Source organism: Furipterus horrens, unplaced genomic scaffold, assembly GCF_987537825.1.
Source record: "Furipterus horrens unplaced genomic scaffold, mFurHor1.1.pri manual_scaffold_4, whole genome shotgun sequence".
Taxonomy (NCBI): domain Eukaryota; kingdom Metazoa; phylum Chordata; class Mammalia; order Chiroptera; family Furipteridae; genus Furipterus; species Furipterus horrens.
This window is the reverse complement of record NW_028327174.1, coordinates 51,602,565-51,890,922: the sequence shown is the minus strand read 5'-3', so window position 1 is coordinate 51,890,922 and position 288,358 is coordinate 51,602,565. Positions and strand designations below refer to the sequence as shown.

The following is a 288,358-nucleotide window of genomic DNA, read 5'->3' as shown; positions in this document are numbered from 1 at the left end:
TACCTATCAACAACTGAACCTAAAAAACTAAGCAAACAAGAAGTATAGATACAGAATCATGGATATGGAAAGCGTTTTGATGGCTGCCGGATGGGAGGGGCATTTGGGGGAATGGGTGAAGAGGTGACGGGGTTAAGAAATACAAATTGGTAGTCACAGAACAGCAATGGGAATGTAAAGTACAGTATAGGAAATGAGATTACCGAAGAACCTATATGAATGACCCATGGACATGAACAAAGAGGTGGGGATTGCTTGAGGGAGTGAGGGGGAGGGTGCTGGGTGGGAGGGCAAAAGGGGAGAAATTGGAACAAATGTAATAGCATAATCAGTAAAATATAATTTAAAAGGAAAAAATTGAATGCTCAATGTCACTAGTCATCAGGAAAATGCAAACAAAACTACAGTGATATGGTACCTCACATCTGTCAGATGGCTAGTACGAAAAGAATAAAAAGACATTGTGTTGAGTGAAGAAATTTGGAACCTCTACACACCTGCTGAGAATTCAAAAGGCCACAGCTGCTATGGAAAACAGTATGGAGGTTCCTCAAAAGTTTAAAATTAGAACTACCACATGATTTAGCAATTCTATTTCTGTGTATATATCTGAAGAAATTGAAATCAGGATCTCAAAGAAATATTAGCACTCCCATGTTCATCACAGCACTATTCACAATAGCTAAGATTGTAAACAACCTAACTGTCCATCAGTTGAGGAATTAACTGAAAAAATGTGAGGCACAGACACACACAATGAATACTATTCAACCTTTAAAAAGAAGGAAATTTCAACACAGGGTACAACATGGATGAATGTTGGCAACATTATGCTAAGTGTAGTAAGCCAGTCACAATTTACTAGATGATTCTGCTTATATGAGTTTTCTATAATAGTCATATTCATAGAATCCAAGTGGCATGATGGTGCCAAGGGCTGGGCGGGGTTGGGAGGGGAGGCAAAATGGGAGGTTACTAATCAATGGTCATAAAGTTTCAGTTAAGTAAGATGAATAAACTCTAGAGTTCCACTCTACAACCTTGTACCTATAATCAACAATAATGTATCGCATACCTAAAATTTTGCTAAGGACAGATCTCACATTAACTGTTCTCATCATAATAAAATGAACTTAAAAAATAAAAACAAACAAAAGAAATCTGACAATACCAAGTGCAAATGAATATATGGAGCAACTGAACTCGCATACATTGCTGATTGGAATGTAAAATGGTACAAGCACTCTGAAAAATAGTTTGGCAGTTTCTTATAAAGATAAACATACACTTACTATTGGGCTGGCCAAAAAATTCATTCGGATTTTTCCATAAGATGACTCTAGCAGTGCTTAGTTGTCTTTAAATTCATTCGAAACTATTTTGTTAATGTACTGTGACAGCTGTCACATCACTGTGCATTTTTAAAAAACTTATCAAAATTGGTGAATTTTTGTGTAGCCATTTTAATAATGAAGATGGAAGAAAACATGCAACATTTTCAGCATATTATGTTTTATTATTTCAAGAAAAGTAAAAACACAACTGAATGCAAAAAAAGATTTGTGTAGTGTATGGAGAAGGTGCTGTGACTGATCAAATGTGTCAAAAGTGGTTTGTGAAGTTCTGTGCTGCAGATTTCCCAGTGGACGATGCTCTATGGTCTGGTAGACCAGTTGAAGTTGATAGTGATCAAATCGAGACGTTAATTGAGAACAGTAATGTTATACCATGTGGGATATAGCCAGCATACTCAAAATACCCAAATCAATAAAGTTATTGATGAAAATGAAAAATGTGTCTTTTATTTTATGGAAAAAGAACATACAAACATTTTGGCCAACCCAATATATTACCCAGCAATCCCACTCCTAGACATGTTTAAGAAATGAAATGTAGGTTGATATAGAAACCTATACATGAGTGTTTATAGAAGCACTATTCATAATCACTTAAAACTGGACACATCTCAAATATCCTTCAACAGATGAATGGGTAAACAAACCGTTATGTAACCGTACAATGGAATGCTACTCAGCAATAAAAAAGAACTACTGATAAATATAAAAACATAGATTAAATCTCTAAGGTATTGTATTGAGTGAAAGAAGCCAATCTCAAAAAGTTATATGCTGTAGTATGATTCTATTTATATGACATTCTAGGAAAAGCAAAACCACAGGAATGGAGAACTGATCGGGGGTTGCCAGGGATTAGGGGTTAGGAAGAATTCAACTGCACAGGGGCAGCAGTGGGGAGTTAAAATTCATGGAACTGTACACCAAAATTTTTTCAACGGTACTACCTGTAAATTTCTTTAAAATAATAATAAATAAAGCTGTTAAAAATGTTAAAAGGAAAAAATAGAGTTGCCATATATGAGCTAGAACTTGAAAAGTATCTCAAATATTACTTCTATTGGACATAATCTGGTGAAGGAAAGAGTACCCTATTTGGTTACAGTTCCCTAACAGGAATAAGTCTCCAAATAGAAAATAGGCTGTTTGCCCCAGGGGCACTGTGTATTGACTTAAAGCCACAACCAGACTACAGGGGTTCTGATGTCTAAATTTTGGCCATAATAACATTGATACCCTCTTGCCCAAAATGCAGATTAGCCCCCAAACTTTGAACTCTATAGATATACACTGGATTTTTATAATACCTCCAAAAGTCAGCATTCAGTTGCCACAAATAAGAGTTCCTCCATAGTTCTGTGATTAAACTATGGAAGGAAAAACAGCTGGAAAGGCCGTGACAACTCAGTATCTATAAACAGAAGCGGTGCCTATAAGGCACTGATGGTTCTGGAATCCTGGCTAGAAAAGTGACACTGCTTTCTGGGAATGAATTTTATTTCTTGGGATTTTGCAACATATTGCATTGAGTGGTAAATGCATTGCTCTTTATTAAAAAAACAAAAAACAAAACAACCTTCTCTGAGCACCACCCTGGGCAAAGGCAGGGCTCCAGAACAAAGCCCAGGCAGGGCAGGTCAGTCACGGTGCCCTGCATGACTCCTATGCCTCATCACTGGAAACCAGCAAGTGGGCCTGCTGAGGAGTGAGAAGAGAAAGACATGGCAATTCATACAACCTACTTGGGACAATATAAACCAAAGATGTACTAATGGTCAGAAAGGAGCATGTGGCTAGGAACAAAGCACATCAGCCCCCAAGGGTCAGGCAGAGTATAATCTGATTAAAATTAAAGATGGAAAACACTCAAATCTAATTGATAACAAGTCTCTGATAGCCTCTCATCACACAAAATGGATTTATTTTCTTTGACCTATAAAGCTTTGGAGTAATTTCTAATGCCAAGAGTCTACATTAAGATCCTAATAAAGGAAGTCTTGCCCTGTCCCAGCAGTTCAGCTGATTAGAGCATCGTCCCGATATGCCGAGGTTGAGGGTTCAATCCCTGGGCAACGCACATACAAGAATCAACCAATGATGCATAAATAAGGGGAACAACAAATCCATGTCTGTCTCTCTCTCTCCCTCCATCCCTCCTTTCTTCTCTCTTTCTAAAATCAATAAAGTAGAAGAAAAAGAAGTCTTAACCCTTTGGCACTTATGTCTGAAGTTTTCAATATGAGTCAGGGGGAAAAAAAAAAGTCTTCCAAGGTAACTGAAATACTCACATGATCATTCTACCTTGTTTTCCCTCTACAGTTAATCACTCAATCTGTGTCTTTCTTTCTTTCTTTTCTTTTCTTTTTTTTAACAATTCACTTTAAAATCCTCACCCAAGGATATTTTATTATTGATTTTAGAAAGAGAGGAAGGGAGAGAGAGGGAGAAACCGATGTGAAAGAGAAACATCGATCAGTTGCCTCCCTATGAGGCACAACTGGGTATTGAACTCACAACCTAAGTATGTGCCCTGACCAGGAATCAAATCTGCAACCGTTTGGTGTACGAGATGACGCTTCAACCAACTTAGCCACCTGGCCAGAGCAGTCTGTGCCTTTCTTGAGTCTCATACTCACCCTCCCCTTTCTGGAGAAATGAAGAAGAAGTATTGCAGAAAGAAGGAAAGTAAAAAAATAAAAATCTATAAATATTACTTGCACTAGAACATCTACATTAATAAAACAAATGGCCATCATTCAGTTAAGTGGTCTTTATGACTTCTCATCCAAGGGTATCTGAAGAATGCCTTCCCAAGGGGCTGTTGTTTAACTGTTCTTAGTCATTGTTACTTTGATCATTCAAACGAGGAAGCAGGTACAAACTTAACAATGTGATTGCACAAAGAACCTCCTAATGGGATTACTGTAAAGATGCTGTGCACCCCTAAATCAAGTACTAAATTTACTAACATCTTGTATGTGAACTCTGCCTACTCTACTGGTTCCACACAAACCACAGGGACTTCTGCCAATTGTCTAAGCACAAACTGTGGCAAATGTTAATAGAATTTGTAAGAACTCAGTAACTTTAGTGGTGAGAAGAAAAAAAAATTAACTAAATGAAAATTTTTATTGCATTAAATTAAATTGCTGTTCTCATCCTGTTATTTTGTATGTATATGGTCTGATATTCCAATCACTTTTTTTTTTTTTAATTCAATGATCTTTACTGACTACAAAAGGCTGGGACAGAACCTAAGTCCCCTGAGCTCAGCCTTTGCTTGAAATTACCACTGTATACTGAAGCTGCACACGACAGCCCTCTCGTCTTTTACCCCAGCTTGCCCAAGGAATTTTATGCAAGTCAAGTCTGACATTTTGTGTCCACAGCCCAACATTCAATACCATAAAAGAAAGCAACAGTACTGCTGATAAGGCTTAACTGTTTCCCTCAGCTTTCACCTATTCGAATCCTCTCAGTTGTTCCCTTTAATTCAGCCTGAAATTTCAAATACTATGGCTCTCACGAAGCAAGTGATCAAAGAAAGCAAGCCATGGAGTTTCAGTAAGGACAAAACAGTCATCCACCAGGTCTATGAAAAGGAACGTAATTCTTGTTTCTCTACTCACTAAACTGAAGGTTAGTTGAAAATATCAAGAAAAAAAAAATGAATTAAGTGTTTATAAGTGGACAGAATGAAAGATTCCAAAATAAGAAAGGATAGAGACCACAAAGATTAAGTAATCTTTATCAGTGAGAGGGCAAAGAGAATAAAGAAGGTGGGAGATTTAGGTTTTCCTTAAAGAAGCAACATTAGAAGCTCAAGGGGAAAAACCCCTCTACAGAGAAAGGATTTAAAAATTCGAAATAAAGAAAACTTGCTAACCAAGATGCTCTGGACTAGGCTGCCAACATGTATTAGAGAACATACTTCTCAGGTTTCTAAATAGAATATTCTCTGTCTCTAAACTTTAAAATAGCAAAATAATTTTTAACTATTCCTCCTCCCTTTTCCGCCTTGTAAAGTTATTCTCCAAGTCCTACTGAGTCTTCCTGTAAACTATTTCTTACATTATAAAACTGTTACTTAAACACACACATCCATGTAACACACATATACAAAATTATATTATTTTCCTTCCTTCCCATCTTTATCATTATTTTACTTGTCGAAGCCTTTGTCAGCATACAGCTAGGCCAAATGAAAGGGCCCATTAACTGGGTGTCCATCCCTTGTTCTAATCCATGCTGTTATACACTGCTGCACAATCCTCCTAAAACATTATAGCCTAGCTTTCATGATATGCCATTCTGTAGTCCCTCGGCAATCTTCTGTTCTCTGCCATCTCTAAGGATAAATGCAACTTCCACAAATCCTTAATGTTTGGCTAACTCCACCCTACCTATGTTTGCAGGCTTATCTGCCCCACTACTTTGCTAACTGCTCCCTGAAAACACTTTGTGCAGTACAGTCTCACCTTCTCACTTGGGCTCATGGTGTTCTACCCAACCACTATGTAAAGCCCAGCTCAAATCACTTCTTCCACCAATCATACCAGCTTGAAGCTCTTTCCTTTCTTAAAAAAATGAATGTATTTATTTTCTATACCACTTATGTGGCAATTAAACCCTTTTTAATTGCTGTCATGAATCATTATGAAAATTTCTACTTATTAAACACTCTGTTTATAAGTTATTTCACCAAACAAATAAGTGCCTAAAACATAAGGTCTATCTTTTCTATATCTTTCAATGGCTGTCACAATACCTCACCCTTAGTTGCTACTCACTCAATATTTGTTATTTGGTGTTGTCAGGATAGGTGATTTATAGGTCCCCACAGAAAGCAATAATTCTATATATGTATTGAAATTAATAGTTCTCAAGGCATGTCTTCCTCTATACTTTTATTTTTCATAGATAATTCTCAAACAGAAACCCTAAAGGCCAATGTAGTTAGTAGAAAAGGACTCCTTTGGATCAAACAAACTTTTTACTTTTAATAAGCCAAGAAATTAGAATATATATTTCATGAAGAAAAATAAAAGAGAGATTATCTGTATCTAAAGGAAAGAGGGGATTAATTGATCTAAAACAATCTAGAATTAGAGTTCAAATCCTCAAACTATTTTAACAGACTTCCTCAAAAGACAACAAAAATAACTGTGTCTGGGGTCAGATACATGAAGAAAAGGATGCAAGAGACCTGGTTGGTGTGGCTCAGTTGGCTGGAGTGTCTTCCTGTAAACCAAAAGGTCGGAGGTTCAATTCCCAGTCAGGGCACATGCCTAGGTAGCAGTCCAGTCCTCATTAGGGTATGTGGGACATGTGGGAGAGGCAACTGATTAATGTATGTCTCTTGCATTGATGTTCCTTTCCCTCCCTCCCTTTCCCACTCTAAAATCAATAAGCATGTCCTCGGGTGAGGATGAAAAAAGTGGGGGAGGTGGATACAAGAGAAACTAGGAACAATAGGTGCGTTTATGGAATACACACTGGGAAACTGGGAGACAGTATAAGAAAACTTAGCTTTTAACCTTCCTATTTTTTAACTCTGTTAACTATTGAAACAAATAAATGTAAAAGATATACTTTACCACATAAAATAGAAGAGATGCCTTCAATCATGCCTTTTGAGAAAATGTTTTTGTATTAAAGGACTTAAAATCCTAAAAGGGAGGGTGTTAAAAAACCTCTAGGAATGTTACTAAATTTTTTGCTAGAAAGTAAGAAAATATTCTCCAGCTTTTCCAATGCAGAGATCATATAAGGAAAACAATTTGCAGCTAAGTTCTAGCAGACTTAGGGATAAATTAACATTTTTAAAACAAAAACACCTTCCTAAAGTTCTGTGTCTGATTGGATCACTCTAGGTCATAAGTATACAGAGATGTATCCAAAGATGTCTGCAGAGGGGAGAGAATTTCTCCTCTTAAAATTTGAATAATTCTCCAAATCCCAACCATTTCACTGCAGTCATTCTTTCACTTTCTCTCATTCTCAATTCTGATGATTCTTTCTCCTCCCAATAATTTCTTCCCTACAATAAAAAAATTTTTAAATACTTTATTTTCTTAAAGACATCTTTCCTAGAAACATTTTCTCCTCTTTAGTCTGTCTTCACCAAAATCTTAGGAAATCCAACTGAGAATTCGGCAGCAAATTCTGGGTGTTCTGGCCTCTGAGAAAGCTCTACCAGTCTCATTTGCAACCTCCTCACTTTTTCTCTGAAATTTAATAATAATTTTGCTTTCATTTAAAAGCACTTTACTAGGCTTCTTATTAAGACAAAAAGACAGTAGTGAATGTGAAGTGAAAGCCTTTTGCATTATCCTTAGTCGAAAAAGAATTCTTCTTGAAACAAGAAACTAACCATGTAATAAATTCAGCCCTATTCATTTCCAGGGCTGTTGCTCAGTAAAATAAAAGAAAATGTTATTTCACACTGTTTCCAGTGAACACTGAGCTTCTGGAGGCTCAGCCTTCAACAGTCCATACTATTAAAATAAGGACAGAGTAAGAATAGATGAAAATGAATTGCCTTTTCATTGATCAAGTAGTTATGATCTCTTCCTTCATCAATCATTATCTGAAAAATTTAAAGTAACATTTAATTTTGCTTTTTTTCTCCCTTCCCCAAGTTCACTCTGGTGGAAATGCTAGTGATCAACTAAATACCCAAAATGTAGAAAGGGGAGGAAAAGAAATGACATGTATAATTCACAGCCTAGATAATTCACCCCTGGGTAAATAAGCACTCGCTGTATCTGTCTAATGTTCTTATTCCCCAGGAACTCAAAAGATTTTACATAATAAAAATTGCACTAATTAACTGAACATGAAAGGATTCCGTTAATATGTCTTTTGAGGGAATTAGGTGCTTTCCATTTCCAGATCCTGGTACAATCCCTAGAAATATAATAGTGCATATAAAAGGGCCCCAAAACTCTCCAGCTAACATTTCCATCAGCCTAACTCAGTGGACTCTCAGGATCGAGAGCGCTTTAGTCCCAAATGAAGAGCACCTTAGACCCTCAGGCTCCCCTCTTTTGTTGTTGCTACACTCTCCTCAGTGTGACACATCTCCACATTCCTCAGGAAAGTCTTAACTGTTACCCACTTTCATCTTTGCTCTTCTAGACATGAGCCTCCCAAAACGTTTTTCTGCTCCCACACGCCTATCCCTCCTCGCACAGATCTCCAGTATACTCTGTTCTTCTGTCAGTCCTACACCAACCTCAGCCTTGCATAAGCAAAGAAGTCCACATAGTAGTGGCTGTAGTTCCCCTATGACCCTGGTTATGACTGATGTTGGCAATGTGAGAGCATTTATTTGTAGCCAAGTGTATATATTTAAGGGCAAGAGGAAGAAAAAAGATAGGCAGACATTGAGACACAATGACCTTTAAAAAAGTAGCTAGGATAGTCACAGAAACAAGTATGTTACTTCAATGCCTACTATCTTCATCCATATTCTATTTGCTAATACATCTTCTGTTCATTTTTCCTCATCTTCCCTGCTTCCAAAATGCTCTCCTTCGAAGATACTTTTGCCTCCCTCTGTCTATTCCAGAATCTTTCACTATGCCCACTCATTAAGATCTGTTTAACTACCTAGGATAGTAATAATTTCTTAAAATAAGGCCAAAATTTTTCACACTACCTGTTTATATAAACATCAGAATATAACACCATTTAATGAAAAAAAATCTTTAAACATGGGTCAGCCAAACTAGGTACTTGCCTCCACTCCACCGCTGCACTGTCCTATAGCCCTGGACAACTCACTTAAGCACGAGAGTGCTTACTCAGCTTCCTCAGCTATAAAATGCGTGGAATACTTGCCTTACCTAACTCAAACAATCAACCGACAAAAAGATTTTCAAAGTTTTTATAAACACACAAACGTAGACTAATAATTCACAAAGATACATAGCCATGAGACTTAAATGTATGATGCCCATTCAAATAAAGCAGTTCAAAAACTATGTAATGAGAAAAACTTGATGGTGCTGAAGACAAAAACCACCCCAAGCTTGTATAATTGCTTACCAACTTAAAATATTCAGCTGAAGAAAGAATAGAGGGGAGCCTTAGCCTTTGGGCCCATTCCACCTTCAGGTCCCAGGCTGTAGCCAAAAACAGCCCAGTTGCCTGCCTGTTGGTTTGAGTGCCAGAGCTTTCCTTTTTGGTAAAGAGTCCTATTCTAGACTAGTTTGGGGATGAATGAGGAAGGAGTTACTCTGCTAACTGCATTTGCACTGTGGTGGTGGAGATCAGCACTGCAATTGTACGGTAAAACTCCTCTCCATTTAATTTTTTTTAAATAATTTATTTGTTTGTTTTTATTTATTTATTTAGAGAGAGGGGAAAGGAGAGAGGGAGAGAAACATCACTGTGTGGTTGCCTCTCATTTGTGCTCCCAACTGGGGATCTGACGTGCAACCTAGTCATGTGCCCTGACTGGGAATCGAACCAGCGACACTTGGCTCGCAGGCCAACGCTCAATCCACTGAGCCACAGCAGCCAGGGGTATCCTCTCCATTTAGACTAGCAGAGTCCACCCAACTCAGGGTACCTGCTATTCTACCCTCCATGCCACACTGATAAAGCAACCGTTTGCATTTCAGACTGCTGAAATTTAATAAAGTAAACACATACTGTATCAAATACACATATAAATACACATTAAGCTGCTAAAACCTGGGAGGGGAACCAGCTAATATATATTGAGCTCTCCGTGTCAGGAACCATAAGGAAACAGAGATTTCATTTAATCCTCAAAACACCCTGCAACGTAGGTATCAGTATTCCTACTTTTATAGATGAGAACACTGAAGCTCAGATAGATTAAATAACTTGCCCAAGGTCACAGAACTAATAAGTAGCAGAGTCAAGACTTGAACTTGGTTTTGCTTCACTCCAAAACCCATACTGTTTCTGTCATTTTCTTAATAGTATAACTATGGCAAACTTTCTGGGTCTTCATTTTCCCTTAATTCCTGACATGGTACTTAACTGCAGGGTCTGATTGTTTCTATACTACTTCACAAAGGACAGAGAAAAAATTTCCAGACTTCTTTGTGTTTCTTTTCCCTGCATTTATGTCCTATTCCTGCACAAAGTATTATTTTTTAGGCTGAATCATTGGGATGGACCTAAGAGTCTGTCACACAACATTTCAGCAATTAATATTTCTAAAGGGTGGAAAGCTCTGTTTCCTTCCTTTAACACTTTAATAGCCAGAGTTTTTGAACACAGTATCATTTTCTAAGCTGGTTCTTGCCATTTAAAGAGTGGTAGTGCCTAGCTAGTACAATGCATCACACACAGTAAGTACAGAAATATAACAATCTAGTATTTCAGTCTCTAAATAACTAATTAATGGACTTTGAACATAAATATTTAAGAGGTTCAGTTTTAAAATACTGTTATTCTCAAAATAAATGAACCAACAAAACAGAAACAAACTCATAGATATAAAGGACAAATTGGTGGCTGCCAGATGGAGGTGCTTTAGGAGCTGGGTGACAAAGATGAAGGGATTAAGAAGTACAAATCGGTAGTTATAAAATAGTCACAGGGATGTAAAGTACAATGTGGGGAATACAGTCGATAATATTGTAATATTGTGTCAGATGGGTACTAGACTAATCAGGGTGATCATTTTTAAGTTATATAAATGTCTAATCACTATGTTGTAACACCTGAAACTAATATAATATTGCATATCAACTGTAATTGATACAATAAAACACAGACAACTATTTTGCTTATGGTGGTAAGACGTTTTTCATTTCTTACATATATTAAATTTTTTCTGCAATGTTATTCTTATAATTAAGGAAACTGATCTCATGCTGCATAAACTATGTATTTTTAACTTTCTATACAGTGTGGGTTTATTTTCTCAGATATAATCTACAGGAATTAAGTATTCATTAATTCATGCATATGTCTCTAGAACTTATTACATAATACCAGCAGATTAAAGATTTTTTTTTCCATTCATGGAATGTTTTTCTTGCTTTGATGGATGGTCTCTATCTCTGTAGTCTTTTCAAGCAGGTGCAGGTTTCTTGTATTCTCTCCATAGAACACTGATTATCAATCTTTTCTTGGTAACAAGCACAAGTATAACATTTTCCCCTAATATATGCCCAGTTTATATGTCTTTTAACTTTATGTATGTTGCCTTTCCATGACGTTAAAGTACTTCAACCACAGTGAAACCCAAATGAAATGATCTACTTTGTGTGGTACTAGGTTCCCTACCAACAGAAAAACTCAAAGCAGAGATCTCTCATAAGGGATTCCTGTGATGGGTGGGAGATTACATATGCTAAATTTTACGGGCCCCTTCAATTTTAAAATAATTTTTTGACAAGTCTACCTTAGTGATACAATGGATCACATGTAGACCTCTGTTGTGTTGATCCCTTTCCCACAGCTCGCTGTTTAAATCAACCAAAGAAGATGCCCTTCTGATCCAGTTTAATTTAGTGAGTTTTCTGATTACTCCCTCTGGAGACCCATTTTCTTAATATTAACAGTTTCTTGCTATTTGAAATTATTGAAAATGTGCTAAAATAATGCAATCAGCCAAATGTCACTGTATGACTTACATATGGATCTGTTGCAGCCTGTAAAACATTGTCTCCATGAGGGGCAGCCAAAATGAAGAATTATGTGGGAGTAATAAAATATGATAACTAGGCCTGCAACCTCAAGTATAAACCCAGCTGCGCATGCACACACACATCTACAGAAAAGCCTGCTGATAATAAAAGCGAAGAAAAACCCAAATCCTGTTCAGCATGGACACACTTACTTCACGGCACAGCTGGCTGGGGAACTGTCCTTTCAGCACCACAGCACACAACCCTGGCACAAGCCTCAACAAGCAACCAAAGCTGGCTGGCGAGAAAAATATGTTAAAGCTCCAATAAAGGCAGCAACAAGCAACTGTATGGTTGTTCATTTTTGAGTATGTTATATCCTACTTCAGAATCATTTATTAATTTAAAATAAAATCCTTCAAATATTTGGATAAAAGTTGACAAAACCCCAAGTGAAAACCAAAGGTATATGGTAAGTCAGCTTCTAAAACTCAAGCAAAGAAACCAATAACTGGTCTGAATTATCAAGAACTGATTTGCAATACCCACCACCAACCCTACTAAGAAACATAACACATTTACAAATACCCTTATCATATTCAAGGAACATGCTAGCAGCCCTCTCCAGGGACCGCCTCAATTTCTAGGGCAGAGAATGCTTGCTGAATACCAAACTATCACTACCACCCCCCTTTCCAAGCAATCAAACTCTCTTTCAGGGAGAATTGAAGGCCTTATGGGTCATGAGTTCCAAAGAAAAAAACGCTGCAGTATTTCAAGAACCAGGTTACAGGCAATGTGCTACAAAGTCTTCAGCATTTTAAGTCTGATTCCCCTGAGATTCATACCGGGTGGTAATGTATGTAACCAGCCATTTGCATTAAACTTAAAAAAGAAAAAGAAAAAAAGCCTCCCCCACCCCCAAATATTTTCTAATACATGTGGGTAAAAGAGAAGTATAGACAGATTGTGAAAAAGTGAAAACCTACCACACCTGAAGCCTCCTTTGAAAAGCTAAAACATCCCCCAGCCCTAACACACGGCTACCTCTCTAAAGGCTCTCCAGGTTCATACTTGAGAAAACTGTTATAAAAAGCACTCTCCCACTTTGCCCTCAAAGCCCTCACCCACACTTCCTGCTTCCATCCCTGCTTCTCTGGTGCCCGCTGTGCATTAAAAGCAGTTTCCCCTGTAGGCAGAGCTTGCTCCATGCTAATTACTTCTCCCTCCCCCTGAATTAGCCAGATGTAAGGCAAAGTTTCTTTTATGTATCCCCCCCACCCCAACAGATGACATGCTTCAATTATGAACACTGATTCCGAATCTCGGGATCTCTGGATATAAAACGTATTCCCCCATGTTTCAAAAACTGCAGTGTTAAGTGAGGAAGAGGGCACAGGGTGGAGTAGCTGGAAGGAATGCATCTTATTTATTAGGCTGAAAAAGAAACCTCATTCAACCCCACCACCCCTCTCGAGGCTGGGGCCGCTGAAGGGGTCTGAACACCCTGGTTAACCCCTGTAAAGTTAGCTGCCAGGTCTCCACCGGTGGTTGCTACTGGCACGGAGGGGATGGAGCTGAACTCTCAGGACAAATGCAGAGGCTTTGCGGTCCGGCCCCCCCCCCCCCCCCCGCCAGTATCAAGAGAGAACTAGAGAGGAAGGGTCCAAGCCTGTGGAGCTGGGCAGCCTCACAAGCCCCACGCTAACAAGAAGCCCGGGTGCTGCTGCTGGTGGTAAGGTGGGGGATGGAAAGGAGCGAGGACGGGAACAAGCTCTGCATCGGGTGGTGTGTGTCGCGGGGGAGGGGATGTTCTGAAAGTGATGTACTCCCTAATGCAGAATCCTAACCCGCCGAGGAAGGTCCCGGTGGCCCCCAACACAGCCCCGGAACATTCCATTGGGAGTGAGGCAGGCGCATCTGAGTAAAGGACGGGGGGTTCCTGGCTGTCCTAAGAACACAGAAGCCCCTGGTTTCTGCAATTGTTAACAATCTGGAGCCGGATGGGGGAGAAAGATGCAGTAAGACATGGGGGAGGGGGCACAGCTGAGGGGCTGCCGTAGGAAGATCCCGACAGCGCTGCCCTTCCCAGTACAACCCGGCGAGGGGCCCCGACTCTGCCCGGGGAGGCTGGGCTTGAGGGGGGCTGCACTACGGCACGGGAGCCGAGGGCAGGCCAGTGTCCCCCAATGCAACCAAGAGACGAGGACAGCGACGGTGTGTGGGGTCGGGGGCCGGTGGTCCTCAATTCTCCTTAGGAACCCTCGGCAAACACCGAAGAAGGAAGCAAGACTTCCAAACACCTGTCCAAAACAGGGAGGGCAGAAACCCCGCTCCACGGCCCCTCGAGCCTCGCCGCGTACTCTGCGGCAAAGCCCCTGACTGGAAACAAGCAAGTCCCGCTCCAGGGTCCCGAGGCGAGAGGGGGAACCCGGCGGACGAGGGGGCGGCGCTGGGGCTGGGGCTCTGGGGCGACTTACGGCAGCGGCGGCGAGAGAGGCAGCGGCGGCCCTAGCGCGGGGCCCGGGAGGCGCGGCCGGACTGCAGAGGCGCCGAGGCTGCGGCGGGCGGGACTGCGGTGGGCGCCATCTTGGAGCGCTCCCCGCGCCCGCCCCCCGCACCGCCCAAGTCCTTGCATAATTGATAACTTGCAGCCGCTGCGCGCCGCCCCACGCGCGCGCGCGCGCCCCCGCCGCCAGGCCCCCTACCCGCCCCGCCCCCGCGCCGACCCCCGGCGCGCGCCCCCCGCCCGCCCTCGGCCCTCGCTGGTGTGCACCGCCCCCTCCCTCCGGCGGCCCACCTACTCCTGTAGGGCGCGCCCGCTCGTCCACAGCGCACCGCGCTGCCCGCGCGCCCGCTAGCTGGCTCCCAGGCCGGCGTCCCCGCGCCGCCCGGACGGAATCCAGGGCGAGGGAGCAGGGCGCCGGCAGGGGGCGCCTCACCGGAGGCCTCGCGAGCGTCCCCGGACCCGCCTCCCGGACGCCCCCGCAGAGCCGCGAGGGAGAAGCCTACCCCTTTCCCGCCCCCACGCCACCGTTCACCCCCTCCCCCGGGCTGAGTGACCCGACTGGGCTTCGGGACTCTGGCCGACTGCCCGTGAACACCTGGACGTTGAAATCCAAAAGGTGGTACGTTGCCTCCAGTGCCCCTTCGCTCTTGTAAGTGCCAAACCTTACCCTTTTCCTCAACGGCAGTCGCAGGAGGAAATACCCGGTAATATTGCCATGCTCAGTTCTTGGAGTTTCTGACATCTATAAACATAGCAAAGTCAATTTACATGATCTTTGGCCAAATGAAAACAAAACAAAACAAAACACAGAAGTCTGTCAACAGTAGTTGGGAGTCTTGTGATTCATTGAACAGGGTCCTGGTGTGAGGAGCAGGGAAATACTGCTTCCGTGAAAGCCACCGGGTCTCAAACTGTGTCAAGATCACTTTTGGATCTCAGTCTGTCCATCTGTAAAGAAGTCACGAGCTTTTGAACTGCTTACACCACGCTCTCCTACAGGATCTAGATAATAGTGAGAACTCAGCATTTTATTGTGCCTCTCTTCTACATGTTTCTCCCACAAGTTGACGGTTAAGAGTGAAAAAGTATGGTCAGACTGCCACTTACTAACTGGGTAAACTTGGACATGAAAACCTAAGCTTCTGTGTTCTTGCCTGTAAAAGGGAACAGTCATAGTAACAACCTGACAGGTTTATTGCGAGAATTAAAGAATAGGATGCATTTAACACATTTACAACACAACTTTGCACACAGTATGCCTGTCACATAGTGTGCCTGCTGCATACATTTCAAAATAGCTTTACTTAAGTATAATTGTCATAGGATAAACTATGCATGCTTAGAGTGAACAGTTTTGCCATATGAATACATGTATGAAACTATCATCACCATCAAGTTAATGAACATACCCATCACCTCCAAAAGTTTTCCCATGCCTCCTTATAATTCCTCCATGCCTCACTCCCACACTGACTCCTTCTCCAGACAACCACTAACCTTTTCATTATTGTACATTAGTTTACATTTTCCAGGACTTTGAACAAATGGAAACATGTGTTATGTACTTTTGGGGGGGGCTTTTTATGGCTTCCTCCATTCAGCATAATTATTTTGAGATTATTCTGTTGTCTATTACTCAGTTGTCTATTAGTTCATTCCTTTTTTTTAAGGAAAAGATTTTACTTATTTACTTCTTCAGAGAGAGGGGAAGGGAGGGAGAAAGAGAGGGAGAGAAACATCAATGTGCAAGAGATGCATCAATTGGTTGCCTCTGGCTCACCCCCAACTGGGGTCCTGGCCTGTAACCCAAGCATGTGCCCTCACTGGGAATTGAACCTGTGCCCTTTTGGTTTCCAGGCAGGTGCTTGATCCACTGAGCTACACTAGCCAGGGCTCATTCCTTGTTATTGCTGAGTAGTACTCATTATAGGGAACCGATCCACGTGGCAATGGCGAACATAGTTCAGCCCTGGTCCGGAAAACTGAGAGGTGCGAAGCGGTACACAGGAGCCAGGCCTGCAGATCAGCTTTCCTGTGGGAATCAGGACTGCATTGAATCTAAACTGCTTAAAAGCTTGGTTTTGCTAAAACTCCCTAGCCCTAAAGTTGAGAAAAAAAGATGTTTAGTGTATAACCTTGAAGTAACTTCCTAAGGTTTATTCTGAGCTGTTTCAAGGACAGGATGTGGCCAACTCGCCCATCCTTATCATTCCCTTGCATGCACAACATTCTCTTCTTTGTTATCTGTAAGCAATAACCATTTAAAGTAACTTTAGTATGATAATTTATGACTCTCTTGGATGTAATCCGTCAAGAACAGTAATAAAAACCTGTTTAGGCTATGGTCGATGTGCTCTCACCTAGAGAGTGGCCACTCTGTCCCTTTTCTCCACAGGATTCATAGAGTCCATGTGAATTTGTTCACCCTCATCCAAAATGCCACGGACCCCGCTGGTCAGAGTCCGTGACAATTTATTATGAGAATATTCCACAATTTGTTTATCTATTCACCTGTTGATGGCATTTAGGTTATTTCCAGTTTTTGCCTATTACAAATAAAGCTGTTATGAGTATTTGTGTGCAAGTCTTGGTATAAACATATGCTTTCATTTCTCCTGGGTATAAACATCTAGTAATGGCATATCCGAGTCCTATACTAGGTGTATATTTAACATATTAGGAAGGGGCCAAACTGCTTTACAAAGTGGTGGTGTCATTTTACATTCATACTAGCAATGTATGAGAGTTTCAGTTACTATACATCAGTGATTTTTAACCTTCTTCATCTCGTGGCACACACAAACTAATTACTAAAATTCTGCAGCACGCAAAAAAATATACTTTTTGCCGATCCAACAAAAAAAAAATAGGTATGATTTTGATTCATTCACACTGGAAAGCTATTGTTGTGTTGTCTATTGTCATTTTTTTAATTTGACACTCTAAGGGAAAAGAGGTCAGTGCTTCTGACTAAATATTTAGGTATTGCATGTTTTAAAAATTCTTGCGGCACACCAGTTGAAAATTGCTGCTTTCCATCCTTGACAACATTAGGTATGGTCACTCTTTTCATTTTAGCCATTCTAACAGGTAAGTAGCGTTATCTTACTGTGATGTGGATGGGAATTTCCTTAATGACCAACGATATTGAGCATCCTTTCATGGGCTTATTTGTCATCAGTAAATCTTCTTGGTGAATGCTCAAATCTTTTGCCTATTTTTTAAGTTGGGTTGCTTGTTATCTTATTATTGAGTTTTGAGAGATGCTTACATAGTTGGCCTACAAGTCTTTTCTCAAGTATGTGATTTGTAAATATTGTCTCCCAGTCAGAGCATACCTTTTTATTCTCTTAACGGTGCCTTTCATAGAGCAGAGATTCATAGTTTTTATAAAGTCTGATGTATATTATCTCTTCTTCTGTGGACCATGCTTTTGAATTCATATGTAAGTTTTTAACATCGTCGTCGGCAGCCGTCCGTCTCGAGAGACGATGGTGTAGCTTCTTAAGAGTCTATCTGCACCGCCAAGAATGGCTGTGCAGTCCAACTCGGGAGTGACACGGTATCTGTCTCCTCCCGTGTTGAATTGACATCTTACGATGACGCTGGAGTGTCCTCTCCAGTGAAGCTGAAGCTACAGAGCCTAGTTATTCCTGCACTCTCTGATTACCCTTGCACCTTTGTTAAAAATTAATTAATCAGGTATGTTAAGGGTCTATTTCTGGACCCTATATTCTATTTCATTGATCTGTCTTGACATTAATACAATACTGTCTCAATTACTCTTGCTTTATAATAAATCTTGAAGTCAGATAGTATAAACCCTCTGACTTCACTCTTTTTCTTTTTTTAATATTGATTTTGCTATACTAGGCCCTTTACATTTCCATATGAATTTTAGAATCAGCTTGTCAAATTCTTAAAAAAAAAAAAAAAACCTCTGGGATTTTGATCAAGACTGCATTGAATCTCTACATCAATTCAGAGACCACAGATATAGTAACAACACAGTGTATATCACTCCATTTATTTCAGTTTTCTTGAACTTCTCTCAACAATGTTTTGTAGTTTTCAGGATACAGGTTTTACTCACCTTTCTGGGATTTATTCCTAAATATTTAATATTTTTGATGCTATCAAACAGTATTTTTACATTTTAATTTCTGATCGTTCATTGGTAGTATATGCAAGTACAATTAATTTTTGTGTATTGATTTTATGTGCTACAACTTTGCTAAATTCACTTATTAGCTCTAGTAGATTTTTTGTCGATTCCATCAGGTTTTCCACAGAGATAGTTGTGCCACCTGCAAATAAACAGAGTTTTGTTTCTCCCTTTCTAATCTGAATGCCTTTTATTTATTTTTCTTGCCTTATTACACTGGCTAGGACCTCCAGTAAAGTGTGCTTTCTTTGTTTTATTTTTTAATTTTTATTGATTGATGTGAGAGAGAGAAACATCAATTTGCTGTTCCATCCATTTACGCATTCATTGGTTGACTCTTGTATGTGCCCTGACTAGGGATTGAACCTGCAACCACAGCTTATCAGGACAATGCTGCATCCAACTGAGTTACCCAGCCAGGGCTCTAGTACAATGTTGAACAGAACTGGAAAGAGGAAATGTCTTTGCTTTGTTCCTCATATTAGGGGGAAAACATTCAATCTTTTGTCATTGCATGATGTTAGCTGTGGGTTCTTCCTAGATACCCTTTTATCATATTAAGGAAGGTCTCTCCTATTCCTATTTTCTTGAGAGTTTTTATGAACTTTATGTAGCATAATGCATAAGAATTTCAATGTGTCTTAAAGAGAAATTTAAGGTCACAGATTTTATTAAAATTTAATTCCATGAAATAGAGACACTCCTTCATAATAGATTTGTGTTCCTAAATAGTTTTTATTTTGCATTTTCCAAAGCTATGTGGTTATTACAATCAGGATCTGTGCCCTCCTTCTTAAAGCTGCTTTTTTCTAAAAATCAACCTCTTTGGAGCTATTATTAGACATTACTTGCCAAACAGTAAGAGAGGACAAACTTCTTCATCCTTTCTCCAGTATTTTAAGGAACATGAAAATTCATCCTCATGGGATTACAAGAGTTTAAAGTAAGAATCTGCCACTTTTAAGCTCCAGGTAGCAAAACTTACAAACTTTTTAAAATATGAGAATATTGCTGACTCCATGAAAATCTTTGAGGGCATCAAAAATGTCAAAAGATTTCCTTTTACAACTAAGCTTATGTCAGGAAAAAATTCAATACACTGATAAATGAGTTTCCATTTAGAAAGATGAAAGGATTAGACTTACCCACTGTTGCTCCATAGGACAAAACCAAGACTAGTGGTAGGAGTTTCTAGAAAATAGATCAGCTTAGTATGAGGAAAGATGGTCTAATAGAGCAAAGCAGCAGCAAAACAGACAGCTCCTAAGAAAAGGAGCCAAAAGTGTTTGTTCAAGAAGAAACTGTAAGCACAGTTGTTCATTTTTAGGATAAAGGATCCCTTTGAAAATCTGATGAAAGCTGTGGATCTTTTTTCTTCCCCCTAAAATTTGCAGATCCATGCACACACATGCACATATACTAAAACACAGCTTTACATTCTATCTGAAACTCATCCTTGAACTCCAGGTAAGAATGCCCGGTGTACACATGTGTTTAAAGCATTAAGCAGGACTCCGCCCTTTACACTCTGAGAGCATATGACCCTCTGGTTCTATCCCCATCCTCACCACTACTTTTAGAGGTCATCTAAGGTTTTCTGATGGATATCCAGCATAAGTAATTTTCTTCTTTTAATGTTCTAGCTCACTTCTTTTACACAGTAAAAATTTACTGAATCTTCTATTTCTCATTCCAGACATTACTGTTTCCTCTAAATTTACCATTCCCTTCAATAGAAACAGGATTTAATCCCTTAGCTTTCTGTGATGCCTGCAGACTCCAGTCTGAAGATTTTATCTCTGAGATTACTCCTAATCTTCTCCCACACAGGCAAGCCCTGCAAAAATATTGTTGACATGGAAGATATCACTTACTCTAGTCTTCCTTTTCACTGCAATCAGTGTGAAATCCTCTATAACAATGTGCCCCGTGTTTTAGCCTGTGGACTTTTGGACTATCCTGCTTTTGATTTATCTTTTGGCTCATCTTGCTTTTTCTTGTAGCTTTGCAAATAATTTACCAATTAATTTGGTCAAACTGCACCTACAAGAGTATACCTTATGCCTCAGGATCAGCAACTGGAAGCCCATTGATGGCACTGCTATGCATCCTTTATAGTAAATACTCTCTTTGATAGACATAGTTGGGAGGCAGTATTCATAGTGGAGGCAGTATTCATAGTAGAGGCAGTAGTCACATGGACTGTGGAGCAAGATGTCAGGGATTCAAATCCAAGCATCATCATGCTTTATAATACTGGGCAAGCTATATATCTACTGTACTTGGGTATCCTTACCTGTTAGATGGAGTTAATGATAGCTTTTATCTCATAGTGTTTTTATAGCAAGATTATATTAGTCAGTGTACATAACTGCTTAGAATGGTGCTGAGCACCTACTAAGGACTCTGTAAGTATTGATTTATTATTCATATGCTCTGGATAGAAACTTCTGTTTCTTCATTCACCTCAGTTCTAAATACCCTAAGTCCTGGAATCTCTTGATTATTTTATTAGTTTATCTTTTTCTTTCCTTTTTTAATATGCTTTATTGTTTATGCTATTACAGTTGTCCCAATTTCTTTTCCCTTTGTTCCCCTCCACCCAGTGACTCCCCTCCCTCCAGTTGTCTCCCCAACTTAGTCCATGCCCATTGGTTGTGCATATAGTTCTTCTCAACATCTTCCTGTCTACTCCACTCCCTCCTACTATGCTTCTTAATTCCTGCACCATCTCCCTCCCTTTCCCCCTCCCTGTCCTCACTGACCTCCATCCAAAATGTTCCCCATACCTATAATTCTTTTCCCACTCTCGTTGCCTACTTAGTCTGCCTTTGTTTCAGTTCCCTAGCTTCTGTTGTTGATTGTTGTGATAGTTTTCATTTTAATGTTCACAGTTTTGATTCTCTTTCTCCTAAATATGTCCTTTTAACATTTCATATAACAGTAGTTTGGATCTGATGAACTCCTTCAGTTTTACTTTGTCCTGGAAGCACTTTCTCTGCCCTTCTATTCTGAATGACAGCTTCGCTGGATAGAGTAATTGTGGTTGTAGGTCTTTGCTTTTCATTACTTGGAATATTTCTTGCCAGTCCCTTCTTGCCTGCAGAGTTTCTTTTGAGAAATCTTCTGATAGTCTTATTGAGACCCCTTTGTATGTAATTCTCTTCTTCTCTCTTGCTGCTTTTAAGTTTCTTTCTTTATCCTTAATTTTTGACATTTTGATTATAATGTGTCTTGGTGTGGTTCTCCCTGGGTCCAGTTTTTTTTTTTTTAACTCTCTGTGCTTCCTGGACCTATAAGTCTATTTCCTTCCCCAAGTTCGGGAAGTTCTGCTTCATTACTTTTTCACATAATTTTTCAATTTCTAGTTCCTCTTCTTCACCTTCTGGCAACCCTATGATTCGGATGTTGGCCCGCTTATAGCTGTCTGATAAGTTTCTGAGCCTCTCATTTTCCTCACTTCTCATTTCCTCTTTCTGCACTGGTTGACTGTTTGTTCCTTCCCTATGTTCCAGTTTGTTGATTTGATCCCTGGTTTTCTTGCCCTCATAACTAGTTTCGTATGTATTTTTGTTCATTTCAACAGGACTAGCCTTCATTCCTTCCCCGTCTTGTTTAAGATCTGCTGTTAAGTCTGTAAGCATATTTATAACCAAAGCTCTGAACTGAGCCTCAGAAAGATTTCCTATCTGCTGAGCAGTTAGATTAGATATTTGCTGTCTGGTCAACTGTGTCACCGGGATCTCTATCATAATCTGTGCCATCCTGACCGTTTTGTGTTCACCTTTGCTTCCTGTGCAGGGCTGTCACACCTCCTATGCTATAGGGGGTGGAGCCCTGTGCACTCGTCACAACTGGGCAACCAGTCTCACCATGTTGTGGTGTCTTCTGTAGGGGTGGGTGTCCAAGATGGATTCCTGCCATTCACTCTCCGCTGAGAGACCGGGAGCCTCCTCTTCCATCCCCATCCCCTCCAGGCCTCACAGTCCAAGGCAATGGAGGTCTGCCTTCCCCGGTTATGGAATCGCAAGCTGACGGGTCTGGTCTGCAGCCAGGGATGCTCCCCAGGCGCTTCTTGCCTCCCCCTAAATACGGTGTCTGTACTTACCGCTGTCTTGCCTCCATTGCTGCTGCTGCCTTGGACAGCACAGCTTGACCTCTCCTCCCCAGCTTCAGCCCTCCTACCTATCTGGACGAGCACCACTTCTTTATAACTTCATACGTTGGACTTCCATTTATTTTCTGGAACTTCTGGTTATTTTTGGTTTTGCGGTAGTTGTATTCCTTCTTAGTTGTGGAGAGAGACAGAGCATGTCAGTCTAGGCTTCCATCTTGGCCGGAAGTCTCCTGTGTTTGTTTGCTTCCGTGTCCCAGGGAGAGCTGTCACTCCTACGATGTAAGGGACGGAGCCTTAGGTATTCATCAGTAATGGGCGACCTGTTTCACCGCGTTGTGGCGCTGTATGCAGGGGAGGGGTCTGAGAGGGAACAATGCTGCCAGCCCAGCACTCGCCCCTTTTCCAGGCACCTCTCCCACTTCCGTACTGGACTGGCGCCCCTCTAGCTACTGCCCTGGCCATCATTCCCAAAGTGGGTAGGTCTGTGGATGTTCTAGGACTGTGGGGGCCCTTTAAACAAGCGGACTCAGCTGAGACCGGCAGTTTCTGCCTCCGCCCCAACCCCCATTGGTTTGCACAGTCAGAAGCAATGAGGCTTGATTTTCCCGGGAGCTGGGACAGTGAGCTGCGCAGTCTGGTGAGGAGCTGGGAACGCTCCCCAGGTGTCCCTCCTGACTTTTTAAAACGTGTAACTCTGCTTTTCGCCGAGCTGCCGCTGCTGCTGCTGCTGCTGCTGCCACCACCACCACACCGCCCCCTCTCTGCCCCGGCTCTGCCCCTCCTACCTGTCTGGATGAGTATTTCTTCTTTATATCTTTGTTTGCTGGACTTCCATGCAGTTTGATTTTCTGGAACTTCTGGTTGTTTCTAGTTTTGAGGTAGTTGTATTTCTTCTTAGTTGTGGAGGGAGATGCAATGTGTCTGTCTACCCCTCCATCTTGGCCAGAAGTCTTATTATCTGTTTATCTTGTTTATTGTCTGACTCTCCCACTAGAACATAAACTCTGGTAGGGAAGGGATTTTTGTCTGCTTTATTCACTGCTTTATCCTCAGTACCTGGAACAGTGTCTATCAGGCACTCAAAATAAATACGCTAAATAAATGACAAAAGAAAACTGAAGTAGGGGTTAGAGAAATAGATAAATGAAACAGAATGGAAATTCCCAAAACAGACCTCCACATATAGGAACACTGGATATATGACCATAGGGGGCATTGCATATCAGCAGGGACACGACAGACTCTTCGGTAAATAGCTCTGGAACAGTTAGGTAACGAAATGGAAAATAATGAAGTTAGACCTCTACTTTCAGGTAAAATAAAGACCTAAATGTGAAAGCCAGACTATAAAAGCTTTGACTATAATACTGGAAAATAACTATGACCTCAGGGGAAAGAAGGATTTCTTAAAATACAAAAACACTATGTATAAAGAAAACAATAAATCCAGACCTGATAAAATTAAGAGTGCCTGTCTTCCAAAAGTTACCATAAGGAAAGTGAAAAGACAAGGCGTAGGGTAGAGAAAGTAGATGAAACACATATAACTAACACAGATCTAGGATTAAGAACTCCTGCGATCAAGAGTAAAACCACCATTAGAAACTGGACAAAAGACTAATTAGGCACTTCAAATAAAAGGGAATTTAAATAGTCAGTAAACATATAAAGAGGTGTTTAACCTTAATAATCAAACAAAAATTCAAATTAAAACCACAGTGAAATGCTACCAGATTGACAAAACGAGTTAAAGGCTGACAAAGCCAAATGTTGGCGTAGATGAGGAACAAGGGGAACTTTCATGTGTCACTGGTGGGCACATGAAGTAGTGTTACAGAACCCCTGGGCTGCTCCAGTTGAAAACAAACCCACGGGCTCTTTAGTTAGGGGCCCGATTGCCCGCCGCCAAAATTATAACTCTCAATACCAAAGTTTGGTGAAAAGAAAAAGAATTGTTTATTTAACAGTTATATAGATTTAGTTACTTGCGGATTTCTGTTGTTAAGTCTTATGCTCTTTAAAATACCCACAAACACATATCCTTGCCTCCCCCCCTTCCAAACCAGGCTAGTTTTAGGAAAGTCAGAGAAACTGTTTCCCTACTTTCCAAACACAGTTCAGCTTTACCAGCAGCTGCCAATCATTCAATCTGATTGGGGAGGTCCTTTCTGTGCTGTGGTGCCCTCCAGCTCTCAATGCAGGATCGCCTGGATTCTCAGCCTCCTTGCAAACTGCCTTCTTCCTGCAAACCGCGCAGATCTCCTCTCCTCCTCAAAACCGCATGGCGAGAGCCTCTTAAAGCAGCCTGGAGACCCCTTCTCCAAGCCACATGGAGAAGGCCCCTTCACCAAGCCACGTGGAGGGAGCACACGGGAGAGCGAGAGAGCGAGAGCCCAAGAGCGAGAGCGCGAGTGAGAGCCCGAGTCAGAGCGCCAGAGTGAGAGCCAGAGCGCCAGTGAGAGCCAGAGCCCGAACGAGAGCTTGAGAGAGTCTGAGCTAAAATGTCTGCAGCTGCTTATATATCCCTGACAGCGTCATCTGACGCAGTGGGCGTTGCAAACAGTTCTGACCATTCACAGACCCTTACGTAGGCTCTGTGTGCTTTCCATACCGTCCCCTGGTTCAAGACCCCTCCCATCTGCCTGAGGCTTTGGATGCATTAAAGCCATTTGCGTAAGAAAGACATTGGCCACCAACCTCAGGCATGTGGAGGCATTCTGAAAGCTGCTTCCTTCTCCCCATCCCCCAGCAGCAAACTCTGGGGATTTTTGGACTCCCCTGTTTCTGTAACAGTGGTACAACCATTTTGCAAAACAGTATGGCATTAGCCAGTCAAATTGAAGACAGGCATATTCCCTATCCTAGCAGGTTCACTCCCAGGCATACACCTTAGAGAAATACATGCTCATCTGCACCAGGGCACATTGAAAAGAGTGTTCATAGGAGCAATGTTTACAATAGTCCAGTGTCCTCCAACAGTAGAATGAGTAACTGAAATGTGGTATATTCACAGAAAGGACTACTCTTTAGCAATGAAAGTAAACTAGAGCTACGTGAAACAACGTGGAATACTCTCACAAACATGTTGGACACAGAAGCAAGACACAAAGTAGATGCAGCTGATTATTCCTCATATAACGTTCAACAACAGATCAACTACTTTACATAATTTAGGGATCAGACATGGTTGGTCAAATGAGAAAGGAAAGCAAGGAAATAATTATCACCAAGGTCAGGGTAGTGGCTACCTCTGAGGGAGAAGGAAGAGAAATTATAATTGGGAAGGGACAACTGAAGACTTCTTGGGGCCTGGCAATGTTTTGTTTCTTGACAGGGGTGGCATTTTACATGCCTATGTATGCTAATTTTTCTTGAAAATTGTACTCTCTGTTTTATACCCTCTATGTATAATTTATCTCAAAATAAAATTTTACAAGGGAGAAAAAGAAGAGGAAAGCTGGCAGCTGTTAGTGACAGAAGTTAAAAGGTCTAAGAAAATACAGTCTGACAAAAAAAAAGGAAATAATTGGATTACTTAAAGAGTGAGATGTTATATATGTCTGTGGCATAGCCTTGTGATATGGAGGATCCTACCATAGGTATTATGTAAAAATAAGAAAAATCAGTTTGTTAAACTGTTCTGGCAAATGTTCTACTAGTGTACAAAAATATGCTTATCAGGTAAGATAAATTTGTAAGAGTCTCAAGGAGTCATTTAAAAATTTTAGTTGTATTTTGAGAGAAAAAAATTGTATGCTAGATTGGTGTATTAATGAAGGTAATACAAACTGCAATAACAAATAAGCACTATAACCTCACTGGCTAAACACAATGGATTTCATTTCTTATATGCTGCCCAATGGGTTTCAGGTGTACACCATAGTGTACAGTAAAGTAGCTTTGCTCCACACAGTGATGTGGAAACTTCCTGGATGTCAACCTCCAGCTGCAGATCCTGCAGGAAGTTTTTATGGTTATGCCTAGAAGTGGTCACATCACTTCTGTCCACATCCCATTGGCCAGAATTTAATCACATGGTACCATATGCAAGGAAGGTTGGGAAATGTAGTCCTTTGCTAGAAGCCACTTCTCAGCAACAGCTCTACATTCTGAAAGGGGAGTATGAGACTTTATTAAACAGCTGGTCTTCACTGCTACAGTAGTATTTGTTATTTTAAGGCTTTGTGAAGGTTTATATATATATATATATATATAAACATTTGAAGGTCAAGTTTCCATTGTACATCAGTTATATAGCATTATTACAGTACATTATCCATACTGTGAAATGAATAATGATAAGGACTAGGTCTTTTAAAAAAACTGGTAAAAACAGAAAAATTCTTAACCCCTCTTCATGCTTTACACAAAAGATGGCATAGTACAAACAAGGTGTTCTACACCTTGCTTTTTATTCATTTAACAGTGTATCTTGGAAATCTTCCCATGTTCTTACACAAAAATAATATAAATGACATCATTTAATTTATATAATGTTTTAAAATGGACAAAACTAATCTATGGTGTTAGAAGGTTATCTTTGGGGAGGAGAATGGAGTTAGTAATAGGGGGACCTTCGGAGGGTTTCTGAGGTGCTATCAATGGTCTATTTCTTCGTCTGGTGGTGTTGACTTTGTGATAATTCTTTTAAATGTACACTTAAAATGTTTGCACTTTTTATATGTGTATTATATATCAATCTAAAGGTTATTTTAAGAAAGAAATTGGATCTTCTGTTACATTCTAAAGGAAGTAAGACTGAAAAGAAGCATGATAGAGTCAGGACAGATCATCCATGGAAGTGGCCTTCTTTTGGTTTCAAAGTAGCTGTTGCATTTCTCTAGCAAAGCACCAAAACATACAAGATATTTCATGTACATGCAAAGCAGTGTATGATATCTGACATAAAATGGTAGATACAAGAGAGAAATTAAACTAGTACTCAGACTTCAATAAATTTCAAATACTACTGACTGTAAAATGGATCATTATTTTAACAAACCATTTGTGGGGAAAAATACGTTTCTAATTAAATATGAAACCATGCTTTAACAATGGGCCTGGGTGACACATGAATTGGTCATGTCAGCCTCTCATTGCTTTGAGGTTTCTTTGATTTATTCCAAGGGATTTGGCAGTTTTCCTGTCTTCAGTTGTCTTATTTGCTTGGCTTGTAATATTATGGTAGACATGCTTTTGCATGTATTTCAGGAACAAAATGAAGTACAATTTTGTCTAATTGTGAGTCTCCTTCCTTAGGTCTCTACAAGAGGATTAGCAGTTTGGCCATTCTTCCTAGTGAAATGTTTGCTTTATTACTACCAATTTGCCCTGGCTGCTCTGTTTCCTTGTCTTTTTGTGACTACAATAGCTCTTTGTTTCAGTGAGAAATCTTTTGAAAGACATTTTAAACATCAATGAAACCTTTTTTAGAGATGCCGATGGCCAAGTTCACACGTGAAGGCAGTGACGCAGCTGCTGCTGGGCCAGCAGTGACCATAAGAGGCTTCTCGACTTCCAGAGATGTTAAAATGTGACAAAATGTGCATCTTAGGATTGATGAATCAGTGTGTTGAAGGGAAAGGCAAAGTCAGAAAATTACTATTTACAGAGTTAGAGGAAGTCTTACATACTTGCATAATTTGAGCTGAAAATAAGCAGTGATGTGTTTCAAGGACCTAGGAGAAAATCAGGGAATCGGTCAAAGGAAAATAACATAGTTTGCCTAAAATAAATATGTTAAGTTTGATGGAAGCTGGTATTCATTAACTTGATATGGAGAAGCATGGCTCGTCTCCCTCTCCCCTCTGGAGGCAAGGTGATAGGATAACGTAGAGCAGTGGAGCACTGGTAAATGTTTAGCTACTGGCTCTCAGAAAAGAAAATGCACATATCTGTATGTCTATTACAAGTTTTACTGATGTAAAGGATGTGTAGCACACAGCTTACAAGTAATATTAAATATATTATAGTCTTTGTTGTAAATGACCAGTTAGCCAACTGAATCCCCTAGAATGCTTTGGTAGATTTTTTCCTAACTCTGTATCCATAGCCGACCTGTGGCTGCAATTCACAAATGAGTACAGTTCTGACATGAATGTTGGTTGATGTTTTTGTTTACATGTGTGAGTAAGAGCAAAGAAACAGAAGGACATACGTTGGAACTTCACTCATTTGTCAATGACATAAGTGACTTCTTTGCTGAATTGGAAAACAGTCTTCTCATACTGAAGAAATCTTCAGCATATCAGTGTTATGAAAAATGTAACAGCTATAGGTACAGCACATTTAAGTTTAGTCTATATTATTAGCATTTTCCCACCACCTTCCTAAGTCTGAACAATAAACAAAATGATAAATCAAGCCATGATAGGTAGTGTGTGCCAATAGTTATGTTGTAATTAATCCCATTGTGGCTAATTTCCAGCTGTCAACATGAAAATGGAAAGATATGTGTGTAGTAACACACCATTAGGTAGTATTTTCACTCTGCAGATTGAAGAGACGTAGGTAACCTTGAGAGCATAGACACTAGTAAAAAGTAATGCTGATAATTAGGTTGTGATAAATTTTGAGTATTTATTACATTGTTTTAAATATAATTTATTTAATTGTAAGTTTGCATCATTTAATTTTAAATAATGGCTGTGTTTAAGAAATGCTCACAAAATCTCTTGCAAGCCTGTATGAGTCAGCTCTGGCACACCTCTGCGTTGGGGTCAGACAACTTCAGGTTTATATTGAACCTTACCAGTTCCTTATTCTTCAACCACGGACAATATACCTCGCCTCTTCAAGCCTGGGTTATTTCTACAACCCAGGGTTACTAACACCTACATCATAGAATTGGGTGAGGATGGAACAAGACCAAGTTTGTGAAGTGCCAAAATCAACACGAAGTCAGAGCACAGTATTATTATGTTTCTTTCTGGTCTTACTCTTGTGTCGTCCAATTTTGCTTGTAAAATTATCTTCCTAAAACAGAGATATCGTGAGGTCGGACCTCTGACTTACACTGGTTTTAAGCACAAACTTCAATTTGCTATCAAAGCCACATCTCTCCTATTTCATTTTTCATTATTTCTTAGTAGATTGTCTGTGTCTCAACCATAAATCTGTTGACATCTCCCACATCATCCTTGTGGATCCCATCTCTACACCTTTGCTCCTGCCATTCCTTCCTGTGATGTCTTTGGACCATCTGTGCTATCTTATGCTTTCCCCATCAAAACACATCTCCATGAGGCTTCCCTTGTTAGCCCCATTTCCTAGTAATATCTAACCTGTACTGAGTGCTGGGGAAGTGCCAGGAACTGTGCAAAGTGCTTTATATGCAGTATCCCATTTAGTTAGTCCAGTGTAAAGATGGAGAAACAGAGGCAAAACAAGAATGAATAACTTGCCCAAGGTCATACACTTAGTGGATGGTGGAGCTGAGATTACAACTCAGCCGGTCTGACTCCAGAACTTGGGCTCTTAGACATCATGTTACCTTTTAAAATAAATTACCTGTTTGCTTAATATGAATATATCAAATATAATGTGGTATGTCATGTTTTTGGCCATTTGCCTATCTAGGTTTATATGCTTTATCATAGTACCATCTTCTTGAGGGCAGAAGTATTCACTTATCAATCATAAAGCACTCTAGCTGGGTACTGGGTGCTGTACTAGGCACTGGGAATATAAGACCAGTCCTTGGTTAGAGAAATGACAGAACAACCATAGAGCAGAGTACTCAAAGAGGTTATATAAACTGAATGATATAGTTTATATTATTTTACTTTTGTTTTTTCCACTCAATAACATGGTTGTGAGATTTATCAAAGTTATTGTGTGCCATTTAGCTCACCTGTTTTCGTGGCTGTGTTATTTTTTGCATGATTTTTTTTATCTATTCTACTGGTGATCGACACTTGGATTATTTTTATTTGGGGGCTATTTTGAATAGTGCTGCTATAAACATTCTTGAATCTGTCTTTTTGTGAACATCTAAAGGCACTCCTGTTAGGTATGTATCTAGGAGGGAATTTAGTCAATCAGAAAGTATGCATATGTTCAATTTTAGTAGACACTGCCAAATGCCTTTGGTTTATGACAAAGTTACAGCTGCAGAGCCACAGGAAAAGAATCGTCTCTAAAACAGTTGAAATTTTGTATTTACCTCATAACATGCATAAAACCCAATTCCAGGTGAATTTCAAATCTAACTGTGAGTCAAAGAATGCTAAAGTATCTATGGGAAAATTTAGGAGAATATATCGAACATATCTGAGAAAACAATTCACTTTTTAATATTACATGAATGCTGCTTGGGGCCTTCTGCCCATTGATGTAACAAACACATTCAGCTGAGTGAACTGCAGGACAGAAAAGGAGTGTCATTGCTTTCCACAATTACCATTTCACCACCCATGGAGACTTGGGAGTATTTTAATTGTTCTCTCTTCTTCTTCCTCAATGTGTAAAACTAGTGAAAACATTCACCTTGCCTTACACCTTTTCCATCTAAAACTTACCTACATTCTATGAATGGGATTCCCTGTCTCACCATTGCCCAGCATCCTCAGGTACTAGATGCTTCAAGGGGACCACAGCAGCACTCCCATCAGTCAGGTAGCATCCAGGACTGGTATGGTGGCCGTAGGAGGACAGGATAAATGACTTGGTTTCTTTGACATGTAAGTCGAAAGGAAAAGAGAGAGAGACTGGGAAGAAGCTGTATAGATTAAAAGGAACTTGAGAGACCCATCATTTAATTGCAACATTTGGCTCTTGATTTTAACAAACTAAAAATAAACAAACATGCAAACCTAAACTGAGTGAATATTTGATATTAAGCAATTATTGTTAATCTTTAAGTTGTGATAATGGCATTATGATTATGCCCTTATAGTTAGGAGTCCTTGTCTTTTGGTGATTCATGCTGAAATAGTTATGAATGAAAGGATGGAAAGCCATGGGAAGGGGAGCATGTGGTGATTGGTGAAAAAAAAAAGTTGCACTGGACACAAGATATCTGAACATAAGTGCTGATAGAAGTTAGGTAAACTGAACTTTAATGGAGAAAAATCTTTATTTTCTCTGATAACTAACTGAAAGTCAGCATTTTCTTCAATGATGAAAGTTGGCACAAACTCCAGTAGAATTTGTAGTACTATGACTTTGTCACCAGAGGAAACGACAGATATTGTTACATCATGTCACAGCTGCTGCAGAATACCTTGAAATTTTACATTCATTGCTACTTATAACAATGCTTCTGTACTTGGACAACTCTGAACTTGAGGGCAGGAATGGCGTCACTTATCCCTGCATCCTCATGCACAGGGAGTGGCACTTAATGGGTGCTCAGAACTTTTGTTGGAATGAATTGATTTCTATAATTCTATGAACATCTTGCTACCTGGGAACCCAAAGAGATATATTTAAAAAATAAAGAAAGAAACAGCTTCTTGGAAATGGAAGTTATTTTGTTTCTCTGGCTTTACAGAGTAGCCAAAACTTGGCCTCTTCCATTTGCCATTGTGTCTCCCTTTGACGTGCTAACTTCCTCCCAGTATCAGCGGGGAGATACCAGCCACTGAAGAACACACTATTCTTTGATGTCAGTTTCAGACATTCTGTTTTTCTGGGGCAACTGTCATTTAAAACAGGAGTCTAGTTTCCTGGGTTGGGCAACTCCTTTCCATGCTTAGCACACATTCCTCGCCGTGATGTAGGTGAGTGGCACAGGAGACAGCTGTAGTCTCTCCCCCGCGTGGCAGTGGGCCCTGAGCTGGGGACACCTGAGGAGAGAAGGTCAGTAAGTAAATATTTTACTATTGCAAGGGGGAAAAACCCTGTGGGTAAGTGTAGGGAAAAGCACTCAATACAGTAACTTCTCCTATAAATGTATCAGTTATCTATTGCCACTTCATAAGCCACCCAAAATGATAAGAAACATCATCAGTTTATTATTCCTTACCATTCTGTGGGTTGAAAGGGCAATTCTTATGTTGGTCTCTTATTACCTCACTCCTGCAGCTGCATTCTAGGCTGAATGGTACAGAGTAGCCTCACTTATGTCTGGGGCGTGGCTGGGATAGCAGGAATGTTTGAGATACTGGGCCTCTCTCTCCACTGCCTTTCCTATCCTGGACTTCTCAGCATGGTCGTCACAAGGCAGAATCCCAAGGGGTCCAAATGGGGAGCTACTAGATTTCTTCAGCCTTGCTTGGAAGTCATACATCACCACCACCATGTTTCACTGGCCAGCACAAATCAATAGGCCAGTCCAGATTCAAGAAGTAGAGAACTAAGCTACATCTCTTAATAGGAAGAACAGCAAAGAATTTGTGACATTTTTTTTTAAGAGAGAGGGGGGAAAGGAAGGATAAAAAGAGGGAGAGAAAGAAACGTCAGCGCAAGAGATAAACATCAATTGGTTGCCTCTTGTACATGCTTTGACTGGTGACTGAACCCACAACCCAGGCATGTGCCCTGACCAACTGGGAATCGAACCAGCTAACTTTTGCTTTGTGGGATGATGCCCAACCAACTGAGCCACATTGGTTGGGGCAGTGGCCATTTTTAATGTACCACATGATATGGAAAAAAGTAGCATTTCCAGATGTTAGGGCTACTATGCTAGGTCAACAGATAACCCCTCCAGAAAGCACAGGGCCAAGTAGCAATATAACAAATGTGGAGCAGGCCCAGAGCACGCCCTGAGCAACCCCAGAGACACAGAAATTATGTGGTAAGAGAAATCTGGGAATAGGCAGCCTTGAGTCCAATCCCAGTTCTGCTGATTTTCTGCTGTGCAACCTTGGAAAAGTTGCTTAACCTTTCTGACCACCTTCTCCCTTTTAACAGAGAGAAAATATTTATTTACTGTTTGTCATATAGTAGGAACTCAATAGATGTTAGGTTCCCTTTCCCTTGATCCTTACCTGAGGATTCAGAAAAATCACATAGTTCTTTTTATTTCTGAAATATTTCATGGTTTCTGATCATTTAGCATTTGTCATCATTAAAAGAGAGTTGGGAAGAGGGGAAGAGAGAGGAAAGAAAAGTGAAGTTGGAACCATGTCCCCTTTTTACAATTAACCAAGGCAGCTTACTATCCACTAACAGTGAGAAGCTGAGCCTCAGACCTTCACCTGGCTGTGCAAGCCAAGCCTCTGAATCTACAACCTCTGCCCAGCTACCTTTTCAGGGAGAGGGCGGGAGCTCACAGGATCTCATCTCTCCCTAAGCACATTTGCACTAGACTTGTTCTTAGCAGGCCACTCAACTACGCGCTGTTTCTGTGTTGAGTTCCATGCTCCCGTGGTCTTGGTTGTCTGTTTGTCCTGCTGAGGTGATGGTATGAACATTCCTAGGGGTGGAGAACAGGTGCAGGGGACTCCCTCAGTTCAACTGCTGGAAACGGTTCCCCATTCCCTGAGGACGAGATCTGGGCTCTCGTGGGGCCGCAGCTAATAGGATAATGAAGGCTGTGGCCACCTGTCAGGAGGGGAGAGGAGAGGGACCCAAGGAGTTTGTTCATGTTCAGCCTATTTAAGGGCAAGAACTCAGGAGTGTATATATATATATATATATATATATATATATATATATATATATATATATATATTTATATGTATTACTAGATATATGTTAGTGTGTGTGTGTGTGTGCGTGCGCGCACGTAAAGGTGATCCAGGTCCAGATTAAGTATCTTCACATCACTGGCTTTCCAGCTCTGCTGACTGGGGCACCTCCTATAAGAAATACTGTTTGTGTTGTGCACATATACATCTTTGAAGCAAAAATGTCCCCTAACCACATACTGGACCGCACACAGTGCATTCCGATGTCCTCTATCCTATTCCATTTCATATTTTACATACTGTTGTCTCCTCCCTTCCTGGGGCTCTGCCCCTCCATGACCAGCTGCCCAGCCTAGACCTGACCCACTTCCAAGTGCTGTCACTCCCACCTGGAATGCTCATTATGTGGAGGCTGGAACACTTCCTTCTCTTGACATATTCAGGTCTTTGCCCAAACACCATCCCTCCCCAGAAAGGCATTCCCTGACTACCCTGTCAAAAGTCACATCCCCCCATAATCGTGTCATTTTTGGTCCCCTTTCCCTGCTTTCTATGTCTTTGTAGCACTTATCACAACCCGATATTATGTCACATATATTTGCTATGCTATCTGTGTTGCCTTTCTCCCTGACTAGAAAGTCAGTCCCATGAAACATGGACTTGATCTATTTTGCCCACTGATGTGTCCTCCTGCCTGGACCACAGCAGCCACTAAATAAATATCAGTTTTTTTAATTCTCTATGTTTCTAGATGCAGAAAGAGATATTATGACTTAACTAAAGCATTCTGCCTTTCCTCCTTTAAGTATGGCCCCAAGACTGGCTTCTGTGTCCCTTGCACTCATGTTGGTTTCTCTGCAGCCCTGCTACAACCAGGCCCTTCCACCCATACCCCCATCAGTACGTGCTCAGCTTTTACTGAACAACTTGGCTTCTCTTGGCTTCCACATGATTGTTCCTCCAGACTTCTCAGCAATTGTTTTTTTGCCATATGAATAAGAGAGGAAAGAAAGGAAGAGGAGGGGGGCAAGGAGGGGGAGAAGGAAGACGATGCCTTGGCCTTCTCCATCACCATTTTTCTTGCAGTAAAGACTGCCACTTTTGGCCATCAGGCTTCTGTAGGGCACACTCACCTCCTATCCCCTGACTTGAGCATTCTCCACTGATGTTTAAATTGTTTCTGCATAAAATAACTTCAGACTTTGCTTAATGACATTCTGTAGCTAGTGTTTTCTGACTACATAAAACCTGCTTATACCTCCTGAAGGGCTGCATGTTTCTCCCCCTTCTGACCATTTTGAGGGCTAGTGGGTTTCTAGTAGTTTCTTCATAATTAAGGGTTTTAAAAAAGGGATTGAGAAGTAGAAAAGACAAGGTACACAATTTATTAATGGCTACGTAAAAAGAGAAAATGGAGAATATGTATTCAGTTTTTGCTTATAAATGCATAAGGTACTCAGAAAATATATATAATAAATGAATAACACTGGGTACCTATGGAAGGCCCCTTGGGAACAGGAAAACTTTTCAGTTATCTAGTTCAAGCATTTAATCAATCACTTGTGAGATATTGGCCCAGCAGGGTGGACAAGAAGGTAAATGTGTGTTTTGGAAAAGGAAGCAGCTTATCTATGGGTGATATCATCAAGTGTCACTGAAGGGGATGGATGAAATTGGTCTTTGATACTTCAGGCCATTTAAAAAACTTCATAAGCCTCAGAGACTCCTACTTTTATTTTATTAAATATATATATTAAAATGCACTCACATCCCACATTAAATATAATTTTTCCCTGAAAATGTGAAATTATTTTTATAATTTTGCTTTGGAAGTTATTTGGCTATGAGTAATATTTAATTTGCAATTGGCTGCAATTTCTCAGAAGTCACTGTCTCTACTCAGGGATTCTTATGAAGTGAGAAAAACTAACCCACAAATTCCTTTCAAATAGAATGAATATTTATAAATGCTAATTTTTGTGATTAATGAAGCTGACATAATGTTCTGTTTTGCTGACACTTAATTACTTATTACTTTTTTTTATTGTTTTCTTTTTATATTTGGAGCCAACAATTTCCTTTTGGTTCTATACAAGATAAAATGGCCCCTTTGATATCTGTACCCCACCTTTCCTTCTGGAATATCAGGGTAAGGGGGTCCTTAGTTCCCTCCTACCGCCCTCCAGTGACCCAACCTTTCCCCAACCTCATTCAGTCAGCTGTCTTCAGAAGTGCCTCATGCTAAACTGTCTCCTCCTTTATCCTTTACCCTTCTTCCATCTCTCATTTTTTTTGCCACCTAAAAAAGTTCCCCATAATGCTAGGACTGCCTGAGCTCTGGTCTCAGCTAATCTGCTGAAGCCCCAAGTGGTCAAACAACTCACAGACCAGGCAACATGTTTACATCTTTTCTTAGTTACATTTTAATTGGGCCTTTCTGGAGATACAGTTGAATTCAAAGGACTCTCTTTAATGATGTAAATATAGGGCTTAGTTGTAGAAGACATTTTGGGCCCATGTAAAATCCTTTGGGAGTAAAGTTCAAGAAGAAAAAAAAAAGAGCTTTTCCTCTGGGAAAAATTAGTTGAGGAGATAACATGTGTACTACATAAACATGACATAAAACAGCACCGTTAAGGAAGTATAAATGAAGGGCTTGCATTAAAGGATTTGCTTCTAGCTGTGAGAATCACAGAGGGAGGCTTCTTGGAGGAGGTGACATTTACATTGGAGCCTGAAGGATGAGTAGGATTTGAGTGGGATTTTGGAAGCCACCTGCTTTGGGCTTCGTCCCTCCTGACTAGCCACTGTTCATGAGTCTCCAGCAGAGGGCAGGCTGAGCAAAGATGGGATGGAAAGTCTCTTCTGCCAAGTTTCGTTGGTCTCAGCCTACCCTGAACTGTCTGGACAGATTTCTAGGCTTACTAACAAGGGTGAGTTCTCTCAGTGTGAATTTTGAAGTTATTTTCTCCAAGTCTGGGCTCCAAATTGACACCTTTGACTTTGCCTGGAATTGATATTTAGTTTGCATTTTCCGTCCATTTCCCGTGGTTCAGGACATTCCAAAGCTTTGTGTGTCCTCTCCTTGGGCACTAAAAATGACCTGTCTAAAGAAGGGAGGCCAGGCAGATTTGGGCCATCCAGGCTGGGGAAAGGGAGAGGTTCAGCTTTTCTACCCACCCCTCACTTTTTCCCTTCTCTCTAAAGAGCTATGACCCAGGGTGCCTGTTGCTTTAGTGCTTGACCTGTGTGTCTGCGTCAGATGACACAAAGATTCATTTGCAAGTGGTTTCCTAAGGAAATATTCCTGTTCCTTTAAGTGTATGGGGAAAGCAGAAGAGGGAAATAGTGTTTGGTTTCAGGTGAAGTCCCAGCCTAGCCTGATCCTGCTGGGAGCTCTGGAGTATAATTTGCAGCTCAGAGTCTGTCCCACCTAAGGGCAAAGGGACTAACTGTTCTTTCATGCTCCCTTGCCCATCAGCCACTGGCTCCGACTGCCCTAGAGGGATGTACACTCACAGACACTTCCGGTTCTCAGTGTATCTGGGCAAAGCAGCTCTGGTAGCTGTGTTTTATCCTCTGAATACTGTTGCTGACAGGAGCCTCAAGGAATGAGTACACAGAAGCTATGGGACAGACACAGCTGGTGACCGGGATCTAAGGGGATCAGGGAAAGCACCTACAAGGTTTGCCAATCTTTCCAAGGGCCCTTCCATTTATCCAGCCTCCCCATGACCAAAGACTTCATTCCTTCAGGCACTGCACTGCTGTGTCAGGTGGCAGATGGCAGGCTGCTGGCCCCGTGGCTGAGGAGAAAGGCAAGTCGGGTCGGCATTTGCCATGGGGGTCCCTGCAACAATGAGTGCTGCCAGGGAGTCCCTTCCTCGTGGGTGAAGCATTCAGCCTCCCCAGGTGATGATCTTGGATCTAGACATTGGGAGAAGGCAGACATAGGTAATGAAGAAAGAAAACAAAAGTTTTTGAGACTTAATGGGTGCAGGAAAGAAAACATATCAGTGGTCTTGGTATAGGAAATCCCAAAGCAGTATCTCACTCTGAACAGAGGAAGAAGACGAGAAAATGCATAAAGAACTAGAGCCTCAGTACCCGCAAAGCATGGACAGTAAGTTATCAGGATGAGAGGATGACCAGCATCGCAGGGGTGAGAGAAGAGGTCTGGGGAAACCTGTGAAGATTCAGAGCGCTCTCGCCTTCCCGTAGAGACACCTCCCAGTATCTCGACTCCTCTGTTGCTCTTGAGAACCCAGATAATCATTGCAAGAGTTCTTACCTCTGTCCCCTAACTAACTCCTCCTACCCCAGTGCCTCAAAACGTACCCCTTCAGAGTTCGCTTCTCTCAGCAATTGTCTATTCAGAAAGCCCTGTAGATAAATTAATGACAGAAAAATGCTCCAAAAGGCATTACATGTTATCCAGATACCCTCTCCGCTTCACTGAAGAGTAAGCTCTGCAGGCGAGGGCTGTCTCACTCGCCCTCCAGGCTGCCTAACGTGGAAGGTCTCTACGTGCAGCTTGGACCACCGGTGTCAAACTAATGGGAAGTATGTGTTAAAAATTATAATTCTCTTTCTTCACAAGCTCCCTATGTGATTATGGTGCTCATTAAAGCATAAGAACCACTGCCCAACACTCCAGGGGCAGGGCAGGTCCTCCAAAGTACTTGCAAAGCAGTGACCCTTAGGGTAACTCCCTCATCTCTGTCAAGTCACATCTCACATTCTCAGGGAGCCCCACCCCCACACTAGCACCCTGGATCCCTGCACCTGCTCCACTTTTTCTTTTTACCATAGCATTTATCGCCTTATTCATCTTGTTGGTTGCTTACAGCCTTCCCTTCTGTCCCCACTAGAACCCAAGCTCCACGGGGGCAGAGAGCTTTGTTTCACTGCCGACTGTACTCCAGTGCCTGAACGCAGCATCTGCACACTGTGGGTGTTCAAGAAATGTTTGTTATGTAAAAAAACGAAGTACTTCTGTGGAAAGACATCAGTGCAGCTAAAGACAAAGATCATTCTGCATCTAAGCTTCTTTTGTTACAGACATTGTGCTGGTAGTCCCCACGGCCACCCTCAAGTGCAGTGATTCACTGGAAGGACTCACAGGACTCAGAAGAGCTTTTATATGCAGTTATAGTTTATTACCACAAAAAGATGCAGACTAAAGTCAGTGAAGGGGAAAAAGCGCAAGGAATGAAGTCCAGGAGAAACCAGGCTCAACCATCTAGGTGTCTCCCCCAAGTGGAGTTGCATTAGAATGCACTTACCTCCCCCAGAAACTGTGTGTGACAGCCCATGCCAAGTATTACCAACCAGAGAAGCACGTCGAAGCCTTGCTGTCCAGGGTTTTATCGGGGGCCAGTCACGTAGGCAAGCAGTGCCCGTGTGCCTGATCTCTGTGCAGTCTTTAGCCTTCTCCCCCACTAGAGGTCAAACTGATACAGCATGACCCAGGGCCTCGGGCATACAAAAACTGGCATCCATCATGAGTCACGTTGTTGGCACAAATTACCTGGTCAAACTGATCAACGGGGCCTAAGGCCTCGCATAGAAAGAAACGCTTATCAAGCAGGATATTCCACGGTCTTAAAGGTCATCTCTTAGGAGCCTGGTGAGGGGCTAGTCCTGAAGACAGGCCTTTCTTTGGAATTTTAGTGTTTGAGCACCCCAGGCCTGATGAGTTAATACTTTTCTGCACAACTAAGCAGATCCTCAATATGGACCCAACTGAGCCTGCTCTGCAATTAATCTATTTGGTGTTAATCTGACTTCTCCTTAAATATCATTGTTTATTTCTAAGCGAGGCCTTGGGCCCCATTGTATCAGTTTGACCAGGTAGTTTGTGCCAACAACGTGACTCATGGTACGTGCCAGTTTTTGTATGCCCGAGGCCCTGGGTCATGCTGTATCAGTTCGACCTCTAGTGCGGCAGAAGGCTAGAGACTGCGCAGAGATCAGGCACACAGGCACTGCTTGCCTATGTGACTGGCCCCCAGTAAAACCCTGGACAACAAGGCTTGGTTGTGCTTCTCTGGTTGCACATGTACTAATTCTGCCTCAAAGGTGGGCCATATGTTAATTTCAGAAAGAGTTCATCAGCATTTCCTATGTGCTAGTTGTGGGTGTTACTGGGAATGGAAAGATGAACACAACCGACCCTGAAACAGGCTGCAGGTAAATGTCCACTTTGAAAGGGTGTGATAATGTACAAACCTAGATGGGAGGCAGTGAGGAGCCAGCACTAACTGACCCTGAATGAAATCTCTAAAAATGAGATAAGAATAACTGCCCTTCACCCTGACCAGTGTGGCTCAGTGGGCTGGGCTTTGTCACACAAAGCAAAAGGTCGCTGGTTCAATTCTGGAAAGGACACATACCTAGGTTGTGGGTTCAGTCCCCAGTCGGGGTGCATAGTAGAGGCAACCGATCTATGTTTCTCTCTCACATCATTGTTTCTTTTTCCCCCTCCTTTCTCCTCTCTCTAAACATAAATACATAAAATCTCTTTTAGAAGGAGGAGGGGGAGGCGGAGGAGGAGGACTGCCCTTTTACAGTGTCAAGGATCAAATAAGATGCTATATGCAAAGAGGCTGCTAGGAAGAAAGAAGCCAGGCCTACTTACTCCCCTTCAGTTCAGGACAAACTGAATGAAAGAGGAGCTGCTTTCTGGGGAACTTCAGTGCTTTCTGACCCAGATGATCCAGGCAAAGGAGAGGCAGGCCAGGCTCTTGTCCCACTCCAGAGTCCCGAAGGTCTGTTCTGTCGTGCTTTGCTTGATTCCAGCGATTCCAAGGCACTGGCAGATACCTTCTTTCTGAGCATACTCTCTCGGCTGAGCACGAGAGAACTGTGGCCTCTCCCCGTGCTGAATCACACCACTATAAGGCTCTTGGGTGCTGGTTAGGGTGGCGAGAATGCCTTCCTATCAAGGTACACAGCAGGCTGTCTGGGGGTAAGAAGGGAGAAGGAGATAGACTAGAAAAAAGCATATTTAGTATTATGAAATAATTTTATATTTGGATAGTAAGCATCAGTTTAAAAAGCTCAAGAAAGCCTCCCCTGAGGGCTCTGGGAGGTAAATTGATGTAGTTGAATGAGAAAAGGACTTTGGAGTTTTATCTGCCACCTAATAGCTGTGTGATCTTGGAAAAATTACTTAGTATCTCTGAGCCTGTTTCTTCATTTATAAAATAAGAATAATTATACCTACAATACACTGCTCCACAAAAGATATGTTTTATTTGAAACTATGTATAGCCAATACCATCCATATACCTCATCCAATTCCAACTTTTTGGTGAGGCTGAGAGCAGTAGGTAGGTGGGAGAGAGGAGCTGGAGGCGGGTGGGGGCCTTGTTGGGCATGCTCTGTGAGAGGGAACCAGAGGAGCCCTGGAGTTGAAGAGGACAATGAGGTTCCATAGTGTTTTCTGAGATATGACACTTCTTGGCATGTTTGCCCTGTGCAAGGGGGGAGATGGGCAAGAGGGAACCAGTAGGAAGAACGAGGGTAGAAGATGTGGGGAGGAGCTGTATTAGAGGAGTAGCAAGTGGCAAGGATGAGACCCAGATGCAGGTAGATAGATGATTAGCGTTCCTCACCTCCCCCTAAAAGTTGGAGCGAGAACCAATCATGAGCCATCTGTCATATAGACCATGGAAGGCTGACCTGGAGGCCTAGACAAGTCTCTCCTTCCTCTGCAGATGTTCACTTCCACCCTTCCTGGCTGGGCTTTTGCCAGTGGGATGGACTCCAGTTCCAGGGACATGATCTGCAAGGTCACAGTGCTGTCTAGGGCTGTGGCTATCTCTACAGTAACATAATGCAAGTTCCCTCCGGTTGGATTTTTCTGATAACTCATTACAGGCCATACAGGCTGAGCCTGTGACCAGGGGTGATATGAATGGATCTATTCCCTTTCCCAGGCAGGAGACTGAAGGCCACACACCCCTTACTTGGGACTTTCATCAATGTCAATATGCCAATATGTCTGGTATCATATGTGCACGTGGGCACCAGGCTACTCCTAACAGGGGCCCACGGGGTCTAGGTCCTGTGAGGGTTGTCCCTCTCCTGCCACTGCCTCGAGCTTTCACCCACTGGATTCCAGACCCCAACTTGCTTGGAACCTCTTAGTGGTCTCTGGTTCTCTAAACATGAGTCCCTGGACTCCTACCTGTCCAATCCTCCAGGCCTGGCCCACCTCTGTGGCTCCTGGATCACCATACCTAAAGCCGAGGGTGGATCCTGCCAAGCACTTTCTGCCCTCATTGGGGGACACTGCACTTGAAAGTGAGCTAAGAAACTAAACATGCCCCCATTGTTTACACTATTAAAGAAACGGGAGCCCAGAGAAGGAAGCTAAAGCTAGTCAAGATCAGTCAGGACCAGAACCTGTATCTCCTGACTTCCCGCTGCCTGGGGCCGTGCGACAGCTGGGAGTCTGGGGATCCTTGACATAAGTCTTCCATCCTATGGGTGAGGTTGGCCTCCTTCTTCATGCGATGTGCTCATTTACGTCGCCCCCTTCTCGACTGGAAGCTCCACAAGTTTGCTCACCACTGTGTCCTAAGCACTAGGGACAGTGCCTAGCACAGAGCAAGTGAACCATCATTATTTGTTGAATCAATAAGTTCGTGCTGTTAGGGCCAAACTGACTTCCTCAGCCCTAGGTGCTCATTTGGACCTACCAAACTGGATGAGCTGAGCCAGTGTGGTCAGAATCACACACCATGATGTGCTGTTGAGCATGCATGTGCTTTGGACTCAGAAAGACCTAGGTTTGAATCGAGCTCTGCTAGCTGTACTTCATCAGGCAAATCACTTCACTTTCTTTACCTCAGTTTCCACACCCGTAAAAATAAAAACCCACTTCAAAGAGCTGTGAAAATTAAATTATACATTTAAAGTACTTAGCTCCATGTTTGACACATACTGAGCACTCAAACAATGGTAGCTTTTTATATGCTGCTCACTGCCGGTCCTACCTGTCCCTCCTTCTAGGAGCAGCCCCCATTCATGGCCTCTGCTGCCCCCGTGATGCCGACACTGGGCGCAGCTGATTGGACCAGGTGGAAAACTAGTAGTTGGGGTCAAACTGTTCAGTCCCCTTCTCTGTGCGACCTGTGCCTTCCAGGCAATTGCTAGCTTACAATGAACTCTCTTGCTTTGGCCCAGGGGAGGAAACGAGGCAACTTTGCTTCAGGAACCCATCAGGAAAGGGTGCCTCAATGCTGGAGGAAGAGGCTCCTCACCCCTGAATCGAGTGGGCTGCTCAGTGTTGCTACCCGGAGGGCCCCAGCAAGCCCATGCCGGCAGTGCAGAGGGCTTTGGCCCCGGACAGAGTGGATTGGCTCAGCATGTCTGGAGTGAGTGACAGAGGCAGCGGTGGCAGCAGCAGGGTCTCACTCAGCAGTGGACAGGGCATGGAGACCTTGGAGCTGGGGCTTGGGATGGAAAGGTTGTCGTAAGCAGACATGAGTTGGCTCTGGGAGCTTTCAAGAGGGCCCTGAGCATCCTATAATAGCAGGTTATGGGCAGGAGATAGGAAAATTACCCTCATGTCCTTTATGTAACCCCATTTTTTAACCTAGATCCATGTAACCTGGCACCCATATAATGCAAAGACCAAGCCCCAGAGCAGTGGGAACTCAGTGCTAAGGCCCTCACCCTCCTCTCGGCCTTGGAAGCAGACAGCCTCATCCCACTCTCTCTCTTCCCCGCACCGTTTGCTCCCTCCTCTACTCAGGCATCTGTTCCCCACCCACCCCTCCATCACCACCCGCCCATCTCTCATCCTCATCCCAGGCAACATTGTCTGCACACCCTCCCCATCCCTGTCCCCAAGTCGTGGGCCCTGAGTCCATCCTCCCACACCTGCAGCTTTCCGGCAGGTGGCCACCCTGCGCCCCAGCGGGCATTGCCAGCACTGGGCCCTCGCTGCCTTCAGAGGCAGCCAGCTCCATTTTTGGACAGCTTTGGCTTTAAGTGCCTAACAGGAGCCCCGTCTGCCTTCTAAGAAGATAAGTTGGTCCCAGGTCTGTGCTCTGGAGCACTGTAAACAAGTTTACACGTTGTTTACATGGCAGCTTTTCTCTCAGACGCGTGTCATTGGAGGGGTGTTCACCCCACTTGCACTTCCCCAAGCCCAGTCACTTTTTCCATGCCCCTCTCTCGCCTTTCCTCTCTGTCGCCACTAACCTGGCCATGCATGGAGGGAGCCCTCACCACCTCGTGCCCGCTACACAGACTTCAGTTTCCCCCTCTGCCAAGTCTTTTGTCACAAGATGAATTTTCCCAAAACATAAACAAGCAGACATCTCCTTATTGATAGTGGCTTGGAGAGTCCTTACTCCTTAACCTGCCATTTTAAGGTCTCCTTTCCTCTGCTTTCAAATTTTGCACAATGGCTTCCTTATACAAAATCCCCAGCTGCAAGCAAACGGGTGAAATTCACTGGCACCAGAACTTTCCACTGGTGCTCCTGACTCTGGGACCCAATCTACATGTTCGCTGTCCCTCCTCCATCCTGGGTTCTCCTGAGGTTTGACTACCTGAGGCTCTGGAAGGATCTTCTCCCACATCCTGCAGAACCCAATCCTCACCTCTGGGCTTTGCAAATGCTGTCGGTTTTTAATGAGGCCAATTGTAGGTCCTCAGAGAACTGTTTGCTTCCCCCACATCCATCATATGTGGGTGCTCAAACCATGCATTCTGAGGACAATGATGTGATAAACCCAGCTGCCAGGACTCCCTGAGTCTCTTCCCCATTTTCTTCAAATGTTCCCGCTAAGGGCCTGCTTTGGACTTCTCTGTTTTTTTCAGCTGCCCCTGCAGACCACTCAGAGTACTGTCTGTGGGGTCTGACCACTGGCAGGTGCAGGGAGACCACAGTCCCCTGAGCCGAAGGTGTGGAGAGGGAGGCAGTGGGCTGGGATGGGACAGGCCGGCCACTGGCTGTTTTCACTCAGGTTCCCGACTATTTGGTCAGAGCTTGGGCTCTTCACATCTTGCGATGAGTTCTCAAATTCTTCTTCCTGAGAAAACTTTTCCAGGGAGGCTCAGAAGTGGTCACTGCCTCCCTTGGCCATTCATTAAAAAACAACAACAAAAAGAAAAATGGTTGCATACCTGCCATTTCCTAGGCATTCTTTCTGAACACTGAATTCTTATTCATTTTCCCAGCGTCTCTTGCTGTTTACAAGTAATGTAACTGCTACGTCTCTAATTTCCTCTCTCTACTGCTTTTACTTTTCTTTCGCTTTTCTGTAGACATCAGGAGGCTTTAGACACAGGCTGCACGGTCAGGAACCTTGGAGCCAGTGGTCTGGAAGCTGAGGGCTCAGATTCAAACACATGAGCACAGGCTCACTCTGGGCTCTACCACCGCGTGTGAACTTAACTCACTCAGTCTGTCAGTTTTCTTCGTCTCTGGGAGGAACAGTACCCACTCCAGTACTGTGCGGATTAGATAATGTACGTGTTAAGTGCTTGGCAGGTGCATCTCACACACACACAATGATGCCACCCGTGTTGTGATTCTCTAATGAGGCCTTCAGCCCTGCACAGTAGGTGTGAAATGCCCCAGAAGGGCCTTGGATGACACAATTGTTAAAGGAGGACATGGAGGCCCTTATGACTCAAACTTGGTCCTCGAATCACACAGCACAAAGTTATGAGAAAACCTTTAATACTGTTCTCCCTGGTTAATCAAGGCATTTTCTCTCTTATCGACTGTGTATATTAGGGAAATCAGGTGAGACGATCCATTTTATAAATCCTGAGAAGAGGCAGGGCTTTGGGGACAATGATAATAATAGGGAAATGCCATTACCCTGTAAGGGCTTGGAAACCACCTAGTCACCCACCTGTCCCCTCTGGACCTAGGGGAGCACATTCAAAGACCAGTAGCTGAACAAGGACTGATGATCTTGCTCTGGGCAAGCACCTCATAACCAATAACCCCAAATGAAAGGCTTGGGTGGAAGGCTGGGCTGCAGAACATGGCTTAGGCCAGGAAGCCCAAGCAAGGCCTCTTTATTCCTGAGTTAATACTGTAAACGACACAGACGAAGGTTACCGTGACCGTGACTCCCTTCCCTTTGATTCTACCACAAAGGGGCAGGTTGAGGACTGGCAGGGTGAGGGAAGGGAGGACCTGATACTACAAGAGGCCCAGAGAGGCCCAGAGGGCACTTAGAGCTGAGCCTGTCTTACCAGGCTTAATCCACTGTCTCCCCAACACGAGAAAGTTGGAAGTATTATCACTCCCATTTTGCAGTGAGGAAGCTGAGGCACAGAGGAAGCAAGCTGCCCAAAGTCACACAGTGTGGAGGCAGAGCTGGGACCTGAACTCAGGCTTGCTCCTTGCTTACGGGTCTTATATTCCCCACTGCTTGCTGAGAGCCCTTCTCAATCACACCACAGGGCCTCCGGCAGGAGCTATTATTCACAATGTGGAAGAGGAGCATTTCTACCACAGAGGGTGAAAATAAGCTGGTCGGAAGTGAAGCAGGCCCCGGAGAGCTGAGTCAGGCAAAGGTGAAGCATTATAGCAGATGGTGGGCAATGCTGCCTGCACGTGACAATCACCTAGAGCGAATTCAACAAACACTAGTGCCTGCGTTTTTCCCCAGAGAACCTACTTACTTAATTGGCGTAGAGAGGGAGCAGACACTAGTAGGTTAAAAAGCTCAAGTGAATCTCAGTAAAGGCAAGTGGAGAACCACTGACCTCAGTGAGGTTGCCTGGCCTCCTGAGATTCCTACTCTGCAGGAGGCCCCATAGTTCAGTTTCTCCTGGGTTGGTTGTCAGACACATTGGGATATTTAATTATTTACAGCTCCTGCCTTATTCCTTGCTAACAGAATCCTAATTTTGTACAAGTATCGGAGTAGCAATATGGTCACGGAAGATGGGCCCAGCTCCAAAGGATGGAGCCTAATCGCTCCAGGTCCAACAAGGACACCATCCCCTCCCACCGCTCTTCACATCTTAGAGACAGACATGTGGTCCACTTCTGACCAATGATGTGAGAGGGAGCAACCCTCTTGAAAAGATTTTCCTGTTTAAAAGGGATAGAAGTGCTGGCTGCGTGGCTTGGTCCCCAGTTTGATTCCTGGTCAGGGCACATGCCTGGTTGCAGGTTTCAATCCCTGGTTTGGGGCATGTACGGAAAGCAAACACTGATGTTTCTCTCTTGCATTGATGTTTTGCTCTCTTTCCTCCCTTCCCCTATCTCTAAAATCAATAAATAAATACAAGGGGGGGACCCCCCAAAAAACCAGAATTATCTTCTGGAGGGCAGGCCCCTTATAGTACAGGCTTCCCCTGCTAGGTGAGTGTTCTAGGAACCTATCTGTATCTGTGTGCCAGCAGATGTTGTTGTGAGAGGCTGAGTTTGGCTTCAGTGAAATTTTTTTGAAGACTCAACACATTTGCCTATTTCACGATGGGTGATTTACGAGCGCACCTGCCCACGTCGCATTGAGTGTTCAGCAGTTTTTGACCAACAACAGCATGACCCCCAGGCCCCACCCTCTCTATTCACCCAGTTTCGTCCCCGAGCAACCTTTTTTGTTTGTTTCCCCAGTGAATAAAGTTCTCAAAGGGAAACATTTTGCTGATTTTAAAGAGGTGAAAGTAAAAATGGGAGAAGCACTAAAAGGCATCAAAATCAACGAGTTCAAAACTGTTTAGAGACATGGAAAAACATCTTGATAGGTGTATTGCATCAAATGGAGAGTACTTTGAAGGTGACTGAAGTTGAAACATGTAAGAATAAATACACGATTATGTATAAATAAATTCTGGTTTTGGGTGTCACCCCCTTGTAATTTTACAAAAATAAGTCAGAGAGAGAGAAGCTTGAGACATGCAGAAGAGCCGCGTTTGGAAGCTGTGCTGGCTAGTGTGCGCCGTGAGCTACCGGAGCCTTCACCCTGGGAGGAACCAAGAGAACTGCAGAGAGTCTCACCCTGACAGGCTGCTCCTGACTTAACCAGCCCAGGGACCACCTGCCTGTAGGCTGCCTGTCACTTAACTAGGTGCTTACCACGTGCTAGCTGTCGTTCTAAGCACTTTTCGTGTATTACTTAATGAAATCCTTCACCACCCTGCGGCCAGTCCTCTGGATGTGAGAATGCTAAATGCTCCCCCACCCCGACATCAGAACCGGCTCCGTGCCCTGCATGAGTAGCTTTCCCACTACTTAACACAATTGAAGCATGTCCTTCTGAAACAAACTAACATAATGTGTATACCATTGGGATGTTTAAAAAGTAGCCAAAAAATAGAAAAAAGGCCTCAGAGCTAGTGAGTTCTGTGTCTACAGACTGCAGACCCAGAGTGTACCAGCTCTCCTTAACAGTCACTCTGGGCCTATATCAGGGTGCCTTCAGATGGTGCCTTTCCAGTCATTCCAGAAAGCCTGCTCACTGCCTCCCCCACCCCTGCCTTTTACCCAGTCATGGGTTTGTTCTCTTACTCAATTTCCCCCTTCCCCAACCCACCAACAACTGGGTTTGAGAAGAAGAGAAATGGAGCATCCCCACCCCCAAATCCAAAACTTGGGAGTGAGAGCAAATTTTATTTTTTAAAAGAGGGGAAGGGAGGCAAAGAGAGAGGGTGAGAAACCTTGATGTGCGAAACATCGATCGCTTGACTCTCACATGCCCCCAGCCAGGGACCTGGCCTGCAACCCAGGCATGTGCCCTGACAGGAATTGAACTGGCGACCTTTTGGTTTGCAGGATGACACCCAACCCACTAAGCCACACCAGTCAGGGCATGGAGTGGCAGCAAATTAAAAAAATCAGAATTTCTAAGCAGTGGCGAGTCCTTAAATATTAGTAATTCCTGTCATCAGCCTGGTTGCATCTCCAAAACAAGCTCTCTTTTCATGCTGTCCTGTCTACCCTACCCAAACAGAAGTCTACAAGGTCCACAAAGAAAGGGCCCCCAGAGTCTCCTTCTATGGCTCTGCCCCAAGGACTGTCCACTGTCAGCCCAGGGAGCTGTACACACCTCCCAAGGCACATTGAGCAGCACCGCCACGTCTTCCCCTCACCCATCTGCAACTCTTCTTCGCAAGTTCTGAAGTTGGTCGGCACTGTCTCAGCCCCCTGGTTCGAGCTCCAAGAACACCACAGGTGTGAGCAGTTTACACAGACTTTATTTTTCACCCATTGAGCACAGGAAAGTCTGGGCAGGCAGAGGTGTCACAACCACCTCCCTTGGCTCACGGACAGACCGTGAGGGAGACGGGTCCTATTCCTACCACAGATTGCTATGGGGTTATCACAACAACACATTGTTCTTGGTTCTATTTACACCATGGAGTGTGGGGAGGGGACATTTCTTACACTAAAAATATATATTTTAGAATCTCTAAAACAAAAATATCTCTATCTCTACATGAAACCTACTAGAAAGAACAACATAGAAAACAAAGGAAATGTACCAGCACCTCAAGTTGCCCCTCCCATGGGAAGGCTGCTCTGCTCTCCACCACACCATTGGTTTGGGAGGGCAGCCATACCTAACCAGTCAGACAGACAAATACAGATAAATAAAAGGGAGGCTCATCATCTTGGAGGAGTGAATGTGGGAGAAAGGAGTGGGGAGGAGAATTTTGGCCTCTTCTGCAAAAGGAGTAATTGCACATTCAGCTTGGTGCTTCTGTTTCCAACATTTTATTGCACGTGTGAAAACCCTGCTTGTTGGAGTCAATTGCAAACCTGCTAAGAGAAACCCAAGCTCTGCCGATTTCAGCTGGGCTCAGAAAAGTGCCGTGGGTGGGTTCTCTGTCTCTCAGGAAATATTAATGCCATCAGCTAGAAGAAAAAGCTTTGTGTTCTTCAGTGCTGAAAGTGGGTTAGATTTAAGAAAAATGTCATTCCTTTTCTTTTCAGGACTAGAAACCATTCCATTCCCTTGCAGCATAGAATCTCCTAAAAGAATTTTGCCTATGGATGAATCATTCCACTTCCTGAATCTCCCTATTGAAAAGATTCCCATAACACTCTTCTCCTCTTTTCATGCTTCAAGCAGTGATGGAACCAGCTACTTCACACCTCCTTTGGTTATGAAAACTAGCCTCCTTTCTGGTAAGGAAATGCTAACTGAGTCAACTGCCCATTCTCTATAATTAATGTAAGAGACCAAGAGTGCCAAGAATCATAAAAAATAGATTTGGTAGAAAAATCACTTCTATTTGGTTTCAGAATGTATTTTTCTGTTTATACTGAAATATGGATGAGTGTGAGGGCTTGAGAATCCATAGTCCCTCATCCTAAATAAGTAAAATAACCATAATGTACCCTTTGCAAGAAGCCTCAGAACTATTCAACCTCCTCACTTCTCTCGACATCCCAAAAACTGGTGGTGTTTTTTTGAGCCTCTGATCAAGGACTTCTTCTATCCAAGGAGAACTTGAAAGACTGAGAGAAAAGCAGAAAGAAGAGGAAAGGGCACTTGAAAAAGCTTCATTAGTAAAAGGGATAGATCTTGGATGATGTCTCTTTTGGCCAGCTAGGGCCCACAGGAAAGATTTCTACTCTATGGGAGGCCTGACAGCTACAACCAAAAGAAAGCCAAGAAGGCTAAGAACATTTCAATACAGGGCTGCTGAATGTCCTGCCAGGATGTGATTTGGAAATGTGGTAAGTCCCAGGAAATTACAGTAACAAACTAGCAAACACTGTTTCAAGACCTAGTATTACCAGTAGACAGTCTGTCCAGAGCACTGGAGAGTCTCCTCCTTTGGCCAAGATGGCGGTAGGGGGAGGTTCTTACACAGAGCACAGGGAAAACTAGATATATCAATTGATACAGCCTGAATGGAAAAAACTAGCAAGATAATTGGATAGAGAAGAAAGCCCTCTCCTGCCCTGTACCAGATTGGGGTTGGGACCAGGGGAAGGCAGGCACATGTGCTATAGAAGTCAAAATGGTGCAGGGGAGGTGCTGGACCAAAGAGTCCTGTCAGTCTAGCCTGGGTAAAGAAGGGATTGGTTGGGAGGTGGACCCATCAGAAGCTCAGGAGAGTTTTGGAAGTTGACTGGTCATTTAGAAAAAGCACCTGGTCCATACCATACCCAAGCTAATAGAAGCCCAGGAAAAAAAAGAGGCTCTTGGCTTGTGACCTGGACTGGCATTGTGCAATTGCCTGTTCTCTCTATGGGCCACATGGCCTTGACTGTCACATGACCCATGGCCTCCAGGAGGGAGCCTCTCTTTCTTGCCTGCCTGGTGGTGTGATAATCTCTGCATTTGCACAGCTCTCTCACCTGGGATCTAGCAACCATGTGACCCTGGCAACCACATACATGGCCCATGACAGGGTCCAGGAGGGAGCCTGAAATGAACAGCAGCCAGAAATAACCTAAGCTACTTGGATGGGGACTCAGACCGCTTAGCAGCCACCTTCAGGCTCCAAAGGACTGCACTTGAAAATGGAGCAGGAACTCTGGACACTGGCTTTTTTCTTGGTCTTGCTGAGGACAGATGGATTTTTTCCATGGCAGAAAAAGGAGATGGGCTTTGAGATGGGAGTTTGCCGTTTTCTCAGATTGCGCAGCACCTGAATAAAACCTCTTTTCTTTTGCACCAGCATCTGCCTCACTAGTTTGGCTTTAATGATGGCAGACAGCCAAACCTCCATTTTTTTGTTTAGTTGAAGTAGGAGAAGGTGCTAACTCTCTTGCAAAAGAAGAAATTTAGAGAAGTTGGTAAAGTAACAGAGAGAACATACTGGATAATACTTCTTATGCTAGTTAAAAGACAAGCCGGGGGACTGGGCCAATCCCTCTACTATGCTTCAGGAAAACGTGAAGACTCAGAACATGGACATTGAAAACAATGGAGAAGATGCAGTGAGAATTGCTGACTTCTAAGAGGAAAGTCTGGAGAGTTGTGTAAGTAGAAAATAAAGTAGAACTGGGAATTGACTGTTCTGGATGACCAGAAACCACAGATTCCTAGATTTAGAGACCTCTTGAAAGTCACAGTGGTCATAGCCTGAGATATCAACCAAGCCTGAGACAACGCAACTACCATATTTTTATCTAACATTTGTGACTAATGTAAAAGCCAGTGACATCCCAGACAAAGAGAAATAGCAAATGTTCACACTGCCTTTTGGAAATATATGGCTCACTACCCCTTTATCCTAACAGCAAATTTATATGGATAAGAAAACAGGGAAAGGAGCTGTATATGATAAAAGACCAGACCTCCTGATTATTCCATCATCAGTCTGAAATCATATATAGCCACAAAGGGCTAGCCTGCATTTTATGCAATCAAACATATTTGGCAATTTCACAGCATATTTCTGTTGATCTTCACCTTTTCTCTAGACCCTCCCTAAAATACATGTGCTAGGAAGTAACCCACCTTCTTAGCAATGCCAGTCCCAGACTGCACTCATCATCATCTTCTAAAATCTCTAACCTGTATATGGCCAGGCCTTCAGGGCATTGGCCTGCCAACACTCAATTACTCCTGAAACTTGTCCTTGTCAGAAAAGAGGCGGACTGCTTCTCTGCCCAGGCAAACACGGGCATAGAAATCACCAAACTACCTGTCTTGCCTTCTACCCCTAAGTCAGTTTCTCCTTAATAGTTAGCTTAAATATCTTTTTCTATAGACTAATCAGCCTATATTTGTCCTCGAGTTATTCTATTAGAGAAGTCTGAGAGGGGAACTCCTAGATGGGGGAATGATTATATTATTTTGATGTCCCCACAGCTTAGGTACACAGGCTGTTTAATAGCAGCATGAAAGCTTATGGATACTTCATTCGCCAATAAACATATGTGCATATGCACTCACGTACACACATGCTGCTGCAGCTTCACCTCCGCTCCCAGTTTCCTACCCCAAACACGGCCCAGCTTGTCTCTGCCACCGCAGTCACCAGCCACAGACCTGAGCAAGGAAGCAGCCAGAACTGAGATTGAGTGTTTGGTGGTAGCTGGGAAACAAGAGAGATTAAGAATAAGAACTGATTCCTACCATTGAGATGTACCAGAAGTGAGTCTGGCTATTGTGTGAGAAAAAACTAATGGCCTAAAAACATTGGCACAGCCTTCAAAAATAGCTAACGTTCCTAAGACGCAGTAACCTGGGAGGGTCTGGCTTGGAAAGGACTCAAAATTGCACACATGGTCCCGTAACTGCTCTGTACAAAGTTAACTAAGACAGGTTCCCTACTCTGAAGAAGCCTAGAGACACAAGATATCAGTGTCTTAGGAGAGTTTTTTCTGAGTGACATTGTCACCTAGTTTTGCTGCATAAAGGGCTTTTCCCTCTTACATTCCTTATAGCTACACTGAGGCTAGGGGAACAGGTAAAGCAGTCACCAGTCTCCCTACACTGAGGTGGCCAGGGAAGACGGGAGGGGCGAGATGGAGAAAAAGCGCAGGAGTGTTCTCAGGAAACAAAGGTAAAAAAGGAGGCAAGCTCAAGGAATCAGCCGGAGGAGAACAGAGAAAGCTAGCAGGAAAGCTTTTCCCATTGACAGGTTTCCTTTTGATTTTTCTAGATTAGGCAGGTAAATGGATACAATTATTACATTTACCCTAAAATGACAAAATGTGAAGCTTTGGCTCACAAATATTTTAATGCCCATACACTTCAAAGAATTCCTATTCCTGTCTGTACCACGTGAAAGGAAGTTGAAGCTGTCCTAAAACAGCTGTGAAAGGAGAAAATCAGAAAAATCAGGACCAATACCCACAACTCGAAGCATTTGAAAGCAGCATGACATTCAGCCGACTGACCATACACACTGCTTGTTTACAGCAGGCATCCATTCCGAGTGGGTGGTGCCCATCCTATACCACTTACTAAATATTTTGAAAATCATCGGTGCATTAAAGTAATTATGGCTCTAAGAAATAGGGAAATATGAAAGAAATGCAGGATTCCTTCAATATCACAGGTCCTTAGAGTAAGCCTACAATACACTAATGTATTTTAAGAGTCTAAGAAATGCAAAACTCAATCAAGTTATGTGGCCACCTCTTCACCTAATGAAAGGAGAGCACACTGAGAGAACAACCCACTATACAAAGATTTTCCAGGACGGAAAACTAAAATGACTGGATTCCTTGGGTGTTGACATGCTTGCTGGTCACATTCTGTGCACAAAGGAAGGGAAGATCTGTACACACTGGAGCCCATCCCATTGATATTCATTGCAATGGAGAAGAGAAAAACTATAAATATAGTTGTAAACTAAATACCAAAGTTAATTCTACCACTTATGCTCATTTCCCAATGTGGCTTTTTACATCTGAGAGCCAGACATTTGTCAACCAACAGAAATTCATGACGTTGAAGAAACCACATGGCTGAAGGTGGCTTTGGTCCATTGAGCTGATGATGGTTCGCTACTAAGGCAGCTAAGGAGACATTACATAAGCACTTGGATAACTCCAGGAATGGAATCAAATGTGTCCTCAAGAGACAGCAGCAAGACATGGATGTTTCCACAACATGGCCAATAAAAACACCTTATCCTCCTTTCTACTCACAAACAACTATCATCAAACCTTTCCCAAATATCCTGAAAGCAGGCACCATGACAAATTTTCAGCCTAGGAAGTCTTGCCTAGTCTCTAAACTAATTCCTTTTATAGCAATTTAAATTCAGTCTCTTACTCTATCCTCAATGAAACCAAGAGAAGCTACTCATCCTAACTTATCATTATTGATTTTCCCCAAAACCTTTTCCTGTCTAAGCTAAACAATTCCAATGTCCCTCTTGGCTCTTCCATCATCCAAGGTTCTTGCTGAGTTATGCAGACTGCTGCTAGGGAACAAGGAAGATGCACTCAGGTCAGAGGCATCTTCTGGTTGCAGTGAAGGGCACTGCCAATGCCCTGGTCACTGACTCTCCTAGTAGCCAACCCTCCTAACAACCTCTGAGTCTGACCAGCATCCTCCAGAGCAGGCAATTCAACCAAGGCCCAGGGCTGACTAGGAGCCTACAGATACTATGGGACTGGAGAGCCTTCCCTTTTCTCTCTGCTCTGCTCCTCCTCCCCTTCCCCATCCTTTAGGAAGAGGAACCTCATTGAAGGAATCCTCAATGGCAGAATGGATCCTTATGGCTTGGCAGGCCAGCAGAGTGTTTCAGAGGAAATGTCTGGAAAATGGGAAGCTGGGTCTTCAATGGTGGCAGTTCTGAAGAGAAAGAGAAGGAAGAGGAGAAGTACCAACAGGAGGTGATCTTCTGCTTCCACATTCCCATCCGGCTTCTGGTATGGGGATAGCTGGATGCCCTCCAGTGCACACCATGAATAACTGAATGCTTCGGCCTGGTTTTGACATGACCAAGGACAGGGTCAGACTTGGTCTTGCTTCTTCTCTGAGAGATTCACCATCTTCTCTGTAACCAGAACTTCCCTGAGGCACCTCACGGCCCAAATCTTCCATCCTAGCAAAGACTTTTAGTTGAAGAGACTGAATAAAAGTGTTACAATTAGACAAAAAGGGAATGCATGATTCATTCCTGCTTTTAACACAATACTTTGAAGATGTCACCACAGTTTGGATCTGGCTATATTTTAAGTTCATTTACAAGTAGACTAGTTCTCAACTAAAAATAACCATGTGCATTATATGTTTAAACAGCTGCCTGGATTTTCCTCTGAAGGAAACAAGATTCTATATTTCACTCACATGCAGCACAGATTTACTTTAACCCATTCGATGAAGAAATAACCAGTTTCTCCTCAGAGCAGCTTCATGACTGACGCAGTCAGTATTATCCCCATTTTCCTGCTGAATAAACTGAAAGCCAAAAACAGTGGACTGCCAGATTATACATGGAATTAATAACTAAGCTAGGTCTTCTCATTTCCAGCCTACTGTTTTGTTTTGTTTTTTAACTAGAGAAGATGCCTTTAATAAAATCTAAGATATTCCCTTCAGTTATCTGCCTATTTAAATGTAAATGGCATTTAAACTAAATTATTCAGTTTGGGTGCATAGGCTACCTCACTGCAGGCTAAGATGCCTCAAGTTCTTCCATTTTTTTCATTAACCTGATTAAATTTGATCTATGCTCTTGACAAACAATATACAGAATTTAGTTTCCAAAATAAGAAAACAGCTGCAATTTAATATTTCAAAATCTTTACTTGGCAATAATTCTCATTATGGAATTGTGTCAATACTATCAACACTATCTGAATATTTTAGCAATTTCTCAGTTTTTATGGTTGTAGTAAACAGAGAAATGTTCTGTAGATTTTTAAATGGGGACTAGAAAGAAGATTAAGAGAACTAAATAGATAAAACAAATTTATGTTCCCAAATGGCTCCATCCTGACTTTGGACCTATATAAATGGGCAGCTCAAAACAGCACATCTGTTTAAATAGTTAGAAAACATTTTTACTTTCCTTAGGCTTACAGTCATTCTTGTGAGATTAGTAGCAGTCCTTGAAGGGATATTTATTAGAGAAATTCAATTTTACAACTAAAATATCTTTTACTTTCAACATGATTGTTATTTTTAAAAGCCGGAAATAAATAAAAATCATTAGAGTTCTCTTTACCTTTTTTCCTTTGTATTCCCAGAATTCATACTGAGAGCTTTCCAGACCGTGGTTTTAGGCATTTCATCAGATATATTGATCTCAGAGGGGTCACATCTGAAATGAATACTTAGGACAGTAAATGTCAGACATACAAATAAAATCCATATCTCAGACTACAATGACCACCACCCAACAGAAGGTCTGAAAGAGCTCAGCTAACAGCCCTCGGGAAGGCTGGGAACCAGATGGTCGGAATGCAGAGGCAAGGTGACCCATAAAGTGCTGAGGGCTGGGCTGATGTGCCAGGTGGCGGCCAGCCCTGCCCCCACAATTCTGCACTCCTTCCGGAGGCCACCCCGAGGATGCTGATGACAGTATTGAGATGCCAACAGTGGCAGCATCAGGAGCTCCCACTTACTGTGCGCTGTGTGCCAGGTACAGCTAAGCACTCTTCATTCATTTTCTCAATTACATGGCCAAATTTCCATTTGTAGTTAACAAAGGACTTTTACAATATATTATCTTAACTATCACAGATCCAGAGATTATTAACATCCTCATTTGAAGGTGCAGAAAGCAAAGCTCCCAGGGCTAAGTGACTTTCCAACGTCAAATGTCAGTAAGTGCACAATCAAGACTTTGAATCTAGTCCTTGGTTTCCTAGAACCCCAGAGTACTCTGAAGTTTTCTACAAGCCAGACTGTCTCCTTTCAAAACGGAAGAGAGGAGGCAGCAAGCATCCTAGTAGAGGAGAAACATTGCTCCTACTTTGCTGTCAGAGAATTCAAAGCCTATGGCTCCTTCTAGAACAACCTGTAGAAAGTTTATTAAGGTCCAAAGATTCCATTTCTTTTGGGGTCAGTTTTAAAAAAGAAGTCAAACTCATAGTAACAGAGAATAAAATGGTGGTTATCAGAGGCTGGGGGGTGGGGGAAAAGGGAAGATATTGATCAAAAGGTGCAAATTTTCAGTTATAAATAAATTCTGGAGACCTATGAACAGCATGGTAACCATTATTAATAATAAAGTATTGAAATTTGCTAAGAAAGTGGTTCTCAAATGTTCTCACCACAAAATTTTAAAAAAAATAACTATAGGAAGTGATGGATGTTACTAGTTTGATTGTAGTAATCATTTCACAATTTTTTACATACATCAAAACTTTTTAAATGTCCAAAGAAAAGACTTTCCTCTCTTCCCCCTCAGTACAAACCACAATCAATTCAATGATTCAGCAATAAATTATCCAGGATTTAGATGACCTAGATCCCCTCTCTTCCTTTTCTGCCCTCTCTTGACCTCTGGGCTTCTTTCAGCCTGTGTGTATCTCCTCCATAGTGGAAACAAAATGCCAGGATGATACCACAAATGGACCAATTTAGCTTCCTGCGACTTGTGGTGAAAAATAGCTTCAAAAGAGAAAGGGGCTGAAGCCACTGGCAGAAGTAAGGAATTTCTGTGATCCCAGTTCAATTTCCCCTTGGCTCATGGGACTGTAAATGCCACGAGCCAAGCTGGCATGGGCTGCCTCTGCCCATCCTGAAAGGCTTGCCCAAACTTGGGTGTTCATGCCCACCAGGCTGAGAACTCTCTGAAAACAAAGGCCACGATCCTATTCATCATTGGAAGGTAGCAGAGAAATGCAGAAGCAGCACTGGTTTGAGGAATACACAGACTAGGGTTTGATCTTAAACTTTCTACTTAGCAGCATTATGACCTTGGGCAAATTACCTAAAACCCTCCAAACTGCAGATTCCTCACTGTACAAATGTGGATAATGAGACTTATATCAGAAAGTTGTAAAGATTAAATGAGAGCACACAGTAAATCTACAATAGTCATGGCACAGAGAAGACGCTCAGTACATGGGCTCTCTTAGCTCTGCTCTTCTTGATTCCCAGCACTGCTTTAGAGCCTCACATGTGGCAGGTACTCGGTAAACCATGAAAGGAAAAGGTGTTTTCACATGTTGGAACTGGGAGGCTGAGTTTTAGCTTTTTATACTAGTAGCTGCAATTGTGACCCTTCTACTCCCAACACACACACAAAGTCAGGCGTTTACAGAATAACCAAAACAGTCAACTCCTTAGTGTTGTGAGAATTTTACCTGAAACTGTTGTTCTTTCCAGGACTACTTAGTAACTTCCTGCTCTCTAAGGGGAACTTGTCTCCCCCCATTTCTAACATTTTCTCAGCCTCCTGGAAGAAAAGGAGATATTATATCACAGACCAAGTAAAACCCTAAGTCTACATCAGCCCTTTTTTTTCTATCACCACAATTTTTACCTAATTTTTCTCACATTTTTAATAAAAAGGTAGAATTATGTTCTTCCCTAGATTTAACTGATCGCAAAAAGAGAGACAACTAAGTGTACCTATGGAGTAGTATTTTTTTTAAATCCTGAATCTAGACCCAACTACCAATTTACTGGAAACACAAGGGAGAGATGAGCATATTAAATGACACCAAAGGACACATTTAGTAAAATCTAGATGGCGGGAAACCCGATAGGTCAAAGACCCAGTTTTTTCAACAAAAACTTAAAAAGAAAGAAAGGGAAGTCCTTTCTTTGAAATTTAAGAAACATATCAACTAATTGCAATATATGGATCATATCTGGATCCTGATTCAACCATATTATTAAAAGATAAAAATAAGTCAATTGGGGAAAATATTAATACTGAATATCCTGTCTACTCTTATATATGTTTGAAATGTTCCACAATAAAATGTTTTCTTAGAAATAATTCCATTAATAAAGGAAATAATTATAGAGTAAAATATGTACAAAGATGTTTAAATTAGTATAATTAATAATAAAACCTAAACTTTAATAAAGGAAGAATTTTTAAATTATGAGATAATATTATAGAATATTATGCAGCCATTAAAAGAATAAATGATTATTTATTGTACAGACATACAGAAACATGAAAGTGTCATGAAAAAAAGGAGGAAAAATCAGAATATATATAGCCCCCCCCAAATATACAATTATTACACTTATATGAAAACTATGTTAAGGATTTAAAGATGACATATAGAGCCCTGACTGGTGTGGTTCAGTGGATTGGGAGTCATCCGGCAAAACAAACTGTTGCCAGTTCAATTCCTGGTCAGGGCACATGCATGGGTTGCAGGCCAGGTCCCTGGTTGAGGCGTGGGAGAGGCAACTGATTGATGTTTCTCTCATACATTGAGGTTTCTCTCCCTCTCTTTTTGCCTCCCTTCCCCTCTCTCTAAAAATAAATAAAATCTAAAAATAAAAAAGAGAGGACATAAAGAAATGACCATAAATGCTGAATGCTGACATAAAATTTTGGGGTGAAATCTTCAATTTTTTCATTTGATTTAGTTTTTAAAATAATTTTATAAAGAATTTTCTTAGAAATAAGTACAATATAGAAAGTAGTACAATACAATGTTTCCTAGCCACCTTATACTTAACATCCAAAAGGCATCCCTTGATTTTCCTCTCAGACCTGCTGTCGTTAGGTCTTCCCCATCTTAATAAATAGTACAACCACTCATCTAATTGTTCACTTTAAAATCTAGGTGTTGTCCTTGATTTCTCCTCTCCCATCCTCACTATAAGTAGCAAAACCTGTTGGCTTTATCTTCAAAATAAGTCCCAAAAGAAACTATTTCACCAGCTCTCCCTTAGCCTAAGCCACCATCACCTCTCGCCTGAACTATTGCCACAGATTTCTAACTGGGCGCTGGCTACCTTTTTCTCCCTTCGAGCCTCACTGGCTTTATGTTCTTCCAGCATACGAAGCTCCTCCTGCCTCAAGATTTCACATGTGCTGTTCCCCTGGCCTGGAATGTTCCTACTCCCAGATGCTGTCATGACATGCCCTTTACTTCAGGTTTCTGCAGAGATATCTCCTCAGAGGACCCATCACTGATGACCCTGAATGAAGTCATTTCCTCAAACCCTTACTTTCTTCTTAAAAGATATTACTGCCCAAAATTTTATGTAAGTAAATAAATAGGTGTGTGCATTTGTATCTATATCTATCTATCTATCTATACATACATACACATACATATATATGTGTGTGTGTGTATATATATGTGTATATATATATATACATATAATTTAAAATTTTTATTTATAAAGTTCTGATGCCTGAAAACTTTACATTTTATGTAGTGAATTTTATCAGTCCTCTCTTTAAAGTTTTCTTTCATTGCTTTTGTGCTTATAATTGTTAAAGCTTATTTAGTAATACAAAATACACCAATGGAATAGAATCAGGAGCCCAGAAATAAATCCACACATATAGGGTCAACCAGTACTTGACGAAGGAGCCAAGGATACTCAATGGAGAAAGGATAATCTCTTTAATAAATGTTGTTGGGGAAACTGGATATTCACATGCAAAAGAATGAAACTGGACCTCTGTCTTACACCATTCACAAAAGTTAACTCAAAATGGATTAAAGACTTAAATGTAAAACCTGAAACAGTAAAACTCCTAGAAGAATAGGGAGAGAAAGCTCTTTGACATTGTTCTTGGCAATGATGTGGATATGATCCCAAAAGTACAAGCAACAAAAGCAAAAATAAACAAGTGGGACTACATCAAACAAAAGGCTTCTGCACAGCAAAATAAATGATTGACAAAATGAAAAGGCGAGCTACAGAATGGGAGAAAATATTTACAAACCATATGTCTGATAAGGAGTTCATATAAAAATATATAAAGAACACATATAACTCAATAGCAAAAAAACCAAACCAAACAATCCAATTAAAAAGTAGGGAAAGGACCTAAATAGATATTTTTCCAAAGAAGACATACAAAGACCAACAGGTATGTGAAAAAGTGGCTCAACATCCTAAATCATCAGGGAAAGGCAAATCAAAACCATAATAAAATACCAACTCACACCTATTAGAAAGGCTATTATCAAAAACATAAGAAATAACAAGTGCTGCCAAGGATGTGAAAAAAAGGGAACCCTTGTACACTGTTGATGGGAATGTGAATTAGTACAGCCACAATAGAAAACAGTATGGAGGCTCCTCAAAAAATTAAACATAGAGCTACCATATGACCCAGCAATTCCACTTCTGAGCATATAGCCAAAGGAAATGAAATCACTATTTCAAAGAGATGTCTGCTCCCCCATGTTTACTGCAGCATTAATTACAATAGTCAAGATATGGAAACAACCTGTCTATCAACAGATGAATGGATAAACAAAGTTATTACATACACACACAAACTGGAATATTATTCTCCCATATAAAGGGAAATCCTGCCATTTGCAACATCAATGACTCCTGAGGGCATTATGCTAAGTGAAATAAATCAGACAGAGAAAAAGACTGTATAATCTCACTTATATGTGTAATCTGAAAAAGCTAAAGTCATAGAAACAATAGATTGGTGGTTTACAAGGGTGGGGAAAATGGGTAAAGGTAGTCAAAGGGTACAACCTTTCAGCTATAAAATGAATATATTACAGGGATATAATATACAGCATGGTGACTATACTGTATTATATATTTGAAAATTGCTAAGAGAATAAATTTGAAAGTTCATACCACAAAAAATAACTGTGACTATGTGAGGTGATGGATGTGTTAACTAACCCTATTGCAGTAATCATTTTGCAACATATATATATATATATAAATCAAATCATTATGTAATACATCTTAAACTTAAACAATGTTATGTGTCAATTTTAACTCAATAAAACTGGAAAAAATAATACAAGATTTTTAAAATTCAAGAGGTTGGGAAACAATGTCCTTTAAAATGTATTGCAAAGGACACTATTTTAGGCACTAAGTGTACTTGGAGACACTTTCCGGCTCATTCAGTTGTTGGTCTGATATTTTCTTTTTGCTACACATCCATTCTTTGCTTGTATAGGCAACTGATTGAGGGTTCATTGTGTGGATGGCAGATGCCAAGTGCTGGGGGAAATGAGGAAGGACAGAAAGTCCTATGCAAGTTATCTTTGCATGATGCCAACCACAACATCATCTGCAATTAAGTACATAGCAAATACTCTCAAAAAATAATTGATTTTGTATACTTGTCAAATTAGACCTTTTGGGAGAACATGAACCAGTAGATCTGATAATAATAGATTCTATGTTCATATTCTAAGTGCAAACCTGGTGAGTAGACTGTAGACAAACAGAAAAAAACAACTGGCTATCATATCCAAAAATGAAGGACAGATAGGGACAGGAATCCTTAATCCTTTCTCAGCTGAGGACAGCTTCGAAGGACTCTTCCGAATTCCTAAACATAACCCTTGGGATTCCAGACATCTGACTTTTCCTGTGGCCTTTCCCATGTTCTATAATTTGAGGCTGCCCCAAAGTGGTACAAGAACTATGACCTCGTCCTCCTTGGCCTTCTTTTTGGCATCATCCAACTTCTTCTTCTTGCTTTCAGGCATGAGATCATCTAACCAGCTCAGCTCTCGCTTGGAGAAGCAAAGATCCATGACTTTTCTGACAAAGACCAAGGCCAAAACCTGAAAAGAAAAAAAGTGAATTAAAGGGCCTCATTTACTGGAGATAAAAGCAAAATCTTATTTTCATAGCAGACTAGGACATTTCATGCAAAATCAAACTGATAATAACCACTATAGTTGCCTTTTGTTGATTGCCCTCTTCATATCCGATACTAAAGTGTTTTATATACAATATTTTGCTTAACTTTCATAACAACTCCACCACTTAGAGAGCAAGTAATTTAATTCCCTCATTAAAAAGAGAAAGCCTTCGCTTGCAGATAGCCCTAAGAGCTGCCGTTCCCAGTGTGGGACCAGCAGGAAGGAGTACAGGGAGGCACAGGGCAGGGAGCCCTGCATGAACAGGGCACTGGGGGCTGCCCAGTCACGCACAGCCCAAGCATGCCTCACCATGCGGAAGGACCATCTGGATTCCTTCCGTTCCTTTGCCTATACATTTCCCCACAAAATCCTTGCTTTATGCCTGCATCATGGATCTATCGTGGTTTTGTTTCTACCCTCTGGCCTGGTCTGATAATCATTTTATAAATGGAAAGCTGAGGCCCAAGGAGAGAGAATAACTTGCCTAAAATCTGACAACTAATTGCCTCAATATAAACAGCTCAGGGTGCCTCAATTGCTGCTTCCCTTTTTCCTCAAAAGGGCCATTTTAGCCAAAGGAGAACAAATAACTCAGAATGACCGGCCTGGATTGATTGGTGTTCACCTGCCTGGTGACTGGATAAAGAATGGGGCAAATCGGATTTATTAGATTCAACCACATTTCTCCTGAATTTCACTTACTATTTTCCTAATCAATCCAAAATCAATAGTATCCCATCCAGGAGGTGTCAGGAATTTGCTATTTTTAAATAAAACACTCTACATAACACCCAAATGCAGAACCCTACAGATGTTCCGGCAAACCTGAGAAACCCATCAGGAGAATATATATCTAAAAGACTAGGGGAAAAAGAAAAAACCCATTCCAGTTCCCTCAGCCCTGAATGTTCTCCCAGTAAGACAGTTCCAAAGTACCTAAACAAGCTCCAAGCATACACTCATTGCCTTTTCTCTCTAGAGGCCCACCCTTTGTGTAACTTTCAAACAGCCAACTGAATTCTCAGCTTCCTCATGATACAGAGAGGGGCAGAGAAGGAAGGCAGAGAGAGGAGGCGATGAAACACTCAGGTGGCAAGAACTTCATCGCCCACCCTAGATTTGGAAAACGGCTTGTCACCTGTTGCACTGCATACAGTCCAGCTTCCCTAGTCTCTTTTCCAAAGCCCTTGCTTTAGTGAGAAAGAAGGTAAGAATGCCCCAGTCACTTAGTGCTAGAGCAACCTCCTTCTCTCTCCCAGTGACTCAAAATAGTGCATTTCTACCACATTAGGCTCTTCTGATTGCCATAAGTTCTAAATTGGAACTCTATTGCTTTGAAGTAATATGCAAATTATTGCAAACATGAAGAATCCTTTCCTCATCAGGTTAAAAAAAGGGGGGGGGGGTTGAAGAACAGGCAGACTGGTAGCCTTGAAAATAAACATGGCAAACTGTTACATACATGTATCCATACCTCAAGGCCCCCAAAATAATGCTGCTCCTACAAAGACCAAGCAAAAAACAAAACTTCCTCATCAATTAGGGATCAATATCCACATTTTATAAAGAATTCCCAAAACTCAACAATGAAAAAAACAAACCCAATTTAAAAATAGGCAAAGAACTTGAATAGATGTTTCTCTAAAGAATATACATGAACATCCCAAAATAGCCAATAAACACATGAAAACATGCTCAACGTTACTAGTCATTAGGGAAATGCAAATGAAAGTCACAGTGAGATACCACTTCATGCCCATTACGATGACTGTTATGAAAAACAAACAAACATACAAAAAAGTGTTGGCAGAGATGTGGAGAAATTGGAATCCTGTGCACTGCTGGTAGAAATGTAAAAATATAAAATGGTCAACTGCTATGAAAACCAGTATGACAGGTCCTCAAAAAATTAAAAATGGAATTATCATATGGCCCAGAAATCCCACTTCTTGGTATTGATCCAAAAGAACTGAAAGCAGGGACACAAACAGGTATTTGATTCCTGTTATCATTATTTACATAGTCAAAGCATTAGTCTCAACAGCCAAAAGGTGAAGCAACCCAAGTGTTTATTGACAAATGAATAAACAAATTGTGGTTTACATATATAATGGAATATTATTCATCATTTCAAAAGGAAGGAAATTCTGATACATGAACCCAGGAGATATTATGCTAAGTGAAATGAGCAAATCACAAAAGGACAAATACTATAAGATTCCACTCATATGAGGTACTGAGAGGAGTCAAATTCAGAGACAAAGTAGAATGGTGGTTTCCAAGGGTTGGTGTGGGGAGGGAATAAGGAGTTACTGCTTAATAGGTACAGAGTTCCAGTTTTGCAAGATAAAAAAGTTCTGGAGATGTATGGTGGCCATGTTTATGTACTAAATACCACTGAACTACACACTTAAAAATAATTAAGATGGTAAATTTTATGTTATGTATATTTTATCACAATTTTTAAAATAATACTTTTTAAAACTCACCATCATTGGAAAGACAATGGCAGCTGGAGATGCCTTGATGACCCAGAGCAGGACAAGGCAGGTGAGCTGGATGAGGGTGAAGAGGTGCACTTTGCGTAGTGGCACATGCCGAAGGTAAATGAAATCTGGCTGGTGTTTTGCAGGCATCCCAAAGAGCTTCAGACGATCAAAGAACTGAAAGAAGGGGGCTGGCATTTATTTTCAGGAGGTTTCTCTGGGTCAGAAACTTATTAGGCCCATTCATGTCTCTTAGATCACCTGCTCTGAGAGGTAGGCAATACCATTTCCACTGGACAGAAATGGAAACTGAGTCTCAGAGGAAAAAGGTAATTTGGCCAAGGTTGGTAAGTGACAAGAGTCACATTTAATATTCACCTTTTAAAATTCTATGTTCAAATTTCTTCTTCCTATCCACACTGTGGCTCCTGAAAGAGCTCTTTCTTAGGGAGTGTTTAAAATAAAGTAAGGCAATTGTATCTTTCTATGATCAAAACCAAATCTTTTCCTGATGATTAGAGGGGTTTGGAGATTCTCAATATTATTTATAGTAAAAACATAAAATGAAACCTCATAACATTCCTGAGATAGAAAACATGACCTTCCTTATATTATAAAATGAAAAACAGACCTCGATAGATTAAATAACCTGTCCAAAGTCACATTACAACTCAGTGTATAAGAATAACAACTGAACATTCCATAAAAACAAAGAGGAACCAGCCACCAATAGTAGAAGCAGCTAAGTCATTATATCATCTGGGGTGCCCAAGTAATCAATGACAGGCTCCTCAGTCTCTCTGTTCAAAAGGCTCAGAGTAATGAGCAGATAGATGGGAAATGGCAGAGTATGCCAGACAGTACTACATGCTTACCTGGAGCAGCTACCACTACTCCCCGATCTCTGCTTCAACAATGTGCCCACAGTTAAAGCCCTTCTCTCACACTTCAGCCTGGCACTAAAACTAGCACTGTCCACGTGTGAAAGCCAGTTTGATTCTTGACCAACCTTTCATATCTAAGTTTACCAGCATCTGGCAAAGCACTTAGTATTTAATGTGTGTCTAATAATTGTTGAAAAAAATAACAAATGACTGGAACTTTGACATCAAGCCAGCCTACCCTGTAAGTTCCTGTATCCTCATGCAAACATAGCTATATTTGCCCAACATCCAAAGAAATGTCTAAAATAGCTTAACCAGCAAGACTAGGAAAAGATTTCTCAAGAGCTAGCTTGTGCGAGAGCTGTCCCATCCTGGTCAGGACAAGTAAGTTCTCAGCGAGACATTGGCCTGGCTAAGCCATACAATACCTGTATTCCCTGTAGTGAAGAGACTCCCATGTAGAGGAAGACTCCATAGAGTACTGGCATCGGGATGAACTGAAGACCAAGGACAGAAAGACACAGATTACATTTGGTATCAGCACACTCAAAACTATAACAACTTCTAAATCTCCAAGAAGGAAGTCACAGGCCCTGACTGGCATGGCTCAGTGGGCTGAGCTTCATCCTGCAGAGCAGAAGGTCACCAGTTTGATTTCTAGTCTGGGCCCATGCCTGGGTTGCAGGCCAGGCCCCTGGTTGGGGATGTGCAATAGGCAGCCAAATGATGTTTCTCTCCCACATTGTTGTTTCTCTCCCTCTCTTTCTCCCTTCCTTCCCCTCTCTCTAAAAATAGATAAATAAAATCTTCTTAAAAATCAAAAAAGAAGGAAGCCACAAAAATCACAGTATAAATGTTGCATTGGTCTTTCTTAAGTATATTTTATTGATTATGTTATTACAGTTGTCCCAATCCCCCCCCCCCTTTGCTCTCCTCTGTCTGGTAGCCTTATTCCCTCCAGCAATCCCCCCTTAGTTCATGTCCATGGGTTGTACATGTAAGTTCTTCGGCTTCTCCCTTTCCTATACTGTTCTTAACATCCCCCTGCCTATTTTATACCTACCAATAGTGCTTCTTAATCCCTGCACCTTATTCCTCCATTCTCCATTCCCCTTCCCACTAATAACCCTCCAAATGATCTCCATATCTATGATTCTCTTCCTATTCTAGTTGTTTGCTCAGTTTGTTTTTGTTTTTTAGATTCAGTTGTTGATAGCTGTGAATTTGTTGCCATTCTAATGTTCATAGCTTATCTTCTTCTTTTTCTTAAATAAGTCCCTTTAACATTCCATGTAATAATGGCTTGGTGATGATGAACTCCTTTAGCTTTACCTTGTCTGGGAAGCACTTTATCTGCCCTTCCATTCTAAATGAGAGCTTTGCTGGATAGAGAAATCTAGGTTGTAGGTCCTTGTTTTTCATCATTTTGAATACTCTTGCCAGTCCCTTCTTGCCTGCAAAGTTTCTTTTGAGAATCAGCTGATAGTGTTATGGGAACTCCTTTGTAGATAACTTGTTGCTTTTAAGATTCTCTCTTTATCTTTAACCTTTGGCATTTTAATTATGATTGTCTTGGTGTGGTCCTCTTTGGGTCCAACTTGTTTGGGGCTCTCTGTGTTTTCTAGACTTGTATGTCTATTTCCTTCACCAAGTTAGGCAAGTTTTCTTTCATTATATTTTAAACTAAGTTTTCAATTTCTTGCTCTTCCTCTTCTCGTTCTGGCATACCTATGATTCAAATGTTGGCACTTTTGGAGATGTCCCAGAGATTCCCACATCTATCCACATTTTTTTTTAATTCTCGTTTCTTCTTTCTGTTCCAGTTGAATGTTTATTTCTTCCTTTTGTTCCAAATTGTTGATTTGAATCCCAGCTTCCCTCCCTTCACTGTTAGCTCCCTGTATACTTTTCTTTATTTCACTTAGTGTAACCTTCACTTCTTTCTTTCTTTCTTTTTTCTTTCCTGTACTGAATGAGTTCTCTACTGAATGAGTTCTCTGAGCATCCTGATTACCAGTGTTTTGAACTCCACATCTGATAGGTTGGCTATCTTCGTTCCGTGTAGTTCTTTTTCTGGGGCTTTTTTCTGTTCTTTCATTTGGGCCATATTTCTTTGTCTCCTCAATTTGGCAGCCTCCCTGTGTTTGTTTCTGTGTATTAGGTAGAGCTGCTTTAACTCCTTGTTTTAATAGCATGGCCTGTGTAGCAAAAGAACCTGTAAATTGTGTGGGGCCGAGCCTTAGGTAATTGCCAGGGTGGGGCAGCCTGCTTCACTGCTTTGTGGCTCTGTGTATGGGGGGAGGACTCAGAGAGGGAACAATGCTGCTGCCTGGCTTCTTGAGGTTTGCATGGCACTCACCCCATTTCTAGCCACTTTACCCACTTCCCATATGCACTGGTGGCCTTCCAGCTCCTGCCCTAGTGGTGAAACCCAGTGGGTGGGTTTATATACATTCTAAGCCCGTGGGCCCTTTAAGCAGCAAAATCTGGTAGTTTCTTCCACCACCCCAACCCCCATTGGTTTTTACAGCCAGGGGTAATGGGGATTTATCTTCCTAGTGCTGGAACCCTGGGCTGTGTGTCTGGCCTGGGGCTGGGATCTCTCCCTCCCAAGAAATCCCTCCCAATTTTTATCTGCTATATGTGAATGTGGGACCTTCCAGTCCACCGCTGCAGCCTCTCCACACAACACCACCTCTCTGCCTGTCTCCACAACTCCACCCCTCCTACCCATCTGGATAAATGTGGCTTCTTTAAACCCTTGGTTGTCAGTCTCACATTCAGCTTGATTTTCTGATGGTTCTGGGTGTTATTAGTATTTGAGATCTGGTTGTAACTCTATGGTTGTGCAAGGAGGTGAAGTGTGTGCCTATACCTCCATCTTGACTGGAAGTCACATTGCATTAGTTTCTGTTGCCTTCTCATGACTTAGAAGTAGAAGCAAAACAGGTTATGATAAAAATAATTTCATTCTAAAATGAAATGATTACATGTAAGTGTAATCTGGTCCTGGTTAAATCATAGGTCTCATGTTTTACCTATATCTGGCTCTTCCTCCTCTGTGGGGATGGACAGACAGACAGACACACATACATACATACACCCCTCTTTTTTTAACTAGTGAGAGAGGAAAGGTGTATTTTTTTCATTTTATTTTTCAATTATAGCTGGCATTCAATATTATTTTATATTAGTTTCAGGTGTTTAGCATAGTGGTTAGATAATTATATAATTTTGAAGTTGTCCCCCTGATAATTCTAATACCCACCCAGAAGCATACACAGTTATTACAATATTATTGACTAAATTCTCTATGCTGTACTTCACATCCCTGTGATTATTTTGTAACTACCAAGAATTTACAAAATAGTACTTCTTAATCCCTTCACCTTTTTCTCCCAGCCTCCCAACTGCTCTCCCAGCTGGCAACCCTCAGTTTGTTCTCTATATCTGTGAGTCTATTTCTGTTCTGTTTGCTTGTTTATTTTGTTCTTTAGATTCTATATATAAGTGAAATCATATTGTATTAGCCTTTCTCTGTCTGGCTTATTTTATTTTGTTTAGCACAATACCCAGTAGGTCCACCCATGTTGTCGCAAATATTAAGATTTCATTCGTTTTTATGGCTAATATTCCATTGTATATTATGTACCATCACTTTTTTCCACTCATCTATTGATGGGCACTTGGGTTGTTTTCTTAATTTCTTTTTATGATAGTTCATTATTGGACACACACACCTGCCCCTCTTTTATAAAAATGATACACCTTATTTTATTTTTTGATTACAGTTTGCATAGAACACTTTGTATTAGTTTCAGGTGTATAGCATAGCAGATAGACATTCATATGTTACAAAGTGTTCCCTCTGATAATTCAAGTGCCCACCTGGCACCATAGTTATTACAATATTGTCAACTATGTTCCCTATGCTTTATCTTACATCCTCATGCCTATTTTGCAACTACCAATTAGTACTTCTTAATCCCAACACTGTTTTTTGTCCTGTCACCCAGCATCCCTCCCCTCTGGCCCCCATCATTTTATTGATTTATCTATAAGTCTGTTCCTATTTTGTTCTTTAGCATTTAAATGTAGGTGATATCATATGGTATTTGTCTTTGTCTGGCTTATTTCACTTAGCATAATATTCTCTAAGTCTATCCATGCTGTCACAGATGGTAAGATTTCATTAATTTTTATGGCTGAGTAATATTCCATTGTATATAGGTACCACAGATGCTTTATCCACTTGTCTATCGATGGGCACTTGAGTTGCTTCTATATCTTGGCTATTGTAAATAATGCTGCAATGAATACGGGGTTGCATATAGTCTTTCAAATTAGTGTTTTCAGTCTCTTCAGATATATACCCAGAAGTGGAATCACTGGGTTGTAAGGCAGGTCCATTTTTTAATTTTTTGAGGAGCCTTCACATTGTTTTTCATAGTGGCTGCACCAGTCTTCATTCCCACCAAGAGTGCATAAGGGTTCCCTTTTCTCCACATCCTCGCCAAAACTTGTTGCTTGTTGACTTAATTATGATAGCTATTCTGACAGGTGTAAGGGGATATTTCATTAGTTTTGATTTGCATTTCTCTGATGATTAGTGACATTGAGCATCTTTTAATATGTCTGTTGGCCATGTGTATGTCCTCTTCGGGGAAGTGTCTATTCAGGTCTTATGCCCACTTTTTAACTAGGTTAAAATGGGCACCTTTTAAACCTTTTGTAATCACACACTCATCTCCTCAGGGCTTTAATGTATTTTAACATGGACTTTAAAAGCTTCCTTTTTTGCTAACAAGACTTGAGGGCAAGAATGGAGAGGTATAGTATCTTACAGAGGGAATGATTTGGGGAAAATTATCAACATTATTAAATTGCACTTAAGTATTCATATACACCTATCACATCACATTTATTAATCCAGGTAATCTTCAGACCATCTGTATGAGTAAGGGAAATGAGAAGTATAGAACCAAGACAAGGGAAGTTTCATAGCTGAAGACTAAACTCGCCCTGACCAGGTAGCTCAGTTGGTTAGAGCATATACCAGGTTGTGGGTTCGATCCCCAATCATGGCACATACAAGAATCAACCAATGAATGCATAAATAAGGGGAACAACAAATCAATCTCCCCCCTCTCTCTCTCTCAAAAATCAATAAATAAAAAAAAATTTTTTTAAAGACTAAATTTGATTTGCTTTTATTCTGGGGGTAAAGAATGCTCCCAAACATAATTCCTCTTAGAACTAGAAAATCCTCCATTAGATTTTATGTTGTTCCAACTCTAGAGTAAGCAGACATCTCACTTTGGTGCTAACTTGGTTTGTAGAACTACTGAAGGATTTTCTAATAGAATCCTTCAAAGACTGTTATAGAAAGGCCAGGCAATACCCATCACCATAACTTCATGGTTACATTTCTGGAGGAGCAGCAATCTTTGGGGCTCTTCCAGATGGCACTTAGACCAGATGAGGGAGTTGGGTAGGGCTAGGGACAGACAGTATAAGTGAACAAAGGGAATGAGGAGAGGTAGCACGATTGAGTGGAAAGTAAGGGGACAGGAATACAGTGCAGAATCCTTCTCCATCCCTCTCACAATTCTCAGCCTTAAATGCACTTGCAGTACAGACTGGGGTAGTCAAAAATTCACCAAAAGAGGGAGGATGGAGGCAAGGGAGATAAGTGCTCCAGAGCACGTCCATAGCGCTTTTTCTTTTCACCCACTTCTCCCAGATACAGACCTTCCACCCCCACACAAAATTTTTTCTCGTGTTTAAGTTATCTTCTTCTATCTTTCCAAAAATCCCCTCTTAATCCCACATCTCACAACCAGCCACGGCCTATTTTTCTATTCTACTGACAGAAAAACCTCTGGAAAGAGCTGTCTGCTCTTAACTTCCTCACCTGCTATTTACTCTTCAGTCCCCTCTAATTCAGCTTCTGCCCTATTTTTCTAATGTATCTGCTCTTGTCAAGTCATGTTAGGCCTCCATGTGGCCAAATGCAATGGCCTTTCTTTAGTCTTCATTTCTCTAGACAGTTTTTGCCCAATCCCTCCTACTTGAAATACTCCCCTTGCATGGCTTCCCTGACACCACATCCTCCTGGTTTCCCTCCCACCTCTGGCAGCTCCTTCTAGTCTCTGTTGCTGTCTCTTTCTCTCTCCAACTTCTAAATATGGAGCTCCTCAGATTCTGTTCTTCCCTCTTCTCCCTCAGTGATCTTATCTACTCCCTTGGCTTTCCATACTACCTATGTGCTGTTAACTCCCACATTGACATTTTTAGTCCATAACCCTCCTCTAGCCTCATCACTCAGATGCTTCTTGCATATCTTACCCAAAATCTGACCACAGCCTCACCCCTCACAAAATCACTTCCTCTTTCATGCAGTCACCTCCATCTTACATGATGTCACTCTCACTGTTGTATGAAAGGAGAGAAGGCTCACACACCTCCTGACAAGGGTGGGAGGCTCTGGGCCTAACAACATGCGCACAGTTAAAGCATTGCCACCTACTGAAATGCCATCACCCTCCACCCAGGTGGCCAAGTCAGAAACCTAGCAGGCGTTTTGACTTTTCCATTTTCCTCACCCCATTCTATATCCACCAGGACCTTTGGATCTGCCTCCAAAATACACAGAAGACATGGCTTTTATCCATCACTACTACCAACTCCCTTGCCAAGCCACTATCATCTCTTACCTGTAAATAGTCTCACTGGTCTCTCTGCTTCTATTTTTCCCCCAACCCTAAAACTTAGTCTCTAATCATCAGTCAGAGTGATATTTTTAAAATACTAAATGGATCGTGTCCCTCTCCTGTGAAAGCCCTTCAAAGGTTTCCTTTACTACTGTCAACAGGCCCCTGTAGGATGTGCCCTTGCTCACTCTTCAGTCTCATGTCACTGTGCCTTTGTCTTTACTCAGCATCCTTGAGTCACATGGCCCTGATGTTTCCTAGAACATATGTCCCTCTTTCCCACCTCAGGGCCCCACTAGATTGTTGTTCTCCCTTCCCCCCATGCCATCTCCCACTATTCATGGCATGGCTGGCTCCATCTCATCTCAAACACCATCATCTTAGAGAAGTCTTCTCTAACCACTCCAACTAAAACAGTACTCCCTTAATTCTCTGTAGCACTGTAGACCACTATATATTTCCTTCTCTCAGTTAATATTTTCTAATTATTATGCTTATTTTCTTAATTAACTTTTTAATACATCTTATCTGTCTTACCCCACTTGAATAAGCTCTCTCTTATTTTCAAATCAGGCACTCAATATATTACCTAATGAGTGAATGAATGATTACCTTTAATATAGCCGTCATGAAGACTGAGCAGCCCATCAGCACAAAAATCATAAGGCCTGTCACTCTCTGTTCTCGGATGCCCAAAAACTTGGGCTGTTCTCCAGGAGCGGAGCACTCAGATTCCAGTTTGAGGCTGTTCACGTGTGTGATGGACAGGACAGTTGCAGCCACAAACCAGGGCAGGCCCATGATGGAGCAGACACCCAGCATGATGGCCACCATTAGCAGGTCTAGGTGGTAACCACAGCCTTTCTGTGGGGAAACATAGTCTCTGTCACCATCAGTAGGGGATAGAACAGTGAGCTAAGAGTATTTCAGCCCCTCCTGGTTTGGAGGGAACAGAGAAGAAAAAGGGAAACCCTAGCTTGGCCCAAACATGCCAAAATCCATTATTTATTCAGGTGCCCCCAGATCGCATTCCTTGCCTCACACATTCAAAGATTCGTCCTTTCTTGGCAGAGTAACCAGAGATCAAGCCACATCTTGACCATTCTAGATGGCTAACACTATAGGGGTTGAAGATAAATGTCTTTTCTGGGTTCCTACAACACATTCCCAGACTCTTGCCAAATTTGCATGTTTCCTAAGTAAGGAAAGAACAGAGATAAAGGCTTGGAGCCACTCAATAATACATACACTGGAACCATCCCTACCTCTGTAAGATCCTTGGGCTCAAGGTTTAGTCTGGAAACCCCAGTAATGGACAGCAATGAGAGACTACCTGCCTCTAGGAAACAAGTGGCCCATGCCATGACCCGAACCTCAGGAAGATAAGCCTGACCCAGAGCATGTGGCTATATAAGGACCACTAGGAACTCTGCTTGCCACCTTCCCCATGGGTTTGAGTGGAGAGGGTAATAGAGCCCAAGTTTCTTTTGTAACATACCACTGTGTTCCACTCTAGGGACTGGAAAACCGTAGAAACCTCTTATGAGCTCCTTTTATGACTTGTTTTATCCAGGCTCTACAGTTCCTGGTCTAAATGGGTTTATCCTAAACTTAACCAAAAAAAAAAAAAAAAAAAAAAAAAAAGTAGCAGGATGACATTAATCCTTCTAGGTCAGAACTTCTCGTTACCTTGAGCTTGTGTTCCTTTCTGTTAATGATGACAGCTGTGATCTGCTGGTCCATGAATATTAAGATAGTGCAGAGGAGAGCCGGGATAATTGCAGCTATCACAGTCCACCAGGGATTGGGGCCAATGGGACTAATAATCCACCCTCGATCATCCCTTGTTGGCTAAAGGAAAAAACAAGGTTTTATTTTTGTATTTTAAGTTAACTATAATCACTAGGGCAAAACAGATCAAACTGAATCACAATATCCACAATTCTTTTTATTCCTGAATGACAATCCTTAAGAAAAAAAAAAGAAATGGAATACAGCAAGTCTTTCTTTTTAGTGTAAGCTTTATTTATTTGAAAGATTTTTACACATTTCCCTTGCCAAGTTATCTTTACCTGCATACACATATACCTCCTTATCTTTAATTACACTCAAGGCATTCTACGTGATTCTATTTAAAGCCAGTCTATCCAAGTCAGCATCTGATTCCCTGACCTCATGCTTGCTTAAGAACTTCTTTTGTTTTGCCACATTCTTAGGTCTTTAACTTTTCCTTTCTACAGAAAACTCCCATCTGCTCCTCATGCATGCTCTCATTGTACAAATCTTCCCCAGTCACTGAGTACTGTACAGCCAGGCTTTCTCTCCTCTCCACCCTGTGGGGATCTATGGAGCTGAGCTCAGCTTTCCCATCTTCTCTGTTTACTCAGTGCCTTCAAACAGAATTAGATTTGAAGTCCCATAGAGTGGTCATTTATTTTACTTTTTATATAGGTTTTTGGAAAAAATATTAGAGATTATAGAGAGTTATGCAAACAATGAAACAGGGTTGAAGAGCTGTCATGGTTACTATGGCAGGAGCCCTAGACTCTGGGTGAGGTCCCTTGGCAAGCTCAGCTCAGTGGGCAAGATCCTTCAGTGTAGGGCTGGGTCCCACATTTAGCTTTCTCACCCTTCCCAGTGGCCTCATCCAGCTGGTGCTCAATGAAAGTGCTGTTAGCCAGACTCATGTCAGAGACCCACATTTCCACAGTAACTGGTATGCATTTATGCAAATGCGGACATTCTGTTGTTTTAAACCTTAACATTCAAAACAGTTAAGGGGCATTAATGATAATGAATAAAACTTTTTGTTTGTTAAATGAACTTAGGTTTGCTCCTTTCAGACTTGAACTCAGCCAAGCCTGAAGAGTTCACTTTTGTGAAAAGTGAGGCACAAAGAGCAGGGTCCAGATTTAGAGGACTGCAAAACTTGGGACTGAGGATATGAGAAAAGGCCTTTAAAATTAACCCAGGACCAGAGTCTATGAAACCACATGAGGATGCCAAGTACCCTGAGATCTATTTACCTTGAACACACTGGGAACTTGAAGCTTTGGCGAGGGGACTCCAATCAAAAAATCAATAATCACCATTGTGAAGATTGTGAGGAAAACGGCGAAGTCACTCACCATGGAGCGTACCTGGCATGCAAAAGGATTAGAAAAGTGTTTGAGTCAGTTGAATGCAGTAGAAAAGAACTTAATATTGTAAAAAGTTTAAAAATCCTCAGAAGGATGTTTTAATTTTATACTTCAGTTAGTACAAACATATTTAAACAACAGAGTATGTTAAGTGCCCAAGTTAATATTGCCACCAAAACAATGCAATGGTTCCTCATTTCACTGATTAAAAAACCCAAAGGCCTTCTTGGCCTATAAGGCCCACACACACTGGCATCCTTACCTCTCTGAGCCCAGCTTCTAATGCTCTCCACTTGCTCTGCTCCAGCACACAGACCTCCTTGTTGTTTCTTAAACATGCCAGACTCACTCCCACTTTAGGGTCTTTGTAGTTGCTCACCCCTCTACCTTGAATGTCTTCTCTCCAGTAACTTCCTGAGTCACTCCCTTACCTCCTTTAGCCTTTCTCAAATATCACCTTCTCCATTAACATCTTCTCTGATGACCCCACTTACAAGTGGTCGCCACCCTCCACCCCAGCACTTCCTATACTCCTTTCCTGCTTTATTTTTCTCCATAGCATCTGTCACTGTTTTGTTCCTAAGAGGACTATCCCACTTTATAGTTTAGTATAGCTTTAATAAAATATAATGCCTCTGAAATGCTAAGTACTTGCCTTAATCTGAACTTCCAACAGAGAGCAAACTATATTTCAGACATGTTTAACATCACTAATACTGAGCCTGACTTTGCTTTCCTTTGAAACCTGATCTTTCTAGCTCCCTCTTCCTGGTTTTGTTAGTTCTCCTCTGAATGTTACATAAATTCTCTGAACATGTAGCTGTCCCCACCATGAAGCCCATATTGACCATCCTGGAGCCCAGCAGCTCTTCCCTCCTCTGAACTCCTATTACACTTATATCACAGGCTGGCACCCAACTCTTTACTACTGTCTCACATGGATCTGGTTGTTCCATATGTTTCCCCTCCCTATCTGATGGCAGAGACCATGTTTTAAACTTATTTTGCACCCACAATAGTACTTAACCCAGACCTTAGCAAGTCATTAGTACACAACTGCCACTTGTTCACTATTTGCCAGACTGGAAACAATGACCCAGAACTTATTTAGTATGTGCCTCCCTTAACTACTGTGCAGGCTCAATGAAGCCTAAGAATGTGTGTTAGTCATGTTTGTGTGTACAGTCAATACCCAATCAACTGAGCCTGCTTTCCATTCATACATCCTGTGCTGCAAATGTGCCTGATAGAAAACCATTTCCTCTGATTCAAGCTCCTTTTCAAAGCAGTGGTCCCTTCAGCTACTCTATACTTGGCCTATAATTTTGCCCTACCATAACTAGTCATGACAGCCAGTGCCATCTGCACCAGAGAAAGGTTATCAAGGCTTCGAACAGCAATGTAAACCAAATCAGGAGCATTTTCATTGCTGCAGTCAACATGACCCATAATTTCAGAAGCTATTACAAAAGCCATCCCTGGGAGGAGACTTTGGGGTCCCCTTCACATCTGAAGTGATCATCCCATTAACTACATTAAGGAGTCAGCTATAGTTATTACATTCTGTAAATAAAACATAATAGCTTTTAGAGAATACTCCACCTTAAATATACCTGGCACTTTTACATCAAAAAGCTTTTATATATCACCTCCTCATTCTACACCACACATCTATGAAAGGGTCTGCTGGACACCAGCAGAAGAGATGCTACCATGTGGTTCATCAAGTCACTTAAAGGTCTCCACCTGCCACTCTACTCAGCAAGCAGCAAGGAGGCTGAGAACAGGCTCTGCTATATTTGAACTCTTAACACAAAAGAAATGTATGAACATGCTACCTACTCTGGTTGGGAAATAGCGGCTTGTCTTAAATGTCTTTAAGGTGCTCGAGAGGATGAAGGTGGTAAAGAACAGAATGCAGGACCAGAAAAGCACATCAGGAGTATAGGGTCCGTGGTGGGTGCACGCAGATCCTGTGAACTCTCCGTGCATCCGCTGGCATTCCTGGAGGAACACACATTCTGGGTAATGAACAGCAGGCAGAAGGGAGTAACTAGCTGCTGCCCCTGAGTCCACCCCTCACTGTCATCCCACAATTGCTGGAGAGTACAAGTGCCAGTAGCGCTATGCCCCATGCAGTTGTGGGGCTCTTGCTTGCATGGTCCCCTTCCAGGTCAGGTAACTACTTATGGTCCTCACTAAGACACTGAAAATGAAATCAGAACTGTCCCAAGCAAACACAAGGTTCTGGGAGGGCCCTGACAATCTGTATTATTTTTATCACAGAGAATTTAACTAATTTGAGTGTTCGTCACACTCCATAAAACCTGAATCTGCTCTCGCCCCTGCTTGGTCTCCTCACATATCCTTAGTGCAGGGTCACTAGGCAGGATACTGCTATTGCATGTGGAGGAGAAAAGGGAGATATTCTTTTCCCTTTATGTACAAGAGAATTTTGAAAGGGGAAAACCTCAGTAAGAATAGTTTAAAAAAACAAACAAATTTATTTCTGTAAGTACCAGAGCTTGCTAAAGGGCTACCCACTTCTACTGAGAAGACCCCCTTAACCCTCGCAGTCATAATGCTAGGCCATCTGGCATCTCCCAGACTTACAGTGACAGTCAGGTTAGCCCAGTGGACTTCTGTTGTCACGATGCGATTTTCCTTCCAATACTGCAGTGTGTGATTGTCTGGATTCTCTGGGACAGTACACCTACAGCTGAGAGGGAAGAAAAGATTCCTGAGGAAAGCAGCCAACTATTCAATCAAATGTTTAGCCATGACTGGGCTAAAGGCTCTATCATCAGAACCTGCCTTGCTTCTCCTTTGCCAACTTCAAATCTGAGGTTGGTCCTCTTGGTTGAGGCCCATCTGTAGGCCCAACCACACCCTGATTTTTCTGTCAGTCATTACAAAGATGGACTCAGTGTGGGTCTTGACTTAATTGTACTAACAACAAAGCTTAGTATCTGATGCACCTAGAATGAGCCCTGGTGGTTTCTTACTTAGTTTTTATCTCTTAGGCTTGTCTCATGGAATTCAACTTACACAGGAAGGAGGACAAGCACCCTATTCAGCCCCCGAAAGCTTACTCTAAACCTGAGTATTTTGCTCCATGTAACCCTGTCACATACTTGCTCTAAAATTCAGAGTCTCCTGGAATTGTAATGTAAGCTCTTCCTGACACTGCATCATTCCTGATAATCCACTACCTTGGCCATTCCCTGGCTTCCCAGGACTCTTCTTCTATCTAAACCAGACCAGGCCAGACCTGTCCCACTGACCACCATGCTGCCTTCCAGCATGGAAGTCTCAACATGCTTCAGGCCTGAACTGGCTCCCCATATACTCAATCGACATAGCCATTCCCACCAACTTTGTTTCATCTGTGAATTTAATGAGCATGCCTTCTAAGGATATAGCATGAACAGAATTAACATTCAAAAAGATCTCAACAGTTTATAAAATAAGAGGAAATCAACAAAATGAAAAGCAACAGGGAAAGCTATAAAGTCTTATGTTTAGGTATTAAAAAAATCAATTCCAAACTTGGAAGCAACTTGGAAGAAACAGATAGGTCCTACAGTAGGTGAATGGATGTATGGTAGTACATCTAGAGAATGGATTATTACTCGGCACTAAAAAGCCTAAGGGTCCTTCGATGGATGATTGGATAAAGAAGATGCAGTATGTACAAACAGTGGAATACTACCCAGCCATAAGAAAGGATGGAATACTTTCATTTGCAACAACATGGATTGATTTTGAGAGTATTATCTAAGCAAAATAAGTCAGACAGAAAGAAACACATGATTTCACTCATGAGGAATATAAAACAGAAAGTAACAAATGAATAAACAAAACCAACAAACAAATTCATAGACACAGAGAACAGTATGGTAGTTACCAGAAAGAAATAGGGGTGGGAAATGGAAGAGGGTGAAGGGGGTCAAATAAAGGCTGGGGCAAAAGTAGGTTTACAGTTGTTCTTTGGAAAATAATAATACAAGAATAAACTCTGTTTTGCATACTCACAACTGTAAACCTACTTTTGCTCCACTCTGAATATGGTGATGAAAAGAGACTAGACTTTGAATAGTGAGCACACATGCAATATACAAAAAATGAATTATAGAACTGTACACTTGAAATATATAATTATTAGCCAATGTTAACCCAAAAATATAATTTTAAAAACAATGAATTTTAAAAATATAAATAAATAAAAAGAAATGAACTATTGAGCCAAAACACATAGAAGACCATAAAATAGTGCATATTACTAAACAAATGAAGCCAATCTGAAAGCCAAATACTAAATGCTGTATGATTCCAACTATATGATGTAGAAAAGGCAAAACTATGGAGCCAGTATAAGATCAGTGGTTTCCAGGGGCTGGAATGGTAGGGTAGGATAAGTAGGCAAAGCACAGAGGATTTTTAGGGCACTGAAACTACTTTGTATGATACCATGATTGATGGCTATGTCACCATACATTCATCAAAACCCACAGAATGTACAACACCAAGAGTGAAACCTAATGTAGACTATGCACTATGGGTGATAGTGATGTGTCGATGCAGGTTCATTGGTTACTACAAACATACCACTCTGGTATGGGATGTTGATGTGGGGGGTAGGGGTATATGGGAACTTTGTACTTTCTGCTCCATTTTGCTGTGAACCTAAAACTTCTCTAAAAAGATTGTCTGTTAAAAAATCAGTTCCACACATATTAATATAAAATTATTTAAAGACCTGGAAAGTTCTAGCTTCATATCAGCTCCATATGAACCTGCAGTGGAACGCAACTAAGAAAAATATCATTTGAGCTTTATTAACAAAGGACTACAGTATTCAGAGCCAAGGTCTACTCAATCCAGAGCTGGATATTTTGCCTGTCTTCTCCCACTTGCATATAAGCCTCATGAGGATAGATCTTTTGTCATGTTCATCACTATGTTTCTGGGGCCTAAAATAGCACTGGCACATAGTAGATGCTCAACAAATATTTGTTAAATAAATAAATAAATAAAATAATTTAAAAAAGGTCAAAGAATGAACCTTACTCCAATGACAATCCACTAGGCATCGAAGATTCTAATGGGTGTTATTTAGCAATAAAATAATTTTTTTTAATTCTAATAAATTTTGTATAAATTTTGATTTTTTAGGTTGATGAATAATAACTAGGATCTATAAAAGCATATCTGTTGCTAGTTAGCAGACACCTCCATGCAGTGTGCTCTTTCTACTCAGATCATTTCAGGTTAAAATTGTTCACTTCACAACCAGACCCTCCCACATCAGAGCTGTACAGCCAGAAGGGATAGAACTTCGTGTACATGGCTAAAGGATGAGGGTCTTTAGTCATAATTTGGAGAATACTATTCCGGAGAAGAAATGTTGTATAGGACCAGTCTCTCTTTGATGGTTGAAAACACAGTATTTTTTCCACCTGATCTACACTATGTTGAATATGTGAAGAAAACACATTGAAATCTAGGTAAACAGATTTCTAGATAGATAGATATCTTGATAACATGGTCCCAGGGTCTCACAAGTCCTTACAAAAAAAGTTCTTCCCAACAACTAACCTGAATTCTCCTTGCTACATTTGCAGCCTGTTTTTGTCTCAATGCCTGGAACCGAAAGACATGTCTGGGAAGCATTTCTCAAGTCCCATCTGAATTTCACTCTTACTCCATCCTCTCTGCCATCAATTTTCACTGTTCTTCTTTGGCATCCCCTGAAGTCTCCACATCTATATCTGAGTTCTGTTTCCCAGAGGGACAAGACAGTTCCTTAACAGAAGCTGTACGCACTGCCTGGCATATTACATCAGCCACTAAACTCAGACCATTTGCTCAATTTAAAAAACAAAGAAAACAAAAAACAAAGAACAAAGACCAGCAGAAAGCATACTTACTAATACAGGCTAAGGTGGTCCAGCTGGCTGTGCATATGGATGGGGTAGGTCTCTGCCAGGTGAATCAGTTTTTCTATTGCTTCATAGATGAAAATAATGCAGATCAGGGAGGCAAATGCTTCTTCAGTGAAGCGGGTAATGTAACACACAAGGGAACTGGCATCAGTTGCCACAAGGACAATACATAGGAAGGCAGTCCACAGTCCAATACAAGCACGCAAGGAGAGGTATGAAAGAGCGTAGTCCCTGAAACAAAACCAAAGTTCATCAAAAAGCATGGATGGATGGCATTAAGAGACAAGGAGTCAAAAATGTGATTGCATCTGTTACCTATATCAGTATTACAAACAACCCAGTTGCTCCCTAATTCTAACTGCACTTCACTTTCAAATGCTGCCCTGGGACAGTTGTGACAAAGATTTGCTTCACAGGTGGTATTTGTTAAACAAGGGCATAGAAAGTGAAAAATTGCCCCATACACATTTCTGCCATTACTGCCCAACGTGATTAAGATCTTATTCTTGCAGTTAAGAAAAGAGAACTGGCTGGTCCTTGTTCTACTGCTCCTACTTCTACTACAAAATGAGAAAGAAAAAAAAAAGTCTATTAAAAAATCAGTTCTAGGGAAAGTAGAGAAATGAGGGCATTGCTGAGCACCCACCACCAGCAACCAGAATATGAAAGGGTAAGTAGGCCAAATTAAAAACTGACTTGCAATGGAAATAGAGAAGTTTGGATTAGCTAGGGGAAATTTTTTTTTAAGATAAAAAGTCAGAATTTCTATCATGGCTGAGGGACATTAATAAAGCTCTTTAAGACTAGGAGATTGCTATTTTAGGTATGGGACCACCTAGAGCAGTGGTTCTCAACCTGTGAGTCGCGACCCCTTTGGGGGTCAAACAACCCTTTCACAGGAGTTGCCTAAGACCATCAGAAAACACATATATAATTACATATTGTTTTTGTGATTAATCACTATGCTTTAATTATGTTCAATATGTAACAATGAAAATACATCCTGCATATCAAATATTTACATTACGATTCATAACAGTAGCAAAATTACAGTTATGAAGTAGCAACGAAAATAATTTTATGGTTGGGGGTCACCACAACATGAGGAACTGTATTAAAGGGTCACGGCATAAGGAAGGTTGAGATCCACTGACCTAGAGGAAGGACAACACACCAAATACTGCTCTTTCTTCTGCTTTTTACTGTCCAGAATGCTATTTGCCTGCATATACTTAGCTGGGACCTGGTATTCAACCCTAACAGCACAACACATCCAATTAGAGTTTTCAGAAAACCAAATATCTTACTTGCAGAATTTGAACAAAATCTTTTCAAACACAAGCACTGGCCCTGTGCTTCCCAGGATGGTGAGAGCCTGTCCCGCAAACAAGGAATAGGCAATCCCAGTCATGGAGGCTCCAAACAAGGATTCAATTGCACTCTGAGAGGGAAAAAAAAAATCACTGAGTCCACAGCCCATCTGTAATGAGTAGTGTGACCTTACGTACATTCCTGACTTAGCTCTCATGTGCACTCTGACAACTTACTTGCTTGTATTTCGTCTCAGCAAGAGAGATGGTACACTCCTGTAAACAGTATCACTTTGATAATTCAGAAGCCCCAACCCATCCACATATGACTCCTTAACTAAGTCCTGCTCTGCGGTGACTCAGTTCACTCTTTAAATATATATAGAAAGCACACTGATACCATTCACACTACAAGATGTCTTATTTTCAAATGGCATTGTCATTTCCCATTCTTGGAGCAATGGGCAATCAACTGGACAATCAACTATTGAAATTGATATTCAGGCAGAAGTGAGTCTGTTATAAAGGAAGAACTGTATTGCTGTGTGGTATGAAGTCAGAATGCCATAGTAATTCAACAGAAAGACTCCGGTCTCCTTAGTCCTAGTCCGCGGAACTTCTCCCCCAGGGAACTTGGTGGCCATCACAACATTTTAAGTCTTCTTTGGGACCATGAAGAGTAGTTAGAAGTTCTTACTATGCGTCCCTCTGTGGCTTCTCCAAGTAATCCCCCGAAGGTGATGACAGGTGACATGCAGGCACAGTACAGGAACAGGAAGGAGGCCAAACACTGTAAGCTGAGTGCGTCCCGGTAGTCGCTCCAGTACCAGGGGGCCTTCCGCTTAATGTCCAGTATCAAGCCCCCAAACAGCCTGTGAAAACATGGCAGACAGGACTCTAGCACAGTCCTTCTTTCACAGGAGCATAAGAACAGCACACATTTAAAAGCAGTTCAAGCCCTGACTGGTGTGGTTCAGCTGGTTGAGCATTGTCCCACAAAGCAAAAGGTCACCAGTTCGATTCCTGGTCAGGTCACACGCCTGGGTTGCGGACCTGGCCCCCAGTTGGGGCACCTGCGAGAGGCAACTGATCAATGTTTCTCTCACACATTGATGTTTCTTTCCCTCTCTTTGTCCCCCCCCCACTTCTCTCTCTAAAAATAAATAAAATCTTTAAAAAAATAAAAGCACTTCAAATGTGCTCTGTACTGAGGTAATACTTTGGTTTCAATTTGATCCCCAAGTACAAGAAATATGCCTGGAGTCAGCAGAGATTCTATCTGAAACTAAGAGCATATGAATTTGAATGATTGTCCAAAGCATAAAAAGAATTCATTTAGGTGTGCATATTACTCATTCAATAGAAAGTTACAAAAAATTAACATGAAATTAAGTATCAGCATCAAGCTTCACATTCTGAGCTGCTAGGAAGAAAGGTGTAAAACCAACTCAAGGTACAGTATTCCCTCACTTATCATGGGTATTACATTCTAGGCCCCCCGACGATAGGTGAAATCTGCGAAGTAGGAACCTTACATTTATTTTAGTATTTATATATACTTTAAGGCTTTATAAACCCTTCCCACACACTTATAAACCATTCCCAGTCCCTTATTAACCTTTTCCACACTTTTATAAATACTACTTATGTTCTTAAAACATATTCTACACTCTTAAACCTATGTAACTTTAACAACATATGTATATAGTACTGCAAAACCCTGCAATATAGTGAAAAATCCGCGATAAATAATTAAATATAATATTTTTTAAAGTATCGTAATACAGTGAGGCCACGATAAGTGAACCGCGATATAGAGAGGGACTACTGTATTAGAATTGTTATGTTTTATTACATCTTCCTGGACAAAAAGCCTCTGTCACAAGCACTTTCCTACTCTGAACAACTACCCACCTTACCCTTGAGAGATTAGCATAATAATTCATTCATGCAGTAGACAAGTAGAAGCAGATACTTTGTGCCGGGCACTGTGCCAGGTACTGGAGATGCACCAGTGAGCAAGACAAACACAGCCCTTCTCTCCAGGACCAAAGGTCTAGTGCAGGAGGCAGGTGTTGCTGCGAGAGTACCACGGCAGCACAGCACAGGGAATGGCATTTCTGCAGGGACTTCAAGAGTGGACCAGGAGTTAGCCTGATGAGGCAGAGGGGCTAGCATGGAAGAAATCTAGACATGAGAGCACATGGCAGGTTCCAGGTGTTGGAGAAGACAGTGTGAAAGATGAATACCAATAGCCGAGGCTAGAGCAGCTACAAAAGCTGAGCCACAAAACACCTGGGAAACTGTTTTAAGGAATTAGAACGTTATCCTAATAGCATATCAAGTCACTGAAGGATTGTAAACAGGGGTACGACATAATTAGACCTGCATTCTGGAAGGATCACTCTGGTGTGGGGGTAATGAATGGAACATGGGGCAAGACTACAGGCACTGGATTGGGATGAGGAGAAACGAATGGATTCAGGGGCTAATTAGGAGTTAGAATCAACAAGACGTGGTGGCAGGACTTTAGGACTCCTCTCCACTTCCCAAAGATGAGACAGATCAAGTGCTAGACATCCCACACCAAGGATTAGCAGTGTTCCCACACTGAGTCACTTCTTCTAAGGGTGGAGTAATTGTACCACGGTGGAAGTTGTTAGGTGAATAACAAAAAGAGCCATTCAGCATTCTACAGGACAATTTGCCTGGTTTCTTCTACAAATCAATGACATAGAAAAAAAGGAGGGACTTCCAGCCAAGATGGAGGCCTAGACAGACACGCTGGGTCTCTCTCCACAACTAAGAAGGAATACAACTACCTCAAAACTAGAGACAACCAGAAGTTCCAGAAAACCAAACTGCATGGAAGTCCCACAGACAAAGATATAAAGAAGAAATACTCATCCAGACAGGTAGGAGGGGTGGAGTAGGAATGGAGAGGATGCAGTGTGGTGGCAGCAGTGGCGGCAGCAGCAGCAGGCTGGCAGAAAGCACAGTCACACGTTTTAACTAGTGGGGACGGATACCCGTGGAGAGTTCCCAGCTTCTGACCAGACTACACAGCTCACTGTCCTAGCGCCAGGGAAAATCAAACTTCATTGCTTCTGACTGTGAAAACCAGTGGGAATTGGGGTGGAGGAAGAAACTGATGGTCTCTCAGCAGAGTCTGCTTGTTTAAAGGGCCCCCATGGTCCTAGAACATCCGCAGACCCACCCACTCTGGGAACGACAGCCAGGGCAGCAGCTAGAGGGGCGCCAGTCCCATATGAAAGTGGGAGAAGTGCCTGGAAAAGGAGCAAGTGCTGAGCAAGCGGCATTGTTCCCTCTCAGACCCCTCCCCCGTGTACAGCACCAGAACGTGGTGAAAAGGGTCGCTCTGTACTGACAAATACCTAAGGCTCCACCCCTTACAACATAACAGGAATAACAGCTCTTACTGCGATGCAGAGGCAAACAAACACAGGAGCCTGTCAGAATGAGGAGACAGAGAAGTATGGCCCAAAAGAGGAAACGGATCAAGGTTCCAGTGGGAGAACTAAGTGACGAGGAGATAGTCAACCTAGCAGACACAGAATTCCAAACACTGGTGATAAAGATGCTCACAGGCTTGACAGATATGCTTGAGTATGACAAACGCATAAGAGAAGAAGTGAAGACTATGCTAAGTGAAACGAAGGAAAACCCACACAAAACCAATAGTGAAGGGAAGGAAACCAGGGTTCAAATCAATGATTTGGAACATAAGGGAAAAAAAAAGTCAACCAGTACAGAATGAGGAAACAAGAATTGAAAAAAATGAGGAGAGGTTTACGAACCTCTGGGACAACTTTAAACGTGCCAACATCCAAATCATGGGGGTGCCAGAAGGAGAGGAGGAGCAAGAAATTGAAAACATGTGAAAAAATAATGGAGGAAAACTTCCCAAGTTTTGAGAAGGAAATAAAGCATACATGTCCAGGAAACACAGAGAGTCCCAAACAAGCTAGACCCAAAGAGGACCACACCAAGACACATCATAATTAAAATGCCAAAGGTTGAAGATAAAAAAGAGAATCTTTAAAGCAGCAAGAGAAAAGCAGAGAGTTACCTACAAAGGGGTGCCTACAAGACTATCACCTGGTTCTCAAAAGAAACTTTGCAGGCAAGGGACTGGCAAGAAGTAGTCAGTGTGATGAAAAGCAAGGACCTACAACCTAGATTACTCTATCTAGCAAAGCTATCATTTAGAATGCAAGGGCAGAAAAAGTGCTTTCCAGACAAGGTAAAGCTAAAGGAGTTCATCATCACCAAGCCATTATTATATGAAATGTTAAGGAGATTTATTTAAGAAAAAGAAGATCAAAATTATGGACATTAAAATGACAACAAACTCTCAACTGTCAACAACTGAATCTAAAAAATAAAAACAAAATCCAACTAAGCAAACCAGAATAGGAATAGAATCATAGGTATGGGGATGAACTGGAGGGTTATCAGCTGGGAGGGAGAAGGGAAAGAAACTGGAAAATGATGCAGGGATTAAGAAGCATAATTGGTTGGTGCAAAATACACAGGGGGAAGTTAAGAATAATACAGGAAAGGTTGAAGCCAAAGAACTTACATGTATGACCCATGGACATGAACTAAGGGGGGTGGGATTGCTAGAGGGAAGGGGGTACTAGAAGATGGGGAGCAAAGGGAAAAAACAATTGGGACTACTGTAACAACATAATCAATAAAATATACTTAAAAAATATTTATCCATACCTAATTCATTCATGTTACTGAACAGGCATCATTCTAAAAGCATTTATTCATTCATTCATTCATTCAATATTGAGTGCCTACTCTGTGCAGGGCACTGTGCTGGGTGCTAGGAATATAATGGCATTCCTGCCCTTATAGACCAAATATTCTAACAGGAAAGACAATGAACCAAGCAATAATAATAAAGTATAATAAGAGCTGTAACAGGGCTGGGGTAGGGTGGCAGGGGGACAGGGGACAGAGCTCAAAGTTGTGACACCACATAGCAAGAACACCTAACCTCGTCTGTAGAGAGTCCTGGAAGGCTTTCCAAAAGAAGTGACACCTAAGCTGAGACAAAGCATAAGTAGCAGTTAGCCAGGAGAGGAGGAAGGGGATGTGTGTTCCAATCAGAGGGAACAATGTGTGGGAAAAACTGGAAGTGAGACAGAACATGGTACTGAATGAATGAATACAATATTTGATGTATTCATAATACTTATAGTCAACGGTTCCATTTGAAAAGTCATTCCCAGCCAATTAAGATACCACAGAGAAGAAGGCTGAAAGCAAAGAGCATGACTCATTCTTTTACACAACTTGTGCCCAGCAAGCAGTATCAGCTGTGAAATATCCCAGAACTTACCGCCCGGTGCGCTGAAGTTCTGGCCCACTGTGGCCCCCATGTGGTTCTGTTTCTATGTGGCAAATGTTTCCATTTGGAACTCCAGGCATTTTCCTTTTCTCCTTTTAACAGATGACCACAAAATCAATGAAGTCAGTCATCTATTCTGTACTTTCTACTAACAGCGGGGAGTGGTAAAATAATCCAAAAGCAGCCAAAAAATACCCAAGTGTTTGTAGCTTTCATTGAGTTGGGGCAGTTTATTGACCTTTCTGAAAAAAAACAAAAACATAATTTCTCCTCCTCTCCACTAGTACCTGACTTCTAACTCTGCCTTGCCCAGAAACAGAAAAATTAAGGTTTTTATATCAGATATAACCTAAGTTCCAGTTTCAACTCTGCTTCTAGACAATCTTACTTTACCTTAAAACCTTGAAGATAGTTTTATTCCTTATTTGTAAACTAAGGATAACAATACCTATTGGGGGATGTTGCTGAGACTGAGTTAGTATCTGGCTTACTGTCTAGTGCATAGTAGGAGTACCCTTCCCATCTTTAACCTGTCAAAAAAGTGCAGGTAACTTCTATTTACAACTTCCTCTTTTCATTTAAAATGGCGTCATTTATAATGTACTCCCAGGAAATGTCCTTCACTCTCCTCTCTCCCAGTCCACATCAATTCTTCAAAAATTGGCTTAAAATTCATCCTATCACACCTGAGCCAATCTGTGTTATTGCATAATCATTTTTTATTACTGTTCTGACATCCTAGGTTCCCCCAAAACAGGGTCATGTGTCAATTTACTTAGCACATACACAGCATGGTCTTTGCTTTGTCCATAGTTGGGCCCTCAGTAAGTGACACTAAGCCACCATTGTCTAATGTGCATACATTACCTGGGAAGGGACATTTTTGGGTGGCTCAATTCTAATGGAGGGGTCCCACTCCCCTGGAGGAAGCACCGTCACCTGGTCCAGGAACTCATCAATCCCCGCCAGGAGATCATCTCGCTCTTTTGCCTTATATGCCACATCATGAAAAATCTATAGAGAAGAAAAAACCCTCAGCAAAGTTGAAAAAAACTTTCCCTAAACCAATCACCAGTGGATATGGTGAAAAATGAATACAACCTCTTGATTTCTATTTCTGTCATGAGGATCTGAAATGTGGAAAACTTTAGCACTTAGAGAAGTGGAAGGATAAAAGGATTTCTAAAAATGAACCTAAAGATAAGTCAAAAAGAACTAAATATATGTCTATTAGTATAAGAAGAGACAAGACATTTGTATAATTCTTATATTTGTAAAAGACATTCTATAATTCTCAGTTGTATAATTCTGTTATCTCCTCAAAGAATGGAATCCAAGATTCATGATAAAATTTTCCTGATTATAATGGTTGGAAAAACTGGATGGGATTACTAATGAAGGTCTTTTGCAAAATAAACCTCCCAATCAATGAGAGCTGATGAAACACAGCCCTGATCTCCTCGGCTTGCTAATACAAATGCCTTGAAACCCCTGCTTTGCAACTTACATGAGCAGCAAAGTCCTCACCAAGGTATGCAATGGAGGTTCAGCCTCACGGCAGCCAAAATGTCTGGCTGCCTTGGTGCATTCACATTACAGTGCTGAGCATAAACCCCTGACTCATACAAACTGGCCTCACTTATGTGGAACGGGACTGAGGCTTCTTTAAGTAAACTGGCTGGATGCATTAATTAATAATCCTCTCCAGAAAGTTAAGTCAGCCTTAATATCTTTCTCTCTTAGTATCCTACTTGGAAATAATAATTTTCAAGAAAAAGATTTCTCTGCATCTTTGATTATTCAAAAAGGGAGAGATGACATAGGGGGAAAAAATATCCCCCAGAGGACTCAGTCCTCCCACAATAAGCATTCAGAGAAGTGACCTGAACTGCTTCCCAGCAGACATTGCAACTGTAATTATTTTATTCCCAACAACTAGCACAGTGTCTGGCACAGAGTAAATACTCAATAATTATTTATGAGATGATAAAGGAAAAACAGAAGTGGCGCATACCTCATCTGTCATGATGGTGGCCATGGATCTGCCAATCTCATGGTATTGCTGACCTTTCCCTACTGGACCCAGTAGGATAAACAAAAATCTGGCAACACACAAAAAGGACGAAATTATGTAAATAACACAAAGAAGTGACATCTTACTCCTCTCTAAATAGCAGAACGTTTCTCTCTCCTATCAAACAAATCATCACAGTACCTTCAATAAAAGGAGGCAGACCAATGAGCAAAATGAGCTGCCTTGATCTAATAGCTCCACTGTGGGCATTGGAAGCTATCTGTATGACTCCATTCAATAATGTGGTTGTAATACTTAGGATTTCTATAGAGACAGTTCCTGTCTAGAAAAGACATTTTTTCAAAAATATGGCATTATAATGCAAATTCAAGGTTATCTGAATCTCATTCATTGTTCTAATAAGAAAATGATGGAGAGAAAAAAAGAATAAGGAAGTTGAAATTATCAAGCCCTGGAGCAGAGTCTAAACTGTATTCTGGACATCTGAATACTGTGTAATTAATAGGACTCTGAGTCACCTGAATCAACACCTTCAGAGTGCATGAATAGCCCTTTCAACAAATGTGGACATATCTGCAAGCCAAACAAATCCATGCCAGAACTGGAAAGAGACATCAATGCCTTTGCTCAGAGACACTTCCCTGAGACATGGCTCTGTAGAACTGGGAGAGTAAGATAGCCCTTGCTATGCCCTTTGAATGCTCTTCAGTTCTCCATTTCCATGGCTGCAGTTACTGTACAGCCATAGCCTTAAAAGTCTTAGAATTCTTCTGCATGGAGATTAACCAACTATACTCCAGTGGGATCACTGCTGAATTTTAAGCAGCGTTTTCAAAATTAATTAATTATCCTAAGTTTTGGCATTAGCTGGTTTCTTCCCCTAGAGCTCACTGTACTTTGGATAGAATGCACTCAGTCATGCTGTCTGTGTCTTTACCTTGTTGGGATGGGCACTTCTGTCAGGCCTGAGAGAAGAACAGCTGGAGACAGCCTCACAAAGGCAACGATGGGGCGGTCCAGAGTATCTACCTCCCCAACCAGGACGTTGGAGGCCTCTGCCCCAGTGGGAATTTTTTTCATGAAATGAAGGTCCACCTGAAAGTCCAAACGAACCTCTGAGAACCTGAAAGGGATCACCTCAAACATAAATCACCTTTCTCATGCCTGACATTTGCGTGTCATTTTATGATTTAACAAATGCTTTCTCACCCCATTTCATTTAATCCTTACAAGAACTCTGTAAAGTTGATAAGATAGATCTTATTAGCTCCACTTTTTATTTTAAAAAATGAAGCAACTGAGACCCAGAGAGGTGAAGTTGACTTGCTCAGGATGACAAAGATTTTAGGAGAGAAAATTTAAATCCAGGTGCTCTGATTTGAATTCTATGACACATGTTTCCCCAAGGAAAAAATGTTTTTGAAGCTCTATGTCAAATATTTTCCATTTTAAAATACTTGAATGATCTGTCGGAGGTTTCAGGATTTTATAAGGCTCCATGCCTTATGAGCAGAGACCTGACCTGACACTATCTGTGTTTTAGAAAGACAGTGTCAAGGATAGACCAGAGCAAGAAGAGGCTGGAGGCCAGAGATCATGGCTTGAACCAGAAGGTTCAACCACAAAGGAGTTTTAGAAGACAGTAGCAAAAATATTGTTTCAACAAAACCCTTGGAGGTATGAAGGAGCTTCTAGAGAGCAGGTGTCAAAAAAATAAATCTGAAAAATCATGAGGTCTGTGTCAGGGAGGATTATCCATGGCAAGTCTCAGTTTCAGCATGTTGAACCTGGTGGAACAAATTGATGAGTCAGCCCTATCCAGGCTGGAGTAGAAGAAAGAAGAGATGAGCAGGCCGGCCTCCTTTTCTGCAGAATGGGCACTGGTCTTGGAAAAAGGGTGTTGAAATACCAAAGCTTACTCTGGGTTCCGCTAGATACTCTTATCCCTATAAGCCAACTTCCTATGTCTTTGCTCACCTTGCTTAAATCCACAGGACTGTGTTCACAATTCACTCCATTTTTTACTTCAAGATTTGTAGTTGGAACAGACTGAGGAGACACAGTTTGACCTATTTGGAGAAAATCAAACAGAAGTCTCTGAGCCCCTGTCCTTTCCCCATCTGACACACCTCATTCATGATCATTTGGCTATGACTATCTCCTGCAAAGCCCATGTAGAGAACAGGTTAAGATGACTAAGAAGCTAGGACCACATATGCCTATCTCCTTACCTACTAGATAGTAATGAAAGGAGGACATAGATATTAACTACTCCTGCACCTTCTTCCTGAAGAACATCTTTGTAATCCTCTTTTCTTCCTTTGTTGAGGTAGTAATCCTTATCCAGGAGTGCACATTAGAGACTCCCATGGAGAACTTTTCAAATATACAGAATCCCAGGCATATTCCCTGCACAATGGGATTCAGTAAAGGTGGGAACAAGGAGACCAGTATAGATTAGGCCCTGGCTGGCCACAGAAAAGGAAACATCAGTAGCTGAAATTCATTGAGTGCACCTGGCTAAGGACCTTAAGTGAATTAAGTTATTGAAGCCTCACAATAAACTTATGGAGTAGAACCTATTATTACCCTTATTTTACAGAGGAGAAAATGAGACTTAGAAATTTAGTAGGTTGCCCAACGTCACACATTTTGCAAGTGGGGAAGCCAGAACCTCAAGCCTACACTACTGTATTTTGCCTCCCTAATCTAAGACATTTGTTTCCTCTTTAAAAGTCTCCAGTTGACCTTCTCTGGCCAACAAATTATCCCCAATGTGGAGATCCCCCAAAAGCCACATCAGTTCTGAGGCCATTCTGGGGTACAAGCCTCTCACCCTGGTTCTGCAGAGGTCTATCTGAGGCAGGAATCCCTAGTACCACAGAAGGGAGATGGTCACCAGTCCCAGCCACCCACCTGCCAATTACAAAAAGTACTATGTCTAAGTGAGCATGGAAGCATATTAGATAAATACAGCCTCTACCCTCTGGTAACTTAGTATCCCCATCTACTTCCTAAATATCTTATTAATAAAAAGAAAAAACAGTCACTCCTAATAATCTTACCATTTTTATCCATTGAATGTGGATCAGACTGCTTCTTGCCAACCTCAGCAAAGGAGCGAACAATGGGAATGAGGTTATTTCTCTTCTTTTCATTCTGATGATGATGCTTTTTGAGAAGGGCTTCCCGTACTTTAACCCTCATGCTCTCACTCAGGTCACTGAACAGTTCTTGCTGGTCCAGGATCAAGTCTGGAAAACAGAGCTTATATGAACACTCTAACTGATGGTCAATAGACCCTAAGAGGCAAACGTCAGGTGGGGTAAGAGGTGAGGGTCAAGGAGTAGGGGAAGCAGTTCAATCAGTGTCATTGGATACAGTCTCCTCTTCAGTGCCTGAAATAGCTGTTTGATGATAGCAGCTGTGGCAAGCTATACTTTATTCACATAGCAAATCATTATTATTATAAATAGAAGTTACTGAGCACTTTGTGTGTGCCAGAAACTATACTAGATTATCTAATCTGATCCTTATAAGAACTCTGAAAAGTGGCTGGTATAACAATTTTTACAGAGCAGGAAGCAGGCTCAAACATTACAGAATTCCTCAAGGTCTCACCTCCAGTAAGATGCACAGAGCTAGGATTCAAACACAAGACTGTCTGACTCAAAAGCCCACAATATTACACATTTTATTCTGTCATCTGCCAAAGGTCCTCTATAGTTCCTTCCCAAAATTTTAACATTGCTGTGATTCATCACAAACATGAATACATCAGGTACCCAATGTGGAGAACCACAAGTTTCACTTCAATCCTACATACCAACTCCCAAGCCTCCCCCAAACTTCAACCTGTTCTCAACTCCAACGTCATCCAAATGCTAACAGCAATAAATAAAAAAATCTATTTCAAATATTCAAGCCCAAGATCCATGTTTCTCTATATGTTACCTTTATATTGTTTGGTTCCTTGCCCCTGTGTTATATAAACATGCTTCAGGATCCTTCATCTTGAAAAAATAATAATAATATCTACCCCAAATCCTCCTTGATTTGTCTCTCTCTCTCTCTCTCTCTTTTCCATCCTCCCTCTCCCTCTCTCCTATCACTTAAAGTTCTCAAAGCAAAAATTCCTCAGCCCCCTGCAATTTGGCTACCTCAAAGAAATTCTTCAATAACCCTCCAGTTGTTAAATCTGATGGATGACACTGATGAATTAAAACTCTCTTTCCTCTTGGCTTTTGTAATAGGTTGAATGGTGACCTCCCCCCCAAAAGATATGTCTATATATAACCCCTAGACCTATGAATATGACCTTATTTGTAAAAAGGGTCTTTGCAGATGTAATTAAGAATCTCCAGATGAGATCATCCTGGATATTATTGAAAAATATCCTTATAAGAAAGATACTAGATGCTGAAAGCTAGAAGCATCGAGGAATAAGTTTCCCCTAGAGTTTTCAGAGGGGACACAGGATCCTATAACTGCTGACCCGTCCCTTGTGTCCCCATGGGATCCCGGAGAGGCAGAATTATTTGGATACTTTAAATGGAGAAAAGCTTAGAGAAATCCTTATTTAACCTGTCCAGGCAAGCCAAGCCAACCCAAAGGAAAACTCCTCAAGTGCCCCCAGATGTTTCCTCAACTCCATTCCTGAAACATAGTAATGTAACATTCAAACACTCCAGGAAACTCCATCAGATATCTCCCCTTCACATCATGCTGAAAAAGTGGGGGTATTTTGGCTCAATTTCTTACATATTTTTTAAATCTTTAATTCCATTTTCTCTGTACAACTTCAAGTTGCCGCTTTCTCTAATTATTACCAAAATATATCTCCATTGTTGCTATTAATTGTTCCATGGCTATTTTCCCCACTAAAAGATGAGCTTCTTGAAGGCAAGAGCTGTATTTTATCTTTATTCCCTAGTGCCTAGTACATAATCAGACATAAATAAGTACGAAATAAGTGTTTGCTGAATGAATGGACAAATGGAAGACTAAACACCATGTCATTTGAATCCCGTAAGTCTGTGAAATAGGTGATTTCTTAGTTTGATATTTGTCCCACAGCTGAGAATGTTTAGGTCGTGAATATTAAGTGACTTGCCTAAGGACATACAACCATTTTATTCTTTCCTCTATACCACACTTCTTAATTTACACAAGTATTCCTCTGTTTTCCCTCACCTAGCCTTACCTGAAATTTCTTCTATGCTATTTGCATGCATATCCAGAAGGACTGTTCCATTAATAAGGCAGCTCCTTAGCTCAAAGAGACTGTGCAATGAAAGGGTTGCCACATAGGGTTTGCTCCAGCGTTCTCCCCCATCCTCAACATCTTCTTCAAACTTCAGCCACCTGAAAGCATTACAAAGAATTAGATGCCAAAGATAGAAAATGATGACTTTTTAAGAGAGAATCTTTAATGTAACTCACAGAGAAAAATATCTTAATAATCACACTGAACACTGTAATCTAATCTCTATGTTCAAGGTGCACTGGTAAGTGAAAACAGCAGGCTATAAAACAGTGCAAGATTGAATATAGTTTAATTCCATTTTAATTTAAAGAAAATTTAAAAAATAGAAAAACACATGTATAAGACACCAAATATTATATTCTTCATTATCTCTGGGGTTCTGCACATAATTTTCATTTTTGGTTTGCTTATCTTTTATTTTCTAATTTTTAATAATGAGCATGCATTGCTCATGCAATTAAAAATAGATCTAATCTCTATCATTTGGATACATTGACAAATCACATTAATAAAATCTTTTCTTTCTTAAACAGCCTATCCATGTGACCTTTAACAAGGACAGAATGACAGGATTAACTCAGAGATCAAAGATGGTGGAGGAGTAAGTGGAAGGTACACTAATCCCCTCCCAGGACCAATATGGAATTATAACTAAATTGTACAGAAATCATCCAGAATAACCAACTGAACATTGGCTGGAGAGAAGCCTTATAACCATGAGCAAACAGAAGAACAAGACTAGTAAGCAGTGTGGAGGAGGCGTGAGAGGGCTGGCTGGGCTCCCAAGGGTGGCAGCTGAAGTTCAGGAGGGACATTTCAGCAGCTGGGGGACTACCCCCTGAGAGGTGTGAGGTCTAAACCTCAAGCTGAGCTCCCCAGTCTATAACACCTGAGCCTGAAAGGAACCCAGATAACCTCCAGCTGTGAAAAGCGGCAGGGTTTCTGTCTGCCAGGAAGTGATGGCTGGAGATGCAGAGAGCTTCTTAAAGGGCCAACACACAAAATTTCATTTGCAACCACTTACCCTGGGCTCTAGCAAAGGGAAGGCAGAGTGGACTAGAAACACTTGAGAAGAGTCTGGGACTGATGGCTCTGGGAAGAGAACTGAAGGAACAGCTACCAGGATCCCTGTGCTGAGTCATTCCCCATACTGCAGATGCCATCTTTCTCAGGCAAAGCACTCCCCTCCAAGTGGCATTAGCCTGAAGGTAAGCAATAGCCCCACCCCCAGGAATTACTCTGCCCCACCTATGGTGCTTAAACTGGACTGCTGATTACAGCCTGATTAGATTAGCAGCAAATTAAGTTAACATTTAAGGTGGAAAATACAAAGAAGCAGTCAAAATGGGAAGACAAAAAAAAAAAAACAGAAAGAACCAGAGTTCTCCAGAAGAACTAGATGAAATGGAGGCAAGCAATTTATCAGATAGTTTAGGGTAATGATTATAAAGATACTCAATGGCCTGAAAAAAGACATAGAAACCGTAAAAAAGGACCAGTCAGAAATAAAGAATGCAATACCTGAGATAAGTAATACACTGGAAGCCATAAATAGTAGGTTAGATGAATCAGTGTTTTGGAATACAAGGTAGGAAAAAATACCCAGGCAGAGCAGAAGGAAAAAAAAATTTTTTTTAAATGAGGAGAGCTTAAGAAACATTTTGGACAACATGAAACATAACAACATCTGCATCATGGGAATACCAGAAGGAGAAGAGAGAGAGCAAGGGATTGAGAACCTATTTGAAAAAATGACTGAAAACTTCCCTAATCTGGTGAAGGAAAAAGTCACACAAGTCCAGGAAGCTCAGAGAGTCCCCAAAAAGTTGGACCCAAAAAGGCCTACACCAAGAAACATAATTAAAATGACAAGGCTTAAACGAGGAGAGAATCCTATAAGTTGCAAGAGAAAAGCAGGTAACTACCTAAAACAGAGCACCAATTAGACTGGCATCTGATTACTCAACAGAAACATTTCAGGCCAGAAAGAAGTGGCATGAAATATTCAAGGTGAGGAAAAGCAAGGACCTACAACCAAAGCTACTTTACCCAGTAAGGCTATCTTTTAAAATTGAAGGAGAAAAAAGGAACTTCCCAGACAAGAAAAAGCTAAAGGAGTTTCTTAACACCAAACCAGTACTGCAACAAATGTTAAAGGGCTTGCTTTAAGAAGAAGAAAAAGAGAGAGAAAGAAAAAGAAAAAACAAAACAAAACAGAGGATAACAGTCTAAGAATAAAATGGCACTATGTACATATCTATCAATAATAACCTTAAGTGTAAAATGGCTTAAATGCTCCAACTAAAAGACATAGGGTAGTTGAATGGATAAGAAAAAGACCCATATATATGCTGCCTCCAAGAGACCCATCTCAGACCAAAAGGTACACACAGACTAAAAGTAAAGGGTTGGAAAAAGATATTTCATGCAAGTGGAAAAGGAAAAAAAAGTGGGGTAGGAGTACTTATATCTAACAAAATAGACTTTAAAACAAAGGATATTGTAAGAGACAAAGAAGTTCACTACATTATGATAAAGGGAACAACCCAACAAGAGGATATAACCCTAGCAAACCTTTATGCACCCATCATAGGAGCACCTAAATATGTAAAGCAAATCTTGATGGACATAAAGGGAGAGATCAACAGAAATACAGTCATAATGGGGGATTTTAACACTCCACTGACTTCAATGGATATATCTTCCAGGCAAAAATGAACAAGGAGACAGTGACCTTAAATGACACACTATTCAAATGGAGTTAATTGATATCTTCAGAGCACTTCACTTCAAAGCAGCAGAATATACATACTTTTCAAGTGCACATGGAAAGTTTTCTAGGATAGACCACATGCTGGGACACAAAACAAGTCTCAGTAAATTTAAGAAGATTGAAATCATATCAAACATCTTCTCTGACCACGCTACTATGAAACTAGAAATCAATCACAAGAACACTGAAAAACATGCAATGACATGGAAGCTAAATAACATGTCATTAAACAATGAATGAGTCAACAACCAGATCAAGGAAGAAATCAAAAGATACCTTGAAACAAATGAAAATGAGGACACTACAATCCAAAATCTATGGGACACTGGGAAAGCAATCCTAAGAGGGAAATTCATAGCATTACAGGCCTATCTCAAAAAAAAAAAAAAAAAAAAAACAACCAAGAAAAAGCTCAAATAAACAACCTAACTTCACAGTAAAGGAACTTGAAAAGAACAATGAACAAAGCCCAAAGTGAGTAGGAGGAAGGAAATAATAAAGATCAGAGCAGAAATAAATGAAATACAGTCTAAAAAAATGATACAAAAGATCAATAAATCCAAGAACTGGTTCTTTGAAAAAATAAACAAGATTGACAAATCTTTAATCGGACTCCTCAAGTAAAAAAGAGGAAGGACCCAAATAAGTAAAATCAGAAATGAAAGAGGAGAAATAATAACTGACACCAAAGAAATACAAAGGATTGTAAGAAAATATTATGAACAATTATATGACAACAAACTAGACAGCCTGGATGAAAGGGATAAATTCCTAGAAACATACATACAATCTTCCAAAATTAAACCAGGAAGAATCAGAGAATCTGAATAGACAGGTTACACCTAATGAAATTGAAGCAGTAATCAAAAAATTCCCAACAAACAAATGCCCTGGACCAGATGGCCGCATGGGTGAATTTTAGCAACCATTTTGAGAAGAACTAACACCTCTCTTTCTCAAACTATTTCATAAAATTCAAGAGGAGGGAAGGCTCCCAAACTCATTTTGCGAGGCCAGCATTATCCCAATTTCAAAACCAGAAAAAGACACTACAAGGAAAGAAAACTATAGGTCAATTCCCTGAGGAACACAGATGCTAAAATCCTCAACAAAATATTAGCAAACCAAATACAACAATGCATCAAAAAGATCATACACCATGATTAAGTGGGATTTATTCCAGGAATCAAGTTTGGTACAACATTCACAAATCAATAAATGTGATTCACCATATAAACAAAATGAAGGATAAAAACCACATGATCACATCAACAGATGCAGAAAAAACTTTTGATAAAATCCAGCACCCATTTATAATCAAAACTCTCAGCAAAGTGGGAATAGAGGGAACATACCTAAACATAATAAAGACCACATATGACAAACCCACTGCCAGCATCATACTCAATGAGCAAAAACTACAAGCGTTCCCCTTAAGATTTGGAACAAGAAAGGGATACCTGCTTTCACCTCTCTTATTCAACATAGTACTGGAAGTCCTAGCCACAGCAATCAGACAAGAAGAAATAAAAAGCATCCAAATTGGAAAGGAAGAAGTAAAACTGTCATTATTTGCAGATGACATGATATCATACATAGAGAAGCCCAAAGATTCCACCAGGAAACTACTAGAACTAATAAATGAATTAAGCAAAGTAGCAAGATACAAAATTAATATCAACTCAGTTGCACTTTAAAATGCCAACAACGAACTAACAGAAAGGGAAATTAAGAAAACAATCCCATTCAGAATTGCTTCTGAAAGAATAAAATACCTAGGAATAAACCTAACCAGCGATGTAAAAGACCTGTACATGGAAAATTATAAAACATTGAAGAAAGAAATTGAAGAAGATACAAATAAATGGAAACACATACAGTGTTCATGGAAAGGAAGAATTAATATCATTTAAAAGTCCATACTACCTAAGGCAATCTATAGATTCAATGCAATTTCTATCAAGATGCCAATGACATATTTCACAGAACTAGAATAAATGTTCAAAAATTTATATGGAACCACAAAAGGCCCCATATAGCAACAGTGATCCTGAGAAAGAAGAACAAAGTTGGAGGAACCACGCTACCTAACATCAAACTACAGTATACTATAAAGCCATAGTAATCAAAACAGCCTTGTACTGGCATAAAAACAGACATATAGATCAGGAACAGAATAGAGAGCCCAGATATAAGCCCATACCTTTATAGTCAATTGAAATTCGACAGAGGAAGCAAGCACATACAAAGGGCTGAAGATAGTTTATTTAATAAATGGTGTTGGGAAATTGGACAGAAACATGCAGAAAAATGAAACTAGACCACCTTCTTACACCACACACAAGAATATATTCAAAATGGATCAAACACTAAATGTTAGACCCAAAACCATAAAAATCCTAGAAGAAAACATCAACAGCAAAATCTCAGATGTTGCTCATATAAATTTTTTATCGGGTATATCTCCCCAGACAAGGGAAACAAAAGAAAATTTAAACAAATGGGACTACATCAAACTAAAAAGTTTTTTCACAGCAAAGGAAAACATCAACAAAATAAAAAGAAAACACACAGAACGGGAGAACATATTTGCTGATACATCTGATAAGGGGTTAATATCAAAAATTTGTAGCCCTGGTTGGTGTGGCTCAGTGGATTGAGCGCCGGCCTGTGAACCAAAGGGTCGCTGGTTCAATTCCCAGTCAGGGCACATACCTGGGTTGCGAGCCAGGTCCCCAGTTGGGGGCATGTGAGAGGCAACCACACATTGATGTTTCTCTCCCTCTCTTTCTCCCTCTCTTCCCCTCTCTCTACAAAATAAATAAATAAATAAAATCGATTTTAAAAACGGTAAAAAAATAAAAATAAACAAAAATTTATAAAGTACTTACAAAACTCAACACCAAAAAAACAAACAACCCAATTAAAAAATGGGCAAAGGACCTGAACAGACACTTCTCCAAAGTGGACATACAAATGGCCAACAGACATATGAAAAGATGCTCCACATCACCAATCATTAGAGAAATGTGAATTAAAACCACAATGAAATACCATCTCACACCGGTCAGAATGACTATCATCAATAAATCAACAAACAACAAGTGCTGGCGAGGATGTGGAGAAAGGGGAACCTTTCTGCACTACTGGTGGAATGCAGATTGGTGCATCCACTGTGGAAAGCAGTATGGAGATACCTCAAAAAATTAAGAATGGATCTGCCTTTTGACTCAGTGATCCCACTTCTGGGAATACATCTGAAGGAACCCAAATCACTAATTTGAAAGAACATAAGCACTCCTATGTAGGGAACCACTCCTTGTGGTTTAGGGAATTGTAGCCCTGGCTTGAGCATGACCTGCCATCGGCACCCTGGCTGTGCTTGTCTTTAAGTATCAACATAAGGCTGCGCCGGAGACATAACCAAAAGTCACTCAGAGGGTTTCCGTGGGAATTGGATTTAAAGAATGCTTATTATGCTTTAGAACTTGCTCTGCTTTTCTTATCTCTTAATGTAACAAACAATCTCTAGCAAGAAATGTATGAAACCTTGCACCTAATGTCAGTGTGGCGTCAAGATGTTTGATAGACCCTGACACAGACTGGTCACTGTGCCCTCTGTACTGTTACATGTAATCTGTTATCAACTGTAATCCAAACGCCTAAAAGCTATTAATGATTCATGAATTTTGACCTTGTATCTTCCATGTGTATCCTCCTCAATAAAAGGCATGAGGGACAGAGGTCTGAGTGCTGTTCTCCCCTAGAGAGAGAGCATCCACCTTCCTTCCCCCTAGACATAATATAGTGTCCTGGATAGATTTGTTCTGCTGTGGTTGTGAAACCTCTGCTGGACAGAGAAGTTTCCAACCAAGCCTAGGGTGTTGGAGGCACCTCCGCCTCACCCCTATGTTCACTGCAGCATTATTTACAATCGCCAAGATATGGAAGCCCAAGTGTCCATCAACAGATGACTAGGTAAAACAACTATGGAACATTTACACAATGGAGTTCTACTCAGCCATAAAAAAAGAAGAAAGTTTTACTGGAGAACTTTATGCTAAGTGAAATAAGCCAGTCAGAGGAAGATAAATACCATATGATTTCACTCATACGTGGACTCTAATGGACAAACTGAACTAACAAGCAAAACAGAGATAAGACTCATAGATGGAGAGCAGAAGACAGCTAGTCAGAGGTGTGTTAGGGGGTGGAGGGTTTGAGCAAAAAGGAAAAAGGACTCATGGACAACAGGGTGGTGATTGCTGGGGAGAGGGAGGTATAAGGGGCTAAATGGTAATGAAAAAAATACAATAAATATTAAATTTAAAAAAGATTAATAGCCTTTCAACTTGGTATTAGGTTGACTGGCTTGTTTAATCCTATCTACCTGTAGAAAACATCCATAGATACAGCAGGCATCCAGGGAGAACTTTTCATGCTTTGCTGGTTACCAACATTGCCTCTTACCCTGAGGCCCAGACATGCTGGCTTTGTATCATCCATAAGGCTCACTGGCCAGTTACTAGAGGAGCCCTGGAAATCTGGTTAATCTAAGGGCTCTTCTTGGCTTTGAGACTCAGACAAGCATGGCCAGTCTACAACTGCCCCAGGAAGTCTACCGTCAGACTGCCTATAATCTCAAGGGTCTCTATGAGGTGGGATTGTCCCATAGGAAGTTAAAGTCTCAAAAATTCTGGGCCTTCCAGTAAATTAAAACCCAAATGACCCTATAGTTCAACTGCAAGAAAGTCTGGACCTACACTCTGTCTTCTGGGCTAGGTCCAAGCCATGGTCCCTTCAAGCATCTTCTAAACCAGACCTGTAATAATCAAGATAGCCCATGAAGTACTCTTGGTGTCAGACCAATAAAAGAGGACCTTAACCCCAGGCTCAAGGTCAATTGGCATAGTTGTGACCAGAGACACCACAAAGAGGCCAACATCAAGACTCTCCAAGTCCTGGCTGGTATGGCTCAGCTGGTTGGAGTGTCATCAGTAAACCAAAAGGTTATACATTCAATTATTGGTCAGGGCATATGCCGGGGTTGCAGGTTTGGCTCCCAGTCAGGGTGTGTGTGAGAGGTAACCGATCCATGTTTCTCTTTCACATCAATGTTTCTCTCCATCTCTCTCTCCCTCCCTTCCCTTCTCTCTAAAATCAATAAGCATGTCCTCAACTGAGGATAAAAATAAACTAATAAATAAATAAACAAAAACAAACAAACTTAAAAGAAAAGAAGACTTCCCACAGAATACTGTGGAACATCCATTCCCAAGTCAGCCTCACTTCCCCCATGAAGAAATAAAAGACAAGAGAGGCCTCTCACTTGCTGAAAGGTGACATTTGCTTACCCAAGCGTATCTTGACCCAGTTTATTTTAGAGACTTACCTGGCTGTCTCCTTCCACTCGGCATCTTCTCCCTCTTTCATACAGATCTCATCCAGCTCTGTGAACAGCTCATGAGGCACATGCTCTTCATCTTCCTCAGTGCCAAGAATGAACTGAACACGCTGAGATGGTGTGTCTGGAAAATCAACCACAGAGAAAGGTCTGCTTCCAACCTCAACTTAGAACAGAAATAGAATTCTGCCATACTTAGCACATGTGGGGGGACATAAAACTTCAGGATCATATAGAAGATAATCCTAAACATAGATCAAAAAAGTTTTCTTTATTCCCAGAAATTATTTTAAATGTCTTCTGTGAAAGCAGTTTCATGGGAGGAAAAAAACATTAAGACCACTTGAAGAAAACTCACAAGAAACTAGAAATCTGATTAATCTGATCAAAAGGAATGCCTAATTCTTTAACAAATGATTTCACCTAGTATGGTATTGATTTTGGGGACCTGAACTGTCTAGTTTTCGGGAAGGTACTTCTGATTCTTAGAAACATTCTTCTTCTTAAAAGCAAGCTCTGAAAACTCTGTAGAAGGACTAGAGGATCAAGACCACCTGCTTAAAGTCCATCACACATTCCCTCAGCCTCACCCAGCCCCCCCGTCATGGACACTCACCCTCTCTCCCAGGGGTAACACCGTGGGCCAAGGCCTCTGGGCCTTCCTCCCCTTGGCTGGCTCCTTTGCCCCGGCCTCGTCTCCGATGCTTCTGGCCATGGGTTCGGTGGTGCCGATGGCTCTGCCGGCCCAGCGGCATCCGAACCCCCACATACAGAGTTCTATGACCTGAAAAGAAGCAGAAGGTCTATAAAGAAAACCCTTTTAGTAAAAGGAGTCTAGCAAATTTAAGAGAGGGGAAAAGATTACAATTCTTTGGCCTGGTCACAACTGTGTAAAGATAAAACTTCAAAGACTACCAGAACTAAGAATATAGAGATCTTGGAGTCAAAGTTCTCCTTTGTCTTTCATGTGGCTGCAAACCTCACGAGTGTTAAGATCAAAGGAAATAATGTATGTGAACATTAAAGGCCAATATAAATGCCAGTTGTTATTACAAGAACAATCTGATCAATTATGAAAAAGCAATATAGTCACTCTATGACAACCACAAGTCTTGGCACTTAGGCACCTTAGAAAAGTGGTTAAGTGCTCAGGTCAACCTGTCTGGGTCCAAAACTTAACCTCATCATTCACTAGCCTTGTGACCTTGAGCTAGTTATCTAATCTCTCTGTGACTGTCTTTAAAAAGGAGTACTGAAAGTTTATTATTTAAATTCAGAGGGGCTTTGTGAGCAGAAAATAAGATAATGTAATGTAAAATGCTTAACACAATGCCTGGAATAAATTTTAGCAGACAATATATTTGATGATCAGTTTCCATTATTGTTTTTTTCTGCATTGTAGAATACACAATGTAGAATAGCATGATAGACTAGTTAAAAATCAGAGGGAACATAAGGCTGGGGTTATAGGAAGAGATACAAAATATTGTACAAAGAGGGGAACATGAAAAAATGATCCAGTAGCATTCCTCTCTAGCTCCTCCTTTCCTTACTCCCTCATTCCTTCTATAAAACTTATTTTGTTCTGTTCATGACTTCCAGGCCTCTCTTACCTCCACATGGCTTCACATGCCTTCCTGCCTAGCCTGGAGCCCAGGATCAGAAGCTTTCAGGATGCTTCCACCCCTGACACGCAGAGCCCATTTCTGCCCAGTTACTGCTGCTCAGCCCTCTACATCTCTGGCTGACTCCCAACATCTTCCATCACAAAAGCTGTTTCAGTCGTTAGTTACTATCTTCAAATCCATAGCCTTCTCCACATTTCCGCTCTCTGAGAAGGTGACCTTGCTTCATGTTTTAACAAAAAGAGTCAGGCCCTCTCATGGAAGTTCCTCCACCTCAGCCTGGCTCACTTTCCTCCCCCAGCCTTTCTTTTCCAGGCTAGTGAGCATTGCCTCCAGCTCCTCTGAAGTCCTGCTCCTATAACTATCCTCTATCTCTCCTTTCCATCCATCCCTTCTACGGGCTTCTCCTGACTACACACTTGCTCGAGTCTCTCTTATCTTAAAAAGAAACTTTCCCGACGCAGTGCTGGTCTACCAAGTTTCTCCCTTGTCCTCCGCCCTTCTCCATCAAACCAGTTTCAGTCACATTGTGCCAACCTAGCTCCCTTTCCTCACCATCTCCTTGTTCCACAGTCCCTCCATGTAACCACTCTTCACTGAAACTGCCCACCTTAGGGACACCAAAGTCCACCTAATCTCTGTCACCAAATCTCTATCATTTTATGTCTCTCTCAGTTTAACTAACAGACTTTCCTGAGAGCCCACTGCCTTCCACATACTGTCTGAGTCCTTTGACCAGCTCCTCTCCTTGGTGGTCTGGGCTCCCTTGGCTCCTGTCCCACTGCCCATCCCAACTCACTTGCCCTCCTCAGTCTGTGCTTCATCCCTTCCACAATGCCACAACCCACCAAAGGGAGGCTCCCCGGCTTTCCCTCCTTGACCATTTCTTCTCTATCTTTAGTGATATTTGCTCCCCCAATTCGAAGTTTACTTCCCAAATGACCCCCAAATTTTTACCTACAATGATTCAATTATGTCCCAAAGCAAACCACCACCCTCCATTTCAAATCAGGCTCATACTCTTCATGCTTCTGTTTATGGCATCGTCCTTCTCTCACCTTTCCAGGCTTGAAACCTCAGGTACCTTAGATTTCTACCTCAACTCCTTATCCCTCAGGGCAACATCCTATAGATTAGAGATGTCAAGCCTTTCTCTTCACCCACTTTGACAATAGCACCAATTCAACAAGGCCTCCTAAAGCACTGCTCTCATCACTGCTCATTCCTAGAGTCAGCACCCTTCAGGCTCCCGCATGCTCGGGGTCCCAGCCTCCTTTCTAGTCTTTTCTTCCTCTAGGACAAATTATACATTCACTAGGAAAATTAAGGGAAAGACATCTAAACAACTGAATGATCAGCTCAAGTGAGACAGAAGTGAAAATCCTACACATCGAATAAAGGTTCTGGGGAAAAAATATAGAGATGCATACCTTCTGCATCTACCTTAGCAAGAGAATGACTTGGTTTTGACTCGGTCTCCTCCTCATGGCCTGACTGTTGCACCCACCACCACCTCACGCCCTTCCTCCTGCCTAAACCTAACTGCTCTTCCACAAACTTGCTGGTGCTTTCTGGACACTGACCTGGCTCACTCCTTCAAAATTCATTGCAATGCACCTTCCTTCTTGATATTATTTCTGTTCTCCCTGACAAGATGTGCCACCTCTTTCCTCTAAATCCTGAGTCCTTGGCTAGCACTCTCTTATGCACTAATTTTACGCCTTCCATTAAAGTTAAGCCTCTGTCAGTGTTATCTCCTACTATTCATTTGCAGCTTCTCAAAGTCCCAGTCTCTTGTGCATGGTCATCCCTGCACTTACCTAGAAAATGGACTATACCCTAAGTGCCTCCACTAGGGTTATAAACCCTTAGAACCTCCTAAGGAGAATGAAATATAACTTAAGAAGGCCTTTAATTTGAAGGGAGCCATAAACAGAATGAGTAACCAAAGTGAATGTGTTTGGAGTGGATGAAATACTCACCAGGGTATGAGAGGATTGAGAAAATCCTAGCCAACCTGAAAATTGAAAGTTTAATCCAGGAAGACTTCCTAGATAAGGGGACTTCATGAAGTTATCAACTCTTCATCTTTTCTCCCCAGCAATGGGCTTTCCTAAGACTGTGCTCAACTTCTTCTCTGGGTGTTCTTTGACAATGCTCTCCACTTCCAAGTGGTGTTAAAGTGCTTTGAGGTGCTGACTAACACCCCTTTCTTTATTTCTCACTCATTTTTTTTGTCCTCCTCTCTCTCTCAATATCCAAAGTAATAAAACAAAATAAAAAGAAACAGTGAGGATCACTGGAAGATGACCAGAGATTAATTAGAGTGTTGAAAGACAGGCAGTAGGATAAAATATTTAGTATTTGGGAGGATCACACCCCTTATCCGCTTCCTGTCTCAGGACAGTGCTATTGACTTGGGCATGTCTCAGGACATTTTCAACAGGCAGATCTCCACACAGACTCTAGTCATCTTGCAACTTCACTGAAACAGAGCTATAGAGTCAGAAGAGGTCATTTGCTAAGATGTGGGATTTCAGACCTCTGACATTATCAGTGAAAACTATAAAGTATGAAAATGACTAAACTGAATACCATCTTAATAAAATACCATCTGTTAACTAATAATGTTTGACTATAGCATTTAATTAGGTCCCTGTAGTACATCACTGAGATCAACCCAGGCTGCAGTTACCTAATTGTGCCAGGTCCTGTCCAAAGGGCTGGGGAGACAGTAGCAAACAGCACAAAATCCCTGTCCTCAAGACACAACTCTAGTTGGGAAAGACAGACATTAAAAACAAAAGCATAGCTTGCTTGGCACCACGGGGAAAGACTAACAGTGTTATCCGCCATGTTCTCCACAGCACTCCGGGCCCGGGCGGCTGGCCTCACCGCCCAGTGGAGAGAAGGGGAGGGAGAGGAACATTGATATGCAAGAAAAACGTCAATTGGCTGCCTCTTGCATTTCCCTAACTGGGGACCTGGCCTGCAACCCAGATATGTGTCCTGACCAGGAATCAAACTGGGAAATTTAGGTTCACAGGCTGGCATTCAACCCACTGAGCCAAACCAGCCAGGGCCCACATGAATGTTGTGCATCACCACTGAGGAGACCAACCACAGCTGCAAGAATATCTGCCCATTCTTTACTGCAGAGGAAGACATTTTCTACAAAAATCCTTGAAAAGATATTCTGAAACAAAAACTGTGAGTGTTTAGTGCCTCTGCTCAGAAGATGTGCAGAAACCTGAGACCCATGGAAAATTGTTTATCAGCACTACTTCTTCCTTCTTTCCCACTTTTAAGTAAAAAAGAAATTTATGTGTTAATTTCAGTAGAGAGGAAGGAGATGGTATTTTTCAGCCATTTAAAATATAATTTCATGAGAAAAATCAGTCTTAAGTGGATATAAATAATAAATACTTCCAGCCAAGATGGAGGCCTAGATTGACACGCTCCGTCTCCCTCCACAACTAAGAAGGACTACAACTACCACAAAACCAGAAATAACCAGAAGTTCCAAAAAATAAAGCTTCGTGGAAGTCCAGCATATGGAGTTATAAAGAAGTGGTGCTCCTCTGGACGGGTAGGAGGGGCGAAGCCGCGGTGGAGAGTTCAAGCTGTGCTGGCGGCGGCAGCAGCGGCGGCGATGGCAGTGGGACGGCAGTAAGCACCGACACCCATATTTAAGGGGAGGCAAGAAGCGTCTGGGGAGCACCCCCAGCTGCAGACCAGACCCGTCAGCTTGCGATTCCAATGCCCGGGAAGGCTGATCCCCCCATTGCCTCGGACTGTGAGGCCCAGAGGGTGTGGGGATGGAGGAAGAAGCTTCCAGTCTCTCAGTGGAGAGTAAACGGCAAGAAATCCATCTTGTACCCTCGCCCCCATACACAAAACGCCACAGCGTGGTCAGAAGGGTTGCCTGGTAGTGACGAATGCACAGGACTCAGCCCCCTATAGCGTAGGAGGTGTGACAGCCTCACCTAGGAAGGGAAGGTAAACACAAACCTGTCAGGATGTCAGGGATCATGATAGAGATACCAATCACAAAGCTGACCAGACAGCAAATATATGATCTAATGGACCTGCAGATAGGAAATCTTTCTGAGGCACAGTTCAGAGCTTTGGTTATAAGAATGCTTACAGACCTTACAGCAGATCTTAAACAAGACAGGGAAGGAATGAAGGGTAGTCCTTCTGAAATGAACACAAACACATACAAAACAAGTGGTGAGGGAAGGACGACCAGGGATCAAATCAACAAATTGGAACATAGGGAAGGAACAAACAGTCAACCAGTGCAGAAAGGGGAAACGAAAAGTGAGGAAAATGAGGAGAAGCTCAGAAACCTATGGGACAGCTATAAGCGGGCCAACATCTGAATCATAGGGTTGCCAGAAGGTGAAGAAGAACTAGAAATTGAAAAATTATGTGAAAAAATAATGAAGCAGAACTTCCCTAATTTGGGGAAGGAAATAGACTTACAGGTCCAGGAAGCACAGAGAGTTCCAAATAAATTGGACCCAGGGAGAACCACACCAAGACACATTGTAATCAAAATGTCAAAAATTAAGGATAAAGAGAGAATCTTAAAAGCAGCAAGAGAGAGAAGAGACTTACGTACAAAGGGGTCCCAATAAGACTATCAGCTGATTTCTCAAAAGAAACTGCAGGCAAGAAGGGACTGGCAAGAAATATTCAAAGGAATGAAAAGCAAAAACCTACATCCACAATTATTCTATCCAGCGAAGCTGTCATTCAGAATAGAAGGGCGGAGAAAGTGCTTCCAGGACAAAGTAAAACTGAAGGAGTTCATCAGATCCAAACCACTGTTATATGAAATGTTAAAGAGACTTGATTAGGAGAAAGAGGATCAAAACTATGAATATTAAAATGAAAACTGTATCACAACAACCAACAACAGAAGCTAGGGAACCAAAACAAAGGCAAATGAAGTAGGCAACGAGAGTGGGAAAAGAATTATAAGTATGGGGAACATTTTGGGAGGAGGTCAGCAGGTAAGGGGAAGACTGGAAAGAGAGGGAGATGGTACAGGAATTAAGAAGCATAGTAGGAGGGAGTGGAGTAGACAGGAAGACGTTGAGAAGAACTATATGCACAACCAATGGGCATGGACTAAGAGTGGGGACAACTGGAGGGAAGGGGTCACTGGGTGGAGGGGAACAAAGGGAAAAGAAATTGGGACAACTGTAACAGCATAATCAATAAAACATATTAAAAAATAATAATAAATACAAAATATGCAAATGGGAGAAAAAAGCATATTATTTCAACTATTGATAATTATGAATAAAATATGATAAAGTGCTAGAGTGTTTGTGGTAGGGAGTAAGAGGGAGAGAGGAGACTTGAGCTACAATAATTAGAGGCGACATCCCAGTAATGAGAAGGATAGGCCATGAGAAGACCCAGGAGAAGAGAATTCCAGACAGAGGGAAGATTAAGTGCATAGGCTCTACGACAGCAGTGTGTGGGGCTGGTTCCAAGGGCACATGGCCAGAGCAAGGGGAAAGGGGAAAGAAGAGGAGGGGGAAAGATTAGAGAGACAGACGTGGTCAGATCATGAAGAACCTGTGGGCCATGAAAAGCATAACTAGATCCTGGAGAATCACTTCAACCATCCCCTAAAATAGTGACCTAAGTGATGTAAAATCAGGTGTGTCCAGGTAGAGCTAGACTTAGGTGAAGAAAAGTCTGAGAGATAATTTCAGTCCTTCAATAGAGTCATCCCAACCATGTGCTTTGTCTTCCCAGCAAATTCCCCAGAAGATTACTGGCCAGGCTAGGGCTTCCTCTTTTCCTTAAGCATACTCCAAATATTTCCACTGGGCTCGTGCTGGTATATTGCTAGTATTAGGACATTAATGGAAAACCTGGTAAAATTACAATGCAGTGTATAATTTAGGTAGTAGTATTATACTACCCTGGCTGGTTTGGCTCAGTGGATTGAGCGTCGGCCTGCGAGCTAAGTGTCGCTGGTTCGATCTTCCAGTCAGGGCACATCAGAGAAGGAAAACTCTGACTCCAAAAAACCTCCGCTGCCTTGCGGCATACCTCTTCAGGGGAAAGGCTAAGGGAGTAAACCCCGACAGAAAATCCGGAGCCGGAGTCCCTAAGGCGGTTTGATGTTGTAGTCAACACCGGCAACTCCTGCGGCGCACCTGAAGCCAAGCTGTATTGACTCCGTCTTTCCCTTGGATCCTTCAGCTGCGAAGAGAGGGGGGGTCTGCTGCATGGGCAACAGCAGACCCTCCATATCACCCTGCCCAGGCTCTGTAGCTTCAGCTCCACTGGAGAGGACACTCCAGCGTCATCGCAAGATGTCGATTCAACACGGGAGGAGACAGATACCGTGTCACTCCCGAGTCGGACTGCACAGCCATTCTCGGCAGTGCAGATAGACTCTTAAGAAGCTACACCATCGTCTCTCGAGACGGACGGCTGCCGACGACGATTTAATTTTAAGTACATTTCATTGACACTATTAAAATAAAACAAGGCAGTAGGACCAAATGACTTCTCAGGGTTGTCCAGATAATGGCTAGTCTGGGTTTGAATTTCAAGACCTAGGAAAGGCTTGGGCTAAGGCGTTCTTTGAAGAAGTTATGATGGTCCAATTTTTCTCACTATCCTTACTTAAAAAAGAGATTATAAAAGGGCCTCAGTAAATGTCTGTTGAGTAAAAACTGTATGCTTTTGCTTCATATTTAAATTCCCGCTAGGCAGGTCTGTGGCATAATGGGGAAGACATCCTACAGATAGATTCCTTTGATGGCTCTGTAGGAAGGTAAAGCTTAAATCTTAGAGAAAGAAGACTCTTTCCTTCTCTAAAAAGTTTTTTTGGTCTAATAAGTTCTCACAAAGATTAGCCAACCACAGTGCCTGCCTTTTGAAAACACTTGGGAGATAAGCATTAATAAAAACAAGCCCCAACAAGATCAGAACTAAGTAGGACCAAGTAGTTATCGGAAAAGCCATCATAAGTTTCTAGGCTTGGGGCTCTGAAGCAAAAACTTGGATTTTCTGAGTGAAATCAGCAGAAAAGATGACAAATAAACACTAGGAAATGAATATAGCACCAATAAAATCCAGTCCATCTAACTGGTTTCTGGTACTGTGGTGACCTCACTAAATTAATCATGTGGTCACCCTCCTGGGCATTCAACTGCTCTTCTACCCACACAATCTTCATCTCCCTCATCTACCTATCAGCTCACTCAAATTCGACCTGCTTTCTGTCTAATTCTCCATTCTTTTTGCCAAATCTATTCTTTGGGGGCTATTTGTATTCAAATATAAGTATTTATTTAGTAGAACTTATGGGAAAGATGTAATAGTGTATTTTTAAAGAATAAGTATGCATACAAATGCAGAGACAATCATTAGTAAACTGGAACTAAATTGTGTGGAGCAAGAAAGAAATAACAGGTGGGACCCACCCTGCAGATGGAGACTGGACTTACCATTTGATGCATACTGTTTACCAAGAATGCATACAGAACTCAGCACACAGAAAATGTGTTCCACTCCCCTGAGCTATAGGTTGACTCAAAGACAATAACCACAAGGGGGAATCTAACTTGGAGCAGATGCATGCCTTTTTTTATTTTAAACTTATAAATATGGCCAAATGACTCTTATACATTTGTTAAAATGTATTATAAGACACTAAACTTCCTCTAGGATTCATATATCTAGTAATTAATCATGAATAATGATCTGCCAGAAAGAATGGAAAAATCCATTACTCTAAAGCAACTGCTCTGTGTTCCTCTGGGACTGGGAGAGTCCACTAAGCACATCATGGACTATTGCTCTTCATGAGCTTATCTTTGGAAATCAGTTCTAGTGTTCGCTTTTGTCTCTTCCTAGACATTAAAAAAAAAAAGGCAATGTCATGGCTTAATACACCATCTCCTACTGATGGAATTAACTTATACAAAAGACTCAGATTTCAAAAAGTCTAGTTCTGAAAATGGGTGAGGAAATGATTTATGTCATGGGTAGACAGGATGGAATAAAGGGGAAGGAAGATCAGGGGTTTATCTGCAGCCACAAAACCTTGTATCATGGCATATATATCAAATCAGAAAATAATTCACTTGTCTCTCACCAAAGTGAGACTGCTTTTGTCCCACACCTTCAAGAGATGATGCCACACTGAGTGCAGCCTCACTGAGTCCTAATGCTGCCCTCAGGGTGAGTCAGGGTAGAGCCCACAGCATGGCCAGCCCTACAGCAAATCCCTCTTGTCTCCAGAGCTGTTCTGAAACCACATCAGGCGTGAGAAGTAGATAGCTTTTGTCCTCCGTTTGCCTGAAGTGCTTTTTTTAAAGTAGTGCTAACATAAATAAGATTCTAGTTTTCAAAAAGGTCTATGTATAAAGGAACATTTCCCAACATACTACTCTCTAGTAATGACATCATCATAGATGGCTATCTTTAATGGCAAAATGGAGAATGCATAAAGAATAGATGACGTCATCATAGGAAGCTGTTCCTTCTGTCAATTATTCTGCTGATCTCTGTGGATAAAACACAGTCCTTAGGATTCAAGAGTTTGCCCAAGTTTATTATTCCACTCCCAAGTAGACAAGAGTGTTTTCAAATGGTTATCTCCTTGCTGAAAACAAAGGTGTAAGGGCCCAAACAAATAAACTGAAAGCAACATTACCGCCACGGAGCAATAACAGGGTAGAGGCAACAGGACTGGCAGAGCAGAAGGAGGGTGGGTAATCTATTAAAATGTTTACATAATGGAGCACGATGTTGAGGTTCAGTGGTTAATGCTGGATATTGTCCTCCCTTTAACAGTGTGGCAGAGTAGAAAAAGCAGACTTTCATCCCAGTCTCACCTGCCATTAGGCTAGATCAGCAATTTTCAACTGCGTGCCACAAGAATTTTTAAAACATGCAATATATGACTATTTAGTCAGGGGTACAAACCTTTTTTCCCTTAGACTATGAAATAAAAAAAAAAAAATGACAGCCAACACAATAGCTGTTTGGTGTGAATAAATTAAAATTATACCTACCTTTTGTCAGGGCAGCAAAAACCATACTTTCTGGTGTGCTGCAGAATTTTATTTATTTTTTAATTGATTTTAGAGAGAAAAGAAGGAAGAGAGAGAGAGAGAGAGAGAGTGGCATCGATGTGAGAGAGAAATGTTGATTGGTTGCCTCCCATATGAGACCCAAATGGGGATCAAACACGCAACCTAGGTATATGCCCTGACCAGGGATCAAACCTGCAACCCTTTGGTATAAGGGACAACACTCCAACCAACTGAACCACCTGGCCAGGGCAGTGTACTGCAGAATTTTAGTAATTATGTGTGTCATGAGATGAAAAAGGTTGAAAATTGCTGGGCTAGATGACTGGGAGCAATTTCCCCTAAAAAAGGGATAACACCTACCTGTCTTAGTTGTTGAGGAGATTAAAAAAAAAAAAAAAACGAACTTGTACAAAGACCCTACTCAAATGCCTAACACCCAAGGGTCATTCAACAAATGTTAGCCTCCCATTCCCCCCCACACACACACCCTTTCCTTCTCCCACCTGCTGAAACCCACCTTGGCTCTTCCATCTGGTTAAAATAACTTGGAAAACTTGACCTTGATATATCCAAACTCCACCGACCTCCACAGAGCCACCCACATAAATTCTCATGGTAACAGATCCAGAGGCTGAGTCAGCCTCTACAGCTTTCACTCTCCCCATCCAAAGGACAAGCTTTCTCCAGGGATTATACAACTTTGATAAAATAAAATTTTAAAAAATGTCATGGGAACAAGCAGTACAGAGAGAATTTTTCACATGCTGTCCCAGTCATTGGAAAGTTGCTGTATCAGAGCCTTCAACATTGCAGGGGTTGCTGCATAGGGTTCACAAAGGCTTTTGAGCCAAATGTGGGTTCTCATTAAAACTATACTAGACAGGAGCCTTTCTCTAATAAAACCGATCCTCACCACTTATCAGGAAACTAGGCCCCATGGGAAAAAGGAAAGCAGAAGGACATCACACAGTGGTCTGGTGGGGAGATAGGGGTGGGGCAGAAGAGAAAGGAAGAAAAACCTTAACTTCAAACAGCAGGTCAATAAAAATGCCTCTTCCGGTCCACTTCAGTTGGATTTTTATATGACTCTGTGCTGTGAACTCTTAAAGAATATGTTATAGGTATATACATGTTTTCCCTTTTCTTGTTTATATAAAAACACCAGACACAAATGAGTTTAGTCAGAAGGGAAGAGCAAACATTGGAAATGGGATAAAAAGAGGGTTTTATAGCCAAACTGAGTTTTAAAAATTATTTATATTTTTTTCTTTTAAAATTTTGTATATATTTATATCTATAAGCAGTTGTTAAGAATCAATAAACTGATCTGAGTACTTCACACTCTCATGGAATATGTCATTTATTAATATTTATATTGGACTTTATAGTGCTCAAAGCACTGTCTCACATGCTGTCTATTAGATCCTAATAGTAAGACAGGTATTTTTATCCACACTTTTATTTAACAGACAAGGATACTGAGGCTAAAAGAACTTAAGTGATTTCCCCCCAAAGGGCTTACAGCTAGTGAGAGCTAGGACTCAAACCAGGTCTCCTAATTACAGAGCTATTCCTCCCACACCTAGTTGCCTCTCACTAATTTCCCCCATTGCAGAGAACAGCAGTTCTTACCTTCCAGCTCTTCTTTCTCATAGTGAATGTTGAGAATTGTACTGGTGCCACCCTGATCCACCACAGCTTCTTCATCTGGTCTCTGTTAAAATATAAATAAGCAGTCATAGTAATACCCACACATTCACTCAAACATTCAGTTAAGTACCACGTGTCAGACTCTTTATGCAACACTTGAAAAAAAACACAATTGTTTATACATTCTTTTAAAATTTGGACCTCACAATAACTCTGAGATGCAAACATACCAGCCATTCTCTTTTGCATTTTATAAATGAGCAGCCTAAGACTCAAGAGAACAGTGAATAATTATTGCCCAAGGTCATAAATGGGGGAAAAGGCAGAGCTAAGACTGAGCCCAAGTTTTATGATGGCAGAACTCGTGCCTTTTCACCTCTGCACTCCATCTACACATCCCTAACACATTTGGTAAGTGCTGTCAACCACGTTGTCTCATTTGGTGTAAATTGGTCTCCCTGACCTCTGCAGCACTTGGACCTGTTTAACACTGTCCTTGAAATTCTCCATTCTGCTTCCTGACTAAATCTCTGTCTCCTCCTAAGGCTCATCTTCTTCCTCTAAATATAATTCCTAAGGGAGAGCAGTCTGCCTTCTGTTTCCCTCACTGAAGTATTACAATTTCAACAGCAGCCTGAAATGGTGTGGCTCAGTATTTGGCAAACCACAGGAGTACCACACCTTAAGACTCATGTATCTAAAATCAAACTAATCTTCCTTCCAAAACTAGCAGTCTGTACTCATTCACTTACTCCTATCTAAGGCACCAGCAGTTCTTAGACCACATTGGAAATTTCAAATGTATTTGTTCATCCATTTCATTATACGCCTTCAGGGAAAAAGTTCTCTTTTCTTATCAAGACCTTCTTTGCAATTTCCCTCAGTCCATTCATCTCATATCCACTCTTTCCAACACTTTCAGTCACACTGGGCAATTTTTTTCGGTTCTGGAACCACACTCACTTTCTTCCCTGAGTGCTGCTCCTTCTGTCTAGAGCTATCATCCTGTGCCTACTACCCCCACCTCCACCTCTGGCAACTAATTCTGATCCATCTTCTCACAGACCTCAGCCTAAATGCACTTCCTTTGAAGCCTTTCCTGACTACCCCTCTTCTAAACTAAGCTAGGTCCCCCCATTTTTATGCCCTCATAGCACACTGTACTTCTCCTTAGTAATGAAATGTCTCTGCTCCTTAAGGGAGAGACCGTTATCTGTCTTCCTCAAAACTGTTTCCACTGTTTTCCCAGAACTCTGCACAGCCTTTTCACATAGTAGGTGCTCGACAAATCTTTGTTAAAAGATCGAATACAATGGCACCTACCTTATCAAGACCTTCATCATACCCTGAATTATTTCAAAAAAAATATCTTAGCTGATTTCCCTGCTAGTCCATCTCCCTTACCAAACCTGCAGCTCCTGCCAGGCTTACTGACCTCCAGGCACCATGCACATTGCCACCTTCATGCCTTTGCTCCCACTGTCCGGTCACCTAATACGCCCTTTCCCCAACTCTCCAGCACGCTGCATCCTCACCACCCTTCCAGAGTCTGTTCACATTCTCAGTCTGCTGTTCCAATTTTACTATTTTGTATTTACCATTTATGCCCCAAAATAAGGCAGCCCTGAATATAAGACCATCTATTTTTCTAAAAATAGTTTCAAAAGAGTTTTAGAGGCCAATTTGAATAAATTTTAGGGAAGTAGATGAAATACTCAAATGTCTACTTATAGTATTTATTAATTTAGTTTTATAGATATATTTAAAAATACATGTTATTACTACTGTGGAATAATCTCCAAGATATAGTATTAAGTTTAAGAAGTAAGGTGGAGAAAACGGCATAATTTTTGTCTAAGAAAGGGTTTTGGACCATAAGCATCAGCTTACACTTAAAACATGCAAAGGAAGAATAAGCCATAAAAGATCTTTCTAAATAGTTACCTATAGAGGGAGAGAGGATACAGAGGGAAAAAGACAACAATAGAAACTAAATTTCTTTCAATATACCCTACTTTATAAATGTATTACATAATTTTAAAACAAAATTTAAAAAGTAATTCCCAGAGATTAAAAACTTAAAACAAATGCAAAATTGATAGCATAACTATTCCAAAAGAAATTATTCAAAGTAGCTTTAAAACATAATAAATTGAACATCATTAGTGGCATATACCCTAAGAACAAAAAGAATTGAAAAATATCTTAAATTGCTTTTAAGTTACCATATTGTTGGTTGTAGTGTTGGTGACATTGTTCTAAGACTGTTGTGTATTGTGAGATAAAACAAATGAAAAATTACATGAACTTTTTCTGTCACTCTCAATGTGACTCAGAACTGGGATTCTCTGCAGGGGTGAAAGGAGATACAGTTGTAAGACAGAAGTTAAGTAAAAACCAATACAGTCCTGAATTTGCCCTGGAAATATCAATAAGAATATATAATGTATTTTTATCTGTAAATTTTCTTAAATTTATATTTTCTAGCCCTGTCCACTCAAAAGCCCTAGAAAAAAATGGTCAGCTGGTAGCAATGAGTATCATTAGCACCTAGACTGTGGTCTCTTAAAGTACCATTTTCTACTAAAAGGCACTCAACTATGGTGTGTCAAAAGGACTCAGCAGCCAACTTAAAGAGGTCCCTTGTCAAAAATAGGATAATTTGAGCATCAATAAGGGTAATAACTGCAACAGATTGAATATATTAAAAATTCATGTGTTCACAGTGTCACTTTAAAAATTAACTAATTGGTCAACATTGGAAGATAATACTAATAAACTAACTCATTGCTTTAAAACTGGTAAAAACTAACCCCGGTTTTCCTATATAAACTGTACCACAGAGTAGATGAGAGAAGTTTCTTGTTATAAAAAAGAGAAAATGGTAATTAGAATATTGCCATTTTGCAGTCCAAATGGATTGCATTGATTTTCAACGGCCACTAACATCACAAAGACAGAGACAACCAGATGTTATATGCCTCCGAATAGGAGACCTTATCACCATCCACAAGGCAATCTTACCAAATAAACTGTCCCTGAATCTGATCAAGGCTCTAAATCCAAATACCAATTTACAGAAAATAGAATGAATCAAAGCTCCACAGAAAAACACCGTGGGAATACAATCAGGAAAACCTAGACTGTAGAAAACTACACAGAACAAATCCTCCCCTAACTTCTTTTAAAAACAAATAATGGCAAGAAGAGAAAGAGAGAGACAGAGGAGAGGAAGATGGAGCCGAGAGGTTAAAAGAGAAAGTGAACCTGCCACAATGTGTGGACTTTGGGTCTTGATTCAAACTAGCTAAAATAAAAATTTTAGTTATTTTTAAAATAACTTTTTAAAAGTTATGACCCTTTAGACAATTGGAAATTTGAATACTGACTAGATCTTTATGATATTGAAAAAACTGTTATTTTTCTCTTTAGGTGGTACTGTGCTTATTTTTTTTTAGAATCCTTATCTTTGCCCTGACTGGTGTAGCTCAGTGGGTTGGGCATCATCCTGAAAACCTAAAGGTTGCCAGTTCAATTCTCAGCCAGGGTACATGCCTGGGTTGCTGACCAGGTCCTGGGTTAGAGGGGCATGCGAGAGGCAACCCATTTATGATGTTTCTCTCTATCTCTTTCTCTCTCCCTTCTTCTCTCTCTAAAAAATTTTTTTTTAATTTTTTTAAAGAATCCTTATCTTTTATACATACTGAAGTATTTATAGATAGAACTGAAAGATTACAGATACATAAAATAATAAATTAACTTAGAAATATTACTTGCTACATTTTACACAGTCTTATTCAAAATCTTCAGATACATCTTTAACATCACTGTCATCCTCATCATCATAGGTGCTTTGAGTCAATTTTCCAGAGCATGTCAGTTTCACTTCCATCTCAGTTGTAAAGGCTCTCATATCAAGTCCTGTCTGAAGAATAACTTCTAGGTGGAAAAAACTTGCCTTTGTTTTAGACTTATTTGTTCATCTAGCTTATGATTAAGATCATGAATTCCCTGACAGCAGGAGCCATATATTTTCACCTTTATGTTCTCCTACAGTCTAATACGATAGCTTACCATTTTAAGTAGCTTGAACGCCTATAAGTCCCTGTTGGGTAGGTACTTATGTTCACCACCATGTACCTCGTACCCAGTAAAATGTCCAGTATATGGTAAGTATCCAATAAACTTTGATGAATGAATATTTATTAGTTTTTTGAACTCTATATTTAAATCATCTGTTTTCTCATAATTTTTTGTATTGGCTTCCCCAAAGGTTTGTAATATCCATAAGACAAGGACCAATTAATGTAGGATGCTTAGTGCTGACACCTGACATAGCATAGAACACAGCAGGAATGATTGATTTTTGACTCTAAGACTATGAAAACAAAATATAAAGAGCAAGGTCAACTGTCTGAAAAATTCAGTTTGAAAAATCGACTTGTTTGTTTCCTTAATGTAGATTGGTTAACCACAGCCTAAGTTCACTAAATAAACATTCATCTACATTCTCTGTCTTACCAGAGAAAACAGAGCCACTGTCAAACACCATCAGCCAAAGCATTTGAAAAGTCAGGCTTGAACGTGAATGTGTGGAGCTTGTTTGGATCTTGATTAAAATAAGACAACTATTTTAAAAACTCATAAGGCACTCACAGAAATTTAAACAACTGAATGGATATTTGATTATATAAAGAATTCATTAATTTTTAAGTGTAATAACAATATTGTGATATGGTGGTTATGTCATTTTTTAAAATGGTCCTTAATCTTTAGTGACACAGACTGAAGTTTTTACTGATGAAATAATATGATGTCCGGGATTTGGAGAATGGAAGAAGATATAGATAAATCAATATAATTTGTGTGTTCATTGTTGAAGCCAGATCATTGAGTACATGATGATTCATTTTTACAAGTCTTTCTACTTTGGTACATGTTTGAAATGTTCCACAAATTTCAAGTATATATGGAAGTTGATTAAAATCATTAAAAAAATTTTAAAAAAAGAACTATCAATTCTCATTAGTTTGTTCTTGTTGCAGAGTCCTTCACCAGTTTGCTATTATTTTCTCTGATACCATCATTATTCATGGCAGAGAAGATTTCTTAAACATGGATGTCTAGGGTTCTTACTAATGGGCTTCAGAGAATTATGTATTAGTGTGCATTTTTCTTCATCAGATCCCCAGAGGAGCTTATTACTCAGACAAAGATTGGACTCATGGGAACCACATTATATAAGTTTAGGAGAAAAAAGAAAAATAGGAGGGAGGGAAAGAAGGATGAACTAGAGAAAAGGCCCTGTTTCTAACTCTCTTTTCTGTACTTCCTCTTAACCCACTGACAATAATTCACTATGTAACAGTGAATTGATTTGGGTGCCTATCACAAGGACAAGATAAGATCAAAAGAACAAATGGGGTTAAATACACATTAAAACATTGAAATTGCAAGGCACGTAGTAAGCGAGAAAGCATTGTCATGAGCCTTGAAAAATGAATGAATTATAGCTGAGCAGCAGACCAGATTCTCACTCACAGTTAATGGACAAATTAAAAGACAAGGGCAAAGCTGGGTCTTACATAATGACTCCTGCTCCTAGAAGCATGCACAGAGGCTTCAGGGGAAGGAGAGGACAGCAGGCGGTGGAGCCCACCTTGAGCTCTGTCCCTGACATACCTTCTATATTGTTCCACTCTGCCTGTGGGGTTGCAGACCTGCCAAACTCAACCCCACCTCCATTCTGGCAGTCAGTCTCAGGTATTTTACCTCTAAAGACCTCTTTCATCTTTTTTTCCTAAGGATTCAATGTTTTCAGAGATTGTAAATAAGATTTTCCTACTCCTCCACCCTCCCACCCTCCCCTGCCCCAGACAATAAAGAGTCAAGCATTTATTAAGTTCTAATATATTTAACCAATTTTTAAAAATTTTCAATCCTTATTCAAGGACATTTTTTAATTGCTTTTTGAAGAGAGAGAGAGAAGAGAAAAAGAGAAACATCAGCTGGCTGCCTCCCATACGTTCCCAGACGAGAGATCACACACACCTGGGCCAGGGATTGAATCTGCAACCTAGGTATGTGCCCTGACAGATCGACAGCAATCGAACTGTCAACCTTTCGGTCACAGAGGAAAGCTCCAACCAACTGAGCCACACTGGTCAGGGCATAACCAACTGTAAAAAAATCAACAAATACATAAGTGGCTCCCAAGGTTTCTAATCAGCAAACTGAGTTAACGCAATTTGTATTAGAAACAAATAATTATGAGCACTTACTATATGCCTGGTATTGTGCTTTATATATATTACCTCACTTAATCCTCACAATAGTCATAAATCAAGACTAAATAAGATCTTCCAAAAGTTAAATGGGATAGGGAGAACTCAAGTTTCTCTGTGCTCCTTATATTAACATTATACTTTAATATCACTAAAAGCAAAGAACCTGATTGTTTTAGAGAGCTCACGTTATCTAATCATGGGTTAATGCCCACAGTGAGAACAGCTCAAGATCCACATTATTACCTTCTTAAATCCTTAGTGATCCAGGCCCTGGTGTGGCTCAGTGGATTGAGCGCCAGACTGCAAACCAAAAGGTCACTGGTTCAATTCCCAGTCAGGGCACATGCCTGGGTTTCCGGCCAGGTCCCCAGTAGGGGGCGTGCTGGGGGTGTGTGAGAGACAACCAATTGATGTTTCTCTCCCTCTCTTTCTCCTTCCCTTCACATCTCTCTAAAAATGAATAGTAAAGTAAAAACTTAAAAACAAATCCTTAGTGTCCCTCAAACTGCCCCCAAGACTTCCAATAGTTCTCCACCTCCTTATTCACTTCCATCTTCCTCTTCATCCAGCAAAGTCTGTAAATTCTGGCCTCTTGTAGACTCCATCACTGAATCTGACCCACAGATCCCCAACTCTCTAATGACCTCAATTTGACTTCCTCACTGAATGCAGCCACCCTCCTATAGCAGGAAAAAAGAGTTCCATGAGGATTTGTGCAGCTGTTTCACACCTCTTCTCGGTGGCCATGAGCTCCTGAATACCCATGAACTTCCTATTCTGACTAATTTCAAAACGGTTCGGGCTTTTCAGGGATTCTTTTGTTGAACTCCTGTTTAGTACAGATTACCCGTTAATACATTATCGTAGGCAGAATAATGACTCCTGAAATAAGGTTGCAGGTGGAAGTAAGGTTGTTAATCAGTTGAATTTAAAATAAGGAAATTATCTTGGATTCACTGCTGGGCTCCATGTAATGACAAGAGTCCCTAAAATGGGAAAAAGGAGACAGAAGAGTCAGAGAAAGAGATATGATTCCAAAAGTAGGGTCTGAGACGCACTCTGTTGCTAGCTTTGAAGATGGAGGGAGAGGGCTATAAGCCAAGGAATGCACACAGCATCCAGAAGCTGAAGAAGTCAAGGAAATAGATTTTCTCCTAGAGCCTTCAGAAAGAAAGACAGCCCACCAACACTTTAATTTTAGCCCATTGAGACCTTGTACAACTTCTAAACTATAGAACTGTAAGATAACCAATCTGTGTTGTTTAAGCCAGTAAATTTGTCATAATTTGTTATGGAAGCAATAGAAACTAATACATATATTATGGCTTTCTAACCACCAAAACCAGAGTAAATGTGTTACTACCTTACAAGAAACAACCAACATCTCCATTACCTAAGATTCGTTGCTGTTACCTAGCAGCAGATTTAAAATAAATACAGTTGCTTTGCTGTGTCCTGGTTACTACTGTGCAGGGCTTGACTGAGAGCCCTGTCTACACTGCCAAGGCAAACCATGAGCTAAGACAATTATCTAAAAATATTTCAGGAAGCAAATCTGCAGCCTGAATTGCTCCCCAGACGACCTCAATTCTCTCCTTGGCAGGAGAGCCCACACCTCTCCTACTGAACTTTTCAAGTAGAACTGGGTAAGTCAGGTAAAGAGAATGCTCACAGCTTCCTCAATCCCCACTTAGGGAAAGAACACCCACTGTGTGCTGGGAGAGGGTGGAAGAGTATGGATTGTACACTGCATGTAGTAAGAGAAGAAGCTGCTATGGTTGATACTTATGTTCAATAACATTCAGCAAATATTTACTGACTGCTTATCATAAACTGACCTCAGAAAAGCTGACCTATTTTCTACAGAGCCATTCATTCATTCATTCATTCAGATAATATTTACTGAGCTCCAACATGTGCCAGAGTCATTGGGCACAAGCATTCAGGTCTCCTTCAGGAACTCTTGTCTTAAGAGTTTTCTCAGGCCCACCTCAAGACATAGAGTGTGACTCTTCCCATTTGGCCATGCTTCCTGGTTATCACCCACTTACCAGGTCTGTTATTCTGAATATCTCTGCAAAATTTTCCATTCTGAGCAGGCCTCATTCACATAGAAGCCTTGGTAATTGCCCAAATTCACTTGCTCTCCACTCGTCCACTTCCACCTTCCTTGAACCTCCCTGCAGATCCCAGCACCACTTGATTCAAGTGCTGATGGTTCTGATCTCTCCAGCCTACTCCAGCACTTCTTTCTGGTCAGTTCTGAAAGTGCTCATCAGGAGAATTTTGAAGAACTCTGAAAATGTCCCCAGTTCCAGTCCAAACTAGCAGCTTTCACTAAAGCTTTCTGATCTTCCTTCATTGCCACCCCCTTGATGAGCTCGCTGACTCCTAAAATTTCAATAACCACATCTGGAGATCTCATCAAAATCCAATACAGCAGACTTTCATTGACTCATCCTAGCTGGCCCCCTTACTCTTGTCTCTTCCCACTCTAATGTATCCTTTGAACACCTTACCACACTTATTTTCCCAAACAGCTATTAAGTGCTCACTCTGAGCCAGGCACTGGTCTAGGAATCAAAGACAAAAGCTACAGGAATGCAGAGTGATTAAGGACACATCCTTTGAAGAAGGGCAGCTCTGCCACTTATTAGAACAAGTTACTTAACCTCTCTGTATCTTGGTTTCCTCATTTGAAAAATAAGGATAATAAGGGCATATAACTCACGGGGTTATTGAGAGACTTGAAGGAAACAATGCACTGAAAGCACTTAACACAGTGCCTTGCACATGGCAAGCACCAATAAAAGCTTACGTAACAACATCAAAGGGAGCTGTCAGGTTACCAGGTGAGATGAACATGTATATTCCATAAGAAAGGGGTGGAAGAAGTAACAGAAATTGGTGAGTATCATGAGCAGAGAAGACAGTAATGAGTTCTGATAGTGATATGAAGTCAGACCTTGAAGGCTCAAATATTTTGAAAAGGAGAGGAGAGATTTTCTAGCTGAGAACACCTGAGCAAAGTCACAACAGCACAGAAGAGAGAGTCTTTGTGTAACCGAGCAGTAGTGCCTATTGCCCTGTGCTAATCCTGACAACGCCAGGAGCTCCTTCAGGAAAGGCACACTGGCTTTGCCTGTGGGAGAGTCATTCATTTATTCAGGCAACTGAGCACCTATATTACACCTTGCACTGTGCTAGATGAAAATACTTTGTGCCTGGTCCCTGCCCTTGTGAAGCTTCTATTTGAAAATAAACAAGAAATCAAAATAAGAACACTTCAGATAAATTACATGTGCTGTTACGAAAACAAAACAGGATCATATGAAAGGGAGTGACTATGGGTAAAGGTCAAAGAAAGCCATGCTGAGGTGACACTTGAGTCATAAGAAGGTCGATGTAGAAAAAAGTCCTAGGCAGAGAGAACAGTAAGAATAAAGGTCCTAAAGAATGAAGGAACTTGCCATATTGAAGAAGCAGAAAGCCAGTGTAGGGGTACATGGTGAGAGAGTGGAGGAGAGGCAGTCAGGGAGTGTGGTCATGTTAAAACTTAGTAGGCCATGACAGGAGTTTGGATTTTATTCTAAAATGCACTAGGAAGCCACTAAAGGGTTTCAAGATAGGATATGACATAATCTGATTTGTGTTTTTAAAAGCTCCCTCTGGCTGCCATGTGTAAAGTATTTAGAAAGGCAAGAAAGAAGGTGGACGGAATCATTAGAAGACTAATGCAGTAGTTTAAACCAGAGAAAACAACACAGACTTACGACATTTAGATGTGATGTCTGGAATCTCTCTGTTTACAAAAGTTATACAATTCCTGCATTCTGCAAGGTCTATCTCTCCTTCATACAGCCTACTTGGCACATGGGAGGCTTAACTGGTAATGTTCAGTCAGTTGACTGTGCCTCCCACAAGTCAGCCCAATTTTCTTTCCTCCTTCTATCCTCATTTCTTTTCCTCCCTATATCCACATTCCCATTTGTCCACCACTTCACTCAGCCTTCATGAAGTTTTACTGTTCCCACTCTATTCCTATTCTTCTCCTCATCCCAGGACCCATGAAAGTTTCATGAGATAGATGTAAAGGAGGTAATTATTCTCTACCCTATCCTGGAAGCACTCAGGAATTCTCAACTTCACAGAACACTAGTAGCATCCTAGGGGTTGTTATGATCCTGACAATACAACCTGTACACATTCTGCACATTAAGGACACAGTGTCCCCACACTCGTTCCATCCTGTTCCCGCACTGCAGCCAGAGAAATCTTTTCAATAGGAAAATATGATCATGATCTCATCGGCTCTCTTTCTCTCTCTGGTTCATTCTCATTCTCCCCCCCCCCTCTTCCTCCCCCCCGCCCCCCTCTCTCTTTCTCTCTCTCACTTGCTCCCTGCTTAAATGGCTTCAGTGGCTTCCGCTTGTTCCTCAGAGAAATACCAACTTCCTCATCATGGACTACAATGACCCTGTATATTATGAGTAGATTTCACACCCTTTCCCTCATTTACTCTTTGTGGCTCTAGACACACTGGAACTCTTTCAGGTCTTGTAACCAGATGTACCCTCTTCTACCACAGGACTTTCACATATGGTGTCCTCTTTGTTTCCAAGGCCCTTTGAGCTCCTTCTTCCCTCAGGTGACACATATTTAGATCTTTGTCCACATTTTGTCTTTCTTTCAAAGTACTTATCACGGTTTATGATAATACATTTACTTGTGTGGTTATTTCTCCACCCGCCCCTCCCACACACACACACACACATACACACTAGAGTGGAAGCTCTAGAGGGCAAAGACATAGCCTATTTTTACTCATCATTGTATCCCAAATATAGAGGTGAATACACTTAGTAGGCCTTAACAGTATTAGATATGGAATTTCCAAAATCTTAGCTATGGTTCCTTCTCTATGGAGCAAACAAAGAAGGAATTATGGACCTTCTAGTGCCAAACTACTAGCAGGAAGAAGAGAGTCAGCGTCTGATATCCATTCTGCTACAAACTCAAGAATGTTTTCCCTGCCTCCTTACAGAAACCATCCTTGATGTCAATGTTGCGTTTGTTTCCAAGACCCATCACCCTTCTTGAGAAGGTCCATCATTCACTTCACAGCCTTCCACTTCAGACTTGAACCCCTTCAATCAATCCCTCTTTCCAGAGCAGTAACTATACCACCTGATTGCATAGGAAAGGGGCAGGGGGGCGTAGAGAATTCAGTGAAGTACCATCACTTACTGGTTGTCACACAATAAACATTATTTCACAAAGCCCTTTTACAAATAGCACCTCATTTTGTCCTCAGACCAACCCTGTTAAGGCAAGGAAAGCAGATACTATCATCCCCATTTTACTAGATGGGGAACTGAGGTTAAAAGAGGTAAGTGACTTACTCAAGGTCACAAAGCCTGTGTGAGGTAGATGCAGACTTGAACCTACAGACTGACACTTAGTTCAAAGCTTTTACTTACATTAGCCACTCCAATAGTTGGGTTATCAGTTACTTAAACCTGGTTTTCTAATTCCCTTAAACACTGTTCCTGGCTCCTCAACACTTCCCCAGTCCATTTCTGCTTTCCTACCCAGAAACCCATCAGATGTCTGCGCAATAGGGTGGAGAGAGTCATAAAGCTGAACACAGTAACAGGGTTTGGTCCCGGCCTCCAGTCGTTCCAGTTCTTCCTGAAACCCCCAAAAATAGCACAAAGAGGAGTCCTGCTCCAGCAGAGTATGGTCCCTGGCTATGCGGCTATGCTTTCTCCTACGTTCCAGCACGATATGGAGAGGCCCAGAAGCCAGACTCTCTCCCAACAGGAAGGACCCGAGAGGTCACCGCCGGCCGCGCAAGGGATGCGGCAATGTATCGGCAGCTCCCGGGTTCGGCCCAAGGTCACCCTCTCGCTGCCCCTGCCCGATCCCCAACCTCCCGGAGCGCCCCCTAGTGTCCCAGGATGGCCTCCCCTAGCCCTCAGAGAGTGGTCTGCGAGTCCAGCTTAGGGGCAGAGACAGGAATGTGGAATAAGGATGAGGAGGCTGAGCCCCGGGGAGGGGCGGGAGGCGGGCCCTACCTGATAGCTGAGGACACTGTCCGGCTCGTTACTGCCGGCCGGCATGGCGGAGTCGAGCAAGGTCTCGCCTGTGGGCTCCAGCTCGAGCGTCAGCGCACGCTGGTCAGGTCTGAGCGGATCGCCCGAGCGGCGACCCCTATCCTGGAGCCAACGGTCAACCATCTACCGCCGCCGCCTCCATAGCCACCGGCCCGCGAGGCATCGCCGCCGCCAATCAGCGCGCGGCCTGTGCAGCCAATCAGAACGCGGAGCACGAGAGGACGCTGTCCGGCGGTACCCTGGACTACCAGGAGGAGGGAGCAGCTGAGAAGCCCAGGTTGCCGTGGAAACTGCCTCCCTCCCTTCCGGGGCCCCTGGGCTGGAGGGTCTTTCCAACTGCTTACTAGACACTGAAAATCTCGTTCTTATATGCAGCTATCCCCGAACCTTCAAAACTGGGAAAGTGTTGGCTTTTTCTATTCTAATTTTATTCCTTGAATAATGATTTTTAAATTCTGGGGAAATGTGCCTTGGGGATTGCAGAAGAAAGTAATTGAGGATGAGGGGAAAAGGCCTTCTAAGATTGCTTGTTAATCTCTGAGCTAGTGGCCAGATTAAAGAGCATTAAAGATAAGCAGACAGGCAGTGATCCTACCCCCTCCACAAACTCACTATGACTTAGGTCACATCAGGTTGGCAGCAAAAAGGACAGAGCTGAGCTAAGGATGATTGTTGAAGTAATTCCACAGTCCAACTTTTCTGAGAAATATTGTAAGACAAATTATTATTTAATAAAAGATCTACTGATCTAAGGCGAGGTTACAAAATCATGAGTAATACATTCAATTTGACTTGGGTTTTAAAGAAAAGAGGCTGTCCATAATCTAACCAATCCTCTGTCCCCAAGAGGAGGGAAGGGGCCTTTTCCTTTGTACACATTAATACTATCACATCAGACTGTAGGTGAGTCACATTATAACAAAAAGAACTCTTGCAAATCATTCTCAGTCTACAGAGAAGCTGTACTTAAGAACCATTGTTAGGTACATGTTAAAGTTTCAACTATGCATACCATCCCTTCCATTGGCTCTGACATGTGAAACAAGGTTGTATTTCTGTGTAACTGAGGCAGAACCATATTTCTAATCTCCCGTATAAGCCTCTGGTCTCCTTTCTGAGTCTTACTGTAAATTACTACAGTCTCTATCAACCTCTTCACTAAACCTGTCTCTTGACTCTGGTATTCACCCCATCTTTTCCATCAAAACCTTAACCACTCCTCAAAGTCAATTTCAAAGGCCACCTCTTCCAAGAAGCCTTTCTTATAGCAGTTACCATGTGTGGTTATTTAAATACTTTGATTATATGTTGATTTTAACTTACTCTAATATTGTAAATATTTGAAGGCAATAGCTATTTTTTAATGCCCTTCTGTATACTCCACAGAGCTTCAAAGAATGTTGAGCACGTAGAAAGTAGTTAGCAAATATATGTTTTAACACCTACTACATACAGGCCCAAATGGCAATGAATATGCAGAGAAATCTAAAGAGGCTTACAATTTAATCAGGGAAACAGGATATACTGTATCTTAATACAATATTGAGCAATGGAACATAAAATAGAACCATGTGAGTAATATAAACAACAAAGATTAAAAGTTCAAGAGAAAATTACCCTTATGACTTGGGGCACTTTTGGAATATGACAGAGTATGTGGATTTGAACTAAATCTGAAAAATAGAGCCAAGGTAAAAAGAGCAAGCATCTTAACTCTTGGGCAAAGACTTAAGAAGAGGAATGCACATGGCAATTCGGGATAACAGTGATTTGAAACAAAGTGGAAAGTTATAGAAAGCAGTAGGAAGTAAAAATTGTGGTAAAAAAAAGCTATGACCATATAATGGAAAGGTGGCCAATTAGTTCAGACTTTATTTTTCTCACATGATAGATAGTAGAACACTGCTGAAGGTTTTAGAGAACACTTCCATGCACCAGGACCCAGGCTTAATTGTGTAAATATATTGTGTCATTTAATATTCATAACATCTCCATTATTTCTCCATGTCACTGGTAAGAAAACTGAGACTCAGAGAAGTTTAGCAGCTTTCTCAAGGTTAGGCAATCATTAAGCTAGGATTCAGTCATTTATTAATTAAAAACATATTTACTAAGAATCTATGTATTCAGCCCTGTGTTGGGGAAACAGCAATAAGATAAACAGGGTCTTGCCCTCTTGAGACTTACAACCTAGTGGGGAGACAGTAAACAAGTAAACAAACAAGATAATTACAGTTTATGTTCATTTCTATCAAGTAAATAATAGGGTTATATGATAGAGAGTAACTGACATGGGGGCTGGGGAGAGCTACTTTAAATGGGGTAATAGAGAGGGCTTCTCTCAGGACGTGAGGAGAGCATCACCTGATGAGATGAGTCAAGAACAAGTCTGTCTGGTTCTACAGTTCTTGGCCACTATACAACCTGTCCCATGTAACTGGTTTCATTGGCGAAATCTGGCATTAGGGGCAAGCTGATTAAAGGGAGAAACCTGAGGCAGGGGGTCAGTTAGACTAGCTCGGGCAACGTGGTAATTCAGGAGAGGCCAAAGATGGTGACCAAAGGGAAGATATGCCCAGATTCCCCTTTCCTTAGAAGGAGAGCTCCCAGGCATGTGAGTGGGCTTAAGTGGGCAGAGTAAGAAGAGGATTGAGGAGGTAGAGGATTCCTGGGAACTCTAATGGGTCTGATTTCCCTCCAGTTCAAACATAGATCACGTCAGAGCCTCTGGCCCTTCACTGCAGGGTCAAGAGCCCCATCTTCTGGTCTACTGTGCAAATTACAAAAGGAACTAGGCCACAGAGGCAGCCTCTGAAGCTGCCCTAGGTGGCTGCCATCTGGGGTGCTGCAGTATGTAGGCTCTCCCCTCCCAGGGCTGATTTGGTCTCTCCTTCCCAAAGGAGGCTGGTTCACTTGGCTCCAGGCTCCAGGTGCCTAGTTTCTACTTCTCCCTACACTGCTTGGATAAGTGCAAATATGCTGCTCTCAGCCTGGCCAGCAAGCTGATGCTGGGGAAGTTGGAAGGAGTATATTCGGTCAAGGACACTTCACACTCACTGTTTTTGTAAGAAAGCAGAAAAAAACAAATAGCAGGACAAAACTCAGAATCTTCTGAGTCCTGTACAGGATGCTTCGCCTAGGACAAGGCTAAAAATTGATAGAAAAATGCAAAACACATGGAGAGTCAAAGACTACACACACACACACATCAACAGGGAGACAAAGAAGCATGCTACATGGATAACCTTAATTAATCCTTGCAACAATTCTTTGAAGTATGTTATATCATCCCATGTTAAAGATGAGAAAACTGAAGACTGAGGCTTGGAGGTATGAAGTGCCCAGATCGCACAGCCAGCACAGTTAATAAGTGGAGACACTGGGCTCTGAGATAGGAAGTATCTGATTCCAGAGTGCACATGCTTAACCACCTACCGCCTCTCATGGGGCACCCTGGTGTCTCCATCCTTCTCTAACTTTTATAGTCTCCACCCTCTCTGTATGGCTTCCAGTGTGGCTGTCCTTCCAGCTCTTGTCTGTAAAGGGGAGTAAGTCTTGAACCCCCTGGGGGACATGATAAAATATATGGCACTCTCCTTTCAGATAAGTTCACAAAGCCCCAAATTTTGCATACAATTATAAGGATGTTCACAGCCTTCCCAGTGAAGCAGTAGGCACCTTACATGTATCGTCGTCGTCGTCGTCGTCGTCGGCAGCCGTCCGTCTCGAGAGACGATGGTGTAGCTTCTTAAGAGTCTATCTGCACCGCCAAGAATGGCTGTGCAGTCCGACTCGGGAGTGACACGGTATCTGTCTCCTCCCGTGTTGAATCGACATCTTGCGATGACACTGGAGTGTCCTCTCCAGTGAAGCTGAAGCTACAGAGTCTGGGCAGGGTGATATGGAGGGTCTGCTGTTGCCCATGCAGCAGACCCCCCCTCTCTTCGCAGCTGAAGGGTCCAAGGGAAAGACGGAGTCAATACAGCTTGGCTTCAGGTGCGCCGCAGGAGTTGCCGGTGTTGACTACAACGTCAAACCGCCTTAGGGACTCCGGCTCCGGATTTTCTGTTGGGGTTTACTCCCTTAGCCTTTCCCCTGAAGAGGTATGCCGCAAGGCAGCGGAGGTTTTTTGGAATCAGAGTTTTCCTTCTCTGATGTGCCCTGACTGGAAGATCGAACCAGCGACACTTAGCTCGCAGGCCGACGCTCAATCCACTGAGCCAAACCAGCCAGGTTGCTGCTGGGGACGCGGCTGAACCTTAAAGAAGGAAGCACAATACTAATACTAATACTAATACTAATACTAATACTAATACTAATACTAATACTAATACTGTTCAGTATTAGCCCATAATTTAGGAGAGCGTGCGGCTCACTCCAGCACCCTCCGCCCGCTCGTCTTGTTGAAGAACACAGTTCCTTTTCTTCTCCTCCAGGGCGAGAGCTCTCACCTTACATGTATTATCTTTAAATATTGGCTGAGAAACATTGAAATTCTCTTATTCAGAGACAAAAAGGCAAAAACACAAGAAACTCGAAAGGTTTGAGAAAATGTTCTCATATAATTGCAACCAATTTTTCCATCAAAAACATCTTAATTCCTCTGGCAATTTACCATGGCTCTTGCTCTGCTTAAACTGTCCAAAGAACCACCAGGGCAAAGGATCTAGTCTTTACTTGCCATTAGGTACACCCAATTTCCAGATGCCTCTCATACCTAATTTAGTTTCTCTTACTTAATTACATGTCTAACCCCAAGAAAAGGTTGGTGGAAAAGAGGTCGAGATCCAGGGAAAGACTTAATTAGGGCTTGTTTGTGCTGTCGTCTGGGAGCATTTCCTGTGATGGGAGGGAGAGTGGGAGAGAGTCGCCATTCTTTGTCAAGCTAAAAAGGTTATGCAGGTGCATGATTTGCCTTCAGCCCTTGCCAAGTCACAGCACATCTAAAGAGACCACAGAATACAATTTTCTTTGTTCACAGCATGCTGCCAGCCTGGAACACTACACATCACAGGGAAGATCAATGAAGCACCACAAAAACTGGCTCTTGACTGAGAAAATCAATCCCCCTCCTTTCGTCATTGCCAACATTATCCATAGAAATTCCTTATACTGTACTCATTTACATCTTGCTCCATATTAAGTGAGGCTCTGATACACTGAACACAAGTAAAATAGCAAAAACCTACTTTCTGCCTTCTCTGGACTCACAATTAAGATTCTTGGACAGAGGCAGAGGGGGCAGAAAGGACCTGTAGAAGGAGCAGAACAAAATAGAAAAGCAGGCCTTGGAGGTCAGATGTCATGGGACTTCCAGATCCAGGGGGGAAGTAGTTCAGGAATTTAAGAGAAACAGGACCACTTGCCAAGTCCCTGATGTCAGATCTGAACACATTTATATTAATTAAATACAGTTATCTGTTTCTAACTCAACCTAGCCATGCTTGGAAATCAGGTCTGTGTACAGTGGTTTCACTCCACCTCTCATCCACTTGAGCATAAGACCTCTTGAGCTTGTTATACTAAGTAAGGAAGTTCTTACTTTTAGCCAATGAACCTGGGATATCCCTAAGCTGGCAGCAGATTCAATACCTCACATTTGTATAATTCTATATACTCTTAACTTCTTTATCAGCTTATCTCATTTCCCTTCAATGAGTCCGTAAATGTACACGGAACGTATCTCCTGGACTAGGAAGCTGAAATGTGGTTAGAATAGGGACTTGCCCAGGCCAGTTAATAGCAGAGCAGGGTCAAGAACTACTGATTCTTTCTACTCTGTAGAGTAGCTTCCTAGAAATATAATTTCATTCAGCCACTTCCTATATAAAATTGAACTGGTTTCAATTAAATAGTGAAAATGTGAATTTTGTTTAATATTGACATGAACTCCCCATAGCAAAAACCCAGGGTTTCTCCTCTGTTAACCTTTTCTATCAGATGACAATTTCATATAATTTCCACTTTGGAAAGCTTGTCAGTGATACCCACTCATTAGTTCACTTAACAAACTTTCATGAAGTTCTGAAAATAATTATTACTGTTTTTTATCTCTGGGGGCACATTATGTGACATAGATATAAATTCAGTCCAAGCTACTCTTATTTGCTATGAAACATCCCTTGAGGCCTTTTATTTTGCAGTTAATAAAAAAGAAAAGAGCCCTGACTGGTGTAGTTCAGTGGACTGAGTGCAGGCCTGCAAACCAAAGGGTCACTGGTTTGATTACCAGTCTAGATACATGCCTGGGTTGCAAGCCAGGTCCCCAATCGGGGGTGTGTGAGTGACAACCAATTGATGTTTCTCTTATACGTCGATGTTTCTGTCCCTCTCTTTCTCCCTCCCTTCCCCGCTAAAAATAAACACATAAAATTTAAAAGAAAAAATAAAGAGACCCATTCAGACATTTGAGCTGGGGCAAAAATGAATAGACATAGAATTTGAAGGCATTTCACCAATTTATATTTTTTTACCTCTACTGTCAAACTGAAAAGGCCAGCCTCCTCTTTAAAAAAGGTGGAGTTTCTCTGGTCCTTTCTTATAAAAATAAAGAGTATTTGCTAGATTAACTAAGAACAACCAAGACTATGAGATGATTAGCCAATGAATACCAGAGGAAAAAGGTCGAGCCAAAAGGCAGAAATAGACACAATCAGCTTTGCTGGGGTAGACAGTGAACAAGAGCCATTACAATTCTTTTCTTTCTTTTTTAAAAAAGTATATTTTATTGATTATGCTATTACAGTTGTCCCAATTTCCCCCCTTTGCCCAGTACCCCCTTTCCCTCTAGCAATCCTGCTACTTAGTTGATGTCCATGGGTCATGCATCTAAGTTCTTGGGCTTCACCCTTTCCTATATTATTCTTAACTTCCCCCTGTCTATTTTGTTCCTACTAATTATGCTTCTTGATCCCTGTACCATTTCCCCATTTCTCCTCCTTACCCCGCCCAGCTGATAACCCTCCAAATGATCTCCATACCTATGATTCTGTTCCTGTTGTTTGCTTAGTTTGTTTGTGTTTTTTATTTTTTATTTTTTAAATTATATTTTATCAATTATGCTATTATAGTTGCCCCAATTTTTACCCTTTTACCCCCTCCACCCAACCTAAGTGTCCATGGACAGATGAATGTATAAAGATTATGCGTGTGTACGTGCACACACACACACACACACGCACACTCAGGAATCGTTGTCGGCAGCCGTCCGTCTCGAGAGACGATGGTGTAGCTTCTTAAGAGTCTATCTGCACCGCCGAGAATGGCTGTGCAGTCCGACTTGGGAGTGACACGGTATCTGTCTCCTCCCGTGTTGAATCGACATCTTGCGATGACGCTGGAGTGTCCTCTCCAGTGAAGCTGAAGCTACAGAGCCTGGGCAGGGTGATATGGAGGGTCTGCTGTTGCCCATGCAGCAGACCCCCCCTCTCTTCGCAGCTGAAGGGTCCAAGGGAAAGACGGAGTCAATACAGCTTGGCTTCAGGTGCGCCGCAGGAGTTGCCGGTGTTGACTACAACGTCAAACCGCCTTAGGGACTCCGGCTCCGGATTTTCTGTTGGGGTTTACTCCCTTAGCCTTTCCCCTGAAGAGGTATGCCGCAAGGCAGCGGAGGTTTTTTGGAGTAAGAGTTTTCCTTCTCTGATGTGCCCTGACTGGAAGATCGAACCAGCGACACTTAGCTCGCAGGCCGACGCTCAATCCACTGAGCCAAACCAGCCAGGGTGACACTCAGAAATATTATTTAGCCATAAAAAAGAAAAAAAATCCTACCATCTGCGACAATATGGATAGAACCTGAGGGTGTTACGCTAGGTGAAATAAGCCAGAGAAAGATAAAATAGTGCATAGCAGCATTTATATGTGGAATCTAAAAAACAAACAGAACACATAGAAACAGAGTAGAATGGTTGCTGCCAAGTGCTGGGTGTGGGGGAAATCAGGATAGGTTGGCCAAAGGGTACAAACTTCCAGATAAACATAAGGCAAATAAGTTCTGAGGGTCTAATGAGCAGCATGGTGTATAGAGTTAACAATACTGTAATATATACTTGAAAGTTATGTGAGATGATGGATGTGTTAACTAATCTTATTGTGGCAATCATTTTGCAAATACACATATATCAAATGATCAGGCTGTATACCTTAACTTACACAATATGTCAATTATATCTCAATAAATCTGGACAAAATACAATCAAAACAAATTCTTTGGGGGAAAACGTAAACCATCAGCTAACCAAATCACAGTGTGGGAGAAGGGCAGGGAAGGGGAAAAAGTATAAATGCAAAAAATAAGAAATGAGGATAAATAACGTCATTAATGCAAAGAAAAATTGCTCAATTCTGTGTAACTGAAAAACTCAACAAAATGAAAAATATTCTGTGAAAAGAAAGATTGTTAGAAAAGATAGGAAATCCAAATCATAGATAAGGGAGGAAGGACAAGTCAGTTTCAAAGAAATACCATCCACTATAAAGATGAATAAATTCAAGCCCAAATGCATTTAGGGGTGACTCTAACCAGAACAATGAAAGACTGTATCATTCTTAACAGGCAAGCACTACAAATATTCCCAGTAAAGCCAAAAATTAGTTGAGAATGATCACACTCACCCTGGCTCCCACCTGCACTGAAGACAGCAACCACAACAGAAAGGTTTGCTCCTAGCTGTGGTTGCCCAACATGTGAGTGCCATTGCTTGGGGCATCTCCCCCTCTGCAACCCTTAGACCTGCGGCTTCTTGAAGACCGTGCTTGACAAATATATTGTGGTTTGCTTCCAGTCAAGCATAACTTGCCTCTAGCACCAATTCCTCATACCATTCTCCGGCCACCTCCCAGCACAAGCCCTATTTTAAGCATGCAGCTGTTGTCAACAGGGAGTTCTAAGAACAAGGCCTTAAGGACTTTATGAGGAAATATTTGGTGCTTTTCTTCTGTCATTTGAATTACACCTTTGTGTGTCCTGTAGATATTATTGCTTTTAGTGAGAAAGCCTATGAATGTCATAATGTGAGTCATCTTGACTGGATAAACACACGGAGAAAGAATGACAGTTTGGACCACATGAACATCGCATTCTTGTCAGATTTGACTAAACACATCTCCTGAGACTATGGTATGCTGTTAGAAGGTCCTGTTCTTGCACTAAGAGGTCTCTTCATAACTGACCCCAATGAAGTCATCAAGCATTTGAGTGTCAATGATGATCCTGTTGGCCAAAGTGTGGAAGAGACTCTCCACTTGGCGAAGACATTCCAGTTTGTGGAAGTCCATGGAGAAAGCTGCTTAGCAAACTGGACACTGGATTCTCCTACTATCAAACCGCATCTGACTACTTCCACGGAATAGTTTGAGAAGGTAAATCAGTAAGTCTTCTCATGTACACCAACAGCTTCTCAAAAGAACCACAGCTAGAAATCACTTTTAGCATTTCAAAGATGATTATGTATAGAAGGCAAAAAAACTACTACTGAGTGGCACGAAAGAAGCCTTGTAAATCAAATGGCACACCTTGTGTCTGGTAGGAAAAACTCAATTTTATTAAAGCTGTTAATTCTCCTTTTACTCGTCTGTAAATTTCTGGATACCACAATAAAATTACCAAGAGGGTTTATTTTTTAATGGGCAAGTAAAAATTTCCAGGAAAATTGAAAAAAACAAAAGCTGAGTAGTTAGTTAGATCCCTTCCTCACTTCTCAGCTCCTCTGGAAGAAAAGTTCTCTAGAGTAAGAATTACACTGGGAACCCCTTTCCCTGAAGAATGGCGATAAAAGGGCCAGCAAAATGGCTCCCCTGGCAGAAACTGAACTCCATCCCCTTCCTCCACACCCAACATCACTGCCATGTGGCAGAGTTCTAGCTCCTGTAGCCCAACCTTCCTGCAGCCACAACCCTGGTCAGCCTTGGGCTTTCAAGCAGAGAAATGTAAACACCATGTTCCTGAGCCGTCACGCCTGATTCAGAGCACTGGATTATCAGTTCTTGCCATCTGAAAGCTCTGTGACATGTCTGAGAGGTGCTGTTTTGGGTTGAATTGTGCCCCCATCCCCCCCAAAGAAAAAGATATGTTGAAGTCCCAACACTCACTACCTCAGAATGTGATTTTATTTGGAAATAGGATCATTGCAGGTATAATTAATTAAAATTAGGTCATGCTGAAGTATAGTAGGTCCCTAATCCAATGACTGGTGTCCTTATACAGAGATGGCCATGTGGAGACACAGGCACAGACCATGTGAAGATGGAAGATTGAAGTGATGCATCTACAGTCTGAAGAATGACAAATATTGCCAGGAAGAGGCAAAGAAGGGTTCCTGTATAGGTTTTAGATGGAGAGTGGCCCTGCAGATTTCTCCAGAACTGTGAGATAACTAAATTTCTGTTTTAAGCCACCCAATTAGTGGTACTTTGTCACGGAAGCCCTAGGAAACTCATACAGATGTCTCCAGTCAGAATCTATGCATTCCATGCCACTAGGACGGCAGCTGAGCACCTGGCAGAAGTGGTCAAGAGTCTTAAACAGGAAATTCTGATCAATCAGTCTAGCTAGGAGTGCGAGAATCCCATGCTTGAGAGACACGCCCCGGGGGCAAGATATTGCTTTTACATGCCTCCTAACTCTGTCCAGTTTCCACCCTGAGGACGCACTGGCCTGGGCTGGCTCCTTTTCATTAACTGCAGTCCCCTGCTGCAAGGAGCCCACCTAGTCAGGACCACATTAGCTCTCTTATTACATAACACTAGCAACGCCAGGGATCCTGGGGAGAGAGTGGAGGCTCAGAAGATCCTAGACTGGACTTCTGGATCTGATATTGCTGCATGTGGGGCCTGCAGCACTGAATTCTGGGGACAAGCTGAGGTATGTAGTCCAAATTGTGGGGTCACCCAGGTCACACTTGTGCCCCTTACTATACTTGTGTCTCTCCCACTTACCCACCTGGCAAACTTTTACTTATTTTTCACAAACCAGGTCATGTCACCTCTTTCTCCAGCCTGTAAGTTACTCCCTCCCTCCTTTGTGTCATCCTGGGCCTCCTAGATACTTTTCTCTGTTACAGATCTTATCACATTCTCGAGGAATGGTTCCGTAGACTGGGAGCTCCTTCCGTGAGAGAGAGAAATACTAGTTATTTGCACTGCTCTGGTCCTAACCCCATTTACACAGAAGTTGCCCTCGATAAATGCAACTTCAGCTGCTGCCATCACCACACTTCCTACTTTTAAGGAAGCATCTGATAACCCCATTCTGTCTCTCTGGTGCTCTCTGTCCCATGAATCTCCAGGCAGTCCAATTTATTTAATGCCATGTGATCTGCTGCACCCAGACCACATTTTATGGTCTTAATTTAATTTATTATAGACATTGTGATGTGCTTGTTTTTCATTTTTTATTTTTTATTGTTTTTCAGAAAAACAGGCCACCTCTTACATTAGTTATTTGGCCATCAGCCCTCTCTCAGTTGACAAGGGCAGGAACTTTTTATATCTCTGTTTAGTAGTGGATAATGTTTCCTCCTAGAATAAGAATCAAAAACCTTAATAATGTGCATAGCCTTTGACTCAGCAAGTTCTACTTCTTGAAGTTTACCCTAGGAAATGGGGCTTTACAGCAGTCCTGGCTGGTTTGGCTCAGTGGATTGAGCGTCGGCCTGCGAGCTAAGTGTCGCTGGTTCGATCTTCCAGTCAGGGCACATCAGAGAAGGAAACTCTGACTCCAAAAAACCTCCGCTGCCTTGCGGCATACCTCTTCAGGGGAAAGGCTAAGGGAGTAAACCCCGACAGAAAATCCGGAGCCGGAGTCCCTAAGGCGGTTTGACGTTGTAGTCAACACCGGCAACTCCTGCGGCGCACCTGAAGCCAAGCTGTATTGACTCCGTCTTTCCCTTGGACCCTTCAGCTGCGAAGAGAGGGGGGGTCTGCTGCATGGGCAACAGCAGACCCTCCATATCACCCTGCCCAGGCTCTGTAGCTTCAGCTTCACTGGAGAGGACACTCCAGCGTCATCGCAAGATGTCGATTCAACACGGGAGGAGACAGATACCATGTCACTCCCAAGTCGGACTGCACAGCCATTCTCGGCGGTGCAGATAGACTCTTAAGAAGCTACACCATCGTCTCTCGAGACGGACGGCTGCCGATGACGACGATTTACATGTAACAGAGGAGACTTCACTGGGGAATTTGGTGCAACCTCTTCAAAGCAAACACAAAGGACATGGTTGGCCACAGAACATCAATAAGGGTGTAATGAAATGGAGAAATGGTGATCTCCCAAGCTCACCCAGCACTAACAGGAGTTGAGGCACAGCACGCCCTAGCAGGGTTGGAGACAGACCAGACAGACACTGGACCAGCCTCTTGCCTCTTTAGTTTTAGAGTCACTTCCTCTCCCAAGGGGAAGTCCTCTAGTTCCTCCAGTTTCTCATGTATCTCCCAGTCCTACCTGGGAAATTGCCTGGTTCAAGGGCATCTTACAGGATAAAGCCTAGAAGAATGGGCGGTCCATCCTTCCCAACCCCCACTGTGATAAGTCCCCACCTCCCCACTATGAGTTACCACTCAGCTCTCTTTCTCTGTTCTTTAGAGAGTTTTTCTTGGGAGTTTCTGTCTGCTTCCTCCATGCCAGCCCTGCATTCCTTCCCCCTGGTTGCCAACACCGCCACACTCTGGGGGCTGCCTCTTTGTGAATTGACGTACCTTTGTTCCATTTCCATTCTTTGCACTGCTTTCAGTTGCTTTGGGAGTAAACCAAGATGAAAAAACTTCAAGCAGGACCCAAGTCGTCATTCTTGCCTACCTTCAAACCCAGACCAAACTTTATGGATTAGCAAAGCTCACCAAAGAACTGTGAGGTTCCTGCCCCAGCTCTTGAAAACAAGTAAAGCTTTCGGGTGGAGTTACAGGCACATACTAAGAAAAGCACGCATTGGCTCCACTGACCCTTCTTTTCAGGCTTGAGTATTCAGCACATGTAATAGAGTTTAATGGCTCATTTCGTCAGTAGAGAGAGGTGGCCCTGGGTGCCTGTGTTGCTGTTGCTGTTGTTGTTGAACTCAGAACATTATGTTCTGAGGGATTTACATATATTATCTCATCTAAATTTCACAATAAACTCATATTAATATCGTCTTTTAAAAAAAGAGAAAACTGAAGTTAAAAAACTTGCTGAAAATTGCAGAACTTCCAGCTAGCTAAGGGACTTCATGCCTTCACTCTGCAAGTCTCTCCTTTGCTTGGGAGCTCCATCAGGGCCCCCTAGCTCTGTACACTGAGATATGACTCTCCCATAGAGTCTGGCCATGGGATAACCCTGTGAAAACAAGTGATGTGACCTGGCACCTCCAGTATGTTGCCTGCACCCCAAATCCTTGGTTCCAAAGGCAAAACGTTCATGAGTCTCAGCACCAGGACTTCATTCCTCTACAAGATGTCAGAGAAGCTGCCCACAGATGCAGCAGGGTATGTTCCCATTCAGACATGGCTTTCTCAGCTTTTTGAGTTAAAGATTAGATTCACACTAGCAATAAGGCTCTCTGGCTACCTAGGTAGGATTGTTTCCACTGTCATATTTCAGGTTCTGTAGAGATTCTAGTTCTGGTAGACTCATAGCAAAATTTTAACGGCCTTGGACAAAGTCGGGGCCCCTTTGGCCTAGTGCCCTAATTTCCCCTTTGGGCCCTCCCTTGGCTCCAGAACAGCCCACTGAGTTATCTCACATAACAGACATCAGGGTGGGGTGGTCCCCAAGAGCAGTCTAAGCTCCAGCTCAATAGTGTCAACAGCAGCCCAGATTCTATTACCCCTCTCCTTCACTCTTGTCATTGTGTGGGCTTTGTCCTCAGGTAGGCTTCCGGAAGAACTGTATATTCTTCTGTTTTTTGTTTTCCCAAAGGAATGAAAGTTTTCCCAGAGGCCTCCCAACAGACACTTTCTTCATCCATTACTAATGAGAAGAATGATCACCATGTTGAGCTTGGACTAATGGCCACTGGACCAATAAATACCAGGAGGCCAAATGCCCTGACCACTATAACCTTCAAATTTAGCGCCTGTGGGTTCATTAGGTTATTGAATGCCAAGATAGGATAATACATTGCAGAGCCCATTAGGGTCCTGAAAGTCCATCTCCAGTTTTCTACCGTGGAGCTGCTTCTTCTGTTCTTGAGGCATCCTTGTTTTGTGCCTGTTAAGTCACTTTCTGGTTTGGCAAGCTTGTAATAGTTTCCTCTAAACAATTGAACCCCCAAGATATTTTTTCTTGATGATTAATAAGTAGGGCCAATATCTTTTAAAATTTTAAACTCATTCCTTATTGTGATGATATATGCCTGTCACATCTTACTGTGATCTGGCAGAATAGGCATATATTAAAGCACCATTTGGTCTGTTTTCCCCTGGTAGCATGAGGTTTGAAGGAGAACATTCATGCTCCTCTAAGGTCCTGCTGAAAAAAAGTATGTCATGTAAACAAACTAGATAATCCGCATCCACAATCACCTTTTTCATAGAATGGTTAAAGGGATAAAATGTTCTGGGGCATCCCTTCAAATTGATAAAATGCTATGGACAAGTAGAAATTAGGTATTTTCCTTCACTAACCATAGGTTTTTCTTAGCACCATTCCTCACCAGATATCATCAACTAGCTCCCTGGCAGTGGGTTCCAACTCTGAGAAAACCTACATACATCTACATTGCATCTGGCTACTTAGCCACTACCATAGTGGTGTGGCTGGGGGTCTTAGGGTCTCACTGATCATCAGTAGTTTTTCAAAGAGTTTCTGTAAATCCCTAATTTCAAACAATAAAACCTATTTTAATCTGCTCTTAGCAAACATTACCTACATTCCATTCATTAAGAAAGAAAAAATTATTTTAGTTTAGGACTTCCTTTTTAGTCTCTCCTCATGATCTCTGGGTTAGAAATCCCTGAGCTCAAAGCCCTCTGCATTAATCCACAGCTCCAGGTGTAATCAGTTCAAGAGTGCAGAGGGACAGTACTTGAATCTGCATAGCTTCTGCCTGTTCTACCCAGCACCCCTGGAAGAAAGGATTGCTTTGTACCTACATGTTGCCTTTGGAAAATGCCAACATTTTATAAAGGCTGGATTTAAAATTAGGCAGCAGGTAACTGGAAGAGCCAGGATTTGACTTAGGTCTCACTCCAAAACTGACTTCATTTTGCCAAAATCATATGCTATTAATATGTGTGTCTACCTAGGAAACCCAAGAGAATCCACTGGAGAGCTCAGTAAGTTGACTGCTTTTAAAATAACTAAACATTTCAGACAATATCATTTAAAAAGTTACTATTTAAGGTACTTACTAAAATCAGCATGACTCCTCTGGGGCATTGTTAAATGGCTGTCTCTGGGGAAGAAAACTAGGTGACCAGGGATGGGAACAGAAAGGAGACTTACACTTCACTAGACTTTTGAACTTTTAATTATGTGCCATATGCACGTTACCTATTGAAAATGAACAAATAAGATTCCATGGGAATTAATAAGTCGGAAGGCAAAAATTTCAGGACATTAAGAGGACATTAGACATCAGGACATTAAACAAGCCACTGAGCTCTTCTATCGCCTCTCTTTTACTTTTTTTTTATTATTATTTTTTATTTTTCAATTACACTTTACATTCAATATTATTTTGTATTAGTTTCATGTGTACAACATAGTGGTTAAACAATCATATACTTTACAAAGTGTTTCCCTGATATTTCCAGTACCCACCTGGAACCACGCAGAGTTATTACAATATTATTGATTATATTTCCTATGCTGTACTTTACATCCCCATGACTATTTTTTTATTATTTATTTACTTGTTTGTTTATTTATTTTTAGAGAGAGGGGAAAGAAGAAAGAGAGGGAGAGAAACATCACTGTGTGGTTGCCTCTCACTTGCGCCCCCGACTGGGGACCTGACATGCAACCTTGTCATGTGCCCTGACTGGGAATTGAACCAGCGACACTTGGCTCGCAGGCCAACGCTCAATCCACTGAGCCACAGCAGCCAGGGCTCCATGACTGTTTTTAAATACCTATCTGTATGTCTCAATCCCTTTACCTTTTCACCCAGTCAGCCAGCCTCCCACTTCTCTGGCAACCATCAGTTTGTTCCCTGTATCTATGAGTCTGTTTCTGTTTTGTTAGTTTATATTGTTTGTTAGATTCCGCATATAAATGAAATCATATGGTGTTTGTTTTCCTAACTGACTTATTTCACTTAGCATAATACCCTCTAGTTTCATCCATACTGTCACAAATGGTAAGAGTAATGGTAAAAGTAATATTCTATTGTGTATGTATATATGTATATATATACTATCACTTTTTTACCCTGGCTGGTTTGGCTCAGTGGATTGAGCGTCGGCCTGCGAGCTAAGTGTCGCTGGTTCGATCTTCCAGTCAGGGCACATCAGAGAAGGAAAACTCTGATTCCAAAAAACCTCCGCTGCCTTGCGGCATACCTCTTCAGGGGAAAGGCTAAGGGAGTAAACCCCGACAGAAAATCCGGAGCCGGAGTCCCTAAGGCGGTTTGACGTTGTAGTCAACACCGGCAACTCCTGCGGCGCACCTGAAGCCAAGCTGTATTGACTCCGTCTTTCCCTTGGACCCTTCAGTTGCGAAGAGAGGGGGGGTCTGCTGCATGGACAACAGCAGACCCTCCATATCACCCTGCCCAGGCTCTGTAGCTTCAGCTCCACTGGAGAGGACACTCTAGCGTCATCGCAAGATGTCGATTCAACACGGGAGGAGACAGATACCGTGTCACTCCCGAGTCGGACTGCACAGCCATTCTCGGCGGTGCAGATAGACTCTTAAGAAGCTACACCATCGTCTCTCGAGGCTCTGTAGCTTCAGCTTCACTGGAGAGGACACTCCAGCGTCATCGCAAGATGTCGATTCAACACGGGAGGAGACAGATACCGTGTCACTCCCGAGTCGGACTGCACAACCATTCTCGGCGGTGCAGATAGACTCTTAAGAAGCTACACCATCGCCTCTCGAGACGGACGACTGCCGACGACTATCACTTTTTAAAGTATATTGTATTGCTTATGATGTTATAGTTATCTCAATTCCTTTTCCCTTTGCTCCTCTCCAACCAGTGCCCTGCTTCCCTCCAGAAATCCCACCCCTCTTAGTTCATGTCCATGGGTTGTGCATGTAAGTACTTTGGCTTCACCTTTTCCTGTACTGTTCTTAACGTCCCCCTGTCTATTTTGTACCTACCAATGATGCTTCTTAATCCCTGCACCATGTCCACCATATCTCCCCCTTCCCCTCTCAGCTGATCACCCTCCAAATGATCCCCATACCTATGATTCTGCTCTGTTCTGGTTGTTTGCTTAGATGTCTTTTTTTTTTTTTTTTTTTGATTCAATTGTTCATAGTTCTGAGTTCATTGTCACTTTAATATTCATAGTTTTTATCTTTTTTTTTCTTAAGTAAATCCCTTTAACTTTTCATATAATAATGGCTTGGTGATGATGAACTCCTTTAGCTTTACCTTGTCTGGGAAGAACTTTATCTGGCCTTCCATTCTAAATGATAGCTTTGCTGGATAGAGTAATCTTGATTGTAGGTCCTTGCTTTTCATCACTTTGAATACTTCTTACCAGTCCCTTCTTGCCTGCAAAGTTTCTTTTGAGAAATCAGCTTATAGCCTTATAGACACTCTTTGTAGGTAACTCTCTGTTTTTCTCTTGTTGCTTTTAAAATTCTCTCTTTATCTTTAACCTTTGGCATTTTAATTATGATGTGTCTTGGTGTGGTCCGCTTTGGGTCTCGCTTGTTTGGGACTCTCTGTGCTTCCTGGACTTGTATGTCTATTTCCTTCGCCAAATTTGGGAAGTTTTCCTTCATTATTTTTTCACATAAGCCTTCAGTTTCTTGCTCTTGCTCTTCTCCTTCTGGCACCCCTAAGATTCAGATGTTGGCACATTTAAAGTTGTCCCACAGATTCCTAAGCCTCTCTTCATGTTTTTCAATTTTTGTTCCCTCATTCTGTGCTGGTTGACTGTTTTTTTCTTCCTTATGTTCCAAATCATTGATTTGAACCCCAGTTTCCTTCCCTTCACCATTGGTTTTGTGTGGATTTTCCTTCATTTCATTTAGCATAGCATTCACTTTTTTCCTTATGCGTTTGCCATACTTAAGCATATCTGTCAGGCTTGTGAGCATCTTTATCACCAGTGTTTTGAACTCTGTGTCTGTTAGGTTGGCTATCTCCTCATCTGTTGGGTTGGCTATCTCCTCATCACTTAATTCTCCCACTTGAAACTTGACATATTCCCTCTTTTGAGTCATACTTCTCTGTCTCCTCATCTTGACAGGCTCCTGTGTTTGTGTCTTAGGTAGAGCTGTCGCACCTGTTACATTGTAAGGGGCAGAGCCTTAGGTATTCATCAGTACAGGGCGACTCTTTTCACGACGTGTGGCACTGTATGTGGGGGTGGTGTCAGAGAGGGAACAATGCCACTTGCTCAGTACTTGCCCCTTGTCCAGGCACTTCTCCCACTTCTGTATGGGGCTGGCACCTCTCTAACTGTTGCCCTGGCCGTGGTTCCCAGAGATGGTGGCCCTTTAAACAAGCAAACTCTGCTGAGAGACTGGCAGTTTCTTCCTCCGCCCCAACCCCCACTGGTTTGCACAGTCAGAAGCAATGAGGCTTTATCTTCCCCGGCGCTCAAACCGTGAGCTGTGTGATCTAGTCTGGTGCTGGGAGCGCTCGCCAGGTGTCTCTCCCTACTTTTTAAAACTTGTGACTGCGCTTTCCGCCAGCCTGCCACTGCGACCACTGCCGCTGCTGCTGCCACCACCACACTGCATCCTCTCTGCCCTGGCTCCACCCCTCATACCTGTCTGGATGAGTATTTCTTATTTATATCTTTGTCTGTTGGACTTCCATGCAGCTTGATTTTCTGGAACTTCTGGTTGTCTCTAGCTTTGAGGCAGTTGTAGAGGGAGAAGCAGCATGTCTGTCTAGGCCTCCATCTTGGCCGGAGTCTGTATGAGTTCTTTGCAAACTTTGGATATTAACCCCTTATTGGATGTATTATTGGCAAATATCTTCCTCCTTTCAGTAGGTTGTCTTTCACTTTATTCATGGTATCTTTTGCTGTGCGAAAACTTTTTAGCTTGATGTAGTCCCATTTGTTTATTTTTTCTTTTGTTTCCTTTGTCCGAGGAGAAAAAAATATTGCTAAGAAAAATATCAGAAAGTTTACTGTCTCTATTTTCTCCTAGGAGTTTTAAGATTTTGAGTCTTACATTTAAGTCTTTTTTTTTTAGTATATTTTATTGATTATATTGTTACAATAGTTTCAATTTTTTCCCCTTTGCTCCCCTCTGCCCAGCAACCCCCCTCCCCCAGCAATCCCCCCCGAAGTCCATGCCCATGGGTCGTACATACAAGCTCTCCCACTTCACCCTTTCATATATTCTTTTTCTTTTTTTTAAACAAATAATTAATTATTTATTTTAACAATAAAAAATAACAATCCCTCCCTCTCAGACTTAAGACCCTTTATAATCTTATAAAGGACATTTAAGTCTTTAATCCACTTAAAGTTCATTGTTTTTTTTATTGCTTTTAAAGAGTGGTGGGGGAGGGAGAGAGAGACAGACAGACAGAAACGTTGATGTGTTGTTCTACTTATTTATGCATTCATTGGTTGACTGTTGTATGTGCCCTGACTGGGGATCAAACACAAAACCTTGCCGTATCAGGGCAATGCTCTAACCAACTGAGCTACCCAGCCAGGACCTGAAGTTTATTTTTGTATATAATATAAGAAGGTGGTCTAGTTTCATTTTCTGCATGTATCTATCCAATTTTCCCAACACCATTTCTTGAATGGACTGCCTTTACCCCACTGTATGTTCTTGCTTCCTTTGTCAAATATTAATTGACCATAAAGGCATGTGCCTGTCTAAAACAATGTTAATCAACATTCAGATGCTATCAGATAGATTTCAACCCTTTCTAATGAAATTCATTGTTTTTCCAAATGTCTAAGAAGATAGGAATTTCCTTTCCTATTTTTTAGGGATATATAAGAGATTATGTTACTGGACAGGGGCCTGGCCCTAAGTGGGTCCACCTAGGGCCAGCTGTAGTGTGTGGGTTCTTGACTTCATGTAGGAAAGATTTCACAACATGAGTCCAGGTGACTATGAGGATACAAGTCTTAAAGCTGGGGACAATGAAACAAGGAATGGCTTAGCATAGAATAAGCAGTAGGAAAGCCTAGACTGGGCTGCCTTAGCTCACTGGGAAGTCAGAGAATAGGGGGCTTTGGGGGCAGGTTCAGGGGATCAGCCTGGAACAAGCAGCGAGCTACCCATTGCCTTAGAGTTTGGACCCAGTGCCTGTGGAGAAAGAAGTCAGGGAAGAAGAGGGGGAAGGGAATGGCCCAGGCTGCTTCCCAGAGGGAGAGGGTTCTTTATCCTGAGGCTTTTATCTCTTTCTTGAAGGCCTGGCCTGAATCTTAGGGGAGATCTCAGGGAAGGGTTTCAGTAGAATATTCATTAGTTCTCCCAGGTGTGCCCTTTCAGGGTCATGGTCTCCTCTGATTGGTCAGTGACAGGGCAGGGGTCTTTTGTCATTGCAGTTGGTTCTGGTCACTGCTCACCTGGTTTTGCTGCTTTTCTGGGCCTGGAGCTGAAATACAGCTGAAGCCTGGGTATTATGTCCAGAGAGGAAAGGCCAGGGGTAAGGTGAGATCCTTGTTTTTCCAGTTTCACCCCCTGCCAGGCACTGTGGGACTTCTGCCCTAGTGACCTTCTGCACATGGCTGTAAATTGCTCAGCCATTGTGTTCAGCTATCTGTCTCAGTTTCCCTATTCCACTTGCCAAGTATTTTCCAGGCTTCTTACTATCCTGTCTCAGTTTTGCTGTTAGCTAGGTATAAGTCGTTTGCTCTGGGGGATAGTTTATTACTCCTTTTATTACTTCCCTTTGAGCAAAATAATCGTTAGGTTGAGATACAATTACCTCTGTTTCAAAAGTTTCAATGTGCATACCTCTTTTTTCCTTTTTTTAAAAGGAAGCTATTAAGCAACAAAATATCATAATTTGGGGCAGAAACATTTCTCAAAACAGAACCTTGCAACATTTATGTGTTTTTATTCTTCACAATTATTAAAGTTCTCTTTTGCAAAAGGTACACACAGATCCTGGACATCTTGAGTGCTTTTAAGGAGAAGATCTTGTATTATTTAAGAAGAAGAGTCCATAGTCACAATTTGCCAATCCCACATGTTTTCCAAGAGAGGAAAAATTACTCATTGTATGATATAAGGAGACTTCAGTTATATATATTTTTAATGGACCAAGAGCCTCCTGGAAAAGATAACATTTACAATAGCAACCAAAATATAAAATACTGAGGAGTAATTTCAACAAGAATTGAAGATTTGGGAGAGAGAACACCAGAAAGCTTTTCTGAAGATGACAAAATATGGACTTGAGTAAATGGAGGGACTTGCAGAAAGTAGTGGCAGAGTTTAGACCCTGGGCTCACAGGGACCTGCTGTGCTTATATACTGCTCACTTGTAAGAAATAGGGACAGCTGCCCTCGCCGTTGTGGCTAGAGCATCTGCTCATAAACCGGAAAGGTCAAGGGTTTGATTCCCCATCAGGGCGCATACCTAGGTTATGGGTTTCATCCCCAGTTGGGGTGTGTATGAGAGGCAACCTGATGCATGTTTCTTTCTCACATCAATGTTTATCTCCTTCACTCTCTTCCCCGCCTTCCTCTCTCTCTAAATCAATAAGCATGTCCTCAGTGAAAATTTTTTTTAAAAAAGAGAGAGAAAGAAGAAAAAATAGAGAAACCCATAGTACCCACTTTCTACGCCTTCCTAGACAAGGGGTGTTGTTCCCTGTGATGTTGTGTTATACAAGATTTCACAAAGGATAAAGATGCCAGCATTTTCTGCAACTTGTGAGCAACTATATTTTCAAGTGGGATCTCTGTTATAACTTCTCACCCAATGTCCACAGTTCTATATCATGCATGGTCACTGTATTAGTCATGGTTCTCTAGAGGAAAAAAAAAAACAAAATACATGCAGACAGAATTTCAAAGAACTGACTCACATGACCTTGGGCGATGGCAAGTCTGAAATTCGTGGGGTAGGCCAGCAGGCTGAAAATTCAGAGTTTCTATGTTGCAACCTTGAGGCATAATTGATTCTCTCTCTACCCACCTCACCCCAACCCTCTCCCAGACCTCAGGCTTTGCCCTTAAGGTCTGCAACTGATTGGATGAAGCCCACTCACATTGTGGAGGGTAATTTGCTTTAAAGTCAACTGATTATACTTTAATGACATTGATAAATACCTTTGCAGCAACCTCTGGACTAGTGTTTGACCAAACAACTGGACACCATAGCCTGGTTATGTTACACATAAAATTAACACAACCACCTCACAGCTACAAGGGGCATCCTTGACCCACCAATGAAACTGCATTTCCTTTCCTTATTCACTTCAGAGGGGTTAGTTAGCATTTCTCTCTTTAGATCCTCCTAACACAAAAAGACAGAAAAATCTCTCTTTTTTGTAGACTATTTGACTACCTTTAGTGGTCCCCTCAGTGCTTCCCAGGGTAATTAACACACAGACACACATACAAATTACTTCTTGGGAGGGGTTGGAAGGAGCTATTTCAAGGACTCAAGGTGATTTATCTTACAAATGCCAATCAAAGTGGCCTGATTCCTCTCTCACTTGAGGTGAAACAGAGGGGGAAAGAAAAAGTGTACATGGACTTAACTTGTAGTGACACAGCCAGCTACATATAACAGAAAGACAAAAAAGGCAAACAACCTAAATGTCCTGTAATGAGTAGTTGGTTTAAAATATATATGGCTCATCTATATAACAAACCACAATGCAGTGATTCATGACCTTATGTGAGATTATTTCATCAACCTGAAAAATATATAATATAGCAAGTGAAAAAAATCAGGTCATTAAACAGTATATTCAATACGACTCCAGATATATATATGTATGTATGTATGTATGTATACACACACACATATATATAGTAATTACATACATATGTAATTTCATATATATGTATATATATAATTTCATGATTATATAGAGTAACCTAACATAAATTGTAAGACAAATCATTATTGTATGTACCATTAAAGGAAAAACACTGCTAATTAAACTATGATACCAACAATTTAAGATACATCCCGATTTCAGAAATTTTAAAAAGTGAAGAAAAAATACGCATTTTAGGATTGATGAAATACATGTGAATGTGAATTATACATGCATAGAAAAAAGCAGCATAGTATACAAAACTAGTAACAGTGGTTATCTCTAGGTATCATAATTATGGGTAGTTTATTTTCCTCTTTGTGTTTTTTTGTGCTTTCTAAACATATGATATTTGAGAATTAATAAAAACAATAAATATTCTATTACCCACCCCTCCAACTCTTCTAACCCTTCTCCTTTTCTCTTATTTCTCCCTTCATTCTCTTCGGGTTCTTTGTCCAGACTCCAATTTAGTGCCATGCTGAGCCATACAGCAGCCCGAGGAAAAAGAAAATTGGCATTATGTAATGCAAGCAAACTTGTCAATGATACTTTCAAAATCTAATTCTTGGCTTATTTCATTTTCAGTTGAGAAAATGCATGTTTAAAAATTTTCTCTTGACCAAGTGATGATCTTCAATAAATTTTAATTAATTTTAGCTGAAATAAAATTAAATTATAGTAAACTCTGGGTATAAATAAAATATTTAAACTTAAATTAATGTTTTGGGTTTTAATATACCTATTTTTCAATATTTCTTCAACTACTTTAATGTACTAGAAAAAAAAATTTTTTTTAAATACAGAAAAAGCCCTGTCTGGTGTGGCTCATTGGATTGAGCTCTGGCCTGTGAACCGAAAGTTCGCCATTTCAGTTCCTGGTCAGGACACTTGCCTGGGTTTCAGGCCAGGTTCCCAGTTGGGGGTGTGCGGGAGAGAGCTGATCCTTGTATCTCTTATACAGTGCTATTTCTCTCCCTCTCTTTCTCCTTTCCCTCCTCTTTCTGTAAAAGTAAATAAATAAAATCTTTAAAAAAATACAGAAAAACATGAATATGGTGTACACAGGTTTTCTTTTGCCTCAAGCTCCAATACAACTCAGCAGATCACTATTTTTTATTTTAAATTGTTGATATTTTGTTCATCACAGATTTTTTATTACTTTTTATTTTAAAAAATAATACATTAAATATTACCTGATTATTTAATTTTGTGGTGCCCCCTTTAATTTTGCATCTGAAGCCAGTGCCTCATTCACCTTACCCTAGTCCTGGCTCTGCCCCAGTCATAATCCTTTTTACATTTATCAACTTCCTTTCCTACATTATGAGTGTTCCGAATAGAAAGATGCAGCTTATTTGCCTTTATATCTCTTGTCCTACCCAATAGCTAGCATAGAAGCTACCCATGGTGGACTTCAATATCGTTTTGTTGAAGGTAGAAAAGGAAGAAGGAAAACAGCTAATGATAATAACTAACACTCTAATGTTTACTAAGTGCTTATTGTGTACCAGGCAGTGGGTTAAACATTTGACTTATTTTAATCTAACAACTCTATAATAAAAATAATATTAACCCATTTTACAGATGAGGAAACTGAGATACACAGAAGTGAGTGACTTGTAATGAATGAGTGATTATGGCAGAACTTGGAACAGCTCTGCTTAGGTTTCTTGCTTTGACTGTTTCTCTTCTGGGCATGCAAATGGAATAAGAAGGAAGAAGGGGGAATACAGGGAGAAACCAGGCAAAGAAGCAGATGCAGTAGAACTAAACTGTCATAATTTCATCTCAGTTATCTGCTTGAGCTTCACAACAACCCTAGGCATCATTAATCCTGCTTTACAGACTGAGATGTAAGAAAGTTACAGGGACCTATTTGGTTCCTTCTGAGGTAGGCCACCCTCCAGGGTGGAGGAAGAAAGTCGTAGGTAGGGTGGACATGTCAGCAGGCCATCTGCCCTCCCTCCTAACCTCCCAGACAAGCTCAAGGTGGCTTCTCTGCAAACTTTCCCCGCTAAGTGAAGCCAGCACCTCCTCCTGAAGGGTAAATCTCCTTCATCCTGCCCCACCCAGAGGTGGGTGTCCCCTTACCAGGGACTGTGTGTGGAAGGAAGAGACTTGATAAAGGCCAAAGCCAATGTTAGAGCCTCACAGAGCTGCTCCTGTCTCACTTGCTTCCACTGATCCGCTCCCTGCAGCATTTCCTGCTGCATGGTGGGGGAAACCCTGAAGCACACTGATGTGAAAGCAAAACTCAACACCCAAAACCAAAATCTAAAATGGACCAGAAATAAAAATAAGATTGTGAGAAAAAATGAAATTCAAAGCAGGGAATTCAGCGTGTCCCTGCAGAAAGCTTAATAATGGAAAGAGTTTTGGTCATAAATATGCATAGATGATTTCTAGAGGGAAGGACCAAAGGTTTAGAGAGGAAGGAAATGTATCTTTCACTGTATACCTTTTCATAGTGCTTGATTTTTTTTACCATATGCCTATATAACTTTTTCAATTAAACCTTTTTAAAGTGGCCAGCCACCAGTGGAAGGCTGAGGTCACAGTCACTATTCTGCAGTGGCTCATCTTCAGATCTTCCTGGAGTAGAGGGCAGGGAGCCCAAACCAACCTTCCTCCTAGGAGGGAACAGCTCAGTCTATGACACATTAGGGGTGGATCCCACATCCTGTAGACTACACGTGCCTCTAAATTAGGCAGCTAATAATTCTAAGGACTCAAAGTCACATTTAAAATCAGAGTCAGCCCTGGCTGGTGTGGCTCAGTGGACCGACTGCCGGCCCACAAACCAAAGGTCATCGGTTCGATTCCCAGTCAGGGTACATGCCTGGGTTGTGAGCCAGGTCCCTGGCCGGGGGCGTACGAGAGGCAACCGATGCTGTATCTCTCACACGTTGCTGTTTCTCTCCATCTCTTCCCCTATCTCTAAAAGTAAATAAATAAATAATCTTTAAAAAAATATCAGAGTCAGCTGAAGTAAAATTGAATGAGTAAGTTGCTTCCTGAAAGTAGTGCACAGAATACAGACTAATGCTACTTCCTAGGGAAACTAGAATGGGACCAGTGGTTATGACTTTGTCCTGGGGAAGAACAGAGGCTGTGAATCCAGCCTAGCCTGTCACGCTCAGGTCAGGCTGGGTCCTGACTAAGGCTCCAGGATCAGGTGAGAACCACATGACCCACAGGGGTCACAGAGCAGAGTTAGAGGAAGGGTGCAGCAAAAATCGTAGGGCCAGACATGTAAAGAAGTACCCAGCTCCCAGAAAGAGAGAAATAAGGGGCAGCATCCCACAGTCTTCAATAGAGAATGAGTGCCCTTATTCTGAGAAAGATAGATGTCAAACAAGGCAAGTGACAAGAATGGTGGCAACTGGAGCAGTGGGAGTCAAAATGAGCCCTGAGTGTCCAGAAAGGGGCTAAAATGAATGATTAGGTAACTACTGTAGAAAGTCTTTCTTTAGGAATTTAAACCCCAAAAAGTCTCTGGTGTGAAAGAAAGGGAGTTGAGGGGTAGGGGATTACTCAGCTTCTTGGAGTAAGGGGATTAGTTGGCCATGCCAAAAGAGAGTGGACACCTCCTTTCTACTCTTTTGGGAATGTCCCTTTCATCATTCCCCTGACCTAGTGTAGCTGGGTAAGCTCTCTATGGTCCACTGGACTTGTTTCTCCAGACTCCATCACTGGAAAACCTTTGGCCTGTTGAATAGCTCAATCGTACCGTGGGATCTGAGATTGGAAAATAAGATTGCTTCTTCATCCAACTGTGTTAATCCCAAGTGGCTTCCCTTGCCTGCCCCAGTTCATGTCAGAACTATCTTTTTGCTCAGATCTACTTACCCACACCCCTGCTCCCAGGTCTTATAAACTTAAAAATACAAACTTGTTTCAATATCAAAAGAAAAACACAGTTAGTGGTTTAAGATTCTACCATAGAAAATTTTAAAATTATCAGGACTATTTGGAGCTGACTATGCTACTACTCTAATATGAGATAAGGACCCAAAGATTACATCAGAGAATCTTAGAGCTGGACAAGACCAGTGGGCAGCCCAGAGGAATGATTTAGAGCATGAGTTCGGGAATTGAATTTACCTGGATTCTAATGCCAGCCCTGCCACTACACGTTCAATGGTTCTCAAAGCTGAGTGTGCACCAGAATCACCTGGAGGGCTTTGAAAAACACAAATCTCTGGGCCCCATCCCCAGAGAGTTGGATTATTTAAGTCCAGAGTGGGACCCAAGAATCTACATATCTAACAAATTATCAGATGCTACTGTTGCTGCTGGTTTGAGCATCACTGTAGCTGTGTGATCAGCCGTCTCCCGTGTACATTCTGGACAACAATTGTAGGTATTTGTTCTTGCTGTTGTAGGGAAGGGAGGAGTCATTTGCCCAAGACTACTCTGTCAATGAAAAGTAAACAGGGATGGAGTCCCCGGCTCCTCACTGCCTGGGCGCGGCGCCCCCGCCCCCGAGCGTGTGGTTCTCTCGCACACGCTGGTGCGCGCCACCGGCAGCACCGCTAATGCCTGTCGACTTTGGTGTGTGTAGGACCCTCCAATCTATTTCTGCGGAGACTGCACCCTGGGGTGGTCTGAGATCTGGAGAGGCTGGGCTCCGAGCAGCGGCCAGCAGGTGGAGGCGAGATCTCGTGGGACCAGGCACCCCACCCACCCAGCACCCAGCCTCCTGGAGGCCCTGGGGGGTGCGGGGCGTGGCGCAGCCCGCAGCAGCGCTCCGGGTGCCGCGGGCACCCGCCCGCACCTAGCCTGGGAAGGGCGGGTAGGACGCGCCCCAGTGGCCTTGCAGGCCCTGCCCAGGTCCCGCCCTCCAGGATGTCCCGTCAGAAAACCCTTGAGCTACTGAGCAGCCCGGCTGCGGCTCTGCCTCGGCGCAACAGGTAAGTGGCAGAAGCAGCCCGCGACCCTCACGGGCCCCTTTGGCCCTCCCCCTGACTTGAAACCCAGAGTTGTCCCCCTTCTCAGGACTTCCCCTCCAATCTCTGGCTTCTGCCAAGTCCTCGCTCTCTCTGATCGTCTCCTCCTCCTCTTCCTCCTCACCACACCCCCAATAAAATGAAGAGGGTGCCAGACTGGTCCTAATCTGTCGCAGTGCCCTCTAGCTCTTCCCTTGGTAGGATCCCCTCCACATTTGGGCCTTAAAACATTAGTGTAGGAAAAGCTCCGACCTCTGTGGCTTGTAGGGGTGGGGTGGGAGAGAAACAAGGCCATAGCGCTCCCTCCAGGCCTCTACACCTCTTCCCTTCACCCTCCCATGCCGCTGCCATTTCTTGTTGCCCAGTCTCCCCTGGTTGGGCCACCCTGTGTGCCCTGCTACAGAAAATCTTTCAGAGAGGTTACCTCCTACCAGTGCCATGTGGCTCCTAAGCAGAAGGGGCAAGACAAGAGAAGCCTCCCGGGGAGCTGGCTCCATCTCAGATATCTTCCCTCAGGAGGCTTAGGCCCTTCACAAGTGGGAGCTGTGTGATACTGTGGGGAGGGAGGCTGATGTATGCTCACGATTGTGCCTGTCACCAACTTCCCGATTTCCGTCATGTGTTCCAAGCCCCATGCTAACCAAAAGGAGAAATAGTTTGTTACTTGCCCCCAGAACCTGATCTCAGCAGAGGGTAGGACAGAGCTCTCCTGTGTATGTAGATGGGGGGTGGGGTGCAGGCAGGGGGAGTGTCAGTTTGCCACCAAAGCTTAGAACAGACCCCCTCTCTTAGCCAACAACCCATTGCAACAGTCCCAGGGAGGGTTTTGATACATACTGTGCTCTCAGCCTGCCCCCAGACCCACAGAGGTTAACAAGTCTGGACATACCAGAGAACCTGGGGCTTGTGTTCATTTTACCAGAGATGGGTGTAGTATACTACTCAAGCCCTATTCTCCTCACGAACAGATCAGCTGTGTCCCTACCCATCACAGGAAGGGTAAAAAGGATGAGGCAGGCAAATTCACATGATGGATAGTACATGCTACATACTTTGCTTCAAATTATGCAGCAGAAGTCAGTATTATTGCAGGTACTTCCCTAGCTCCTGTTCCTTAAGAATGCCTTTTACTTTGGGCACCCAGAGGTAATACTTCAGGGGTACCAGAGCAGAAAACAGGACATGACTGTCAAAGGGAAGAGGTAGTCTGAAGCTGATGCAACCATGAAGGATACTGGAGTGACCAATATGGCCTCATCCTTGGTAATCACTGCCCACAGTTAGCAGGACAGCTGACTCCCACCCACAGCAGCATAGAAGAACTCAGGCATGAAAGGGGAGGCTCTGATATGTGTCAGACACCTTCTGAGATCAGAAATATCTTAGCCCAAGTTCAGGTGGGAGAAGACTGGACAGAAACTATGACCATGGGCTTAGTCCATGTAGCCATTGCCTAGAACAGAAGTCATGAACAGGAGGGATAGTAAACCCTAGTACCGAGGGTCTCTCAATTCATGAAGGCAGCCCTGGCTGGTGTGGCTCAGTGGATTGAGCGCTGGCCTGCAAACCCAAAGGTTGCTGGTTCAATTCCCAGTCAGGGCACATGCCTGGGTTGCGGGCCAGGTCCCTAGCTGGGGCATGCAAGAGACAACCAGTCGATGTTTCACACATCGATGTTTCTCTCCCTCTCTTTCTCCCTCCCTCCCCCCTCTCTAAAAATAAATAAATAAAATCTCATGAAGGCAGTGGGTTATAATGGAGGCAGGCAGCTGACTCAGCCCTGTCACTAATTTAGCTATCTGACCTTAGCCAAATCATATAAACACTCCCTGGGTGGAGAGCAAATGAGGTATATATGCAAGTGCTTTGGCAAAGCTCCAAGCACCAGCCAAATGCAAGGCAGGGTGGTGTCATGATTAAGGCAGTGAGTGGGCTTTGGAGAGATGTGGGCCTGAATGCAAACCCTGTCTCTGCTACTTCCTAGATATGACTTTGGTTAAATTACTTTACCTCGCTGTGCGTCAGTTTCCTTCTGTGTAAAATGGAAAAGATAACTGTTACTTGACTTGATATGGTAAATAGTAATTTTAAAAGTGGTGATATTGTCCTGAACCTCCTTTGGCTCTCACAGACATGTTCCAACATCTTCAACCCTGGAAGTGAAGCTGAGGACCAGAGTAGGTGTCTATGCACCAGAGGGCCCCAGTGAATCGCTCAGCCAAAGACTTGGGTGAACTTAGCTCTTCATACAGCCCCCTGCTCCTCTCTGGGAAAGCCCAAAACTCCTGTTCTCATTTGGTGGGAATGAGAATGAGGGTTTGAATAAAGGAGAGGTCAAGTGTGGGCAGTGACTGTCTCTGTCAAGATCAATGCTATAATTGTGCTGTGTAAAAAGCTTGCACAGTGAACAAGGATGGGTTCAGTCTGGAGAGAAAAAGGATTGTTAGAAGACTCTTTTGTGGCACCTAGGGGTCCTGTGGGGTCAGGTTATTCTTCTGTACCCTGTGCAACCTGGTCCTGAGTCCTAAGTAGAGATTTGAAGGAAGAAACCCAATCCTCACTGTCAGCTCTACATCTGACATACAACAGAGAACAAAGGACAGAAGATGAGAGCAGTGGAACAGCAGAACCAAATCCCTCAGGGCAGAGGGATACCATAGGGGTTGGAAAGCTAGGTGGACTGCATTCCAGAGGCAGAAATTGGGGACCAAGATTTAAGGACTGGGAAAGAGAAAGAAAAAAGGGTCTAGGTGGCCTAGTGTCTAGACCTGTTACTTCTCCCTCATAAAATCTTGTGGGGAAGTCCCACGTGGAGAAACATGGGTAGTAAAACTTGGAAACAAATACACCTTGATATTGAGGTCAGTAAGATACACCTTAGTCTAAGAAGGCTTCTTGGAGGAGGGAGTTTGGAATCAGAATGTGAAAGAGAAAAGAAACATGGCTTGCTTAGCAAGAATATAAGGGAAAGGCATGGAAGAGGAAAAGATAGCTGGTGAGAGTGAGTAGCAGACAGAAAACAGACTGCCTAGGCCATGTAGAAACATGCAATCAAATGGTGCTGAAGAAATAAGAATATGGCTGTTCTGGTTGTGAAAGAGAGAGGGAGGCCCAAGGCAAAGGACGCTGGCAGGCAGCTTCTGCTTATCCTCCAGATGTTGGGTGATAAGGGCTCATTCTCAGATGACAGTTGTGAGAGAAAGAGGAGGATCCTGGAGGCAGGGAATGAATCAGCAGAATTTGGCAGTGGGTGGGGGGTGAACCGATACTGAGAAGGGATTCAAAACTACACACCCTGGAGTGGGTCAGGAGCAGAGGTTGTTTCTAGGATTTCCTTGCGACTGGCCGCAATGGGGAAATTGGGAATGCCGGCTAGGTTAGGCAGTAGGACTCGGACCCTGAGTTCAGGGTGTGGCATGTTGAGTATCTGGTGACCCTGGGTAGAAGGCCTACAGCCAGTAGCAGGCTGTAGGGTGAGAAGAGAAGGAAAAGCTTCCGTTCTGCCCCCACCCACCCCCAAACCTCACCCTCACCCCCTTGGAGAGCAGTCCAAGCCTTCAGGAATACCTTTCCTCTTAACACCTCTCTTATCCCCGCTCTTATCCTCCCTCCTCACCCCCAACCGACAGGGGATAAGATTCAATTCAATTTGTGTTTTGTTTGTTTGTTTGTTTGTTTTTTGCCTTACTCAAACCCAGCCTGACTGTCACCAAAGTTTCAGAAATCCCACCTCATGCCCACCTGAAAGTTTCTTTTTCCCTAGATTCCTAGGAGCCAGCAGTCTCTCCTTTAGGACTCTCCAGTTGCACATTCCTGCCCCACCTGTCAGGGCCTGGAAGTAACTCCAGTGAAAACCTGTGATCTAGCTGTTGAACTTCTTGTTTGGTTACATATTATTTTGAATTTCAGGGTATTTTAAAAAACTGTAATAAGTCAACAAATATTTATTGAGTGCCTGCTATATATATGCCAAGCACTGTTCTAGATATACAGTGTAAGCAGAATTGGGTAGGTTATTTCAACTGAAAATCTGTGTTTGGGTTACTTAAGCTTAAAATGTTATGTGAACATAAAATGAACCTAGACATGCCGGGGAAAAGAAGTTAATAGACTGGCTACAGAAATAACCTACACTGTGTCTTTCTGGGAAAATAAGCCACAGTCCCTTAAGTGTCTTAAAGGTGTAATTATGGAGAAAAGTGAAAACGTCTCGGCATTCTGTAATCAGAAGGGTCAGAGTTGGGGAGGGGGGCGGGTTGAAGCGGATGATTTGCTACTGTGTTCTCAGCATGAGAACAGAGGAAGTGAAATGAGTGCTGTGTGAGATGGCAAGGAAGAAAGGGATGACGTTTGGCCAAAGCAGCCTCCTAGCCCCCTTCCCCCCACCAGTAGCTTGAAACTGACTTGTTCCCTCCTGAACGAGATGTCCAGCTCCACACACCTGCGCCCTGGGTGAGAGTGGCCACAGTCACCTCTTTTGGAAGAAACCTGTAATTGAGCCTAGTGTGACTAACTTGAACAAACACCCCTGTGGCGTGCCTTACTTCCTGGCTGCCACGTCTCCATCTCCCGGAGGTGAGCAACTCAGTTGATAAACAGAAAGAAATCTTGTTACAAAGAGGCCACCTGGCCAGCAAGGGTGTGTTCTGTGTGATTTATCCTGGCTTTCATAAAAGCTGTAACTTTGCTTGGGACTTCCAGTTTTGACATCTTTAAAGCATTCAGTGGGATTTAGTGTGTGGAAGGGGGGCGGGGGCAGGGAGCAGGTCTGAGAATGAAGTTGGAACACTGAGGAAAAACAGCCCTGCCCGAAGCTCAAGAGAGCCAAACCCAGTCCACAAACTCCCCAGGGGACCTCCAAGGGGGAGGTAAGAGTGGAAACAGAGCAGTGGCCTGGGAGTTAAGAGACCGCCATCTGCTCCTGGGACAACTGTGGGACAATATAGAAGTCACCTAACCACTCTGGCCTCACCTGTGCAATGAGGGTGCTGGACGAACAGGCAAGCCTAGTCAGAGTGGCATGCTAATGTGTAACAACAGAATAGCATGGAACTCAATGTGTGTTCGAATAAGTGCATTCAAAACATCACTTGGTGAAAGCAGTGCTTAACCTTGTAGTTTTAACCAGGCTGTCTTCATCTCATTTAACAAGAGTTTATGGACTACTTGCTACATACTAAACTTGTGCTAGACTTTGCAAGTGATAAAGAGACAAAAACAACCTGGCCTGTCTGGTCCAGGAGTTCACAGAGGTGTGAGAAAGAACAGACTGCTCCCAGACAGGGAAAGCTGTGATGGGGCAGGGAGTAGCAGTAGAAACAGTCTGCTAAGGGACACGTCAGGAGAGATGAACTCTGCTAGAGATCTAAGAAGGCTTCTTGGGGGATGGATGCCAGTGTTCCAGTGGAATGAGTAGCAGAGGGAAATAAAGGCAGGACCCTCCCCATTGCAATCTTAAAAGAACTTAATAGAGGAGGCTGGAAGCAGAGGGAGACATGTCTCAGCTGCTAACCCAGCAGTCCTAGGCCTGGTCTCATAATATTGCCAGGTGTTCTGATATCACAGGAAACACTATGTTAGCACAGGAGGAGGAAAGTCCTTGGAATTCTATGCATTGTTTCCACTATCTGGGAAAGAAAGCCTTTGAAACTGTGTTTACATCCCAAGGGCCGAAAGGCAGGAACAGGCACATAGGGCCTAAAGAAAGAAGTCCATTAACATTGGGTATGGGAAGCTGGCACCACCTTTACCTGTCTATCAATATGTAACTTCTTCACCGCCCCCCCATCCCGCCAACTATGTCAGTCCTCAGAACAAAGGACTTGTGCTCTTGGTCCTCTTGGTGTTCTTGGCTCTCTGGCCCCTGGGCCTCTGGCCACACTAAGGTGAGCCTGCCACCCCAGCCTTTGGCCTCTCTTGCTTTTGCTCACCCATTCTCTAATAAACTTTGCATGCATGTTAATATGTTCGCTGCTCTGTAATTCTTTACTGCGTCTATGAGAAGAACCTGGGTTTCTCCGATAACACCAGGAAGTAAAATGGAAAGGCTAGACTGTGTCATTCCTTGTCTTTCAGATTTCTATGAGTGAACCAAAGTAAGAAAGACATTTTACAATGAAATTTCATACTCACTTAACATGTGAAAGGGTATCCCAAAAGTCTTAGGGCAGTTTTACGCTTTAATCACATCAGAGGTGTGAATTCAAACTAACAAAAAACACAATTTGAAACTGTAATAACTTATATTTTTTTACCTTTATGAATTTTGAATAACAAAATTTTTATTTACGTTTGTATCAGAAAATGTTTATTATCAATTGATTGAGACAAACATTAAAGTAAAAATGTGTTATTCAAAATTCATAAAACTCAATAAGGTAAAAAAAAATTTAAATAAAACTTTAAAATGATGTTTTTTGAAAGTCTGCAGTGTTTCTATTTCTGAAGTTATTAAAGCTTAAAACTTCACTAAGACTTTTGGAACACTATGTATGTATAATAACTGAAGCGAAATTTTAACAAAACAATGCCTATTTTACATGTGCCCTACTTCGATATTTTCTTTTTTGTTCTATTCCATTCTGATCTTTTTAAAAGAATTTTTTATTCTGACTTGCAACAGTTTAAATTTATTTCACAATCCTATAGTGTGATGCAGTCAGCAGTTTGATAGACATTGAGCTGAGTGAAAAAGGCTAAGTTCTCTTAGACCAGTGAGAGAAGGTGAGTTTGTGTTCTGGCATCATCTCAATACTGAAACTAAGATGGTTTGATGTGTTGAAATCCCAAGAGTCGTTGCAGGAAAAAGAATTGGGAATGAACGCTCAGCAGCAGCAGGAGGGGAATGAGTGGATAAGGGCTGTGGGCACACTTGCCAGTGCACCTGGTGGCCATACTGTGGGAACCCAAGGGTGAGGGAGCTACACAAGACACTGGGGCCAAGATCCAGTGAAACCCTGCACTTGACAAAGTACTGCATAAAAGAGGGGCTTTTCCTTCACCAAGGCTGGTGGAAGGGTGACCACCCCGACCTTGCTAACCATGCTTCTGGGAATCATCTATGCAGAGAGCAGGAATCCTTAATCCCAGTCTTCTAGCTTCCATCGGACTATGTGTCTCTTTTAAGTGACTTTTCCTATTGCCTGCATGCTGAGCAAACAAACTAGAGAACGGAGTTCCTTACTGCCAAGGCTAATCACAGGTGTCTCCTTTCATTTCAGGATGTGGTTAGTACCTTGAGGAATTGCAGGCTCCAGAGAGAAAGCCTTAGACTGCCAGGTTGGATGGAGAGAACAGATGCCTGGGAAGGGCTCAATTTAACCCTAGGTCTCTTTCTTCAGGAGAAATAAAAGGAATAAAGGCCAACCGTACTTCGAGGGACACAGCGCAATGCCAGGAAGAGGGAGTTGAAGTGACCTGAGTGATTCTTTGTGAGTTGGTCAGGGAGGCCTTCCTGGAGGAGGTGAGTCTTAAACACTTGGCAGCAGTTGGTAACTAAGCTGTTAACACACTTTTGTTTCTTTTAGAGAGAGTTAAATTATTTTATTTTCCTTTTTTTTTTTTTGGCAGTCTCTCCACCCACTGAGCCCTCCAGCTCCCTCCCCTTCTCCCCACCCCGCACCACTGTCAGCCTGTTCTCTATCTATGAGGCTGTCTCCATTTCAGGGAAGTGCAGCCTGCAGGACAGTTTGACACTGTCATGGCAGACCCTTCCCCATTCGGTTGGACTCCGTTTGTGCTTAGCTGGGGCAGTTCCAGGGTTTCTGAGATGTCTAGCTCCAGCAGAACTTCTTGTGTCAGCCCAGCATAGCTCAACCCCTGGTGCAGAAAACTCCCTCCACACTGAATCCCCATTTCCTCCTTGAAGCCCTCTTCAAGCCCATTGGGGAACTCTGCCTCTTTCAACTTGGCACTTACTGTCTGTGCTAGTGTTTTAATTTTATTACTTTTTGAATAGGTAATATAGTCAGGTTCAAAGTACAAAAGGGTATTCAGGGAAAGATCTTTTTCTTGCTCCTTCCCACTCCCTAGACAGGTGCTGCCTAGACTTAGTGGTACCAGTTTTTGTTCTCCAACTAGATTCTAAAATCCCATGGGGAAAGCAATTCTGTCATACCTCTGTGCCCCTGCTGGAGTGAACTGTCCCACCCGTCACCCAAGTTTTTCTAGCACCACATTCTCCCTCCTCCGCCAAGCACTGCTGCTATCTTGGGTCACATCCCAAGCCCCTCTTAATTGGTCATCCAGCTGCCAATCAGGTCTGTCTCCTAGATACCCTCCACCAGCTATCATATTGTTCTTCCTGTAATGCTGAGCTCCCGCTAATCCTGTATTGCTCCTCATATTTGAGGTCATTAGCAAACTCCTTGGCATGATGACTTTCCAGGCCCATCCTCTACTACTTCCATCAGACTTCAAATTCCCACAATTCCAATCTACTTGCTGTTCTCTGGTCGGCTATGCTGTCTCCTGCCTCTAGGCCTCTGTGTGCTCACCTTGCTTGGCCAACTCCTACTAGTGGGTTAGTGCTCAGCCCAGCCCCCTCCCCCTGCAGAACCTCTTCCAGAGGTCATCCTCCCCCACTCGCTGAGTTTCCTGTATCCTCTCTCTGTCAGCACTCAAGGGGACCTCTATTATGTCATTTTCTCACTGAGTGATCTTTATTTAAAATCTGACTCCCCCAGTTGACTGTATGCTCCTTGAGGGCTGGGCTTGCTCATCTCTATCTCCCTCATCCAGCAGAGCACCTGGCATATAGTAGGTGCTTCATCAATATTGACAAAATGAGCAAACCTCCTCTCCCATCTTCTAAACAATATCTAAAACAAAATAGATGCTCAAAGGGATTTCATTTTATTTGATTTTTGATGCTGCTGCTGAGTCTGATGTTACAAAAGAAAACCACCTGTCTCCCCTAGCCCAGAGTGACCTGTGCTCCCCCTTGAGATCATATTCCCCAGATCCAAGTGACTCCAGATAGCTGGCTTCTCCACAGGCAGGAGCTTTCGTATTTAAGTAACAGAATTAAATAGCTCATATGAAGTTACTTTTAAGCAAGACATGGCACAGGGTAATGAGTGTGGCTTTGGCCAAGGACCAGGTGCTTGAGGAAAATTGCTGGAAAGCTGAGCAGGGACTTATTAATTATAATAATAGAAATAATTGATACCATTTACTGAGGGATTAGTATGTTCCAGGCACTCTGCCGAGGATTTTACGTACATTAGCTCTGATTTAATCCTCACCACGCCCTGTGAGTTAGGTATTAGTTATCCCCACTTTATAGATGAGGAAATTGAGGTTTAGAGAGATTAAGTAATTTGCCCAAGGGTCACACAGCCGCTAATGATAAAAACTAATGCTTTTTCAGAATTTACTGTGTGCAGAGACTACTAAGCGTTTTCCATGATTGTTTCATTGAACGTATTAATCCTTGTAACAACCCTAGGAGGTAGGTGCTATTACTAGAAGGGGCAGAACTGGGATTTGTGTGCAGGTCCATTGCCAGGAACATCTGATGCTTAAGAAGGGAAACTTGTGTTTCCAGAGCTCTCCACAGAAAATTCTGCAGACATTCATCCTCTGAGCTGTGGGATCATGTGTATGTCCAAGGTGTAAGCCGATGAACATCAAAGCTCAGTCCTGCATGAAAGGTGTTGTCATAGAATCTTAGATATCTGTTTCTTGTTAAATATGAGTAGATACAGAAGAATATTTACGAAATATGTTCAGGGTAAAAGAAGTAACAGTACCAATAGCGGCCACCATCCACTTTAAGAAAAAACACTTCACTTTGAAGCCCTAGTGTGCCTCTGTTCCCTTGTCTCTCCTCCCTCTACAGAAACTCTAGTTTCACCGTTCCTTTAGTTTTCCTTAAAGCTTTACCACGTTTATTTTTGTTTTCATGAACAATATTTTGTATTCATTTTTGTTTTAATAAACAATATATTGTTTAGTTTACATTTACAATTTTCTATAAATGAATCATACTATATGTACCCTTCTGCAATTTGCTTTTTTCACTCAACATTGCATCCCCAATGTTGCACATAGAAGTGGTTCATTCTTTGTCATTGATGTAGAATACTCCATAATATGGATATATTTCACATTCTGTTTATTAATTTGACTGATGATGGACATTTGGATGGTTGCTCTGCCATTTCAGTCAGTGATGCTAGAAATGTGCCAGCGCATGCCTCCTGGCTCATGTGCACTGGAGTCTATCTGGAATATAAAACTAGGAGTGAAATTGCCAAGTTGTTTCCCAAAGTGGTTACGTCAGTTAAATCTTTGCATTTAGACTTTCAGTGTTCTGGTTATTCTATATCATCAATGTCAGAATCTTAGGGCAGAAAAGAAACACTGATTCCAGTCTCTCCATTGTGTGGATGGACGAAAATTTAGGTGCAGGAAAGTTAAATGATTGGGTAAGGTGATGTTACCATTCAACAACAGAGCCTGGTCTTAAATCCCAAACCCACCTGACTCCCTCTCCACCCTCGCCTTGGCTTATTTCTCTCCCTCATCCCCTCTCTTCTCAGGCTCAGGTCCCAAGGTGTGGCCACCAGGACATATCGAGCAATTTCCAGGGTCAGACCCAGCACTGGAACTGACTAAACTGGGGTCCCCATTGGTTCTAGAGGATGAGACTCCTCCGCAGACGCCACATGGCCCTGCGCCTGGCCATGGTGGGCAGCGCCTTTGTGCTCTTCCTCTTCATCCTGCAGAGGGATGTGAGCAGCAGGGAACAGGCCACAGAGAAACCATGGCTGAGGTCCTTGGTGAGCCAGAAGGACCACGTCCTGGACCTCATGCTAGGAGCCATGAACAACCTTAAGGAATCAATGCCCAAGTTCCAGATCAGGGCTCCAGAGCCCCAGGAGACACTGGTCTCCACAAACAAGTCCTGCCTCCCTGGGTTCTATACCCCAGCTGAACTGAAGCCCTTTTGGGAACGGCCACCACAGGACCCCAGTGGCCCTGGGGCAGATGGAAAAGCATTTCAGAAGGACAAGTGGACCCCTCTGGAGACCCAGGAAAAAGAAGAAGGCTATAAGAAGCACTGCTTCAATGCCTTTGCCAGTGACCGGATCTCCCTGCAGAGGGCCCTGGGGCCAGACACTCGATCCCCTGAGTAAGTAGCGCCCAGAGTCATGGGGTGAGGCCAGGGCTCTGCCAAAGGTGCGGCTGGTGTGGCCATGACCATGGGCCAAGTGCCAGGTAAAGAGCTGTTGGGGATTTTAGAATATAGGCAAGGATTTCCTCTACACCCTCACTCCTTTTGCAGACCAGGTGTCCTTATTCCAGGGGTTGGGGTTTGAGAGTATTCTGGTCAGGCCAGATGAGTAGGGAGACCTGTGAGAGTGAAGCGCAATTATGAAGGTGACAGGATACAGAAAAGAGAACCGGGGAAAAAAAGAGAGAGAACTCTGGGCCAGAGACCAGGACCCTTACGGGGTGACTGAGAGAAACTGATTCCAGGCCACTGATTCAGTGGCCCTACCCCAGAAACTGTGGGACTCCACTGCTGAGCATTGGGAAAGGGCCATTTCCTGACAGCGGCCCTCGTGGTCAAGACTGTGCCGACGCCTCCTGATTTCTGTCCTCCGGTGAAGGTGCACAAGACCATGAATTTGTTCCAGCCTTGATTTGAAGCTGTTTATACTTTCAATCCCGGGCAATGAACCAGCACTTAGATCTCTGAGCTGCAAGCCACCTCACTCTAATGTGGCCAAGGCTGTGTTCACTGTCCTCAAGTCCAAGATTTTTGTGTCTTTCTCATTTAGACTTGTCTTTCCCAACTCAAGAATTATACCTTTATTGGCATTTTGTCACATGGCACCCTCCAACCCCAAACTCGTGATTCTTTAGGGTTGTGAACCTGGGGTTCCTCAGAATGTGACCAAGTATTATAATCCTAGAAACTGGAGCCACTGAAATTCTTGTGAGCTCCTCAGAAGGGAGGGATGGGTACTGGGCCATAAGGGCTGCCAGGGGAGGCTGTATGAAAAATCTTTCTTACTAGCAGAGGGGATAAGAAAGGGTGTTAGGCCACATGATTCCTTGTGATCTAGGATTCACACATTCACACCCCCACCTGAGATGGAGTGTCAAAATGGTAGCAGCATGGCCAACTGCCATGGCGTGGTTGAAGTGGATGAGGAAAGAGAAAAGGTCAGAGGAAACTGATTGTGATAGTAGTGTCAGGTCACAGGGAATTAATGAGGAAATGCATTAGAGAAGAACTGTAAAGTGTAATGAGAAGAATATGAAAATTGTAGTCACTTCTCAGATGTCAAATTTGCCCTTTATTACTTCCCCTCTGGAACCTCTCGATTGGATTACACTTTATGCAGTACACATATTCCTGAGAAAAACAGTCAGCCCTGGGAACTTCTAGAGCAGATAAGGGAAGTCAGAGAGAGAGCAGGAAGGGGCCCTCAGCATCACAGCTGGGTCATTAAGCCAGCTCTGGGGGAAATGGGTTTTGGAGTAGTTTGGCTAGGACCTGTGCAGAGGCTCAGAGTAGGTGGCAAATACAGCATAAGCTGGGAACAGGAGCAACTATTTCAGCTGTAACAGAGAATGCAGACTGGTGGTTCCAAGGAGCAGAGGGTGGATATGGGTATCTGTGCACAGAGCCCTCCTGACCCCTGAACTCTGAGGGACATGGTGAGCTGTATCTACACTTTCATCCTTCCAGATGTGTCGACCAGAAGTTTCGGCGGTGCCCACCACTACCCACCACCAGTGTCATCATTGTGTTTCATAACGAGGCCTGGTCTACGCTGCTGCGAACAGTGTACAGTGTCCTGCACACCACCCCTGCCATCCTGCTGAAGGAGATCATACTAGTGGATGATGCCAGCACTGAGGGTGAGTGCAGAGGAGGGGGCTGGTGTCTCCTCTGTAATTCTTGGAAGGAGGGCAGGTTCTCTCAAGGGAGCGGGCACCGTCACTGCCTGCTGCCAGCCATCACAGCTCATCATAAAGGCCAGGAGCAAGGAAAGGACAGGTGAGGAACAATACAGTCAGGGACAGGAGGCAGGGAGACCATATTTCTGGAGCCTGGACTTCATTTTCACTTTACCATAGAGCTCCAAAAGCTTAGAAGTTCATACTTTTAAGACTCCCTTAGAGCTGCCAACCCCAACCGCAAGTCAGAAACTGGGAGAGGTCAGAGCAGAGCATGGGGATGCACCTCCCCTCTGTTTCCTTCCTACTACACCACCCCTCTGCTCCTAAAAGATTCCACCTCAGAAGCCTTCTTTGCTCTAGTTGGTAATAGGCAAGTGACAACGCTCACCAGACTTCCACCCATACCTTTAAAGTAATTCCACAAACATCTACAGAGTATTCTGTGCCTGACACTGACCTAGGCATAGAGGATAACATGACAAATAATGAATGAGACAGATCTTGTACTGAAAAAGCTAACAACCCTTATGGCTCAGATGGCCCCTTACAACACCAACCACAGCAGTGTGGCCTGTAACACACCCCTAACAGACGTGAAAGGTCATGAACGAGGGAGGCCAACAGGAAAATTCAAATACCAATTCTGCCTCTTAACTCTGTGACCTTGAGCAAGATACACTTAGCCTCTTTGAACCTCAGTTTCCTGTTCTAAAAATGAAGACAGTTGACTCCCTGGGGAAAGCAGTGGAACAAGGAGCTGAGCATGAGTACTGGTGGGTCCATTTCTTTGGGGAGTTCCCATTTCCCCAGGAAGGACAGATGCCTAGCAGCACTGACAAAGCAAATGCGAATGAGTATCACAGATGCAGTGAGAGAGTCTGGTGGACAAGGAGCATAAGATTAGGCTTCCAGAAAGGGAAGGGCAAAGAGTTTGGTAGAGATGGGGAAGGGCTTGAGAGTGGCCCCTTAGTAGCAATGGAATGGTTGTATGGAATGGGGAGCAAGTGTATCAGCTGCTCTTCCTCTCAAACTGGGTTCTCTGGCAACCCCTCTCCCCCAAACCTATGCTACCCATCCCTCAGGTACTTCTTCGCTTGATCACATGGGGTAGAAGTTCTAAACTGTTTCTACTTGTCACCCAGAACTTTTTGAGTCCGTAAGGCATAATGCCCAGTTAGGCAAATCCTTCTGACCAGACCAGACAGATGACATAATGACAGGCTGACATAGGCAGCATCGAAAGGGCACAGCAGCCTGTGCCTAATAGGGTGGACTTTGCAGTGGCCCCTATATCCCCTCCAAAGTGCCTGCCCCCTAGCAGGCATTCTCTCTGGGTGACTCCTGGGCTCTCTCTCAGGGCCAATTCCAGCATCTTGGAATCACCTACCTGAAACTCCTAAACCTATCATTCTTAGTTTTCTGGGTCCTGGCATCCTTTGAGAGTCTGTTAAAAGCTTTGCCCCTTTCCCTGGAATAGTGCAGAATTGCTACAACAGTGTGCACACATCTACATTTCTGCATGTAATTCCAGGGACTTTGTGGACCCTAGGATAAATAACCCCACCATGAGGGCTTTTGGACACTTGGGATACTTCCAGCAATGTTCAGTCCAGGGGGGAAAAGGACAAAACTCAGATCCATGGTCAGAAGTCTCTGTGGTCCACAGCAGGATAAAATTTTCCACACATTTGACCATTTGATCAGATTAGTTGGCTCTCATTACACGCACACACAAAGGAGAGCTGTGTCTCTGCTGAAATACAATGTCCGTGCTCTCTATCCTTCTACCCAGGTACTTGGCTGTGCTCTAAGACCACGAGGATATGGACACCTGGTGCTGGTGTGGGAGAGGCCCAGTGGCAGGCTGGGGAACTTTCTCTTACCTATCTCAGTCTTAACCCTGAGCACAGATTTGACTCCTGTTTGGCCAGGTCAGATGGCAGGTCTGTTCCTCGTTGGGCACACTCCACAAGCTTATGAAAACTGGCCCCAAGGCTCATCGGTCTATTGTGCCCTAAAAAGGGCACCCCCGTATCAAAAGCCCTGCCCTGCCCCTTGTGGAAACTGAGCCTAGGCCTCCCACCTGTGGGAATTTGCTAGATGGATGGGAGGAAATCAGGCACATATCCAGGACCCGGCAAGTTGAGACATGAACAGGACCCTCAGTGATTAAGTTCCTTATGGAGAGAGGCGGAGTGAGGAGGCGGGGCTGGTCAGGAAGGGGTGCTGTAGAAAGGGAAGGTAGAGGGATCAGCAGGTGAAAGGAAAGGAGAGGGGCAGCCTGAAGTCAGGAAATGCAAGAGACATTTGGGTAGCACTTTGGATTAGCTGAGTGTTTCATTGTTTGTATAAACCAGATTTGTTTATCCATTCATCTATCCATGGACATTGGGTTATTTCTACATTTTGTTTATTGAGAATAATGCTGCCATCAACATCAGTGTACAAATATTTGTTTAAGTCCCTGTTTTCACTTTTTTGGGGGTATATACCCAGAAGTAGAATTGCTGGACCATGTGGTAATTGTATGTTTAATTTTTTTCTTTTAAAATAATAGGTTTATTACATCTGAAGTCACAAATATTCAGCTATATTTAATTTTTTGAGTAACCACAATACTGTTTGGATTTTTCTATAGCTTTGTTTTTAAGTACAACTTTAAGATTTTATTTATTTATTTTTAGAGAAAGAAGGAGAGAGGGAGAGAAACATCAATATGAGAGAGAAACATCGATCAGTTAGTTGCCTCCCGCATGATCCAACTGGGGAACCTAGCCCACAACCCAGGCATGTGCCGTGACTGGAATTGACCTTTTAGATTTGCAGGACAATGTCCAACCCACTGAGCCACACCAGTCAGGGAAAGTGCAACTTTAAACCATTGGAGTGATATGATGTGATTTATTTGTTTTTTTAATTTATTAATTTGAGAGAGGGAAAGAGAAACACCAGTTTATTGCTCCACTATCTGATGCATTCATTGGTTGCTTCTTGTATGTGCCCTGACTGGAGATCAATCCCGCAATCTTAGCATATCGGAATGATGCTCTAACCAACTGAACTGCCCGGCCAGGGCCTGATTTAGTTTTACAAGAGAACTCTGCTGCTGTGTCAAGAATAGATTGGGAAGAGTGTATAGAATAGAGGCCAGGAGACCAGTTACAACATTGCTCGGTGACAGCGGGGACCAAGAGAGAGAACTGGGAATACTTGCTGATGACTAATTGTAAAGGATGAGAAAAGGGGAAACTCCAGCCTGACTCCTAGATTGGAGTAGCTGGAGGGACACAGGTACCGTGTACTGACACAGGGGAGCCAGGGGTGCAACTTGGGAGGAAATCTAGAGTTCCTTTTCGGGCATGTTTGGTTTGTGGCTCTGCTAGACATCCAAGTAAAGGTGGCAAGGCCGAGAAAGGAGACCTAGGAGTCATCTGCATATTGATGAGACTGAGTAAGGCATGTATGTTGGAGGTCACAGGATCTTCCAGACTCCCATCATGGGGAATGAAACTGGGTTGGCGTGGTAGGGTGTTAAACTTAAATTAGGAGGTTATTGTCTAGGGGACATAAAAGAGTATGGATGGGTTTTCTGAGTCTTCGTGCTCATCTCTGTTCTGCAGAACTCTGAAGCACATATGTCCAGTGGCTCCAGGGGTATGACAGGAAGACTGTCAGAGGGGCATAACTTAGGAGAGTTGTCTCACTCCCCTAGAAAGGCCTGCACCCATGCTCAGAACCCCCAGGTGCAGCCTACCCACCTGAGGTATGGGAGAAAGGCGTGCAGAGCTCAAGCACCCCTGAGGTTCACAGCTTAGTACTTCGCAGCCTCTTACCACAAAACCCACTTCCTATGATGTTTAGTCCCTGAGTTGTTTCCATCATCATGAACTTCCTGTGAGCACAGTGAAGCAAGATTTCAGGGGAAATATCAGCGATGCTGAGAAGGTTAGGCACTTGGTTGGAACTCCTCCCTTCTTCCTGTTAGAGCCAGCACTTGGGGGCTGTAATTGGATTATGAGTCTTGGAGCTCCTTAAAGGCAGGACCCAGACCAGGTTCCTCCCTGCCCAGGGTAGTACCTAAGCAGTGAGTTAGCAGGTGTTTGCTAAGTGAGTGCTGGGCTGAAGCTGCCAAATGAGGCTAATTTTAACTTACAAACACTGGCAACAATACTCCTTATTTCATAGTGATTTAATCTTCATAGAGAATATTAAATAAGAAAGTCAATGTGAAAGCACCTAGTTCAATGATTGGGACATAGTAGGTGCTCAAGTATCAATATTTGGGCAGTGTGTGTGTGTGTGTGTGTGTGTGTGTGTGTGTGTGTGTGAGAGAGAGAGAGAGAGAGAGAGAGAGAGAGAGAGAGAGAGAGAGAGAGAGAGAGATCACCCCACCCCAAATTGATTTCAGGCCCCACAGTTTGTATAGTGTTGTGTTTGGAGCAAGGTCTGAGACTGGGCTGATCCACAGCTCAAAAGAGAAAGGACACAATCCTATGTCACACCTGCCCTCCACCTCCACTTCTGAAACTACAAGCAACTCCATTCTGTACAGTTAAGGACAGAACAGTGGCATGGATAAACCAAAATCGCAGTTAATAAAACATAAGTAAGATTTGGAATATGTTTCCAGATGAATTGCTTCAGAGTATAGCTATTTTTAATGCTCTGAGGATTTCAGACTGAATAACAGGATTATGAAGTAAGCCCCCACTCAGAAGGAACTGAAGATCTCAGCAGAGGATACCCCTCCCTTCAAAAAACTTTTCCCACCCCCAGATTCAGGATAGTTGTCCCCCTGCAGGCTCTCCCAGCCCTGCACTACCTCTGGCAAGTCACTGGTCACCAGTTTCCTGGGTGGCTGGGCTCACTATTGAGCCTGGCCAATGGCAGGTGCTTGGTACATGTTTTAAATTTAATTAAAAAGCTGCTTGGCATCTTTTCATTTCTTAAAAAATTCCACATGCAGAGGAGGTAATAAAGAAGATTAGAATTAGACTTCTTGCTGCTGATCCAGCAAGTAAGAAATCAACATTTGTGTGCTCTACCTGGCAAACTTATTTTGAGGATCCTGGGAGACAGGGAATCACACACTGAGAAACGACTGCCACAAACACTGGGTGTGGATAGGAGAGGAGGCTGGAATCCTGGCTCTGAAAGATGGTGGCTGAAAGTGTGCAGAGACCAAGAGAGGCATCTGAGAGACTTTGTCGGAAGTTTACGTTTGATTTAGACCAAAGAAACACAACTCTGAGGTCGTGTCTCAGACATTAGAGAAGGTGCCTAGGTAGACAGGCACAGAATTGACACTGCAGAGCCAGTGTCCTGGCAAGGTGGGCTTGGGGCGGCAGGGTGCACTCGGCCCCATGCAGGACTTCCCCCTTGTACCCCTTCCCCACCATCTGCTGCCATGGAATTGCTTAGTGCACTAGGTGTGGGAGGGTTAAAAATGCAGGCCTGCTGGAGGCCTGAGAGCACCAGGACTTGGTGCGCACAGGGAATTAGGTTTGCTACAAAGTGGTGAGCTGACAACAATGACACTGTCCCTTCCAGAGTATTTAAAGGAGCAACTGGAACAGTACGTGAAGCAGCTGCAGATCGTGAGGGTGGTGCGGCAGGAGGAGCGGAAGGGGTTGATCACGGCCCGACTGCTGGGAGCCAGCGTGGCACAGGCAGAGGTGCTCACCTTCCTGGATGCCCACTGTGAGTATGAGTGCCGCCCTGGCTATACTGTTGTCCACCCCACGGCCTGGCAGGATGAAGCTGTGACCACAGCCCCTTCCTGCTCTGTTCCAGGAGCGAAGGAGGCTTGGGACTCTCCCCAGCTTTTTCTAACCCTTTCTCACCCCAATCCCACAGATATTTTATCAGGCACACACACCCTAAAACAAGTGATCACCCCACAATTGCTGGAGTGTGCTCTGGAGCCCCAGACATCCCTCTCTCCCATGATCTGTACCTTGTTCTGCACTCCGCCCCTCAGAGACGCCTCCTGCCACTGCCGGAACTGATTTGTGTGGGGCTTTTCCTGTGGGGCCACCTGGAGCCAGGAAGGCCTCCCTCTTCCCCAAACCAAAACCCCTCCCACCATTGACAGGGAAAAATAACTTCCCTAAAAGCAGTGATATATATTGGGGAAAGCCCTAGACTTGGGAGTCAGGAGACCCAAGTTTGCGTTCTGGCTCTGCCACCAGCCAAGTCTCAGTTTCTTCATTTGTAAGATGGGGAGAGGATACCAACCTATATATTTGTATTTATATTTAATTTATATTTCATTTAAAATCTCAAAGGCCTAGCAAATGAAAGGGATTGTTATTCTACAACTGGAGCTGACACTTGAGATGCAGATATTCCCAGGAGAGAGGACATCTGCTTCAATAGTCCACACTTGGGCGGGGAGGGCTGATTCAGTGGACAGGCTGGAGACCCGAAGATGCCCATGCTTTTGGATCATTTGAGTTGACCATGTTTCTCCTCTGAGACCTCCATTCTCCCTTCCATAGCTGCCTGCATCTTTAGGTGAGGGAGGGGAAGTTAAGAGATTCTCAGGAGCTCTCTCTCTGCTCTGTGTAGCTGTGTAGCCTACCTGTGTTTCTCTGCCTGTGGCTAGGAAATGAAGGGAGGGTTCTCTTGTCCTCCTGGGTCTCCCCGCTGGCCTGGGGCATGGGCTCAGCTGTAATCAGGGCCCTGACAGCTGTCTCCTGGTCTGAGCCTGCAGGTGAGTGCTACCATGGCTGGCTGGAGCCCCTCCTAGCTCGCATCACTGAGGATGAGACAGTGGTGGTGAGCCCAGACATCGTCACCATTGACCTTAACACTTTTGAGTTCTCCAAGCCTGTCCAGAAGGGCAAAGTCCATAGCCGTGGCAACTTTGACTGGAGCCTGACCTTCGGCTGGGAGACTCTACCTCTACACGAAAGGCAGAGGCGCAAGGATGAGACCTACCCAATCAAGTAAGGACCACAGCCTGATGAGCCCCCAACCTGGCCTCCACAGTCCCAGACCCGCCCAGTTCTAGGGACTTGGACCATCTCAGGTCAACATTTATTAGGTGCTCTATCAGCACTTGACATATTTTATTTAATCTTCATCCCCTATGATTAGTGTTTTACAGGTGAGAACATTGAGGTTCTTAGTGATAAACAGCTCGCCTCAGATCATGCAGCAAAGGATGGAACAGGGATTCCCATCCTGGCCTGTCTGACCCAGCATCTATGTTCCTAACCATGGCACTAGACTGCTTGCCTTTACCTGCCACTTACTGTGTGCCAGGCACTGGACTAAGTGCTTCACACACTTTATGTCATCTAGTCCTTCCTACACATAGAAGGCCATGACTGCTGCTTGCAGAGGTGCTGAGACACAGTGGGTAGTGGCCATCCTTGAACAGCCATTGTAATAAGAGGGGTTGGCATGAGCTCCCAGGTCACTCACTTTGAAAAGACTGAAAACATTAAAATAATAAAGACAAGTGTTCTGCAGTTTGCAGTTTGTTACAGTTGCCCTGAACTTCTTTGGTAAAGGGCCAAAGAGTAAATATTTCAGGTTTGCCAGCTACATACAGTCTGTTGCATAATATTCCTTGTTTGTGTTTCTTTTAAACAATCCTTTAAAAATGTAAAAACCATTCTTTGCCCCAGAACCTCACATAAAGCCAGGCCAGATTTGGCCTTTGGGCCATAGTTCACCAACCCCTGAGCTATAGGGTGGATGTAGGAGAGCTTACCCATTGTTTAATGCCCACCTAGGTTAACCTTCCCCCCAAACACCTACCCTGTCTTTCCCTCTCCAATTGCCCGTTGGCGCTGTTAGAGACCACAAGTTTATTTTAGCTAATGTCTCAGCCAAACTGAGTTGGGGAGTGACTTTTAGAGTGTCCTGTGATTATCTGCCATTGTTTTCTTATACTGGCCAGGAAACTTAGGAGTCAAATGAATGTGTATCTGGGCTGGAGTGAAGCAGAGGTAGGGGATATAGTGAGCAGAGGTAAGAGGGAAGGCCTGGAAGGAAGAGAGCATTGGAGTCCTTTCCCCTCCACATGCCCAGTCCTAAGAAAATGCAGCCCAGAATCTCAATAGAGAGGGCTCAGGTGGGTGCCACAGGAAGTAATCCCAAGAATCCTGAACAGCCAGCTGCTCTGTCTCCATTAGAAGGAGGAGAGGAAGCAACAGAAAGGGGAGAGAGGAAAAGAGAAGGCAAGAGGGAGAAAAGAAATTAGAACTATTGGCCATCTGCCTGTTTCACAGATGTCTTTTGTTTGGTGTGTGCAGCCACAAAGCCCCTCTAGCCCAAGCTGGGAGCCAGGCACACAGTGGCACACTCAGGGACAGGGCACCTGGCCACCACCCATCACTGACGTCTCTGGCTCCAGTGTCCAAGGACCATACAGCTGGAAGATAAAGCTCTAGTGTCTAAGGAATGAATGTGCTCCCTGGTGGCATGCGCGGCTTGCCCTCTGCACTATGTGCAGTACCCTCCCATCCCCTACTCTGAAAGCTAAGAGGAGGCTGAGAGGAGGGGTCAAGGACCCAGAAGATCCCAAGAAGTAGGCCAGGAAATACAGGGTGTTGCCTGTTGGCTATGGATCTGCAGTGAGGTTCCCTGTATCCTCAGAGGTAATTTGTCAGTGGCTTCTGGGTCAGAGAGACCTCTCAAAGCCAGGGGAAAGGCCCAAGTCAGGGAAACCCCCAAGAAGAAGTAGGTTAGGTCTAAAGTGCTCATCTGGAGTCCCAGGACTCTGAGCCTTTCTGGGCTTTACTTTGGCCAGCTTAGAACCTCAGAATCAGTGACAGAAAGCCTGCGGGAACATGAGGGCTTCCCCACTGAAATTTCTTCCAGAAAGCAGCTGCAGGAGCCAACTTCAAGGTGACAAGAGCAGCCCCAAGGTTAACAACAAGGTCAGGCTCCTGTGTAGTCGCCTTGACGGATCAGTCCAATGAACACTGACTAAGCCCCTGCTGTGTGTAAAGCACCTTGATCAGTTCTGGGTTTACAGATCATCTTTCAGCATATTTGTACTACATGAAGAAGCAACAGAAGGGGGCAGCAAAGCCCCATCCAGGCGACCTGGTCAGGCACAGCTGCCAACATCTACTGATTAATTATCTGATAGTGGGCCCCTTCCAGCCCCTACCCACATCTTCAACCCTTAGCCCAGCCACCTACCCCCAATCTTATGAGCAACATGATATATAAATTCTAGGAGTGAGATGTTTTTGTCAATTTACCTTTATATGGGTCTGTGCCTCTTTGCTTTTGTCTGAAAGCCAGAATCTTTTTGTAACCTTTAGTACAAGATGCTCCCTTTAGTACAAGTTGAGCTTGATGTCATTTCATTTCCTATTCTGTTTCCAGGAGTTGCCTCTGTTCAAAGCAGCTAGCAGATTTTCCCCAATGCTCATTCAGTATTAAGCAACAGGGCTGGGCTCCTATTAAAACTGTGGCTTTCTAGTCCCTGGAGTGCCAGGAACACTGAAAGAGAATAAAATCAGTTCAGTTCATAATATTAATTCATTCATGGTTTGAATCCTATTTCCAAAAACAGTTTCACATAGCTTCTAATAACTGAGTATCTACTATGCTCTAGGAACTTTGCTGCCAAAAGGCAAACAAACAATGGTAGCTTTATCCTCTACTGACAGACTGAGCTCTCAGAGAATGGGATCTGTCTTTCTTAGCTCTGTATGCCTAGCACAGGCCCTGGTGACTGATATTTAACACATCCTTGGTTGAACGAACGAATGGGTACGTTTTAGAAGAGAGTAATGATAATTAAATCTCTCCTTGACCTAGAAAGTAAAGAAGACATGATAAAAGCTCAATAAACATTGGCTAAGTAAACAAGTTTGTGGAAGAGGGGATGCACATCCCGGGAAAGGGGCTGGGGATAGGTTAGAGGTGTCAGCAGTGAGTCCACACCTTTCCACACCAGGCTCCCACTCCTCTTCCCCCAGATGATGCATATGCTTCTCCCTCTTTCTCTCCAGATCCCCGACGTTTGCTGGTGGCCTCTTCTCCATCTCCAAGTCCTACTTTGAGCACATCGGTACCTATGATAATCAGATGGAGATCTGGGGAGGGGAGAACGTGGAAATGTCCTTCCGGGTGAGAGTGAAGAGGGCTTCGAGGGGGGAACCACAACATTCCAGGGGACAGCCTGAGAACCTCTTAGGCAGCAGATATCACATCTGGAACTGAACTTCTAAGGTGGCTGTTTCTTGTCATGACTGCTTTTCCTCTGCTCCCCTCCCTGTCTCTGGCAGTAGGGCTTTGGGAATCAGGTTGGACAACTTGAAACAAATTACTGGGCAGAACTCCTCAGAGAGAAGGGATAATAGTGGTAATAGGAATTGGACATCTGGGACTGGTGACATCTTTCATGGTGTCTGTGGAAAAGGATTAGACCCTGATCAAGGGCTTAATGGTAGAGGGCCCTGAAACACATCAGTAAGCAGTCACTATCCTTTTTCTAGAAAAATTAGGTTCCCCTTTTCAGGTTGGAGGACACGTGCCTTAGTAGTCTCTAGAGTTTCCCTACCCTATGCTCAGAAAGCTATTTATACTGTAGGAGAGGATGGTGGCCAAAATTCTGGTGGACCCTAGAACTCTGAGGGATTCCAGGAGTAAAACAGATCAGGATTAGGTTAGGAAGAAAGGACTGCCTCTCTTGAAATCCATAGATATTCCCATGCCAGTGGAGGAGTAATAAGTAAGTAACCGAGCTCATTTATGAAGTAATCTCTCATAGTGCTTGGCACAAACTAAGCACATCTTTAATACTTGCTGTTACTATGATTATGTATTTCTGTTGCTACTATACTAAAATGAACAACATACCTCCTAATTTAAAACCTACAAAAAGGTTTGCTGGGTGAGCTGATAACATCACATTTTCAGGTCAAAAAGCCAATTGACCAGAGCTCAAAGTAGCTATACAGACACAAAGTTAGCCAAACTGTCTTTTCTCTAAAGTGGGCCCTGGTAATCCTGTGGACCTGCAAATTTATGTTTGCTTAAATCAGGGTGAACCAATATCAGAGAGCTAGGGACTGTGTAGTCATGGCCTAGGAAGAAGCCTGGTCAATGCCCTTTTTTCCAGGAGAGAAAGCTGCATTTCCTTGAGTTCTTGGACCTGGGATCTGGTGCTCTGGGAAAAGAACAGAGCTACTTGGGGGGAGATTATTGCAACCAGCCCCCTGAAGACCCCATTTTGTATTCCCTTATGGCAGGTGTGGCAGTGTGGGGGCCAGCTGGAGATCATCCCCTGCTCTGTGGTAGGCCACGTGTTCCGTACCAAAAGTCCCCACACCTTTCCCAAGGGCACCAATGTCATTGCTCGCAACCAAGTGCGCCTGGCTGAGGTCTGGATGGATAACTACAAGGAGATTTTCTACCGGAGAAATGTACAGGCAGCAAAGATGGCCCGAGAGGTGAGAGGAAATGGTGCTCAGGAGGTGTCTGAATAAAGAGAGGTGCAGAATCCCAGGCCCTGGTCAAGGACTGAATGGTAGAGGCCCACCCGTCGCTACCCTCTCGTGCTGCCCTTTATAAGCCTTAGACCCTGTGAGCTAGAGCCCGGGGAAGCTAGAGAATGAGGAGAGAAGCCTTTGCTGTCCCTGCCTAGAGAGCCCCAGTATCTTTTAGGGGTGGGGAGGGCAAAAAGATTTGGAGAAAGAACCTCTTCCAGGAGGACTGGCTTTGCTCTGCGAGGCTTAGAATGAGGCTCGGAGAAAACTGACAGGGAAGTGACAGGAGATGAGGGAGTAAGGGGGCTATGGGTGGAGGTCTCAAAGCCCGGATGGGGTTTGGATTAGATATGAGGCTTAGTCAGCAGCTCCAACAGGTCTTGAGCAGGAATGAGCCTGAGACCCATTCTGGGGCAAAGTGACCCCAGGAACTCTGGACTACTTCAGCCCAGACGAGAAGGTCAAGACTAGTGGAACTGACCTTTACGGTGCTGGCTTTGTTGACAGAAATCCTTCGGTGACATTTCTGAACGACTGCAGCTGAGGGAACAACTACACTGTCGTAATTTTTCCTGGTTCCTGCACAACATCTACCCAGAAATGTTCGTTCCTGACCTGAAGCCCACCTTCTATGGAGCTGTGAGTGTTGAGATGCATTGTCACAGAACCCCCTAGAGAAGCTCAGGACCATTTACCCCTCAGAGAGATGACAGACAAGCACTGAATTTTACTCTCCACACTCCTTTATCCATAAGGAGGACTGCAGGACTTCTAGAGATAGCTAATATCTTTATAAGAGGAAAACAACCCATAAGCAGTGGTTCTCACTCATCTACATCAAAATCATCAGGAAGGAGTGTTAAACCACAGACTGCTGATTTAGTAGGACTGAGTTGAAGCCTGAAATTTTGCATTTCTGACAAGTTCCCCTGGGATGCTGATAGTCTGGGGAATCACACTTTGGGACCTGGCAGGCTGGGAGGTTGCCCAGCCAGCCCTGGCCCAGCCTCTGGGCTCTGTGTCTCACTTTGCTATTAACTCCAGGCATCTGGGTTAATAAGCAGAGGAGAAAAATTAGAGACATCTAATCATATAAATTTATTGCAGCTGGGCCTGATACCATGCACTAAAAAACTCCTGACTGTGCTATCCTGATTCACCTCTCTGCTCACTATTCTGCAGATAAAGAACCTTGGCATCAATCAATGCCTGGACGTGGGCGAGAACAACCGTGGAGGGAAACCCCTCATCATGTACCCCTGCCATGGGCTTGGCGGCAACCAAGTATGTAGCCCAATCCTACTGGGGCAGGCCCAAGAAAAGCCTGTGTCTGGGTATCTCCTCCCTCAATGGGCCCCCTTTCTCTACTCAAAATAATCCTTTCCTAAGGACTACGGTGGGGGAAGTCCAGAGAGAGGAGGAGATACCATCCTTGCCCTCAGAAAGCTCCCAGTCTGCGGAAGAATCCATGACACAGGGAGACAAGAGCTGAAGTCTGAATTCAGGGCATCAAGAGCGTACTGGGCCTCAGTGCTGGGTGCTAGAGAGGGATGGAGGGGAGAATTGTTCAGCAGAGAAGGCTTGCTGGAGGATGCCAGCTGCTAAGTGATGTTTTAGGGCAAGCGTGGCAAGTTTTTGAGCACTTTCCCTCACCTACACACAACTTCTATCCTCAGTGCCTCCTCTGCCCAGGGAATACCACTCTTATCCTACCACCCAGAAATGACCCCAAAACAACCACCTCCTGACATCTCAGTCACCTGACATCCTGAATACCTACTCTGTGCCCTACAGTGCCCCAGCGCTTCCTGAAAGAGTAACTAGTAACCTCCCTGACCCCAGTCCCTCAATCTGCCTTGAATGCCTGGTACTTGGTAAGGAAGAAGCACTTGAATCATAACTGAAGCAAGGATATGTGTGTGTGTGTCTTTCTAAAGCAATTCCCTGCACCACTAGGCTACGCAATGATTTTAGGTGGTACATTGGTGAACCTTTGTATTTTACTAATAATCTATTAGCAAAAAAAAATAACTAGCATATCAAACACATGACTTCACAGATAATGCTAAAAATGAAGCTAAGTTATAATTTTAACTACGTAAATAACTATTATTCCAGTATAACCCAGATATGGTTTAAAAAATTCCTAAAGGTGACATATTAATTACTAAAGTCTTGTGACCCGCTCACTTGTCGCCCCAGGAGGCTATCTGTGGTTGGCACCTTAGGGCAGATGGCTTTGGAAGGTAGTGGGCAAACCCTGCCTGTCCCTCAGACCTCCTCTTGCCTTGACTTCTAGTACTTTGAGTACACAACCCAGAGGGACCTTCGCCACAACATTGCAAAGCAGCTGTGTCTACACGCCACTGCTGACACTCTGGGCCTTAGGAGCTGTCACTTCACCGGCAAAAAGAGCCAAGTCCCTAAGGATGAGGAATGGAAATTGACCCAGGTAAGTAAGTCAGCCCCAAAAGCTCAGTATCAAGAATCTAAGGCCAGCACTGCCCCCCTCCTTATTTTTTACATCTTATGCCTGAGATACCATGGGGTGGATCAGGACAATGTAGAAAATATGGAGAATGTGGTCTTGGCCACAGGCAGGGTTCCTGGGTGTAAGAAATGTTTGGTGATGGCTGGTTCTGGCTGACATAAAGATAGGGTCAGAGGTTATGATCCATGGCCAGCTGTGTTGTAGCTCAAGTATTTTTAGACTGAACCTAAGTAGGTGAAAAGTGAAGAGTCACTCATGATTCTGGCCTGCCCTGTGTGTGCCAGACACAAGCTATGCATTCACATACATTGGTTTGATTAATATTTCAGAGGCTCTTCCCAAGTAGGTTGTGTCCCATTTCTATATATAAGACAATGAAGCTCAGCAAGTTTGTGACTGACCCGAGACCTATAACTAGTAAATGGCAGGCCCAAGATTCAAACCCAGATAACTCTGCCTTGAAAGCACAGATTCTTTCCATTATACCACACTGCCTCACGATTCATAATGTAACTTCTACAGTACTGAGCCCAAACTAGCACCCCCAGTGAACCTCCATACCCTATTCTACCCCAATCATCAGTCCCTGGCTTAGGAAAAGAGGACCCTAACCTTGGGGCTACAGGGGAGGGAGGAGTCTGAAATAGGATCCAAGGTAGAAAGTAGAGGTAGGCGGCAGTGGCCCAGGTCTTTAAGACTGGCCATGTAGAGCAGGCAAGTCCTGCAAGCATTTTTCAGTTAGCCCATGGTCCTTCCTCTATTGCAGCCATTCAGGCTGAAGGTGGGGGTGGATAATTGGCACCAGACATTGTGGAAACTAAGGAATGTATCCCATTGGAGTGTCTGGTATATTGCCAGGCCTGTGACAGTGCTACTTATTACCCCCTAGTAGCACTGTTACAGGACTGAGGCTCAGGCTGATCCTTTGCCGTGTCATTTTCTAGGACCAGCTCATCAGGAACTCAGGATCTGGTACCTGCCTGACATCCATGGACAAAAAGCCAGCCATGGCCTCCTGCAATCCCAGTGACCCCCACCAGCACTGGCTCTTCATCTAGGCCCCAGATCCTCCCCTGTGGGAGTTCCCACAAGCCTCTCAGGAAACAGTGTTTTGGGGACCCTGATATTTGGGAACCTGATCATCAGCTTCTCTGTAGGCCTTAAAGATGGAGCTCTAAAACCTAATTTTGGATGTCAAGGCAGGACCTTCCTATTCCTTGCAACAACGTTGGGCCCATTTTCTCTTCTTCACATTGATGGAAGAGACTGTAAGAACACATAGTACTTGGCCTAGAGCTTTCCTTCTGTCCTAGATTCAGAGACTTCCAAAGCAGAGAAAGCTCCCAGGATAGGGCCCAAGGCAGCAATGCTGAATTCAAGAAAAGTACTTCTACAGCCATGTCCTGAATCCCTGGTCATGTAGAGCACCCACAGAATCCAGTGATACAGTATATTCTAACAGACATCCCTCTGTTAGACCTCTAAGAGCGTCTACCTTGCTTATAGTACCCCAAGTCTGTAGACCTGTTTACAGAGAGTGCCCTGACAGGGATCCTTTATCTTACTTCATTGGCACAGTAGCTCTGTGAGAAGGACAGGACGGGAACCGGCATGCCCACTCTACAGACAAAGAAGGCGAGGCAAGGAAGGCAATGGAGGCTGCCTGTAGCCCCACAGCTAGAGGGTGGCTGGGCCCCAGACTAAGGCTTGATCTTGAATTCTGAGCTAGGGGGCCTTCCACACCACAAGAACACTAAACAACCAGCCCATTCTCTCTTCTCTCCATTCTGAACATTTCTGGCTGGCTGGTCTCTATAAGGCTCAGCATAATGGAGCCAGGTAGCCATGAGGGAGACCATAAAGCTCATGGAGCCAGTGATTCTCAGGTTTAAGTCGCAGAACCCTTTTTTCAATGCCCCATGTGTAATGTAACAAAAGGCAAAGTAGCCATGGGGAAATTGAGGGAGGATAAGGGCAATGCCCATCAGCCCCTGAACTTCTAAAATTCTGTGGGACAATTTGAAAACTGTCATTTTTATCCAGCCTTATCACTTTCCTATTATGAAACCAAGGGCAAATAAGTGAAGTAATTTGCCCAAGGCCACAGAGCAAGGCATTGGCAATCCTGAGGAAAGGACCCAGATAAGACTCACAAGAGCCTTGGGAAGTCTGACGACTCAGGAAGTGTATACTCAAACACGGCTGCATGACTGGCCTTGCTGCTGTTCTCTCATGAAGTCCCCATGTGGAGCAGTCCTGACAATGCACGTCAGCTCTTTTCCAAGCAGTTGGACTCTACAGACATGGACTCAAGTCCTTCCAGGTCTTCTTTCAGGAGCAGGTTGTCATCTTAGGCATCACCACGTGAGGGTGCCATGGGACCACAGCTGCCTCTCCTTCCCAGCAACTCAGTACTGAGGGAGGTCTCCTAGGTGCTTGAAGAGCCTTCAGGACCCTGCAGAGGGAACATTCTGGAGAAGCCCAGCCAAAGGGAGAAGGCAGAGCATAGCCTCTCCCAGGATGTGGCCTGGAGTAGGAAAGGGAAAAGGTCTTTTCAAGAGAAGACAGTTGGACATGAGACCCTGTGGAAATAAAGATTTCATTGCGCTGGTAAAAGAAGTCTGCATTGGATTCCTCTTCCCCCTATATTGTTCCTTAGCTGATTCCTTTGGAGAGTCAATTGATTCAGGCTGTGAAGAACTACACACATCTGAAAGGTTATGTCACAGCCACTGGCTCTTGTTCCCAAACATGGCCCCCAGTTGAGCACACATACTGTGTGTCAAGGTCATGTAGACTTGAGGAGTTGTAAAACGAGGTTCTTCCCCTGTGGAATGCACACTCTAGCTGGAGAAACAGAGATGTGCTAGGTGAGTTAGAGCAATTCCTTCCACTTAGGGGAATCAGGGAAGGCCTTACAAAGATGGTGACATTTGACTTTAGACCTCAAAGGATGAGTCTTCAGATGGGAAGGACTCAAGTAGCAAAGGCCTCACACAATAAATGATCTAGCATGAGAACAGTCACAGAGGGACAAAGGTACTAGTTGATCTGGGAAACCAAGAGGACATCAGGATGAGGGAGCAGTGGATACAGAAGCTAGGAGATCAGGACCATAGTGACTTTCATGGGCACTTGTGTCTACATAAAATATATTTTAAATTATGTTTATAATTGCATTGGCATAAAGATGAACAGAATCCAGGCTGATGGTATTCATTTTATTTCTTCTGATATTAGAAGAAACTAAAACATTTTTGTGGATCCCTAAAGGTTCTGTGGGCCCTACTCACTGTGCCTATAGTGCCTACTGGATAGGTCATCCCTATACAACGGGGTTGGGGCCCAATTGAGAAGGCTCTGAATGTCATGATAAGTCAGGCAAGCCATAGGGAGCCATAGTCCCTAACTCTAATCCTAGCCCTACTCTTGGTAGCATTAAACATCCACTCATTTATCAGGCATTATTTCCCATTCATCCCAATATCCTTCATACAGTCTATAATATCACCCAACAGCTCTCTATCTCAATCTCATGACATATGCCCAACCAAGGTGCCCTGCTATGATTCCTCACCTCTACCCCAAAACAGCATGGTCTCTCCTGGGGAAGTCAGCTAAGAGCAACTCACAGGAAGTGAGAGATGCAACAGAGGAGAGAAAAGACCACATGACATGCCTACAGAGTAGGCCCTGGTTTGGGGATGAGGAGAGGACTAGGGAAGGGAGGTAGTTAAGAAGGAACTCTGGCTGGTGTGGCTCAGTGGATTAAGTGCCAGCCTGTGAATCAAAAGGTTGCTGGTTCAATTCCCAGTCAGGGCACATGCCTGGGTTGTGGGCCAGGTCCCAAATTGGGGGTGCACAAGAGGCAACCACACATCGATGTCTCTCTGTCTCTTTCTCCCTCCCTTCACCTCTCTCTAAAAATAAATCTTTTAAAAAAAGAAGAAGAAAAAGAGGGAGAGAGAACTGCCAGGTGGTGGAAAGGCTCAAGAACCAGCTTCCTGGCTTCTCTTTAGCCAATGTGGGCCTTGCCCTAACCTAACATTTGCACTCTTCCTTAATATCCACACCTCTGACCATTCTCAGAACTAACCTAAAACCTTAAAACTTTGGTGCTAGCCCTGTGCTACTATCTTCTAGCTCTGGAAGCCTCTTACCTTACTTAGCACTAAATGGCTGGTCCCCTTTGGGGATCTATTTCCTACTGAAGAGTACTGGTGCCATTGCCAAAAACAGCTAACTGTCCCAGAATTTATTATTTACTTATTTTTAATTACAAAGTAATTCTGTAGCGAAGTCAAGTAATACATAAAAATGTGACTTTAAAAAGTGAAATTCATCCTCACAATGCTGTCATACAATGATTCATTCTCTAGATGTAAGGACTTTACAGCTCAGTATAAACACTTCCATACTGTTTTTCTACAAATCTACACATATACATGTACACAATACCACATTGTTTGCAACTTTATTTCTTTTTTTAAAGGTTTTATTTATTTTTAAGGAGAGGGGGAAGGGAGGGAGGAAGAGAGGGAAAAAACCCATCAATGTGAAATAGAAACACCGATTGGTTGTCTCTCATATGCATCCCAATTGGGGACCAACTTGCAACACAGGCATGTGCCCTGGTCAGGAATCAAATTGAAGACCTTTCACTTTGTAGGATGATGCCCAACTGACTGAGCCACACCAGTCCGAGTGCAACTTGGTTTCTTATTTAATATATCAAGGACATCTTTTCATGCCAATTTATTTAAATCTAACTCATTCTTTTTAAAAGTTGCAGAGTATTCCATAATATGATTAAATCCAATTTCTTTAACCTTTCCTTATTGATGGACACTTAGGTTTTCCCCAATTTTGCATCAAAGTTTTATGACAAACTATACTATAACCCATATTCTTGCATATTTTTGTGCTTGTGTTTATTTCAAAAGGATGCACTCCTAGAATTACAATTACTTATTCAGAAGAAATGCAATCCCTTGAAAGTTAAGCGAGACTTTTGGTCAAGATGGTAGAGTAGATAAATTCTGTGTTCACCTCCTTCCATGGCCACATAAATTGCAACTAAATTATAGAACAACCACCTGAATCAACTGAAGACTAGTTGAACTGAAACCCTATATATAACTAAAAATATAAAGAAGAAGAAGCTTCTTGGAGACTAGCAGGAAGGGTGGAGACATGGTTCCACACCCATATGTGGCAGTTAAAAATTGGGAGGGATATCCTGCTGTGGAGGTCCCCACTGAGGAGCAAGTGGTCCCAGCACCACACCAGGCTCCTCAGCCCAGATCATCAGTGCTGGAAAGAGGAGTAAGAGGAGTCTTCATAACAGCTGGCTGTGAAAATCAGCAGGGATTCAGTCCTGGGGAAATTTAGGACTGCTGTAGGCCCAGGGATCCTCTTCGAAAAGGCAAACTACCAAATGCAGAGTTCAAAACACCAGTAACAAGGATACTCAATGAATTTAGGGGAAGAACAAATTATCTCAGTGAGAACTTCAACAAAGAGAGAGTAAACATAAAAAGAAGATACAAAACATAAAAAAGAACCACTCAGAAATGAAGAATACAATAAGTGAAATGAAGACTACATTAGATAGGATTAACAACAGATCAGATGAAGCAGAGGATCAAATCAGCGATTTGGAAGGCAATGTAGCTGAAAATACCCAATGAGAACAGCAAAAAGAAAAAAGAATCAAAAAGCAGTAAAGATAGTTTAAGAGACGTCTGGGACATCAAGCATACCAACATTCGCATCATAGGGGTACCAGAAGGAGAAGACAGAGAGGAAGGAATTAAAAACCTATTTGAAGAAATAATAATGGAAAACTTCCAAACCTGATGAAGGAAATAGACACATAAGCCCAGGAAATGCAGAGTCCCAAATATAATAAACCCAAAGAGGCCCACATCAAGACACATCATAATTAAAATGCCAAATGTTAAAAACAAAGAAAGAATCTTAAAAGCAGCAAGAGAAAAGCAGTTAGTTACCTAATAAGGGAGATCCCATAAGACTGACAGCTGATTTCTCAACAGAAAATTCTCAGGCCAGAAGAGATTGGCACAAAAAGTGATGAAAAAACAAGGATTTACAATAAAAATTACTCTACCCAGCAAAGCTATCATTCAGAATCAAAGAAGAGATAAAGAGCTTTCCAGACAAGAGAAAGTTGTAGAAGTATTACAAGAAATGTTAAAAGGACTTCTTAAAAAAGAAAAATTTAAAAGTATGAATAAGAAAATATTGCAAAGACAAAAATTCACCCTGGCTAGTGTGGCTCAGTGGATTGAGTGCTGACCTGAGAACTGAAAGGTTGCAGGTTCAGTCCCTGGTCAGGGCACATTCCTGAGTGGTGGGCCAGGTCCCTGGTTGGGGTCCTGCAAGAGGCAAGCAATCGATGTTACTCTCACATGTCAATGTTTCTCTTTCTCTCACTCTCCTCCCCTTCCCCTCTCTCTGAAAATAAATAACTAAAAACATTAAAAAATGAATAGTTGGAACAGAATTAATATTAAAAGATGTCACTAAAAATACTGCTAAAATTTCTCACTAAGGCAAACATATAATGCAAGTAGTGAATCAATCAACACAAAAGTAGTACAAAGGTTAAAAGGCAAAAGTTGGAATATCATGTGTAATTGCAACGGTGAATTAAGGAATACATGCAAATACACATAAAAGAAGTAAAAAATAATAATGACAAAAATATAAACATGGATGGGTTGAGTAAAAATGATAGTGATTTTAAAATGTATTCAAACTTAAGTGACCATCATCTTAAAATATGTTACTATAAACATAGTTTGGTGTATATATAAAAAGCACATGGCAATGACAAACAAAAAATCTACAAAAGATATACAAGAAGTGAAGAGAAAGGAATCAAAACACAACACTACAGGAAGTCATAAATGTGTAAGAGAATATGAAAGGAATAGAGAAGAATTACAAAAACATCAGAAAACAATTAATAAAATAGCACTAACTATATACCAATCAATAATATTTATTTTTAAGTACATTTTATTGATTATGCTGTTACAGTTGTCCGTTTCCCCCTTTGCCCCCTCTGCCCTATACCCCCATTCCCTCCAGCAGTCCCTTTCCCTTAATTCATGTCCACAGGTCAGGAATGTAAGTTCTTTGGCTTCTCCCTTTCCTATACTATTCTTAACATCTCCCTTGTCTATTCTGTACCTACTAATTATGCTTCTTAATACCTGCAGCATTTCCCCCATTCTCTCACTGCCCCCTCCCAGCTGATAACCCTCCAAATGATCCCCATACCTATGACTCTGTTCTTGTTCTGGTTGTTTTAGTTTGTTTTTGTTTTTGTTTTTTAGATTCAGTTGTTGATAATTGTAAGTTTGTTATCATTTTAATGTTCATAGTTTTGATCTTCTTTTTCTTAAATAAATTCCATTAATATTTCCTGTAATAATGGCTTGGTGATGATGAACTCCTTTAGCTTTACCTTGTCTGGGAAACACTTTAGCTGCCCTTCCATTCTAAACGATAACTTTGCTGCACAGAGTAATCTAGGTTGTAGGTCTTTGCTTTTTATCACTTTGAATAATTCTTGCCAGTCCCTTCTTGCTTGCAAAGTTTCTTCTGAGAAATCAGCTGATAGTCTTATAGGCACCCCTTTGTAGGTAACTTTCTGCTTGCTTTTCTCTTGCTGCTTTTAAGATTCTCTCTTTATCTTTAACCTTTGGCATTTTAATTATGATTGTCTTGGTGTGGTCCTCTTTGGGTCCAACTTGTTTGGGACTCTCTGTGCTTCCTGGACTTGTATGTCTATTTCCTTCACCAAATTTGGGGAGTTTTCTTTCATTATTTTTTCACATAAGTTTTCAATTGCTTGCTCTTCCTCTCCTTCTCCTGGCACCCCTATGATTCGGAAGTTGGTACATTTAAATTTGATCCAGAAGTTCCGAAGCATCTCCTGTCTCTTCCTCTTTTTTTTTTTTTTTTTTTTTTTTAAATTCTTGTTTCTTGTTTCTGTTCTGGTAAAATGTTTATTTCTTCCTTGTATTCCAAATCATAGATCTGAAGCCTGGCTTCCTTCCTTTCACTGTTGGCTCCCTGTATATTTTTCTTTGTTTAAGAAAATAAAGTAACCCTCTGTGTAACGTTCATTTCCCCCTTTATTTTTTTGCCATACTCAATGAGTTCTCTAAGCATCCTTATCATCAATGTTTTGAACTCTTCATCTTATAGGTTGCCTTTCTGCATTTCATTTAGTTCTTTTTGGCGGGGGGGTTTGTTCAGCTCTTTCATTTGGGCCATATTTCTTCGTCTTCTCAATTTGGAAGCCTCCGTGTGTTTGTTTCTGTGTATTAGGTAGAGCTGCTTTGACTCCCTGTCTTAGTAGCATGGCCTATGTAGCAAAGGCACCTGTAAATTGTGTGGGGCAGAGCCTTAGGTAATTGCCAGGTCAGGGCAACCCATTTCACCACTTCGTGGGTCTGTGTGTGGTGGAGGGTTCTGAGAGGGGACAATGCCACTGCCTGACTTCTGGCAATTTGCCTGACACTCGCCCCATTTCCAGTGACTTCACCCACTTCCCATATGCAATTGGCACCCTTCCAGCTGCTGCCCTGGGGTTTGAATACATTCTAAGACCATGCAGGCCCTTTAAGCAGTGAAAATCTGGCAGTTTCTTCTGCCACCCCAACACCCACTGGTTTTTACAGTCAGAGGTAATAGGGCTTTATCTTCCCGGTGCTGGAAAGCTGGGCTATGTGGTCTGCCTGGGGTCTGGTATCGCTCACTCCCAGGGTATCCTGCCCAATTTTTATCCACCACACGTGAATGTGGGACCATCTGTTCTGCCACCACCACCATGCTTCTCTGCTTGACTCTGCCCCTCCTACCCATCTGAATGAATTGTGGCTTATTTAAATCCTTGGTTGTCGGACTTCAATATAGCTCAGTTTTCAGGTGGTTCTGTTTGTTATTTGTTTTTGAGATCTCGTTGTAATTCTTTCTATGGTTGAACAAGGAGGGGAAGCTTGTCTACCTACACCTCCATCTTGACCAGAAGTCCTGATAATTACTTTAAATGTAAATGGTTAAATGCTCCAATCAAAAGACAAGTGAGTAAAGAAGTGGTACATATACAATAGAATATTCCTCGACCATAAAAAGGAATGAAATCTTACCACTTGTGGCAACATGGATGGACCTAGACGGTATTATGCTAAGTGAAACAAGTCAGACTGAAAGACAAGACTATATGATTTCACTTATGTGTGTAATCTAAAAAACAAAATAAATGAACAAACAAAACAGAAACAAACTCATAGGTACAGAAAACAAACTGACGGTTGCCAGATGGAACTATGGTTGGGGGCCTGGATGAAAAAGGTAAAGGGGTTAAGAAGTACAAATTGGCAATTACAAAATAGTCATGGGGATGTCAAGTACAGCTTAAGGAATATAGTCATTAATATTGTAATAACTACGTATGGTGTCAGGTGGGTGCAAGATTTATCTGAGGCAATCACTTTTTTAAAACTTCCTTACCCAAGGACATGCTTATTGATTTTAGAGAGAGGGGAAGGTAGAGAGAGAGAGGGAGAGAAACATTGATCAGTTGCCTCTCACACACGCCCGGATAGGGGACCAAACCCACAACCGAGGCATAGGCTCTGACTAGGAATTGAACACATGACCTTTCAGTTTACGGGACAATGCTCCAACCAACTGAGCCACACTGGCCAAGGCTGGCGGATCACTTCTTAAGTTATATAAATGTCTAATTACTATGCTGTACAGTGAAACTAATATAATATTGAATGTCAACTGTAATTTAAAATTTTTTTAAAATTGTTTTAAACTTGAGCCAAAGCCACTATCTATGCCTTCCCCTAATAGTAAGAGTACAAGAGAGTATGACCAGCATGGGAGATGATGTGGAGCATGTAGATTAAGTACTGGTTGTAGGAGTCTTAAATGCAGTCCTGAAGAGTTTGGGTTTTGAAAAAATACAGATTGGGATTCTCTGGGCTATGCCACGGGTATAGGGATGGATGTGATATTGGCCCTGCACTTAAAGGTTCACTTTAGAGTATGTAATGTTGAGGGGTAACCTTTAGGAGGCTCTAAGGCCTCCTCTTAAACTTCTCATCCTGGGGCTAGAGCTGTCTCCTTACTGTCCACAGGAGGCAGGGATATGGGAGGAGAATGACAAAAGAGGCCCTGGTTCTCCAGCCCAGCACAGCCCTCCTCCCCAAGCTCAAATTTGTGTTAGAATGCTTCGGGTTGGACTGGAGAGGGAGTCCTCCAGGCTACCCGAGCATCATAGTGCAACTCCCCCGAGTAGCTCAAGGACCTGAAAAGGTGACTGTTTGTACAAAACTCCTTCTAACAGCTTTTTTCAGGCCACCCCTGCACGTGCAGGCATGAAAAGTTGAATTCTAGAGTTCTAGGGACCTGGTGACTTTGCTGCTTCCCTCTATGCTTCCAAGCTTCCTGGCTACCCTCTGCCTAAATCACCTCTCCGCCCACAGTCCTCTGCTCTGGGGCCTCCCAACCCATAGTCCTCTGCCTACGTCAAGGCACGATGCATGCATCTCCCTCTTCCCTCTTCTACTGACTTTGATGGGCAGAGCCTTTCATCCCCTGAAGCACATGCCTGTTCCCCCTGCCCTCTACTGTCATAACCCTCAAATTATCTGCCTATCCTGAGAGCTCCCTCTTCTAACCCTCCCCACATTCTTCTCTGGGAGCTCTCTTTTGGCCTCTCCATCTGAGTCTCCCCAAACCTGTTTTTTACTACCCTCTTCCACAAGAGTTCTCTCCACTGCACCTACTTGGCTTTTGCCTCCCTGCATTTATAACTATGTCTGCATGAGTACAGACATATGTACATGTCCCACCTCCCTCTTGGCACAGGGAGATGTTGCTGTCTCTCCTTCCTTTTCCTAACTACTCTTCCCTCCTCCAGTCCCCCTTGGCCCCACCCCCCTAGTGCACAGGATGTTTCTATGCTTGTAGTGCCATTGAAGACAGGGAGGCAGTGACTGACTATGAGGGGAGCACCTTAAAGGAAAAACCAGTCCTGATTTTCCATCTAATTTATGAAAGTTCACTGAAGCCCTGATTGGTGTGTCTTAGTTGGTTGGGCTTCATACTGCAAATCAAAAAGTTCAACTGCCAGTCAGGGCACATGCTTGGGTTGCAGGGCCAGGTCCCCAGCTGGGGGCATGCGAGAGGCCACCGATTGACAACTGACTGATGTTTCACACATTGATGTTTTGCTCCTTCTCTTTTCCCCTCCCTTCCCCTCTCTCTAAAAATAAATAAATAGATTTTTTAAAAAAAGTTTGTTGGATGCTTTTCAACTAAAAGCTGATTAATTCAGCCCTGACCTTGTTCTGTCTTTGAACAACAGATAAATTAGTTTACCTGAAAAGAAATATTTTCATTTGTATTTCCATGTCACCTGTGATTTTCCCTGCCTTCCACCCACAGCCCTGCCAGCTGGCAGGAGGAAGGTCAGCAAAGTTGCTGATAAGAGGAGTATAAAGAGGGCTTGGTTCATGGTAAGTAAGGGGCAGTGGTCTACTCCACAGGCAACATGCTGAGCTTTCTGGTCTTCGCCACCTTGGTCCTTTATGGTGAGTGGGTCATGTGGCCTGAGTTCTAGGGAGGGGGATTTGAGCAGGAAGGTCAAAAAGCAATCCTTAAGCCCAGGCCTGTTCTCTGCTCCAGAGCAGGTGGAACACTCAGCCTGTGAGTCTAGCAAAAACTTGATTCTCCTGGGGCCCATGATAGGAAAGGTCAGGGCCACTCTCCATATGGCCCCATGAAGCAGAGAGGAGACTCTTCGAGGGGCCTGGGCTTTCCTACCATCCCCATTGACAGGAAGACATCCGCAGCAGGTACCTGGTTGGGAAGAGCACTGCTCTCCCTGTCCCCTGGAGAATCCTGCCAAAACACTGTGTGCAGTTGGGGGAAGAGTCAGAGAAAAGGGGGGCCCTCTCAGGCCAAGGGATGATCCTGAGCATGGCTGAGACCACCAGAAGCCTGGCGATTTGAGGTAGATCCTTCACAGCATGCCAGAGTTCCTTTCTAAAGGGGCCCAGAGAACCCACAGCTGGGCCCCTCATTTGCTAGGGAGGAACTGTGAGTTTGCTGACAAAGCACGACTGCTACCCTCCACTCCCACCCTGGGCTCACCCCATGCTTAGTCATTACTCTTCTTCTGCCCCACAAAGGACACAGCACCCAGGATTTTCCGGAAACCAATGCCCGGGTAGTTGGAGGGACTGAGGCCCAGAGGAATTCCTGGCCCTCTCAGGTGGGTATTTCTTCACAGCCCCACACTCCCAATAAAGTAAGAGTTGCCCCAGGCACTGATACACAGTATTACATGTGTTTGTATATGTCTTTATCAACAGAAAGCTCTCCAACTGCCTGGATTCTAGATTTTAAAGATGAATGAAACCAGACTTAGCTGGTTTTTCTAAATGTAAAAGGCTTGAAGAAGGAAATTTAAACACCAACCACACTCACTCTCCCAGGCACACACCTAAACACAAACCACATTTACATCCCAGTAATACCACTATGCCATGTTAACAAGACTGTGTGCCAGACCCACACTTTAGACTCCACACACCCTGACACACACACACACACACACACACACACTCACTTACACCCTTCCACTCAGTATGTGTCACACATCTAAGTGCACTACTGCCCCCAAGTCGAGCATGTTGCTTATTTGGCTATTTAAAGAGTTTCCACTTTCATAACAGGACAGCTAAGCTCTGATTTAAGCAATTCTAAATATGTAAAACTGGCAAATTGAGAGGAATCACTGCAATTAGAATTAAATTCAATTTACAAAAGTTTGAGCCCAAATCTTCAGGAGTAGAGCTATTGTGTAATGTGCTGAAGGAAAAGACATGAACTAATAAAAATGAATATTCCAATCATATTTCTAAATATTCCCTAAAGTAGGGGGACAGGGTATACCTTGAAAAGATTGGAGGGGAAGCTCTAAGACCTAAGCTTGTGGGTCTAGTTAATGGAGTAAGTCCATAGCTACATTTCCTTCCCAAGAGGAAGTAGAATTAGAAGGACCTGGGTTCTCAACCCTTTGCAGAAACCTAGAGTAGGGGGACCAAATACACTCTGTGTGTACACCTTTACCCCGCCCACCCATGTACATAGCAAGCATCTCCAAACAATGGAGCACTCTTTCCTGCTGACCCCAGATCATCTCAACACCCTTCCTCACCACCACTCCAAGTAGCCACTACCAACCAATCAATATCAATTGACAGGTCAAATGAAACCTATTTGCCATCTCTAGCCCAGAAAGTTGCAGAATGTTTTGAAGGATGGCAGGAATTTAAGAGGGTAACATGAAGTTTGGGGCAAAGCCTTTTAAGAAATGCCACTTATTCTTCCTTTCTTCCTTCCCCATCTAGATTTCCCTCCAGTACTGGTCTGGAGGTTACTGGTATCACACCTGTGGAGGGACCCTCGTCAGAAGGAACTGGGTGATGACAGCTGCACACTGTGTGGACAAGTGAGAAAAACAGAGACCAGCTTTTCTGAGCCCCTGGGAGGGGAAGAGTCTGGCCCATCAGAAGGACTATGTATCTTTGACCACTCAGGGCAAGACTTTAAGGGGCTGTTTGGGGGCCTGTGGAAGGTAGTAGAATATAATGAAAAGTACAAATTTTGGCATCAGGAAAGCTCCGGTTCAGTAGGTAAATATTTAAAAGTCTAATCAGTGTCTAGCTGGTAATAATTTTTTCATACAAAGCAATGGTTCTCATTTCAGCGTGTATCAGAATCACCTGGAAGGCAAAGATTGCTGGGCCCCATCCAGCAGTTTCTGATTTAGTAGGTCCAGGTTGAGGCCTGATAATCTGCATTTGTAACAAGTTTCCAGGTTTTGCTGATGCTGCTGGTTCAGGGAAGTTTATACTTTCCTCAGAATCTCTCTGTGGGCCAAAAGCCATTATTTCATTTATGTTCACCATACCTCTCTCAGGTTATGAGATATTCTGCTTATGATGTTTAGTTTAATAAATTGGAGAAATGAAGTTGATGGTAGTTTGTCACTCCCACAAGTTAGGGAGTTAGGAAATGAGAGAGCTTGTTACTTCTCTTCATCCAGGGTTTTTCATCATTCCTCTGCCTAGGCCAGAAAAGATGGGTTCCTGTCCTAAGGATAAGATATAAGCTGGCTTCCCAACTCTTCCCTAAGGGGGAAAGAGAAGGTTTGAGCACCCTGGATCACTTAGGGTTTCCTTCTCTCACTCCAGCCAAATGACGTTCCGTGTGGTGGTTGGAGACCACAACCTGAGCCAGAACGATGGTACCGAGCAGTATGTGAGTGTGCAGAAGATCGTGGTGCATCCATACTGGAACAGCAATAACGTGGCTGCCGGGTGAGGACAGGGCTGGGTTGGCCTTGGGCTCAGAGGTGGAGGACTGACTAGCTAGCAACAGGGTTTTGGTTTTCTTCACATTCATCCAGGAGGACATTGAGAATTTAGATTTTGAAGAGCTTGAGAATTTTTGGAGGTTTTTGGTATTTTTTTGACCTAGGCTGGTTTGCATGATTGAATCACCTGAACCTCCTTCTCTACCAAGTTTAATGTTTCCATTTTTATTGTTATTTATTATTAATTTTATGGAATAAACTCCATCAGCAAAAAGTAAATTTCTTAAAACAAAGCCTACATGCAAAAAGTCCTCCAAGACTGAGCTGTACACTTCTGGAAAAGAGGTAGTTAAAATGGTGGTCAATTCTATAGAATGTGGGGGTTGGGATCGGTTCAAGTAATTGAGATATTTCTGCAGAGTTTTCAGAAACACACAGAATTTTACTTCTTTCTTCCTTGAGAACTCTTCTCTGCTATTGTCTTCACACCACTCTGCTCCTTCCTGATGTAAGCTCCACTCCCCAGAGTTGAAATCAGAGCTAGACTACAACACCAAGACCTCACCAGCAGGTGCTGCTGTTAAATATATAATGTCCTAACAATCCAAATGTATAGTGGATCAAGTTTCAAACTTAGCAAGTCGGCCCCTTTTTTCTTCAAAATCATTGGTTTCTAATTTTATGGGGACGCAAAGGCTCAGTGCGGACCTGCCCAGATGCTGACCTAAAGAAAGGCCTGATCCCACGAGTAAGTAGCCTCTTTTCCTCCCACAGTTATGACATCGCCCTGCTGCGCTTGGCCCAGAGTGTTACCCTCAACAACTACGTCCAGCTGGGTGTTCTGCCACCAGAAGGAACCATCCTGGCTAACAACAGTCCCTGCTACATCACAGGCTGGGGCAGGACCAGAAGTAGGTCACCTACATGGACACCATCCATGGGGTACAATTTTCTGTGGTCCTAGGTATTCACAGCTAGAGACCAGAAACCAAATGAACCAGAGATAAAATAACCAAGACTGAAATCAAACTAAGAACAAGCCATGGAATCAAGTCAGAGATTCATAGGCTCTTATAAAACTAAAAAACAAAAAGAAACATACAACAACAAAAACCACAACTTACCTCAGAAAGTAGTATATACCAGCCTCTTATTTTATACATGAAGAAACTGAGACCCAAAGAAATTAAAGACCTTATATAAGGTCACATGACTAGTTAAGTGGGGCCAGAACCCAGGTATCCTGGCTCCCACTTTGGCAGTCATTACAACCTCAATGCTACCTCCATAGACAGTCACTGGGCATTGGGTTGGAGTGAATGAACCAGGAGTAGCTAGCTGTAGGTTTAGAAAAGTCAAGGCTTCAACCCTCTTCTGGTCATCATGGGAAGATTTTTGGTAGGAAATGTCATTCAGATAACATGGAAAGGTGGGAGAGACTATGAGCAGAGACATTAGGTCTGGCATGAAAGTCTATCAGCCACCAGGAAGAGAGCAAGGATTTGCTATGAGCAGCCAGTCTACTGGCAAAATATGGGGCCGAGAGACATACTTCTCAACCAGCTCTGCTCTCAGTTCATTTAATGTCTTTCTGATTCAAATTTCATGGTCTTTAAAATGAAAGGGTTGTAAAGATCCAAAGAAATAATTCATGTGAAAAGGCTTTGAAAAGTTAAAGAGCCAGATAAAGAAAGGTTACACCAAGTTCTTAAGAAGGAAACAAAGATACAGTCCTAGTTCTGCTCCATGGGCTTTACAGTGTTAGGAGAAAGCAGAACAGGCAGATAAGTTATCAACAAATAATTCCAGTTACTTAACTGAGGTATCCATGAATTTAAAAAAAAAAAAGGAGGTGTGGGATTGATTGCTTAAAGTCAGAGAACAGTTAATCAAAGATGACTCCCTGAAGGAAGGGGCCTGCAGAGTCTATGTAAAGAGAGAAAAAAGGAGAATCTATGGCATGCAATGGGCAGAGAAAAGAGTTTGCCCTGAGTTCAGCATTCATTCAAAGGTTGGGGAGGGTGTGGGAGGTTTTTCCCTTGGACAGCATCTGGGGCTGATCTCCAATGCTGTGTGTCTTGTTCAGCCAATGGGCAGCTGGCCCAGACCCTGCAGCAAGCTTACCTGCCCACCGTGAACTACGCCACCTGCTCCAGCACCTCCTACTGGGGCTCCACTGTGAAGAACACCATGGTGTGCGCTGGAGGAGATGGAGCTCGCTCTGGATGCCAGGTGAACACATGTAGGAAGTGTCAGAAGTCCCACCCATGTCCCTCCCCTCTCTGCCTACCACCCCTCACCTTCTCCTCACCCCCTATTCTATACCTACTCACACCCCATACACAGACTCAACTTTCTACTCTGGTTTCTGAAAGAATGATTCTGTGCTACCAACTCGATGTTCACAGGATCTCAAAGTTGAAATGAACTTTAAAATGCATCTTACCCACTAGTACCCCCACCTCAGAAACTTGTATGTGGTCCAACATTTGTGTTGGTATATATGTGCATTTTTTAGAATTTGTTCATGACCTAGATTTTTTATGGATGCAGTGGGGCTGGGGCTGGAGTAATGGTTGTAATTTCGTATAAGGGAGCTCCCCTTCCATCAACCTCAATTGTACTTGTAGCTCTTCTACTATGACCCTTTTACACCACTAGTATTTACAGCCATACATACAGGTGAATGCAGTAGGGGAAAGTGCACAGTTATATATATATATGTATATATATATAATAGAATCTTATTTATTATATAATACATAGGTCAATCGGCAATACACCATCTTACAGATTTCTTAATGCAGTTCAACAAATGTCCTTGATTATCTACTAAATAAAATGCCAGGCACTGTGCTAAGCACTAGGGATACAAAGATAAATCAAACACAATGGAGGAATGGGAAGAGCAGACATACGATAGAACATTGTAATATAAAATGGTTAAATGTTATAATAAAGATATGCATCGGGTGATATGAGTGTACAAAAAATAGGTACTTACCTCTAGCTGTTGGGGTCAGAAAAGACTTGCCTTCCCTGAGAAAATGGAGTCTGTAGTGAGCTGTAAGTTAAACAGGAGAAAGAGGGAAAGATATCCAGAAAGAGGGAACAGCATGAAGAAAGGCATGACCCAAGAACCTAGGTAAGACACACAGAGAATTATAAGGTGTTCCCTACTACTAGCTGTAGCAGAGGACAAAGCCCACAAGCCTCCACATCCAGCCTGCTGCCTGTTTTCATTTGGCCTATGAGCTAAGAATGGTTTTTACATTTTTAAATGGTTGGGGGGAAAAATAAAATGTTATGACACATGAAAAATATAAAATTTCAATGTTTATAAAAATATTTTATTGGAACACAGCCATAGTTGTTTATTATGTATTATTTATGGCTGCTTTTACAGAATTTAGTAGTTGCAACAGAGACTATGGCCTATAAAGCCTAAGGTATTTATTATTTGGCATATTACAGAAAGTTTGCTGAGCTGTTGGGCTAGAACATAAACTATTACCATACTAGAGAATGTCAGGAGATGACACTAGTGGCAAACAGGAGTTCATAGCTTCAAATGTCATGCTTGAAGATATGAACTTTATCACTCAGATACTAGGAAGTTATTGAAGAGTTTTAAACGGAGAACAGCATGATCAGATTTGCCTTTTAGGAGCACTCTCTCTCTGATGACAAGATAATCATGAAGAGGTCAGGATTGGCAAGGAGACAGGTCGGGAGAGACTATTGTAATTATCCAGGTAAGAAACTTGAGGGCCTAAATTAGGGCAGTGGAGAAGAGGGAAGAAGGAATATATGAAATGAATTACAGGCATTTGGTTTAAGTGATTTGGGAGAGGGGTTTGCTTCCTCAAATGGGACTAGATTTGCCCTGACCAGTGTTGCTCAATTGGTTGGGTGTCAGTCCAAAAAGTGAAAGGTCATTGGTTGCATTCCTGGTCAGGGCACATGCTTAGGTTGCAGGTTTGGTCTCTGGTGGGAGTGCGTATGAGAGGCAACTGATCAATTTCTTTCTCCCTCCCTTCCCCTCTCTCTAAAAATAAATAAAATATTTTTAAAAACGAGACAAGATTTAGAGGATTTTGGAAGAAAGGTGATGAGTTTGGTTCTGGATAGTTGAGTCTGAGATCCCTGTGGGATATTCAGGTATAGTTAATTAGATATAAAGACAGTGGAACCTAGCAGGGAGAAATGGACTAGAGATACCCTTAGCAGCAAATGAGATTCCCTTCTCCCCCTCAACCTGGGGAAACTGCTAGAAAAAGAATAGAGCAGTGAGTTAGAAGAACTGTGATAACATAAATACTTGAGTGTTTCAGTGAGATAGGTGAAAGACAAAGAACCCTTTAAGATCTAAGAAGGATTAGAGGCAAGAGAAAAATAAGGGTTTTATAAAACCTCAGAAAATAGGTCATCACATATCAGCCAGGAGCCACAGTAGATAACTGAATGTGACTACTTGGCAGTGGGTAAGTCACTGGCAACTGGCAAGAATAGTTCCAGTGGAGTAGTGCTAGCAGAGGCTAAAGAGTAAGAAAGACGAGGCAATAAAAAACATAGTAAGGAAATGTAGACTACTTTTCCAAGAATCTTGTGTAAAATAGAGGAACAAAAAAGTCTGGTAGCTTTAAGAGGGATGACAAGTCAAGGAGGGGATGGATCTTTTAAGAGGGAAGAAAATTGAGTGTGTTTAATAGAGCGGCTTTTAAGAGGGAAGAAAATTGAGTGTGTTTAATAGAGCGGAAAGGATCCTGTAGAGTCAAAGAGTGAAGATAAATGGATAGCACAAGATCCCAGAGGAGACAAAAAAGATGGAACCAAGAGGACAGGCTTTGAACAGGGAAAGCAAGACCAAAATGTGCATAAATGTCAAAGAGTGTTCATGCTGGGTAGATGGAAGCTGGCAGGCGTTCTGCATTATTGCTTCTATTTACTAATGAACTAGGAGTCAGACTGGATGTTGAAAATGAAGAGGAAAGCGTTATATGTGTCTGGATTAATTAAAGTGAATGGGAGAAGGAATGGCCTCCAAAATATTACTGATAGGCTGAAGTTAGTGATCACATAATAATCATTCATTTTACTCAAAGACCCAGCCGTAGAAAATAGAGTAATCCAGGACTAAATTTTCCTGCATTATTGGGCAAAAGGACAAAATTGCAGATCAAATGCAAGGTCCAAGCTAGGTGGAAGAGGAAGAGCAGCCAGTAGGAAATTGGTAGCCTGGCTGAAATAGCAGAAGCAAAAGATTAAATGAAGGTTTTCTTGTGAGCACTTAGTACTATGGAAGTTGACCAAATCATCCTAGTTTTCCCAGAACTTTCCCAGTATTAAAATTTAAGAGTCCTGTCTCCTAGGAATCCAACATGCAAGGAGGGACAAAAAAAAGAAAACAAGGCATAAGGCAACCTCTTCCAGGTCCTCACCTGCCAGCTGAACCTGTAACTTCTTAAGGTTTAACCTTTTTGAGTTTATTCACTTCCCTGCTCTCTTCCACAGTCTTTTTATTTTTCTTAATAGAAATTATCTCTTCAGTCTCCTTTATTGTCCCTTTTATTTTATTTTACTTTATTTTTTGTCTTTCATGACGTTGACGTTGACATTTCTGAAGCGTCCAGTTGACCGTAACCAGTTTCTAAGAAAGGCTGCCAAGGGAGTCATCCAGCCTTAAGGCTCAGGAGCTGGAACAGAATTTAGATTAAGATGTTATCTTTAGTGGCTTAAATCTTGTGACCTTTAGTTAAAACCCAGTTACTGTATTGTCTTTTGCTGCTTCAGGCGTCAACAATTACCAAGATGAGAAAGTAAAGCCAGGTCAGTTCTGGAGTCTGGGTATCAGATCAAGGTGTCAGCAGGTTTGGTTTTCTTCTTAGGCCTTTCTCCTGGGCTTTCAGATGGTGACCTTGCTATGTCCTCATGTGGCCTTTTCTCTGGGCATGCTGGTGTTCTCTGCATGCCCAAATTTCTTCTTCTCTTCCAGGGTCTTGAATTCTGAAAAACTAGAGCACTTCTCTTCTGGCTGCCACTCCAAATTTACAACTCTCTGAGACAACTGTGTCTCTGGATGCCTTCCCACCAGTTATCCAAATAGTGTGCTTCTCTAGATTTTTAGACTTCTGTGTCTCCAGCCCCTTTCCTGAGAGTGAATTCATTGAACTCCTCTTACCTCAATCCACATACTCCCACTGAGCTCTTGTCCATCTCTTCCATCTGTCCTAAAATCTTCAGGTTTATCCTCTGTCTCTCCAGAGCTTTTGTTTCTTTGCAGGTCAAGTAGCATAAGATAAAAATATTACATAAAATTCAGTTACCTTCCTGTCCTTTAGCCCAGAAATACTCTCAAATCCCTATTAGAATTTTGGTAGAAGAGGTTTAGATTGTTTTGTTCATTTTGAGTACAATAATCTAAAGCAAACATCTTTGCCTAAGCAGTAGGTCAGATGGGGTACAGATAGCTCCTTTTTAAAATAAATCACCAATTTGAACCTTTGGTTTCCTTCCCTAGTTTTTTTTTGTTGTTGTTGTTGTTGTTTTTTTAAGTTTTAATTTTCATTGAAGCTACAGGTATTAAATTGCTTAAGATGACAAATAAAACTATGAGGCTTAATACTGAAAAAGATTCCTTCTACCCCCTTGAGTTCTTGTACCTTAGAAGGGACCACATTCAACTCTTTTCAGCTGACTTTGGTTTCTACCTCCAAACCTTCTCTAAAAATATATATAGTCATATTGCAACTTAAGTTTTCAGTTCAGGCATTATGAGAAATGCAGATTTCTCTTCCTTTTACACATATATACTTGCCCCCTAAGCATGAACTTTTCCCATCACCACCTTAATCTCCAAAAATAATTTTTATTAGATTAACATTTAATGTTTATTATGTTACATAAAATGCTATTCACAACCAAACCATGTATTCTAGGATTACTTTTCATTTCCTGCATAGCTTTGTTTTCCCTGGAAAATAATTCATTTTTATTTTCATAATATATACTCAACTTATTGCTAATTCAACCCCACACTCTCTACTAATTAGTAAGTAACCAATTTTATCTTCTCTTGTCCCTAGTGTTCCTTGTCTTGGCATGGGTCTATTTGCATTCACCATGAGGGACACTTACTAGGTTTTTTTCATTCTAAAAACTCTAGAGCTTTGTTTCTGAAATGCTTATTTGTTGATGATTTCCTCCCCTCCATTTTTATTTTCTCTTTCTAGAATGTTATTCACATATTTACCTTCTAAACTGGTTCTCTTATTTTCTCTATATTTTCCAACACTTCCAATATTTCATTTCTACTATCTTATTCATAATTTCCAAAGGCTGTTTTTGTTTTCTGAATGTTCTGTTTAATAACATATTGTTCTTATATTATGAATAGAATATTAATCATAGTTTTATTGTTTGTTTTCTTCTCCCTGCATAATCTTGGTTGCCTTCATTTTTTGTTTATTTCTTTGTCTCTCTTTCCTTTGATCTATATTTTTATATTAAAGACTTTCTTTGAATGTTTGGTAATCCTTGATTATCTGCTCTTATTTCAGAGTCGGGTGGTAAAAAGCTGATAGGTAGCTCTGAACCTTAGGTGGAGTTCATCTATAGTGAACTGCTTTGTCAAGTGGTCTGGCTAGGCCATTTCACTGGGGGACTTCCAATGTCAGTATATTTAGATCTTCCCTCTTGTGCTGGCCATATTGTACCAAGAAATATGTTCCAATTTTATGCCTGGAATTATAGAACTGTTATTCTGGGGACTGAGTAAGAAGAAGACTGTCAGGTCATACTCTATAAACCCAGATTTCTCTGATTATAAGTCTGAGTATGTAACCACTACCCAATACATCACTTTCTCTTCTCTTCACCCCACTTTAGTTTAACATGTGTTGACTACCCACCCTGTGTGTAAAGACAAAGTCTAATTAGACCCGTTGGTCTAAATGTAAGGGATCAAGAAATCATTAGAACACCATACTTCTTCCATCCCAGGTTCAATTTAAGTCAATAAAAGCTATTAAGCTTTAGATATTCAAAGTTCTATGTTAGCATTGTAGAAAGGGAAAATATCAGCAAGACATAGCTCCTATCTCAAGCTCTTAGATATGCATGGGAGGTAGAAACAAATTGTGAAACCAAAATACAAAGCAGAACATGACACAAATAATGCCAAAGAAAGGAAAAGTACTGTGGTTGTTTAGAAGGCAAGAAGAGATTCTTTGTGATTGTGGAGATATGAAGTAAGTGGTGATTTGAATTGGAGTTTTAAAACTGTACAGGATTTTACAAACAGAGATGGGGTGGGCAGGGCATAAGCAAAAGTAAAGGCCAAAAGATAAAAATATCTGGCATTTTAGGACTCTGCATTTGTTTCCTGCAGGGTGATTCTGGGGGCCCCCTCAACTGCTTGGTGAATGGCCAGTATGTTGTCCATGGAGTGACCAGCTTTGTGTCCAGCCAGGGCTGTAATGTTGCCAGGAAGCCCACAGTCTTCACCCGGGTCTCTGCTTACATTTCTTGGATGAATAATGTGAGTCCTCTTAAATAATGGTTGAAATAGGGTCACCTGGAGACCTGTACACTGGCTGCTTTGGGGAGCAAAAGCTGGACAGGGATCCATCGTTTTCCTCATCACATTCATACGTTTTATTCCTTTTCCTTCCCTCCATAGTGTACTTTCCCTCAATAATGCTGCCATCCTGAGTTCCCCTTCACATACCAACTAAGCAGGCTTCACCATATCATTTACTGCTTAGGGTAAAATGGTAGTAACAACAGATCTGACCCAGCGCATACCACTGCTGTCGTAAGTTAAAGCCAAAGGAAAAATAGCTTCAGAAGGCCTGCATGGTCCTGGGCAAGGCAAAAGGCACTAACATTCTCTCCCATTATGAGAATTTGCTCTACCCTTTGGAAAGAGGTTTTACCACTTTAAACAATGTTTGCAGGTTAGGTGAGATTCTACTACACTGACCTAGTGGGAGAGCCTCACAGTCATCCCACCTGTGCCCTCCAGCCTTGTCACACATTCTGGAATCTTGTGGCATAAATACTGACTCACCACAATTTCAAAGTCTGTCCTTGCCACTTAGTCCTGGGTACATGCTTATTACATTGAATTGTCCTGACACAGGTGAAACATACTTCCTGCCCCACAACCTTTTAATCCCCCATAAACCTGGTACAAGGCTATACTCAACCAGGAACCCTGAGGCAAAAAGAAAGAGTGTGGGCAGAAGTAACTGACTGTGGATATAAATGGCTTTTCCTTCAGATCATTGCCAGCAACTGAACATCTTCCTGAGTACAACAGGCATCCCAAGATGATTCTCTATTCACAGCGGAACTTGAGGCTATCAAGAAAAAAATATCCCAGGAGACTATTGAGCCAGATACAGAAAGGCAAATAAAACTGCATATACATTATCAACCTGTGTCTTTTTATTTCTAATTAAGCTCTTTAGAAGAAATGCAGTTATAGGACCAAGTTGGATTTCACCACATTTCTGGGTTGATTCTTCCATTTGCTGCCACATCTACCAGTTCACAAACTAAGCCAAGTGGTTTTATAATATCCTTTTTTAAATACCTTGTATTTTAGAATCTACCTATCTGTTAACCTGCCCATCTGCTCTCCTCCTGTGCATATTTGCTATATTTAAAGCCACAGAGTACTTTTAAATTCTCCTGAGTAACAAAATGTGCTCTGATCTTAGAGGTACACTGTGGGCTCCTCCTTCTTTTGTTTTCCCCTTCAATGCCTGGAACAAACGCTCACCCCAAGGTTCTGGATGATGGCAACTTCATACTAGGATACACTAGAGACAGGACTATAAGATTAGGTGGTAGGTCAGATGCCAGCAAAGAAAGTGGCAAATTAGAAAGGAGACTAGGAAGGAAAGAATAGAAAAAAGGAGAAAAGAAGACATTGAACAAAGAAAAGAAAGAATTAAGGGGAAGAAACAGAAGAAAAAGGGAGAGGAGACGATAATATGGGGCTTCACATGAGCCACAGCCACAGTCGCAGCCACAAGCACCAGAAGCATTTGGGAGGTCAAGGTAATGCTGGTAGCTTCCATCATCATGTGATCAACTTTGACAACTATCACCCAAGTTATTTTGGGAAAGTTGGCATGAGGCATTACCACTCAGAGAAAAACCAGAGCTTCTGCCCAATTGTTAGCCTTTATAAACTGTGGACCTTGGTCAGTGAGCAGACAGATAAATGCTGCCAAAAACAAGACTGGAGTTGCTCCTATCATTGATGTGGTGCAATAGGGCCACAACCAAGTTCTGGAGAAGGGATAGCTCCCAAAGCAGCCTGTCATTGTGACGGCCAAATTCTTCAGCAGAAGAGCTGAGGGGAAGATTAAGGGTGTTGGAGGTCCTGTGTCCTGGTAGCTTGAAGCCACACAGAAAAAAGATCATTAAATGCTCACAAGTGCTTTGCAATAAATAAATAGATAAAATAAAGTGTATATGATCTATCCAAAAAAAGTCCAGCCATTGTTAATATAACGATAATGGTTTGTGCAACATCAATGCAACCTGGCAGCCAAGGAGAGTGGACTGGAATGCATATGCATGAACAATGACGACTTCACTGTACTAGTCAGTGGCGGCTAAAGACGCTGGTGAATGAGCATAAATACTCTGTGGCCGTCAAATTCAAAATTACTGAGCGGGTAGAGCAATGAATGTGCATCAAATTTTGCATTAAGCTTGAAAATTCTTCCGCAGAAACTATTAGGATGATTCAGGAGACTGCAGCTATGGGCAACTGGTGATTGGCAGCTTCATCACAACAACACACCTGTTCATGCATCACATCTTATGCAGAGCTTTTTGGTCAAACAGCAATCACCCCAGGGACTCAGCCCCCCTACAGCCCAGATTTGGCACCCTGCAATTTCTGGCTTTTCCCAAAACTAAAATCTCCTTTGAAAGGGGAGAGATTTCAGACCATCAGCAAGATTCAGGAAAATATGACAGGGCAGCTGATGGTGACTGGGAAAACTATGTGAGATCCCAAGGTGCTTACTTTGAAGGGGACTGAGGCAACATTGTCCTTTGTACAATGTTTCTTGTGTTTGTATCTTCTTCAATAAATTTCTCTATTTTTCATATTACATGGCTGGATACCTTCTGGACAGACCTCCTATATCCTCAAATAAGTATGAGTCAGCACTTCAAGGCTAGGACTAAATTAGGCAAACTAATTCAGGGTTCTATAAACCACAGAGAACTGGGAAGCTGATAATTTGCCTCATCCTGGCCAGGGTTAGTGTGGTCTACGATAGAGTGAAGAGGAAACTGAGAGGAGAAGGCTAAGAGGATGAGAAACAACTTTTTTTTTTAAGTCAGCTTTAAAATGTTATTGGTTCATAAAGAACTGCCACATTTTCTTCCCATCTCATGCTGCTATTCCTGAATTTAATTTGCAAAGGGAAGAAGACAGCAAAATTTTATTTAATGAAATTTTAACAAGTGGGGAAAATGTTTATGGTTAGAAAATAAAACTTATCTCTCAGAGAAATTTTTCTTTGTACATCATATTTTAAAGATTTTATTTATTTATTTATTTTAAGAACGGGAAAGAAACCTGACCAGAAATTGAACCAGTGATCTTTTGGTTTGCAGGCCAGCACTCAATCCTCTGAGCCACAGCAGCCAGGACTATACATCAGACTTCAAAATACAAGTTTGTTTTCCATTTAGAAACTGTGAAAAATACCTATTTAATATGTCTTTGGAAGGATACCCCATTTTGCAATGTATACTCTTCCAGATTCTTCTGGGCTACAGTAGTTGAGAGGTGTCCCACATTCTCATTTCCTATGTGGATGATGCCTGGCAGAGCCTTCCATTCTGCAGCTTTCTGACATCTTGTCAAGAATTAGTAAAGGGGCAAGAATTCTCACCCGATTCATTTCTACAATGCAACCATTTAATACCATCTCATCCAAAATGATGTGTACTCTATCCAAATTAAATATCATATCTAATTCACTCACTCGGCTGAAATACTCATCTAAAACTTCCACAGATCTACGGATAAATTCATAAAACACCATCTCATTCTCGGTGTCATTAATTCCAACCACAATGAAAAGAGCTACATAATGCTGATATATCAGCTTAAAATGCTTATATTCAATGAAAGAGTACTGTGTGGCTCGGGATGGCATTGGTCCTGGCCATAGTTCTTTCTAGAATCTTCCTCCCACTTTCCCACAGAAGTTTGTTCCCAATCCTGACTAGCTGCATGGTGCGGGCTTCCTTGGGACAGCCATTTTGGGAAGCAACTTTCCATAGCAGTTACTGAGGACCAGACAAGAGGGACCAGGGTAGTCAACATTATAGCAGGAGAAACCGGCTAAGACAGGTAGGTCCTGGAATCTGGAGGCTACTATATCAGCAGAAGCCTGTAGAACAGTGTATACACTAAAAGAAGCCGGGCTGGAATCAGAATGCCTGTATTTCCCACCTCACTTTCACAAATGAGAAATGGGTAACCTTGGGCAAGCCACCAGCCCATTCTGTAACTCAATTTCCCTATCTAGTTAACTTCTAGTTTATCTGTGCTCTAATATTACATGACTTGGTGACCATCAATTTCAGTTCCCAAGAGATTAACACTGAAGAGAGTTTCTTAGAGGGCAGTGGCTGGGCTGCATTGCTGAGGATGCTTTGGATGCCTCAGAATGACATGGGTATTGGCCTCCTGTTAGTGACACACCTGTTATCATCACCATCTTCTCTTAGCTGTCCTCACAGTTCCACCATTCCCTGGGCTTCTCCCCACTTCTCCCCATCCAACATCAAGTCCTTCCATTTTCTTCATTCTTCCCTTTCTAGACCATCTCACAACTAACCTTCAGAATAAATCTACTGACTACCTGAAAAAATTTTATCTATAAAACATAACATTATAATCATCTGATTACCAACCTCTCTAAGATAAGAGATTATTTATTTGAGCCTCACCCAGGATATGTTTATTCATTTTAGAAAGAGAGGAAGGGGCAGAGAGAGAGGGAGAAAGAAAGAGAGAGAGAGACCAATGTGGGAGAGAAACTTCTATTCAGTTGCCTTCCTGTATGCATGCCCCGACCAGGGATTGAACCAGAAACCTAGGTATGTATGTGGTCTGTCCAGGATGGAACCTGCAACCCTTTGGTATACAGGACAATGCTCCAACCAGCTGAGCCACCTGACCAGGACAGAGGTCACATATTTTTAATTCATCTTTGGCTTCCCAACACTCTGCAATGCCTGTCACATAGTTGATCCTAAGTGTAGTACATTTTTTTGTGGGGAATGACATGGAAAACAATAGCAGACAAGGGCCTCTAATTTTGTCTCAGGCCTCCAGCTTCTTTCTCCACTCCTTAGGAGGAATATTTTGACCCTCTTCCCTTCCTTAAGGGCATTTTATCTGCACCATAAAATCCTTGAGTAAATGGTTCCTCCAAACCTTGTGTCTTAATTTCCAGCTATCTGCTCAAACAGGTCAGAGTAACTTTCTGTTAAGAGACCTTCTACCTAGAGAAGCAACAGTTGTAATAGCAGCAGTCCCAGCCCAACTTTCACAATCTGTGTCTGTCTTCACATTCTGCCTCCTTCTAGTATATTTTACTAGTTTATCAAGCTGGAATGATTTGCTCTCCATCCCCAGCACAGGCTTTCATACTCTCCTTCTCAGTCTTTTTTCAATAAGACTGTCTCCTTTCCCAAGGACCCCCGTTTCTATGTCTACCTCAGTTGTTCTTCTCTTCCAAATTCAGGTGTGGACTCTCTCCCTACCCATTCTAGGCTTAGAGCCAACCTCTCTGATAGAGGCTTTCCATCTTTAAAAATTGTAACCTGCCCTGGCTGGTGTGGCTCAGTGGATTGAGCGCCGGCCTGTGAAACAAAGGGTCGCCAGTTCAATTCCCAGTCAAGGCACATGCCTGGGTTGTGGGCCAGGTCCCCAGTTGGGAGCGTGCAAGAGGCAACCACCCACTGGTGTTTCTCTTTCTCTTTTTCTCTCTCCTTTCTCTTCTCTAAAAATAAATAAATAGCATCTTTAAAAAAAAAAAAAAGCTGTAACCTGAAGAAGTACATTTTACTTGGCAACTCAGTATACGTACCCATATAAATGAACTGTGTTTTCCCATACAGTAAGTACTCTTGCTGAGTGAAAATCACAATATTTTCTACCCTACTGGTTCAGTTATTTTCGAGTGCAGATCCTCGTAGCTAATTACCTCCTGGGAATTAAGTGAGTATTGACCCACACTTGAAAACTGTTCTTAGAGCTGATGTTCCTGTATATCGTAGGGCTGGAGAACTTGGAAGTTACCGTTGAGCAAGCGCCGCCTGAGGGCAGGCCCAAGTTTCCGGCCTCCTCAGAACAGCCCTGGCGTCTGCCCTGAGGGCTGCACCCCGAGCTGGACCTTGATGGGCCACGAGGAGGGCTGCAGGGGTCAATGCCTGTTGGGCTGGAGTACCCACGTGAACCTTGCGGTGGGTCTCAGGGTTGCCACTGTAGGGGCCTGGGCTCGCCCAACGGGGTTTATAGGAGACCTTGGGATGGTCCTGAGGCAGCCACAGGGCAACATGCCCAGTCTTGCAGGGGCAGCGCGGTGGGGAAGCCGGAGGCCCGCCCACCATGACGCAAGGCATGCTGGGAACCGCACTTCCTCCTCAGCAGCCTCCAGAAAACCACAGGACTCCAGCTAGGGCCGGCGCCCCCAGGGAACCGACAGGATGGCTGAGGGCAAGGCTGGGGGTGCCGCTGGCCTCTTTGCCAAGCAGATGCAGAAGAAGTTCAGTAGGGCCCAGGAGAAGGTAAGCGCAGGCCTCATTTCCTGCCGAGGCTGGATGTGGCGAGAGTGGTGTAGAGGGTGGTGAGGGGCTCTGGAGGCCTAGGCTAAGGAGAAGGGTGTCTGGCTTCCTCCAGGAAATGGGAGTCGGGAATGGTCCGTGAAAACAGGCAGAGTTGAGAGAGAGAGAGGGAGAATATCACCCAATCTTGGGGAAGGGTGAGGGAAGCTGAGGAGACACTAGTCTCTCTCAGGGTCTTAACGCTCCGCCTGCCCAGAAAAGATGAAGGGAAGGAACTAACATTAGCGATTGCTGTGTAACAGTTTTTGTCCTAACAACCCAGCAAGGATGGTATTTTACAGATGACGACACTGAGGGTTGAAAGGAGGTAATTCCCCCGAAGTCATAAGACAGAGATGAGCAGCTCTGCTGCCGGTGAGTGTCACCAGTTGGCCTGGACTGGGAATTCAAAGGCTAGAGTCATTCCTTAACCCTGCCTGGCCTTGGGGTGTTGTTTAAAGCTGATGCAAGAGTAGCTTATATGTTACCTTTACCGTCCTGGCCCTTGGCTGGTTTGGCTCAGTGGATTGAGCGTCGGCCTGCGAGCTAAGTGTCGCTGGTTCGATCTTCCAGTCAGGGCACATCAGAGAAGGAAAACTCTGACTCCAAAAAACCTCCGCTGCCTTGCGGCATACCTCTTCATACCTCTTCAGGGGAAAGGCTAAGGGAGTAAACCCCGACAGAAAATCCAGAGCCGGAGTCCCTAAGGCGGCTTGACGTTGTAGTCAACACCGGCAACTCCTGCGGCGCACCTGAAGCCAAGCTGTATTGACTCCGTCTTTCCCTTGGACCCTTCAGCTGCGAAGAGAGGGGGGGTCTGCTGCATGGGCAACAGCAGACCCTCCATATCACCCTGCCCAGGCTCTGTAGCTTCAGCTTCACTGGAGAGGACACTCCAGCGTCATCACAAGATGTCGATTCAACATGGGAGGAGACAGATACCGTGTCACTCCCGAGTTGGACTGCACAGCCATTCTCGGCGGTGCAGATAGACACTTAAGAAGCTACACCATCGTCTCTCGAGACGGACGGCTGCCGACGACCGTCCTGTCCCTCTGACCCTGGAGAGGACTGTCCCAGGGTGATGAAGGTGCTTCTCTGTTTAGATTGTGCCCTTGGTTAGCTCTCGGTCCTATTCTAGCACTAGCACTTAGGTAGGCTGTCCATCTGTAACTTGCCTACCTATGTAGATTATGTGGACACTTCTCTACACAGTTAATGGCATTCTTGTTTCTACCCACGCAGAGTATTTTCTTTGCTTCTAATGTCAACTTGTGTTCTTCCCCTGGCAACACTCTGGTAGATGAGATGGTATGGGAAAATGAATAAGCCAGAAGAAAAGGGAGAGAGAAAGAAAAGAAGGACCTGACGTAGAACTGTGGTTTTCTAAGGGTTCATGGTCTTAGAAGCATTTGGATGAATACCACATGCTTAAGAATTGAAATATTTGTATCATCTTCTTAAAGAGCACTCACTGGCTTGGGTCCTGGAAAGGTTAAAGACAACCAGCTCTCCTACATGGGATTATCAACAGAGAATTGATGGAATGTAGATATAGTCCTTATCTTTAAGAGGCTCACTACAAAACTGAGAGGGGATAAAAAGAAAAAAGGAAGCTGGGTTATTTGAAAGTAGAGGAAAAGGGAAAGGTTTTGTGTGGCTTAACTTTGTTACTTCACCTTACCCAACTTGATCATTGTTTCAGCCTCTCAAAAGGCTGTCTTGTTACAGATTTGATACATAGAGATCAGAGTCTATGTGAAGGTCTAGTTAGAAGCAGTGTGGGGAAACCAGAGGTACTAGGAAAGAGGGGAAAGCTAGCTGCACTATGGGTTGGAAAAACAAAAAACCCAAAAGGCAAAAACTCATGGATAATAATTATTTTTAAAAGACACAAATTGATTTTACCTCACTCCTTCACCTTCTGTCCTCATCCAGCCTATCATGAACACTATGCCCTTGCTTTGGGTTTTCTCTCCTTTTTTAAGCATGGACTCCTAAGCCTTAGGTAAATAATGTCCCTGCTCTTGGCCTCAGATTCTACATTTGTAAAGTGAGAGAGTTGGTGTTCAGTGATTTGGAAACTCAACATGGTAAGAATGCCAAAGTGAGAAGGGGAGGGGGCTCACTGAACCAGAGTCAAACACTTCCCAAAGGGAGAACCAGCTACCCTGTTTTTCCTGATCGGAACCCTGAGAAGGCAGAGTGAGGAACAAACTCAAATCGACCCTGGGGAATTCCCAGGTTGCTGCAGAAAACAAGAAGATATTCTGAACCCAGACTTAGGCACAAAGGCAGGCAGAAGTTGAGCTGGCACCCTGAAGATAGTGGATGCTGCATGGATGGAGTGGGAATGGCCTGCAATGTGGGGAGGAGCTCAGCTCAGGCTGCCAGAGTCCTTGAATCTTGGAAAGCTATTTTTATTTTTTTATTGTTGAATGAGGAGTCATTGAAGGCAAGATAAAGACGGCAAAAGTTACAGTCAAAAGAAAGGACTCCCTGGGAAACTTTCCAATTTGTCTATAAGCAGTTGGGTGTAATCTTCTGAGCAGTATGTAATAACTAACATATCAAATAGTCAAATGTGTCACATATCAAGCACCCACTAAAGACATGATCTTTCCCTTTATGGAGCCAGTATACTCATGATATGATCTCACTTCGTCTTTTCAACCCTTAAATATGTTATTAGTATCCCAATTTTAGAAATGAGGAAACAAGGCTTAAAAGAGATTGGCATGTGGCAGAACTATCACTGGAACCCAGGTGTCTTGCCTTTGGATGCCAAACTCAAGCTGCTTTCTTTAAAGGGTTCCTGATAAACCACTGTGAAATCTGTGCCTGCAGACTTCTTTCTGATCTTTTCTCAGAAGCAGAGCTGGGAGTGGGCACATTTTGCTCAGGCCGCTGCCTCTGAAAAGCTAGGAGTGAAGGTCTGGTGACTGTTAAACACAATGAAGATAAAGCATTCTTGTTTTATTTTCCAGTTCCCACCCAGACTCCACATGAGACAATTCAGACTGGCTTTATTGTGTTTTTACAATTTGATACATCTTCACATTTTCACCAACTGTTTGTGATATATCTCTGTGGCAAACCTTTCAGATTTCTAATCCCCCAAGAAAGGGCATTTTTTTACCACTCCTTTGTTGGTCTTTCCGTCTGTTGACTTTTACTCAACTTGTATCCCAGATGATTCAGTCAACAAAATTTAGAGAAAAACTCTGGTCCTGGGTCTTGGGCTGGACCCGGAAAGGAATTTAGAGAGGAATAAGAGGCATTTTTGCCTGCCAAAAGCTTGCAATCTAGTTTACAAACAAAGCAAAACACCCTGACCCTGTGTGGTTCAGTTGGGTGGGCGTTGTCCCACAAAACAAAAGGTTGCTGGTTCAGTTACTGGTTGGGGCGTATGCCTGGGTTGTGGCTTTAGTTCCCTGTCTGGGCACATATGGTCCTGGACAGGTATGGTCCTGGTTGCCCCCTGTCAGGGAGCATATGAGAGGTGAGAGGCGACCCATCTATGTTTCTGTCTCACATCTCACCTAGATGTTCCACTCCCTCTCTTTCTCCCTCCCTTCCCCTATCTCTAAAAATATATAAAATCTTTAAAAAATAAAAAAAAAGGTACAATAAGGGACCTGAGAGAGCTGTACCTCTGTGGGAATTCAGAAGACAGAAAAGTTAAGGAGAATTAAGGGAGGTTTTGTAGTGGAGGCCATAGTAGTTTCTCAGGCAAGGTGTGTGAGAGCATTCCAGCCAGCATGAGCAAGGCTGGGTGTCTGGAAATCCTTTTAGGCAAGGAGTGGTGGAGAAAAGGCTGGAAAGTATATTATGGCCGTATTAAGGAGAGCCTACTATAGCATATATCCTGAAAATAAGGATTCCTTACATAACTACAGTATCATTATCACACCTAAGAAAAAATTTTTAACAAAATTTCATATCTACTGTGCAGACCCTATTCAAATTACTGCAATTGAAAGAATTAACTAAGATGTAATAAATGATTATGGGGAAGGGTCATGGTGAGGAATTATATCCACCAAACATGTCTGCAGTGACTTTTTTTTTTTTTTAATTTTACCTTCACACTTTACACAGAAGTTAAAATAAATCAATGAACACTGGCACATTCTTTACCTATTTCACTAAAAGTGTTAATATTTTGCCACATTTACATTGTCTTTTGTTCCTGCTCTTTCTCCCTAAATATCTGTATTCTAATTTCCAAGCTGCTAAACCAGGCATATTTGGGCAGAATTCTCAGCGCAGGACTTCAGGGATCGGCATTAGGTGGGCCTTCAGTAGGAAGTGATCCAAAGGTAGAATTTATTAATTTTTTCAACAAATACCTGTGGAGCATCTGTACCTCCTCTTCTCTCAAGGAACTCTAGTTAAGAAAGAACATCTACAACATAGTGTACGTGTGGCACATGACACCTGGCCCTGTTGCTATGGCAACAAATAACTTTGTGCCCGGGGCACTGGGTTATGATTTCAGGGTGATAATACTCATCTTTTCAGTTTCAGAATTGAAGGTGGTTGTGTTTGCTCAGCACACACACTCCCACACCTTCCAACTCTTTTTTGCCTTGAGCCCTTTGGGCATTGGGAATATAGGTCCTCTTTGGAGGGTGCCACATTGACTCTCTCAGTTGACTTATCTGTCCTTTCAGCCCGCTCCACCTAAGAACCACGCCCCAAGCAAAGGAAGGGAGGGTTAGCAGGAAGGAAGGAAGAGCTGTGTTAACCTCTAAACAAGGTGGTTTTGCAACTTTCTTGGTAGAAAACAGTGCTTTGTTGCAGGGGAGAAGGTGGAGCCAAGGAAGCTGGCCAACTCTGCACACCCAGGGCTGGGTGTTAAGTAAAGTGAAGTTAGAGATACAGACAAACACATATGGTCAAACTGAAAAGGAAACAAAGACAGGCATTTATAAGAGAGGGAGTGGAAATCGTCGTCGTCGTCGTCGGCAGCCGTCCGTCTCGAGAGACGATGGTGTAGCTTCTTAAGAGTCTATCTGCACTGCCGAGAATGGTTGTGCAGTCCGACTCGGGAGTGACACAGTATCTGTCTCCTCCCGTGTTGAATCGACATCTTGCGATGACGCTGGAGTGTCCTCTCCAGTGAAGCTGAAGCTACAGAGCCTGGGCAGGGTGATATGGAGGGTCTGCTGTTGCCCATGCAGCAGACCCACCCTCTCTTCGCAGCTGAAGGGTCCAAGGGAAAGACGGAGTCAATACAGCTTGGCTTCAGGTGCGCCGCAGGAGTTGCCGGTGTTGACTACAACGTCAAACCGCCTTAGGGACTCCGGCTCCAGATTTTCTGTCGGGGTTTACTCCCTTAGCCTTTCCCCTGAAGAGGTATGCCGCAAGGCAGCGGAGGTTTTTTGGAGTCAGAGTTTTCCTTCTCTGATGTGCCCTGACTGGAAGATCGAACCAGCGACACTTAGCTCGCAGGCCAACGCTCAATCCACTGAGCCAAACCAGCCAGGGTGGGAGTGGAAATAGACATAGTAATAGTGAATTTGTATTGAGTACTCACCTTAGGGCAGCACTGTGAAAGCAATTTATATGCATAATATCATTCAATTCTACCAACAACCCCAGGAAATACTATTATCTTAATGGGGGAAAGGAGGTTCTGTAAACTGAGGCTCAAGAGTTGAAGTGATTTGCCCAAAGGCTTATAGCCAGTAAGTGGAAAGGCCAAGGTGGGGACATACATATATCTGTCTGTCTGACTCCAGATTCCTTGATTTTAACCATTATGGAGAGAGCTCCAGAAGTGAGAGCTACCAACCCCAGGGTTAAGAATGGAGTCTTTCTCACTCCCAAGACCTGGGCAGTGTTGCATGTGATTTAAAGCCCAGTCTTCCTCTCTAGCTTCCTTACACACGTTCCCCACAGCACACCCTAAACCAGCCATGCTGAACTGTCTCATGAAGCTGCCATAAATTTGCATATCCTGTGACTTTGCTGATGTTGTCTTTGCCTAGAAACTTCTTTCCACATCACCCTTTATACTCTGTTCTAGGAAAATTTTAATTCCAGACCCAGCTCATTGTTCCTCTCCTGTATCAGTCTTACTCTCCCTTCCTGTTAAAAGTATTAAGTATCCATTTGCTGGATACTGAGGAATCTAGATGAGGAAGGCAAGTACTCAAATCCTTATGGAGTTTACAACATAGACAGACAAATACAAATAATAAAACAGTTAACAGAAGTGCCTATAAGGTACAGAAGTTGTAAGTACTTAGAAGGAAGTGATTAGCTTGATTAATAAGGTGAAGTAGGTGTGGTTAAGTGTCACAAAGGATATAGGTTATGAATTGGGTTTTTTTTAGATATTGACCTGACAGCCAAGGTGGGGAAGAGCATTCCAGAAAGAGGGAACAGCATCTACAACAAGCAGAAGTATGGTTTATTCAGGAAACAAAGTGTTGGGATAGCGGGAGACCTATATGAAGGGGGAACTATGAGAGCTGAGGCTAAATGAGTGGTCATATCACTGAGACCTGTATGCATACTAAAGCTTGAACTATAACTTAAGACACATAATGGGTATTTGATAAAAATTTGTTGAGAAGGTAAATGGAGAGTCATTAGAAGGTTTTAAGCAGCAGCATGATAGGCCTGTTGCAGCCAACCAGGTGAGAAATAGTCAGGGCCTGGGCTGAAGCTATGGCAATGAGACTAGAAAGCATGGGGTGATTTTCATAGATGGACATGGTGAGGGATTCAGTGAAGGAGGTGAGAAAGAAGGAGTTGAGGGAAGGAAACTCCTGAGATTCCAACGTGAACCTGGGGGATGGTGGTGCCTCCTTCCAAAATGGGTTACAGACAGAAGAGGCAGGACTTTCTTATTTGTTTATAGGTGAATGTTCCCTTTTTCATTTCCATCTCCTTTACATTAGCACTGAGACCGGTATAACAGTTAACTCTTGGATTGCCAGTGGAAAGGAAATAGACATGGATAGCATTAAGTTTTTAGCTGAATTTTAAGTGCATTTTATCAGGGCTTCTTAAAGTTTTCCCCAATAGCCCTCATAAAAGAAGAGTCTCCTACCCACCTCTCTAACTTCATCTATCTAGAGGAACCTGCAGCCATGTGAAAAGTGACTTTAAGGCTCATGTTATATCTTTAAAAGCCATGCACATTTTACTTTCTTCCTATTAATCCTTACTTTAATACTCTCCCCAAATCCCTCAAAAAAACACTGTAAATGACAATGTCACTCCAAGAACATACTTTATTTATTCTGGGCTTTATATACTCTAGCACACTGCTGCCTACCCCATGGGTATCCAATTTGAAAAGAGCCACAAAACATGATTGTTTATTCAGCAATGTGTTATATATCTAATTCTGTTGGGCTGAAATGAGTACAGTGGCCCTTTAGTTGCATCTGAAACTCAGAGAGAAACCACGGTCATATGAAGCCAACAGATAAGAGAGACGTGACTGCATAGAAACTTATGGATCTTTCTGACTTATATCCCCAGGTTCTGCAGAAGTTGGGGAAAACTGTGGAAACCAAAGATGAACGGTTTGAACAAAGTGCCAACAACTTTTACCATCAGCAGGTAATCTGGAGGGTGAGGAAGAGAAGCTTGGGGGGAGAAAGAAGACATGAGGGCTGAGTAACAGAGGACCAGCACATTCTTCAAACCAGCAAGCATTCCTTCCTACTAACCCATCTTCCCTCAGGGTAGGGGCCACCGCGTGCCCTGCTGCTCATCCTTCCTCTGGAACCAGAGAGACTTATCTTCCCTGTTCCTGCTGACCCTGGCTTCTGGGGTGGGCAGACAAGCGTTCTTTCCTCTTAGTGGTTCCCCTAGGGTACAGTGTCGTCATCAGGCCTTAGACAACATCAAAATGAGCCCCTGTCACCTTCTTCACTTCCCAGAGTGCCTCTCTCCCACCCTAGGGCTCTTCTTGTCTCAGTAGCCCCATGTTTGCCTTGTGGCCTCTTTGTCCATTTCATCTGCCTACCCCACCTAAACCCTTTATTCTAAAATAATACCTCCCTCCTTTCACTGTCATTCTTACCAACACCTCCTCTTCTCACTGTTTCTTCTGTTTTCAATGGGTATGATGAGTGATTTTATGTGGAGAACTTACATTAAGGAGTGGATAACAGAGGTTTAACTTCCATAGGATATTTGAATTTCCATCTCCATGTGCCAGGCATCATGCTCAGTACTTTACATACATCTCATTAAATTCTTTTAACAGTCTTGGAGATTGATTCCTGCTATATAAAAAAAGGGAGTTGTTAACTGAAATGAATATCCAGTTGCATTGCAATCCTGACACTGACTAGTCACAGGTCAAATTTCACAGATTAAGGGCATAGTCCCCTACTGCACTGCCTTACTTCAGATCCCAGGCCCCAACTCCAGAGTTCCCAGGCCACCTGCATTTCTGACAAACTGGCTATAAATTTGGGAGTAGCTGCTAGCTGCTCAGCTTCCATAATTTGCTAAAATGACTCACATAACCCTAGAAAGGGTCCTGTTACAACTGCAGTTCTATTATAAAGGATACAAGTCAAGACCAGCCAAATGAAGACCTATATGGTGAAGTCTGAGAGGGTCCCGCATGTGAAGCTTCTGTGTCCTCAAGGCAGGTCACCCTCTCAGCACATTGATCTAGTATAACCAACCAAGAAAACTCACCCAAGCTTCAGGTGTCTAGAATTTTTATTGTGCTTTCATTGCATAGTGAATCTTTGGCCAAGTGATTGAACATAATCTCTGGCTCCCCTCCCGTTCCCTGGAGATTGAGCTGATAACACCTGTCTCAGAGTCCTAACCCTTTAATCCCATGGTACACATCTTTCCAGCCTGACCTGCCATCATCCTGAGGTACAGTCTGAGGGACCCACCATGAATAACAAAGAGATTCCTATCCCTTGGGAAATCACAAATATTTGGGGCGGGCTTCCCAAGAACCAGGGACAAAAAATAACCAAAATCTTTATCATACATCAGTTAGTTGAATTATGTACAAAATAATTCTTTAGAATTATATTAAAAGGATATTAGCTATTACCTAACTCAGTTGTAGACTGTATTAGAATCATTTGGAAATATTTTTAAATGCAAGGTCATTGGTAGGAGGGCCTTGGGAATCTGTACTTTTAAGCTTGCTTTAATGGAAAATATAATATATACACAGATTGAAAAACTTTTATAACAAATCCATATGTACCCATCATTCAGCTTTGATAATTAATCAATTCCTAGGAGTCTTGTTCCTTCTTTTTCTCCACCCACTTCCCTCATCCTTGATTATTATGAAGCAAATTCTAAGTATCATGTCATTTTATCTATAAAAATTTCATTATCAATTTCTAAAGATAAAGACTCTTAAAATATAATCACAAAACCATTATTGCACCTAAAAATATTTTTCTATAAAACATTTACTCATAACAAATCAGAAAGTACATCAAGAAAAAAATTAATTAAAAAAACAATTTTATGCCCTCCCATGCTACAACCACTATTTTATATCCTTATACTTACTTTGCTATGTATGTGTATTATCTCTAAATATATTCACTATAAATAAAGTTTACAAGTGAAATTATACCATTCATATGGTTTTATAACTTACCTTTTTCACTAAACAGAATAATGCAAATATCTTTTCAGATATTTCATGTTAAATATCCCACTAAAACATATGTTTTAGTAATATCTAAAATCATTAACAATAATTTCTTTTCTTTTAGATTTTATTTATTTATTTTTAGAGAGAAGTGATGGGAGGAGAAAGAGAGGGAGATAAACATCAAAGTGTGAGAGATACATCAGTTGGTTACCTTTAACCCACACCCAACTCGGGAACTGGGTCACAACGCAAGCATGTGCCCTGACCAGGAATTGAACTGGCAGCCTTTCGGTTTGCAGGCTGGCACTCAATCCACTGAGCCACACCAGCCAGGGCAGCAATAATTTCTTAACATCATAAAATATCCAGTCAATGTTCACACTCCCCTGTGTCATTTTTTTTTTTTTACAGTTTATTTATTTCAGCAACTGGTTGACACGTTTAAATTTCTTAGAGTTAAGGTTGTCTTAATCTGTAGGTTTCCAATCCTTTCTTTTTGTAGTTTATTTGTTGATACTAGGTTATTTTCCTGCAGTTTCATGCAGTCTCTTTGCTCATTGAATCTCCATAGTATTATTTAACATATTCTCTTTTCTCTTGTATTTTCTGAAAATTAATAGTTAGATTTAGAGCCTTGATGAGATTCAGATTTTTTGTTTGTTTCTTTTGGTGGCAAGAATACTTATTATTATGGGTGTTCTATTCTTCCATCCGGAGGCACGTAATGTCTGGTCGTCTCCTTTTTAGTGTGATATTAACAGCCATAGGTGATGATTAACTAGGGCATCTTTGTTTTACATTCAGCTTTCTAGGTAATTATGATGTAGCAGCTAGTCTGAGAACAGCATTTGGCAACCACTGTTCCACTCTTAACTTCTTTGAGGGGAAACAGGATCTGATTGAGAGGGAAACTCTTTCATCAAAGTAACATAGCATAAGAGTTGCAGAGCTAGGATTTAAACTTAAACCCTGTCCTTTTTTTCCTGTTCCTCAAGGGAAGACCTCCCTGGGCCTCTTTGCAACTCTAGTTACTGTTCTGCCTCCAACTCCAGCATAAAAAGAACAGGAGTCAGTAAGCTCACACCCACTTTGAAAGTTTCCAGGTCTTGGCCCATTCTGTCCCCTAGTCCTTTCTTTCCCTTTGTGCCTTACAGGATCGCTCTACAGTGGCAGATGTGTGGGTAGAAAGGGTAAGAGATGGGGTCGTCAAGGAGAAAAGGAGGATCAGATGGGACAATTCCCACAGAATTCCCTGTGCGAGCCCCAACCAAATGTCACTTGATGGGAGGAAATATATTTGAGAAATGAGACGAAGTTAGATTAGAAACAAGGAAAAACTGCTCCTGAGAGAATGGTACATCTATAGCAACTCGTGTTTGAACATACTTGGAAAGTTCATTTAACAAACATTTTGTAAGTGCCTGCTGCTTGCGGGCACTGTGTTAGATGCTGGGACCTCAGCATGAATAAGACAACGTACCTGCCCTCAAGGCTCTCACAGTTTTAGAAGAATGACAGTGATAGATAATATAGTGAGGTCTGAGGCTAGAGCAGGGCTGGCTAAGACAAACAAATAGGAGGAAAAAGGACAAAGCCAGAGATTGAAATTTAGGTATTCCAGAAATGGAACCATTTGATCATGTGTTCTGTTTCTTACCCACAATCAACTTGTAGGTAAACTTTTTGTTAATAAATTTCACTCCCAAACTTCCCATCCTGATATCAAGGCCTTGCACCTGCCTATGTTCCTAATCAAATTTCCATAGTTAATTTTTCTTTGAGAGCTCTACTTGCATCCCTCTTTCCCTCTCTCCAAAACCTATTATATCGGAAGAATTCTTTTTTTCAAGCAACATTTTAGTCTCTTATTTCTGATAGTGATAGCTGCTTCCAAATCATTGCCTTTAAAATCACATCTCACAATCTAGCTTGATCTTTCCCTTCTGGACCTTCCTTAGATCAAACACTTCTAGAACTTGCTCAAGACTGCTCATGCTCTTTACTTGTTTTGCTGAATGTTTGGGTTTCTCTGAGTCCATTTTTTTCCAGCAAGTAGGGAAACACGGACAAGAACCTTCTTCATCCTCACTACCCGAGTCTTTTCAGACAAAGCTCTATTTATCTACCTGAGTGCTTAGGAGAATCTTCCAGACTGAGTGGTTCACTAACTGAGGGCTGAGACTGTTAGTATGGGAGAGACTAACTCAGACTCTTTTAATAGTGCTGCTAAGAATTTGACAAGGCTTCAGATTGCAGAAGTGACACAAAGATTTAGAGTTAGAAATCACCCTACCCGGCAGTTATAGATAAGGAAACTAATGCCAAATGAATGGAATAACTTGCTAGTTGGTGGCAAAGACAAATGTTTGACTCCCAAAGTGGACACCTAAGACTGGCAGTCACGTCTCTCAGTAAAGAAGAAATGTTCTGGGGTGATTCATCCTGGAGGCATTTCAGGGAAGACAGACAGGTCAGAGAAATAAAATGATACCCAGAGCTGTTCCGCCACCCCACGTCCCCCTACCACCACTTCATCTCCTCAAAGGGAAGAAGAGCAAGAGCATAAAGGAAGAACTTGGACCAGGAGTCTTGATTCTAAAACACAGAAGTAGATTTAGACTTTTGTGAAATGCAATGGAGGGCAAAAGGCAGTCACATTTTATGGACCATGGTATAAGTAGTACCCCCTAGTTTTGAACAGTGTACATGCAACCTGCACAATCATACATGGTAGCCTTGATTACTAATCTGGTTTTTCAGGCCATGTAGTATCTAATGGAATAAAAAATTAAGGATTATATTTGTAGAAATTATGTAAGACAGTTTAACAGCTTTTGTTTTTCAAATATGTATTTTTGGTGCCAAATCTTCATGGTGAAGTAAAAAGTTGGGTCTGAGTTGTTTTCTTTCAGAAAAGAAATTGAAATCCTTGTTAATTTCTATAATCCCTAAAACTCTTTCAAAACTCTTAAAACCTTGATTATAACATTTTCAAAACTCTCAAACTTATACCTACCTACCATAGCCATGTTTAAAAAATATGTACATTTAGCATTTTAGACTATTTAAACTTTTTTTCTGTTAATGAAAAAGCAAGGAGGAAGTAAGACACCCTTTCTGGTGAATGCTGAGTGTTTCTGAAATTTTTTTAATTGAATTTTTCTCTACCCTGCTATTGAAGGCACTTTCTCATGGTCAATAGTGACCTCCAGTTACCAAGTCCAGTGACTTTTACCAATTCTTCCTGCCTTCTAACCTCTGTAGCCTCTGACTCTTCCTTGGTCACTTCTCTGATGCTGTCTTGATTCTCATGACACACTACACAGCTGCAGTTCTTCCCCTCTCTGACAGTGCCTTAGACTAACTTGAGGTTATCTTTGTCTTCGTGTCCCTTGAGCCCCAGAATTCAGTCCCTAGAAAAGGGCTTTTAACCTGATGTATGGCCAAAAGTTTGGACTGGTTTAGAGGAGAGCTCTGGAGGCAAGAAGAAAGATGAACTATGTAGTCCAATTTTCTGTATTTGACTGAGTAGACCTAGATTTTCTGCTGCTAAAATTAAGTAATAATGATCTTTCTCTCAAAAGATTCCCACAAATAAAATTTTAATTTAAGTCATTGGATAGAATTTACTAAATTTTCGGGTTTTCTCTTGTAATTTTTTATACTTTTGATATGCCCAATACCCTGTCTAGTAATGAACACAAGCATATAAAACAAATGAACACGTTCACAAGTATTTTGTGATGCATTGCATAATGCATCTTAGCTCAAATACTTCATCACTGGAACGGGTAGGAGGATCACTGTTCGGACCCGCGGGCCTGGTGCTTATAGTTGGCCGCCCTCTCGGTCCAGTCTCAAACTTTCTTCTCATCCAACTCCTAGAAGCTGGAGTTCACACAGAGGAAAGAGACTGAAAGAGAGAGGGGCTTTAAACAACACTGGTTCACTGGAAGGAAAAAAAACAGGGAAGACAACATGCCAATGCAATGGGAGCAACCTCCCAACTTAAAACTGCACAAAAGAGACAACCTACAACTTTTTAGTAAAGACAGTAAAGGCTAATTTGGAACATTTGCAAATGTTTGAAGAAAATCCTAAGTTGATTTCTGCTTTTAAGCTACTTTTATACTTTGACCTCTGGAGCATCTTTCCAAATACCTCTCTTTAGTCACCAAAGGCATTTCCCCTTTCAGGCAGAGGGCTTCAAGCTACACAAGGACCTGAAGAACTTCCTTAGTTCAGTCAAAGGTAGGTGTTGCAGCCCAGGAGAAAATCCAGAGGGTGTTTATGCAATTGCGGGAGGTCTGGGGATGAGGGGAAAAAATCAGCCATACTTAGAGTTTTTATCACATTCCTGCCCCTGACTCCTGGAACTTTGTGGGCCAAGGAGGAGTAACTTTTCCTATCCCAGCCCCATCCAGCTTCCCTCACCGATAACCCAGACCTTCTGAGTTTGTCCTGAGTTGGACCCACTTGTTTGCTTGTCGCCCATATGATTATAACAGACTGCTTTTTGGAAAACTTTATGGAGTTCTCTCCTTTTAGTGATGCATGAAAGTTCAAAGAGAGTGTCAGAAACCCTGCAGGAGATCTACAGCAGTGAGTGGGACGGTCATGAGGAGCTGAAGGCCATCGTAGGGGTAAGAGTGTTCTTGGCCTTACAGCTCTTCACAACTCACTCCTGCCAGCATTTCCACATCACCTTAGCTTCTCCATCCACGCAAATAGGAAAACAAAGCAGCCAGCTAACATTGTTCATTTGTGTGTCCTCAGTCACAGGTGAAAGGAAAATGCTGCAACTATGACAGTAAAAACAAGCTTCCCTTCATCTGTGGACTCCTCCATTTTCTACCCTCTTCCCCTTTTTAAAACCTTATGGAAGTTTTAGCTACCTAAAACCTGATTGGTTGTTTTTGAAAACTAACTCATGCAGTTATTTACTTCCAAATTTCCCTATACTTCGAGCACTAGAGTCCAAGACTCTGACCATCTTTTCCTATTCTTAATTCCTGAATGTATGTACTATCATTTATAGGGCAGTTCCTTGGGGAAGGCCTGTTTTGTCATCTGATTCTTCCGGTGCTCAAAAAAGGAAGCTGTTGCAGGAAGACTTGGGGTATTTCCCTGGTGTGCAGTTGTTGGGAAATGGGGCCCTCACCACTCCCCTTGGCCTCTGTCCCACAGAATAATGATCTCCTCTGGGAAGATTATGAAGAGAAACTAGCTGACCAGGCTTTAAGGACCATGGAAAACTACGTAGCCCAGTTTGGAGAGATAAAGGTACCCCCCCCCCCCAATTTACAGAATTGAAGATGGGTTATGAGTGGCCCATATAAGTTAGACCATATTGGGTTAAACTTACAGAGTTAGAGCCCATGCTTAGGAATGAAGTTGGGTAGGTTAGGAGAAGGGTCAAAAAAGAGGTTAGGGTGAGGGGTTAGAAGTAGTGTGGAGGTTATGTTTAGTCTTAGATTTCAGTGAACTACATTTGGGCTCGTTTTAATTTAGATCCAAGTCAGAGCATCCCTTTTAGTTGTGCGAAACAGCTGATGAGACTAAAAGGGGATTATTGTAGAGCCGCGGAAGGAGTTGTAAGAGTTATTTCAAATACTTGAAAGTCTGTTACGTTAAAGAGGAACTAAAGCTGTTCTAAACAGTTCCAGAAAGCAGAATTATAATTCATTCATTTCATATTTATTAAACACTGAGTCTTTCAGGCACTGATTCTAGATTAATAGGAAGAAGTGAGAAGGTGCCTTAACTTTCTAATAGTTAAAACTTTTGCAAAATGAAATCTACCGTGAGACAGTGCATTCTCTATTCTGTGTTCAAACAAAAGTCAAACTACTTTTTTAAAAATATGCTTATTGATTCGAGAGAGAGAAAAACATTGATTGGTTGCCTTCTGGTATGGACCCCGACCGGGGATTGAACCCCCTACCTGAGTATGTGCCCTGACCAGGAATCAAATCCACAACTTTTTGGTCTGCAGAACTGCACTCCAACCACCTGAGCCACACCAGCCAGGGCTCAAACTGCTTCTTATCTTGGCTGTTATAGAGAAGATTCATGTATTGCATAGGAAGTTTGACCTGATAATTGCCAAGGTCCTTTCAAATGCAGTGATTGCAAGAATGAGACAGGTGTCAGTAACATAGCTTACTTTTCCATGGTATAATTTATAGTTTGGATGAGATTGAGCAGACTTTCAGTACTCATAATATTTTTATTGTGCTTTAGGATTTTCAAAGCACTTTATATTCAGCATTTGATTTTTAAAATAACACCAAAAGGCAGATGAAGCTACTGAGGCTTCAAAAGAAATGGACCTTGCCCTAGGTCCCAAGGCTAATAAATGGCAGTGTTAGGAGTAAGACCCAAAACTCCTGCCGTTCAGTTTCATAGTATTCTCAAGACCATTTATCCTGGAGGATGAAATAGGTTATAGTGAATTCATAGGAAATACTAATATTTAATGGCAAGCTTCCAAGTGCTTTGTCAAATTGCCCCTTACTCAAGCTCTCCCTGAGAATTTCCATTCTTTCCAGATAGTGAGGGAGATCCCTTGGGCACAAAACCCTGTTAGAACATGAAATTTGATAATAGGACCCAGGAATCTTGCCTCTCTGTTTGCTACTCTATTACCTACCTCTTGGCCACTGAGGAGTGTCAGGGCCCTTTCTCATGACTCTGGGTTAGGAAAGAATTGCCAAGCGGGGTCGGAAACTCGTGGACTATGACAGTGCCCGACACCACCTGGAGGCAGTGCAGAATGCCAAGAAGAAAGATGAGGCCAAGATCGCCAAGGTAAAAAAATAATAATAAAGGCCTGCCAACCCTTCCTGCCCTCTCTCCCCATAATAGTGGCAGGAGGCTGGACCACACTAGGTTTAGGAAATGATAAATTCATCATCCAGTGTGCTGAAGGAAATCCTGTTTCCTCAGACACTCATGCTCTAAGGACAGCCAGAAACTAAAGCCTGGGGCGGTTATGGGTCTGGGGAGGGAGAGCCATGGTTTCAAGTAAGCCTAGTCCCTGAAAAAATGCAGAGGATAAAAGAAGCAGCTTATATCCTGCAGTTCAGGATTGAGAGGAATTGTCCTGTCTCTTTTACCATGTAGGCAGAGGAAGAGTTCAACAAAGCCCAGCTTGTGTTTGAAGATCTGAACCAGGAACTACTAGAGGAGCTACCCATTCTTTATAATAGGTAATGATTGAGATTTAGAAAAGTGCTGGACTCCTGGGCCAGTGGAGGCCCAGGCAGCCTGGCAGCCCAAACATGTCACCTCATGAAAAAAAGCACCCTGGTCTACAAGTGATGTAGCCTCAGCTCAGCTACTAACTTGCTGTGTAATGTTAGGCAAGCCAGCATATCTCTCTAGACCCTGGTTTCTTCATCTGCAATACAGAGATAACCATCCTTGCCCTACCAGCTTTTCCGGGTTTAAAAACAGGATGCTTGGATAGGAGATATTTTGGCAAGTAAATTGCTGTCATCATGCATACTTAGAGTATCTGGTTTCATGCCACAAGGATGTATTGTTTTAAGTAAGCTTGGTTTGTGACCATCCAGATTTACATAGATAAATCATGGGATAATTATTTCCATGAATGAAGATGTCTTTGCTTTACAGTAGATAAAAGTGTTTTAGATGTAAATTTTTTACATTGGAAGAGGAATCTGAGCAGAAATTCTATTACTATTTTCTTTTCACTCTACAAGATATGCTTTAATAGAGATATAGCCAGCATATTTCATATTTTCACTTAATATTACTCTACATATTATGGAACCTTTCTACATGTATTCTAAAAGATATGACTCAATTTAAATAGAATTGAAATTTAATTGTTTCTTGAAATGTAAACTTTCCCAGTTTATTTCCAGTAGAATCCCATTAATTACATATAGCTTCATAGAAGTCCAGTATTGCATAATGAGAAAGAATAATTACTTTATTGTAATAATTATAATTGTATGGACTTATTTTTTTTAATTTGTATATATTTTTCCTTTTTTTTTTTTTTTTTTTTTTTTTTGGTATGGTCTTATATTTATATAGCACTTTAAGAATTTTTCAGAGCACTATCTAAAGAGCCTGAATCAAATAACTTCATGCAGCTAGAGATCTGTTAGATTGTACTTTGGTGTCATCCTGGGCTGATAATGTCTCCTCTGGCCTTCTCACTCCTGAGAGTCATGTGGGCTCCTGTGCTGGCTCAGATGAATCCAGATCCCAGAACATCCTGAGTCTTATGACGTGGGGTGCTTTTCTCTGAGGAGCCTTGGTGGTGGCCGGCTTTGGCTAAAGCACCCTACCTTGTGTTTTCAAACAAAGGCTTCCTTTACCAACCCTTACCCATATTTTGTTGTTTTGCCTTCTGATAGTCGTATTGGCTGTTATGTGACCATCTTTCAAAACATTTCCAACCTGAAGGATGTCTTCTACAGGGAAATGAGCAAGGTAAGACACAGCTGGTCAATTTAGACAACTCAGTGGGGTTTTGTAGTAAATATGAAAGTAGTCCTAATTTACATAATCTCATTAACTGTCCGTATCAGCACTACAGATTTTTACCTTTTTCTCATGATGAAATAATAATACTTAACTGTGTTGACCATAATAAGGTGTGAATGTACACATCAGAGGGCCCTTTCCATCATTGTTAACAACTGAATGATAGCATCCGAACTTGAACTTCAGATGAATAAAGGAGATTAGGCCAATGGAGGGAATGGCTGAAATGGGGAACTAAATTGTGAGATCTCTATCTTTGGTTGCTTTGGAGCAGAGAGGGCAGTGTTTAAGCACAAGTCAGTTTCTCAGTAGCTGGTCTTGAATAGGGCCACCCCTATTCAATGACAGGCAGCCACAGAATATGACCTCATGGGGTCTTTTCTAGTCCTGGGATTCTAAGACTCTTGGCCATTATTAATATATCCACAGCCATACATGTTTCTCTCCACAGTTACTTTGGCCTAACTATGATTTGCCTATCTAGTATTACAGTAAGTTTTCATTCCTGGGATCACCTGAGAGGATCTAGAACCTCAAATCAAACATCAGACATCAAGGACCCAACCTTAAGAAAGCTGCCAATCTGATGGAAGAGGCAGAATTTAAGAAGGAACTCAAGGAAGAAGGGGTGGCGGGACAGGACCCTGGACCCTTGGTGCAAAAGAGATGAAGAGGAATTTTATATTTAAGGATGGGGGGGGGTTTATTTGGTGAGCTGTCTGAAAGAATAGAGAAGGGATAAGCCAGTTTCAGGTTCCATCTGACCAAGCATTCCCTTCTCTCTTGCTGGCTCTAGCTGAACCACAATCTCTACGAGGTGATGAGCAAACTGGAGAAGCAGCATTCCGACAAAGTCTTTGTGGTGAAGGGACTCTCAAGGTGAGCAACTTCTGACTCTTTCCTGTTTCGCTTGTTCTGTGTGTGAACATATTCAACACTCTGATCTCCAATCCCAAATCCTGGCCTTTCCTTAGTGTTTATATGCTTAATATTGTTTGTTATTATGCCTCTTTATAATTTCTTTTACCTTTTTTGAGATATTTCAGCTATAACTAAAGATAAAAAGAATAATACAATAGCCATATACCTACCACCAAATTTAAGAAAATAACTTTTTTATATGTATGTATAATTGAAGCTCCTAGTATCCCATCCCCACTCACTTTCTACTAAAGGTAATCACTATCTTAAATTTAGTATTTATTATCCCCATGCATGTGCATGTCTTTTTACTTTTATTATATACAAATATATACATAGAAAACATTGTTTTACATGTTTTTAAACTTTATATAAATAGAATTATACTGTACATATTTTTTTGCAACTTCTTTTGTTCTCTTAGTATTGTTTATGAGATTTATTTAGTCTTGTTGCTTTGTGTTGCTTGCTCTGATGTTTTCTTTCCATGCAGCTATGTATGCCTGTCCTCCTGCTAATGGACATTTGGATTGTTTTCCAGTTTTTGCTATTAGAAATAATGTTATATTGAACACATTTTACCTTTCTCCTTGTTATTATGAAGAGTTTCTTTAGGGTGTGTACAGGGAGTGGCATTACTGAGTCACAGAGTCTGCATTTGGGTTTCTTCAGCCTTACTAGATATTGCCATTGCCAAATTGCTCTTCAAAGTGATTGTTTCCATTTACAACCCACCAACAGTGAATAAAAGTCTCCATTGCTCCATGTTCTTGCTACCTGTCACATTGTCACACTTCTTAATTTTCAAGCTAATGGGTATAAAATGGGATTTTTCACAGTTTTAATTCACATCTCCACAATTGCTTTAATATCTTTTCTTGTTATTAGCCATTTAGGACTCCTGTTCTGTGACTCTTGTTTATCCTTTTTTCACTTTTTTAATTTGGATTGTTTATGCTTTAAAAAATTTACTTATATGAAGTTTTGGGGTTTTTTGTATATTCTAGATATTCTCTAATGATATGCATTACAAAAATCATTTGTCAATCTGTTATGTGGTGATTTTCCACCTTTTTTCTTTTCTGTGTGTGTGTGTGTGTGTGTGTGTGTTGTGTCTCTTGCCCTCATACATTCTTTACACTGGTAAGTGTAAGCAGTTCACTGGTCCCTCAGCATGTGTTCACTTTCTTATTCTGAAGCCTTTATTCAGGAAGTTTTATTAAGTGTCTTCTACATGCAAGATTTTATGCCGAGAATTAGGGAACCAAAGACAGGAGATTTGTCCTTTCCCTGAAGTGATTACAAAAACTTGAAAGACAGAAAATGTGCATAAGGAGACAAGGAACAATATAAACTGAGCATACAAAGTGCCTAATGAGACCAAAGAGCCTAATGAGACTGGTAGGCATTCCAGAAAGGAAAGTAATTGCCAGTGTACGGATGGCCTGGGAAGGCTTTAAGGACGTGATGAAATTGAGGTTGGAACTGGAAGGAAGAATGGGGCTCACATCTGTTGCTCCTACTACACATTTAGCAATTAGTTACAGACTATTAAAAAGAATCACTAAAGAGCCAAAGTAGACTTCCTACTTTGCTCCAAAAACTCTCCTCTTCTCAATATTGAAAGCCATAGTTCTAATTGTCCATTCATCTGAAACTTACCATTACTTACACCAAGATGTCTCAGAAACATGTAGGGAAATCTGGTGTTTTCTTGCTGTGTCCTGGGCCTTCTAAACCTATTGACCTCTAGAATTCTAGTGCCAGAAAGAACCTTATATCACTCAGCTTATTTCATATCAGAAACTCCCTTAGAAGGAACTTTTTTCTACCTCTTTCTCTCCCTATCCGCATCTCCCATTCCTGTGCCCCAGGACACAACACATAGTTGGTACCCATCAAGCAAATATTTTGAGGTTGTTTAATCAGTTGGTGGATAGTTCATAGGAGGCACTTGCGGAGGCAGGGCATTAAGCTGATATTGGCTGTAGAAGCATTTGGCACAGTATCCAGCATACTTGATAAATGTTACAGTTAGTTTTTGTTATTCATGGTAGCTATGGTCTATAAAGTCAACTCCAACACTGAATTAGTGAATACTGAACCATTGCTCCTGGGGGAAACAAAGGGTTAGGTTTCTGTGAGCCCTTGGTCCCAACATTTTCATCAGCTGATCAGTATATAAACTTGTGTTCTGTATATTTCTGTTTAGAGACTCTTTCATTAATATTGAACTCACAGCCAAGAGCACTATGTATCTTATGCCTGACTAAAACTTATATAATGCATATTTTCTCTCTAAGGCACATCACACTCTTGTTGCTCATAGCACTGAAGCACTACACTTGGAGGCCATTTTGAACACCAAAAGCACTAACAAAAAGTACAGCAATATAAAAAACATGGCAAGAGGACATGTTCACAGTGTGAGAGCTGAAATAAAAAAGCAGATTTCCTTATTAGACCTCAGCTGAGAACATGCTGTCAGGCACTGATTTTTCACAACTTGCACATGTCTGTGAATGACTGTGAAAGCATCACAAGTATTGATTTTGGGTTACAAGTAAATTTTAGGGAGTTGGTGAATTTGCAGATGCACAGTCCATAAAGATCAGTTGTGTTATCACCCATGAATATTTTCCCCAGAGGAAATAATTTTGTTAGTATGTTGCTGTTACTTTCCAGTCTCTACATATTTTTACATAATTGTGATTGTGATATAGTCTTTTTTCACTTTATTTTATAATCTAAGCATTACTGCAATTATACAAACTTTCTAGTATCATTTTAATTACTTTATCCCGTTTTACTATTCTATGGCAGGCATCATTCTATGAGAGTATTTTAAAAATACTCAGTAAAACTTACAGTTTTTAGCTCTTCTGAATCTGAATGTCCTTCATTTTTTAGCAGCAGCAGACGCTCTTTAGTCATCTCTTCCCCAGTTCGAACATCTACAGCCTCCAGCCCTCTTACCTCACCTACCAGTCCCTCTGTGCTTTCCTTGACAAGTGAGAAGGACTCCATCTCAGCAAGTGAAGAAGAGCTTGCATCTGATCCAGCCCAGGAAGAAGACGGCTCTGAGGTTAAAGAAGAGCCCTTAAAAGACAAGGAAACTGAGGAGAAAGAGGCTGGAGCACACTCCTCTGAAGAGGAAGAGCCTCAGCCAGCCTGCAATGGCCTCACCCAGACCCAGCCCTCTTCCGCCACTGAGGGTGGCGAGTCCCAGGAGGAAGTTCCCCCTGGCTCCCTGGTTCCGTCCTCAGGCAGAGCCCTGATCCCTTCAGAGCAGCCTTCATCTCTCCCAGAAGTTGTCTTCCGAACCCGAACCTCAAGTGAAGGGTCTGAACAAGAGAAGAAGAGAGCCCCTATCCAGAGGACCTCAGCACCCCCTAATAGGCCTCCTCCACCCAAAGCCACTCCCAGCCCTAGGACCTCCTCTGGGAACATACCCTCTAGTCCTACAGCCTCTGAACAGGGTTCACCCACCAGTCCCAGGGCCTCCTTGGGGACTGGGGCTTCAAGTCCTAGTCCTAGGGCCACTTCGGAGGTTTTTCTTGATCCACAGCCACCGGAGAAGCCAGCAAGAACTTCTGAGGACAGAGAAAAGGAAAACACCGACCTTCTGAACCCAGAAGAACTTTGTACTTCCCCCACCTCAGTGATCCCTCAGGTGAGAGCGCATCTGATTAAGTCTCTATTCTCTTTTATAACCTCCATGCAGATCATCTCTACTATAGCCAGGTTGTCCGACAGTTAATTGGACTTTGTCATTATATTGTAGTCTCAGAGATACTCTTGATCACCGTTTTTTGGTTCTGGGGATTGTTTCACATCTTCAGAGCAACTAATTTAGTGACTGTACTCTTAGGATAATTGACTTCTGCAAACGGCTTATCTCCAATATTATTATTAGAAGATTTCTACTAATTTTTTTTTTTCTCCAAGTTCTGGGAGTTCCATTATATAAGGAATCTAAAATTATCATCCTGAGCTTTACCTTTTTAAAAAGGGATGGGGACAAGGGTTTCATTCAGTTCGTCATGCTTGCGACTACAGTAAATAGACCTCAACCAAAATGGCATTAGCAAATTGCCAAAGTATTTTTTCTTTTAATAAGAAAGACCTAGAAGAAGAAACTCACAGAGGAAGGAAAGCAAAAGAGATGGTCTTTTGAAAGGTGAGAATATGGATGAGAAAAGAATCATGTTAAAATAGAGACACAGACCCTCTGGAGAGCAACCAGTTCTGTGAAGGATCTGAAAATGAAGTAATATTCTATTTACGTTATATGGAAAGACTATCATAGAGAGATTTCACTTGTTCTGTGATATTCCTGAGGGTAGAGCTAGGCCCTGTGTATAAAGAATTTTTTAAATACATTTTTGATCAATACAAGGGGAACTTCTAGCAATTAGCTCTGTTAAAAATGGTATGGAAAAATATGTTTTAAATATACGGAAAAGGGAATATAAGGGGCTTACAAAAACCAAAATGGAATGGACCACCTTGAGAAACAGTTCTCCTTCCTTAATTTTAAAAGCTAAGATGTGTGAACATCTGTCATTGTAGAGACGATTTTGGTCAGACATCTGACTAGATGGTGCCAAGATTCACTCATCCATTTATTCCACAATTACTTATTGAGCCCTTACTACACACCAGGCACTTTTCTAGGAGGTGAGGTATTACAGTGAACAAAACACAAAATTCTCTGCCTTCCTGCATCTGACATCCTGTTGGGGAGAGGAGAAGAGAAACAAAACAGAATGAATAAGTAAAATTACAATTAGTGGTGATAAGAGATACAGAGAAAAATTAAGTAGGGGAAGGCACAGGGAGTAGGGGCTGAATTGAAATTTTAAACAGAATGGCAGAGAAGGTGACTTTAGGGTAATAAAGGAAACCAGGGCATGAGCCATATGGCTACCTAGGAGTATGAGATTTCTGGTAACCTCAGATCATAGCACCCTACTTCTGCCCATGCCTAACTGAAGTTTGACCCACCACCTTGGGAGCCTTCTTCTATCTGAGAAGAGTCAACATTGATAGAGGATACCAGGGTGGCGTCCAGGGTATGAAGGTGCAGAACTTCCTTCTACATTGTCCTCTTTGACCCACAGGTTTTTTCAGAGTCTGACGAGGCAAGTAAGATGGAAGACAAGGAAGAGAACAGTAAGCTTATCTCCGCTGACTCCCCTGAGGTACTAAAATCTAAGTCATCATTATGCTCTAAGACTTGATTCACATGAAGTACTGATGGTCCTAACAGAGCAGGATCTGAGACTTTCCCTTGGCTGGTTTCTAGTGTGAGGTAACCCTGCTGATTGAGGGAGATGCAGGGAATGTGGCTAGTGAGCAAGCACTGGGAAGAGGTGGGAGTCTCAGGAAAGCATCACCCCTTCTCACATGTCTACACTGAAAAGAGTGTCTACACTCAATAGTCTGGAAAATCCAAAATTAATTTAAATTTGACTTTGGAAAATATGATTTTAATATGGAAACAGCAATAAAGTGAGCTTCTGTTTGGCTCTGGAGAATAATAAAACAATTCTTTATTCTTGGCATAATCTCATTGAAGGGGAGATTATGGGGGGCCAACATGCTGTCTGACTATTTTGAGGAACAGGCCAGTAACACTGTCCCTCCTTTGGAAAGAGGTACAGGACACAACCTCATTTCCCCTGAGGCTACCTCCTTATATTTGAGACTTAAAGTGTTTTTCACTCCCAGTCTCTTCTGTGGGATTGCTCTGGTCATTAGCTAAGGAAACATATTTTTTCTATGGAATTAAGCAACTAGAGTATCTTAGATCCTAGACTATCGGTGTCCTCAATCATCTGAAGCCTGTCCTACCAGATTCGTTCACTTTCTTTGCAGATGCATCATAAGTCATACTTTCAAGCAGAATTATGGACATATCACATATAAAATGGGTAAATAAAAAGATCACTGTGAGAAAATTTGTTCTTGCTTAGCATTTGGATTACCTGAGAGAGAACAGTAACTTTCTGGGAGGTGGTGTTACCTTTAAGGTAATGCATGGTCTGGAATCAGAGGAGGGAGTAAGAAGGAAAATTTCCTTAAAGGAAAAATTGGAGAATTTTAAGCAGCTGTCACATTGATAGAATTTGGTTCTACTTTAAAAGGGTGAATTTTATAGTGTATGAATTAAACTTCAATTAAATAGTAAATTCATTCTAAACTGTAGAGTGCCAAGGTCTTCCCCTGGCTTAGCAGTTCATTGACAAGGCTTTCCACATTTTGGTTCCTATCGCAGAACCTAGAATTTTTCCTAAAGAAGCCGTTATTCCACTTGCCTCCCCCAACTGCTGTAGGTTAGGATCATCTAAGTGTGAGAGCTGCAGAGTATTCTTGAGGAGGGCTAGTCTAAAAGTAGTGTTCTTAAGACCTCTATTTATGCCCTCACAGACTCACACATAGATAGACATATAGATACATGTCACACAAATCACATGATGTCTGATCATGGAAGCAACTCTGGAGCCCAAAGACCTGGTTACCTGTCCCAGCAAGTCATTGTACCCTCTGAATCTTAGTTTCTTGGCCTGTGAAAGAGGATGACAGGAAAGCCTTCCCTGATGCCTTCAGGCTATGGTGAAACAATATTGTATATCTGCCCTTTGTCTATGAGACCCTGTAGCATGAGCACAGAAGACCCTTTAAGCTGAGAGGCTGGGGAGGTTGAGCCATCTCTCACTGGCAGAGCTCTTCTTTTTGTAGAGCCCCGGCCTCCAGCTTCCTGTCTCTGTGGTTCCAGAAGACAGCAGTGTCACAGCACCTGAGCCTCAAGAAGAGGTAAGGAGGCCAGATACACAGTGACCAGGATGGATGGTAAGACTGGTCATTGGGAGTGAACAGAAGTTTGGCTACAGACTAGAATCTTCACCGTGGGTGTCAGGCGGAACCCAGCAGTGAACAATATCCTTAGGGCAAAGCCAAGCAGCTGGGAGCCAGGGGAACAAAGAGTAAACTGGGATTTTCTTTTTGGTGCCCATTTCCCCATACAGTACTTGGCCTTGAATCTCTTGAACTCTCACCAAAGCCCTATCTCCTAAGTACTTATTTAGTTATATCTGAACTTACTTCAAAAAGGAGTTAAGATATACAGAAGGCATACAAAAAGGTAAATACATATATTGAATACACACATAATATAGCAAAATAACTCAGAAGTATGTTAGTGACATGACATAAAATGGAGCTATGAATTGGGCAAATACAAAAATACTTTCTATAAAATAAACTTGCTAAGGATGGGTCATAAAATTGGTTCCAGACTTTCTAAACATCCAAGATGCCATTTCTACAGAGAACAATACTAAGATGAAAGAGAAATCTCTCCTGTGAATCCTCGTAAAGAGATGGTGAAGGATGTGATGAACAATATGTGCAATAAGTCTTAACAATAATCCCAACAGCCAATTTCACTTCCCTCAACAGTGCATGACATGAAATATAGTTAGATAGAAGCAAGCTGAGTTTTTACGCTTTTTGAGTGGTTGGTGGGAGGGCAGGTGAGCATCTAATGCAATCATGTTTACTTTCCAGGTATCTACAATTCATAGTGCACAACCCTGAAGAGGAACTGCCAAGACCTCCCCACGCACACACCTCCCAGAGAAACTCCTCAGCTCGAGGGTATATAAGTCAGAGGGACTTAAGATTCAACATTCATTTCTACATTCTCAAGAAGTGTGGGTGCTGATGGTCTCTAAAGACCTAGTATTAATGGAGGCTGAGGAGCAGAATGAGGGGAGGGAGGGAGGCAGGCTTGGAAGAAGAGATTGTTAGGCTTGGGGAATATTTAATTCAGATTTTAGCATTGTTAGAATAATAAGACATTAATTAAACTGGGGCTAAAGTGACTATAACAAGCAAAAACATCTATAGAGGCACAAACGTAACCACACATACTCAGGGAATAGGTAACAAATCTTCGATTTACCACTCATTTTTAAAGACTTGGAGTCAAAAGAACATATTTTCAGACTGGTAAATAAAGTATTCTATGTATGGATTATTCTTTGTTTGACACAGGGAGGTTGTCCCAGCCCAACACACTGTTCTCCACTTGAACAAGGTTATTGATTCCACCCCAGGTTCAGAAAGCTTTAGTGACATCCCTGACTTCCATCTCAGCTGACCTGATTGTAACTCTGATGATGTCATGGGCCACAGGCTTCTTAGTGTAAATACTGTACTATATATCCCCTCCCCCCATCTGTAGTTAATAAGCAGATACCCTTGCAAAGGGGTCACTATAGCTAGTGTTTATGATCTGATACTTGGTGTAAGTAAGGATATGAGCAGGATGGAAGAAGACATGGAACTTCAAGTGCAGGGACAGGATACAGTGTACACTGGGGAATGCAATTTTCATTGAGTTAGATCTGACACTTGTTTTTGACTAACTTTTGGCATCTGAATCCAAAAATACCCCAGTTTTTCTCTTATCACGTCAACTTTTTAAGGCACAGGATACCCTCCCTTTGTCCCAAAAATCATACAAAATGTGCATACAAAGGAAAATTAAAAAATTACCTGAATATGCTGTTTATTTAGAGTTATTCATTAAAGGCTATATATTGTTACTATAAGTCAGACTGTGTACAAGTAGTAAAGTTCTGCTACCAAACATACATATTAAAGTATTTTATCTTTTCAAATGACAGGCTAGGAAATGCCAAAATGAGATACTTGAAACAGTCTCTTTCAGTTGGCAAAACTTTAACAAATTGCCTCATGAGACCCAGTTTTATTTGCAGAGGTGGGAATATAATGTTCTTTCTGTCAACAAGTGGCTCATGTAGAATGTTTGGATCGCCAGATTTGGGGTCAGATCTTGGAGGCCAATTCAACTCCACCCAGTGCTCATGAGCTCTGCTGTCACACATACACAGAATACGGATACTTGGTGTATCCGTGTTGCTGACTAAGAAGGAAGCAGACCATTTTAAGGTCAGCACAGATGATCCAGTTGTGCTTGTGATATTGCAACAGATCAATGACTCTGTCTTCATATTCTTCACGAAAACAAAATAAATGACCACTTGGGACTGCACCAAATAAATTGCCATTGTGGAGGTGGACACACTTTAAGCTCCGCTTTGAGCTGTCGATGAACAGTTGCCATTCAGTTGAGTTCCAGATTGGAATTCCCAATTCCTCTATTAAACCATGTATGTTATGGCAATACACAAAGCCACCATCACTTCAAAAGCACTGCAGAAATGCACTTCCTCATGATCAAAATTAGGATGCCTTCACTCCTTTTTCAAGCGAGTTTTTCTCATGCAGTCTTGATGCTAGGAGTTGTGAAGCCTTTTTGGATAGTCCCAAATGTGCCAAATCATTCAACTCATGCTGATCAAATCCCTTACAAATTGAGTCCTCTTTAATTTCAAAATCTTCATCATTGCTGTCACTTAGTTCTTCACCGTACTCCTGTTTTTTAAAAGAGGGTAGTTCAATGAAAACTGGCACTGGGATTTCAGCTGAATGAGGCACTGGGCATATAGCTGATGGTAGACTAGGGTACTCTGTTTTACATTTATTTTTCTTGTTATATCCTGACGTTTTCACTAGACAAAAGTAACAGTCACTTGAATGATCTCTGGGCTCTCGCCAGATCATAGGTATACCAAATGGCAATTTATCATGTGTTCCCTTCATCCACATCCATAAACTCGACACACTACTTGCACACCTTGTGAGGGACCCAAGACTTATCTTGATCACCAAGTTTAACTTTAAAATATATAAAACAGGCTTGCCTGACAAATGTGCTGATGTTTGTCCATTGGGAATGGTTAAACTGCCACAGATATAACAAAATGAATCAGGTTTGTTTAAGCACAACAAGAAATAGAGGCAGACATGATCTGAAGGAAATAAGTACATATGTAAATAAATAAAAAATTCTGCTAACTCCCTGTATACAGACAAGAACTCAGCCTACACTTCAGAATACGATTCCCTATATAGAGCGGCACACAACCTCTCACCACACTGTCTCATGTGTAACTGAGACAAGTATGAACCTGTCGCTGGTCTCCAAGGTCGTCCCCCACCCCTCCCCACTCAAGGGAGGTTTGCTCTCAGCCAATAGGAGAGCACTAGTGCTTCTCTTGATCCAGGCTCAATCCAGCCTAGAATGGTCACATTAAGATAAGCTGTAGAGAAAAACTTGATGTGGTATAAGAAAACTAGCTGCAGTTTTGAAATCAGCATGCCTATTTAAGTCTAAAACAGCTGAAAAATCGAACTCAACAGGAATTATGTTAAAAATGGTTCCCCTGTGTAATAAAATAGAAATGGCATGGAACTGGGAAATCAGAAGTCCTGGATTCAAGTTCTATCATTTGCTTCTGTGAAAACATTAAAAACTAACTTTGTAAGTCCTGCCACCCTGATAAACATGTACACATGCAAACACTCATCCAGCCATCTTTGCTTTTCATTCAGCAAGCATTTATTGAGTACTTGCTCTGAGTCAAGCACTCTACTAGGTACTAGAGAAACAATGAGTAGAAAAAGGGAGAACTTGACAGAATATTGAGCAGGGAAAAGAATGGACAGGATTTAACAATGTATTAGACGAGGATACAGGTGAAGTTTTAAGGAAGTATTTTAGGTTAGGCTTGAGAGACTGGAATTTGATGGTGCCATTCCCTGAAATGGGACTATAGGAGGAAGTGTGTTGTATGTGGGTTTTCTCTTTGCAAGCAGCAAACTGACATGATTAAGAAATAGAGGATATGTTGAAGGATATTAGGCAGCTCATAGATCTGAAAGAACAACCAGGCTGCAGAAAGGACAGAGCCAGCCCATGGATGTCTGTAGCAGGAATGTATGGATTGCCCCCCTTAGCAGCTGTCATTGGAAGACGGCTTCAGCCAACATATGCCACTGTGTCCTTTCCAGATCCAGATTCCCTGGAGAAGGACTCTGACTGGCCCAGTTTTGGGGGTAGTGCTAGTGTCTACAGTGACAGAAGACCAGTGGTGAGGTGTAGTAGTAAGGAGGGTGGATTACAAAGAAGTAAATGGAAACTTTGGGGGTGATAGAAATATTCTTAATTTTTATTGTGATAGTTTGCTGGATGTATATATGTGTCAAAACATCAAATTGTATGTGTGCAGATTTTGGATATCTCATACAAACTTTGGATACAAGATTGAGAACTTGCAGGACTTTCCAGTAGATGTGTCCAAAGGGAACTGGAAAGACATGTTTGTATAATATTTAGAAGTCATTTTCCTAAGATCTAATCCTGCTACTCTTTTATTGTATTTAAAAAACCTTCAGAGGTTCTCTTCTGTTGTAATGGAGAGGAGGTTGTATGCCCGTCCCCCACCCACCCCCCTACCGCCCCCCCGCAAAAAAAGGCATACTGCCTGTAATTTAATACCTCCTAGAAGGCATCCCTGTCCTGCTGTTGGGAGTGATACTCCATGGGTATTGAAAGGGAGGGGGAGATACTTAGAATACAGGGCCCTCCCTAGCTCTCCAAGGCCCCACCGATTTTTCTGGCAAAGCCCAGATCAAGCCTTTTCTCTGCAGGGCTTTCACTAACCCTCATATCCTAGGGAACTGATTCTTTTTGGGGAGTGTGCCAGAGAGGATTTCTAGGGACTTACAGTCTTGTGGAGGAAGACAAATACCGAAGGAAACTGCTACAACAGAGGCACAACTGAAGTAGAAAATTGGACTAAATTGTAAAATGGGCGCTTCGTTTGTATATGGCTCTACTGGAGGTTTCAGAAGGCAGGAGAAAGGGCCAGTTTGTTGGGTATGACTAGTGGTTTTGTTTACCTAGGACAGACGTTCTAGGTAGGAACCTGTTTACCATGACTTACAAAATGGTAAGTTGTCCAGGGGAAAAAGGCCAGGAATTAAAAGGCTGCCATTTGGCAGCAACACAAGAAGGGGCTGAAAGCCAATAAAATTAGAAAGAGATGAGTATCTCTTATCCTCTGTCCTGAGGCCCCTGGAGGTCTGTTGACAAAAGGATGGCTGCTCCAGAGTCTGAGGTTTAGCATTTAGTCCTTGGAAAACACCGGTACAACCACGTGAGGCGTCATTCTCATCTATCTGTTTGCATCTCTATGTAGAATTAATTGCAAGAACATTACCCAGTTCCTGCCTTCTAGCAATTTGAAGGACAATATTGACCAATTAGGTAAGATATCCAGAATACACTAGAAACATCTATGATATCTAGGATACAGCAAAGAGCAGAGTAAACACACTGCCTTCAGTATTGTGATCTGCTAAACTGGTGCAAAGCATGTGCATATTGTGCCCTATTTTTCTGCTTTTTTACAGTTTAAAAATGAATGGTATGTGCCTACAGGGATAAAATCAAGTACCAGTAAAACTTTTAAGGTTACATTTTAAGAGAAAAAAGATGCTTATGAGAGACTATTAACCTTTTAAAAATATATGTTTATTATTAGAGACGGGAAGGAAGGGAGAGAAACATCAATGTGCAAGAGATACATCAATTGGTTGCCTCTCACATGTGCCCCCAACTGGAAACTTGGCCCACAACCCAGGCATGTGCCCAGACTGGGAACAGAACCAGCAACCTCTTGGTTTGTGGGCTGGCATTCAGTCCACTGAGCCACACCAGCCAGAGCAAAACTATTAACCTTTAAATTGTGAAAGTAACATAGCAAATCAGTAGAGAGTCAAGTCAGCTGGATGTCCTCTGAGAGTCTGTACTTCAATTTTCAATACATAATGAAATATATGTTGTGAGAGAGATGACCACAATACATGAAAAATTTCAACCTTTCCTGGAATTTATTGTCAGCTTGTCAATAAATGCAAGCAATTGTCCACCTTTGGAATTTAACCCTTAGGATTTGAATTTCCTTTTCTCTCGTAATTTATTAATTTGAGAGAGAGAGAAGAAAGGAAAAACAGATTTGTTGATCCACTTACCCATGCATTCATTGGTAGGTTCTTTTCTTTTTCTTTTTAATTTCTTTTTATTGTCTTTTTTACCATTACCATTTATCCCCCTTATACTCTCTTCCGCCTCCACCCACACCCCTCCCCTGTGGTTGACTTGTGTATGTGCCTTGACTAGGGATTGAACCCACAACCTTAGTGTATCTGGACAATGCTCTAACCAACTGAGCTACTTCCCTCTTGAATTCTTTTATCTGAGTACTGGCCCAGCTTACCTTTTCATTAACTTATATAAGTCTTGCCCATATGTTACTTTCTTTGGCCTTTCTTGGTTGGAGTGGCAGTTTTCCCACACCTTGGCTGCCGCCTTCTCCTTTCCCTTCTTTTTTTGGTAAGGATTTTATTTATTTTTAGAGAGAGGGGAAGGGAGGGAGAAAGAGAGGGAGAGAAACATCAATCCGTTGCCTCTCCTACATGCCCTGACTGGGGACTGAACCCACATCCCAGGCATGTGCCCTAACCAGGAATCAAATGGTGACCTTTTGCCTTGTGGTATGACACCCAACCAACTGAGCCACACCAGCCAGGGTTGGGCTTTTCTTCCTCATTGATCACTGCTTTGCCTTTAGAAATATATTTAAATAAAATGAATTAATCAAGTTATTGTTTTATCCTCAGTTTTTACCAACCAAATAACATCCTTAGGAATGAAAGCAACTACCCTTGCTTAGTTTGTCTTTGCTTTTTTTCTTCACACTATGCCTCTGTTCTCTGAGACTTTCTCTTTTCAGTCTTTGTCCCCCAAATGAACATGCACAATCCCTGTCTCTCTATTGATCTATATAAATACTGATTCCCAAACCTAGAGAACTCTTCACAGGAATAAGAAATAAGCACCAAAGTCTGTATCGTTGGAATGGAAGGCAGAATAACCTAAGAGTTCTAACCCCAAGTAGGAAGCCAGGATAACAATAGCATTTACTGAGCACGTATACTATGTGCCAGGTTAGGTTCTAATGCTTTAGATCAGTGATTTTCTAACGGTGTACAGTGGCAGGCACACTGGTGCGCTGCAAGAATTTTTAAAACATGCAATGCCTTACTATTTAGTCAGGGGCACTGACCTCTTTTTCCCTAGGTTGTCAAAGTGACAACAGTGAATACAACAAAAGTAAACTTTTTTTTTTTTTTTTTGGTCAGGCAAAAAATATAGTTTTAGTGTGCCACAGAATTTTAGTAATTCATGTGTGTCATGAGATTTTTAAAAAGTTGAAAATCACTGCTTTAGCTGTATTAACCCATTCCATCCTCACAGTAACTATAAACCAAGTATTGCCCCAATAAGAGAAATGAAGCAGAGCTAATTTGTCCAAGATCACGCAGCAGAGAGTCCAGAGCCTGTGTTTATACTAGCCCATCCTTAGTCATTGAGTTCGTCATTAATTTGGTAGCATTTCCTGCCACAAAGTGAGTCAAGACGTGACTAAATAAATAGCATTGATTAAATCGAGGTCCTTACCACGCGTAAGGGCCATGTCTGTGAAATGAAATGGCTTTACAGACCAAGTCCCCCGTTTCGGGGAACAGGTTTTAGAGATGTTAAGTAATCTGTCCAAAAATCACACAGCTAACAAGCTGCGGAGCCGGGACTGTTTGAACCCAAAGTCCAAGCCTCTCCACTCCCTCAGCCGAATATCGGACAAGGAAGATCCGGATGGGCCGACGTTCCTCTCCCCACTTCGCCTCCCCGCTTCCCGGCCCGCGGTGCGCCCCTAAATTACCTTACGCTCCAAGTTTCTAGACACAGATCTATTTAGTAAATGATATGCAAACACAAGTAAGTAATTGTCAACATCTGTTGAAAATTCAAATAACGTCGATCGCGGGGAAAGCGGGCCCCGGGTTCACATCCCGTACGCGCCGCCCCCCATTTCCAGCCTCGGAGCGAGGGAGGAAGCAGCTCCGGATGGAGGGTAAAGGACAATCGGAGAAGGAAAAGCAGCTTTTCCTCCTGGGGCAGCAGAGGCGGCCAGGCGAGCAAAGGGAACCTGCAGAGGGCGGCTTCTCTCTTCTTTTCCTGTCCCACCCATTCGGCCGGTCCGCCCACCCCCACTCCTCGGCCTCTGCAGCTTAACTCTGCGCGTCTCTCCGCGGCTTCCTGCAGCCGGTGTCCCGGTGGCTCCGCGCGAGTCTCTACGGTTCCCGCCCCTGTCGAGTTCAAAAGGACGAGCAGAGTGGCGCCAGCCCTTCCCCGGCAGCCCGTCGGACTGGTAAGGTGAGCACGTGGAGGAGGGGACTTGGGGAAGGCGGAGAGCCAGGCGAGCCCGGTCGCCCACATTCACATTGCTGCCATCCCGGCCCCAGCAGGAACTGAAACCGAGAGCGGCCGGAGCTCAGCCCTCGGCTGGAGCCTCCCGTCGCGGCTGCTGGGCCACCCTCGGAGCGCAGCGAGCCTGCCGAGTGCAGGTAACAACGCAAGAGGTCTGGGGCCGGGGACCAGGGGGCGGGGCAGCGAGGCGAGACCCGACATCCGCTGGGGTGTAGAGGGTCCCGGACAGCGCACGAGGCTCCTTCTCCGCCAAGTGGGGTTCGGCCCTAGTGGCCGGCTAGTGGGTGGACTGCGCATAGGGCGCAGTGGACAATGAAGGGAGGACTGAGCGGGGCCGGCCAAGATGGGTAGATGATTGTATCAGGCCAAAGGGCGACTGAGGACCCCCACCTCCAGTTTCCTTTGCTTGAGTCATCCCCGACCTCGACCTCCAGGGCAGGTCCCAACCCCCACGTGGCCCCCGAGCCTGGGCGCAGGCCCTGCGCAACACCCCCTTCCTGACACCTAGGGGATGGCTCCGCCCCAGTTCCAGGCTGTGAGCGAAGTGGGGCGACTGTTAATTTACATGTCTTTGCCTGACTTTCTCAGGCCTTGAGAAATGTCTTAGGTGAATGTCCTGACCAAGTGAAAGAATTTCAGGGTAGAGCTTTCATAGATAATGCATCCCAAATACAGGTGATCTCTCGGATCTGCCCTTGATAACTGCAGCCTGAGGAGATACTCAGGGAAACCAAGCAAGCGTTTAGGACTAGCTACACAGGGAAAAGAGGGAATGGGGAAGAGACTCAGGCAAATCTGGCACCAAAGGCTTTTCCGGGATTGTAGTTGTCCCCAGCCCCAGGCAGGGGCCCAGCCACCTCATTCCTGTCTTTTTCCCTCTTCTTCCAGATCTGCTCATTCCTCAAGGTGCCCATCCACTTGCTGCAATGACTAGCTTCCCAACCAGGACTTCTCCCACAGGTAGGTGAAGACCTTTTCCAGTTGGAATGGTAGAGACTTGTTCAACATCCTCACCCGCAACCCAGTCTTGGAATCCCCTGAAGACTCAGACCAGATGAGAAAACCTTCCCACCTCTCTCTGCCTGCCTCACACCCAAAAAGGTACCTGGAGGAAGCAGAAGGCAACTAGAGTGTGCGATTTGAATCTAAGTCGCATGGACCTGTGCGGGTTCCTGGCACTACCACTTAAAGCCTGTGACCCTGAGTGAGTTATCTAACCTCTAAGCTCCAGTTTCCTCATTTGTAAGATGGGGGAAATAGTACCTGTCTTATGAGGGTATTTGTGAGGATTAAATGAGACAACCCATTTAAAACACCGAGTACAGTGTCTCAGACAGATCTAGTAAGTACTCAATAACATTGGTGGTGGTTGTTATTATTATGTGCTTGTTAGAAACCCACCTCTTACTGGAAAGGAATTCTGCCTGCTTTCTAATTCCACTCCTCTGCTGGTACACTCAAGCATCAAAAACCCGCTGTTCTTGCCCCAACTGGTATGGCCCAATGAAGGGAGGACTGATGGGAGCAGGGGTCCTCCTGCAAAGCCAAAGGTCGCTGGTTTGATTCCTGGGGACGGCGAATACAGGAGGCTACTGATCAATGTATCTCTCTCACATTGACGTTTCTCTTCCTCTCCCCTTCCCTTTCCCTCTCTAACAATAAATAAATAAAATCTCTAAAAAAACCAGAACAACAAAGTACCACTGTTCCTGGCAGTGGTCCATCTCTCATCACATTGAGAATGGCTTCCCACCTTTCATTTCATAACCAGCTTGGTTGTAAAATGATATATTCATTGTTTCTTTTCATTATGTGCTAGTTAGGTTAAGGGAGGAACAAAAACTCGATTGGTCCATACACCTTTGTTTTCATATACACAGTTTCATTTGCCATTAGGACAGACTTTCTCTGTTTTACTGATTTTGAAACAAGTGAGGGACAACCCCAGGGAAAGTCTAAAATGGTTTCCTCTGTGACTAGTGATGCACGCAATTCAGACTGGTAGTTGAGTGGTGAGAGATAAGGAAAGGGAGAAATGGGTAGAAGTTTAGATTGGTCAGCAAAGGTTTCATGATTGGGGAAGGGGTGGAGCCCTTACGCTTGAAGGACAGACAGGTGATGAGTTGCGAATAGGCATGAAGGTAGCACCATGCATGAAACTGCAGAGATTGCATTTACCTTGGAGGGTGTTCTGGAGGAGAGGGCAGAGGGCCTCCCAAACCAGCCTGCCCACAGGGAAAAGAGGTGATCTTCAGCAGCTAGCTGAGGAATTACCACGTGAGCCAAAGGGCAACTATTTACATTCTTTTTTTCTTTTTTTTTTAATTTGTGGTAAAATATACTTAGTATAAATGTTACCGTTTTAACCATTTTTTGGTGTACAGTTTAGTAATATTAAGTATTAACATTCATAGTACCATGCAATCATCACTAGCATCATCTTTTTCATCTTCCTAAACCAAAACTCTGTATTAAACTATAGCTCCCCATTCCCTCTCCCCCTAGCCTTTAGTTACTTTCTGCCTGTATAAATTTGACTAAGTACCTCATATAAGTGGAATCATACAATGTTTGTCTTTTTGTGTCTGACTTATTTCACTTGGCATAACATTTCCAAAGTTCATCCGTGTTGTAGCATGTGTCAGATTTCCTTTCCTTTTTTAAGGCTGAACATATACATATATATGTATATGTATATAACTTTGTGTGTGTGTGTGTGTGTATATATATACATATATACATATATGTATAAATTTATATATAATATGTCATTTTGTTTATCTGTTCATCCATTATAGATACTTGGGTTATTTCCATCTTTTGGCTATTGTGAATATGCTGCTATGAACATGGGCATACAAACATCTCTCTTAAGTCCCTGCTTTCAGTTCTTTTGGGTACATATATCCAGAAGTGCAACTGTTAAATCACGTGGTAAGTCTATGTTTAATTTTTGAGGAACTGTCACACTTTTCCACAGTGGCTGCACCATTTTACATTCCCACCAGCAGTGCAACAAGGCTTCCAATTTCTCTACATCCTTATTATTTTCTTTTTTAACATATAGTAGCTATTTTAATGGGTATGAAGTGGTATCTTATTATGGTTTTGATTTACATTTCTTTAATTATTAGTGATGTTGAGCATCTGTTTATCTTCTTTGGAGAAATGTCTATTCAAGTCCTTTGCCCAGTTTTTTAATTGGCTTGCTTTGTTATTGTTGAGTTGTATATTTACATTCTTGACCCAAATAGTGACATGAGTGATGTGGTATTTTAGGACATATCATATAGTCCTCTACCCACTGGGTCCAAAGAAATATGTTTAGAGACAGATCACAAGCAGGGTGAGGGCTGGTACTTTAAAGGATGTGATCACTGAGGGTCTTGCTCATCTCTTACCCCTCTTTCCAACACCATCCCTCACATCCTTTCCCTATAAAGATCTCCTAAAGGAACCCTGGCTGCTGTGGCTCAGTGGATTGATCGTTGGCCTGAGAACCAAGTGTCGCTGGTTTGATTCCCAGTCAGGGCACATAACTAGGTTGCACGTCAGGTCCCCAGTTGGGGGCGCGAGTGAAAGGCAACCACACAGTGATATTTCTCTCCCTCTCTTTCTCCTTTCCCCCTCTCTAAAAATAAATAAATAAACAAAGAAACTAATTAATTAATTTAAAAAAAAGAAAAAGGATCTCCTAAAGGAGATAACCTCTTGTAGTGTTGAAAGTGAGGGCTGCACTATGACTTTCATGGGCCCTAGGCACTTTTCCCTTTGTGGGCTAGTTCTCCATTAGAAAAGATAAATATTAAAAATTCTGTTTTACAACTCTGTTGGTGTAAGGAAAAATATAATAAAATCATTAACCATTGCATGTATAATTAATAATTGATTGATAGAACAATATTACAATCTCCTCAACCTAAACATGTGATTTTTAAAAGAAATTAAAATCATTACAAACTAAAATCATTAAAGCCATTTTCATGGGCCCTGAGAAGTATTGTAGACCCTAGGCACTGTACCTGCTGTGCCTAGTGCATAAGTCACCTCTTGGAAGTAGGATGGAGTGGAACCTGGCATTGTGGGCTCTGCCTGCCCACCAGGAAAGCCCATCCCTTTCCACCTGATCACACTAGCTACGGGAGATTTTCCTCACTCTGGATTAGACACTCAGTATTTTTCATCTCACTTACTTTTTACCACAACCGATGAGCAGGTTTTATTCTCATTATACAAAAGCAAAAACTGAGGTTCAGGGACGTTAAGAAATTTTCAGACATTAAGAACTTCTCCCGCCCTGGCTGGTGTGGCTCAATGGATTGAGTGCTGGCCTGTGAACCGAAAGGTCACCGGTTTCATTCCCTATCAGCACACATGCCTGGGTTGTGGGCCAGGTCCCCATTTGGGGGGCATATGAGAGGCAACCGATTGATGTTCCTTCACACATAGATGTTTCTCTCCCTCTCTTTCTCCCTCCTTTCTACTCGCTCTGAAAATAAATAAATAAAATCTTTTAAAAATAGACCAAAAAGTATAACAATAAAAAAATTAATTAAAAAAAAAAGAAAAATTCTCCCAAGGTCATGTGGCTTACAGTGGCAGAGATGAGATTTTGTGCCAAGCCTGTTTATTCCAGAGCCTGTGTTCCCTCTGTCATGGAATATTGCTCTCAAAGTGTCACACCATCCCACTGGCTGGGGCACAGAAAAGAGAAGGAAGGAGAGAGGGAGCAGAATTCCAGGGCGGGTTCCCATGGGAAAGAAGATTGGGGGAGCCGCCCTGTGTTGGGCAGGTCTAGAGCAAATAAGTAGGTTGGCAGACTCAGGTGGCAAAGGATCTGATGCCTCAGTGATAAGAGATTTAGGGGAACAAGGGCCACAAAGAAACCAACCTGTATCTGGGTTAACAAAAAAAGGGAGGGGGGTGAGTGAGCAAAACAGATCTTGAAGTTCATTTGCTGTCCGTTAGGATTTAGATGGAGCCTCAAATCTTGCTGTGGTCCTCAGGCCCAGGCCTTCCCCCTGAAAGATAAAACAGTGCTACCATCCTTCCAAGCCTGAGAAGGGGAGGAAGAAAGTAACATTATTATTCCTTTGTTGGACAAGAGATAGGAGAGAAATTGGGTAGCAGCAGAGATAATGGGGGAAGAGTTGAAAGCCATTCCCCACCCCACCCTTTTATTACAGGCTTTCTGAATTTTGTTTGCTTTGTTGTTGTTTTCATTAAAAAGCTATTCCATGCCCTTCAGGGAATATGCCTCCTTGAGTTTCTCTCTGTCTCCACCCCCCACCCCTCTCTCTTTCTCCCTCTCTCTATATATGTGTATATACATACACACATATAGTATATACACACACATATATACTCTCTCTAAATATATGACTGCTTATAATTTTATTTTAATTTACTTTTTTTACAAACATGTAATCATATTACATATACGGCCCCAGCAATTTGCTTTTTTCATCTAACCATAGATCCTGTCCCTGTCATTGCAGATCTGCCACATTCTTCTTAACAACTGTATAGTGTTTCCAGGATGAATGGCCTGTAATTAACTTGAGCATTCCTCTGCAGATGGACATTCATATATGTGTCACTCTTTCAAACAGTACAACAGTGAACACCCTTTCCATCTGCAATAAAATTCAAGAGAGCCAAACCCAGTAACCATGCAAACAAAAAGTTTTGCTGGAGGCAGAGCAGGATGTTTCCAGAACTTGGGCAGTGGTAGTGTGTAGCGGAAGGGATCTTGGAATGAAGAGACAGACTTGAAACCTGGCTCAGCCAACTGCTGAGTGACCTGGTGCTTGCTGAGCTGCCTCAGTTTCTTGGCCTGTACAGAATGATAATACCAATCCTGCCTACATCATGTTCTTGGGGTGGAAATAAAATAATCTTATGTTTTCTAAACTGTAAGTTATAAATACAATTACAGTTCTGGTACTGGAAGCCTAAGGGACACTAGCTCATCAGCTCTCAGGATACGCTGTGACCTCTAGTCTGAGAAAAGTGCTTCTGTGTGAGTTCAAAAATTTAATTTTTAAAAGTAAACATTTTATTTTGGAATAATTTTAGATGTATAGAGAAGTTACAAAAATAATACAGAGAGCTCCCATATATGCTTCTGACAGTTTCCCCTTAATGCCAGTATCTTTTTTTGTTTTTTAATAAAGATTTTATTTATTTACTTTTAGAGGGAGGAGAAGGGAGGGAGACAGAGAGGGAAACATCAGTCGGTTGCCTCTCACATGCCCCCAACTGGGTACCTGGTCCATGACCCAGGCATGTGCCCCGACTGGGAATTGAACTGGTGACGTTTTGGTTTAGAAGCTTGCACTCAGTCCACTGAGCCACACCAGCCAGGGCTAATGCCAGTATCTTAAATGACCATGTACATTTGTGAAAAAAGAAGACGTTAACATTGGTACAACACTGTTAACTACAGACTTCACTGATATTTCACTAGTTCGAAAATGTGATTTTGAAGTGAATTCTGATAGAACACTTTCAATTTTATAAAAATTCCAAAATTAAGGCTTACAAAGGCCCTGAGGGTCAGCTAGTTCAGCTACCCACTCTGTGTCAGAATTCTCTCCAGCACCTGAAGCATTTGTCCAGATGCACTGTTGCTTCTGTGGGGGAGGCGACTGCCTCCTGTCAGTTTCTGCCATTGGTGCAGGACATCCACGGGCATATTTGAAGACAGCGTTCAAGTTTAGGCTCCCCTCAGTTTTCTGTCTGGGCTTTCTCTTGCAAGTTTTTGCATCTGATACGGTTCCTAAACCTCAAAATTCTGACACCCAGATGCAACTCAGCAGTCTGGGAGTGGCACAAAAATGGCTGCACTGTTGCCTTCGTTACTCTGTTATTAATGGTGCCTAATCTAACAGCAAGTTTAAAATTCTTTTATGGGTAATTATCATCATAAGAAATTTGGAAGATAAAGGATAAAACATATAGTAGAAGAAAATAAAAATCATCCCAAATTCTTTAACCTACCTATCATTCTTGCTGCTATCTGGGGGTATTTCCTTTCTAATGATCCTGAAAGCATTTTATGTAACGCTGCCTCTAAACTGTGGCTTCTCCATTCTTCCCCACTCCCCATTTTACTTGTGAGTTCATTGGTTTCCTGGACCTAAGAGCAGGGAATCTGTTAAATTCTCATCTTGTTCAATTTGGCACCTTCTCCAGTCATTTGAAATCTCTCTGTTTTTCAGCTTACTAGTTGCCTCTCTAGCTTTGAGTGTTTCACAAATTAGTTGCTCCTTTCCTGGGTCCACAGTGGTCTGCATTTACCCAAAAGGCACTAAACCCATGTGGGAGGCACCAGTAAAGTAGAACACTAACACAAAAGATCTTGCAAAGAATTTAATATTCGATATATTTTTATTTTAGTTTTTTAAAGTATATTTTATTGATCATGTTGTTATAGTAGTTCCAATTTTTTCCCCTTTGCTCCCCTCTGCCCAGTACCCCCCTTTCCTCCAGCAATCCCACCCCACTTAGTTCATGTCCATGGGTCATGCATTTATGTTCTTTGGCTTCACCCTTTCCTATATTATTATTTTTTTTTTTTACAAAGCTCTGGTTCAATTTTGCTCATTTGTTTGTGTTGTTCATTAGTTTCCTGTAATAGGTGACAGCATTCCTATATTATTCTTAACATCCCCCATCTTATTTTGTACCAACTAATTATGCTTCTTAGTCTCTCCATCATTTCCCCATTTCTCCTCCTCCCCCCTCCCAGCTGATAACCCTCCAAATGATTCCCATACCTATGATTCTGTTCCTCTTCTGGTTTGCTTAGTTGGATTTTGTTTTTATTTTTTGGATTCAGTTGTTGATAGTTGTGAATTTGTTGTCATTTTAGTGTTCATAGTTTTGACCTTCTTTTTCTTAAGTAAGTCCCTTTGACATTTCATGTAATAATGGCTTGGTGATGATGAACTCCTTTAGCTTCACCTTGTCTGGGAAGCACTTCATCTGCCCTTCCATTCCAAATGATAGCCTTGCTGGATAGAGTAATCTGGGTTGTAGATTGCTTTTCATCACATTGAATACTGCTTGCCAGTCCTTTCCTGCCTGCAAAGTGTCCTCTGAGAAATCAGCTGATAGTCCTATAGGCACCCCCCTGTAAGCAACTCTCTGCCTCTCTCTTGCTGCCCCCAGGACTCTGTCTTTATCTTTCACCTTTGGCATCTCAGTTATGATGTGTCCTGGTGTGGTCCCCTCTGTATCCAGCTTGCCCGGGACCCTCCGTGCTTCCCGGACCTGTATGTCCATCTCCTTCACAAAATTTGGGAGGTTTTCCTCATTTTTTTCAATTCTTGCTTCCTCATTCTGCACTGGTTGACCTTTTTTTTCTTCCTTATATTCCAAATCATTAATTTGAATCCGGTTTCCTTCCCTTCACCACTGGTTTTGTGTGGATTTTCCTTCGTTTCACTTAGTATAGCCTTCACTTCTTCTCTTATGCGTTTGCTGTACTCAAGCATATCTGTCAAGTCTGTGAGCATCTTTATCACCAGTGTTTTGAATTCTGCATCTGTTAGGTTGTCTATCCCCTCCTCTGTTAGTTTGGCTATCTCCTTGTCACTTAGTTCTCCCACTGGGACTTTGATCCATTTCCCCTTTTGGGCCTTACTTCTCTGTCTCCTCATTCTGACAGGCTCCTATGTTTGTTTGCCTCCACATCCCAGGTAAAGCTGTCACTCGCTCCTGTTATATTGTAAGGGGCGGAGCCTTAGGGTTTTGTCAGTACAGAGTGACCTGTTTCACCACGTTGTGGCGCTGTATGTGGGGGAGGCGTCCAAGAGGGAACAATGCCACCTGCCCAGCACTCGCCCCTTTTCCAGGCACCTCTCCCACTTCTGCACCGGACTGGCGCCCCTCTAGCTGTTGCCCTGGCTGTCGTTCACAGAGTGGGTGGGTCTGCGAATGTTCTAGAGCTGTGGGGGTCCTTTGAACAAGGGGACTCTGCTGAGACCGGCAGTTTCTGCCTCCACCCCAACCCCTACTGGTCTGCACAGTCAGAAGCAATGAGGCTTGATTTTCCCTAGTTCTGGGACTGTGGGCTGCAAGGTCCAGTGAGGAGCTGGGAATGCTCCCCAGGTGTCCCTCCTGACTTTCTAAAATGTGTGACTGGGCTTTCTGTCGGCCTGCCGCTGCTGCTGCTGCCGTCGCCGCCACCACTGCTGCCACCACCACACCGAGTCCTCTCCATCCCGGCTCTGCCCCTCCTACCTGTCTGGATGAGTATTTCTTCTTTATATCTTTGTTTGCTGGACTTCCATGCAGTTTGACTTTCTGGAACTTCTGGTTGTTTCTAGTTTTGAGGTAGTTATATTTCTTCTTAGTTGTGGAGGGAGATGCAACGTGTCTGTCTACACCTCCATCTTGGCTGGAAGTCCCGGATATGTTTTTAAAACAAACAAAAAGCCAGAGTCATTATCATAAGGGACAAATTATATTATTGGACTTTCTTCGATCTGTCTTATGATTTAATATCTTTTTTTGCAAAGATTTTATTTATTTATTTATTTGTTTGTTTGTTTATTTATTTGTTTTCAGAGAATAGGGAAGGGAGGGAGAAAGAGAGGAGATAATTATCGATTGGGTGCCTTTCTCATGCCCCCAACTGGGGAACCTGACCTGCAACCCAGGCATGTGCCCTTGCTGGGAACTGAACCAGTCACCCGGCAACCCTTTGGTTCGCAGGCCGGCACTCCATCCACTGAGCCACACCAGCCAGGGCTGATTTAATATCTTTATTTTCAATTGCATAAAGGCCTTCATTTGACCCTAGCATGGTTTGACATAATATCAATTCAAAAAGAACTAAGGTCAAATCCCAGTGGAAGAAGCTCTGCTTAGACTGCCATCACTCACTCCCTTCCTTGACAGTCAGTTACTACCCCACTAGTCCTTATAGCCAGGCTGTATTACTCCACAAGGATAGTATAGTTTTATCACATGTTCTGGGATGAGTCTCTATCTACTTATCAGCACATTCAACTCTCCTTCCACCCCCTACCCATCCTCACTCTCAATTAATGATCTTGCATTCTGTTTTCTTGAACTAATTAAAGTTCTCAGAAGAGAACTTAGAGGCTTCTGCTGACCCCATTTGCTTACGCCTGCCTTTGTTCCCATGTGCACATTAATAGTGAATAATCCCTGCTCTGTCTGCTGCCAACCCCTCTAGTTGTGCACTAAACCCCAAACCCTCAAGGCCATGTTTCCAGCCACTCTCCACTCTCCTACATTACCAACTGTTCCCTCTCACCTGAGTCATTCTGTATGTACATAAGCATGCTGTCAATTCTTTCATCCTTTAAAAAAAAAAAAAAAAGCAAAAACAAACAAAAGCTTGAACTGTTCCGCACTCTACCTACAGTCTGTTTCTCTGCTCACCTTTACAAGAAAGTTTGTTTATATTCTGCCTTCAGTTCCTCTCCTTCCATGTATTTATTTATTTATTTATTTTGAACTCACTGTAAACCAGGGGTTTATACTAGCAATTTACCAAAGCTTTGCTTATCAAGGTCATTCATTACTTTTGCTTGGCGAATCCCCATGGTCCTCATACTTGATCTATTTAGCTGCAGCTCCTCAGTCTTTGCTGTTTTCTCCCTGGGCTTAATCCTGGATCCTCTTTATCTGTACTTACTCCTTGGTGGTCTCACCCACTCTTATTAGCTTAAATATGCTGACTTTTTAAATCTCCAGTGCACACCTCTTTCCCGAATTCCAGTCTTAACATCTGCACTTAGATATCTAATAAGCAGTCATATCCAAAACTGAACTCCGGATCTCCCCTTCCAAATCTGTTCCCCCTACAGACTTCGCAACTGAGGTACCCCCTACAGACTTTGCATCTCAGGTAACACCGCACCTTCCTTCCCACCTAGGCCCAAACCTGGGTGTCATCCTTGACTCTACCTCACATCCTGTCAGTCTTAACTTCAGAATATATCCAGAATCCCACTACTTCCTCAGTGAGCTGCTGCTAGACCCAGTCAACGTTTTCATGCAAACCAGAAAAAGGCTCCCCCTTTGGGTGGATACAGTTGTACCCCAGTGCCAAGTACAACCAACTTCTACTTCTACCACCACCTTCCCACAGGATCCTTTTCTATTTCAATTTTGTATTGCTGCATAACAGACCACCACAACACTTAGTGGCTTAAAACAGTAGCAATTTGTTTATTTTTAAAATTTTTTTATTGATTGATTTTAGAGAGGGAGAGACACTGATTTGTTGTTCCACTTATTTATACATTCATTGGTTGATTCTTTTATGTGCCCGCACCAGGGATTGAACCTACAACCTTGGCATTTCAGGACAATGCTCTAACCAACTGAGCTACCTGTCCAGTGCATCAGTAGCGATTTATTATTTCTTAGAATTCTGTAAGTTGGCTGGGGACTCCTCTACTGGTTTCACCTGTGCTCACTGATGCAGCTGCAATCTGCTGGAAGGTTCGCTGGGCTAGAAGATCCAAGATAGGACCTCCTTTATACATCCAGCAGTTGGCGCTGCTGGCTGAGCCTGGGGCGCTCAGTTTTTCTCCATGTGGCGTCTCATCCTTCAGTGGGCTGGTTTAGGTTTTCTTACTACATCATAGACTCCATGTTCCAAAGTGTGCTATTTGGGCCCTAGCCAGTGTGGTTCACTTGGTTGGAGCATCATCCCATAACCAAAAAGGCGTAGGTTTGATCTGTGGTCTGGGGGCATACGGAAGGCAACCAATCGGTGTTCCTCTCTCTCCCTCCCTCCCTCTCTCTCTCTCTCTCTAAAAGCAATGAAAAAATAAATGTCCTCAGGTAAGAATTTTTTTTTTTAAGTGTGATCTTTGAAATGTCAAGCCCTACCCCAAACCTGCTGAATCAGAATCTTTATTTTCACCTGATCCCTAGGAGATTCCTATGCACAGCAGGGTTTGGGAAGCATTGCTTTAAAATATAAATCTAGTGGCGCTGTATGTGGGGGAGGGGTTCGAAAAAAATATATATATATATATAAATCTAGCCCTGGCTGATGTGGCTCAATGGATTGAGTGCTGGCCTGCAAGCCAAAAGGTCACTAGTTCAATTCCCATTCAGGGCACATGCCTGGGTTGTGGGCCAGGTCCCCAGTTGGGGGTGTGCAAGAGACAACTGATTGATGCATCTCTTGCACATCTATGTTTCTCTCCCTCTGTTTCTTCCTCCTGTTCCCTCTCTCTAAAAATACATAAATAAAATGTTTAAATATTAAAATATGTGTAAATATATACATATAAATTCAACCAGTCTCCTCAGAAACCTCTGAAAGGTTCCCATCTCACTCACTCAGACAGCCCCCGTGATTTCATCTCCTGCCCTCCTCCTTGCTCCCTCCAAGTGCCCTCTGCGCTGTGCCTCTAACATGCCAAGTGTGCAATGGCCTCAGGTGTATTTCCATATTATGGATAGCCCTACCTTGAACTCTGCCTGGAATGTTCCTCTCCCAGGTCTCTGCATGGCTGCTTCCCTCACCTTATGTAGGTCTTTACTCAGGTCACATCATTGGAGAGACTTTTGCTGATTGCCCCATCTATATCCAAACTCCCTGTCCCTTTTCCTGCTTGTTTTTCTACATAGCACAAATCAACAACAACTAATAGGGTCACCTATTTATTTTGTTTATTGTCTATCTTCCCCCTCAGAATGTAAACTGTATGAAATAATTTTTTTTTTAATTGTGGTAAAATTATAATGTAAAATTTACATTTTTTTTCAAGATTTTATTTGTTTATTTTTAGAGAAAGGGTAAGGGAAGGAGAAAGAGAGGCAGAGAAACAATGACGTGAGAGAGAATCATCAGTTGGCTGCCTCTCACATGCACTCCAGCTGGGGGCTAAACCTCCAACTCAGGCTTGTGCCCTGACTGAGATCTTTCACTTTGTGGGATGACACCCAGCCTACTGAGCCACGCTGATCAGGGCAAATTTACAGTTTTTAAGTCTACAGTTCTGTGGTATTAAGTAATTCACATTGTTGTGCAACATCACCACCATCCTTTTCCAGAACTTTTTCATCCCAAACTGAAACTCTACATATTAAATAACAGCTCTTTATTCTCCCCTCTTCCTACCTCCTGATAACCACTATTCTACTTTCTGCCTCTTTGAATTTGACTATTTCAGGTACCTCATGTAACAACTCAAATGTTTCACTTTTTAGCTCTGTGAATAGCACTGCTATGAATGTGGGTGTATGAATATGTATTTGAGTTCCTTCTTTTTTTTCTTTTGGTTATATACCCAGTAGTGCTGGGCCATATGGTAATTCTGTTTAATTTTTTCAAGGAACTGTGAAGGCATGGGCTATTGTTTGTTGTGTTCACTGATCTATGCCCGGAGCCTAGAACAGAGCCTGGCACAGAGTACACAGTCAATAAATACCTGTTAAATTAACTTTTAATTTCTCTCTCTGTGAACTTGGACTCTCAGTCTAAGAAGGCTGTGCAGCTAGTCTGGGCTGCTTGCTCATAGCGGTCCCATACTAGCTCCTGATGTGTGCTGTTTCAAGATCAAGGCCCCCAAAGCAGACCCTAATTACTTGTTCTAGAATTTTGCTGGGAAACCATGTCAAGATCACCAGCTGCTTACAGGATCTACCTTCTTTCTGTGGCTGTCAGGATCCTGATCCCTCTCTTTCTCAGAAGCTCCTCTGTCACCAATAGTGATTTATTACATGTTCTTTCAGTGCCCTTGGCTGTCATTTATCTGGATCCCTTTTAGATTAGTCTGGTGCTTTCTGGGTTGCATCCCACTCTTAAGTTCGCTTCCCCATATCACCAAGCTCCTGCTGCTCCTTTTGTGCAAAAATCATTTTCTTTGATAGGAAACAGAGGCAAAAAGGGCTGGAGGAATTGTTTTCTGTTTCCTCCAACCTGACATTTTCAGACCCAATCAGCAAGCTTAACCCTTTCCCTGTTCTTGTTCCAAATATAACTTTTTAAATTTGTTTGCCAACTTGAGCTACATAGAGCTTCCTGACACTATTCTTCTATGCCTCTGGTAGCCTCTAATACAGACATTTCTGCTATAAAACTTGGTGTGCATTTTTTAAAAGACTCACATTCTGCCCTGGATGGTGTGGCTCAGTGGATTGAGCACTGGCCTGTGAACCAAAAGGTTACCAGTTCGATTCCTGGTCAGGTCACATGCCTGGGTTGCAGGCCAGTTCCCCAGTTGGGAGCATGCGAGAGGCAACCAATTGATGTAGCTCTCACACATCAGTGTTTCCCTCCCTCTTTTCTCCCTCCCTTCCCCTTTCTCTAAAAAATAAAGAAAATCTTTTTTTTTTTTTTAAATAAAAAGACTCACATTCTGAAATTACAGTATTGAAAATGGGCTTACAGGAAAGACAGGATTAGGGCTGACCACTCAACACTTATGAAACTCTGTAATGAGAACCCTAAACATACAACAACCTCAATTAAAATATTGACAGTTAAATCTCCACCACCATCTGAACCTCAAATCCCTGTTAATCCTTTGTCCCCTGTGTCCTGGGGTGTGTGCTCCCTCCTTTTAGAAGTAGGTTCCAGAGAGCCTTCACCTCCAGCAGAGTGAAGTTGTCCATCAAAACTAAAAATCTGGTGCAGGGTCTGCCTTCTTCATTAATCCATGGTTTTCATACAGAGGTAAATTTCTTTGTATCTCCTTCATTTGTACTTACTCCAGATGGCTTAGTAAAAGTGGAAACCAACTGATTACTGCATCCAAGGAAAGCCCTTTATTGAACTGTATGTTTCTTAAGGTCTTTTGACATTGCTGAACTGTTGTCTTTAGGTGTAGAACATCAAACATGAAAGCTGGAAAGTTGCTTATGAACTAACATGACTTCCACATTACACTGATAGCATTACCTATTTACTGATCACCTATGAGCGAATTCACGTTAAAGGAGCACTCTTTGAAGCACAACAGTCTGTCTGATTGTAGTCATCTCGGCTTTCTTCTGCCCTTATACGTATCTTTTAAACCCTTGTACTTTTTGGAAAGCCTGTTGTGCTGCCTGATGATTATCATTCATTTCCTCTTCCTCTTTTTCCCTACTGGAAAAAAGAAAAGAAAAGGACAGCGGTGGAAAGGTTTAGTATCAATGCCTCGCTTGGGCTTTGGAGTGAGTCTTCCTGGATTCAGATCATGGCCCCCCCCCCCCCCCCACTGTTCCTTCATTTGTAATCTGAGGCTTGTCACTCAACTCTCCTGGGGCCTCAGGGTCTACATTAGCAAATAAAAACACCTACTTGAAAGTGATTGGTGTTCCGAGGATTAATAATTATGTCTATGAAGCACCTAGCACAAAGCAGGGACTTAGTAAATGGCAGCTGTTATAATTGGGATCATTTGCAGAACTTCCCAACTAGGAATCATCTTTCCTCTCAGATTGGTTTTTAGGGACTCGTTCGTATCTATTCCCTCAACCCTCACTGAAATTCAGCGCCACCATCATCCCAGGTTGCCCTCATCACTGTTGCTTCCCGGCATCCATGATGGTGCCTCACACATAATAGGTGCAAAGTAAATTGTTGATTGATTGAACTGTATCTTACTCATCTTTAAGCTTCCATACATATATTATTATTCTTGGTGTTATGTTTATCTTAAGTTCTCAAATGTTTCAGGAAGACCAAATTATAAGCAAGTGTACAGAACTCTGGGTCCATGGTGAGAAGACGGAGTACAGCTGTGGGAGACTTTTGGGAGGGAAGCTGCACTTGGCAAGGGGCAATGGTATGAGACAGTGACCAGGTAGATAAACTTAAGGGCTTTTTTAACAAATGGAAGGTACAGTATAATATCACAAGTGACATCTCATCACTTTTGTGGCATTATTTTTATTAGAAGCAACTCCCTGAGTTCAGCCGGCACACAGATAGAGGAGCTTACACAAGAGCCCAGAATCATTGGGAGCCCCGTTAGAAGCCTCCTCCTACCACACTCCCGTGTTACAAACTGAGGCTCAGAGAAGTTTAGTTACTGCCTCAGAGTCACCTAGTTATATGCTGGGGTGGAAGGCAAACAGAACAGCTCTTTCTTTTAATCACTAAGCATATAAACAAAGACGCCTTAATAATATTTTAAGTAGTTGCTACTATGTGATGGTTATATGTTTTCTAATTTAATCTTCACACTAGCCCCCTGGCTGGTTTGGCTCAGTGGATTGAGCGTCGGCCTGCGAGCTAAGTGTCGCTGGTTTGATCTTCCAGTCAGGGCACATCAGAGAAGGAAAACTCTGATTCCAAAAAACCTCCGCTGCCTTGCGGCATACCTCTTCAGGGGAAAGGCTAAGGGAGTAAACCCCGACAGAAAATCCGGAGCCGGAGTCCCTAAGGCGGTTTGACGTTGTAGTCAACACCGGCAACTCCTGCGGCGCACCTGAAGCCAAGCTGTATTGACCCCGTCTTTCCCTTGGACCCTTCAGCTGCGAAGAGAGGGGGGTCTGCTGCATGGGCAACAGCAGACCCTCCATATCACCCTGCCCAGGCTCTGTAGCTTCAGCTTCACTGGAGAGGACACTCCAGCGTCATCACAAGATGTCGATTCAACACGGGAGGAGACAGATACCGTGTCACTCCTGAGTTGGACTGCACAGCCATTCTCGGCGGTGCAGATAGACTCTTAAGAAGCTACACCATCGTCTCTCGAGACGGACGGCTGCCGACCGACCGACCTTTTGGTTCGCAAGCTGGTGGCACTCAGTCCACTGAGCCATACCAGCCAGGGCAAAAATAGGCATTGCTAATAATAGCTTTGCCTTATTGAGTTACAACATGTCACAAAAACCCTATAAAGTAGGCACTATTATCTCCATTTTGCAGATGAGGAAGCTGATGCGCACAGAGGGGTTAGGTCATTTTCCCAAAGTTCCACGGCCAGTAAAGGACAGCTCAGATTTGAACCCCATCAGTCAAACTCCAAAGCCCTTAACTACTATATTAGGCAGAAATAAATCCTTGAAAATGTTGAGTCTTTGGGTGGTGGTTTATTTTCTCCTCTGTTCTCCAGGTTTTCTATGTGGATTTACTATAGAAGCTGAATGATACATTTTTGAATAGGGAGGAAGGTGGGTGATGAAATTTTAAAGACAAACATATGCTTTAGAAAGAAAACATTCACCCCATTTCCTTTTCTACTTTTCTGTTTTCCAGAACTGACCACCCCAATTCAGAAGGTCACTGAGACCCTGTCCCCAGAAGCTGAAGCCAGCACAGCACTCATTGCAGGTAACAAAGAGCCAGATCCAAGGGACCCGTGAGTTCAGGGGCCATCTCGTTCCAGACAGCCAGGAACCCAGTGTGATGAACTAGGACTTCCCTATACAGGAAAGCACTACAAATTTAAGAGACCAAATCCATGCATGGGCTTGTTTTGAAACGTAGGTTATCTTACACACACAACCCCTGAAAGACTCTACGAGGCTTGTGTGAGAGGCACTGCCAGTAAATAATAGGTTGGGAGGTGGCCACAAATAGATATAGGTGCATATGGGCAATATAGTCCTGTATGTGTGTAGGGAGGAGGATGTGTGTGGTTTGTCCACTGGGTGAGGAAGAGGATGGGAGGGAGCAGAGAGCCCCCTGCAGGAGGCTATGGATTTAAACACTCCTTCCTGTTGGGATAAGCTATTTCATGTTTGCCTCCTTCCTGTTTCTATTATACTCATCAGGAACTGGTTGAGAGTTCAGTTTTATCAGAAGTCAAAAGCCTTGTGTCCTTAGTTTGAGCCCCCAGAAACCCCAGGGATCATGTCCCACGGGACTTGGGCTCGGTGGGGGAATATGGATTTGGAAGTGACACTAGTTAACTAGGCCAGGAGGATCCTTATGAAAAGTGAGGGAATCATCTAATTCAGGGAACCCTGTGAATAACTGAGACATACTCAGTCCTGAAACATCTCTACATTTTCCCTCCTTTCCAAGTTGTTATCACCGTGGTCTTCCTCACCCTGCTCTCAGTCGTGATCTTGATCTTCTTTTACCTGTACAAGAACAAAGGCAGCTACGTCACCTACGAACCTGCAGAAGGAGAGCCCAGCACCATCCTTCAGATGGAGAGTGACTCAGCCAAGGGCAGGGAGAAGGAGGAATATTTCATCTAATGATTCCCAGGCCCCGAGGAGCTTATCCAGGCTCCAGTGCTAACACACTATTTATTAGGTGGAATTTTTATCTGAAACCAGTGAGAAGCATTGATTGATATGGGCAAACCTGAGCTCCTTCCAGTAGGAGGCCCAAATCCAACATCACTGACACCAGGACCAGGGACATGGAGAAAGCTACTTCAATGTCTTTAGCCAGGCCTTTGTAATACAGCAGTGTTTGTGACTGACCAACAAGGTGGAGCTATACCAGGCAACATTTGTATGTGCCAGTCATCTTCAGTTTTTTTCACAGGTCAAAGGGGAGAAGAGTTAGGGTCACTGGCTGCTCCTCTGTCCCCTGCCTGGCCACCTAGTGACAGCCCCAACGGAGATAGTGTCCATAGTTCTTCCCAGAGACTGGGTACCACAGTGAAAATCCAGGCCAGGAGGGGTAGGAGAATATATGGAGACCTTCCCTCCTGATGAACATGCAACATCCCTTAATCTGAGCCCTTCTTTCTGTATTCCCCAACCTCATACTTAATGCTATTTTTATTAGAATTAAAGTTTTTCATTGATTCAGAAATCAGATTCTCTTAAGAAATAACTACCTTTATTTACATTTTGACTTATCCCTGCTTAAACTTTGACATTTTCTTTTGCTTGTTTAACTTCTTTGCGTATGTTCTCACCCAAGCAAGAACACTAGGGAAGTTTTGGAAATTGGAACAAAGCTGGTCTTGGGAAGCTTGTCCCAGAGGAGTGTCATTACAGACATACCCTGGGAGATGGGTTTATTCTCTGTCCTGGCAAGGACCACCATTTCCCAGAATCCATTCTCTGTATACATAGAGGGAACTGGAACAGTCTTCTTACCACTTTTCCCACTAGAGTCCTTGAATCAAATCCAGAGAAGCTTCTTGGATCTTAGATCTCAAAATGAGGTATGTTTAAAAGGCACAATTGTTTTGATAGAAATCATTAGCCCAAGGTTAAGACCTTAAGGGTTGAGGAAATCAATCTTGGCAACCTAGATTCCAGTTTTCCATATTTCTTTCACACAGAACTTGGAAGAAACTGAAGGTCACCCTAAACTTATACAAACTGTTACACTGAAGACATTTTCTTCAAGTCAAACTTTAGGGTAAGTTAGGAGAATCAATCGTTCTTTTTAAATTGATTTTAGAAAGAGAAGTATCAATTGGTTGCCTCCTGTATGTGCCCCAACTGGGGACTGAACTAACAATTTAGGTATGTGCCCTGGACCAGGAAATGAACCCACAATCTTTTGGTGTATTGTGACCCTCCAGCCAACTGAGCAACCTGGCCAGGGCTCATGCCCTTATTTCTAAGTGTATCTACTGAATTCCTGTGGCATAATACGCTTTTAAGAAATCTTCCCTGGCTGGATATCAGAGTTGGTTAGAGCATCATCCCAATACACCAAGGTTGTGGGGTCAATCCCACATCAGGGCACATACAAGCATCAACCAATGAATAAGTGGAACAAATCGATGTTTCTCTCCCTAAAATCAATTTTTAAAAATTAAAAAAGAGCCCTGGCTGCTGTGGCTCAGTGGACTGAGCGTCGGCCTGCAAGCCAAGTGTTGCTGGTTCAATTCCCAGTCAGGGCACATGCCTGGGTTGCACCAGGTCCACAGTTGGGGCATGCGAGAGGCAACCACACATTGATGTTTATCTCCCTCTCTTTCTCCCTCCCTTCCCCTCTCTCTAAAAACAAATAAATGAAATCTTTTTGTTTGTTTTAATTTACTTAAAAAAGTTAAATATCTAGGATGGAACTCATGACAATGGTCCAATCTTAGCTTTGTCCTCCATTTATTTTACAGGCTTCATTTAAAAAGAAAAAAGGCAGCACACCTAACTGAATTCTTGGGGAGATAAAAGATATAAATAGAAGAAAACTAAAAACAGGCTGAGTAAAGAATCCTTGAAGTGAGGTGTAATGCAACTTCATCACTTTATTCAAATCTTCAAAATAGTCTTTATTCTACATTTTTAGTATAAAAAAATCCACAAGTTAAGTGCACCACAGTGTAGAGAGAGACATACAACGCTGAACTTCCATAACAGTCAATGGTACAGTCAAACATCACATGTACAGAACACAATTTAGATGAACTGAAATTATAAGATAAAATCCAATTGCTAAAAACAAAAATTAAAAAATTAAGGATCCCTGAAATGTTCTTAACCCTAATGAGATTTTACTGGACTTCAGTCACTTTGCAGTGAGGCATTCACAACATGACCCCATTGACCCAGCTGAGGAATTCTCAGGAGCCATGAGTGGCTGCATCAGACACTCGGATAATAAATGGTAACCAATTTTTGATCTGAAAATTCCCCTTAATTTTGGCTCTAAAGTCACCAGGCTTGTGAAATGCATCCTCCTCACTGCCTCACCTCCCTACCCCTCCACCCACACACACATTTAAAACAAACTGTTGTTTACAGTACAGTTTGTGTTACGACTCATTGTTCAAACAACTCAGTTTTTCTGGCACCAAAGCAAATCTGGATTTGGTTCATGTATGAAGAGACAACCTATGAGGAGGGTCCAAAGGTACCCTCCACTTTTGCCTGAGGAGATGCAGAAGCAGAAGTAATGGGGTCTGTGCTTGGGCACAAAGGGGGTTTCAGAGGATCCTTGTGAAAGACTAGTTAAAAGATGACGAGTGGGGAGAAGTGCAAGAAGAGAAGGAAATTAGTCTGACTGGCTTTCTGTCCTGCACCATTGATTTGATGGAGATTGGCGGGAGGGAATGGAAGACCAGTTGAGGATGGGATGTGGGACAATGGATGAAAAAGAAAAGGCAGACAACTAATGCATTTCATTTATAATAAGTAATATAAATCAAAGACTTAAAGGAGATTAAAGACCAATCAGAATAATTTGGCAACTTTAATTCTTAGGAAGATCAAAGTTCCCTCCAAACCTAATTTGATATTTTATTACTAAAAGCAAAGACCAGTATGATACAGTATTACTCCAGAGGAATTAAAGGAAGATCCTTAGGGCTGCTTTACCCATATTCATTTTATGAATGGATACCTCCCCTACCTCAAAATGCTTTAAGGAGGTACTGCTACCATTACATGGTTCCTTATTAAGTTTGAAAAGTGCCTGAAAATTTGGGCACCTGAAAGACACCCCAACAACATGTGTCTTAAACTGCAACTTCAGGTTAATATGACTAAAGCAGTTACATTGTGAGAAGTGCTGAAGGTATGTGATGTCTTTCCCGGCACAGAGGTGGCCTTGGTTCTTCACCAGATGGTATAGCCGCCATCTGTGCCACCCATGAAGAAGTTCCCCTTCCGCTGAGTTACAAGGACATTGGCTCCCTGCATGACTGCAAGCTGAGCAGCATTGGGAGGGCATCCTGGGGGTGGAGGCTGAAAGGAAAAGACAAGATTGATTGGGCACAAAGCAGCTGATATGAGGGGAGCAGGTACAGGTGAAACAGGACCTTATTAGGAAGATGGCAATGTGCTGACCAATAAGCATCTTTAGGAGACAGTCTGCCATCAAACTGGGTCCTAAAGAGATCTGTCAACCCAAAGATACAAACAGGAAAAGGAGCACCATTTATTCATTTTTTCCAAGAAAAAGCCTATGGATACCTTCTGAATATGGGTAGTCTAGACCCACTGGCATTTTCAGTGATTTCCTACCCATATTCCAAGAACAGGGATTGGGTGCCAAGTCCACAGCCCTATATCACAGGGTCCCTCAAAAGTTTTCAGATGACCATGGGATAACCAAAAGGCCCTACGTAATTACATCATTCTCACCTCATCTCTAACATATGGTAAGTAGACAGGCCTCAAGGCCCAGCAACGACTGTTTGGACTCTTAAATCCCAGGCACAGGGAAACTAAGCAGGAGACATAAAATCCCTAGTATCTTTCTAAAAGCTACTTAAAAGAGATTATGCATTCTACTTTTTTAATCATCATAGCCCCTAATACAATGCCATGCTGATGGCAAATATTAAATACTATGGAATGAATAAAGAATGTTACTAGACCAGTTCACTATACCAAAGTGAACTGAAAAAGCAACAGGCAAGACTCCTAGGACAGGAAAACAAAGGAATCTGGTTAACCCAGACCCCAGTGAATGTTCCAGATGCTACTGACCTGCCATAGTTCTCATGCCCTCGCAACCGCTTTCTGCCTGACTAGTGGATGTCATTGGTTGCACTAAAATCAGCAACTATTATCCAGGGATGGTGAAAGGATATATATGTAGTCATTTCAGAAAGTTAAAATACACAAGGGCTGAGTCTTTTCGGACAAAGTCATACTCACAGGAATGTTGCCAGCAGTAGCCCCAGCTCCAAACCTGGCACCTGGATCATACCCTCCTTCCACCAGCACTGTTGAACCAGGTGGATAAATCGGGCCAACTGGATAATAAGCCATAGGGATAGTGGAACCTAAAGGTCCAACAGCCACAGACTGCGCCATGGGAAGATACAGTGAGGTGCCAGGAAATGCAGCTGACATGGTGGGGACAGTGGCAGCCCCTGGATGCACAAAGCTCGGACGATAGAGCTGGAAAAGGCAAGAGAAGGCAAAATGTTACTTGATGACATTCCCAATTCAGACTTCATTCCTGTTTCCTCTTTTATGAGTCATTCTTAATTCTCTCTGTGCAGATTACAATCTCTGAGTTACACAAATTGCCTTTCCCCTACTGCCCAATATTCTCCGAAACCCCTTCCTGCTTTAGCTAAGTCATCTTAGCTAAAGTCATCTGAACCTCAGCCTGTGCCAAATAATGTAAAATAATCAGGTAATGCATTCTGAACCCAACAGAAATTGAGGAACTATATACTGTTTTAGATTATTCATGTGAGCACTCTCTTCTGTTTGTGAATCTCTGGAGTCAGACTTAGCTAAAGACTGAAAATGCAATCCAAATGTATTCTCAACAAGTCTTATAAACTGGAAGCACCTCTGAGTAGGCAGGTGGAGCATCAGTATAGGGTGGAGCCTGAGGAAGATGCAAGGTCTGAGGGTACACTGGATTCCCAGGAGGCTGCACAGGGTAGGTTGGCTGCGTTGGATATTGACCTGGAAGACAAGAGAAAACAATGCCTATTGCCTACCATACAGAGCCATCAAAATGGGGGAGGGCATATTGGATAGCTAGCTTTCTGGGGGCAGGCAGAAGGGGATTTGCAAAAACAGACTGCCCTGGAGGGCCTGATTCCTGGAGCCAAGAAAATAAGCATTATCTTTGCACACTTATTGCTAACGATGCTAGATTCCAAATGGACAGCAAAGTCACTCTTCCCACTAGTATACAGATAGAAGTAGCAAGTCTAGCAGGGCCCAAGTTCCTTCCAAAATGCAGGACAAGTTCTTGCCCATGCTTCCTGGGTGCACCCTACTTCTGCTTTGGGTAGTCTCCATGGGCCTGGTGTGACCAGCCAAAACCTCGTTGAGTAATGGTTGTTCCACAGATGTCCACTCAAGGTCGACTTCAAATTAAAAGAACTGAGTGAATGGTGGAAGTGAATTCTGCCACTGGTCAGAGGGTGATGGGTAAAGTCTTGACTTAAGAAGGCAAGGATCGTGTTCTGACGGTCGAGAAAGGGAAGAAGGGTGAACGTAACCCTCCAGGCCCTGGACGCCCACCAGCGCCCTTACCTCACCAGTTAAGCCCAGGGTTGGCCTGTGGTTTCAGAGCGCGGCGCCCCGCCTCCGCTGGCTCTCCATTGGCCTACCCAAATCCCTGCTCTAGATCCCCATTTGCTTCTGCGGATGCCCATCAGGACAAACCTTACCCCCCCAACCCCGCGCCCTGCAATCCGCCCCACCCCCACCCCCGCCCGAGGCCACAGAGCCAAACTGCGCCACAGAGTTGAAGGAGAAAAGGGCCGGGAGGGAGCGAGCAGCCGTAATGCGGGGATGACGAAGGCGTCCGGCAGCGCAGCTCCTGGGCCTGCCGCCGGCCGAGGAGGTCGGCGCAGCTTGCCCCAAGCTTGGCGATGGGGGACCCTGGGCTCCAGGCCCGCTTGCTCCGTGCAGCACTACTCCCCACCACGGCCTCAGCCGACCCCTGTCCTTGCCTTTGCTGTTCATGGTGACTGCGGGTCCGGTTCGGCTCCGCGTCGCAGACGGTTATTTTTTTCGTCCTCTTCCTGTTCGTAGTCACTTCCGTGTCACGTGCCGATTTGTCCTCTAGCGTCACCCCACGCCCGAGAGCCGCTGCCGCCGGAAGCACCGCCCCTTTGCTTGGCCTCCAGTAGCTACAGGGAGGGCCCGCGTGATTCCGCCCACTCGCGTTATCACCGCCCACTGGGCCTTGTCCTGCAGCCCCACCCCTGTTCGTCGGCTAGAGGAAACCCAAACACTTACGGTTACAGGTATTGTCTTAAAACTGGACCTTTTCTCTGGGACGCACTGGGGCAGAACCATTAAACTTTCCCGGAGTCTTTTTTTACACCTACGCGCATCAGCTCAAGGTCAACCTCACCTTGACAGCCTTTCCGAGAGTGGCATAGATTTCAATGATTTATCCAACTGCCTGGAATGTGCTCCCTAAACTTGACCTACCACGCGTTCCTACCAAGCCCAGTTTAAGCCTCAGCTCCGTAAAATTTACTTTGGCAGTCCTGCTCACATCTATCCTTTTCCAAATTAAACCATCACTGGAATCTTCGCTGTCTTCTCTGTTCCACAGACAGGCTGTCAGTATTTGTTTCTGTGTCGCTTGTCTTTCTTACCTGAAGCAAGGGCACACTGCTGTGTCCGCCAAACAGCTAGCAGTAGAACTGGCACACTCGTGGTATCCAGGAGTGCCTGTGGCCCTGCCCTTCCTTTGACACTGGCTACAGGTGACCTGCACAGTGGCTTGTGTATATTTTCTCTGTGTATCGCTTTGCCTCTAACTTAATTGCCGTCAAGGGCAAAGATGCTGTCCTTTAGGACAGCAGTTAAGTTTTTCCTTCCATCCTTCATTTTAAAATTGCTACAGAGATGAAGCTGGCTAAGACAGCTCAACACTATTTTCTCATGTAGTTTACCTTCTGTATTTTATGTAGTAAGAATGGTATTAGAGCACTAGCTGGTGTGGCTCAGTGGACTGAGTGCTGGCCTGTGAACTGAAAGGTCACAGGTTCAATTCCCAGTCAGGGCACATGCCTGGGTGGCTGACCAGGTCTCCAAGTGGGGGTGTGTGAGAAGCAACCAATCAATGTTCCCCTCCCTTTCCTTCTCTCTAAAAATAAATTTAAAATCTTAAAAAAAAAAAAAAAAAAGGTATTAAGAAAGCAACTGAAAAGGGAAAGCTTTGGAAAGAAAAGCCCTACGTAAACTTTAAAATCCTGATAAAATACTTGCTGATTAATTCATTAAACCACTAAAAAGGCCCCTACTGAGGTCAACTCTCACTTTTGTCTCTGGTATTGTATGAGCACCCTTAAAATGCATGATTTCAAAGGATCTTCACAACAGCCCTGTGTGGCAGACAGGCTTGTCTGAGCGTTCCTGTTTTTCAAATGAGAGAAATAATTAAAGAGATTGTCCTAAGTCACACAGTGAACTGGTTACAAAATCAGGCCTTGTGTCCTGGCTCCCAGGTTCCCAAGTCAATGTTTTTGTTTTGTTCTGTTTTGTTTTTTTCTTACAATTAGCACTGCCTGTCATGACTAAAATACTCTAAAAGTCTAGTTTTCAAGAGTTTCTGTTTTGGAACTTCTTGGCTTTTATTTTTTCTTTTTTCGTCAGTTTATTTGCATTATTATTTTGGTTCAGATTGATACTGGTATTATACAGCCTCTGAAATTTACCTTTACCTGTATTTCTGATTCTGTTCTTCTTTTAAATATATTTTATTGATTATGCTATTACAGTTGTCCCAGTTTTTCCCCCTTTGCCCCCCTCCACGGGTATCCCCATTCCCTCCAGCACCCCGCTCCCTTAGTTCATGTCCATGGGTCATGCATATAAGTCCTTTGGCTTCTCCCTTTCCGATACTATTCTTAACTTCCCCCTGTCTATTTTGTTCCTACCAATTATGCTTCTTAATCCCTGCACCATTTCCCCCATTCTTCCCCTTCTCCCTCCCAGCTGATAACCCTCCAAATGATCCCCATAGCTATGATTCTGTTCTTTCTGGTTTACTTAGTTGGATTTTGTCTTTATTTTTAGATTCAGTTGTTGATAGTTGTGAATTTGTTTCCATTTTAATGTTCATAATTTTGATCTTCTTTTTCTTAAATAAGTTCCTTTAATATTTCATGTAATAATGGCTTTACTTTGTCTGAGAAGCACTTCATTTGCCCTTCCATTCTAAATGATAGCTTTGCTGAATAGAGTAGTCTGGGTTGTAAGGCCCTTGCTTTTTATCACTTTGAATACTTCTTGCCAGTCCCTTCTTGCCTGCAAAGTTTCTTTTGAGAAATCAGCTGACAGTCTTATATAAACTCCTTTGTAGGTAACTCTCTGCTTTTCTCTTGCTGCTGCTAAGATTCTCTATCTTTAACCTTTGTCACTTTAATTATGATGTGTCTTGGTGTGGTCCTCTATGGGTCCAACTTGTTTGGGACTCTCTGTGCTTCCTGGACCTGTATGTCTATTTCCTTTGCCAAATAGGGAAGTTTTCTTTCATTTTTTTTTTTTTTCAAATAAGTTTTCAATTTCTTGCTTTTCCTTTTCTCCTTCTGGCATTCCTATGATTTGGATGTTCACACGTTTAAAGATGTTCCAGAGGTTCCTTATACTATCCTCGTTTTTTTGGTTTTTTGTTAGTTTGTTTTTAATTCTTTTTCCTTCTTGCTGAATGCTTATTTCTTCCTTATGTTCCAAATCGTTGATTTTAATCTGGCTTCATCCCCTCCACTGTTGGTTCCCTATAGGTTTTTCTTTATTTCACTTAGTGTAACTTTCATTTTTTCCTTTATGATGTTGCCGTACTCAATGAGTTCTTTGAGCATCCTGATCACCAGCATTTTGAACTCTACATCTGATAGGTTGGCTATCTCCACTTCATTTAGTTCTTTTTCAGGGTTTTGTTTTGTTCTTTCATTTGGGCCATATTTATTGGTCTCCTCAATTTGGCAGCCCCCCGTGTTTGTTTCTGTGTATTAGGTAGAACTGCTTTGACTCCTTGTCTCGTCTTAGTTGCATGGCCTATTGTAGAAAAGGCACCTGTCTGAATGAATGTGGCTTCATTAAATCCTTGGTTGTTGGACTTCTGTACAGTTTGATTTTCTGATGGTCCTGGGTGTTGTTTTGAGGTCTAGTTTTAATTATTTTTATGGTTGCACAAGGAGTCAAAACATGCTTACCGATGCCTCCATCTTTACTGGAAGTCTAACTCTGTTCTTCTTGAAGGTAGGCACAGTGTTAGACATTCACTCATTCATTCAACATTTATTTGTAGAATACTTACAAAGAAAATAAAGCCATTGTTTTCCCAAAACTTACCTTCTAGGGTAGGACTTTGTAAATATTTTTGACCAAAATCCACAGTAATGCATTCTAAATCATAACCCAGCATATACACATTTATAAACATATGTAACTGAATCAAACTTGTATAACCTAGTACTATCCTTCTACGTACAATGAATGCACTGAGGTATTTTCTGTTCTCTCCTATTTCTTTCTTCCTTTATTTTCTTTTTCTTTTTTCTTTTTCTTTTTTTTCAATTCTGGTTGTGATTTCACATCCCACTAACAAGTCAGGACCCACAGTTTGGAAAAGCACTTTTTTTTTCCCCCTGGACAGTTATGCCTAGGGCTTTTGCAATCAGTAATTGGTCAATAAATCCTTGGAGGTCAGCTCAGGCAAATCTTTTTTCCTGTATCCTAACTTTTCCAAATCAGATCTTAAACTAATTTCAGCCTAAAGTCTGAAACTAGAAAGGAAGGTCACTTATCTATCCCCACTCTTACCCTGTGCTTAGGGCCTCAGAAAGTAAAGGAGTGAAACTAAGAAAGGAATTTTCCTTATTTTTTTTTCTGAGCCCTCAGGGACCCTGGAATTGTGTTGACTCTAGCAGCCCTTGTCAATGAGCGATTAGGGGGTGGATCCTACTTCTGGTCCTACTCTGTCACCAACTAACTGACTTTGGCTCTCATCTATTCAGCTCACTCTTATTCCCTTCTATGTATGAACTCAATACTGTGCAAGTGACCTTACAGATATTATTTATTTAACGTCCATAGCAGACTCCAGGGAAAGGTGCAGGTAAGGGAATTCTGTTTCAAAGATGCTAAACAGATAAACTAAATTACACAGCAGCAAAGCCAGTATTCGAACTCAGGTTTGCTTGACTTTACAAGCATTGTGTTTAATCTGTTTACGGTGTTTTTAATCTGTTGCCCCCCAAGGGTCTTCATTTCATCATCTGCCCCCAGAATCACACAATCCTTGTGTCATCTCCAGCTCTAATTCTGGACTCTCTTTGAGGGAAGAAAGAGCAAAAGGAGCCTGAGAAGACAGAGAAGTGGGCAGAGCTGATAAACAAGTTGTAAATTTTAGTCAGGCCCACCGGGTATTAAATACTGTATCGAATATTGTATCAAATACAGTATCAAATACTGCCCTGGCTGGTGTGGCTCTGTGGATTGAGTGCCAACCTTTGAACCAAAGGGTCGCCCGTTCGGTTCCCGGTCAGGGCACATGCCTGGGTTGGGGGCCAGGTCCCTGGTTGCAGGGCGCACGGGAGGCAGCCACACATTGATGTTTCTCTCCCTCTCTTTCTCTCACCCTTCCCCTCTCTAAAAAAATGAATGGATGGAATCTTTAAAAAAAAAAAAAGTTTAAATACTTCTACTGGATGGTAAAAAGGCATTGACCCAAGACCTCTCATTAAGTGTCTGCCCCTTTGCTCTAAGCCTCTACTGGAATCCCCTTGTGTTCCCTCAGGACCTCTCCATGTTTCAGTGACTAAAGGGTTAATTAACTCCTGACACCCAGGAAGCCTTCAGTACCTAGCTAGGGCAAGATGCCCTCAAATTGGTCAGTACCTCCTCTACAAGATGTTAAATATTTTGCTTATTACCTCAGGACCTGGGATTACCAGCAGAAATGGAAGGTGTTGCAAGTCACTGCTTTCTCTGGCAAGTAGGATTAGTTAGCATCTAGCTTACTTTCTTGGATAGGAATTAAGAGCCTTTCTGCTCTCTTCATTTTCCTGGATCTCCCAATGAGGTGAGATGTTCATTTAGTCATTTATCAAGCATCCTTTCTTGAATTAATTTAACAACTATTTATTGAGCACCTATTATGTGCCAGGGCCTGTGACAGACATTAGGGTAACAACAGTGAAGTAGCAGACTTAATTCCTACCCTCAGTCTACTAAATAGGAAAGACAGAAAAGTAAACAGATAATCATAACAGTGTGCTTATTGCTGATATTAGGACAGTATGGGGTGTTATGGGAACACCCTATCTCCTCTGCTGTGGTCGCGGAAGGCTTCCTGCTGACAGTGATGTCTGTGATGAAATCTGAAGGTGAGTAAAAGGTAAGCAAGTGAAGAGGGTTCCTCAAAGAGGGAACAGCTATGCAAAGGCCTAGAGGTGAGCAAGCTTATGGACAGGGAGGATATGAAAACAGCTCAGTGTGGCTGGAGCATGGACTGTGAGATGAGGACTGGGAAGAGATGAAGCTGAAGAGGCAATCAGGAGCCAGACTGTGCAGGGAGCCCATGGAGGATCCTACCTTAAGGTATAGATTCAATCCTATAGGCGTTGGTTAGCCACCAAAGAGCTTTAAGCAGAAAAGGAACACGATCATACTTGTATTTTAGAAAAATCTTCTTGGCTACAGAATGTAGAACAGATTAGGAAAGAGCAAGAGTGCCTGGGAGGCCAGTTAGAATACCAGTGTAGTAATTTAGATGAGTGAGGATGGCAGACTGGCTTAGAGAAGTGCAATGAGGTAAAAAGAAGGGGTGTGGAGGATTCCAGAACTATTTAGGAGACAAAACAGCGGGATTAATATTGGGATTTAATGTTCAAAATTAATTAACAGGATTAATGCCAGGGATGAAAGCTCCACAAAGTCAAAATACATATAACATATTGGAAAAAGATATTTGCAATTCGTATCTCCCTACATATAAAGAACCCGTAGAAATCAGTATATGACCAACCATTAGAAAAAGAAGCAAATGACATTTACAGACAGGTTACTGACAGGGAAATACAAATGGTTTCTAAACAGATGAAAAGATACTCAGCCTCACTCTTAATAAGAAGGCAAATTAAAACCACCCTGGCTGGTGTGGCTCAGTAGATTGCGTGCTGACCTGCACACTGAAAGGTTACCAGTCTGATTCCCAGTCAGGGCACATGCCTGGGTTGCAGGCCAGGTTCCCGGTTGGGGGTGTGCAACAACCAGTCGATGTATCTCTCACACACTGATGTTTCTCTCCTTCTCTTTCTCCCTCCCTTCCTGTGTCTCTCTAAATAAATAAAATTTTTTAAAAAAACTACACAGATACCAATATGAGATTGGCAAAACTCCAAACGTTTGCTAATTTTACTCTGTTCAGGGCTGTGGAGAAGTAGACACTAATTTATTGATGGTGAAGGTGTAAACTGGTACAACTCCTATAGGGTTACTTTGGCAATATCCATCAAAATTAAAGATTACCATTCCCACTTCTAGGGATGATTCCTATAGATATATTTTCACTCATGAGAAACACTGTACATAAGGCTGTTCACTGCAGCATTGTAGGAAAAGATTAGAAATAACCCGTATGTTAATCAATAGGGAACTGGTAACATAAATTTTAGTATATCTGTACAATTAAATACTGTGTGGCTGTGACAAAGAACAAGAAAGCTCTCCAAAATATTTTTATTTTATTTTATTGATTCTAGAAATGGGGGAAGGAAGGAAAAAAGAGGGAGAGAATCACTGATATGAGAGAAAAACATTGATCAGTTGCCTCCTGCACTTGTCCCCACCTGAGACTGAACCTGCAACCCAGGCATGTGCCCTTACTGGAAATGGAACCAGTGACCTTTCAGTTTGCAGGACGACACCCCACCAACTGAGCCATACTGGCCAGGGCCAAAATATTTTTAAGTGAAAAATAAGAGAAGATTCAGAACAGTGTACTTAGTATGGTACCTTTTGTGTAAAAAAACAGGAGAACCAAGAATATTCATTAGTATTTCAGTAAAGAAATTATGGAAGATACACAAGATAGCTGTAAAAGTAGTTAATAGGGTGATGTGGGGAGACAGAGGTGTAAGTGAAACTTTTCATTATATACCTTTAATTTTTTTTAAATTTTGAGTCATGTGGATGCTACCAATTCAAAAGGTTGAAACAATGTTGGCACACCCATTAAAATGCCTAATATGAAAAAGACTGGCCATTTCAAGCGTTGGTGAGGATGGGAGCTACTAAAATTCTCATACACTGCTGGTAAGAGTGTAGATACAGTACAACCACTTTGAAAATAGTATGGCAGGGTCTTTAAAAGTTAAACATATACATACCATATGATCCAGCCATTTCATTCTTATTAACCCAAGAGAAATGAAAGCATATGGACACAAAAAAATTTAAATTTTTTTCAATTGCAGTTTACACTCAATATTATTTTGTATAAATTTCAAGTGACACACAAAGACAAATATGGATATTTATAACAGCTTTATTTGTAATGGTCAGAAACTGGAAACAATGCACATGTCCATCAACAGGGCAATGGATAAACAAATTGTGGTATTATCATACAACCAAAAGAATGAACTATGGATCCTGAATAACCTCACTTATGCTGACTGAGAGAAACCAGATTTATAAAAAGTGTGCATGCTTCGGGATTCCATTTATATAGTCATAAAGAACAGATCAGTGGTTGCCTGTGTAAAGGGAGGAGAAGGGACAGGAGGCAGCGGTGGACACTGGGAAACTTTTGGGGGTGATGGATATGCTTACTATCTTGATTGTGATGTTTTCGTGAGTGCGCATATGTCAAAACGTAGAAAATTGTAGATTTAAAATATGCAATTTATTGTATGTCGGTTATATCTCAATAGAAGTGTTTAAAAAAATAGTGTTGTGATAAAGAGGGAAAAGCTGAGGAGGATGGCTAATGAACTTCTTTAATGTGCTTGGGCTGAAAGGAAAATTACAGCTTAATGTGGTAAGCGCTACAGAGGAGGTGGGGAAACTGCTCTGAGGGCTCAGGGAACAACAGTGCCTCTCCCAGCTTGGACCCCTACTCCCAGTTCATTATACTGATTAGAGCTTTTAAATGTGCCTTTATTGAACACCTACTATGTGTTGTGCCCTTCACTTACGTAACTAGAAAAAACGAAACCAACTATTTTCCAGCCCAAAGAGGGAGGTTGGAGATTTGTGGAAGAATCCAATCAGGCTCTTTGAAGCAGCCTTTTAAAGGTTTAGCTGGTTTTTGTGTAACTAAGGGAACAAGGATTACAAGATATATGACTCAGAAATGGACCCTCCTTTCTTATTCCTGGCAAGCCTTTGTAGGAGAGGCACTAACACCACTCTGAATAATAATATACAGGGCTCACTCCACTGTAGCTGGGCAGCCTAAGAAATCCTAGGGCATTGTCTCTTCTTCAGGGGTTTTGATTAGTTTCTCTCAATTTGAAATCTCAAACCACCTGCATCACCACATCAGAATCATTTAGTGCTTATTAAAATGCAAAGTACTGGAGTGATACGCACACCAACACTTTCTGGTTAGGGGGTTGAGATTTCATTTTATCCTTTGAGGTATGTGTGTGTGTTCCAAAGGTTACTTTCCAAAGGGTACTCAGAAGAATAAAGCCTCATTTGCATTTCAGGAGACTAGAAGGGTCTGGACTTGGGCGGTCAGCCTGCCCCACATGATTCTGCAGGATGGGCTGTGTGCCAGCGCTCACTGGAACATGGACAGTTTGGCGCCTTTTCCCTGTTCCCTCCTCCACAATCTCACCTCTTCCAGACTGAATATGTCAGATTTCGGAAAATGTACTTGTGAGCTTAGCTGAGGAACCAGAGAGGAAGGACCTGGGGCTTCCCAGAAAGGAGCAGAGGTTTGAAGGAGTTTCCAGGAAGGGAAGCAGACCTGAGGACCGGGAGTCAGGTTAGGGGCTGCGGTTCATCCATGCAAGGACTTGATCCCTTAATAAAGATTGAACTTCTTAGTTGTTTTTTTTTACTTGGATTATAGAGAAAGTTAAAAATCAAAGTTTTTATTTTTTTAATCCTCATTCAAAGATATGTTTTTATTGATTTTAGATAAAGAAGCAGGAAGAGAGGGAGACATCGATGTGAGAGAACATGGAGAGAGAGAGAGAGACAGATGTCGATGTGAGAGAAACATGGATCGGTTGCCCGACATATATGATCGAGCCCCAACCCAGGCATGTGCCCTGACAGGGGATCAAACCCATAAACCTTTGGTGTTCAGGACAATGCTCCAACTAACTGAGCTAACTCGCCAGGGCAAAACCCAACGATTTAATATTTTCCTTTATTCGCTGGAATTCTTTTTAGTTTCCCCCAATCCTTCAGTCAAGTATAACTTTGTGTATCATGTTAGGGAGAATGCACAGCTGTGCCCCGCTGTACCTGTAGCTGCATTTTATTCAGAGGACCCGCACCAGGAGCTCTAGGCTGTGGCTAGCAGCCAAGTGAGTGGCCCAGGACAGAATGAAACTGAAGGTCAAGCAGAAGGCTTGGAGGCAGGCATGAGAGGCACCTTGCTGCCCATTCCTCTACCTCAAGTATACTAGAGAGAGGAAACCCTTAAAATGGAGGAAAATGCAGACACTTGGGTTTCCTGTACATTATCTAATTTAACACAAAAAACCCTGGGACTGTTATCCTCATTTTATAAATATGGTTTAAAGAAACTAACTTGCTCAAGATCACACAGCTAGTAAGTGACCATGACAAGATCTGAACCCAGAGCTCTGGATCTGACTGAATTATAATGTCTCCTACTTGTTCCTTTGGCAATGGAGTTCGGCAGATGTGGCAATTAATAGCCTGTCCACGTACCAGGGATGTTTGTTATTCTCTATTTTATAGAATTTTGTATTATTTGATGCTATCATTTATATTGCATCCATAATTCATGGGAAATAATAAAGATATAAAAAGAGGAAAGCAATAAAACCAATCATCCATGGAAAACATTCTAAAATGCTTCTGTCTTGGGAATGGTGGTGATGGGGGATTCAAGAGTTGGGAAATTTTAGTTTAGGTAACAAACAGCTAATAAGCTTAGCACTCAACACATGTAAAAAGCTATTGTTCCAGGAACTGAAGGTATGACCCACCTGGATGCCAGGAGACCATAAGCAGTTCCACCTCTGTGCCGCAGGAGGACTGCAAGCAATCAAGACGGTATCTGAGCCATTGTGCTCCAGGGTGAGATGACTACCACGCAGGACCCAAAGACCAAAGCCCAGGACACAAACCACCGCCCAGGACACAGATGAAAGAATGCTGCAGCTTTTATCTGATTAACCTTTTCTCTGAATTCCAAACCCATTACCTACACTTTTCTTCTCCTTACAAAAAGGGTCAGTTTAAAATGGAATTTAAGAGTCTGTTAGGGTACAAACCTGCTGTCTTCTCAGATCGCCATCCATCTGAATAAAGCGCCCATAAAGATTAATCCCTGTCTCTGCTTAGTGGGTCTGGTAGGTGACAGGCAGCATGAACACTGACTTTTCCAGTTTCAGTGGGTTTTATCATCCAAATATAAAGAACAAGGAATGTGGAAAAATATTTAGGTTCTAGTCCTGGTCTGTTCCTCACGAGCTGTTTGGCCTTAAGCAAGGCATTTAACCTCTCTGACCCTTAGTTTTCTCATCCTGAAAATTATTCCTACCTCACAGACTTGTGAAGGTCAAATAAGGAAATAAATGATAAATACTTCTTCAGCTGTAGAATGCAACCTGTGTCTTTAAAAAAAAAAAAGATTTTATATATTCATTTTTAGAGAGAGGGGAAAGGAGGGAGAAAGAGAGGAAGAGAAACATCAATTGGTTGCCTCTCGCACACCCCTAACCAGGGACCTGGCCTGCAACCCAGGCGTGTGCCCTGACCTGGAACCGAACCAATGACCTTTTGCTTTGTTAGACGATGCCCAACCCACTAAGGCACACCAATCAGGGCTGCAACCTTTATCTTAATATAAGTATTAACTCTATCATATTTGCTGAAGCTGTCCTTTGTTGCAAGAAAGAGGACCCCCTTTGTCCACTTCCTGGGCACAATCTTTGTGGAAGCAGGAGTCAGTGGCCTTTAGCTAAGTTAAATAGGTGGTGGTTGATTCTGCCAATTTATTTCCTACTCCAAGCTTTCTTTCCCTCTTCTCTACATATCTGCATGTCAGGAATAAATTTTTTCCCTACAATATCATTTTTTGATGGAAACTTCCAGACTAACTCAAATGGGAGACAGGAGGAAGACAAAAGCCCACATTTCTTCAGCATTTCAATCCACAACCTCATTTTCTTCTAACAGTTGAAGTGAACTTCTTATGAATAATGGATGATAGCTTGATGAATATGCACACAGCCTATTATGCCTCTGAGGTTTGGTAAATAATTTATGAGCTAAAATGTTCCTCACCTTGTTACTGTACAAAAATTATGAGAAAAAAAAAACATATTTACCCTCTGAGGTGGTAGGGTGATCTGTCAGAGTGACGACAGCCCAGAAATATAGTTTTACATCATTGCCAAAATCAAAGTAAATACAATAAAATACTGTATGTGCATTTCAGGGTGGGAGGTCTGCAAAAAAATGGAGGATGCACAGCAACACTCCTGGTCACGTACAAGTTTTTAAGAACTCTGACTTTTCATCTTAAAATATCCCTGGGTTGTTGACATCACTCGGGACCTCCTTCATGGCCCACTCTCCTCTCAAGGACTTTAATATGACCAGTCAAGATGGACTACAGCTTCCTTGTTTTATGAAAAGTGACCAAACACAACAAGCCATAACATTATAACATTTAAATCACCAGAGATTTTTTTTTTAATCCTAAAAGCTTTCAGAGAGAACAAGCAGGTAACACACACACAGGGGGTGGGGGTGGGGTGGGGTTAAAAAATAAAAAAGGCCAGAGGGGCCCTGGGAAATGTGTTGCTCTCTTCCCTCTCCTCCCAGCTGAGAGGTTTTCTTCCTGCTGACCAACCTGCCTGCTGTGTTCCCAACTGCCCAAGCCTCAGTCCCTTCACAACAGCAGGGGTGCCTTTAGTCTGGGGACTGAGAAGGGGAAGGGCAAGGTGAACTATGGAGATAAGGAAGATGTTTGGAAAAATATGCAGAGGAACCGGGGAAATTTGGTTACTCTACAAGTTTTGAAGACTTGAAACGGGGTCAGTTCTCCAGCCAAGGAACTAAGGATGCCAGGGATTATCTGCTTACATTACTAGAGTTTTCTAGGAATAAAGTATGTGCCAAGGGAGACTCTTATTGTGAACAGAGCATCCCTGATAAGCTGGGTGCTTGGAGAGCAGGCAAAAGAAGAAACAGAAGGTTCTGTCCCAGATCTGTGGGGTAAACCAATGTATTCTCAGGAAACAGAATGAATGACCTATAAATGACAAATTATATAATGAAGTTATTGGAACAATGATATAATTAAAATAAAAATATTAATTAGGATACTGTATTATTCAAGAAGGCTTCTTGGAGGAGATAAATCTTGATAGACTTTGTAAAGAAAGAAGGGACGCAATTAAATACAAAGATTAAGAGGGTATATGTAGCCAGACCTTCTGCATCTGGGCCTGCCTATCTTTCCAACCTCATTCTGTGCTGTCACTTGCTGTGTACCAACCACCTTGTGCCAGCCTCTGTTTCTTGAACACTAAGTTCTTCCCTGCCTCATTGCCTCTTCTGCTATTCCTTCTGCTTCCTGCTTCTTCTATCTTTCAAACTATGCCCTATATACTGTATATATGACTTCTTTAGAATGGTTTTCCCTGCCCCCCAGTGTTATATCACCTTCATGTGTTATCGTGTATAATGAGATATTCATATGTCTATTTTTTGTTTAATGTTTATTTTCCCAGCAAACTATAAATTCCACTGGACACTTAGCAGACAGCCCAGTATCTGGCACATGGTAGGTAATAAATATTTGTTAAATAAATGTAGGCTCAAAAGGCATGGGAAGTGGGAATGAAGGGGAAAAAATGTGCTGGGCTGAGGATTTTGCTGATGAGTTTTATTTGGCACAAGAAGCAGAAAGAAGCCACTAGCAAGTGATATCTTCCTATCTACCCATGGAAATATTTATATTGTTGACTTTTTTTCTGATTATAAAACATATGCTATTCCAGAAAAATTATATTGCAACCTTGCAAAAAAATAGACGGTATTGCAAGTATAGGCGAGGATATGGAACAACTAGAACTCTCAAACATTACTAGTAAGGACATAAATTGTTCAAACATTTTGGACAACTACTTAGCAGTGTCTACAAAAGTTAAACATATACCCCAAACCTAGCAATTTACTCCTCAGTATTTACCCAGTAGACATAAGTGCATATATTCACCAAAAGACTTGGAATGTTCATAGCATTTTATTCATAAAAGACAAAAACAGGAACAATCTAATGCCCAACAATAATAGAATGAATAAATTGTAGCATAATTATGCAATGAAATATATATAGCAATAAAAAAGAATACTGCTAGACCCAACAACATGGATAAATCTGAAAAACATCTGTTAAGTGACAAAAGCCAGACACAAAAAAGAACATACTGTCTGATTCCATTTATAAAAAGTTCAAGAATCAGTAAAACCAATCTGTGGTGATCAAAACTGGAATAGGGGTCACTGGAAGTTTATCAATTCTAAAGGGGCACAAGGGCGCTTTCTCAGGTGTAGAAAATCCTTTGCATCTTATTGTGGGTCATGATTACATATAGAATATAAATTGATCAAGGTGTATATTTAAGATTGGTGCACTTTACTGTGTGCATGTCATGCCCCAATAACAAATTAAACAAAAGAGTGATATTTGAGCAACGCAGAAATGTATACACTATAAATGTTTCCTTTTCCAAAAGAAAACCACAATTAACATTTTGATGTATGTCTACACCTGAACCCCTTTGATCACATCCATTTCTTTCTTCACACAGTCCCTGATATCCGTGTCATCCAAAGCATCGGATCTGTGTGTAGCACCAAACCAAGTCACATAACCTAAGAATTTCTGCCTTCTTGGTGATAATACTATGCCACTTCACATAAAGAGTGTGGGAAACACAAAATTGAGTTAAGTCACAACCTGTGCTGTCAAGGAATTTAGTCTGAGGGGAAGGACCACAGGGACTACAGACCAAACAAAACCCCTGAGAGCTATAATACCATGTATAACATGGATTAGAGTTTCACAGGGCCATTCAAGTGGATTCCAATTATTATATAGTAATGATACAATTGTGTAGAGCTGACATACAGGCTCAGGATTAAATTAAGAAGTTTCAACACCACACTGACTGGTGTGGCTCCGTTGGTTGAGTGTTGTCCCGCAAAGTGAAGGGTCTCCGGTTTGATGCCCATTTGGTGCCTGTTCAATTCCCAGTCAGGGCACATGCCTATGTGGGTTGCGGGATAGGTCCCTTGTTGGGGTGCATGGGAGAGGCAACCAATCAACGTTTTCTCTCACACATGGATGTTTCTCTCCCTTTCTTTCTCCCTTCCCCTCTAAATAAATAAATAAATAAAATATTTTTTAAAGTTTTAACCATGAGAAGTAGTGATTAGAGATATTACTCTCATTTTATTCTTTTTAAAGATTTCATTTATTTATTTTTAGAGAGAGGAGGAGGAAGGGAGAAAAAGAGGGAGAGAAACATCAGGAAGATGCCCAAACCAGTCAGGGATCCTCCTTTTTAAGTAATAAAGAAGTTAAGTTACTTCCCTGGACTGCTAGTGAAAGAGATGGGACTAAAACCTAAATATTCTACTCTTAATTCATCACTTCTCATAAATCTGACATCAGTGGTACCTCTCCAACCCCAGAGGGTAACAGCAAGCTGCTAGAACCTGATGATGGTGCCAGGCCGCAAGAAGGAAACTTTTGTGAGAGGGGCCCTGGGTGTGAACAAGGCCCCTGGGTATGAGCAAGCTGCAGGAAACTTTCTGCAACGGGTGTGACCCTCCGAAGTCACCTGGTGCTACTCCTCCTCCTCCTCTCTACCGAGTTCCTCTACCAGGAGGCTTAAGAAACTGTCTGAGGAGGGCTGAGTGCTCCACTTCCTCTAACCCCTGTATACATACCTATCTCATCACAAGGCCACCAAATGGGGGTGGGGTGGAGCAGCCTAGATTGACAGCAGGCTGCCTCAATGTTGGGATCCACATTCGCTGGATTAACAGAGCCTCCCTCCTCTCTAGTTCTACTCCTCTCACTCCTTCTCTTCCCCTTAGTGCTCCCAACTCCTTCTTCTTCCATTTGTCAACTATTTTCTAATTTGCTTTCCCTCAGTCCCAAACTCTGCCTCTTATCCCTATCCCTTTCCCTACCTTCCTGAGCCTCCTGACAAACCAAACCCTTCCCGCCATCACCGCCACCAAAGCAAACGTGTTCTCTCCGTTCCCCAGAACTTGGCCTATTTTTTACATTTCCTTTTACTCTTGGTCAAGAACGCAGGCCAGCTGTTTTTAGACAACACGGCCCACAGCCGCTCCTACGGTGGCAGGAAGCATCAAGACCTGGGTCGCCTCCCTGAGAAGGAGAGGAAGCACAGCTGCTCCAAGGGTTCGACGCTGAGCGACGTGTCCGAGTTCCCTCTCTCACAGTGGCGGCCCAGCCAGGGGCTTGGGAATGGGTACGAACTTGGCTCTCACCGTAGAGAAGGGCAGATGACTAATCTAGGGAGGGAAAGGCGGCTGCTGGGGGTCCCGGCCGTCCCTGTCCCGGTCCTAGGCTGAAGGGAATGTGGCTTAGGGTCCCAGTCCTCACTCCCGTGCTCCTGCTCCACTCTCGCACCTTCCAAAATGAAACGACCTCAAGCGGTACCTTGGAAGAGACTGCATGACCCACCCCACCGACTTTCC

General features: G+C 42.4%; 6 protein-coding genes, 2 long non-coding RNA genes and 2 pseudogenes across 18 annotated transcripts; 8 read left to right on the top strand and 2 right to left on the bottom strand.

Moving 5' to 3' along the window:
• Positions 1-54,365: 54,365 nt before the first annotated feature.
• Positions 54,366-129,733, bottom strand: SLC4A8 (solute carrier family 4 member 8). The gene is made up of 25 exons (XM_090273192.1): positions 129,558-129,733; positions 117,176-117,257; positions 105,455-105,622; positions 104,827-104,962; positions 96,599-96,759; positions 94,461-94,649; positions 93,373-93,464; positions 92,333-92,490; positions 91,375-91,462; positions 90,228-90,374; positions 89,352-89,452; positions 84,675-84,849; positions 83,975-84,108; positions 82,653-82,898; positions 79,336-79,441; positions 78,565-78,726; positions 76,609-76,722; positions 75,272-75,433; positions 74,195-74,446; positions 67,298-67,366; positions 65,989-66,162; positions 63,281-63,418; positions 59,018-59,109; positions 56,929-57,024; positions 54,366-55,829 (listed from the first exon to the last, which is right to left on the bottom strand). The coding sequence occupies exons 1-25, from the start codon at positions 129,717-129,719 to the stop codon at positions 55,817-55,819; spliced, it is 3,417 nt and encodes a 1,138-aa protein (XP_090129318.1). The 5' UTR covers positions 129,720-129,733; the 3' UTR covers positions 54,366-55,816.
• On the top strand, positions 73,302-73,406 carry LOC150011773 (U6atac minor spliceosomal RNA; annotated as a pseudogene).
• Positions 129,734-132,897: 3,164 nt separating the features above from the next.
• Positions 132,898-138,968, top strand: LOC150011771 (thioredoxin-dependent peroxide reductase, mitochondrial pseudogene; annotated as a pseudogene).
• Positions 138,969-157,512: 18,544 nt separating this feature from the next.
• GALNT6 (polypeptide N-acetylgalactosaminyltransferase 6) lies at positions 157,513-186,367 on the top strand. Of its 2 annotated transcripts, none has more exons than XM_090273189.1 (12): positions 157,513-157,594; positions 164,971-165,092; positions 168,175-168,767; positions 170,337-170,509; positions 176,102-176,251; positions 177,267-177,501; positions 180,535-180,652; positions 181,777-181,977; positions 182,521-182,652; positions 183,196-183,297; positions 184,313-184,465; positions 185,449-186,367. In XM_090273189.1, the coding sequence occupies exons 3-12, from the start codon at positions 168,277-168,279 to the stop codon at positions 185,560-185,562; spliced, it is 1,869 nt and encodes a 622-aa protein (XP_090129315.1). In that variant the 5' UTR covers positions 157,513-157,594; positions 164,971-165,092; positions 168,175-168,276; the 3' UTR covers positions 185,563-186,367. The 2 variants fall into 2 exon arrangements, with proteins under 2 accessions (XP_090129315.1, XP_090129317.1); XM_090273191.1 differs by having other exon boundaries at positions 157,519-157,594; positions 164,851-165,092.
• A 9,698-nt stretch (positions 186,368-196,065) lies between these two features.
• Positions 196,066-208,376, top strand: CELA1 (chymotrypsin like elastase 1). The gene is made up of 8 exons (XM_090273188.1): positions 196,066-196,149; positions 196,750-196,832; positions 197,974-198,074; positions 198,820-198,945; positions 199,716-199,852; positions 201,028-201,173; positions 207,331-207,480; positions 208,225-208,376. Exons 1-8 carry the CDS (start codon positions 196,110-196,112, stop codon positions 208,240-208,242), a joined length of 801 nt encoding a protein of 266 aa, XP_090129314.1. The 5' UTR covers positions 196,066-196,109; the 3' UTR covers positions 208,243-208,376.
• Positions 208,377-213,645: 5,269 nt separating this feature from the next.
• On the top strand, positions 213,646-240,925 carry BIN2 (bridging integrator 2). 5 transcript variants are annotated; one of them, XM_090273184.1, is made up of 13 exons: positions 213,646-213,782; positions 221,322-221,402; positions 227,634-227,688; positions 227,986-228,080; positions 228,625-228,720; positions 230,140-230,247; positions 230,563-230,648; positions 231,831-231,906; positions 232,757-232,839; positions 235,795-236,554; positions 238,005-238,085; positions 239,626-239,700; positions 240,454-240,925. In XM_090273184.1, the coding sequence occupies exons 1-13, from the start codon at positions 213,702-213,704 to the stop codon at positions 240,481-240,483; spliced, it is 1,707 nt and encodes a 568-aa protein (XP_090129310.1). In that variant the 5' UTR covers positions 213,646-213,701; the 3' UTR covers positions 240,484-240,925. The 5 variants fall into 5 exon arrangements, with proteins under 5 accessions (XP_090129310.1, XP_090129309.1, XP_090129311.1 ...); XM_090273183.1 differs by having other exon boundaries at positions 235,792-236,554; XM_090273185.1 differs by having other exon boundaries at positions 235,792-236,554; positions 239,626-239,736.
• A 6,171-nt stretch (positions 240,926-247,096) lies between these two features.
• On the top strand, positions 247,097-266,349 carry SMAGP (small cell adhesion glycoprotein). 5 transcript variants are annotated; one of them, XM_090273178.1, is made up of 5 exons: positions 247,097-247,660; positions 247,988-248,093; positions 248,188-248,304; positions 249,041-249,112; positions 250,951-251,072. In XM_090273178.1, exons 1-5 carry the CDS (start codon positions 247,649-247,651, stop codon positions 250,983-250,985), a joined length of 342 nt encoding a protein of 113 aa, XP_090129304.1. In that variant the 5' UTR covers positions 247,097-247,648; the 3' UTR covers positions 250,986-251,072. The 5 variants fall into 5 exon arrangements, with proteins under 5 accessions (XP_090129304.1, XP_090129306.1, XP_090129307.1 ...); XM_090273180.1 differs by lacking the exons at positions 247,097-247,660; positions 248,188-248,304; positions 250,951-251,072 and adding exons at positions 265,347-265,421; positions 266,118-266,349 and having other exon boundaries at positions 247,971-248,098; XM_090273181.1 differs by lacking the exons at positions 247,097-247,660; positions 247,988-248,093; positions 250,951-251,072 and adding exons at positions 265,347-265,421; positions 266,118-266,349 and having other exon boundaries at positions 248,116-248,304.
• Position 266,350: 1 nt separating this feature from the next.
• Positions 266,351-268,328, top strand: LOC150011766 (uncharacterized). Its single transcript, XR_016510462.1, has 2 exons — positions 266,351-267,422; positions 268,129-268,328. It is a non-coding gene; the product is annotated as an uncharacterized LOC150011766 (long non-coding RNA).
• A 1,072-nt stretch (positions 268,329-269,400) lies between these two features.
• On the bottom strand, positions 269,401-272,499 carry DAZAP2 (DAZ associated protein 2). Its single transcript, XM_090273182.1, has 4 exons — positions 272,386-272,499; positions 271,266-271,384; positions 270,617-270,862; positions 269,401-269,698 (listed from the first exon to the last, which is right to left on the bottom strand). Exons 1-4 carry the CDS (start codon positions 272,396-272,398, stop codon positions 269,570-269,572), a joined length of 507 nt encoding a protein of 168 aa, XP_090129308.1. The 5' UTR covers positions 272,399-272,499; the 3' UTR covers positions 269,401-269,569.
• LOC150011764 (uncharacterized) lies at positions 272,495-282,618 on the top strand. Of its 2 annotated transcripts, none has more exons than XR_016510463.1 (3): positions 272,495-272,682; positions 277,690-277,782; positions 281,549-282,618. It is a non-coding gene; the product is annotated as an uncharacterized LOC150011764 (long non-coding RNA). The 2 variants fall into 2 exon arrangements; XR_016510464.1 differs by having other exon boundaries at positions 277,690-277,793.
• Positions 282,619-288,358: the final 5,740 nt, after the last annotated feature.

Excerpts from the sequence above, each read along its gene's own strand:
- SLC4A8 (XM_090273192.1), bottom strand. The coding sequence starts at position 129,719 with ATGGTTGACCGTTGGCTCCAGGATAGGGGTCGCCGCTCGGGCGATCCG. Across the intron at positions 89,453-90,227 it reads CCAAAAATGTCCCTTCCCAG|GAGAAAAGGAAAATGCCTGG; the intron begins GTAATGTATGCA and ends ATCTGTTAAAAG. Across the intron at positions 75,434-76,608 it reads AAGTTCCCAGTGTGTTCAAG|CCAACAAGGGATGATCGAGG; the intron begins GTAAATAGATCT and ends TTTTTCCTTTAG.
- GALNT6 (XM_090273189.1), top strand. The coding sequence starts at position 168,277 with ATGAGACTCCTCCGCAGACGCCACATGGCCCTGCGCCTGGCCATGGTG. Across the intron at positions 168,768-170,336 it reads CCAGACACTCGATCCCCTGA|ATGTGTCGACCAGAAGTTTC; the intron begins GTAAGTAGCGCC and ends TCATCCTTCCAG. Across the intron at positions 176,252-177,266 it reads CACCTTCCTGGATGCCCACT|GTGAGTGCTACCATGGCTGG; the intron begins GTGAGTATGAGT and ends CTGAGCCTGCAG.
- CELA1 (XM_090273188.1), top strand. The coding sequence starts at position 196,110 with ATGCTGAGCTTTCTGGTCTTCGCCACCTTGGTCCTTTATG. Across the intron at positions 196,150-196,749 it reads CGCCACCTTGGTCCTTTATG|GACACAGCACCCAGGATTTT; the intron begins GTGAGTGGGTCA and ends TGCCCCACAAAG. Across the intron at positions 196,833-197,973 it reads GGAATTCCTGGCCCTCTCAG|ATTTCCCTCCAGTACTGGTC; the intron begins GTGGGTATTTCT and ends TTCCCCATCTAG.
- BIN2 (XM_090273183.1), top strand. The coding sequence starts at position 213,702 with ATGGCTGAGGGCAAGGCTGGGGGTGCCGCTGGCCTCTTTGCCAAGCAG. Across the intron at positions 228,081-228,624 it reads AGCTGAAGGCCATCGTAGGG|AATAATGATCTCCTCTGGGA; the intron begins GTAAGAGTGTTC and ends TCTGTCCCACAG. Across the intron at positions 232,840-235,791 it reads GTGGTGAAGGGACTCTCAAG|CAGCAGCAGACGCTCTTTAG; the intron begins GTGAGCAACTTC and ends TTCATTTTTTAG.
- SMAGP (XM_090273177.1), top strand. The coding sequence starts at position 250,996 with ATGAACATGGGCATACAAACATCTCTCTTAAGTCCCTGCTTTCAGTTC. Across the intron at positions 251,087-265,346 it reads TGCAACTGTTAAATCACGTG|AACTGACCACCCCAATTCAG; the intron begins GTAAGTCTATGT and ends TCTGTTTTCCAG. Across the intron at positions 265,422-266,117 it reads CAGCACAGCACTCATTGCAG|TTGTTATCACCGTGGTCTTC; the intron begins GTAACAAAGAGC and ends CTCCTTTCCAAG.
- DAZAP2 (XM_090273182.1), bottom strand. Across the intron at positions 270,863-271,265 it reads CTCCACCTGCCTACTCAGAG|CTCTATCGTCCGAGCTTTGT; the intron begins GTGCTTCCAGTT and ends TGCCTTTTCCAG. Across the intron at positions 269,699-270,616 it reads CTACTGCTGGCAACATTCCT|CCTCCACCCCCAGGATGCCC; the intron begins GTGAGTATGACT and ends TTTTCCTTTCAG.